Raw genomic sequence first — 288,358 nt, 5'->3', positions numbered from 1 at the left:
TTTAAAAGGTTTAATCCAAGATTCCGTATAAATAAAAATTCCAGCAAAGCCAAGTTGCAAAGGAACTTATATGGCAAATAATTATTCTTGCTGTACTTGATGCAAATAATTAGGACAAGCAAAATAAGACTAAACCTTATTTTCCAAATAAATTTATCCTACTATGATTTGTCTTTAGTAAAAATGGGGACTGGAGAGAGAAAAATTATGTTTCAGAAAAAACTATAGTACACCTGTGTTAGATTCTAGTCTTGTCCATTGTTTTTGAGTTTTTATTATTTTCTGCAATTTGGACTAAATTCTGAATTCTTTCTGGGCTACAAGTCCCTAAACAAACACTTTGAATTTTTTCTTCCATTTTCCTGATCCGAACTCAATGAAATCGCTACTACATTGTTCCTTGTAACACAGGCAAGAAAAACATGTCAGGCTGCCACAACTTTCCTCCTCTGTAACTAAAGATGCTGTGAGTCTAACATCTGGAAAATTGTGCCCAACATTAACCTTTATTTTTCTTCTGTTTCCATAGACATGCCTCTTATCAAAAATCTGTTTGCCTTCATCACATACAGAGGCCTAGCCCATCTGCAGTGCTACCTCCTGGATAGAACACAGCTATTTAACTAAACTAATCCATTCTCATGGACTAGACAGGGCTTATGGCCACCTTCATGAGTGTTCATAACTCTTCCTGTAACCTTTTAAATACATATTTAGCCATCCTGTCATTATATCCAGTTACAATTGGCAGTGGGGAACCTGAATGATAATTAAGAGTAGCTGCTGTATATACATCCCTGATAATTTGGGAAAAATGTCTCTAGCTTTGCAAGACATGCACCAACAACTCAAACCTATGTCTGACATAATATTGTCAATAGACCAGTGGTCAGTATTCTGGTTCAGGTCAAGACCATCTTGGTAGAAAAAGCTGCTTGTAACATTGGCCTTGATTGCAGGGATAGGCATATTCCTCTGTTGTGGAGTTTACTGCAGTTGCACACTCTGTATGGAAATGCAAGACAGGCTTTCCCAAAGACTCTTCAAACTTCACACCGTAATGTTCCAACAAACATCATCTGTAAGTCTGGGTACTTGTGAATATTTCCAACTCCAAGTAGATCAGTTTCATTTTGACAAACAATGACTATGCCCTTTCTCAGCAGGAAGTAGCCAGAGTGAATGTGGCACCCAAATCCCATAGAAGTAAAACGGAACCTGACAGTGGGAAATTATAATTGAGTATACTCATATTTCTAAGAAAAAGAAAATGAGTTATTATTATTATTTTCTCTTATTTTATCAATTTCCCCATTCCCCACTTCTTACGTAGCCCTTTAGAAATGCAGTTATAACCTTTTATCTCCCCTACATCAGACGCTCCCTACAGGGCAAGTTCATCTAACCATGTTCTTAGAAGCTCCAGAGCAGAATTCTCTCCCACCAGGAGACTGCCTTGAGGGACAACAGTCAATTTACAACCCTTAGTATGCCTGCTATGACACTCTCTCCCACCTGGAAAGTTTCGGCCACCTTTACAATCTCGTTCTGCTCACAAAGGCACCAGTTCACTGCCTGGTAGATAAGGCACCAAAGTGAGCATGCAGACCCCTACCTGTTTGCTTCCTCCCCTGCGTGCCATTCATGCTGGGTCCCTTTTTAAAAGTGTCAATTTTCTGCTCCAAAAGTGAATTTGTACCTCTATGGCAGGAAGCCTGTATTTCTTCCCCTAAGCTAGCTTTGGAATAAAAAGTCACTTTCTTTATACCAGACCTTGCTCTTGTTAATTGGACTCTGCAAATGGCAGTGTCTGAACCTGCATTTTTGTTATAGTTATATGAGGATCTTGGTGAACCCATTTCCCAGAGAAACACCATTATTTCGTGACAGCTATGTATATACGCACACATGCATGCACATGCACACACACAAAGTCTTTAGAAATTGTCATAAGGGCATATAACAAATGAAGAAGTATTTAAGAAAATTACTAAATCTTGGCAAAAATGGTTAGAATCTGTGACATTTGAGCTACAAGCTGTTCTATCTCCCCCAGCCCCATGTGACAAGCTCTACTCTAGACCTCTACTACATGTGCTACATGTGGATATGACCAAGAAGATGGGGGCCTCTATCCCCCAAGTTCCTAGTCCATAGTTTGACCCAGGAGGAGAAAGCCACCAGTGTCTTATCCCTCCACAGCGCCATTTTGCAGAAGTCCTAGTCGAGGCAGGCAAGTCTGGGCTAGAGGACTAGCTCCTACTTGTAGGGTGAGGCCTCTGCCTCAGCTGTGATAGGCTAAGACTAGTGGGTTCCCAATCTCCTATGTGCCAGTGTATTTGTAAGGTAAAGTTTCTACATGGAGACTGGCAAGCTGAAATGACCAGAGGCTACCATCTCTCCTCAGTGTCCACTAATAGAGTAAGGTGTTACTGGAGAAGTGGTCTACTATACCCACACCCAGCTCAGGTACACTTGTCCAGAGTTTCTATATATGTAGAAAGGCAGGGCATAAAGCATAGCATCTCTGCCTGAAGGGACTGAATTTATGGGGAACAAAATCTGGAGAAGTTAATGCCTGAAAGCATTGTTGAAAACAGTGAGTATCTTAATGGTGAGCAATTAAGAGGGGCTTGGTGGTTCCATGCTACTAGTAGCAACAAGGGAACAACACTATAAAACAGTTTAAACTAAGAGACATCTAAAGACCACTCCACCCAACAGCAATAAAATATATATCCCCTTCAAGTACATGTAACTTTCTGCAAAATAGATCATATGCTAGGCCATAAACATGCATCAATAGATTTAAAAATACTGAAATCATACAAATTATATTCTCTAACCAAAGTGGAATTTAGAAATCAATGACAGAAAGAAACATGTGAAACTCACAAATATGTAGAAATTAAACAACACATTCCTGTGGGTCAAATAAGAAGTCACAGTGGAAATTAAAGAATATTTCGAGATGGATGTAATCAAAACACCAAAGCAAGAAGCAGCTAAAGCAGTACTTACTGGGTAATTCATTTAAATCTCCACAAAAAAAGAGCAAACAAAACAAGATAAGCAGGATAGGAATACTAAATATTCAAATGAAAATAAATAGAGAATAGAAGAACAATAGAGAAAATTAACAACATTAAAAGTTCGCCCTTTAAAATGATCAGCAACTTGGATTGTATCCAGAATATTAAAAAATGCTTAAAAATCAATAATAAGGCAAATAATGTGATTAAAAGCTACGTAAGGGATTTGAATAGATTCCTCCAAGGAAATATGTAAGTGGACAATAGGCGCTTGAAAAGATGCTTAACTAATAATAAAAGATTAGTTACTGGGGAAATACAAATTAAAACCACAACGAGAAACCACTTATCACCCACTAGAATGCCTATAATCAAAAAGACTAAAAGTAAGACTTAGTAAGGATGTGGAGAAGCCTGAGTCCTCATACATTACTGGGGAGAATATAAGATATCGCTACCACTTTGGAAAATAGTTTGGCAGTCCTTTAGAATGTTAAGCAAGCTTACCATATGACCCAACAATTCTACTGTGAGGTATCCACCCAAGAGAAATGAAAATGTTTCACAAAAAGGCATGTATATGAATAATCATAGCAGCGTTATTCACTATAGCCAAAAGTGGAAACAATTCAAATGTCCATAGACTATGACTATATAAAGAAAATGTAGTATACCCATACAATGGGATATTATTTAGCAATAAAAAGGAATGAAATACTGATAGATGCTATAACATGGGTGAACATTGAAAACATTATGCTAAGTGAAAGAAGCCAGACACAGTACATTACATACTGTGTAATACTTGTTTTATATGTAATACCTAATATAGGCAGATCTAGAGCATCAGAAAGTAGAGTAATGCTTGCCTATGGCTAGGGGAAAGGGGAATGAGGATTGACTTCTAATGGGTACAAGATTTCTTTTGGTGATGATGAACATGTTCAAAATTAGATTATGATGATGTTTGCACAACTTTGTAAATACTCTAACAGCCATTGAATTGTACACATTAAACTGGTGAAGTTTATGGTATGTAACTATATATATATATATATTTTTTTTTAATTTACCTGTGTCTAGAAGCAAGTTCAGATGTAATTATACCTTAATAAAGCTGTTAACAAAAAACATTTCTGTGATGAGCAGAGGGAGAATTGCATACAAAGGAGTTATCAAAAGCAGTCCTCAAAATAAAGAGAATTGAGGATATACAATATTTTAAGGAGGGAGTTGTGAAGAATATGGAGTATTATAGTGGTGGTGGCAGAAAATATCATTGATGAAAACTGTCTCAATAGAGTGGCAGAGTGGTAAAGCAGATGGCAGTGGGCTGAGGAATAAGTGGGACATAAGGATCTGGATTTAATGAGTAAATAATTCTTTCAAATAATTTAATTAACTATTGAAGGAGAGGCAAGAAATAGGATGGTAGCTAAAGAGAAAGGTCACATTGAAGGAGAGTTTTAAGGTTTTCTAGGTGTCAGAGACTTGGGCACCTTTATTTGTTAATGGGGAGGAACCCTTACAGAGGGAAAGCCTTGAAGGTATAGGAAGATGTAGTAATCAGTGGAAAAAGAGCCTGAGAGGGTGGAAGGACTTGGGATGTGAAGCACAGTGAAGCAATTTATCTTAGATGGTAGAAAATTACCCCTTCCACTGTACCAGGAGGGAAGGAGAAAAAACTGGATAGGTATAAGGAAGGTTGGTAGATTTGTATTATGAAACTAAGGTATGTTACACCTGAGATATTCATTTCCCTTGGAGAGGTAATAGAGTTATCTAGTGAGTATGAGGTGAGAAAGTGTGAGTAATATAAGAGGTTAAGAGAAAGTGAGGGCAGTATTGACGTAGCTCTGTGGAGAATAGGAAATTGCTGACTGAGGAAACAGCAAGAGGACAGCAGGTGAGGAGTGGGGCTGGAAAACATCTGTGTGGTGATAAATGGCTACAGACCCATAGAAGCTCTATTTAACATGACCCTGTTTCTTACAGCTCAATGCCAAACTAAACAAAACTTGACTGCTTCCATTCCAAAAGCACACCTCTCTTTGAATATGTTTATTTGGATTTTATACTCTTCTTACTTAAAGAAGCTCACAATCCACATATTCAAAGTTTGTCTCATGATTAGTCCTAATTGCCAGTGAATGGTATGTGTATGTGTCTGATGCCAATGGGCAATGAGATGGAGAGCAATGTCGATGGGGGTATATAGGGAGAAGTCCTGAAGGAAAGGAGAACAAACTTGGAGCTATTAGGTCTTATCATGACTTTCAGTGTCGGGGCCACATCCTCAACAGGACAATCTGTGGTTCCAGTGCTCTGAAGCTTCTGCTGCACTCCCCTGGCTGCAGGAAACTGACTGACCCTTGTTGAGGACTACATTGAATGATCAGATACCTAAAGATTAGCTGTTCCAATTAGGCCGTGCTACCATCTCTGCTACTGTCACTGTTTAGTTGGAGAGTCAGACAAGTACTTCAAGGAGCTGTAGGATTCAACAGTGCAGTTTCACTTTAAAGATAATTCGAAGCTAGACGACATGCCATGGCTTCCAAAATCAGGATTTTGGAAGAGACTATAGTGGCATAGTTACAACTAATTAACAATTTTCATATCTTGTGAAATTTGCAGTGAACTCTGAAATAGGTATTCCTAATATATTTAGCAAACATTTAGCAGTTGCTATATACCAGGTACTCTACTCTACTATTTAATATATTAAGCAACTGAATTGTCATAAAAGCCCCGTGAGGTCAGAACTACTATTTAATATGCCATTTTATAGATAAGAAAACTAAGAAGCTAAAATTTCCTCACTCTCCTACAGCAAATAAAGGGTAGCACTGTTTCAAATCCAAGCAATCCAACTCCAGAGGCTGTGTTCTCAACCATTGTGCTATGTTATAAATTTTACTGTTGTTTTTTAATCTTATCAATAATGTTGGGTGAATGGACTCTTCAACACATAGAAAATTTCCCAAGGTCATAGAGCTCATGTACAACAGAGCCAGGATTTTAACTTAGTTTTCTTATTCCACAATTATCTTGTCCCATTTCATGCCAAGTATGAAGCATTAAACATTGTAATTATTTATTCATCTAAATCTGAACCTGTGACCTTGCAAAGCCTCCCACTCCTAATACTTTCCCTCCTCCTGGGGTCCTTGGTGAATTGTCATTCACCAAGTTACTCAGAACATGGCAGTAACTAAAGACACATCTCACTATATCAATACTCTATTGCCATACCTTCCTGTTTAACTTTAAGATGAAAATCCACTGTGAATCCTGCAGTTGCCTAAAGTACTTATCTGACTCACTCACTAAACTGTGATTGTGACCAAGAGGGTGACATGGCTTATTTGATTATGGGGAGGAGCCAGTAGACAGGAAGAGGATGGAGACATAGGAAGATGTGGTGATCAATGGAACAAGAGCCTGAAAGGGTAAAAAGACTTGGGAGTGCCTATCCTACCTGTGTACCACACTGTACCTGGTATATACTTCTACTGTGTAGCCTGCCACAATCCTTGTAGTTATTTGTTTCCAGGGTTCCCCTACTAGACCATGAGTTCTTTGAAGGAAAGAACCCTGTTTTATCCATTTGAATCTCAAGTTCCTAGTGTGGTGTCAAGCATCATTTATTATGACTTCCGAATGGGTTAAGTTTGCATAAACTCATTGGTATAATAAAATATATTAAACACTCACTGTTGTATACAAGGGATTGGGCTGGAGAAGCTGCTTTTATAAAAATTGCTTTTTCTGTGACTCACCAAAATTTCTGTGTGCTCCAAATGTTCCCAGGGGAGTATATAACACATATACAGCCCTTTGTAGTTCTCAAAAACATGTCTACATGTATTATGACATCTAATCCTCACGCTGACTCTGAGAAGTAGTTGTCCTATTCTGTAAAATGGGGAAACCAAGAATCAGAGAGGTTAAGCAGCTTTTCCACAAACAAAGGTCAAAAATGGTTGAAAATATACCATTCGGTGATATACACACACACACACACACGCACACACGCACACAGTGTGTCTCACTATGGTCAGTACTAGTGTAGAGGCAACAAAAAGAGGAGGAGGAAAGGTTTTAGTTTTAGTTTTTTTGGTTTTTGGCTTATTCGTTTGTTTGTTTTCATTCAGGATACTACTATTTCTGGGCCATGAAGTCCAGAACTTTTTGGAGTCTTATGTGGGGCATGTTTATAATTGGTCTTTTTATTATTTTTATTTTTTTATTATTATACTTTAAGTTCTAGGGTACATGTACACAACGTGCAGGTTTGTTACATATGTACACATGTGCCATGTTGGTGTGCTGCACCCATTAACTCGTCATTTACATTAGGTATATCTCCTAATGCTATCCCTCCCCCCTCCCCCCACCCCATGACAGGCCCCAGTGTGTGATGTTCCCCTTCCTATGTCCAAGTGTTCTCATTGTTCAATTCCCACCTATGAGTGAGAACATGCAGTGTTTGGCTTTTCGTCCTTGTGATAGTTTGCTGAGAATGATGGTTTCCAGCTTCATCCATGTCCCTACAAAGGACATGAACTCATCCTTTTTTATGGCTGCATAGTATTCCAAGGTGTATAGGTGCCACATTTTCTTAATTCAGTCTATCACTGATGGACATTTGGGTTGGTTCCAAGTCTTTGCTATTGTGAGTAGTGCCGCAATAAACGTGTGTGCATGTGTCTTTATAGCAGCATGATTTATAATCCTTTGGGTATATACCCAGTAATGGGATAGCTGGGTCAAATGGTATTTCTAGTTCTAGATCCTTGAGGAATCGCCACACTGTCTTCCACAAAAACCTTGGCTGGGTGTGGTGGCTTACACTTGTAATCCCAGCACTTTGGGAAGCTGGGGCAGGAGGATTGCTTGAACCCAGGAGTTCGAGACCAGCCTGGGCAACATAGTGAGACTCTTATCCCTACAAAAATAAAAAATTAGCCTGGAGTGTTGGTGCATGCCTATAGTCCCAGCTACCTGGGAGGCTGAGGTGGAAGGATCACTTGAGCTCTGTAGGTCGAGGCTGCAGTGAGCTGTGGTCACACCACTGCGCTCCAGCCTTGGTGACAAAGCAAGACTGTGTCTCATAAAAACTGATTTGTACTTACAAGAAAATGGTAATGGTTTAGTATATGCTTTTGAGCAGGATTTTTGTAACACTCCAAGTCCAGTTTACATTGATATGAATAGTCAATTGGATGGTGTTTCAGAGCAGGACATTCTGGGATCTTTATGAAAATCCATATTATACTGTTAATTTGATTGGATTTTGAAAGGGCTTTAAGTTAAAATTACCTTTAGAAGTGGGTGTAACAAAATAAAAATTAATTAATACTCAAGGTTGAAGTGAATCAGTTGGCATCTGACAAGTCTGCAGAAAAGAAAAACATTTAGTGTCTAGGCTGTGCTCAGAATTCTATACAGCATCAGGGCCCAGTAGTTAGAACTCAGAGGAGCTGTACTTAAACCAATAGATATGGAGTATCTTTCTGACTTTCCCATAGATCATAAAATGTACCAGATTTCAAAAACGTATATGAAGCAAACAGAGCCATTGAAAATCTAAGTGGTGGCAGTCAAGTAAAACGAATGAGGTTTGGGAGTCCACATTACCATGAATGAAAACTGGCTCAACCATTTACTATCCATGTGATCTCAGCCAAGTTACCTTACCTCCCTGATCTGCAGTTTTCTAATCTAATGTTGAGGATCATAATAGTACCTAGTTCATAAGCATTATCTCCTCTGAGAATTCTTTCATGGCTACCTAGATTAAGGGGCCCTCATCTATTTCCCAAGGTCCTCCATGCTTATTTCTGTCATAGCTCTCCTCACAATTTCATGTAGGCGCAATTCTACATGTAGGCAGAATCTTTCTATCTACAGGTCTGTCTGTCCGTCCACTAGAACACGAAGTCTTTGAGGCCTGAAGCCCAGCTTGAGTCATCTCTGTATCCCCAGAACCTAACACAGTGCCCAGTATTTATTGAATGAATTATTACATTTGCTACTTGCTCAATAAAGTATTGCTATCATTGTGTCAGTTTTGCCCTTATTGGAAAATATATGTGAACAATGAATTGACATAGGACACATCTGTATTAGAAATTCTCTTCACTTGAGATTTTTATATTCTTTACTCCATGTTCCCATTTTTGGAAGTTTCTATTCCTGACTTCTTGGCTTCATAAAGAACTTTGGTCAATCTGTTACTCCTTTTCCTTCAGATCTGATCTTACAGTAAAACTGCATTAGCACTTTGGGAGGCTGAGGCGGGTGGATCATGAGGTCAAGAGATCAAGACCAGCCTGGCCAACATGGTGAAACCCCGTCTCTACTAAAAATACAAAAATTAGCCGGGCGTGGTGGCAGGCGCCTGTAGTCCCAGCTACTCAGGAGGCTGAGGCAGGAGAATCGCTTGAACCCGGGAGGCAGAGGTTGCAGTGAGCTGAGATCGCGCCACTGCACTCCAGCCTGGTGACAGAGAGAGACTCCTTCTCAAAAAAAAAAAAAAAAAAAAAACTGCATTAGATAATTCACTGAGGGTTTCTCTGATAAACAGTGATTGATGTATGGATAAGTCCCATAAAAATGGTATTTGTTTGGATGCGTAGTTGAATGAATAGAAGCCTGTCTGAATTATTTTATTTTGAGAAGGGATATCATTCACTATTACCTGGGAAGAGCCAAGGATGTGAACCCAATGACCAGTTGCATTGTCAAGTATAGGTGAGTGATTTCATACTCACAAGGACATAGTTTTCCTGAATTTTCTTTTTAATTTGTTGGTCATTCCTGTTTCTATTTTACTAACTACTTTTGTTTTCTTCGTCCCTTCCTCCATGCTATTTGCACAGATTGCTAATTTAGCACCTATAGCACTTTTCTGTGCTTTTCCAATACACGTCTGTCTCCCACACCTGACTATAAGATCCTGAAGGAAAAGAACCAGGTTTCATTGGTCTTTGTAAATCCAGCATCAAGGACACTGCCTGGATCATGCTAGGCACCACTAAATTTTTATTTCTTATACTCTTTATTTTAAAATAATTTAGGATTCACAAGAAGTTGCAAACATAGTTCAGGGTTAGGACTTCTGGAATGGTAGTGTGAGGAGCTTGGCAAATCCTTTCCCCTAGAAAAACATATTTGAAACTAGACAAAGTCTTTGGAGATTGATCGAAGGGCTTGTAATGAATTGAGAAACTTTTATTCAATAAAATCTACTGAAACTCAGTAGGTATAGCAGAAAGCTCTGGCATTTGAGCCAAAGGGGCTGCCCCAGAACCCCGCAATACCATTTTTGTATTGCTGAATAACTATTTCAGATTTAGTAGCTGAGTGGCAGCAGCTGAGTGGCAGTTCCCATCTCCTCTGCAACATGAATGTTGCAGAAAAGCTCTTCGTTTGGTTCAGCAGTCCATTGGCAGTACTCAATGTCTCCAGGTGCCTGTGTTGGGAAAACATAATTACAGACAAAATCTGCCAACCCAGAAAACCTGCCCACAAAAGTAGAAAAGAAGGAAAACAGTTTTATTATTGAATAGGCATTAAACCAGAATGTGATGTGCATCACAAGCAATCTGCTAAAGAGATTGGAAAGATAGAAAGAAATATCATCTTTTTATATAGCCCAGGCAGATACAACCTATTACATACATGTTCCCAAGATAGACTAGTCTTCATATGAGAGGACTTAATAGCACCGTTTGTTACACATAGTTCATTTTAAATTCACCTGGTAATTGGGGGTGGCCATTTGCCTTTGCTAATTGCCTTTACCCAAAGAAATTGTAAAACTTCTCATAATTCCATGACACATAGGTGGCTGTAATTTGAAGCCAGACACCTACATTAAACTCCCAAGGAGATAGGGATGCTATATTCTTTGATATTTACATTTCAAAGAGATGTCACCCAGGTTCTTGAGAAAGACATTTCTGTGTTTTAAAGCTGGCAAAAGGCTTATCTAGCTTTATTAAAAGACAAAATTACGACAAATTTAGTTATAGGTCTAATTTGCTTTTATCTGCGATTCATGAATTTGGGAAGCATCCATTCTACAAATAATGAGATCTCCCACTGGGCGATGGCAGAACAGTAGGTATTGAAGGGTGGGAACAAGGAAGTAGAACAATAGAAAAAAACTGGATGGGTTAACAACAGGTTACTTTGGGTTAATTTTTTAAAAGGGTTAAAGCAGAGGATACTTCCTTATTATTATGCTGACACAGGTAGACTAGAATCTCCTGTTTTCAGGAAAAACTGGTCTGTTTTAGAATCTGTTTGCTTCGTTAAAGTTTTAGTTTGATGATGTGGCATTTAACACGAGAGACTCTATTTTGTTTTTTTCTTGAATGTTGGAACCTAGTGCAGGAGCTCAGTCCAAAACAATGGCTTCCTGTAATTTTTAACAGCTTAAAAAATATTTACATATCTCTTGAAGGAGCAGAAAAAGGATTCATAACTAAACGTCGTCTAAAGTATATGCTCTAAGGAAAGGGATGGAGGGGGTCTCTTTCCCTTTTTGTGCCATGAAAAGTTTAATTTTCTCCACTTTTTGGATTTGCATTTACTTTCATACTTGTGGAAAATCTACACTGGGCAAGTGGTGGGAGCCAAGTAGCCACACTAGCCTACACACTCACCCCCACCTTCCACTCCATAATGAAAAGGTTTTGCCCAGGGAGAGGGGGGTACGCCAAGAAGTATTGCTGGTCCTTCCTGAGGGGGTTAACGTTATTTGAATCAGAGCTTGGAGGGTCCAGGGCACTTTTGAACACAATAGATAATATAGTTTGGATATACGTCCCCACCAAATCTCATGTTGAAGTGTCATCCACAATGTTGGAGGTGGGGCCTGGTGGATGGTGTTTAGATCATGGCGATGTATCCTTCAGGAATGGCTTAGCAACATCCCCCTGGTGATGAGTGAGTTCATGTGAGATCTGGTTGTTTAAAAGTGTGTGGCACCTTCCACTCTCTCTTTCTTGCTACTACTCTGGCCATATTGCTTAACCGCTCCTGCTTCACCTTCTACCATGAATAAAAGCTTCCTGAGGCGTTCCCAGAAGCCAAGCAGATGCCGGCACCATGCTTGTGTAGCCTGCAGAACCATAAGCCAGTTAAACCTCTTTTCTTTTTAAGTTACCCAGTCTCAGGTATTTAAAGCAAAACATGAATGGCCTAATACAATAGAGCAATCAGCTAACAATCAGAATGTGATACCAATAGAGGCAGATCAGCCTGAAATCTAAAAGGGAGTTCGGTGATAGAAATAGCCAAAGAGGACCCTGCCAAATCACACTCATACCAGACAGGGCACCTGCCTGAGTCAGCACATTCTTGGAAATGACTAGAATGAGAACTTACGAGCTAGGAGCTACAACCTCCTGGCTGATTGAGGGGCTAATTCATAAGCTGTGAAGGCGGTCTCCAAACCACACACTGGCTCAGAGACCTTAAGCATAACTTCTGGCCAATCAGCGGCTGACTACTAAGCTATGCTGACCCAGGGACAACTGCTAGTCAGCAAGGCTTACAATTAAAAAAATAAATAAAAGAAAAATCTGAACAGGAGACACTAGAGCTGTACTGTGCAGAAGAAATAGACTGCACAGAATTAGTCCACCCAAGTTACTAGACAAATAAACAATAACAACCAGCCCCAGAAGGAGTTCAATATCAAGTTATTATATTATCTAAAATGTCAATTTTTTTTATTATACTTTTAGGGTACATGTGCACAACGTGCAGGTTTGTTACATATGTATACATATGCCACGTTGGTGTGCTGCACCCATTAACTCGTCATTTAACATTAGGTATATCTCCTAATGCTATACCTCCCCCCTCCCCCCACCCCACGACAGGCCCCGGTGTATGATGTTCCCCTTCCTGTGTCCATGTGTTCTCATTGTTCAATTCCCGCCTACGAGTGAGAACATGTGGTGTTTGGTTTTTTGTCCTTGCGATAGTTTGCTGAGAATGATGGTTTCCAGCTTCATCCATGTCCCTACAAAGGACATGAACTCATCATTTTTTATGGCTGCATAGTATTCCATGGTGTATATGTACCACATTTTCTTAATCCAGTCTATCATTGTTGGACATTTGGGTTGGTTCCAAGTCTTTGCTATTGTGAATAGTACTGCAATAAACATACGTGTGCATGTGTCTTTATAGCAGCATGTTTTATAATCCTTTGGGTATATACCCAGTAATGGGATGGCTGGGTCAAATGGTATTTCTAGTTCTAGATCCCTGAGGAATTGCCACACTGACTTCCACAATGGTTGAACTAGTTTACAGTCCCACCAACAGTGTAAAAACTGTTCTTATTTCTCCACATCCTCTCCAGCACCTGTTGTTTCCTGTAAAATGTCAATTTTTAAACAAAAAGTTAAGAGATATGCAAAGAAACAGGAAAAGTATGACTCATATACAGGGAAGAAAACAGACAATAGAAGATGTCTTTGAGTGGGACAGATGTTAGCAGGTAAATACTATATCTATTATGAATATGTTCAGAGAACTGAAGGAAACTATGTTTTAAAAATCATAGGAAAGTATAATGACAGTGAATCACTGAATAGAAAGTATCAATCAATAAATAGGAATTCTATAAAAAGAATCAAATACAAAACCTAAAGTTAAAAAGTACAATATCTTAAATTGACATGGCTCCAAGAAATGGAGGAACAGCAGGGTCCTTGGTCTTGTGCTGATGTAAATAAATGACAGGGGCACACGTGGAGTGGTTTTAAGGAGCGGAGAGTTTAATAGGCAAGAAAGAAGGAAGAAGCTCCCCCATACAAAGACAGATGGAGGGGGACTCCAAGCAGAGAGAGAAAACCCCTTGTGCAGCAGAAAAGTAGCCGGTTATATTGGGAGGCTGGAGGAGGCGGTGTCTGATTTGCATAAGGCCCAGGGGATTGGTTTGACCAGATGTGTCATTTACATAGCCCAAGAAAAACCTGGCCTTCCCACCCTAGCCTTTTAATATGCAAATGTGGGCCGCCAAGATGTCCTGCACACGCGGAGTTATCTGGAGGCGGCCATGACACTTGGTGACATGGGGATGAGGGTGGGAATTGCCATATTGGATGGACCTAGTTTATAATCGCCTGCATTTGCATATCAATACTTGTCTGCCTGGTTTTTTCAAGCCGCCTTTCTGTTAAGAAATGTTTCAGGAGCTGTTTCTATTTTTAAAAAAAAAAAGCCTCACTGATAACTCCTTTTACCTTCTCTATCTGCCTAAAATTATTCCTTAATAACTTTATTATTCCCCCCTCAAGAGAAGTAAACCTAACTGTTGTTAAGGGGTGTTAGACGATGATTCTTCCTGGCTACTTCCTGCTGAAAAGGGGCATCATGTGGGGGAAAAGCAATTGGACCTTCTCATGAGGTTGAGCTACGGGTTCTCAGAAGAATGGCCTGTCCATGTGTGGTTCTGCTAGCACCATTTGGAGTTTGATTGCTTCTAGGTGAAAAGAGATAAATTTTACAAGATGGTTTAAAATATAGTGTTAGAATATGAGTATTAGGATTACCACCGTTAGTGGGGGTCCTATAGACCATTACTGAGTTTGATAAGTGAATGGATTGCAATACCCATTTGTCTCCACTAGATGTCGCCGTACATTACCAGAAACGTTCATATAAAGCTAACGTTTTCCTTGAGAAGAGCATACATTTTCCCCCTTAACTTGCCATTAGAGAATAACTTTAGGCTTAGACCATTTTTATAACTTGCAATAAAATTTGGAGAAATATATTACTGGGTGGCTAAAATAATTTTAGTGTTAATCTTGACAATCCTTTCCTTTAATTATTAAAATTTTTTCATGACTTTCACATACTCTCTTACAACATACTTAAACTTTCTGACTTGTTCTAAACATGCTTTCTTTAAACAACCAGTCACTTCCTTTTAGGACAAGAATTTACCATACAAGATCCTTCCTTATGTAAAATCTCTGTTTTTCATATCCTTTTCATAGCTTAGAGTGCATCCTATCACCAACCTTCAGTAAAAAGTCCTATTAAACTTAATGATAGTAAAACTTCCATGCTTGCTTCTTATCCATAACTACTACTCCTGCTATAAGCAAAGCAACCTTGACTAGATCTTTCCTGCAATTATTAATCCTGTTATAAGGATGAGAATCAGGCAAAATATTACAGCAATTAGAATTTTACAACCAGAATTCCACATTGTGGGTGCCACAGTGTACAGTTCTACTGCAAATAGTAGCGTGACTATAACAATTCCCACAGGAGTGGCATAGTAAATAATTTCTGTTTAAAATTTTACTTGCCAAGATATAACATTTTCCTTTGGGGATCTACAAAGTTACAAATGCAATCCCATGTATAATTAAAATTTCCTTGCAAATATGCATTAAAAAGAAGTTCTAATATTTGGTGGCAAATTTTGAGAGGAAAGGGGAGAAATAATAAACAGTATCTGGTGAGGTAGGAGGGGGACTGAGTAAGATGAGTAGCCCTCACTCAGTTACTTATCTTTTGTGATTTTCAGCTTAAGATAGTCTATTTCTCCACATTGATATTCAGGACGTTCCTCTGGACTGTCAGGGGTTGCTCCCTCAGCTCTTTAGGCTTTGACTTGACTGTGATGTATCCAAGAGTTGATTCCTGTAACCTTTACTGCCGAGGGGGTTGAGTTGAAAGAAGAGTGTAGGGCCTTTCCCAGCTTGGCTTAGGGAAGGAGACAGAGATGAGAGTTTTCATTAATACCAAATTTCCTGGGTTAAATAAAGGTGGTTCTATTTCCTGGGGTTGGGCTTCTGCTAGTTGTGTTAATTCTTGTTGGAAGTGAGCTCGAGAGGTTACGTGCTTAACCAATTTAGAGGTTTTCCTGCCTGAAAATAATCTTTGAATACATTAATAAGTCTTAATACTTTCCTAAGTGAAAAGCGTGGTGAAGGATTTTAAGGACTTTTCATTGGCTGGAAGCTGGCAAATGGAGTTTGCCATCCTCTGACTCTAGCCATCCTGAGGGATGAAAAGCATGCACTCGACAAGTGGCCTATTCTATCTCTGCAGGGGAATACTGAGGTTTAGTTTTTCTTATGGAGCCTTCCTAGATTAGGAGGGGCTTGAAGTGTGTTGATGCCTTGAGGCTTCCTTGCCTCTGATTTAGCTGCTTGGTCAGCTAATCTATCTCCTTTGACTACCTTATTTGTTTCCTTTTGATGTTCCTTACAATGCATCCCTGCTATTTCTCGTGGAAGAAAAACTGAGGATAATAACCTAATTTCCTGGTGATATTTTTATAGTAGATCCATGAGTGGTAAGAAAATGTCTGTCCTTTTAAATGGCAGCATGAGCATGGAGAACCAGGAAAGCATACTTGGAATCAGTGTAAATGTTAGCTGTCTTTCCCTTGCTTAATTCAAGTGCTCTTGTAAGAGCTATTAGCTCAGCTAATTGAGTGCTTGTGTCTGGGGAGAGACGTTATTTAGAGCTACTACTACTTATCCTGCCTTATGTACTTCTTGCTTTACTGGCTGTTTACTAGCTAAGAGCTCCCCCTAGAGGACAGTGATCCTGCCACATGTGGAGTGTAAACACTTAAATTATTTCCTAGGATTAATTTAGTAGAGCTGTCATAACAATGGTTTGGAAGCCTGTGTAAATAGGTCCTCCTAACTACAACTAAGGTTGAGAAAAACATTGGATTAGAGTTTTTCCTGAGATGCCCCTTACGGTCATGTTATGGGAAGAGGGGAGGCCTAGATTAGAGAGGATAAAAGAGAGAGAAAAGAGGATCTAGTGTTTAAAGGAGGTCTACTTTCCTTCCTTTATTTTCCAGAATCACCCAGGGCTCTTGTGCTATAATGGCAGTTTGAACCGCTGGAGCTGAGATTTGAGCCCCAGGACCCATCAGTCCTGCTGGATCATCTGTGAGACTGGTCCTGAACCCAGTGACTTCCATCTCTGGGGGCAGTTCCATCTCCAGTGGTTTCCGCCACAGGCTGGACAGGGTTGAGATGGCTTCATCTTGCTGCCTGGGCATTCCTTCCTAAAATGCTCTAGCCTGCCACACCGATAGCAACTAGCGGATGCACCTTGGGGATGCTGGACTTTGCAAGCCTGCAAATCTGCTACCAGAGCCTCTGTCCTTCTCCTGAGCTTTTTCTCTTGCTTTTGGGCCTCCTCTTGGTCCCTGTTGTAAAAGACTGAAGTGGCTATTCTCAGGAGGTTTTCTAAGGTGCTATTTGGTCCTATAAATTGCTTCTGTAGCTCCCTTCTGATATCGGGAGCTGCCTGTGTAATAAACTTGTCCTTTAGAATGAGGTGTCCCTCGACTGAATCAGGGGATAGGAGGTGTGTTTTATTAGTGCCTCTCTCAGCCTTTCCATAAAGGCTACAGGATTCTCATCTGGCTTTTGGTCTATCATAGACAGTTTAGAGTAATTGAGAGGTTTGGCCCTGGTTTTCTGTAGGCCCTCTAATATACACCTTAAAAAGTGCTTCTTTTTCCATTCATCTCCTGAGTTATTGGGGTCCCAATCAGGGTTGTGTACTGGGAACTGCTTCCCTCCCGATTGGGAATAGTGTTTCTGTTATTTCTTCACTTTCCCTATCTATCTGCCTTCTTCCTTTTTGGTGTATTATAGGCGATATTTTGCTCATTTCCGAAATTCTCTGCTTCTTGCAGAGGTGCTTGCTTTTCAGCTGCCATGAGGGTCTGGTTTAGGAGCAACATAACATCCCTCCATGTGAGGTCAAACACCTGAATTAAATTTTGGAAAGCTTCTATATACCTATCAGCGTCGTCAGAAAATCAGCCTAAGTTTCCCTTTATTTGCCTAAGGTCCTATAATGAGAAGGGAACTTGAAGGGGCCCCAAATAAGGGGGATCCTCAGGTAGTTCCCCTGGAAATTGCTTCTCTAACTTTGGGGAACTATTCTCTTTGGGCCTGCCTGATATGATTGCTAAAAGGGCTTGGTTGACCTTAAAACCCTTGCAAAGGTTTAGTAAAAATGCCATGCCTTTGTGCAAAAGAAAATGAGTCGCTTTTCTCTTCAAAGTCCCGAGGTTAAGGAAGTTCCAGTGCTTCAGAGTGCATTCCAGAGGGGTGCAAGCTGAAGATAATCTGTTACCCATCTAGAAAGAGAGGCGAGAATAAAAGTGTCCTTTTAGTTTCCTTCCTTTCTGTATGACCCAGGGTGGAGAAGACGTGGAGCATCCTCCTATTTTCCCTCCATGGTTCCTGGGTCCTGGCACCCTGTTAAACGTGCCACCCATGGTTGTAGGTGTGGTCCTCCAAGCCATGAGACCAGATGAACTAAGTGATGGGACTAACCACGCTTTACCCATGCAACCTTAGCTTATCCACCTTGTGTGATCCCCTTTGACTTCCTAAACCTGTGTGATCTGCCTGGCTCCCTGAAAAATGGATCTCTGGAGAGACTGTGTCATCTTTGGGCAAGTCTCCTTTAACGGAGGCAACGTGCTAGATTGCCTGCTATTATGGTCCATGCTAAAGCATTTACCTTCAGAAAAATAGTTCTGGTTTACTTCCAAACTTAAAATCCCCTTACTAATTAAGTACGGTCTGAATCAGAGACAGAATAGGTCCCTTAAAGGAATATAGGAAACGAATGGCCATTTTCCTGCTTATGGGACAATATCAAGACTAAAATTTGACTATAGAAGACATTTTACTTCTTAGCTGCTAAAGGCAGAACTTTCCTGTTCACAGAAGTAGCTGAGAGCCTGATTTCTAGTGGTGCAAAAGGAAGCTCAGTGTTACTGTAAAAAATGTGCCTCATGAAGAGGATTTCTATTTTCACTAGGTGGTGATGTTGGCTTAGAAATACCATGAGCTCACCAGAGCTGCTGATCTTTCCTAACAGACCTGTTTCCCTGAACTGTAAAAATTCCTGCACATTTGACACACAGAGACAGTAAGAGACCCTGGATAGAGAAAGAAGGAAAGTTTGGTGACGGGATAGCAGGAAAAGAGCCTTGAGATTAAAGGACAGATTTGAGGTTGAGGTTCACTCCATACTCACCACTCCGATAAATGAATTCTTGCCCAATACACCAAAATGATACTACCTCAATGAATGTAGGAACGCCAGGGTCCTTGGTCTCACGCTGATGTAGATAAATGGACACACGTGGAGTGGTTTTAAAGAGTAGAGAGTTTAATAGGCAGGAAAGAAGGAAGAAGCTCCACCATACAGAGACAGAGGGAGGGGGGCTCCAAACGGAAAGAGAAAACCCCATGTGTGGCGGAAAAGTACTTGGTTATATTGGGAGACTAGAGGAGGTGGTGTTTGATTTGCATAGGGCCCAGGGGATTGGTTTGACCAGGTGTGTCATTTATGTAGCCCGTGAAAAACCTGGCCCTCCCACCATAGTCTTTTAATATGCAAATGTGGGCGGCCATGATAGCCTGTACATGCAGAGTTATCTGGAGGTGGCCATGACACTTGGCACATGTGGTGACAAGGAGAAGAGGGCGGGAATGGCCATATTGGTTGGACCTAGTTTCTAATCACCAGCATTCGCATGTCAGTGCTTGCTGGCCTGGTTTTTGCAAGTCGCCTTTCTGTTAGAAAAGAAGTGTTTCAGGAGCTGTTTCTATTAAAAGAAAAAGCCTTACCGAGAACTCCTTTAACCCTCTCTATCTGCCTAAAACTATTTCTTAATAACACCCGTATTTTTTTTTTTTTTTGAGACAGAGCTTTGCTCTGTCGCCCAGACTGGAGTGCAGTGGTGCAATCTCGGCTCACTGCAACCTTCACCTCCCAGGTTCAGTCAATTCTCCTGCCTCAGTCTCCCTAGTAGCTGGGATTACAGATGCATGCCACCACACCCAGCTAATTTTTGTGTTTTTAGTAGAGATGGGGTTTCACCATGTTGGCCAGGCTGGTCTTGAACTCCTGACCTCAAGTGAACCGCCCGCCTTGGCCTCCCAAAGTGCTGGGATTACAGGCATGAGCCACCATGCTCGGCCAATAACTCCTGTATTAAAATGAACTCACGAGTGGTGCTGAATAGTAGATCTGAGCTGGCAGAAGAATCAGCAAACTTAGATGTAACAGATTTTGCAATCTGAAGTTTAAACCAGAAATAAACCTCTTGGCCAAGGGGACCCCAGAGCAACCTGAAAAACTAAATTACAGGCCATGATGGGAAGGGAGGTCAGACATGCCTCATTATAACCCCTCCCTTTTGGAGTTTAGGCAAAACCGGCCAGAATTAATAAAATAGAGATATTAAGACTGACAGAACAGACTCTTTGGCAATAAGATACCAAATATCAACCTGACTCTGGTATAGCGTCACATGAAAGATAGTAGACCCTGAAGAAAATAAAAATATTTTACCCTAAAATGTTTTTTTTTGACATGTTTTGAAATGGCCCTGCAAAGCCATCTTTGGTGGAGGAAATTTTGCATGTGTAGAGAATCCCCATTAATACAGCTAGGCCTTTCCTGAATCTAGGAAAGATTAAGAGTCTGACACCTATTTTAAGGTTTGAAAAGAGACATTTACCATCTATTCCCTCTGAAGCCTGCTACCTGGGGACTTCATATACATAATAAGAACCTTGGTTTCCACAACTCCCCTTATCTTAACTCAATCATTTCTTTCTTTTCTTTTTTTTTTTTTTTTACTGATGTCAAGTCTTCAGCTTAACTCTTTCAACCAACTGCCGATCAGAAAATCTTTGAATCCATTTATGACCTGTAAGCTGTCCCCCTCAGTTTGAGATGTCCTGCTTTTCTGGGCTAAACCAATGTATACCTTATGTCTTTGCCTGTAACTTCTGTCTCTCTAAAATGTATAAAACCAAACCATAACCTGACTGCCTCAGGTGTACTTTCTCAGGACCTCCTGAGACTGTTCCCTGGGCCATGGTGACACATTGGCTCAGAATAAACTTATTGAAATATTTAACAGAGTTTTCTTTTTGGTCAAAAATTAGTCAAAAAGTACACTATTTTTAACTTTGCAATAATTGATATTTTATTGATTTCATTTTGCATCATGGCTGCATAAAGGCATTTGTAAAAAGCATTGGTGATATTCTCCTGATACAATGGAATTCCATCATCAACTTATTTTACAACTTCTTTCAATTGGTTTATAACTAGATCAACTGTTGATTTCTTAAATGAATGCCAAAAACTCTTTACATAATCCCTGAAGGAGTGAGAATTTCTTTAAACTTTTATTTAAAGTTTAGGGGTACATGTGCAGGTTTGTTACATAGGTAAACTTGTGTCCTGGGGGTTTGTTTTACAGATTATTTTATCACCCAGCTATTAAGCCTAGTACCCATTTGTTATTTTTCCTGATCCTCTCCCTTCTTCCACCCTCCATCGTCTACCCTCCAATAGGCCCCTCTGTGTGTTGTTCCCCTCTATGTGTCCATGTGTTTTCATCATTTAGCTCCCACTTATAAGTGAGAACACGTGGTATTTGGTCTTCTGTTCCTGTTTTGGATTGCCAAGAATAATGGTCTCCAGTTCCATCCATGTCCCTGCAAGGGACATGATCTCGTTCTTTATACTGGATGCATAGTATTCCATGGTATATATGTACCACATTTTCTTTATCCAGTCTATCATTGATGGGCATTTAGGTTGATTCCATGTCTTTGCTATTGTGAACAATGCTGCAATGAACATACATGTGCATGTGTCTTTATAATAGAATAATTTATATTCCTTTGGGTATATACCCAGTAATGGGATTGCTGGGTCAAATGGTATTTCTGTCTTTAGGTCTCTGAGGAATTTCCACAATGGTTGAACTGATTTACACTCCCACCAACAGTGTATAAGCATTCCTTTTTCTCCACCACCTCACCAGCATCCTTTTTTTTTTTTTAAACTAAAAAAGTACACTTAAATAAAAACTCACAAGAGGTGCTCAACAGCAGATCAGAGCTGGCAGAAGAAAGAATCAGTAAACTTAAAGATATAACAATAGATTTTGCAATCTGAAGAACAGACAGAAACAAGAATAAAGATAAAAGAGCATCAGAGAAATATGGGACACATGATAAACTCTTGATATTTGCAAGAGAAGAAGATCATATATAAGGTATCCTGCAATAAGAATAATAGGTGACTTTTCATCACAAATCATGGAAGACAGAAGGCAGTGGAATGACATATTCAAAGTGTTTAAGGAAAAAAAGCAACTAATAGTCTTATATACAACAAAATTATTTTTCAAAAGTGAAGGCAAAATACATACCCTGAAAAACAACAACAAAAAAGCTGAGATAATTTCATTGCCATCTGTGGTAGACAGAATATGGTCCACCAAAGATGTCCATGTCCTAATCCCAGTAACCTATGATTACAGAGGTTGGAGTGATGGACTTGAGGAAGGTTAGAAGGGGTCATGAGCCAAGGAATGCAGGTGATGTTTCGAAGCTGGAAAGGCAACAAAGCAAGTTTTCCTGTAGAGCCTCCAAAGACAGTACAGCCCTACTAACATTTTGATTTTGGCATAGTAAGATGAATGGACTTCTGACTTCCAGAACAATAAGATAATACATTTGTGTTGTTTTAAGCCACTAAGTTTGTGATAATTTGTTACAGAAGCCATAGGAAACTAACATACTAGCAGAGCTGTGCTGCTAGTATTTCCTATTCACAGGAAATACTAGAGAAAGTTCTTCAGGCTGAAAGAAAGGGACACTATAGAATAATTTAAATCTAAACATCAAAACAAAGAATCCTATTAAAAATAATTATGTAGATAAGTATAAAAGATTGTATCATTCCTTGTTTGTAAACTGAGTTAAGAACATATCGCGGCCAGGCGTGGTGGTTCATGCCTGTAATCTCAGCACTTTGGGAGGCCGAGGCAGGCAGATCACGAGGTCAGGAGATCAAGACCATCCTGGCCAACATGGTGAAACCCTGTCTCTACTTAAAATACAAAAATTAGCTGGGCGTGGTGACGCTTGCCTGTAGTCCCAGCTATTCGGGAGGCTGAGGCAGGAGAATTGCTTGAACCTGGGAAGTGGAGGTTGCAGTAAGCCGAGATTGCACCACTGCACTCCAGCCTGGTGACAGAGTGAGACTCCGTCAAAAAAAAAAAAAAAAGAACATATTGCATAAAAATCTATAAAATTATATACTTGACATATTACATATAGAAATACAATATATTTGACAATAACAGAACAAAAAAGGAGGTCAGACATGAAATATATTGGAGTAAAGAGATATCACCACACAATAACCTGACTTCATCAGGAGAAATACACAAAGACAGAAATGGTAAATAAGGTTAATATAAAAATGGTATAAATATATTTTTTTCTCCTTTATTCTCTTACCTTCTTTAAAAGACACACAATTATGTAAAGCAATAATTGTAATACTATATTGTTTTTTGTAATATGAATAGATGTAGTATATACAATATCGCAAAGGGGGTGGGAGGTACAGAAGCTATAAAGGAACTAAGATTTTCTATCTTATTGGAATTATTTGAAGTAGTTTAACTTGACATATAATCCATAAGTCAAAGCAACAACCAGGAAAATTGCTAAAAAATGTAGTGAAAACCATTAAAGAAATGAAAAAGTTACTCTAGAAAATAACTACTTAATATAAGACAGAAAAAAGGACTAGAGGAACACAAAAGACACAAAATATATAGAAACCAAAAGCACAATTGTAAACATAAATCAAAGCATATCAATAATAATATTAAATGTGAATCAATTAAACTATCCAATCAAAAGGCAGAGATTGTCTGATAGAAAAACAAGATCCAATCCTACTTATGGTGTCTACAAAAGACATACTTTGCTTTCAAAGATACAAATAGGTTGAAACTAAAAAGGCGGAAACCGATGTTGTGCGAAAACAGCCATAAGAGATCTGGAGGGGCTATGCTAATATCAGACAAAATAGTTTTTTGGTCAAAAATGTTGATAGCGATAAAAAGAGATATTTTATAATGATAAAATATCAATCCATTGGGAAAATATAACAATTATAAATGTGCATGCATATAACAGAAGAATCCCAAAATACATGAGGCAAAAGAAATGACATAATTGAAGAAATAAATATATGATTTAAAAAAATAGTTGAGAATTCCAATATCACACATTGAATAATGAATAAAATATCTAGGCAAAAGAACGGAGGTATAGAAAACTTGAATAATAATAATATAAACCAACTAAACTTAACACATATCTGTAAATCAATTTACAGCACAATAGAAGAATATACACTCTTCCTAAGTGCATGTATGAAACATTCTCTAGGAGAGTATATAAGCAAGGCCTTAAAATAACCCACAATAAACTTAGAATTATTGAAATTATATACATATGTCCTTCAACCACAGTAGAGTGAGATTAGAAATCAGTAGTAAAAGGAAAATTTGTAAATTCAAAAATATGTGGAAATTAATGTGCTCCTAAACAACCAGTGGGTTTTAGAATAAATCAAAAGGGAAATTAGAAAAGATGTTGAGATGAATGAAAATAAAAAAACATACCAAACTTATGTGATGCACCTTAAGCGTGTTTGGAAGGAAAATAATTTCTATAAAATGCTAAAAAAGTTCTCAAATCAGTAACCCAACCTTTAACCTTAATAAAGTAGGAAAAGAAGAGCAAACTAAACCAAAAGCAAACAGAAGGAAAGAAAAAATGAACATTAGACTTCAAATAAACTAAATAGAAAATAACAAAACCAAAAGTTATTTCTTAAATCTGATCAACAAATTGACAAGCCTTTGGCTAGAATGACCAACAAAAAAGGAAGACATAAATTAGTAACATTAGGACTGAAAGAGAAGATAACACAAACAAACTTATATAAATTAATAGTATCATAAGGAAACCTATAAACAAGTATATGCCAACAAATTATATAACTTAAATAGATAAATTCCTACCAAGACACAAATTACCAATACTAGCACAAGAAGAAATAGAAAATCTGAATAAACCTATAACAAATAAAAAGATTAAATTAGTAATTTCAAACCCCCCCCCCCCCCGCCGCCACACAAAAACACCCAGGTCTAGATGGATTTACTGGTGAATCCTAATTAACATTTAAATATGAATTAATATCAATCCTTCACAAACTCTTTGATAAAGTAAAGGAAGAAGTAAATTTGTCAAAGGGGCCAAGATAATTTTGTGGGGGAAAAGATAGTGTTTTCAAAAATGATGCAGGGACAACTGGATATTCACATGCAAAAGAATGGATATTGTATTACTCAGAGTTCTCCAGAGAGACAGAACCAGTAGAATGTATGGAAGGAAATTTATTAGGGGGAATCTGCTACCACAATCACAGAAGTGGTGAAGTCCCACGATAGGTAGTCTGCAAGCTGAAGAACCAGACAGGCTGGTAGCAGGACTCAAAGCCCGATCAATAGCTGTATACCAGGTAGCAGAAGGTGTGTTAATTTGCTCAAGTAATGAAACATCTGGTACAGCGGCTGCAATTGGAATCACCACTTGATGAAGTATTATGATAATTAACTGTCATTCTCCAACATCCATCTGTCTTCTGCACAAGCCAAATAGGAGAGTTGAATAGGGATGTGGTGGGAATTACCACCCCTCCATCGTTCAAGTCCTCGATGGTGGCATTAATCTCTGCAGTCCCTCCAGAGATGCAGTAGTGTTTTTGATTTACTATTTTTCTAGGTAGAAGCAACTCTAATGGCTTCCATTTAGCTTTTCCCACCATATTAACTCTCACCCCACAGGTTAGGGGACCAATGTGGGGATTCTGCCAGATACTAAGCATGTCTATTTAATTATGCATTCTGGAACTACGGAAATAACCACAAAATGGGTTTGGGGACCCACTGGACACATTGCAAGTCAGACCTGAGCTAAAACTCCATTAATCACCTGATCTCCATAAGCTCCTACTCTAACTAGAGGGCAACAATGATGTTTCAGGTCTCCTGGAATCAATTTCAGTTCAGAACCAGTGTCTGGCAGTTCCCAAAGGTCTGATTATTTCCCTTTCCCCAATGCATAGTTACCTTGGTAAAAGGTCTTTGGGCAAAAATGGAACAAAGATGAACAAAATATAAATTTTTGATAATATACTGGGGTCCTTCCACAAGGGGAGCTGACCTCCCCTTTGTTCAAGTTCTTGGTTTGTAAATTGGCTCAAGTCTGGAAATTGATTTGGGGTCATGATTCTCTGCTTTATGATTCAAGTTAGACTTTTGTTCACTTGACCTGGAAGTTTCTGCTTCTACAGATCACATAAGAATGTAGTAGGCTTTCTATCTATTTCACTTCTAGGAACATCATGATTAACTAGCCAACACCATAGATCTACATGAGTCAGACTATTCTGATTATTGCTTTGCCTCTGCTGTCCATTACGATAACCATGTCCACCTTGCCTTTGGTGGTTGAGTGCTGTCAGTTGGCAGGGGTCCAGTTATTCTCATTGCATTTAGGTTTCCAATTGAGTTACAGCAGTTCATACTGTGATGTCTGGTATACAGAGAAGAGCAATCACAGAGTTCTTCAAAGATGCTGGTGCTCCCCTTACAAATCTATTTTCACTTTAGTGAAAAGTATATCATCTGGACCCTCCAAGTTTGGGTGAGTAGGTCTTATGTGACAAATCCATTCTAGCATTCCAATCTCCAAGCCTTTGAATCCCTTCCTCTACCATAAATCAAGGGAGATCTGGCATTTCCAGCTCACTCATAATAGGCCATCTTTTCAGCTGCATTTTAGCCAACAAGCCAAAGTATTAGCACTCTTTTTTAATGTCTCAAGCTGCAACATTAAATGCATAATCTCTGGTTAGTGGGCCCATATTAACAAATTTGACCTGATCCAACTTCATGTTTTTTCCACCATTATGCTACACCCTTAATGTCCATTCCTGCATATGTTCCCCAGATTTCTGCCTGTATAAATCAGAAAACTGAAGTAGTTATTGTGGAGTGTAGCACACCTCCTCATGGGTCACACTTTGTGTCTCACCTTTAGGGGCCTGATGAGACTTGAATCTAGTTATAGATCTAGAAGCAAAAAGGGGTGGTAAAGGTGGATCCTCAGAAGAATCAGCCTGTCAACTCCTTCAGGGGAGGCCATTACTGTTTCCTCAGGCAATGCAGAATTAAACTCTTGAGACAGAGATAGAAAGGCCACTACCACTGTGGATGAGGGTAGGAACGCTGCTACCACTGGGGATGAGAAGCTTCTTCCTTTTGCTAAAAAGACATCAAATTTTAGGAACTTGGGCAGAACAAGATGGCCAAATTGAACCCTTCAGTGCTCATCATCCCAAAGAAACACCACATTGAACAACTATCCATGCAAGAAGGCACCTTCACAAGAACCAAGAAATCAGGTGAGCAATCACAGTACCTGTTTTAAGTATAATATCAAGGAAAGAGGCATTGAATTGGGTAGGAAAGACAGTCTTGCATTGCCCATATCACCCCTCCCCCAACCCTAGGCAGCACAGCATGGAGTAAGAATCTGTGTGCTTGGAGGAGGGAAAGTTAAAGTGAGTTCGGGACTTTGCATTGAAACTCAGTGCTACCCTGGCACAGTGGAACACAATATAGGGCAGAGTGCTGTTGGTGCCCAAAGAGGGAGCATTTAGACCAGTCCTAAGACAGAGGGAAATTCCCTGCCCCAGTGGGAGAAAAGTCTCATTGGCTGTACTGCTGGATGACTGAAGTAGCCTGGGGCCAGGAACAAATTTGAGTGGCTGTCAGGCCACAAGTACTATAGTCCTTGAGCAAGCCCTGGTGCTTCACTGAGGCAGTAGACTTGGGGTGTAACTCAGAGTGACATCGCCTGTGACAGGCAAGGGAGTACTTGGGTACTTCCCCATCTCCAGGTAATGCAGCTGCAGGAGAGACTCTTTCTGCTTGGGGGAAGAGAGGGAATAGTAAAGAAAACTTTGTCTTGCAACTTGGGTGTTAACTTAGTCATAGTACAATAAAGTGCAAGGCAGATTCCTGAAGCCCCTGGTTATAGGTCTTTACTCCTAGGTGGCATTTCTAGATCCACCCTGGGCCAGAAGGGAATCCATTACCCTGGTGAGACAGACTCAGTCCTGGCAGGATTCACTGCCTGCTGACAAAAGTGATCATGGGAAGTGGAGCAAGATGACAGAATAGAAGGCCCCAATGATCATCCCCCGCTACAAGGACACTAATTTAACAATTATCTACACAAAGAAACACCTTCAGCAAAACCAAAAATCAGGTGATCACTCACAGTACCTGGTTTCAACTTCATATTGCTAAAAGAGACACTGAAGAGGTAGAAAAACAGTCTTGAAACACCAGTGCCACCCACTCCTGTCCCCCAGCAGTGGCAGTGTCGTGTGGAGAGTATTTCTGTGCACTGAGGAGAGGGGGTGTGCAACAGTTGTGAGGCAATGAACTCAATGCTGCCCTGTTATAGCAGAAAGCAAAACGGGACCAAACTTGCTGATGTCCACTCACGGAGGGAGCATTTAAACCAGCCCTAGCTAGAGGGGAATCAATGAACCCGGCAGTCAGAACTTGAATTCCCACAAGCCTCACCAAAACGGATTAAAGGACCCCCCAACCCCTACAGCAGGGTCCTAAGTAAACTTGAAAGAGTCTAGGCCACAAGGACTGCAACTCCTAGTCAAGTCCTAGTTTTGTACTGGGCCCAGAGCCAGTATTCTGGGGCTGGGCATGTGACCTACTGAGACACCAGCCAGGGTGGCTAAGGGAGTTCTGGCACCACCCCTCTCCTAAAGGCAGGCTGCATAGCTCCCAGATCCAAAAGAGACCCCTTCCTTCCACCTGAGGAGAGGAGAGAGAAGAGTGGGGAGGACGTTGTCTTGCACCTTGGATACCAGCTCGGCCACAGCATGATAGGGCACCAGTCAGAGTTGTGAGGCCCCCATTCCAGGCCCTAGCTCCAAGACAACATTTCTAGGCACACCCTGGGCCAGAAGGGAACCCACTGCCTTGAAGGGAAGAATCTAGTCCTGGCAGAACGCATCACCTGCTAACTGAAGAGCCCTTGGGCCCTGAATAAGCAGCAGTGATGCCCAGATAGTATGCCATGGGCCTTGAGTGAGACTCTGAGACTTTCTGGCTTCAGGTGAGACTCAACACATTCTTAGCTGTGGTAGCTATGGGGCAAAACTCCTGCTTGAGAAAAGTGGAGAGAAAAGTAAAGGGAACTTTGTCTTACGCCTTAGGTACCAGCTTGGCCACAGTGGGATAGAGCACTAAGCAAGCTCTTGACATCCCTGATTGCAGGACTTGGCTCTTGGGCAGCATTTCTGGACCTGCCCTTGGCCAGAGGGGAACCCACTGGTCTGAACGGTGAGTTCCAGGCCAGGCAACATTCACCACAAGCTGAATGGAGAGCCCTTGGGCCTTAAGGGAACACCAGCGATAGTCTGGCACTACTCTCTGTGGGCCTGTGGTGGTGGTGGCCACAGAGTGAGGCTGTTCTGCCTTTGGAAAAGGGAGGAAGAGTGGGAAGAACTGCATCTTGTGGTTTGAGTGCCAGCTCAGCTGCAGCACAATAGATCACCAGATAGATTTCTAAGGATTTTGGCTCTTGTCCCTGGCTCCCAGATGGCACCTCTGGACCTGCCTGAGGCCTGGGGGAATTCACTGCCCTAAAGGGAAGAACACAGGTCTGGCTGGCTTTGCTACCTGCTGACTGTAGAGCCCCAGAGCCTTGAGCAAACAAAGGCAGTAGCCAGGGAGTGGTTACAGCAGGCCTTGGGCAAGACCCAGTGCTGTGCTGGCTTCAGGTCTGACCCAGCACAGTCCTAGTGGTGGCGGCCACAGGGCTACTTGTATCACCCTGGTAACCTCACTTATTAATTGTAGCAGCTTTTTAAAAAAGGATCCTTTGGACTAAAAATAGAACTATTATTGACCTAGCAATCCCACTACTGGGCATATATCCAAAAGAAAATAAATGCCTCAAAGAGACACCTGCACTCATACTGCAGCACTGTCCACCATAGCAAAGTCATAGAATCAACCTAAGTGTCCATCAACAGTTGATTGCATACAGAAAATGTGGTATATATACACCATGGAATACTATGCATCCATAAAAAAGAATAAAATATTGTCTTTTGCAGCAACATGGATGGAGCTGGAGGCATTATCCTAAGTGAAATAACTCAGAAACAAAAATCAGTTACTGTATATTCTCACTTATAAGTGGGAGCTAATCAACAGGTACACACAAACATACAGAGGGAAATAATAGACGCTGGGGACTCCGAAACGGGGAAGTGGGGAGGAGGGTTGAAAAATTATCTGTTGGGTACAGTGTTCACTGATATAGTTCGGATGTCCCCATCCAAATCTCACGTTGAAATGTAATCCCCAGTGTTGGAGGTGGGGCCTGGTGGGAAGTCTTTGGATCATGAGGCAAATCCCTCATGAATGGCTTGAGCCATTCCCTTGGTAATAAATGAGCTCTTGCTGTTAGTTCACACAGGATCTGGTCATTTAAAAGTGTGTGGAACCTCCCCTGCCAACTGTCTCTCTCTTTCTCTTGTTCTTGCCATGTGATGTGCCTGCTTCCTGTTTTCCTTCTGCCATGATTGAAAGCTTCCTGAGGCCTCCTCAGAAGCAGATGCTACTATGCTTCCTGTACAACCTGCAGAACCATGGGCCAATTAAACCTCTTTTCTTTTAAATTACCCAGTATCGGGTATTTCTGTATAGCAGTTGAAGAACAGCCTAATACATATATGTCTATGTAACAAACCTGCACCTGTACTCCTTGAATCGATAAAAATTAAAGACTTAAATAAGATTCTTTGATAGTTTTCAGTAGAAAACCTTGTAATCTTTCACTATCGGAAGTTTTTTTTTTTGTTATGTATGTCTTTAATTTTCTTTTTTTTCTTTCTTTCTTTTTTTTTTTACCATATTGCTCTGCCTAGGACTTCCAGTACTATGTTAAATAGGAGTAGTGAATGAGGACATCATTTCTTTGTTACTGATTTTAGAGGAAAAGTATAAGCATTCCATTATTAAGTATGAAGTCACCTATAGGTTTTTGTATATGCTATTTATCAGGCTGAGGAAATTCCCTTCCATTTATTGTTTACTGATGACCATTATTCATGATGAATAGGTGTTTCATTTTGTCGAAAGTTTTGTCTGCATCAATTGATCTAATCATGTAATTTTTCTTCTTTATTCTGTTAATATGGATTACATTGATTGAGTTTCTGATATTGAAGCAGCCTTGAATATCTGAATCCTAGTTGATTACAGTGCATCACTATTTTTAGATATTGATGGATTCTATTTTATAATATTTTTGAGGAAATTTGCATCTATGTTCCTGAAGGAAAACGGCTCATAGTTTTCTTACTTTGTAATATCTTTGTCTAGTTTTGTATCAGGGTAATTCTGTGTTGTTAAAATGAGGTTGAAAATGTTCACTCCACTTCTATTTTCTTGAATTGATTATGTAAAAATGTTATTTCTTTATATATTTTGTAGAATTTGTCAGTGAAGCCATCTCTGTTTAGAGATTTATTTTTATGAAGATTTTAAACTACAAATTTAATATTATTATTAGTCACAGGACTGTCTAGATATCGATTTCAAATACTACATTCCAATGGGTGAGTTAGCTTTTTTGATAACCAGCTATTACAGACTTCTCAAGCTATAAGGACACCTGAACAATCTCCTCAAAATATTGTGGATATGTGTTTTGTTTCACACAGTAGTTTTTTGGTTATCAAATTAAGAACCCTCGTCAAGGGCTGTACCACCCTGAACATGCCCAATCTCATCAAATTAAGAACCATTAACATTTGTCTTGATACTTGCTTGAAATCAGAAATCTCATCTAAAATATATAGGTCTCTTTTTCTGGAACTCCATCTTCGCCCAGCCATGTCAGAAATTAGGTAAAGGGAAAGCCACTTTTTGAACAGAGTATTGGAATCAAAATATAATTCCTAATTGTTAGGAATACCTAGACAATATAATATTTTCTAAATATCATTGATAATCATAAATATCATAACAGCTAATTTTTTGGATCACTGTAATGTATTCTGTGTTAAGAAATTTGGAGTTTTGCTGTGTAAAGTCTAGCATCCTCTTCTGGAACTTCTTGTTCTCCAAAAAGTTTGAGGAAAAGCCTAATATGTGAAGAAAGTAAGCACAGAGATATCATTCTACATACAGCTCTTAAACTGTGTAAAAATATTCTACAGGCCAGTAATAAGTTTAAAGTGGATATTTAATGTGATTTAAACATTGTTATTCCACAAATTAAGCTTTTATAAAAAAATACAATCACTGGCAAAATTGAATGCCATAGCTTTGGTGCTCTTATTTTTAAAATAATAATTTTGCCACATATAAATATAACTAAAGTGCATGTGATACTTAACAAAAATTAAATTGATGCTGTCAAAGGAATAAGAAGAGTATAAAATGGGTAACTTTTTGAAAGCAATTATGTACTTTCATATTCTAAATTATGCAGAAAGATAAAATATTATCCAAATTTATGTGATTCTTTATACAGAAAGATTTTTATTGTTTGGACATAAAGGTATGGCTTCTTTCTTTTCCTCAAAATATTATATTTTAGTTTCTAAAAAAGTCCCTTTAAAGTAGAAAAACAATAAAAGGCTGATGTTTTTCATTCTTAAAGGTGCATTTCAACTTTTGATGGTGTCCATGTATTCTTTGTGAAAAATAAGTTAAGTAGCATACTTATGCTTTCTTCTTTCTCTCTTCTTACCAAGTTGTGGTTTTGTTGGTATATTACTTTTTGTCTTATCAAAGTATAAAACATTGGCATATATTTTAGTAATTGTCTTAGTATGCTCAGGATGCAATAACAGGCATATTATAAACAACAAAAAATTATTTCTCACAGTTCTGGAGGCTGCAAAGTTCAAGAGCAAGGCACAGACAGATTCAGTGTCTAGTGAGGGCCTGCTACCTGGTGGACACAACCATCTTGCTATGCTCTCACATGGCAAAGGGGCAAGACAACCTTCTGGGAGCTCTTTTATTAGGTTACAAATCCCACTAATGAGGGCTAATCACCTCCCAACAGCCCCATCTTCTAATATCACATTGGTGATTAGGTTTTGAACATATGAATTTTGGGAAAATACAAACATTGAGATCATAGCATTCAATCCCTGTCCCTGCCAAATTCATGTCATTCTCACATGTAAAATACATTCATTACACCTCAATAGCTCCCAAAGTCTTAACTCATTCCAGTAACAACTCAAAATATCCAAAATCTTTCCTAAATATTGTCTAAATCAGATATGGGTGAGATTAAAGGTTCAATTAATCCCAAGGCAAATTGCTCTCCAGCTGTCAGCCTATAAAATCAAACAAGTTATGTGCTTCCAAAATACAATCGTAGGATAGGCATGGGATAGATATTCCTATTGTAAAAGGGAGAAATAGGAAAAACAAAGAGCTAATGAACCCCAAGTAAGTCTAAAACCTTAGTACTCTATCTTTGACTTGAGGGTCTGTCCTCCAGGCCCACTGGGTTGGGGGTCCCACCTCCACAGACTTGCTGGCATGAATTGGGCCTTCAATGTTCAGGGCATCCCTGCCCCCAGGAGTTTGAGCAGCCCCACCCCCACAGCTTTGCAATGTGTAGCCTACACTGCAGCTCTCACAGGTTAGAGTAGGGTGCCTGCAGCTCTCCCAGGCTGTAATCACAAGCTGGTAGCTCTACTAGTCTGAGATCAGAGTGGGGGCCTCACCTCCTCAACTCCACTAGGCATTGTCCTGGTGGGGACTGTCTGCAGTGGCCCTGACCTCACAGCAGCCTTCTGCCTGGGTTGTATGCTCTAACTTCCAGGTGGCTCCATCCTTTGAAATCCATTTGCAGGCAATCATACCCCCACAGCTCAATTATACTGTATGCCAGCAAAGATGGCACCAAGTGGGTGCCACCAGGAGTTACTGCCTATGCCCTCTGGAGGAGTGGCCACTGTAGCCCATACTGTACCTGGATCCACTGGAGCCACACCTGGGATGACCAAGGTGCACTGAGCCAGAATGCAGAGAGCAGATCCTTGAGGCAGTGTTGGGCAGCAAGCACTAAGGCCCATGGATGCCTCAGCTCCTTCTTCAAAATCTTACTGCCTGCAAGGCCCTAGAACTATGGGCCTGTGAAGGGAGGGCCAGCACATCTCTGAAATGCCTTTGGGGTCATTCTTCCATTATCTTGATGAATAGCACCAGGCTGATCCATACTAATCTCCTTATCAAATAGTTGGTTGGCCACACACATTGATGTTCTCATGATGTTCAAGCATTCAAGAGAAGACATACCAAACCACCAATACTTAACTCAGAAATTTCATCAGCCAAATATTCTATTTCATTGCTTGTAAGGTCTACTTTCTAACAAACACTAGGACAGGAATAAAATTTAGCCACATCCTTCCCCCCTTTATAACAAGGATCACCTTTCCTTCAGTTTCCAACAGTATGTTACTCATTTCCATCTGAGTCTCATCAGAATGGCCTTTACCATCCATATTTCGACCAACATTTTGTTCACGACCACTTAGATATTCTCTAAGAAGACTGAGGCTTTCTCTACAGCTCTCCTATTCTTCAGAGACCTCACCAGCGTCACCATTTAAGGCCCTTTTATGGCAATGTAGGCTTTTCCTAGCATCTACCTCAAAAATTTTCCAGTCTCTACCTGTTACCCAGTTCTGAAGGTGCTTCCATATTTTAAGTACTTGTTAGAGCAGCACCTCCATTTCTTGGTACCATTTTTTGTCTTAGTCCATATTTTAATTCTGCTATAACAAAATGCCATAAACCAGGAAGCTTATAAACAATAGATATCAACGTCTCACAGTTCTGGAAGCTGGAAATTCCAAGATTAAGATGCTGCCAGATTTAGTGTCTGGTGAGGGCCCATTTACTGGTTCATAAATACAGCCTTCTCACTGTGTCTTCACATGGTGGAAGAGGAAACACATCTCTCTGGGGCCTCTTTTATAAGGGCACTAATCCCATTCATGAGGACTCTGACTTTAGCCTGCAGTGGCAAGGCTTGCTGAGAAACTCAAGTTCCCACCACTGGGATGGGCGATTCCCCTCTCTGGCTAGGGTGGTCCAAATGCTCCCTTCATGGGTGGATGCCAGCTGAGCTCAGCACAGCTTTGCTCTCCACTGTGACAGGGCAGCACTGAGTTCAATATCAAGTCCCCCAGTTGCTGTGCTGTCCCTCCTCCAAGTGCACAGATTCTCTCTCCATGTGAAATGGCTCCTGCTGGGGGATGGGGGAGGGGTGGCATAAGCAATTCAAGATTGTCTTCCTTACCCTCTTCAGTGCCTCTTTCAGTGATGTGAAGTTAAAATCAGGTACTGTGATTGCTCACCTTATTTTTGGTTCTTATAATGGTGCTTTTTTTGTGTGTATAGTTGCTTGTTAAAATTTGGTGTTCCTGTGGAAGGGAGGAATGATCAGTGGAGGCTTCTATTCTTACTCTGCTCCTGTGTATGTCTTTTGACTCCTCAGTTAAATTTGTTCTTAAGCATTTTACTCTTTTTGATGTTATTGTAAATTGAAGTGTTTTCTTGATTTCTTTATTTTTTCCCATTGTTAGTCTATGGAAATGTAAATGATTTTTGTATGCTCCAACTTTGTTGTATTGGTTTATTAGTTGGAATCTTATTTTGTGGAATCTTCAGGGTTTTTAACACATAATATTGTGTTTTCTATGCAGGGAGATAATTTTACTTCTTCCTTTCAAATTTGAATTGTTTTTGTTTGTCTTACCTAATTGCTGTAGCTAGAATTTCCAGTACTATGTTGAATAGAGGTGGATTAACCAGGCGTTCTTATCTTGTTCCTATCTTAAAGGAAGAGCTTTCAGTCTTTCACCATTGAATGTGATGTTAGCTGTGGGCTTTTCACAAATAGTCTTTACCTTGTTGAGGAGGTCTCCTTCTATTTCCAGTTTATTGAGTGTTTTTATCATGAAAGGGTGTTGAGTGTTTTTATCATGAAAGAGTGTTGAATGTTTTTCAAATGCTTTTTTTCTGTATTAATTCAGATGATCATGTGGTTCCATTTCTTCATGCTATTAATGTGGTATATTACATTAATATATTTTTGTATGTTCAACCATCCTTTTATTCTGGGAACAAATCCCACATGGTCACAGTGTATAATCCTTTTAACAAGCTGCTGAAATTGGTTTACTAGTGTTTTTTTTGAGAATTTCTGTATGTTTATCCCTCCAAACCTCATGTTGAAATTTGATCCCCAATTTTGGAGGTGGGACCTAATAGGAGGTGCTTGGGTCATGAAGGCGGATCCCTCATGAACAGATTAATGCTCTTGGTTGGGGTCGGGGTGAGTGAGTTCTCACTCTTGTATTTCTCATGAGAGCTGGTTGTTAAAAGAGGCTGGCACCTTCCTCCCTTCTCTCTTTTTCCCTCTCTTGCCATGTGATCTCTGTATATGCTGGTTCCCCTTGGCCTTCCACCATGAGTGGAAGCAATCTGCAGCCCTCACCAAAACTAGATGCTGGTTCCATGCTTCTTGTATAGCCTGCAGAACTGTGAGCCAAATAAACTTCTTTTCTTTATAAATTACCAAGCCTCAGGTGTTCCCTTATAGCAATACTAAATGGACTAAGACAATTTATAAGAGATATTAGTTTGTAGTTTTCTTTCCTTGTTGTGTCTTTGTCTCTATTTGTATCAGCCTCATAGAATGAGTTAGGAAGTGTTTCTTTCTCTTCAGCTTTATGGAAGAGCTTGAGAAGGACTGATGTTAATTCCAAGAGGGTCAAAACACATGAGTGCCTTGCATCAGTGCTTCAGATATCTCCCAGACAGATGTGAACACACACACATACAATTTGCAAATAAGACATGCCCTATTCCCTCCTTTTAAGTGGGGGTGTAACTGGGAACCAGGGTGCTGCCTGCTTAAGGTAAGACCACTGCCATACTGAAGAGGGGATGGAGCAGGGGTGAAAAGTACCAAAAGACATTTCTATCCTTTCAAAAATGTTTTTTTCTTAATTTGATGTTAGCTTGGTAGCTGTAAATCTTTCACTGTTTTCAAGAGCTCCTACAAATTTAGGGGTTTTTTTGGGTGTTTTTGTGGGAGTATGAGGGCTTAGAGCTTCCTAGTCTGCCATTTTTTACACCTTTTGCTTTTTAACTAAATTTATTTTGTAAGAAAATGATATCACACCTGAAAACGCAGGACCAGAATTATGGATGTTTGTAGAAATAAATTTCTTTAAAATTATGGTTTTTACTTTGCAAATTATACATATATATATATATATATATATATATACACATATATACACTCACAATCCACTTATAAGGTAATTAGTACTTCATGTTTTCTCATTTATTTATTAATCTCAACAAGCTTTCAACGTAAGTGCTACAATTCTTATTTTTAAAATTGGGAAAACTGAGTCTCAGAAAAATTGATGAACTTTCCTGTCATCATATGGCTACTACTCAGATCAAAGATGCAAACCCAGGGCTAGTTGATACTGAAGACCATGGGGCTGCATGGTAGTGGTCCCTGCTGTAATAATGCCTTAGCAACTTTCCCTGAGTTCTTTTCCTTCGGTTAGTGTTACCCTATCTGCTGTTTTGAACATATCTCCTGATGGTTCCATCTAGATCCTAAGTCCAGTAATCTTCTTATGATCCCATGGCACATTGCCTTGTATAACCAACATAGAAACTTGGTTTCTATCTGGCCCTTAGGTTTTTAAGTCCTTTTGAAACATAAAAGCTAACCTCAATGAGAGGGACACCTTCTTGTAGGGATTAAATGATGCCAAGCACAGAAAGTACCCAATATAGTGCCTATCACAGAAAAAGCACTCAGTAAGTATTTACTATATTTTTGTTCTGTTATTAGAGTGGGAGATCATTAAATGGAGCTATCCTCATGACTATACATAGTTCTGTGGTTTGAACAACAAATTTCTGTTCCTCACCTGAGGTGTTTTTGTCCCATTTTCCTGCAATATAATGGAAATCTCAGCTCTCTCGTAATTCAAGTCACACATTCAGGAGAAGATAGCAAAATAAATAAATAAATAAATAAATAAATAAATAAATAAATAAAATAAAATACAATAAAAAGGATGACAGGTGTGCTGACTCCTAGTTTGATCCTCTTTCCTCTTTTGATTGACTCATCAGACAATACCCATTGTTTCTTCTCCATTAATCTTTTCCTTTCCCTAGTCAAGCTAGCAACTTGGAAGTCTCCCTAAATGGACCCCCTTCCTTCACCTCTCTATATATCTCCCAACTCTTCCTTCACCTCTCTATCTAGCTCCCATCTCCTACCTCTCTATCCATTCCAGGTGGTCAGACCAGTGGATTATATTTCCTTATTTCTCACCATGACACCATACTCCATATCTCATTCTTTCTGTAGCCATACTAAATCATGTCAGGTTCCCTGAAACCCACACTGCTCCTTCTCACCTTCACTGCCTCTCCTCTCACTGGGGACACTCACTTATCTGCTTATTCTGGCTTAATTCTGTTCATAGGACTACTAATCCTTTGCAGGTTTTGTTTATATTTGTAATTACTTATTGCTTATCTAATTTGTTACAAGTCATTATTTTCCTATTTTGCAGAAAATGAAGCTCAGAGAGGTTTAGAAATCTTCCTAAGTTAGATTTGTATAATTCAGTGAACTAACCTTTTCCAAATAATCAATCATGAGGTTACAAGATCATGCATGGGTAAAGAATACATTCAAAGTACAAGATAGCCTAATGAATTTAAGGGTATAAAAATTTCATTGATATGGTTTGATTACACATTGTAACTAACTTTTAAGAAACTACCACTTCTCAAGTTTCGATGCAGTATCCAAAAAGAATACCTGCAATTATCAGAAAAGGCTACTAAAATACAATTCTTTTCAACTAAAAAGAATAAGGAAAAGGAACCTCCTAAAGTTCACAGAAGTAAAAAGTGAAAGATTTATGAGTATAACCTAGCCTTTTTGAACTCTTAGACTTCCAATAAGATTATCTTTGCCATGTGGTTATCAGTGATTTGTAAATATAATATGACTTCTGTGAGACGGTTGTACTTGAGATATTTATGAAGAGGAATTAATGGCTAAGCTGGGCACTAAAAGATCAATAAGAAATGGCCATGTGAAGGGGTAACTCGGAAGAGATGAGGCAGCAAGATTCCCTTCTTATCATGGGGATAGGACTCTCCTTGGATCTTGTTCCCCAGCTCCTTGAACAACTAAAGTCCCTAGTAGTGGCAGAGTTTCATAGAGGTGGTAAAATGCCCCACAAATCTCAGTATGGCCTCTATACCTTCCCTCTCTGGGTAGCCTGTCTGCTGTTCTAGGGTAAGCTTCCCACACACCTCATTCCCATCTACCTGTAAACGGAAAGACTTAACTTGTGGTTGTTTTGGCTTGTGGTGTGCCTGAACTCAGGCTGACTGAGAGCATGGTGGTGCCTTTAGCATGTGGAGGAGGGGAAAATTCCTTTGGGAACTGTAAGCCTTGTCTAAGAAGTCCCAGTGGTTTTACAGCCAATGGAACCTACCTGAGCTTTCACTAAGATTTCTCTGGATTTGCTGAGTGTCTATGTGACACAAGATGGGAGTGTCATGTAACACAACTGATAATTGTAATATTTTTCATTTATTGAATATCTACACAGTGCCAGTACTTTACATATATTTCCTTATTTAAGCCTCACAACTTCCTGGTGAGGTATGTCTTATTTCTTCCTCATTACAGAGATGGAGAATATGAGGGTCAGAATTGTTAAGGGAGGTCAATATCTCACAGAGTGTTTGTTGAATTTGGCATTTCAAAGTCAGGCACTGGAGTCAAGCTACATGCTAGGATCTCTGTGATCATGAGCAAGTCACTTAATCTCTGATCCTCATATTCTTCACCTATATAATGAGGATAATTGTACATCATAAAATTGTTGTAAGGATTACGTATGGGATTGCACATAAATTGCTTTCAAGAGTATTGGGCACATATTGAGCACTGTATAAAATTTAGCTCTCAAGATTCTTAGTGTCATTATTGTTAATAACTCAGTTATTTCTCACAGAATTAGCTACCAGTTAATACTCTCATAGGCTATCAGACACCACGTTTTCCCTGTTGTCAGACTGTCACATCCTCAGGTCAACATCCAATTTGCACTAAATACACTGGTCTTTTGTATGCGCTGTCTGGATGGCATGGACAGTACTTGATTATTTTTCATCCTACATTCTGAGTAGTGCACTATAGTACTAGCAGTAAACATTTATGGAGAGACTAGTATACCAACACTAATGTCTAATGATAACCCTTTGAGGTAGGTTTTGTTTTCCTCATCTGATTCAAACCGGTTTAGAAGCATAGATTATCTCACTGATCACAAAACCAAAAAGATATAGCACAGGATATATCTGACTCCAAAGCCTTTCTGCTCAAACTGCCTTCAGTTTCAGTAATGTACAGTGTCATTCAGGCTGACTTCCCAGCTGAACTATAGGCTCAGTGGAGGCAGTGTCTGCAAGCATGACTCATGTACTCATTCAAGTCCTCAGATAAGTGGAAGCTAAGACAAGATTAAATGGGCAAGAATCTGTTTTTGCCTTACCCAGCTTCTTTTATATTTTTTCTTACAGGCATTTCCCTAATCAATTTCTTCTGCACTTGATTGATTAATTTGTATTCAAAAATGATCATGAAAACAGTTTGGAAATTTCTTACAAAACTAAATATGCAATTATCATACAACCCAGCAGTTGAACACTTAGGCATTCATCCCAAAGAAATGAAACCTTCATGTTCACATAAAAGCCTGTAGACAGATGTTCATCACAGGTATGACTCCATTTATATAATATTCCTAGGGTTAAGGACAAAGGTGTTGTGAAAGGAAGTGGGTATTGTTTTAAAAGGGCAACACAGGCCGGGCACGGTGGCTCACACCTGTAATCCCAGCACCTTGGGAGGCCGAGGTGGGTGAATCATGAGGTCAAGAGATCGAGACCATCCTGGCCAACATAGTGAAACCCTGTCTCTACTAAAAATACAAACATTAGCCAGGCGTGGTGGTGCGCGCCTGTGGTCCCAGCTACTTGGGAGGCTGAGGCAGGAGAATCACTTGAACCTGGGAGGCGGAGGTGCAGTGAGCCGCTCGGCTCATCTTGCAGTGAGCTGAGATCGTGCCACTGCACTCCAGCCTGGTGACAGAGCGAGACTCCATCTCAATAAATAAATAAATAAATAATAAATAAAGGGCAACACAAAGGATCCTTGTGCTGATGGAACTGTTCTATATCTTGACTGTGGTGGGTACATGAACCTACACGTGATAAAATTTCATGGAACTAAACACACACACACACACACACACACATAAGAATGTAAGTAAACCTGTAATAAAATAAGTGCAGTATATCAATGTCAATATACTGGTTGTGATATTATACCATAGTTCTTCACGTTGATACCATTGTGAAGAAACTGGATAAAAGGTACACTGGATTTCTCTGGATTATTCTTACAACTGAATGTGTATCTACAATGATTTCAAAATAAAATGTTTAAAAAAATTGATTTTATATGACATGACTGAATTTGTAATGAGATTTTGTGACCATAAGATTCCTTAACAGAGCCTCTCCCTGACACAGGGTGAGAAATGGGAGAAAACTAATAGCCTTGGTAATTGTTAAGCTATTTCATACTTCTGAACAAACTAGATATAGGAAATCTGTCTGTTGTAAGAGGAAAAGCACAGTATTTAAAAATAGATCTCTGTTCTTGGGCAACTTGGATTGTCCCTGCCACTTACTAGTTATGCAGCGTTAGGATAGTTGTTTTCAGCTCTCTATGCCTCTATGAAACATTGACAACTCAGCATTATACATTTTAAGATTCATGGATTAATGTGTGCAATTGTCTTAGAATTGTTCATGACACATGGAAAGTACTCAATCTACATTAATCTGTTTTTGTAGGTCAGCATGTCTCAATAACTCTTTCATTTTCAAAACACTCAGTATGGCAACAGCATCTCTAGTACAACTACAATGTATCCTCCAAATGCCCATCACTTCAATCTCCCCAAATATTTGAGTTGTGACTATACCATGACTTCTGGTGAAAGTATATAATATTCCGGCCTTTACACATTTTGAAGTGAGAGAAAAATCAGCAGGAGGGGGGGAGCCAAGATGGCCGAATAGGAACAGCTCCAGTCTACAGCTCCCAGTGTGAGCGACGCAGAGGATGGGTGATTTCTGCATTTCCATCTGAGGCACCGGGTTCATCTCACTAGGGAGTGCCAGACAGTGGGCGCAGGTCAGTGGGTGCAGCGCACCATGTGCGAGCCGAAGCAGGGCGAGGCATTGCCTCACTCAGGAAGCGCAAGGGGTCAGGGAGTTCCCTTTCCTAGTCAAAGAAAGGGGTGACAGACGGCACCTGGAAAATCAGGTCACTCCCACCCCAATACTGCGCTTTTCCGACGGGCTTAAAAAACGGCGCACCAGGAGATTATATCCCACACCTGGCTCGGAGGGTCCTACGCCCACAGAGTCTCGCTGATTGCTAGCACAGCAGTCTGAGATCAAACTGCAAGGCGGCAGCGAGGCTGGGGAAGGGGCGCCCGCCATTGCCCAGGCTTGCTTAGGTAAACAGGGCGGCCAGGAAACTCCAACTGGGTGGAGCCCACCAGAGCTCAAGGAGGCCTGCCTGCCTCTGTAGGCTCCACTTCTGGGGGCAGGGCACAGACAAACAAAAAGACAGCAGTAACCTCTGCAGACTTAAATGTCCCTGTCTGACAGCTTTGAAGAGAGCAGTGGTTCTCCCAGCACGCAGCTGGAGATCTGAGAATGCGCAGACTGCCTCCTCAAGTGTGTCCCTGACCCCTGACCCCTGAGCAGCCTAACTGGGAGCCACCCCCAGTAGGGGCAGACTGACACCTCACACGGCCGGGTACTCCTCTGAGACAAAACTTCCAGAGGAACGATCAGACAGCAGCATTCGCGGTTCAGGAAAATCCGCTGTTCTGCAGCCACTGAAGCTGGTACCCAGGCAACCAGGGTCTGGAGTGGACCTCTAGCAAACTCCAACAGACCTGCAGCTGAGGGTCCTGTCTGTTAGAAGGAAAACTAACAAACAGAAAGGACATCCACACCAAAAACCCATCTGTACATCACTATCATCAAAGACCAAAGTAGATAAAACCACAAAGATGGGGAAAAAACAGAGCAGAAAAACTGGAAACTGTAAAAAGCAGAGCGCCTCTTCTCCTCCAAAGGAACGCAGTTCCTCACCAGCATCGGAAGAAAGCTAGACGGAGAATGACTTTGACGAGTTGAGAGAAGAAGGCTTCAGACGATCAAACTACTCCGAGCTATAGGAGGACATTCAAACCAAAGGCAAAGAAGTTGAAAACTTTGAAAAAAATTTAGACGAATGTATAACTAGAATAACCAATACAGAGAAGTGCTTAAAGGAGCTGATGGAGCTGAAAGCCAAGGCTTGAGAACTACGTGAAGAATGCAGAAGCCTCAGGAGCTGATGCGATCAACTGGAAGAAAGGGTATCAGCGATGGAAGATGAAATGAATGAAATGAAGCGAGAAGGGAAGTTTAGAGAAAAAAGAATAAAAAGAAACGAACAAAGCCTCCAAGAAATATGGGACTATGTGAAAAGACCAAATCTATGTCTGACTGGTGTACCTGAAAGTGATGGGGAGAATGGAACCAAGTTGGAAAACACTCTGCAGGATATTATCCAGGAGAACTTCCCCAATCTAGCAAGGCAGGCCAACATTCAGATTCAGGAAATACAGAGAATGCCACAAAGATACTCCTCGAGAAGAGCAACTCCAAGACACATAATTGTCAGATTCACCAAAGTTGAAATGAAGGAAAAAATATTAAGGTAAGCCAGAGAGAAAGGTCGGGTTACCCACAAAGGGAAGCCCATCAGACTAACAGCGGATCTCTTGGCAGAAACTCTACAAGCCAGAAGAGAGTGGGGGCCAATATTCAACATTCTTAAAGAAAAGAATTTTCAACCCAGAATTTCATATCCAGCCAAAGTAAGCTTCATAAGTGAAGGAGAAATAAAATACTTTACAGACAAGCAAATGCTGAGAGATTTTGTCACCACCAGGCCTGCCTTACAAGAGCTCCTGAAGGAAGCACTAAACATGGAAAGGAACAACTGGTACCAGCCACTGCAAAATCATGCCAAATTGTAAAGACCATCGAGGCTAGGAAGAAACTGCATCAACTAACGAGCAAAATAACCAGCTAACATCATAATGACAGGATCAAATTCACACATAACAATATTAACTTTAAATGTAAATGGACTAAATGCTCCAATTAAAAGACAGACTGGCAAATTGGATAAAGAGTCAAGACCCATCAGTGTGTTATATTCAGGAAACCCATCTCACGTGCAGAGACACACAGAGGCTCAAAATAAAAGGATGGAGGAAGATCTACCAAGCAAATGGAAAACAAAAAAAGGCAGGGGTTGCAATCCTAGTCTCTGATAAAACAGACTTTCAACCAGCAAAGATCAAAAGAGACAAAGAAGGCCATTACATAATGGTAAAGGGATCAATTCAACAAGAAGAGCTAACTATCCTAAATATATATGCACCCAATACAGGAGCACCCAGATTCATAAAGCAAGTCCTGAGTGACCTACAAAGAGACTTAGACTCCCACACATTAATAATAGGAGACTTTAACACCCCACTGTCAACATTAGACAGATCAACGAGACAGAAAGTCAACAATACCCAGGACTTGAACTCAGCTGTGCACCAAGTGGACCTAATAGACATCTACAGAACTCTCCCCCAAATCAACAGAATATACATTTTTTTCAGCACCACACCACACCTATTCCAAAATTGACCACATAGTTGGAAGTAAAGCTCTCCTCAGCAAATGTAAAAGATCAGAAATTATAACAAACTGTCTCTCAGACCACAGTGCAATCAAACTAGAACTCAGGATTAAGAAACTCACTCAAAATCGCTCAACTATGTGGAAACTGAACAACCTGCTCCTGAATGACTACTGGGCACATAACGAAATGAAGGCAGAAATAAAGATGTTCTTTGAAACCAAAGAGAACAAAGACACAACATACCAGAATCTCTGGGACACATTCAAAGCAGTGTGTAGAGGGAAATTTATAGCAGTAAATGCCCACAAGAGAAAGCAGGAAAGATCCAAAATTGACACCCTAACATCACAATTAAAAGAACTAGAAAAGCAAGAGCAAACACATTCAAAAGCTAGCAGAAGGCAAGAAATAACTAAAATCAGAGCAGAACTGAAGGAAATGGAGACACAAAAAACCCTTCAAAAAATTAATGAATACTGGAGCTGGTTTTTTGAAAGGATCAACAAAATTGATAGACTGCTAGCAAGACTAATAAAGAAGAAAAGAGGGAAGAATCAAATAGATGCAATAAAAAATGATAAAGGGGATATCACCACTGATCCCACAGAAATACACACTACCATCAGAGAATACTACAAACACCTCTATGCAAATAAACTAGAAAATCTAGAAGAAATGGATAAATTCCTCGACACATACACCCTCCCAAGACTAAACCAGGAAGAAGTTGAATTTCTGAATAGACCAATAACAGGCTCTTAAATTGTGGCAATAATCAATAGCTTACCAACCAAAAAGAGTCCAGGACCAGATGGATTCACAGCCGAATTGTACCAGAGGTACAAGGAGGAACTGGTACCATTCCTTCTGAAACTATTCCAATCAATAGAAAAAGAGGGAATCCTCCCTAACTCATTTTATGAGGCCAGCATCATCCTGATACCAAAGCCGGGCAGAGACACCACCAAAAAAGAGAATTTTAGACCAATAGCCTCAATGAACATTGATGCAAAAATCCTCAATATAATACTGGCAAACTGAATCCAGCAGCACATCAAAAAGCTTATCCACCATGATCAAGTGGGCTTCATCCCTGGGATGCAAGGCTGGTTCAATATACACAAAACAATAAATGTAATCCAGCATATAAACAGAACCAAAGACAAAAACCACATGATTATCTCAATAGATGCAGAAAAGGCCTTTGACAAAATTCAACAACTCTTCATGCTAAAAACTCTCAATAAATTAGGTATTGATGGGACGTATCTCAAAATAATAAGAGCTATCTATGACAAACCCACAGCCAATATCATACTGAATGGGCAAAAACTGGAAGCATTCCCTTTGAAAACTGGCACAAGACAGGGATGCCCTCTCTCACCACTCCTATTCAACATAGTGTTGGAAGTTCTGGCCAGGGCAATCAGGCAGGAGAAGGAAATAAAGGGTATTCAATTAGGAAAAGAGGAAGTCAAATTGTGCCTTTTTGCAGATGACATGATTGTATATCTAGAAAACCCCATCGTCTCAGCCCAAAATCTCCTTAAGCTGATAAGCAACTTCAGCAAAGTCTCAGGATACAAAATCAATATACAAAAATCACAAGCATTCTTATACACCAATAACAGACAAACAGAGAGCCAAATCATGAGGGAACTCCCATTCACAATTGCTTCAAAGGGAATAAAATACCTAGGAATCCAACTTACAAGGGATGTGAAGGACTTCTTCAAGGAGAACTACAAATCACTGCTCAATGAAATAAAAGAGGATACAAACAAATGGAAGAACATTCCATGCTCATGGGTAGGAAGAATCAATATCATGAAAATGGCCATACTGCCCAAGGTAATTTATAGATTCAATGCCATCCCCATCAAGCTACCAATGACTTTCTTCACAGAATTGGAAAAAACTACTTTAAAGTTCATATGGAACCAAAAAAGAGCCCGCATCGCCAAGTCAATCCTAAGCCAAAAGAACAAAGCTAGAGGCATCACGCTACCTGACTTCAAACTATACTACAAGGCTACAGTAAGCAAAACAGCATGGTACTGGTACCAAAACAGAGATATAGATCAATGGAACAGAACAGAGCCCTCAGAAAGAACGCCACATATCTACAACTATCTGATCTTTGACAAACCTGAGAAAAACAAGCAATGGGGAAAGGATTCCCTATTTAATAAATGGTGCTGGGAAAACTGGCTAGCCATATGTAGAAAGCTGAAACTGGATCCCTTCCTTACACCTTATACAAAAATCAATTCAAGATGGATTAAAGACTTAAACGTTAGACCTAAAACCATAAGAACCCTAGAAGAAAACCTAGGCATTACCATTCAGGACATAGGCATGCACAAGGACTTCATGTCTAAAACACCAAAAGCAATGGCAACAAAAGCCAAAATTGACAAATGGGATCTAATTAAACTAAAGAGCTTCTTCGCAGCAAAAGAAACTACCATCAGAGTGAACAGGCAACCTACAAAATGGGAGAAAATTTTCACAGCCTACTCATCTGACAAACGGCTAATATCCAGAATCTACAATGAACTCAAACAAATTTACAAGAAAAAAACAAACAACCCCATCAAAAAGTGGGCAAAGGACATGAACAGACACTTCTCAAAAGAAGACATTTATGCAGCCAAAAAACATATGAAAAAATGCTCACCATCACTGGCCATCAGAGAAATGCAAATCAAAACCACAATGAGATACCATCTCACACCAGTTAGAATGGCAATCATTAAAAAGTCAGGAAACAACAGGTGCTGGAGAGGATGTGGAGAAATAGGAACACTTTTACACTGTTGGTGCGACTGTAAACTAGTTCAACCTTTGTGGAAGTCAGTGTGGCGATTCCTCAGGGATCTAGAACTAGAAATACCATTTGACCCAGCCATCCCATTGCTGGGTATATACCCAAAGGACTATAAATCATGCTGCTATAAAGACACATGCACACGTATGTTTATTGCGGCACTATTCACAATAGCAAAGACCTGGAACCAACCCAAATGTCCAACAATGATAGACTGGATTAAGAAAATGTGGCACATATACACCATGGAATACTATGCAGCCATAAAAAATGATGAGTTCATGTCCTTTGTAGGGACATGGATGAAATTGGAAATCATCATTCTCAGTAAACTTTTGCAAGAACAAAAAACCAAACACCTATATTCTCACTCATAGGTGGGAATTGAACAATGAGAACACATGGACACAGGAAGGGCAACATCACACTCTGGGGACTGTTGTGGGGTGGGGGGATGGGGGAGGGATAGCTTTAGGAGATATACCTAATGCTAAATGACGAGTTAATGGGTGCAACACACCAGCATGGCACATGTATACATATGTAACTAACCTGCATATTGTGCACATGTACCCGAAAACTTAAAGTATAATAATAATAAAAAAAATCAGCAGGAAATAAGCCATTTCCATTCAGACACACATGGTGGAAAAAGTGAGGCAACTAGGAGAACTTGGATATAAGAAAAATAATATTGTAATCAAAGGAATAACTACAAAATCAGAGCAGATGTATGAAAATCACATTTAAAGATAAGATGGGCTCCTGGATGAAAACAAGAAATAGACTTGACTAAAGATATTACCATAGGTACTTCTCAAACTTTTATGTACATATACATCTCATGGAAGTCTTTGTTAAAATATAGATTTTAATTCAAGTAAGAATATGGTAGGGCCTGAGGTTTTACATTTTTAAGAAGTTCCTAAATGATACCTATGCTGCTGGTTCATGAACCAAACTTTGATTAGCAAGAAGGACCAAAATGGCTTGAGGATCTTCAGTCATATTTAGGGTTAAGACTATATATTATATTTAACTAAAGTGATCAAGAGATATAAAAATGGTAAAATAACTAGCCTATGATTTTGTCTTTCTAAATGTTAGTACTTCTGTATAAAATATGTTAATAATATTTCTCGTTGATCAAGTGGGGATTTGTTTTCTAAATGAAGAAATCTGCCTTTGAAATTCTGTAATGTGTGTAAATCAGTTGGAAGTTAATTGAATTGAAATCAAGGAAAAGTCACGGACAGTAATTGTTTGTGATGAATCCTCCCAAAAGATAATAATTGAGCTACAAAATTATAAACATTCATGTCCATTGATAAAATTAGAAGACATTCTGTCTCTGGAATGTGTATGTGAGTTTGTGTGAGTGCCTGGGGCCAGTTTATATATATGACTAGATATGTTTTTATAAGTGTTCTGTATTTCCTATTTTGGTATATGGTGGAACCATAAATTTTCAATATAATATTCCAAGACCATTGGTTCCTTGGCTTACAAGTTTAGGCAAAATTTAACTAAATTGTTATAAATTGGATTATACGAAGAGCCACCAGATTCATTTTTGGACCTCTGCTCAAATTCCATTTGGGATTCAAAAATCCTTTTTATAGAAGAAAAAAAAGTATAGTAAACCTCCTTGGCTAGAGCCACCCAGTGTGGTAGCAAGAGAGAAATAATCAATAAGAGGAAGGTAGAATAAAAAAATTGTTCATTAGTAGTTTTTGCAATAAGGCTTATGTTCAGAGCAGGTAATAAGGAAAAAAAAGAGAAAATGGTTTAGGTTGTTTCAAACATTTTTGACTCTCAGATATCACTTCTGGGAAAAGAAATGAGGATGACCAAAAAGACAGAAAACAAACAGCCCGGAGTGGCAAGGTGACCCCTTGCTAAAGTCCCAGATGATAGGATGTTAAGAATAAAATTGTTTAAATTTAAGGAATATATTTTTACTGGTGTTATTGTAAAATAAGACAGTGCATATAAAGGATGCGGTCTATAGGGCATAAATTCGTGTAATTTAATATAATTCTACATAATCACTATGTGAATAGTTCTAAGAGGTCATCAGTACTTCATTTCTTAGTGGCCAATTAATTAAATTTATACTTAGATTTGAGAATAGCTAAAACAAGAAAGCAGTTTACTTATGAGAAAACTGAAGAGTAGAGATGTTAAGTAAGAAGTAAATATCTCCCATCAAAGAAAAGCCCAAGACTTGATGCCTTCACTGGTGAATTCTACCAGACATTTAAAGAAGAACTAATACCAATTCTACTCAAACTCTTTGAAAAAACCGAAGAGAAGGGAGTACTCTTAAACTCATTCTATAAGGTCAGCATTACCCTGATACCAAAACCAAAAATCAAATAATTTGATTTCAAAATGGGCAAAAGATCTGGATAGACATTTCTTAAAAGAAGACATACAAATGGCCAACAGGTATATGAAAAATTGCTCAACATCACTAATCCTCAGTGAAATGCAAATCATAACCACAATGAGATATCATCTCACCTCAGTTAAAATGCCCTTTTTCTGAAAGACAGGCAATAATGGATGCTGGTGAGGATGTGGAGAAAGAGGAACCCTCATAGACTGTTGATGGGGATGTAAATTAGTATAGCCACTATGGAAAACAGTATGGAGGTTCCTCAGAAAACGTAAAATAGAGCTATCATATGATCCAACAATTCCACTACTGGTTATATCTCCAAAGGAAATGAAATTAGTATGTCAAAGAGGTATCTGCACTCCCATGTTTATTGCAGCACTATTCACAATAGCCAAAATACAGAATCAACCTAAGTGCCCATCAGTGGATGAATGGTTAAAGAAAATGTGGTATATATACAAAATGGAATATTATTCAGCCATAGACAGAATGAAATCTTATCATTTGCAGCACCATGGGTGGAACTGGAGGTCATTATGTTAAGTGAAATAAGCATAGAAGGACTAGTATTATATGTTCTTATTCATATGTGGAAGTTAAAAGGTGGATTTCACGAAGATGGAGAGCAAATTGGTGGTTACCAGTGGCCAGGAAGGGTAGAAAGGAATGGGGGATAAAGAGAGATGATTAATGGGTACAAATATACAGTGATTGACAGAAGAAATAAAGCCTAGTGTTCGACAGATCAGTAGGGTGACTATAGTCAATAATCTAGTATACATTTCAAAATTGCTAGAAGAAAATAATTTGAACAATCCTAGCATAAAGAAAAGGTGAATATTTAAGGTGATGGATATCTCAATTACCCTGATTTAATCTTTATACATAATATGAATGTATCAAAATATCACATGTACCCTAAAATTGTACATCTTTATGTATCCATTGAAAAAGAAGTTAATAGTGATTAGAGAAAAATGTTAACTTATAAGCTGTTCAAACTGCTTGGTAATATTATGAACCACATTTTTAACAATTCTGTTGAGTTGCAATTTACATATAATAAATGATACACATTTTGAGTATACAATTTGATGAATTTTGATATATGAAGCCATCACCATCATCAAGATAATAAACATATCCATCATACCCAATATGTTCTTCATGCCCTTTTATAGTCTTTTCCTCCCACCTTCCCTGCCCCTTCATTTGCAGGTAACAATTAATATGCTTTATGACACTATAGTTTGCATTTTCTAAAATTTTATGTAAATAGAATCATATAGTATGTACTCTGTCTTGTTTCTTTCACTCAGCAGAATCATTTTGAGATTCTTTTATGTTTTTGCATGTATCAGTAGTTCAATACATTTAATTACTGAGTAGTATTTCATTTTAAGAATATACGAGTTTGTTTATCCATTTGCCATTGATAAACATTTGGATTGCTTTTAACTTTTGGCTATTTCAAATAAAGCTGCTATTAGAATAATCATGAACAAATCTTTGCATGGGCAGATGCTTTTATATTTCTGGATAATCACCTATGTAAATAATTTTTACAAAATGACCAAATTATTTTCCAAAGTGGTTGTATAATTCTACATTCCCACTAGCAGTATATGAGAGTTCCAATTATCCCATATCCTTGTCACACTTAGTATGGCCACTTGTTAATTTTAGTCATCCTAGTGGGTGTGTAGCGCTATCTCATTGTGATTTTAATTAGAATTTCCCTAATGACTTAAAGATGTTGAATCATCTTTTCTTGTGGTCATCTGTTGTCTCTATATCTTACCTGGCAAAGTGTTTGATGAACTACTTTTCAAAGTAAAACTGCATGATATGTCCCTGCAGAGCATATAATATTGAGTATATAATATTCTGTCAAGTACAGTTTTTTATTTTGACACAATTAAGGCCTCAATAAATGAGTAATTCCTATTTATTATGGAAAATCATATTATTATATTGAATCCAGTATCTGCAGAATGACTCCATATCACTCAATCTTGTGTGGGTAGTAATGGAAACATTTCTGTCACTGATTCATGATCTATTTAAACCAGGATTTCTCAATTTGGGTACTATAGACGTTTTGGGCCAGATAATTCTTTATTGTGGGATTTAGCAGCACCCCTGGCTCCTCTACCTACTAGATACTAGTAGGAAAATCCCAGTTGTGACAATCAAAAATATTTCCAGCTGTTACCAAATGTCCCTGAAGGGGGAGGGCAAAATTTTCCCTGATTGGGAATCACTAATTTAAACAAACCACTCTGAATTTTCCAGCAACGGCTATTCTCTTTGTTAGAAATATCTTCTGCTGCATCTCTAGTTAAGCCTTTCTCATATTACAAAATTTAGGGACATATATCTTCCTTTAGGCTGTCTTTACTGATCCACCAGACAAGGGAAAATACCCACTTTCTGTGATTCTTCATCCCAGTATCTATCTCTGTATAACATTGATCAAACTGTGTTGTCATTGTGTACCTGTCTTTTTCTCTCTCTATTCCTGTGAGCTTTTTGTCTGTTTTATCACTGTTCCTGTAACACCTGGTGCAGCAAGTGTTGAAGGAAGGAGTTAAGATACTTTCCATTTGTGTCCTTTGCTGACATGTGAACTACAGCTGGAAAGAATACACCATTTGCATTACTTTACATGGTGAATTGAGGCTCTAATACAGTTTCAAATGACTCATGATCTTGGACAGAAAATATAAAAAGGAAAATTAAGTCATAAAAACAACTCTACCTTTACTACTATAGTAAATACAATTATGTTGATTATAAATAGAATTGCAATAGTGAAATTACTGTAATCTGTGTGACCAGATTTGAAGTTTCCCTTGACTTGGAAGCTTCCATTAATGGGAAATAGCATTATGCCATATCTTCAAAATATATAGCCCATAGTTATACTACAAATTAGCTGTAGTCCAGAGAGAAGCTAAAATCACAGTTGTCAGAAAAAAATCCTTGGGGTTTATGGATTTGGTACTGTTGATGGCTGTTGTGAGACCTTGGTTCTTGTCTTCTTAGTTTAAAATAATTTAAACAAGAGACACACAGAAGAGGAGACACAAGATAGAGAAATTTATTGCAAAGGAAAAATAATATTTTGAAAGTTAAGTGCAGAATAGAGAGTACACCCTGAGACAGAGAGAATTCAGGGTGGGCTGCTCATAAGGATGAGACAGTGCTGATTACTACTGGGGAAACTCCCTTTCTGGGAGTCTTACATGATTATTCATAAGGAAGTGGGAAGACATGTTACTAGTAAGCATGTTCTGGGTGGTCCTCTGAATGTATATGCACAGTAGCTGTACATGCTTGTTCATAGGTCACATGTCTCATTAGCATCTTAAATCTCCACCCAGGGGTGTATTTATTTACTATTATAATGAACAAAGGGTCAGTTTGAGGACAGGCAAAATCAAAATGCACATCCTCTCTAGACGGGAAAGTCCCTACTGGAGATAGCTTTGCTTGAATGAACTTAACTACAATGCGAATGCTGGGGCTTATTGTGTTGACTGTATGGTCGCCATGGTTGCTGCATCCCGAGGACATGGTCACTTCCTTGACCACCTATCCTGCCTCAATTCCCCACCTAAGAGATTTTAGGGCCCATAATCATATGGGAGGTTGAGGGGCTAGGTAATTTTTTCTGAAACTGCTTCCTGCTCAGTGCAACATTGTCCCTGCCTAGCTGGGCCCTAAAGTCTCTTCTTGCCTGATCTAATGGAGTGTAAGCCATGTCATTCATGGGACCAGTGGACAAGAAATGAGATAGCTCATTAGCAGCTAAAGGTTGGAAGCTTTGCAAAACCATCATGTGGTCCTGGAATTGCTGTAAGCTAGAGAGCAAGAAATCAGTTAGAATTTTAAACAAAGTTAGCCCAAAAGTTAAGGCTAAAAGTATGGTAATAATTGCCACTTATATTAAGGGAAGCAGGGCAGATAATAGCCATTGCTTCTAAGTTTCCACAGAAGTTCCTAAAGATTCAATTTTGTCTGCCTGGAAAATAATATTTTTAATATTTTCTTGGACCAGACCAGACAGGTTGATATAAAAATGGCATTTTTCTCTTAGATACAAAAATATTCTTCCTTATTTAGCTGTGAGGAGATCTAAGGCTCTTTGATTCTGTAGGACTATAGCACCAGGGAGTCTAGCTGTTGTTGAAGCCTAGTTAGGTCCTTTGCTGTTTGTTGGAGGGCCGCTGCAGTCTCCTGAGACAGTTTATGCTGGCTTCCCAAGGCTCCAACTCCCATAGCTGACCCTGCTAATCCCAACAGAGAGGATAGGACTAAACCTAAGGGAATAAGGGGTTCTGCTTGAAACATATATTGAAATCCAGGAGGCCATGGGTGTCCCTAAGAGCAAAGCTGGACCATGGTGGGGTCCAGGGAGTCCCCTTGAATCCCCATAAAACTGAAGCCCTAGGAGGTAATGAGCATTTGCCATGCACCATCCTAAGTCTCACCGACACTGGACATCTCCAGGCACGACCAAGATGGCCCCTGCTGCCAGCTGGGGAGCTGGAATGTCTCCCCAACAAGCCTTTCTGTACCTCACTGGTTTGCCAGTTATAATACCTGGAATTCACCGGTGAAATCCCCGCAACTGGGCGTCCACATGACTGAGCATCTTTTGTTCAGCAAAGAAAGTCTATTGAAGGACAATCTGAAGGAGTCTGAAAATGCATAAAGCCTGGAGGAATGGGGTACTGTTAATGTGCTCCTGAAAATGGAGAAAATTTTGTAAACAGAAAACTCGATCAGCAAATAAACGTCCACTAGGTGGCAGTCTCAAGTACTGCTGGAGGGACAACAAACGAGCTGAGTTTGAAATGTGGCCTGAAAGATGTAAAACTAAGCAGCAAAATAACGCAAATATTGAATGTTGACAGCAACCCATGTGGTTAGTATAATTATGACTAGTACAGAAGCAACATTCAAAAGGAGAGCAGCACATATATTCATATAAGCAATACAGACAACTTAAAAACTTTTCTCACATATATTCATATAAGCAATACAGACAACTTAAAAACTTTTCTCCCAGAACTTCACTGAAACAATGCTGGAAAAAGCAGTGATGGTGATGCGGGAGTAGGGCAAGGAACTGCTGGATAGAGAAGGGCGGAGTCCCTGGTGAGGGCTCCACCCTCAGGCCTGTGCCCACGGACCTAAATGAGGGTACCTGAATTTAATCAGACACAGGAAAAGTGTGTCCAGGATTATGGGTGTACACTATATTAAAGAGGGATGGAAACAAGAAAACTAGTACCTTGAGCAGAGGGGAATACATGGTTTTTAGTAACAGCATGGGAAATTTCCTGATTACATGGAACAATTCAGAAACATCAACAGAAGTCAAAAGTACAGAATCAAGTTGTACTGAAGGAAACATTGTCTTTCTAGACTTTCAAGATAAACATTTTAGCATCAGGCCATAACATCCGTGTTAGAACTGGAGAAAAAATTACAGGAGGTGATGAAAAGGTTGAAGGAGAGGATTATTACCCCAGCCAAGCAAAACGATATAGCTTTTCAAGGGTAAAAAGGACAGCTGCATTTCTAACCTGAAACTAGGAAAATTAGGTAGATCTAAGAAAGAAATGTGGCATAAATAAAAACTGTTTATAATTTGAAGGATGGCTGTTAAGGGAAGAGATTTTGGAATTAAAAATAAAAACATCCTGCAACTTTACTAAGAGCAAATCAATATTTTAAGAAAATCTTGTTCTAACACAGGGGATTAGATTTTAAAATTCTGCATCAGTGCATTTCTAAACATCAAAGCTCAATCCTTAGAAAGACCAATAAAAATTTTCCTTTCAATCATAGCCAACCTGATCACACAGAAAATTCCTTTTATAAACTTTCTTTTCATAAGCCTATTATAATGTGCTTAGACAATTTATAACATGTTTAGATTTTCTGCTTTCTCCTATACTTCCTCTTTCTTAAATAATCAGTCACTTTAGGACAAAAATTTACCACAAGAGATTATTTCTTATACAAAATTATTCTCTTTTCTCTTCAATCTATCTTACCAAAATATACATCCTACTCTCCTCATATACTTGCATACAGACTGTATTTCTCGTCTGTTTAATCACACACATTAATTAAAATGTTAACTCTTAGTAACCCTAATCTTCAGTGAAAACCTGGGACTTAAGCAATTTTTAACTGCCAATCATGTACCAACAATCCATGAATACACATTTTACAATTTCCAGAAACATAGGCTAACAGAATATCCTTTTAATATGGAACAGGACATATTTACCAACAGACTCAAATGACTTTTGTTTCTTTCAAATAAGAAGCCAAAAGCATATGAGCCTGAACTCGTATTCAGTAACCAATGTCTCAGAATTACATCTTATCTGGAAATGATCTAATTCAATTGAATGAACGTCCTCCCAAGTAAACATATTATGAAACATAACCATTTTCAAAAGTTCATTTACAAACTTTTATCCCATTTACATCCATTCAATTCATTCACTCTTAACAATTACATCTAGAAGACTTCATGAGACACTAGAAAAATCTAGCCACTAGCGTAAACAAAATTTTCTGTCAACAATTTTACATTACTGTATGCCAGATAAGTATAAAAGAACCCTAAATTTAAATATATACGTATTTTTCTAATGACTCAGAAGACATAGCCATTGCCACCAAACCAACAATATTAGACCAGTCCCATCCACCAAAAGATGGCTGTCACATGAACTTGAAAAGCATTTGCGTTTATTTGCTTAATTTACGAGTATTCATTTATTTATAAGCCAATTTGGTTCTGTAGACAATATACAGATATATACATATACACACACACACAAAGAAAATACAGACAGACAAAAAAGATCTTGTAGCTTTAATCCTAAGCCTGTAGCTATGAGTCAGGTAAAACTCATAGTTTAAAGAACAGTTAGATTCAAACTATTTCTCTGTAAATGGAATAAACTGACATTTGTCTGTCCCACATGGCTGATGCCTTTACCGAATTTTAGAGAACAGGGCAACAAATTTACATTTCAAAGCACAGAAAATTTAGGCTTTTTCAAGTAGTTTGGGTGTTTTAGAGGAAGACTGAAATGGATACCAAGGTAACATAAAATCATGGGAATTTATCACAGAATTTTACAAGAAAACATACAGATGAGTCTAGAGAAAATGTAATCCCTTCAAAATCAAAGAGTAGAAGAGGAAGGAGGGAGTGAAAGATAAAGCAGAGGTGGGAAAAAAGGTGCAGAAGACAGGCCGAGTGGCAGGCAAGGGGAAGCTAGTGGAAGAAGGTTCTTCCAGAGCGGGCTTCTTTTTTCCAGCTTTAGTTTCAATCTGACAAGCACTTCTCTCTGTTTCATTAAGGCACTCACTCAATTGGGAATTATTTTCCCTAAGAGGCAATGGTAGCCCCTTGATTCCATTTAGAACTTTCAAAGTACCAGTTGAAAAAAAGGTTTCCCATTGTCTCTGGAATGTTCCATGTTTTCTTTCTTCTAATTGTGCCTGCACATAGTCAGGTTTTGGAATTTCAAAGAAGCCCCATTTGGCCAATAAAGTTAAAGATTGTCCTGCATAATTTTTGTCCAGAGACCTAGCCAATTACAGTTCCCTGGACCATAATTTTTGCTCGTAAATCAAGCTGGAGTGCCAGAAGGCAGCTGATCAAGGAAAAACTTAAAATATGGGTTACCCATTGCACTGACATGACGAATGCCTCCCTGTCATTGCCTGTAGCATGAGCATCCCCAGAAAACCTTATAGACCAGCTGAGTTGGGCTGGGAAGGACCCCCTATTGAGGCGGGAAATTAAAGAAAAAGAAAATTAAAAAGAAAGAGAAATAAGTTGTCCTGTATTAGGCGACTTGTCCCAGAGGCAGCAACAGGCACAGCCCAGACCCAGGAAAAGTCTTGATAGTATTATCTAATGTGCTCTGGAGACTCTCCCAGCACTCCCTCAACGTAAGGAGAAGAAAAACAAATTTTCCTTTGTTTTATGAAATGAGTTTATAGATTCTTGTTCTCTGTAACTAGTGACTTCAAGTACTCTGTTTTATCTAAGAGGTACAATGAAGATCATGAGAAGCCTGAGCAGGCCTGAACTACAGCTGCTTGGGCACCATAGTGAAGGTTATGGGATAAGCCCATGCCCAGGCAAACCTAGATAACGAACATCTGGGTTGCTTGGCAATGGTCATGTGCAATCCTGCCTTTGTTCTGCCTCTGTATCCCTGCTTTCATGCCACTGTGAGCTTGCTTCCAGCTAGCCCACCCCCTTTTGTAAAGTGTGTATAAAAGTCAGGTACTGTCTTTGTTCTGGGCCCAGTCTTTTGGATGTGAGTCAGCTGGGCCTGAGTGCACTCAATAAAGATTCTGCTGTTTCAACCCGAGGTCTCTCTTGTCCTCCCGAGTCCCACAACACTCTAAACCTGGGGTGACTGGGAGGACCACCTCTGGGATCCACATGGAGGGAACTGGCTGAGACTTGGAAGGCCCCCCACTAAGCCTGGGGCCAACAGGGAATGCCCCCTCCAGAGTCCAGATAGGGGGAACTGGCTGGGAAGGCCACTCTCCCAAGCCTCCCATGCCCCATCCCAGCCAGGAGACAAAAGGAAGGTCTCCTCTGGGGTCTGGATGGAGGGAACCTACAGGAAAGGAATAAAGTCTCTGAGACCTTAAACAAGGGGTAGGAGGTCCGAATTTGAGAGAAATTACCCTAGCCTATCCCTGAAGCCCTGGCACCAGTAAGAAGACAACTGACCTCAGGAGGCTCTTGCAGGCACTTATACCTTGTCTCAGATGGCACTGGGAGTAGTTGGGGATGGCTTCAAATCCTGTTTCTGACACTAAGAATGTAAACAAAAGTTCTCTGAAAAGGAATGTGGAGGAAAGACTTAACAGTTTGCAAACAGACACAGCCTTCTGTGTAAAACGAAAGTGTATTCCAGAGAACAAAGAGATGGTTTGGCTTTCATAGAGAAAGTTCCTACTCAGGTTCCCAGTCAGGACCTTTTATACAAATGAAGGATTCAGACTTGCTTGGTTTTGATTGGTGAACACAGCTGAGCTCTGACTGGTTGATACAACTGAGCGCTCATTGGCTAAGGCAGGTGGGCTCTGATTGGTTAGTTCAGGTGAGCTCTGAAAGCCCCAAAGGTAAACAAAGGCGTGAGTTTTCCAGGAAACTCAAGAGTACCTGTGTGATCTCTAGTCAGCAAATGGCCGCTTGGCTGTATTTTAAATTTAGGTCCTGTTAGCCACTCAAAATCCATCTTGAAGGACTGGCTGTTTTAGGTTCACGTTTGTTTGCACACTTCACAAATGAAAATATGTTACTGACAAGCACATAAAAAAGACAAACCTCATTTGTTATTAAGGAAATGCAAACTAAAACCCCAATGTGCTACCATTACACAGTTAGAATGTGAAAATTTATAAACACAAACGATATTAAGGCTTGACAAGGATGTAAGGGAACAGGAACCCTCACATAGTGGTGGTGGGAGTGTAAAATGATACCACCACTTTGAAAAATATTTGGAGGTTTCTTAGAAAATTAAACATATTCCTATTATGTTTATCTCCTAGGTCATTCATCACCTAGGTATTCACTCATGAAAAGGAAAAGCATATGTCCTTACAAATACATACAGAAATATTCATAGTAGTTTGTAATAGTCAAAAATTAAACAGAACCCAAATGTCCTTCAACAGGTAAATGATTAAATAAATCTTGGTATATACATATAATGCCACTCATTGATTAAAACGGTATAATGTATTGACATATGCAACAACATGGATGTATCTCAAAGTAAGTATCCTGAGTGAAAGAAGCCAGAGCATAAAAGTATACATACTGTATGATTCCATTTATATAAAACTTTAGAAAATGCAAATTAATCTGTAGTGACAGACTGCTGATAATTGATTGCCTACGAACAGGGTAAGGGTATAGGAAAAGAGGAAGGGATTACAGTTAAGCAGGAGAAAACTTTTGGAGTTTGATGAATATATTGATTATCTTGATTGTGGTGATGGTTCATGGTTTTCATATATATACATATATCAAAACATATCAAATTTGTGTACTTTAAATATATGTGGCATATTATATCTCAAATTATACTTAATAAATCTCAAGATTTTTTAGTAGAAATGGATAAGCTGGCTCTAAAATTTTTATTGAATTATAAAAGAGCTGAAATTGCCAGAACAACCTTGAAAAGGAAGAAACTGTTTTTTTGACTTATTGTAAAGTAACAGTTATCAAAATAGTGTGCTACTGACTCTTTGAAATTCAATGTAATATAATAGAGTCCAGAAATGTCAGCACATATATGGTCAATTGATTTTCAACAAAAGTACAAAGACAATTCAGTGGGAAAAAGTTAATCTTTTCAATAAATGGTCCTGGAACCAGTGGTTATCCACATCCAAAAATAAAATATGAATGTTGATCTATACCTTGAGTGATATCTAAAAATTAACTCAACCTAGATCATAAAACTAAATATGAGAGCTAAATATATAAAAATTTGAGAAAAATGTAGAACAAAAGCTTTGTGACCTTGAATTAGAAAAATATTTCTTAGATACGACACCAAAAGCCTGATTTATAAAACAGGACTTCATTAAAATTAAAAATTTCTGTTCTTCAAAAGGCACTATAAAAATAAGAAGATAAGCAATAGAGTGAGAAAAGATATTTGCAAGTCACATATCTAACAGAAGACTTGTATCCAGAATATATAAAGAACTCTCAGAACTCAAAGTAAGAAAACGAACAACCCAATAAATAATTGCCAGAGTATTTACAAAGTAGCATGTGAAAAGATATTCAACATCATTAGCCATTGGGAAAATTCATATAAAAAACATGAGAGGCCAGGTGTGGTGGCTCACCCCTGTAATCCCAGCACTTTGGGAGGCCAAGGTGGCGGATCACTTGAGGTCAGGAGTTTGAGACCAGCCTGGCCAACATGGCGAAACCCTCTCTCTACTAAAAAAAACAAAAATTAGCTAGGCATGGTGGTGGGCGCCTGTAATCCGAGCTACTTGGGTGGCTGAGGCAGGAGAATTGCTTGAATCCAGGAGGCGGAGGTTGCAGTGAGCTGAGATCATGCCACTGCAGCTTGGTCAACAGAGTGAGACTCCATCTCAAACACACACACACACACACACACACACACACACCCACACCACCACCACAACAACAAAACCACCATGAGATACTGCTACACACCTATTAGAATGTCTAAAAAATTTTTTTTAAAATTATACTTTAAGTTCTAGGGTACATGTGCTCAACATGCAGGTTTGTTACGTATGTATACATGTGCCATGTTGGTTTGCTGCACCCATAACTCGTCATTCACATTAGGTATTTCTCCTAATGCTATCCCTCCCCCATCCCCCCATCCCACAACAGGCCCCAGTGTGTGATGTTCCCCACCCTGTGTCCAAGTGTTCTCATTGTTCAATTCCCACCTATGAGTGAGAACATGCGGTGTTTGGTTTTCTGTCCTTGTGATAGTTTGCTGAGAATGATGGTTTCCAGCTTCATCTGTGTCCCTACAAAGGACATGAACTCATCCTTTTTTATGGCTGCATAGTATTCCATGGTGTATATGTGCCACATTTTCTTAATCTAGTCTATCATTGATGGTAGAGTGTCTAAAATTTTAATGTCTGCCCCCATCAATTGTTGGCAAGGCTGTGGAGGAATTGGACTCATACACTGCCAGTGGGAATATAAAACTCTACATACAGTTTGAAAAACAACTTGGCCGTTTCTTAAAAAGTTAAACAAATACTTACCATGACCCAGCTATTTCACTATTAGGTATTTACTCAAGAGGAAAGAAAACTTGTCTATACAAGTATCTGTACATGAATGTTCATGGAAGCTTTATTTGTAATAGCCCAAACATGAAAACAAATCAAATATCCATTAATGTGTTTGGATAAATAAAAATTGTGGACTATCCATACAATGGAAGGAAGGAAAGAAGAAGGGGAAGCGGGAAGAGAGGGAGGGAAAGATGGAGGGAGAAAGAGAAGAGGGAAAGATGGAGGGAGAGAGAGAAGAGGCAAAGATAATGAGAAAGCAAGTAAAAAGGAAAGAAAGGGAAAGACACAAAGAAAGAAAATTTTAAGAAATCCTAAAGGTTTCTTATGAATGCCTGTGGTTTGGGGAACACTATCCTTATTTAAGGTGTGTACTGAAAACTGTACTACTTACTATACAAAAATGCTGTAGAAAGAGGAATTGGAATAATCCTCTCTCAATTCCTTACAGCTGAATATCAGAATGCATCTGGTAACTGATAAAAAAAGCCACACACATATTGCCTATACAGGTAGTGTCTATAGAATAATGGTGCCTATACAACGATCCTCAAATTGAAAGGCAGATATTTTTTCATATGTGTCACAACAGATTAATTAATTCAACAACTATTCAGTGACTCCTACCATATTTTAGGCATTATTTTAGATTCTGTTTTTTGTAATGACCAAGATAGCATGTTCCCTGCCCTCAAGAAGCTCACATTCTGTTTGGGAAGGCAGTCACACAACCTGAGAAGCTCAATAAAAGTCTGTATCTGATGAATTTGATGGCATTTGCAATATAGTGTATTGATGTGAAAATGGAACACAGGAGAGGAGAAGAAAGTGAAATTGACTGGAAATGAGTGGTCATAGAAAAAACAGAACACCGGGAGAGTGGGCTCTTTGTGTGTGTGTGAACATGCTCCTTGAACTTGACAATTCCACTGACTTCTTAGCTCATGTCCTCGATTTTGCCAGTATAAGACCAAATGATATAGAATCCTTTTACCTATAAAATAAAATAATGTAATTAGCTGGCTTCTATTAATCTAACAAGGCATTTATTCAACAAATATTTCTTGACGGCCTATTTAGCATCAATAACACTGTGTTTGGGAAGCCTTCAGTGCCATGTCCAGTGCAGGTCCACTGTGAGGCCAAATCTGAGACTGAGGGAGTAACAGAAGTTGCCAGTTACACTATGAAGTAAGATATTGGGAAAACACTGGCTCTTGATGGTTCTGAAAAAAGGGTAAAAGGCCACGCCCTCTCTGAGTGAAGAAAATTTAAGTAGGGAAATATCTTGGGTTTACACACTTCTTACATATTATTTCCAACACATATTTTGTATATTAGTTGTTATTCTTTATTAAGCATGTAGCTTATACTATTACCATTAAGCCAAGAAATACTTCTTTCTGCCTACCAAGGCCTAGGGCCCCTAGGTTCTGGGGACAGACGGAAAATCCAGGCTCTGTCCAAGTCCTCAAAGTTCTCATAGTCTAGTGGGAAGATGGTTATACAGAAATATAATTTCCAAAATTGTGTAATGAGGGCTTTGGCAAGGGTAAGAACAAGAGGCTCTGGGAACACGGAGGAAGGACCCTAAACCACAGCCAGAAGGGTGGGTAGACAGGATTATCCTAGGCTCCTCTCGGAAGTTGTGAGTATAAAGTAGATACTATTATCCCCAATTTGCAGGTGTGGAAACTGAGGATCGGAGAGACTATGAACCTTACTTAAGGTCACACAGCAAGGCAGAGGTGGGGCAAATTTCAAGCCTAGGCTTGTCCAACCCCAGTGTCTCATGCAGTTTGCATTACCCTAAGCTCACTCTTATGGCAATGTCATCTGTTTTTATTACCAGCCACCAGCTACACTTCCTGGCACTCTGCTTGCTAGAAATTTTTTTTTTAAGTACTAAAAACAGTTTTAGGATCAGCCATATAATTTGTGAAGTACAGTGAAAAATGAAAATGAGGGACAACTGGTTCAAAAATCATTAAGCATTTAAGATGGCAACAACACATCATTAAAGCAAGCAGGGGCCTGTGCAACTGCACAGGTCACGTGCCCATAAAACCAGCACTGTTCAGTATAGTAGCTGATTGTGGCAACTTCCAGGGAAAGGCAGCTGAAGGATTTTCGGGTGTTTTCATGTTCCCCACAGAGGAACCCTGGGGTGAAAGCTGTGCTCAGCTGTGAGGAGTGCAGGGCTCTGAAATGGGCCTTTCACCCCCACCTCTTTCCCAGTTCACAGCTGTTTCTGGGGATTGGACACCACTTAGACATGGAGACACAAAGGGAAGCTACACACAGGGCACACAAATTCCCAGGAAAGGCCTGTAATGTTGCTGTTACTTTCTAAACCTGCTTCTGCTTCTAGGTAGATAAGTCTTTCCTACACAATCAATTATAATCTCCAGCTATGAATATTTTCACGAGTGAAATGAGTTAATGTGGTTGGGCTAGAATTGTTCACCTTCCATATGAAGTTTAGGTTGATAGAGTAACTTTACACAATACAAAACCAACACCATTTCTCATAATAAATTGCAGATGAACATGCCCAAACCATTACCTTCACACTTGGCAAAACAGTAGTACTCTGTGCAGGGGCATATCATGCAATTTACTTCACAAAAGAAGTTAATAACCTCGCAAGGGGGCCATGACAGAGTCCACAGTTCAATGTGTCTTTCCTTCATATTTTATGTAACCTCTGTTCCTCAACGTCTTCATCTATAAAATGGGCTCAATATGAACATCTACTTCCTAAGGTTGTTCTGTGAATTAAACGAGTTAGTGTATGTATAAACGTTAAAACAGTACTTAACACATACAAGCATACTATGATTTTTACCTGTTATATCTGCATGCCAGGTATTATATAAAGGCAACTTGCAGTCAATAATGTTAATCCTTGATGTATTCCATTCATTCATTAAAATGAATATTTTAAACAAGTTAAGATACAAATAACGCTGGGAGAAAAACTACTGTTCTCAGAAGCATTCATGTAACGACTGCGAGTATAAATTTGTTAAATTCCTAGAGTTTGTACCTCTGAGGCTCAATCCTTTGTTTTTTTTTACATTTTTGCGCAGTGGCCTCTGGTATTGGTAAAAATGTTGCTCAATAGCTTGTGGAAATGCCTTCATATTTTAAAGTACTAAGTACAATAAAGAATGTCCCTCTCCATTTTTGAAACAGCCAGTTTGATTTTGAAAGTATTGTTGTTTAGGAAAGACCAGTAACCTGTTAAGGGGCTGTCAGAAATATCTGGACACATGATCATAATCCTAATCAGAGTAAGAACCATCTGTACTGGGCACTCACGATGTGCAAGACACTGTTGGAAGCACTTAATATGCACCATCCATTTTAATCCTTACAATAATCTTGGAGACGTACACTCTTACTGTGCCCAATTGACAAATGCAGAAGCTTTGGATCCCAGGTTAACTAACTTGCACTGGGTCACACAGTGATTCAATAGGAACACCAGAATTCAAACCCAGGAATTCTGACTCTGGAGCCAAGCTCTATTAGCTATGAGATTTTGAAAATCACAAAATTGCTCTGAGCCTCAATTTCCACATCTGTGAAATGGGAATAAATGTAGGCCCTCCAATACTGGGAGGTTGTGACTTGCTGCATTGGAACTGTCTACTTTTTGTCTTAGTCTTTGGATATCTAGAATTACTCAAGAAAAAGAAATATAACAAAGTGAGAGCTTTTAAAATATGTGTTCTTTCCTTAGGAAGGACCCTGAGAATACGGCCTTGCAAGCCCTAGAAACAGCCTTGAAGAATGAGGGTACCTGAAACACTTTCTATAAAAGTGGCAGGATGTTGGGACCTGGTGGGCACACAGGTCCCACTTATCCCCCATGGACTCTTAGCTTTGTGGTGTGAATAAAGCATGAGCAGGGCCTGAACAGGACCCTCCAAATTGTGACCAGGGCCCTTTTTGGTCAGGACTATGCTTGTACTGTTCACATACCAGAATAGCAAAGGAGAGGAGAAATATGAGAAAGGAGGGAAAGGGAGTTTCTTTTGCTGGTTTGCTTTATATTTTTTCACTCTGTTCTTTTAATGTAGTCTCTCCTATTATGTTTCTACAACTTAAATTTTCAAAAAACAGCGGAGTTTAATTTAAAAAAATAGTTATATGGTCAATGTGGAACTTGTAGATTATAGAAGACCATATCACCAGTTATTAAAAAAAAGATATACACCTTGTTCACAGCATGGTGTATGCCCATGTAGTTCTCTCCAAATGTCTACACACACACACACACCCTCACATATCTGCTCAAACTCAGTTACAATTATTTTTGTTACAGTAACATTATCGATTAACACGTATTTCCACTGAATGTCTGACCATTTTCCCATCAATTATTAGCCCCAAATCACCCTCCCACATTCTCCCCACCCCCAAAGACCTCAGGAGCCCGTTCCCCACACATAAACATTTTTTTATCCTTTAGAATCTAAGATATTCCCCTCTCAAGCTTCTGACTCCTGCTGTTCCCCATTTCCTGACTCTGGATCTTCCTCCCAGCTTCCCTACTCCCATCTGGGTTATCGTCTCCCTACCTCTCATCCCAAACTTCATCATTCCCTGCTCCTTTCCTGACCCTGGATGTCTCCATCACCCCTCCTTTTCTCCAGCCACCTGGGTTAGACCCTGGCCCCTTTTCTTGCCCAAGTTGCAAATCACCTCTGCTAAGAGGGTATATAGACCTAAGTGGGAACTTCCTGCACAGAACTCCATTTCAGCCAGTGGGAATAAATTATTGCTAGGACAGTATTTTATTTCTTCTCTCGTCCAAAGAGTCAGCTAGTATGTTAACAACTTTCTTTAACCCTCCAAATATGATATAGGATTAACGATTTTTCGAACCGCAATAAAAAAACACACCTCTACATTTTGTTTAAACAAAACAATTTATTTTACTAATTAAAACATTTCATAACAGAAAAGCAACTTGGAAAACAGAAATCTCAGCTCAAGGGCAAAGGCAAACTCTTGAGGAAGAAGGTGGCCCAGAATCAAAGGCCAACAGCAGGTTAAGTGCTAGGTGGTGGAGTCATGGGGAGGAGAGGCTTCTAAACTACTCAGGATGTTGGTTAACGGCTGGAACTTTGGGAGACCTCGCAGCTAACTACAGGGCAGGCAGCCCATTCACAAAGTGGGTAAATGTTGATTCCTTCTGTGGGTCTTAGAGGATGCTTATAGAGGGTCACGGCTCAGGCGGTGTTGCGGGGTGAGCTGTGCTCTCTATTTCTGCCTGCTCTTCTGGAGGGACAGGGCTCAGAGCATAAAACTCAGGCATCAAAGCATACCTAAGGCTTTCAGGGCTAGGAGTGGAGATAGATCTCAGGCCCAAAAACTCAGGGGAAGGGGATGAGGGGCTTAGGCCAGGAGACCTACTCGGGGAGGAGGAGTTGGAAGCATAGGAGGAGGAGGAGCTCTCATCCCACTGCTGAGGGATGGGAAGGAAGAACCTCCCAGGGGGTGAGGGTGAGGAGGCACGCATACGGACTGCATGCCAAACAGGCGGGGAAGCACGGCTTGGGACCTCAGGATCAGGAGAGCCTGATCTGCTCTGAAAGGCAAGCCTTTCTGAGCCAGTCCCACAGGAAGGATTCTCATCAGCTGACCCAGACAGAGAGCGGCGGCTGAGAAGGGCTGATCTTTGCTGGGTGGAACGGCTCCGGAGGCCAGTGCCTGGCGTCGTGCTGGTGCTGCGATGACCGGCGTCTGACCTTGCTGTGCGGACGCGAAGGGCAGGGCCTGGCGCAGAATCGCGGCCTCGGCGGGCAGAGCCTGGCGCAGAATCGCGGCCTCGGGGGGCAGAGACTGGCGCAGAATCGCGGCCTCGGCGGGCAGGGCCTGGCGCAGAATCGCAGCCTCGGCGGGCAGGGCCTGGCACAGATGCACGGCCTCGGCGGGCAGGGCCTGGCGCAGATTCAGGGCTTAGACGAGCAGGGTCTAGATGAGTGGCGCGGTGTGGAAAAGCAGGGCCTGGCTGGGCGGTGCAGCCTCGGATGACAGGGCCTGGACCAGATGCACGTCTGCGGAGAGCAGAAGCTACCAGGGTGATGCGGCTTCGGGTAGCAGGCCTTGCCTCAGATGCGTGGCTTAGGAGTGCAGGGCCTGGCTGGGTTGCCTGACTCGACGTAGAAGCCCCGGAACAGGGATAGCTGCTGGGCCGGAACCCTGGAGAAGATGGCGGCAAAGGCTCAGGAAACAGACGCCGCCCTGGAGGCTTCTGAGCCGGGGCAGCCTGGTTGCGGCAGGGCTGCTTCCTACGACGGCTGTTCCCGGGGCTCTTGGTCTGGGCCAGGTGCTCGTCGGCGTGGCCAGTGGCCTTCTGGGGCCCCACAGCGGCCTGGCTGCCCCCCTCGGGCACCACACACCCAAAAACTTCGTGAGGACTGCGGCAGTCCTGGCGGTCAGAATGCCTCTCCGTCAGCACAGCAGCTATGATTGGCAGCCCCGAGGCCTCATCGGTGATGAAAATGGCGGCGGAGGTGGCGGCTGCAGCGGAAGAACCGGCTGTGCTGCTGCTTAGGGCGGCGCCGCCCGAGGGAGATGCTTGGCTGGAGACTGTGGTGACGGAAGCAGCAGGATCTTGATTCCCGGTCCCGCAGGCATCCCCGGAGGCAAGGGCGGTTTCGTTGTTCAGCCCTCCCTGCCCCTCGTCCTGCTGGTGCTTCTGCTCCTTCTCCATGTCTGACTGAGTGGCCATAACGCCAGGTTCTCCCCCAGAGAGCAAGAGCGCAGCTGCTACTTCTGCCGGAGGAGAGCGCGAACTGGTAGAGCAAGAAGGTGGGTGGAGCCCAGCCAGTCCTCGACTCTGATTGGCGAGCTGGACGTCAGATGACTCCTCTCTCTTCCCGGGAGCCGTCCAATCCGGAGCCGTGCAACCCAGAGCCAGGCGCCTATCGTCAACCCGGAGTGTGTGCTCCAGCCCTCTGGGGTCGACCCTGGTTGCTGGGTCAGTAGTGTGAATCTCCTCTCCTCACACGGGGCCCCTAAGACACGTGTTTGTGTGTGTCCGTCCCTAAGACACGTGTGTGTGTATATGTGTGTGTGTGTGTGTGTTCCACATGAACGATTTGAGTCACCCCAAATCGTGGCTGAGGCTTAAGTGGTCATTTGAAAGAAATGCCACACTGGCCGGCAGGTTATATCTCCTGGCCAGGTGTCCCTCCTCGCACCCGGTCAGGACAATGAAACCAGGCATGACGCCCGAAGGGACCACCCTGGAACTCCTCCAGGCATCTAGATGACCCCATGTGGGGTCTGGTGGGTTTTAGGGTTATACAGAGGCCTGAAGGCGAGAAAAGGGAAGGGGCCCACACCGTCTTGCCTCCGGATGTTCAGCACTGCTGCTTCCCCCAGGTCCCACACACCTCAGGTCCCACACACCAGAGGGGGATTTAGAACTGTGCCTTTTCCCCCAAGGCACAGTTAGGGATTGCCTAAGGTTAAGGGTGACACCGTCCTTAAATATTTTATGGGCTGCGTAGTAATCCGCTGATGAACATATATTAATTTATTTAGTGTGGTCTCTAGCTCCTAATTAATATAAATATGCTGTAATGTATAGACTTGAAGTTTAATATTTGGCCACTCATTTTTAGTCATTATTTATTACAAAAGGTGTCATGTTCAGTACTCAAAACAGAAAAGCAAATGTAAGAAAACTACACCTAAGTCCTCAGGCACCCATGGGAAAGTGCTGGAAATTTTTACTTAGACTTTGGTAGAAAGGCCCTATTCATACATATTTCATAGTTTTTTAAATTTTTTATTTTATGAAATGGAATAGTTTCTCCATAGATACTGCATTGTAACCTGCTTTGGGTTCCAGAAAGCACATTTTCTATGTCAGTAAACAAATTTCTACGAGGCCACTTTAAATTACAAAATACTCCATTTATAAAAGAAGTTTACATTTTCAAACATTCCCATATTGGCCACCGTTTATGCTGTTTCCAACATTTTACATCATTGTGAGACACATCCTTCTCATTAAAAATTGTTCATATCCTTAAATGTGTCATTGTGGATAAATTCCCAGAAGAGAAAATTCTTGGTACAAGTCTATGAACATTTGTAATTATTTTAATTACTTAATTAATTTATTTATTTATTTTTGAGGTGGGGTCTGGCTCTGTCACCCAGGCTCGAGTGCAGTGGCATGATCTCGGCCCACTGCAACTTCTGCCTCCCGGGTTCAAGCAATTCTCCTGCCTCAGCCTCCCGAATAGCTGGGACTACAGGCGCGTGCCACCCATGGCCGGCTAATTTTTTGTATTTTTAGTAGAGGCAGGGTTTCACCATGTCGGCCAGGCTGGTCTCAAACTCCTGACCTCAGGCGATCTGCCCGCCTCGGCCTCCCAAAGTGCTGGGATTACAGGCGTGAGCCACTGCGCCCAGCCACATTTGTAATTCTTTGATTAAAAATATTGGCAAACTAGTCTCCTGAATGTCACTGTTATAACATTTTGAGCACAATAAAATCGGATATTTAATGGAATTGGTGAACAATTGGGCTGAAATGCAACACAAAAATAGAATGGAATGGTATTTGGAGTGTTAAATAATATAGTATGGAAAATGGATTTGAAATGGTATGCAGGATGGGATGAAATGGAGACTGCAATGGAAACTGGAATAAAATGGGGAGTAGAATACGGGTTTGAACAGGATGTGGAATGGAATATTGGAAATTTAATGGAATTTAATTGGAAAATGGAATGGAACAGAAAATGGAAAGAAATATCTAATGTCATATGGAATAAAATAAAAATATATGAGAAAAGGAATGAGTGCAATACAGTATGAAATAAAATATTAAAGAAAATAAAAGGAAATCAAAATTGGAAGGAATATAGAACGGAACAAAATGTGCAATGGCCTGAAATAAATGGACTATGAAATAAACAGTATAGATTTTTAAATACCGGAATAGAATGAAATTTAGAATGAAATATAGAATACAGTTTATGAAGGATAGAATAGGAATTCAATAAGAATGGAATATGGAAAACAAAATATTGATAAAATACAGGATAGACATAAGTGAAGAAGAAAAATGAACAGAATATGTCTGCTCATCATTATTCCACAATTTAGTGTCATGAAACAACATCCATTTTAACATTCCCATGGATTTTGTAGAGCTAGAATTCAGACGGTACATAGTGGGGATGGATTGTCTGTGTTCCTCGATGTCTGGGACTTCTGCTGGAAACTTGAACGGCTGTGAGATCATGAGGGAAGGACAGCAGTAAATGATGAATCCTATATTTTTATGGATGATGGTGCCACTTACCGAAACAGGGAAAACTTGCTCAGTTGAAAAGATCAGGAAGATGGTGGGAATCAGTGATTCTGTTATGACCATGTTAACCACTGTTCCCTGTATAGTTGAAATTTTGGGGTATGAACCCCACTTATAGCTATTCTCTTTGTTCTGTAGGCCAACTTTCACCAGTTTTATGGATCCACTTTTCCACTTGGGAGTCATTTCAATCTATTCCCTGAGAGTTTTCCTCCTTTCTTGAATCTCCGTGGGCCTTAGTCGTGGTCCCTGACTTAGTAATAATTAAAATGCTATCTACCCTTGCTCTCTTTAAAGGAATATATATGTCTTCTACTTATTGTTTTGCTATCCTCCAAGATCTCAAACTTTAAAGAAGCCCCTCTTTTTAACTCCATTGTTGTCTTCAATATCCTCACCTTTCTCTTTGCCTCTGTTCCATTTAAAAGTATATATGTATCTATGTACTCATTAAAAAAATCTGAAAGTGTGGTTTTTCGTTCTTTTCATACTTCATCTTCTGAATGGTTTCAATGAGCATATATCACTCTTGTACTAAGCAAATATAGCTACTGTATTTCTGAAAAGAATTATGTTTAAACAGGTTTTAAGCTATTATAACAAAACAAGCTCTCATATATACTACTGGATAGAATTATAAATTCATAGCACCTTCCAAGATGAAAATTTGATGATATGATGATACCTATAAAAAGTCTTATATGAAATGCATAATTCCTCTCCAGGCATTAATTCTAAAAAATATACTCATATCTTTACAGTGTTATATGCTCAAAGGTGATTATTATAGTGTCAATTATTTTTAAAAATCTGAAACAACCCAATTTCCAGTAGAATGCTAGATGCCTAGAGAATAAACTTATATAGGATGTTACAGGATGTTTTTGAAAAATTTTTAATGCCATAGGAAAATGGCTACGAGATTAAAAAAAAAACCATGATGTACTGTATCTACTGATCTATATTTACATCTGTTTATTTTTACATCTACCTAGTTATTAAAATTTTGTTCACCATAGTACAGTTGTTCTCAGCTAGGGGAATTTTGCCCTGCAGGGGAAATTTTAAAATGTCTGAAGAGTGCCATAATTGGGGAGGAGGAGTTCTACCAGCATTTAGTATATAGCCATCAAGGATGCTGCTCAACCCCTTCAATGCACAGGAGAGCCTCCAACAACACAGAATTATCTGGTCCAAAATGCCAGTTGTGTGAAGTTTGGCAAACCTTGCAGTATGGAATTTAGATAATTTAGAAAAGTTTAAGATAATTTAAATCACAAGCAATTTTACCAGTGACTGATAACTATGTTTAAAAGTCTGATATATGTACATATTAAATATTCTGATATTTTTGTATTTTATAATCAACAGTATATTTTTGAAATAAACTAAGCCATTTAAAAAATTCATTATTCCTGAATAAGCCACAAATATTTTTCACATATTAAGCATACTACTCATTGCTTAATAATTTATTGTTTGTTTGTTTTTTGAGACAGTCTCGTTCTATGGCCCAGGCTGGAGTGCAGTGATGTGATCTCGGCTCACTGCAACCTCCGCCTCCTGGGTTCAAGTGATTCTCCTGCCTCAGCCTCCCAAGTAGCTGGGATTACAGGTGTGTACCACCATACCCAGCTAATTTTTGTAATTTTAGTAGAGACATGGTTTCACTATGTTGGCCAGGCTTATCTGGAACTCCTGACCTCAAGTGATCACCTGCCTCTGCCAGTGCTGAGATTACAGGTGTGATTTTTTTTTTAAAATGAGACCAAGTCTCACTCCGTAGCCTAGGCTGGAGTACAGTGGTGTGATCTCAGCTTACTGTAGCCTCCCCCTCTCAAGTGACTCTCCTGCCTCAGCCACCCGAGTAGTTGGGATTACAGGCGTGTGCGACCATGCCCAGCTAAATTTGTGTATTTTTGGTAAAGATGGGGTTTCACCATGTTGGCCAGGCTGATCTTGAATGCCTGAGCTCAAGTGATCTGTCTGCCTTGGCCTCCCAAAGTGCTGGGATTACAGGCATGAGCCACCAGGCCTGGCCTGATTGCTAAGAATTTATAAAATTTAAGATCTGTAATTTCAGCTCATTTAGATGGAGGAATATTCCACAATTATCAATCCAACAGAGATGTTCAAACTTCTAATAAAATTAATGTCTAAATATTTACGTATGTGGTTAAAATAAAGAAAATTTGATTTATAACACAGTGTAGCGGATATATATATAGTAGTGTGATTGACTAACCAGGTCATAGTAATCTCACTACCACTCCAGTGACTGGTTTGGGAATAGTCATTTCCCAGTTGCAGTCAATAAGATATGGATGCTTGTGTTTTAAGGTTTTGGGGGGAAAGGTTTCTCAGCTCTTGAAAAAATAAAAGACACAACATGTTTTTTACACTTAAAAATTAAAGAATATATATCAAATATTAGAATAAATGAATTTGGTGTAATCAGTGGACATAAGGTCAATATTACACAATGGAATTGTATTTCCACATATTAGCAGTAAAAAGTATAAAGAGGAAATTTTAAAATTGCCATTTCCTATAGCATCAGAAAATATCAAATAGCTAGGAACAAATCTAATAAAAAAATTCATAAGACCTTTGTCCAGAAATCAACATGACATTTCTTAAATAAAGAAGCCCTACGTTAATCAGAGATATGTCATGTTTGTAGATTAGAATATTATGAAAATTAAATCAGAGAAAATTCTCATCCAAACAGTCTATGTATTCAATGCAATACAAATCAAAATCTCAACAGATAATTTGAAAATGTAAACCAGCAAACTGATTCTAAAATATGAATGGATATCAAAGATCTAAGAACAGCCAAAGCCATCTAGAAGAATTTGAAGAACTTTCACAGTCAGAAAAGCCATAATTAAGATAGTATGATTTGTGTACAGTAACATTTTGTTACGCAGGAATAGATAAATAAAGATATATATGTTTAGATAAAGATAGATAAATAGACCAATAGGACAAGAAGAGAGTCCACAAACAGACACACACATATGATCACCTTATTTACAACAAAGATACCAATGCAGTACTCAGGGAGAAAGATAATCATTTAAGTAAGTGGAACTGGACAAATTGGATATCCAGCCATATAGAAAAAAATAACTTTGGCTCCTAACTTATGCCATACACAAAATGAATTCAAAAAGATAAAGCTTCTAGAAAATAAGATACAATCATATCTTGATGACCTTGGGGTAAATTATATCTAAAACACAACACAAAAACCACTAACGATAAAGGAAAACATTAACTACAAATAAACACGCATGCACGCACACATTCAGAAAATGTTTTATGTACAGAATAAAATAAAGAATAAAAGTAAATGCAGTTAAACACTGGCACAATATTTCAACAGGTACTTCACAAAATAGGATATTAAACTGACAAATAACAAAGACTTCCCAAAATAAGTCATCAGAGATATGCAAATTAAAATCACAAGAAGACATCAGCAAACATCTACCAGAATAGCTAGAATGACTACCAATATAAAGAGCAGGGGAGGCTATAGAGGAACTGAAACTCTAACTGCCGGTAGGAGTGTAAATTAGTACCCTTGGAAAACTATTTGGGAGTACCTATTAAAGCTGAATTTATGCATTTTCTATAACCCAGAAATTCCATCTATGTTACTTTTCTATCCCTGAGTAACAAATCACCACAAATTTAATGGCTTTAAACAATGGCCATTTATTTAAGCTCCCAGTTCTATAGGTTTACAAGTACTCTGTTCAAGTCTCACAGGGTGAAGTCAGCCTGTTCTATTGGTCAGTGAGTCTGTGTTTCTTTCTGGAGACTGAGGAGGAATATATTTCCAAACTCATTCAGGTAATTGGCAGAATTCAGTTCAATTTTTAGCTCCTAGAGGCCTCATGCAGTTCTTTGCCACATAGAGCTCTACATATTCCTTCGCACACTTCCAGTCTCCCAGGAAGGGCTCAGGCCATCTTAAGGGCTCACTTACTTAGGTCTGGCCCACACAGGTCAACCTCCTTATTTCGAGGTTCACTGATCTGGGAGCATAATTCATCTGCAAAATCTCTTTCCCCATATTGTGTAACATTATCATAGGAGTGGTATCTCATCATATTCACAGGCTGCTCTTATACTCAAGAGAAGTTCATATAAGACCAGAGGTCATTAGAGGTCATCTTAGAATTCTGCCTGCCTCAGCCTGCCCTCTGGCCCTCAGTGATCCAGTATTTCCCACGTATAAAATACATTCAATCCATCCCACAGTCTCCAAATTTCTTTGTATTATGGCATCAGCTCAATTCCAAAAGCTCATCTGAATTTCATCATCTGAATCATGAACGGATGAGATTCCTGGGTATGATCCTATCCAGTAAAACTCCTAGGGCAAAATCCCTCTCCAACTGTGGACCATCAGCACTAAAGTGACAAGCTATCTTCCCCCAACACCACCACATACAATGATGGGACGGGCATAGGATAACATCTATAAACATTCTATTTTATACAGGAGAAAACAGAAGGCAGAAAAGAGGAGTTCCAAAGCAGTTTGGATATCCAGCTGACGTCTACTACCAGTCTGTCCAAGGGAATTTAGGCTTTCCCTGTCATGCATCTCAAAATTCTTCCAGCCTTTGCTTACTATCCAGTTCCAAAGCCACATCTACATTTTAAGGTGTTTACAGTGACTACACCTCACATCCAGGTATCAAAATCTATAGTGGTTTCTGTTGGTGTTAAACACATTGCTACAGTCTTAGCAGCTTACACCAACACTCATTTATTAGCTCACAGTTGTGTAGGTCAGAGGTCTGTGCACCATGTGACTGGTTTCCCTGCTCAAGGTCTCACAGGGTGAGATGCTCTTGGACTTCCTGTGTTCCTTTCTGGATCTCTGGGGAAGAAGCCCTTGCAGACTCATCTATGTTGCCAGCTGAGTCCAGTGCCCTGTAGCTGTAGTACTGAGGTCCCTCCATTCTTTTGCTGGCTGTCAACAAGGGGCAGCAACTCATCACCTAGAGGACTCCTGCAGTTCCTTGTCACGTGGCCCCCTCCAAATGCTCTCTCATGCTTCGAATCTCTCAGCAAAAACCTGGGCCCTTGTAAGTGCTCACCTGATTAGGTCTGCCTCACCTACTTTAAGGGCAACTGATTTGTGACCTTAATTATATCTGCAAGATCCTTTTTGCCATATGAAGTAATATAATCATAAAAGTAAGATCTCATCATATTTACAGGTTCCACCTACACCCAATGGGAAGAGATTATACCAAGACAAGAGTCATTGGAGATCACCTTAGAATTCTGCTTACCACACAAGTATATATCCAACAGAGATACATAAACCTGTTTTTCAAAAGACATAAGGATGTTCACAGTGGCATTATTGGAAATAGTCACAAACTAGAAACAACCTAAATATATATCAACAGTTGAATGAATAAATTGTGGTATATTAATACAATGGAATACTGTTCAGGAACGAAACAAGCAAATATCCCTACATGCAACAAAGTGTACAGATCTTAAAAGCATTCATATTGAGCAAAAGAAACCAGGCATAAAAATATACATAATTTATAATTCCATTTGTATAAAGTATAAAAAGCCGGCAAAACAATTCTATAGTAACATAGGTTAGAATAGTGCTTAAATTTCAGGGGTAATGACTAGGTAGGGGTATAACATAAGTTTCTGGGGTGCCAGTAATGTTCTATATTTTGGTCTTACTGGTTGTTACATGCATGTGTTCACTTTGTAAAAAGTCATCAACTTGTTGTCCCTTATGATTTGCACAATCTTCTATCTAAATGTTGTATTTCAATGATAAAAAAGATAACAGAAAGAAAAAAATTGTATGAAAGGCAAGAAGAGTTGACGGAAATATGATTCAGACTCACAATCCCTTGTGCACAAGTCTAACATTCAAAATGCTTTGAAAAACATACTTTTCCTGACTCATTTATCCATAAAACCTGATTTGAACTGACATGATGCTATTTGTAATCTTTAGATCTTGGAGTGAACATTTGTATGTTTCACTACAGAAATATCATTGTATTAGATTCCACAGTATTACTACAGGCCTTGACATAGATATTATGTATGTATGGGAGACAAATTCTGAACCATTTGGTCCCAAGAGTTTCACAGAAGCGATTGTGGATGTGTAGTAGTCGAGGATTTTAGTAGACAAGAACTTAGAACGACTGCAGAGTGCATCAGATTGATTGAATTTATTGAATTCTTTGTTCAGCACCTCAGATGATAGGATTTTTCTCCTTTGACCTATTGATATAATGGGTTAATTAAAATATTTCTTAATATTACACCATGCTCTCATGACTAGAAAACTACCAGGATATGATGGATTTTTATATACTGTGGAGGGTTAATTAAAATATTTCCTAATATTACATCATGCTCTCATGACTAGGAAACTACCAGGATATGATAGATTTTTATATACAGTTTAATTTTATGGACCCAAATTTTATTAATAAAAAATTAAATATAAGTTAATAAGTGAGAGAGATCCACATCTTTCTTTGTGTGTAGTGAACTATCTTTGCCAGGTTTTGGAATCAGAGTTTAGACTTCCTTCATTAAACAAATTTGGAAGATCTCTGTCTTTGCTTCTAGCTTCTAAACTTTTTTATTGGCTTAGGGATTTGTGATTCTTGAAAAGAACTGAAAGATCGTATTCAACTCTCCTTGTACTTTTATCAGTAATTTTGGTTCCCAATCCTAGTGGAAGAGTAACACCATTTTTTCTGATAAAGGCATGGCTATTCAAAAATGTGTAGAGGGAGAGAGGTATACATAACAGCAGATGGATTTGTGAGACTGTGCCAGTCAACCACTTACTTAGTGCATGACTTTCAGCAAGTTACCTAATCTTTTAAGCTTTAGTGTCTTCATCAGGGAAATGGGAATATAGTCCCTTCCCTTGCATTGTTTCCTCTAAATTTTGTGAAGTACAATTTAAAAATTATTACTTAAGCCAATTAATGTTCAAACAGTAGCATTTGGATCAAGAGTAAAATGTGCACGTTAATTTATAAACAGTCACAACTAACATTAACAAGTAAGTGGTAATAACTGTTTTAGGAATTGTATGTATTTTTGAGCATTTATTTAATCTTGAAATTAAACTTGGTATTTCTACGTATTTTTCTATGTAGAATTTATATAGATTATTTCTACATAAAATGCATCACTTATTCTTTAATTTTCTCAAAATAATATACATACATGATCTTAAAAGTTCTTAAAGAATAACACTAGCCTTTAATGAAACCAGAAATCATTTGAATCTAAATCCATACTCGCCCCCACTCCTGCTCTGGCTCCCTGAGAAAACTTCTTTCAACTATTTTTTCTGCTTCTCAGGCATTTACCATGATATTTCTAAATCATAGGCTTATAGTGATTGTAGTATATTGCAAAAATGGTCACAAGCGAGACTTCTGGTTTCAGCTCTTTCATGTAAAGAAGCTGGAAATTGTCACCCCACCCCCTTCTTCCAACAAGAAAAAGATGAACAAACTGAATCAATGGCTTTAAAAAAATACTTATCAGAGAAATGAGGCTGCAGGGTAAGCCACTACTCTGAAAGACAGATCCAGGGCGTCACTTAAATGGCAAATTTGCTGAATTGCTTCCGGCTGAATGCGGACTAGCATGAGAGTAAGGGGGCCTCTACATGTTCATGGTCTTTACCTTTAGGAAAATGTTGCCTTGTCCAGGAAGTGAGGGGTGACGCCGTACACCCGGTGTCAGACAGCTGTGTGGCAACTCTTCACCCCACACCTGCTGCAGAAACTACGCAGCGCCGGTGTGTGTTGGGTCGGTGATAATGCTTTGATGCTCTCTGCGCCCTGGAGGAGCGTGAAGCCGGAGGTTGCTAAGTGGAAGTGCAGGTGCTGCTGCTTCTTGCACAAACTGCAGTTGTAATCCAGGATTCACGGGCCTGTAGGGGCTCAGACTTCAAATTGAACCGCGCCTCGGCGGCAGCCACAGGTGTAATACACGAGGCCCAGGTACCAGAAGGTGTCCAGCAGGGCCTTGGCGGCGCCCTAGCAGCTGAGGTCCAGCCGCTGCGCGCCCAGGTTCATCTCATTAGTGGACGCCGCGGGCCCGCGAGTTCGGAGCAGCGCGTGTATCTGTGGGTCTTTGGGGCTGGCCTCGCTAGCCTACCAGCTTCCTTTCGGTGATGCTCTTTGCTACCGCCAGGCTCCTGACCCCAGCTTGGACAGCAGGCCGCCGAGCGCCCCTGACGCCCGTTACCGAGATGGCTGCGCAGAAGGTACAGCAGGGGTGGGGGAGGGGAGCAAGCAGAGGAGGGATCCCTGGGTTGCTCTTGGCTGCGTGGTTGGGTGGCGGTTCTCCTTCTTACTCGGCCCATGGCATCCTCAGCCATGAACATAAATCCGGCCAAGTCGTGGCCCCGCAGCGTGGGCTGCGCGGTTGGGTGTTTGGGGGGAGGGGAGTTTCCGGTTCTAAGAACTTACTGGGCTGCTTCTTAGTCTGCACTACCAAGATTGGCCACTTGTTGAAAATGGGTCCGGGAGACCCTTCCCTTTATCTCAAAATGACAGCTTTACTGGTGTAACATGTTGGTAAACTGTATTTGCAGCCCCTTCTCCCAAGAGGTATTTTTACATTGTCCACACATAGGTATGGAGATTGCCTATGCTGCCGTCCTTGTGTGCGTTGGCATTACATACCAGGGTTTCCGTGCTCATGCTGTTACATACCTGCCCTGTAACCATGGAAATGACTCCGAAGTTCTCTGGTTCCCAGTAATCTCATATTTTAAAAAAGGGAATAATATATCCCAGATGCAATGGGGAGTTTATTTATTTGAAATATTTAATACAGCAGAGAGGAACTGGATATATTATATATATGTATATATATACATATTATTTCTAAACTTTTTTTTCAATAAGTTTTCAGTTTTCGTTGGATGTATTTTTAGTTTTTGTGCCAAGATTCAGGAAGTGTTCTGGTTGCTGGGTGGGTAAAAGCCAACATAACTCGATCCTTTTCCTCAAGCATCTCACAGTCTTGTGTGGTAGCCAGACACACAGAAAAATTACATGAAAGGGCTTCAAGTGAAGAATTGTAAGTCGTTTAGGAGTATGATGAGAATGCATAGAGAGACACAAAGAGAAAAGCTGCAGACTGAGATGGACTGGGGATGAATGGTTAAAGAAGAAACAGGAAACTTGAGAGAGCTGTCTCCTTGTAAGTGTGAGGCTCATCTGTTTTTGACAATTCCACTAATCTTTGGGTTCACATTCTTGGTTCTTTCAGGGTAACCCAGAATGACATCTATGCCTTTCATCTGTAAAATAACAACAACAGTGGGCTCTGGGAACACAGACTAAGACTCCTTAACCACAGCCATAGGTAGGTGGGCAGGATCAGCATAGGCTCCTCTCAGAGGACGTGATTGTGAAGCAGATACTATTATTATCTCAATTTACAGAAGAGTCGTCTGAGAGCCAGAGAGTTTATGTAACTTACCCAAGGTCTCATAGCAAGGCAGAGGTGGAAACCGTTTTCAACTCCAGGTCTGTCTGGCCCCAGTGTCTCATGCAGTTTTCATTACCTTGAGCTCACCCTTAGTGACAATGTCATTCATTTTTATTCTCAACCGCATCTTCCAGGCATTGCTTGCCTCGGGATTGTTTTAAAAAAATTGCTGAATACAGTGAAGAAACGTATTGGAAGACATCTTCCAAGGAAAAACCCTAAATACTGATGCTTTATTGGAAACAATGACTTAAGTGATAGGACCAGGATTAGAATGCAGGTGTGTCGTATCTGACTCCGAAGCCTATGTCATTTTCACTGCATGTGTTAGTACATAATATTAAATCCTCTTTTGTTTTTTCTTCTCTGTAGTGATGCTGAAAATTGACTAGGATTGGGCAAGATTTTTTTTTTTGAGGCGGAGTCTCACTTTGTTGCCCAGGCTGGAGTGCAGTGGCACGATCTTGGCTCATTGCAACCTCCACCTTCCGGATTCAAGCAATCGATCCTTGTACCTCAGCCTCCCAACTTGCTGGGATTACAGGAATCCACCAGCATGCCGGGCTAATTTTTGTATTTTTAGTAGAGACGGGGTTTCGCCATGTTGGCCAGGCTGGTCTCAAACTCCTGACCTCAGGTAATCTGCCGGCCTTGGCCTCCCAAAGGAGGGATTACAGGTGTGAGCCACCATGCCTGGCCTAAGATTTTTGTTTTAAGTAGAGTTTTAGAATGATATTTTAGTTCTCAGAATTTATTTTTCCTACCTCAGCTACACTCTAGTTTCTTTGTAAAAATATATAAATGTTCTTTATTTGACATATATAAATTAATGGTAACAACTATCATTTACTCATCCACTGTATATGCTTATAGTACCTTTGAAATAAGTAGTATTATGATCCCCATTTTATGTGATAATAATTGCTAACTTTAATAACGATTTAACATTTGCATAGTGCTATTCTATCAGGTTTCATCACAATTTAATCCTTCCAGAAGCTCTAAGAGAAATGAATTATTACAAAGCTTATTTTTCAAATGAGAGAACTGAGGCATAGAGAGGGTCAGAAAATTTCTTATGGTCACACTAGAAGTTAGTAATGAAGCTGATATGAACCCAGGCAACCTGACCCTGAAGTCTTGTGTTTCTCTCTCCCATTTACTGACTCATACGTGCACTATGAGTCAATTCACTACATGGAGGAGGACATAGGAGCTTGGCCAGGCCCCTCTGCTATGAAATTGGCAGCAGAGATTCAAATCCAGGTATGTGTGATTCTAAATCACACATAATCTACTCCCCTTGTTCCTTTCCCTCAAAATGATTGCCCCTTCTATTCTATTTCATTGACACTGTACAGTGAGAAGGTGTTTGTTAAACACCTACAGTACAGTGAGGCTTAGAGAGGAAAATCAGAGAAATAGTTCTGCCCTGAAAGCTCTCACAATCTGGTGGGAGAGACAAACACATAGGTAATTTTATTAGAGTGTTGTAAATGTTATGGTAAAGGAAGACTTTTTGGAAGAGATGGCACTTCAGTTATGTGTAAATGGATAAGCAGATGGTTTAAGAGATACGGGGGTAATTCAGACAAAAAAGAATTGTGTGAGCAATGGCTCAGAGGTTAGAAATAGAATGGTGTATGGGTGAAGTGGAGCTGCAAACACACGTGTTAAATGTGAATGGAAATGGTGTAGGGAGATGATTTTAATGAGATTAGCAAGAGTAAGATTATGAGGAACCTTGAATGCCATGCTAAGGACTCAAAGACATATATCATGTCACCTCTGTTGTAACCTTCCTTCCCAATTCCTATTCTTGGCATCTCAGAACTTCCAGAGGCTTGATAGAACAGAATATAAGAGAATTATATTTTTGGTTCCTAGGGGGTAGGGTGAGGAAGGCATCCAGAAGGAGTGAGCCAGCAGACAGGAGAGGGTACAGGTAGGGACTACATAATGGAAGGGTTTATATCAGTGTGTCAGAGAAAGAAGATTCAAGAAAGAGATTGGTGATTTACTGAAATCCTCATTGCTGGCTTCATCCTTATTCTGAAGATCCTACGATGCCTGGAGAAATTCTAGGCCTCACATCTGGTGAGTATGAAAGGAGTATGTGTGTGTACATATGTAAGATAGAATGAACCTGAAGCTAAGTCTGATTTCTAGATCTAGATTGGTGTAGAGTGAAGAATAATTGGCTATAGTGGCATAGGAACCAGACGATGGGGTGGGGGAGAGCTAACTTACATTTAACATATCTATATCTATAGTTTTCTCATTAAGAGCATGAGACTAAAGATAAGTCCAGTGTTCAGAAGGGAATTGTCAGTATTTGTTTCCATCCCTGACCAACCAACCATCTTTTGACTTATGCATTCTTTTAGTAGATATAGTAAGTCTTGGTTGTGCTCTGATCTGGAAGCCAGTCTTAATTTTTTCAAGTAAAGATACATAAATTTATGCAAATCATAAGTGTACAAGCTGATGGTTTTTCTTTTTTTCTTTTTTTAATTTTTGTGGGTACATATTAGGTATATATATTTATGGGGTACATGAGGTATTTTGATACAGGAATACAATGCATTGTATTCAAATCAGGGAAAATAGGGTATCCCTCACCTTAGGCATTTACCCTTTATTTGTGTTCCAATCCTATTATACTCTTTTAGTTATTTAAAAATGTATAATAGTTGACTATAGTCATCCTGTACTATCAAATCTAGATATTATTCATTCTGTCTATGATTTTGTCCCTATTTACCATCAGCACTCACTCATTCCCACCCACTACCCATCTCAGCCTCTGGTAACCATCATTCTACTCTCTATTTCACAATTGTTTAAGTTTTTAGCTCCCATAAATAAGCAAGAACATGCAAAGTTTGTCTTTCTGTGCCTGGCTTATTTTACTTCACATAATGACCTCCAGTTCTATCCATGGTGCAAATGACAGGATCTCATTCTTTTTTATGGCTGAATAGTACTCCATTGTGTATATGTACCACATTTTCTTTATCCATTCATCTGTTCATGGACACTTAGGTTGCTTCCAGATCTTGGTTACTGTGAATAGTGTAGCAATAAATATGGGAGTACAGATATCTCCTTGATATACTAATTTCCTTTCTTTGGGGTATATATCTAGCAGTGGGATTGCTGGATCATATGATAGTTCTATTTTTAGTTTATTGAGGAACTTCCACACTGTTCATTATAGTGGTTGTACTAATTTACATTCCCACTAACAGTGTATGGTGGTTCTTTTTTCTCCAGATCCTCGCCAGCATTTGTTATTGGCTATCTTTTGGGGAAAAAAAGCCATTTTAACTGAGATGAGATGATATCTCATTGTAGTTTTGATTTGCATATATCTGATAATCAGTGATGTTGGGCAACTTTTCCTATGCCTGTTTGCCATTTGTATGTGTTCTTTTGAGAAATGTCTATTCAGATCTTTTGCCCATTTTTCATTGGATTATTAGACTTTTTGCCATTGAAGGGTTTGAGCTCCTTATATATTCTGGTTATTAAGCTCTTGGCAGATGGATGGTTTGCAAATATTTTCTCCCATTCTGTGGGTTGTCTCTTCACTTTGTTGATTGTTTCCTTTGCTTTGCAGAAGCTTTTGAACTTGATGTGATCCCATGTGTCCATTTTTGCTTTGGTTGCCTGTGCTCGTGGGGTATTATTCCAGAAATCTTTGCCAGTCCAATGTCCTGGGCAGTTTCCCCAATGTTTTCTTTCAGTAGTTTCATAGTCCAAGGTCTCAGTTTTAAGTCTGTGATTCACGTTGATTTGATTATTGTATATGGTGAAAGATAGGGGTCTAGTTTTATTCTTCTCCATATGGATAGTCAGTTTTCCTGGCATCACTTATTGAAGAGACTGTCCTTTCTTCAATGTATACTATGACACCTTTGTTGAAAATGAGTTCACTGTAGATGGATGGAGTTATATCTGGGTTCTCCCTTTTGTTCCATTTGTCTGTCTGTTTTTATGTCAGTACCATGCTCTTTTGGCTACTATATCTCTGTAGTATAATTTGAAGTCAGGTAATATAATTCTTCGAGTTTTGTTCTTTTTTTCTCAGGATAGCTTTGGCTAATTGGGGTCTTTAGTGATTCCACATAAATTTTAGGATTTTTTTTCTGTTTCTGTGAAGAATGTCATTGGTATTTTGATAGGGATTGCATTGACTCTATAGATTGCTTTGGGTACTGTGAACATTTTAACCTCATTGATTTTTTAATGGACATTGTCCATTTTATGGACATGGAAGATATTTCCATTTTTTTGTGTTCTATTTCTTTCATCAATGTTTTATTGTTTTTATTGTAGAGCTCTTTCACTTCTTTGGTCAAGTTAATTCCTATGTATTTAATTTTATTTGCAGTTATTGTAAATGCGATTACTTTTAAAATTTCTTTTTCTGATTGTTTGCTGTTGGCATATATGAGTGCTACAGATTTTTGTATATTGATACTGTTTCTTACAAGTTTACTGAATTTGTCAGTTTTAACAGGTCTTGGAAGTCTTTAGGTGGAGTCTTTAGGTGTGTCCAAATATAAGATCATATCATCTGTAAACAAGGATAATTTGATTTCTTCCTTTCCAATTTGGATGCCCTTTATTTCTTTCTCTTGTCTGATTGCATTAGATAGGACTTCTGGCACAGTGTTGAAAGTGGGCATCCTTTATCATGTTCCAGTTCTTAGAAGAAAGGCTTTTGCTTTTTCTTTATTCAGTGTGATACTAGCTGTGGGTCTGTTGTATATGGCTTTTATTGTGTTGGGGTATGTTCCTTCTATCCTCAATTTTTTGAGGGTTTATATCATGAAGGAATGTAGAATTATACCAAATGCGTTTTCAGCATCAAATGAAATGATCATATAGATTTTGTCCTTCATTCTGTTGATATGATGTATCCCATTGATTTGATTTGTGTGTGTTGAGTCATCCTTGCATCCCTGGGATAAATATCATTTAGTCATGATAAATGATATTTTTAATGTGTTGTTGAATTTGGTTTGCTAGCATTTTGTTGAGGATTTTTATATAAATATTCATCAGAGATACTGGCTTATAGTTTTCTTTCTTTTGATGAGTCATTGTCTGGTTTTGGTATCAGGGTAATACTGACTTCATAGAATGAGTTTGGAAATATTCCCTGCTCCTCTATTTTCAGGATAGGTTGAGTAGAATTGGTATTCTATTCTTCTTTAAATGCTTTATCTCATTACTTGTTATTGGTCTGTTCCGATTTTAGATTTCTTCATGGTTCAATCTTGAAAGGTTGTATGTGTCTAGGAATTTATCCATTTCTGCTACATTTACTAATTTTTTGGCATATAATTTATCATAGTAGCCTATAATGATCCTCTGAATTTCTGAGGTATTGGTTATAATGTCTCCTTTTTCATCTCTAATTTTATTTATTTGGGTCCTCTCTCTTTTATTCTTAGTCTGGCTGAAAGTTTTTTGATTTTGCTTGTCTTTTCAAGAAGGCAACTTTTTGTTGATCTTTCATATGTTTTTTATTTCAATTTCATTTATTTCTGCTCTGATTTTTATTTCTTCTAATTTTGGGTTTTGCTTGCTCTTTTTTAGTTCTTTAAGATGCATCATTACGTTGGTGATTTGAAATTTTTCTAGTTTTTTGATGTAGGCACTTATAGCTACAAACTTTCTTCTTAGTACTTCTTTCACTGTATATCACAGGTTTTGCTGTGAGATATGATCTCATCCCAGTTGAAATGGCTATTGTCTTTTATTTTTAACTTTTATTTTAGGTTCATTGGTACCTGTGCAGGTTTGTTATATAGGTGAACTCATGTCATGGGGGTTTTGTGTACAGATTATTTCATCACCCAGGTACTAAGCACAGTACCTAATAATTATTTTTTCTGATCCTCTTTCCTCCCACCTTCCTCCCTCAAGTAGGGCCCAGTGTCTGTTGTTCCCTTTTATGTCAATTTGTTCTCATTATTTAGCTCTCACTTATAAGCAAGAACATATGGTATTTGGTTTTCTGTTCTTGCGTTAGTTTGCTAAGGATAATGGCCTCCAGATCCATCAATTGTTCCTGCAAAGGGCATGATATCATTCTTTTTGATGGCTGCATAGTATTCCATGGTATATGTGTACCACGCTTTCTTTATCCAGTCTACTGTTGATGGGTATTTAGGTTGATTTGATGTCTTTGCTATTGTGAATAGTGCTGCAGTGAACATACACATACATGTGTCTTCATGGTAGAAAAATTTATATTCCTTTGGGTATATACTCAGTAATTGGATTGTTGAATCAAATGATAGTTCTGTTTTAGTTCTTTGAGGAATTGCCACACTGTCTTTCACAGTGGTTTCACTAATTTGGACTCCCACCAGCAGTGTAGAAGTGTCCCTTTTTCTCTGCAACTTACCAGCATCTGTTATTTTTTGACTTTTCAATAATGGCCATTCTGACTGGTGTGAGATGATATCTCATGTGGTTTTGATTTGCATTTCTCTAACAATCAGTGATACTGAGTGTTTTTATTTATGCTTGTTGGCTGCATGAAAGTCTTCTTTTGAGAACTGTCTGTTCATGTCCTTTGCCCACTTTTTAATGAGGTTTTTTTCTTATAAATTTACGTTCCTTATAGATTCTGGATATTAGACCTTTGTCAGATGCATAGTTTGCAAACATCTTGTCCTATTCTGTAGGTTATTTGTTCACTCTGTTGATAGTTTCTTTTGCTGTACATAAGGTCATCAGCTTAATTAGAACTCATTTGTCAATTTTTCTTTTGTTGCAATTGCTTTTGGTGTCTTAGTCATGAAATCTTTGCCAGTTCCTATCCAGGATGGTATTCCTAGCTATTTTCCAGGGTTTTTATAGTTTGGGGTTTTACATTTAAGTGTTTAGTCCATCTTGAATTGATTTTTATATATGGTGTAAGGAAGGGGTCCAGTTTCAATCTTCTGCATATAGCTAGCCAGTTATCCCAGCACCATGTGTTGAATAGGAAGTCCTTTCCCCATTGCTTGTTTTTGTCAGTTTTACTGAAGATTAGATGGTTGTAGGTGTGCAGCATTATTTCTGGAATCTCTGTTCTGTTCCATTGGTCTATGTGTCTGTCTGTTTTTGTACCAGTACCATGCCGTTTTGATTACTGTAGCCCTGTAGTATAGTTTGAAGTTGGATAATGTGATGCCTCCAGCTTTGTTCTTTTTGGTTAGGATTGCCTTGGCTATTCAGGCTCTGTTTTGGGTTCCATATGAATTTTAAAATAGTTTATTCTAGTTCTGTTAAGAATGTTGTTGATAGTTTGATAGGAATAGCATTGAATCTATAAATTTCTTTGGACAGTATGGCCTAAAGTTGCTATTATGAAAAAGATGAAAGATAATGAATGCTGGCAAGGATGCAGATAAAAGGAAATACCCATTGATATGGTTTGGCTCTGTGTCCCCACCCAAATCTCACCTCGAATTGTAATCCCCATAATCCCCATGTGTTAAGGGCGTGACCAGGTGGAGGTAATCGGATCATGGGGCTGTTTCTGCCATGCTGTTCTCATGATAGTGAGTGAGGCTCACAAGATCTGATGGTTTCTGTAAGCGTCTAGCATTTTCCCTGCTTGCACTCACTCCATCCTGCTGCCCTGTGAAGAAGGTGCCTGCTGCTCCTTTGCCTTCTGCCATGATTGTAAGTTTCCTGAGCCTCCCCAGCAATTCAGAACTGTGAGTCAATTAAACCTCTTTCCTTTATAAATTACCCAGTCTCTGGCAGTTCCTTATAGCATCATGGGAATGGACTAATACAGTAAATTGGTACCAAGGTAGTGGGGCACTGCTATAAGGATACCCAAAAATGTGGAAGTGACTTTGGAACTGGGTAACAGGCAGAGGTTGAAACAGTTTGGAGGGCTCAAAAGAAGACAGGAAAATGTGGGAAAGTTTAGAACTTCCTAGAGACTTGTAGGGTTCAGAAGACAGGAAGATGTAGGAAAGGACAACAAAGTCCAAGCTGAGGTGGTCTCAGATGGAGATGAGGAACTTGTTGGGAACTGGAGCAAAGATGACTCTTCCTATGCTTTAGCAAAGAGGGCGGTGGCATTTTGCACCTGCCCTAGAGATCTGTGGAACTTTGAGATGGATGATTTAGGGTATCTGGCAGAACAAATTTCTAAGTTGCAAAGCATTCAAGAGGAAGCAGAGCATAAAAGTTTGGAAAATTTGTAGCCTAACTATGCAATAGAAAAGAAAAACCCATTTTCTGGGGAGAAATTCAAGCTCACTGCAGAAATTTGCATAAGTAACCAGGAGCCAAAGGTTAATCACCAAGACAATGGGGAAAATGTCTCCAGGGCATATCAGAGAACTTCAGGGCAGCCCCTCCCATCACAGGCCCAGAGGCCTAGGAGGGAAAATGGTTTCCTGGGCCGGTCCCACTGCCCCCCTGCCCTATGCAGCTTCATGACATGGTGTCCTGTGTCCCAGCTGCTTCAGCTCCAACCATGGCTAAAAGCAGCCAAGGTAAAGCTCAGGTCATTGCTTCAGAGGGTGCAAGCCCCAAGCCTTGGCAGGTTCCACATGGTGTTGAGCCCATGGGTGCACAAAAGTCAAGAATTAAGGTTTGGGAACCTCTGCCTAGACTTCAGAGGATATATGGAAACACCTGGATGTCTAGGCAGAAGTTTGCTGGAGGAGTGAATCCCTCATGGCGAACCTCTGGTAGGGCAGTGCAGAAGGCAAATGTGGGGTCAGAACCCCCCCCACAGAGTCCCCACTGGGGCACTGCCTAGTGGATCTGTGAGAAGAGGGTCACTGTCCTCCAGACCCCTGAATGGTAGATCCACCAACAGCTTGTACTGTGCAGTTAGAAAAGTGGCAGACACTCAACATCAGCCCACAAAAGCAGCTGGGAGTGGGGCTGTACCCTGCAGAGCCACGGGCAGAACTGCCCAAGACCACAGGAGCCACCTTACATCAGCTTGACCTGCATGTGAGACATGGAGTCAAAGGAGATCATTTTGGAACTTTAAGGTTTAATGACTGCCCTGTTAGATTTTGGACTTGCATGGGGCCTGTTGCCCCTTTGTTTTGACCTATGTCTCCCATTTGGAACAGGTGTATTTACTCAATGCCTGTACCTCCATTGTATCTAGGAAGTAACTAACATGCTTTTGATTTTACAGATTCATAGGCAGAAGAGATTTGCCTTGTCTTAGATGAGACTTTGGACTGTGGACTTCTGTGTTAATGCTGAAATAAGATTTTTGGGGAGTGTTGGGAAGGCATGATTGGTTTTGAAATATGAAAAGACATGATATTTGGGAGGTGTCAGAGGGGGCGGTGGAATGATATGGTTTGGCTCTATGTCCCCACCCAAATCTCACCTTGAATTGTAATTATCATAATCCCCACATGTCAAGGGTGTGATCACACAGAGATAATCGGATCATGGAGGCAGTTTCCCCATGCTGTTGTTATGATAGTGAGTGAGTCTCATGAGATCTGATCGTTTTATAAGTGTCTGGCATTTCCTCTGCTTGCACTCACTCTGTTCTGCCCCCCCGTGAAGAAAGTGCCCACTTCTCCTTTGCCTTCTGCCATGATTGTAAGTTTCCTGAAACCTCCCCAGCAATGCAGAACTGTGAGTCAGTTAAACCTCTTTTCTTTATAAATTACCCAGTCTTGGGCAGTTCTTTATAGCAGCATGAGAACGGACTAAAACACTCAAATACTGTTAGTGGGAATGTAAATTTGTACAACCACTGGGATGAACAATTTGGTAGTTCCTCAAAAAGATGAAAATAGAACTATCATTTTATCCAGCAATCTCTCCGCTGGGTATATATCCCAAAGTAGAGAAATCAGTATATCAAAGAGATATCTGGATTCCCACATTTAATGCAGCACTATTCACAATAGTCAAGATTTGGAAGCAACCTAAGTGCCCCTCAACAAATGAATGAATAAAAAATATGGAATCTCCATATAATGTAATATTACTTAGCTAGGAAACAGAAAGAAATTCTGTCATTTGTAGCAACATAAGTGAAACTTGAGGTCATTATGTTAAGTGAAATAAGCCATGTGCAGAAAAGCAAATATTACATGTTCTCACTTATATATGGGACCTTAAAAAGTAGATGTCATAGACATAGAGAGTAGAATAGTGTATACTACAGGCTGGGAAGGGTAGAAGAGAGGGGGATGAAGAGAAGTGGGTTAATAGATACAAACATATTGTTATATAGAAGGAATACATTCTATTATTTGATAGTATAGCAGAGAGATTATAGTTAATGATGATTTGTTATACATTTCAAAATAGCTAGAAGAGAACTGTAATGTCCCTAACACAAGGAAAAGATAAATGTTAGAGATGATGGATATCCCAGTTACCCTGATTTAATTATGCATCATATACATATATCAAAATATCACATGTACCCCTAAAATATGTAATATGTACAACTATTGTATATCAATTCCATTTATTTTAATTTTTAAAACTTGTGTACACTTTTTTAAATTAAAAAATAATTTCAACTTTTATTTTAGATTCAGAGGGTACATGTACTGGTTTCTTACATGGATGTATTGTGTGATGCTGAGGTTTGGGGTATGACTGATCCCATCACCCAGATATTGAGCATAGTATGTAATAGTCTTTCATCCCTTCGCCTCCTTCCCCCCGACTACTTCTCCCTGAGTGCTTGCCAGTGTCTATTGTTGCCATCTTTATGTCCGTGTGTATTCAGTGTTTAGCTTCCACTTATAAGTGAGAAAATGTGGTATTTGGTTTTCTGTTCCTGTGTTAATTCACTTAGGATAATGGCCACCAGCTGCATCCATGCTGCTGCAAAATACATGATAGTGTTCTTTTGTATGGCTCCCTAGTATTCCAGGTGTATGTGTACCACATTTTCTTTATCCAGTCCACTGCTGATGGGCACCTAAGCTGATTCCATGTCTTTGCTAGTGTGAATAGCGCTGCAATGAACATACCAGTGCATGTGTCTTTCTGGTAGAATGATTTATTTTGGATATATACTCAGCAATGTGATTGATGGGTTGAATGGTAGTTCTAAGTTCTTTGAGAAATCTCTAAACTGCCTTACACAGTGGCTGAACTAATTTACATTCCCACTAACAGTGTGTAAGCATTCCCTTTTCTCCACAGCATTGCTAGCATCTGTTGTTTTTGACTTTTTAGTAATAGCCATTCTGGCTGATTGTGGTTTTGATTTGCATTTCCCTGATGATTAGTGATATGGAGCAATGGAGTTATTTATGTTTTGTTTATTAAATTGTTTAAGTTCCTTATAGATTCTGGAGATTAGACCCTTGTTGGATGCACAGTTTGCAAATATTTTCATACCTTCTGTAGGCTGTCTCTTTACTCTGTTGATAGTTTCTTTTGCTGTGCAGAAACTCTTTAGTTTAATTAGGTCCCACTTGTCAATTTTTGTTTTTGTTCCCATGGCTTTTGAGGATTTAGTCATAAATTCTTTCCCAAGGCTAATATCCAGAATGATGTTTCCTAGGTTTTCTTCTATGATTATAATAGTTTTGAGGTCTTACATTTAAATCTTTAATGCATCTTGAGTTAATTTTTGTATATGGTGAAAGGTAGGAGTCCACTTTCATTTTTCTGCATATAGCTATACAGTATCCAAGCACCATTTATTGAATCAGGAGTCTTTTCCTCATTGCTTATTTTTGCCAACTTTGCTGAAAATCAAATGGCTATTGGTGTGTGGCTTTATTTCTGGGTTCTTTATTCTGTTTCATTGGTTTATGTGCTGTTCTTGTACCAGTGCCATGCTCTTTTGGTTACTCTAGCCCTATAACAGTTTGAAGTCAGATAATGTGATGCCCACAGCTTTGCTCTTTTTTCTTAGCTTTGGCTATTTGGGCTCTTTTTTTTGGTTCCGTATGAATTTTAGAATGGTGTTTTCTAATTCTGTGAAAAAAAATGGCTTTCATAACTTGACAGGAATAGCGTTGAATCTGTAGATTGCTTTGAGCAGTATTATGGTTATTTTAATGATAATGATTCTTCCACTCCATGAGCATCAGTGTTTTTCTATTTGTTTGTGTCACCTATGATTTCTTTCAGCAGCATTTTGTAGTTATCCTTGTAGAGATCTTTTGCTTTCTTGGTGAGCTGTATTCCTTGGTATTTTATTTTTTGTGGCTATTGTAAATTCAATTGTATTCTTGATTTGGCTCACAGCTTGAATGGTCTTGATGTATAGAAATGCTACTGATTTTTGTGCACTGATTTTGTATCTGGAAACATTACTGAAGTCACTTATCAGTTCTAGGAGCCTTTTGGTGGAGTCTTTAGGGTTTTCTAGGTATAGAATCATGTTATCAGTGAAGAGAGATAGTTTGAATTCTTCTTTTCTTATTTGGATGGCTTTTATTTCTTTCTCTTGCTTGTTTGCTGTGGCTAGGACTTCCAGTACTATACTGAATAGGAGTGGTAAGAGTGGGCATCCTTGTCTTGTTCAAGTTACTAAGGGGAATGCTTCCAGCTTTAGCCCATTCAGTATGATATTTGGTGTGGGTATGGCATAGATGGCTCTTATTATTTTGCAGTATGTTGCTTTGATGTCTAATATGTTGTTTTGGGTTTTTATCATGAAGGGATGTTGGATTTTATCAAAAGCTTTTTCTCCATCTGTTGAGATGATCATATGATTTTTGTTTTTAATTCTGTTTATGTGGTGAATCACATTTATTGATTTGCATATGTTGATCCAACCTTGCATCCCAGGAATGAAGCCTAGTTGATCATGGTGAATTGGATTTTTGATATGCTGCTGAATTTGGTTTGCTAGTATTTTGTTAAGGATTTTTGCATTTGTGTTTATCAGGGATATTTTGGTTTGTAGTTTTCTTTTTTCATTGTTTTTTTTTTTTTTGCCAGGTTTTGGTATCATGGTATGCTGGCTTTGTAGAATGAGTTAAGGAGGAAGTGAGGAGCTTGAGAGAGATATCTCTTTAAAAATCATGAAAAAGAACAGAGTATAGTGGCTGACACATGGCAGACATGCAATAAGAAACTGCTGTTTAAAAATTTTTAATAGTGGTGAGATACACATGACATCTACCATCTTAAACATTTTAAAGTGTACAGTTCAATAGTTTTACGTATATTTCCATTGTTATGCAATCAGTTTCCAGGAATTTTTCATCTTGCAAAACGTAAACTCTATACCCATTAAACAACACCTCATTTCTCATTTCTCCCTCAGCCCCGACAAACACCTTTCTACTTTTTGTTTCTATGAGTTTGACTATTCTGGTTGCCTCATATAAGTGGAATCATACAGTATTTCACTTTTTGTGATTGGCTTGTTTCATTTAGCATAATATCTTCAAATTTCATCCATGTTATAACATGTCAGAATTTCTGTCCTTTTAATGGCTGATAATATTTCCTTGAATGTATATACCACATTTTGTTTATCCATTAATTCACTGAAAGAAACTTGGGTTGCTTCTACCTCCTGACTATTGTGAATAATGCTGCTATAAACATGGGTGTGCAAATCTCTAAGACCATGCTTGAAATTCTTTTTTTCAAAACTTATATATATTTAAGGCATACAACATGTTTTGATATAAATATATTGTTAAGTTATTACTGTGTTCAAGTTGTTTAACATATCTATCCTAGTCTCTCAAAGTTACCTTTTGTGTATTGGGGTAAGAACACCTAAAATCTACTCTCTTAGCAAATTGCCAGTATGCACTACAGTATTATTAACTATAATCATTATGCTGTATGTTAGATCTCTAGACTTATTCATCCTAAGTAACTGCAACTTTGTGCCCTTTAAACTACATCTCCCAGTTCCTCCCTCCACCCCTACCCCTGCCTCTGGTAACCACTTTTCTACTCTGTTTCTATGTATTCAGTCTTTAAACAAGTTTTTTTTAAGATGAAAGAGAGATTATTCTGCTTTACATCCTTTGGGATACATACCCAGAAGTAAAATTGCAGGATCATATGGTAATTCCGTTCTTAAAATGAACTGCCATGTTGTTTTCCACAGCAGCTTCACCATTTTACATTCCCACCAAAAGTGTACAAGATTTCAGATTTTTAAAAATAATCTTGTCAACACATATTGTTTTCTGTTTGTTTTTTGTTTTGTATTAGCCATTCTAATGTATGTAAGGTGCTGTCTCATCATGGTTTTGATTTACATTTTTCTGATACAAAAAGATGTTGAGCATATTTCATGTGTTTATTGCCCATTTGTATATCATCTTTAGGGAAATGTCTATTGAAGTCCTTTGCCTATTTTTCACTTGGATTGCTTTTTGTTGTTGAGTTGTAGAAGTTCTTTTTAAACCCCTTATCAGATATATGATTTGCAAATATATTCGCCCATTCTATGGATTGTCTTTTAATTTATTATATTTTTTCATGCACAGAAGTTTTAAATTTTAATGTAGTCCGATTTCTCTGTTTTTTTTTTAATTTTTTAATTTTTTTTTTTTTTTTGAGACGGAGTCTCCCAGGTTCACGCCATTCTCCTGCCTCAGCCTCTGGAGTAGCTGGGACTACAGGTACCAGCCACCACGCCCAGCTAATTTTTTGTATTTTTAGTAGAGACGGGGTTTCACTGTGTTAGCCAGGATGGTCTCGATCTCCTGACCTCGTGATCCACCTGCCTCGGCCTCCCAAAGTGCTGGGATTACAGGCGTGAGCCACCGTGCCTGGCCAGTTTATCTGTTTTTTACTTTTGTTGCCTGTGCTTTTGATGTCATATGTAAGAAGTCATTGACAAATTCAATGTCATAAAATTTTCCCCTATGTCTTCTTCTGTGAGTTTTAGTTGTTTTTCTTGTTTAGTTTTTTGATATATTTTCAACTAATTTTTGTATGTGAGTTAAGGCAAGGGTTCAACTTCATTCTTTTGCATGTGGATATGAAGTTGTCCAGACGCTATTTGTTGAAGAGAGAAAGTTATTAAGTATTTCATTATTTTTGAAATAATAAACAAATATTTATTTTTGAAACAAATAAAATTGTTTTCTCAATTTCCTTTTCAGATTATTCATTGTTAGTATGTAGAAATGCAACTGGATTTTGTGTGTTGATTGTGTGTGGATTTTGTATCCTGCAACTTTGCTGAATTCGTTTATTATAACAGCTTTTTTTGGTGTGGACTCTATAGGGTTTTCTACATATGAAATCATGCTATCTGTGAATAGAAGTAATTTTACTTCTCTTTTTCCAATTTGTATGCCCTTTATTTCTTTTTTGCTTAATTCTTATGGCCAGGACCTCAAGAATTATATTGAATAGAAATGGTGAAACTAAGAAACCTTGTTTTGTTTCTGATATTAGAAGAAAAGATTTCAATCTTCCACCATTTAGTATGATGTTAGCTGTGGGCTTTGCATATATGGTCTTTATTATGTTAGGAAATTTCCTTCTATTTCTAGTTTGTTGAGAGTTTTTTCCATGAAAAGTTACTGAATTTTGTCAAATGCTTTTTCTACATCAACTGAGATGATCATGTGGGGTTTTTTTCCTTCAGTCTGTTAATGTGATATATTACTTTGATTTTTGCATGTTGAACTATTTTTGCATTCCAAGAAAAATATCCCTCTGGGTCATGGTGTATAATCTTTTTAATGTACTGATGAAATCTCTTTTCTAGTATTTTGTTGAGAATTTTTGCATTAATGTTCATCCGAGATATTGTGCAGTAGTTCTTTCTGATGGTAGTGCCTTTGTCTGGCTTTAGTATCAGGATAATGCTGGTCTCAGAATGACTGTAGAAGTGTTCCTCCTTTAATTTTTATGGAAGAGTTTCAGAAGGAATGGTACTAATTCTTCTTTTAGCTGTTTGGTAGAATTCAGCAGTGAAGCATTCCGGTCCAGGGGTTTTGGTTATTTATTACTGATGTAATCCCCTTACTAGTTATAAGTCTGTTCAAATTTTCTACTTCTTCTGGATTCAGTTCTGGCAATTTGTCTGTTTCTAGGAATTTATCCATTTCATTTAGGTCATCATAGTGGTGTGCAATTATACTATGTCTTAATAATGCTTTTTAATTCTGCAAAATCATTTGTAATGTCCTTTCATTTCTGCTTTTAGTTATTTGAGTTATTAGTTATTTAGTTATTTGTCTCTTTTCTTCTTAATCTAGCTAAATATACGTCAGTCACATAGATCTTTTCAAAGAACCAACTATTGGCGTCATTGTTTTTCCCTACTTTTTATATTCTCTATGTTAATGATTTCTGCTCTAATATTTATTTTTATTTATTTCTGCTAGCTTTGGTTAAGCTTGTTATTTTTCTAGTTCTTTAAGGTGTAAGGTTAGGTTATAGATGAGATATCTTTTTTCTTTTTTAATGTTAGCATTTACAGGTATATTTTCCCTCTTAGCACTACTAAGATAAAACTGAATTTCCATACCCAACCCACCCCATTCTAGCTCTTTGATTATTTTAATTGATTTCAAGTTTGTAGCCTTAATTCTGGGAATATAAATTTGAGAGACCACAAGTGCTATTTGGAGATTTGGTTGAGAGAGCAGCTTTCCCCCCTCCACGGGTATGGGAATCAGTGTCTATAATTTGAAAATGCAGATTCTAGGTTTTTGGTAGTAATAGGGGTTAGAAGATGGAGGGATTTAGCTTCTCCAATAAAAATTCAAATAGACCCACAAAAACCTCATCTAAACTTTAAAAAATACCCTTTAAAACCAGAAGCTTTGGAAGGAATAAGACTCATAGTTCTAGACTATATAAAAAGGGGTCTGATTATTCTCTGTACATACCCATGTAATACTCCAATTCTTCCTGTAAGAAATGCAAATGATAGAGCATGGAGGTTTGTACAGGGTGTGAGAGCAATTAACAATATAATCATTCCTCACCATCTGGTAGTTCTAAAGCCCCATACATTTTTGACTGCTATCCTTACCTAATGTGAATCATTACTGTGATTAAGTTATATAGTGCATTATTTAGTATTCCTATGGATAAAGACATTCAATTTCTCTTTGCCTTCACTTGGGAAGACAAACAACACATTTGGAAACTCATGCCTTAGGGATACACTGAATGCCCAACTTACTTTTAAAAAATATTAGAAGCAGATCTCTCAGATATTGACTTCCTTAAGAAATCCATTTTAATACAATACATAGATGATTTGCTTCTCAGTTCAGAGGATAAAGAAGCCTCTATAGAAGATGGGATTCACTTATTACAACAATTAGCCTTAAAGGAATGCAAGGTGTCAAAGGAAAAACTTCAGTTTTGTCAAAAACAGGTAAGATATTTGGGTCATCTAATATCAAGGGAAGGTCTTTTTATCTACCAGGATAGAATAAAAGAAATATTGGCCTTCCTATCCCCCAAACTAAGAAACAACCAAGAGGATTTGGGGGACTGGCAGTATACTGTAGAAATTGGATTCCAAGCTTAAAAAAAAACAACTCAACATCTATATACTCTTTTAAAGAAACACAAGCCAGATCCCCTGGAATGGACTGAGGAAAATTCGTTAACTTTGGAAGAGATTACAAAGAGCCTTATAAATACCCCAGCATCTATATTCCATTTCATTGTTTGTCCATAAAAATAAGGGAAATGCTTTAGGTGTTATGTCACAAAAACACTGAGACCAAAATAGACTTACAGGATACTGTAGTCAGCAAGTGGATGCCATGGCTAAAAGATTGCCACACTGCCTGAAGAGAGTAACTGCCACTGCTCTTTTAGTAAAAAAACAAAAAAAACCCTGAAAAAATGGCGATGGGATTCCCCTCACTGTCTTCATTCCATATTCTGTGGAAGCACTTCTAAATTCAAACCACACTCAACATTATTCTGTCAGCAGACTAGCTTTTTATGTAGTTCTTCTTTTTGTACCTCACCTTACAAGCTCTAGGTGCAATAATATAAACCCTGCCACCCTTCTGCCTCTACCTTCAGATGAGATGCTGCATGATTGCGTAATCTTAACTGACAAGCTTATCTCTTCTAGAACACTCCTGCAGGAGACTACCCTTACTAACACTGATGTTGTTTGGTTTATAGATGGACCTTAGTTAAAAGATGAATCTGGGACTTACTGTGCAGGCTATACAGGAGTATATTTAACTGAAGAAATGGAAAGTGCTTCCCTTCCAGAAGCCACCTCAGCTCAACAAGTAGAATTGATAGCATTAATCAGGGCCTGTCAATTGGTGAAAAAAAATGCTAATATTCATACAAACAGCAGATATTCTTTTAGAGTAGCTAATAATTTTGGAATGCTATGGAAGCAAAGAGGATTTTTAACTTCTAGTCAGCCCATAAAAAATTGATATCTTATTTCACAATGATTAGAAGCCATATTATTACCCAAATCACTGGCCATTATTAAAATTCTAGGTCATTCCAAATCAGATACTCCAGAAAGCAAAGGAAATCAGCTAGCTGATAAGGTAACACTAAGAGATGCTCTAAATGCATCTAAACAAGAAAAGCAATTTATATTAACTTTAAAATAAGCACCCCAAAAAAGAGAATAACTTTTTTTAAAAGCACCTGAATTTGACATAAAATGAACTAAATCTAGAGCTCCAAAATCCAAACAGGAAAGTTGGAAAACAAAAGGAGGAACATACTCTCCCAAAGATTAGATACGGTAGGGGTCAAAAAACTTGCCTATACTTCCTGCTGAATTGTGGTCATCATTTTTACCTATGTACGTGATTTCACTCATTGGAGCCCTGATAAAGTGGTTGCTTGTGGAAAATAATATTTTTGGAAACTTTCTCTGACTATAGGTCATGAGGCATACAATCGCTGCCATATCTGCCCAAAATAGAATCCAGGAAAACTTTTACACAGTTCCCAAGGACATTTTCCTTTATTTGTAGGCCCCTTTGAAGTATGGCAATGAAATTTTATTTAGCTGCCACTATCACAAGGATACAATTCTGTTCTACTGATGATTTGCATGTTTTCTTGTTGAATAGAAGCATTTTCCATTCAGAAAAGAAATGGACTTAGTAGCAAGTAAAATTCTCTTAGAAAAAATTATTCCAACGTGGGGAGTTCCTATGGAATTTCAGAGCAACAGAGGCACTCACTTCACTGGACAGATAATTCAATCAATATGTAAAATTTGACCCATCCTCAAGCACTTTTATTGTGCATATCATTTCCAACCATCTGGACTGGTGGAATGTACAAATGGAATAATTAAGACTCAATTGGCAAAAATAACAGAAGTTCTTAAGATTCCATGGCTGAATGCACTTTCCTTGGTTTTGCTTAACCTAAGATCAGCCCCTTTTGGAAAACAACAGTTATCCCTATTTGAAATAACAACTGGAAGACCTATGAGTCTACCCCAGGACATTGTAACTCCATAATTGCAAGGGGAGACATATTTATTGTTCTAACCTTATTAATTAACTAAAAAATTATAATCTAGTGAAAGATTATTTTTATAGTGGGCTCCTAGGAAATAAAGAATTCAAGACCCACAATTTTTAACCAGGAGATTTTGTCTACTGGAAATGGCATCTTTTTAAAAAAATTTTGTGGGTACATAGTAGATATACATACTTATGGGGTACCTGAGATGTTTTGATCCAGACATGCAATATACAATAAGCACATCATGGAGAATGGGGTATCCATCCCCTCAAGCATTTATCCTTTGAGTAACAAACTATCCAAGTATACTCTTTAAGATTTTAAAATGTACAATTAATATTGACTATAGTCACCCTATTGTGCTATCAAATAGTAGGTCTTCTACTTTCTTTCTATTTTTTGTACCCATAAACCATCCCCACCCCCATACCCTCACTACCCTTCCCGGCCTCCAGTAACCATCCTTCTACTGTCTATCTCCATGAGTTCAATTGTTTTGATTTTTAGATCCCACAAATAAGTGAGAACATGTGATGTTGGTCTTTCTGGGTCTGGCTTATTTAATTTATCACAATGATCTCCAGTTCTATCCAGGTTATTGCAAATCACTGGATCTCATTCTTTTTTATGGCTGAATATTACTCCATTGAGTATATGTACCACATCTTTATCCATTCATCTGTTGACGAACACTTGGGTTGCTTCCAAATCTTAGCAATTGTAAAGTGCTGCAACAAATATAGGAGTGCAGGTATCTCTTCCATATACTGATTTCCTTTCTTTTGGGTATATACCAGCAGTGGGATTGCTGGATCATATGGTACCTCAATTTTTGTTTTTGAGGTACCTCCAAACCATTGTCCATAGTGGTTGTACTAATTTACATTCCCACCAACAGTGTACAAAGGTTCCCTTTTCTCCACATCCTTGCCAGCTTTTGTTATTGCCTGTCTTTTGTATATAAGTCATTGTAACTGTGGTGAGATGATATCTGATTGTCGTTTTGATTCGCAGTTCTCTGATGATCAGTGATGTTGGGCACCTTTTCATATGCCTGTTTGCCATTTGTATGTCTTTTGAGAAGTGTCTATTCAAATCTTTTCCCCATTTTATGATAGGATTATTAGTTTTTTTTTTCCATTAGAGTTGTTTGAGCTCATTATATGTTCTGGTTAGTAATCCCTTGTGAGATGGGTAGTTTGCAAATATTTTCTCCCACTCGGCAGGTTGTCTTTTAACATTGTTGATTGTATCATTTGATGTGCAGAAGCTTTTTAACTTGATGTGATCCTATTTGTCCATTTTTGCTTTAGTTGCCTGTGCTTGTGGGGTATTGTTCAAGAAATTTTTGCCCAGACCAATATCTTGGAGATTTTTCCCAATGTTTTCTTGTAGTAGTTTCACAGTTTCAGGTCTTAGATTTAAGTCTTCAATCCATCTTAACTTGATTTTTGTATATGGAGAGAGAGAGAGATAGGGTCTAGTTTCATTCTTGTGCATATGGATATCCAGTTTTCCCAGAACCATTTATTGAAGAGACTGTGTTTTCCCCAGTGTATGTTCTTGACACCTTTATCAAAACTGAGTTCATTGTAGGTGTGTGGACTTGTTTCTGGGTTCTCTATTCTGTTCCATTGGTCTATGTGTCTGTCTTTATGCTAGTACCATGCTTTTTTGGTTACTGTATCTCTGTAGTATAATTTGAAGTAAGGTAATGTGCTTCCTCCAGTTTTGTTCTTTTTGCTTAGGATAGCTTTGGCTATTCTGGGTCTTTTATGGTTCCACATAAATTTTAGGAATGCTCTTTCTATTCCTGTGAAGAATGTCATGGGTAGTTTGGTAGGGATTGCATTGAGTCTGTAGATTGCTTTAGTGGCATGGACAATATTAATTCTTCCAATAACAATATTGATTTTTCCAATCTATGAACATGAAATATTTTTCCATTTTCTGGTGATTTCTTCAATTTCTTTCATCAGTGTTTTATACTTTTCTTTAAAGAGATCTTTCTTTTCTCTGTTTAATTCCTAGCTTTTTAATTTTATGTGTGGCTATTGTGGCTATGGGCATATGGAAATGCTACTGATTTTGCATGTTGATATTGTATCCTACAACTTTACTGAATTTGTTTATCAGTTCTAATAGTTTTCTTGTGGAGTATTTAGGTATTTCCAAATATAAGCTCATATAATCTGTAAACAAAGATAATTTGATTTTTTTTTTCTTTTCAACCATGTGCCCTTTATTTCTCTTGTCTGATTGCTCTAGGTAGGACTTCCAGTACTATGCTGAATAACAGCAGTGACACTGAGCATCCTTGTTGTGTTCCAGATCTTAGAGGAAAGGCTTTCAGTTTTTCCTCATTCAGTATGATACTAGCTGTGGGTCTTTCATATATGGCTTTTACTATGTTGATATATGTTCCTTCTATAACCAGTTTTTTAAGGGTTTTTATCATGAAGGGATGCTGGATTTTATCAAATGCTTTTTCAGCATCAATTGAAATGATCATATGGTTTTTGTCCTTCATTCTGTTGATATGATGGATCGCACTGATTGATTTGCATATGTTGAACCATCCTTGCGTCCCAGGAATAAATCCCACTTGATCATGATGAATGATCTTTCTAATGTTTGTTGAATTCAGTTTGCTAGTATTTTGTTGAGATTTTTGCATCAATATTCCTCAGAGATGATGTCCTGTAGTTTTCTTTTTTTGATGTGTCTTTGTCTGGTTTTGGTATCAGGGTAATACTGGCTTCGTGGAATGAGTTTGGAAGTGTTCCTTCATCTTCTATTTTCCAGAAAAGTTTAAGTAGGATTTGTATTAATGTTGGATTCAGCAGTCAAGCCAGCAGCTCCTGGATTTTTCTTTTCTGGGAGACTTTTTATTACAGCTTTGATCTCATTACTTGTTATTTGTCTGTTCAGGTTTTGGATTTTTTCCTGGTTCAATCTTGGTAGGTTGTATGTATCTAGGAATTTGTCCATTTCTTCTAGATTTTCCAATTTATTGGTATATAGTTGTTCATAGTAGCCACTAATGATCCTTTAATTTCTGTAGTATCAGTTATAATGTCTTCTTTTTCATTTTTCATTTTATTTATTAGTATATTCTTTCTTTCTTTGTCTGGCTAAAGATTTGCTAATTTTGTTTAACTTTCCAGAAAACCAACTTTTGTTTCATTGATCTTTTGTCTTGTTTTCTTCATTTCAATTTCATTTATTGCTGCTCAGACCTTTTGATTTATTTTCTTCCATTAATTTTGGGCTTGGTTTGCTCTGGCTTTCTAGATTTTCTAAGATGTATCGTTTTCTCATTTGAAGGTTTTCTTCTTTTTTGATGTGGCCCTTATAGCTATGAACTTCCCTTTTCTACTGCTTTTGCTGTATCCCATAGGTTTTGGTATGTTGTATTTCCATTAACATTTGTTTCCAGATATTTTTCAATTTCCTTCTTAATTTCTTTATTGACCCATTAGTCATTGAGGAGCATATTGTTTAATTTCCATGTATTTGTATAGTTTCCAAAATTTCTCTATTATTAATTTCTAGTTTTATTCAATTGTGGTAAGATGCTTGATATTTTTCAATTTTTTGAATGTTTTAAGACTTGTTTTGTGACCTATCATATGGCTCATTCTTGAGAATATTCCATGTTCTGAGGAAAAGAAGGTGTATTCCCCAGCTCTTGGATGAAATGTTCTATAAATATATATTAGATCTGCAGCTCTTGGATAAAATGTCTTGTAAATATATATTGTATACATTTGGTCTATAGTGCAGATTAAGTCTGATGTTTCTTTGTTGATTTTCTGTCTGGAAGATCTGTTTAATGCTGAAAGTGGGGTGCTGAAGACTCCAGCTATGATTACATTGGGGCTGAACTCTCTCTTTAGCTCTAATAGATTTTCCTTTATATATCTGGATGCTCCAGTGTTGGGGGCATATATATTTAAGACTGTCATATTCTCTAGCTGAACTGACCCCTTTATCATTACACGCTGACCTTCTTTGTCTTTTCTAATAGTTTTTGTCTTGAAATCTATTTTGCCTGATATAAATATAGCTATTCCTGCTCTTGTTTTCCATTGGCATGGAATATCTTTTTCTCTCCCTTTATTTTCAGTCTATATGTGTTTTTATAGGTGAAGTATGTTTTTTGAGGATAACAGATCAATGGGTCTTGTTTTTCATCCATTCAACCAGTCTATGTCTTTTGATGTGAGAGTTTAGTCCATTTATATTCAATGTTATTATTGATAAGTAAAGACGTCTGCCATTTTGATATTTGTTTTCTGGCCTTTTCTTCCTTCTTTCCTTCCTGTCTTCCTCTAGTGAAGGTGATTTTCTCTGGTGATACGATTTAGTTTCTTGCTTTTTATTTTTGGTGTATCCATTGTATGTTTTTTGGTTTGAGATTACCATGAGGCTTGCAAATACTATCTTATAACCCATTATTTTAACCTGATAAAAACTTAACACTATTTGCATAAACAATCAAACATAAACTAATAAAACTTTACACCTTAACTTTGTTCCTCTGCTGTTTAACTTTTTGCTGTTTCTATTTATATCTTATTGTACTTCCTATGTCTTGAAAAACTTTGTTGTAGTTATTTTAATTGGTTTATTGTTTAGTCTTTCTACTTGGGATAAGAGTAGTTTACACACCATAGTTACAATGTTATAATATTCTGTGTTTTTCTGTGTACTTACTGTTACCAATGAGTTTTGTAGCTTCAGGTGATTATTGCTCATTAATATTCTTTTCTTTCTGATTCAAGTCCTTGCTTTAGCATTTCTTATAGGACATGTCTGATGTTCATGAAATCCCTCAGCTTTTGTTTGTCCAGGAAATTCTTTATTTCTCCTTCATGTTTCAAAGATATTTTTGTCAGATATACTATTCTAGGGTAAAATATTTTTTTCTTCAGCGCTTTAAATATGGCATGTCACTCTCTCCTGGCCTATAAGGTTTCCACTGAAAAGTCTGCTGTCAGATGTATTTGAGCTCTGTTGTATGTTACTTGTTTCCTTTCTCTTGCTTCTTTTACGATTCTTTCTTTTTTCCTTGACCTTTGGGATTTTGATTGTTAAATGCCTTAAGGTAGTCTTCTTTGGGTTACATCTGCTTGGTGTTCTATAACCTTCTTGTACTTGGATATTGATATGTTTCCCTAGGTTTGGGAAGTTTAATCTCTTTGAATAAACTTTCTACCCCTATTTCTCTACCTCTTCTGTAGGGCCAATATCTCTTAGATTTTCCCTTTTGATGCTATTTTCTAGATTTTGTAGGCATGCTTCATTGTTTTTTATTCTTTTTTCTTTTGTCTCCTCTATGTATTTTCAAACAGCCTATCTTCAAGCTCATTAATTCTTTCTTCTGCTTGATCCATTCTGTTAAAGGATTATAATGCATTTTTCAGTATGACAATGGCATTTTTTTCAGCTCCAGAATTTCTGCTTCTTTTTAATTATTTCAATGTCTTTGTCAAATGTATCAGATAGAATTCTGAATTAATTCTTTGTGTTATCTGAATTTCTCGAAGTTTCCTCCAAACAGCCATTTTGAATTATCTTCCTGAAACGTCACATATCTCTTTTTCTCTAGGACTGGTCCCTGGTGCCTTATTTAGTTCGTTTGGTGAGATCATGTTTTCCTGGATGGTGTTGATGCTAGTAAAATAAAGGTTCTTCAGTGTCTGGGCATTGAAGAGTAGGTATTTATCATAGTCTTCACCGTCTGGGCTTATTTGTAGCCATCCTTCTTGGGAAGGCTTTCTAGATATTTGAAAGGACTTGGGATTGTGATCTAACCTGTATCTGCTTTAGTGGGGCATGCCAAGCCCAATAACACTGTGGTTCTTACAGACTCATAGAAGTATCACTTTGATGGTTTTGCACAAGATCCAAGTGAATTCTCTGGATTACCAGGCAGAGACTCCTATTCTCTTCTGTTAATTTCTCCCAAACATACAGAGTCTCTCTCTGTCTGTTCTGTGCCACTTAAAGCTGGGGGTGGAGTGACCCAGGCACCCTGTGGCCACTACTACCACTAGGACTGTACTGGGTGAGACCTGAAGCCAGCAAAGTTCTGGGTCTTGCTCAAGGCCTGCTGTAACCACTCCCTGACTACTGCCTCTGTTCATTCAAGGCCCTGGGGCTCTACAATCAGCAGGTAGCAAAGCCAGCCAGGCGTGTGGTGTGTCCTTCCCTTCAGGACATAAAAGTCCCCCAGGCTTTGGGAGGGTCCATAAGTGATGTCAGGGAGTCAGAGACTAGAGTCAAAAACCTTAGACATCTACCTGGTATTCTATTATATTGCAGCTGAGCTGGCACTTCAACCGCAAGACGCAATTCTTCCCTTTCTTCCCTCAGAGGAGCCTTACCCTGTAGCCACCACCACCCCCGGCCATGAGGAGTACTGCCAGACTACCACTGATGTCCCCCTAAGGCCCGTGGTCTTGTAAGTCAGCATGTTGTGAATGCTGCCTGGCCTGGAACTCACCCTTCAGGGAAGTGAGCTACATTCTGGCTCAGGGCAGGTCCAGAAATGCCATTTAAGCATCAAGTCCTGGAATCAGGGACATCAAGAGCCGACTTGGTGCTCTACCCCACTGTGGCTGTGCTGGTACCTGGAGCCAGCAGATGTCAGAGGCTCACCCAAGGCCTTTGATGTGGTACCTGGGTATCACTACTGGTTATTCATGGCCCAAGGTCTCTTCAGTTAGTAGGTGATGAATGCTGCCAGGACTGGGTCCTTTTCTTCAAGGCAGTGGGTTCTTTACTGGCCCAGGTTATGTCTATAAATGTTCTCCAGGAGCTAGGGTCTGCAATGGGGGCCTCACAGCTCTGACTGGTGCCCTTTACTGCTGTGGCTGAGCTGGTATCCCAGATGTAAGACAAAGTCCTACCCACGCTTCCCTCTCCTCTTCTCGAATGAAGAAAGGAGTCTGTTTTGTAGCCATGACTGTGCATCTTGGGGGTAGGGGAGGGATGATATCAGCACTTCTTGGCTGCCCTAACTCCTCGTGTCTCAGTAGGTCGAGTCCCCCCACCCCTACTGACTAGTCCACTGTTTTTGACCCTAGTTCAGCCCTAGGACTGGCCTCTCCCCTAAGAGTTTCACTCCTTATGGCCTAGAGTGCTTGTCACATTTACTTGGAGACACAGAGTGGTGTAGCCCTTGGTGGTGAGGTCTGTAGGCATTCAAGTTCAGACTTCTGGAATGGGTGATTCCCCTCTGGCTAGGGCTGGCTTAAATGCTCCCTCCGTGGAGAAGCATCAGCTCTATTTGGTCTAATTTTCCATTCTGCTGTAACAGGACAGTACTGAATTCAATGCCTCAAAACTGTTGTGTTGTTTCTCTTCCAGCACCCAGAGAAGCTCTGCACCACTCTGTCATTGCTGGGGTAGGGGAGGGGTAGTGTTGGCGATTCAGGACTGCTTTTTCTATCTCTTCAGTGCCTCTTTCAGTGATACGAAGTTAAAACAAGGTACTATATGTACTCACCTGATTTTCGATTCTTATGAAGGTGGTTTTTTTTTTTTTTTCCTGTGTAAATAGTTGTTAGCCTTGTGTCCTTGCTGGTGGTGGTGGGTAAGGTGGGGGAGCAATCAGGCAGCTTTCTATCCAGCCATCTTGCTCCACCTTCTCCCCAGCATTTTTTTTAATTACTTCTAAAAAAAAAAAGGGATACATGTGCAGAACATGCAGATTTGTTACAAAGGTATATGTGTGCCATGGTGGTTTGCTGCACCAGTTGACCCGTCCTCTAAATTCCCTCCCTTTGCCCCCTGCCCCCCAGCAGGCCCTCGTGTGTCCCCTGTCTGTGTCCGTATGTTCTCAATGTTCAAGTCCCACTTATAAGCGAGAACATATGCTGTTTCGTTTTCTGTTACTGAGTTAGTTTGCTGAGGATGATGGCTTCCAGCTTCATCCATGTCCCTGCAAAAGATATGATCTCATTCCTTTTTATGGCTGCAGAGTATTCCATGGTGTATGTGTACCACATTTTCTTTAGTCTATCATTGATGGGCATTTGGGTTGGTTCCATGTCTTTGCTATTGTAAATAGTGCTGCAATAAACATACGTGTGCATGTGACTTTATAGTAGAATGATTTTTATTCCTTTGGATATATACCCATTAATGGGATTGTTGGGTCAAATGGTATTTCCGGTTCTAGACCCTTGAGGAATTGCCATACTGTCTTCCACAATGGTTGAACTAATTTACATTCCCACCAACAGTGTAAAAGCGTTCCAATTTCTCCACAGCCTTGCAGCATCTATTGTTTCTTGACTTTTTAATAATTGCCATTCTGACTGGCGTGAGATGGTATGTCATTGTGGTTTTGATTTGCATTTCTCTGATGATCAGTGAAGTTGAGCTTTTTTTCATATGTTTCTTGGCCACGTAAATGTCTTCTTTTGAGAAGTGTCTGTTCATATCATTTGCTCACTTTTTGATGGGGTTGTTTTTTTCTTGCTAATATGTTTAAGTTCCTTGTAAATTCTGGCTATTAGAACTTTGTCAGATCGGTAGACTGCCAAAATTTTCTCATTCTGTAGGTTGCCTGTTCACTCTGATGATAATTTCTTTTGCTGTGCAGCAGCTCTTTAGTTTAATTAAATCCCATTTTCAAATTTGGCTTTTGTTGCCATTGCTTTTGGTGTTTTTGTCATGAAGTCTTTGCACACGCCTATGTCCTGAATGACATTGCCTAGGTTTTCTTCTAGGGTTTTTATGGTTTTGGGTTTTACATTTAAGTCTAAATCCATCTTGAGTTAATTTTTGAATAAGGTGTAAGGAAGGGGTCCAGGTTCAGTTTTCTGCATATGGCTAGCCAGTTTTCCCAGCACCATTTACTGAATAGGACATCCTTTCCCCATTGCTTGTTTTTGTCAGGTTTGTTGAAGATCAGATGGTTGTAGATGTGTGGTATTATTTCTGAGGTCTCTGTTCTGCTCCATTGGTCTATATGTCTGTTTTGATACCAGTACCATGCCATTTTGGTTTCCATAGCCTTGTAGTATAGTTTGAAGTCAGGCAGCGTGATGTCTCCAGCTTTGTTCTTTTTGCTTAGGATTGTCTTGTCTATACAGGGTCTTCTTTGATTTGATATGAAATTTAAAATAGTTTTTTCTAATCCTGTGAAGAATGTCAATGGTAGTTTGGGAATAACACTGAATCTGTAAATTACTTTGGGCTGTATGGCCATTTTCACGATATTGATTCTTCCTGTCCATGAGGATGGAATGTTTTCCCATTTGTTTGTGTTCTCTCTTATTTCCTTGAGCAGTGGTTTGTAGTTCTCCTTGAAGAGGTCCTTCACATCCCTTGTTAGCTGTATTCTTAGGTATTTTATTCTCTTTGTAGTGATTGTGAATCAGAGTTCATTCATGATTTGGCGCTCTGCTTGCCTATTGTTGGTATAAAGGAAGGCTTGTGATTTTTCCACATTGATTTTGTATCCTGTGACTTTGCTCAAGTTGCTTATCAGTTCAAGAAGTTTTTGGGCCAAGATGATTGGGTTTTATTAATATAAAATCATTTGGATTTTATATTATATATATATATAATATAAATTCATCTGGAAACAGAAACATCTTGACTTCCTCTCTTCCTATTTGAATACCCTTTATTTCTTTCTCTTGCCTGATTGCCCTTGCCAGAACTTGCAATATAGTGTGGAATAGGAGTGGTGAGAGATGGCATCCTTGTCTTGTACCAGTTTTCAAAGGGAATGCTTCCAGCTTTTGCCCATTCAATATGATATTGGCTGTGACTTGTCATAAATGGCTCTTATTATTTTGAGATATGTTCCATCAGTACCTAGTTTACTGAGAGTTTTTAACATGAAGGAATGTCGACTTTTATCAAAGGCCTTTTCTACATCTATTGAGATAATCATGTAGTTTTTCTCTTTGGTTCTATTTGTGTGATGGATTATGTTTATTGATTTGCATATGTTGAACCAGCCTTGCATCCCAGGGGTAAAGCTGACTTGATCGTGGTGGATAAGCTTTTTGATGTGCTGCTGGATTCAGTTTGCCAGTGTTTTATTGAGTATTTTCACATCAATGTTCATCAGGGATATTGACCTGAAGTTTTCATTTTTTGTTGTCTCTTCCCAGTTTTTGTATCAGGATGAAGCTGGCTTCATAAAATGAGTTAGGGAGGAGTCCCTCCTTTTCAATTGTTTGGAATAATTTCAGAAGGAATGGTACCAGCACCTTTATGTATTTCTGGTAGAATTCAGCTGTGAATCCGTCTATCTAGTCCTGGGCTTTTTTTTTTTTCAGGTTGGTAGGTTATTAATTACTGCCTCAGTTTCAGAGCTTGTTATTGGTCTATACAGGGATTCAGCTTCTTCTTGGTTTAGTCTCAGTAGGGTGTATGCATCCAGGAATTTATCCATTTCTTCTAGATTTTCTAGTTTATTTGTGTAGAAGTGTTTATAGTATTCTCTGATGGTAGTTTATATTTCTGTGGGGTCAGTGGTGATATCCCCTTAATCATTTTTTAATGTATCTATTTGATTCTTCTCTCTCTTCTTATTAGTCTAGCTAGTGGTCTATCTATTTTGTTAATTTTTTCAGAAAACCAGCTCCTGGATTCATTGAATTTTTTTTTGGAGGGTTTTTTGTGTGTCTGTTTCCTTCAATTCTTCTCTGCTCTTAGTTATTTCTTGTCTTCTGCTAGCTTTTGGATTAGTTTGCTCTTGCCTCTCTAGCTCTTTTAATTGTGATGTTAGGGTGCTGATTTGAGATCTTTCTAGCTTTCTGATATGGGCATTTAGTGCTATAAATTTCCCTCTTAACACTGCTTTAGCTGTGCCCCAGAGATTCTGGTACATTGTCTCTTTGTTCTCATTGGTTTCAAAGAACTTCTTGATTTTTGCCTTAATTTTATTATTTACCCAGGAGTCATTCAGGAGCAGGTTGTTCAATCTCCATGAAATTGTGTGATTTTGAGTGAGTTTCTTAATCCTGAGTTCTAATTTGATTGCACTGTGGTCTGAGAGACTGTTTGTTATGATTTCCGTTCTTTTGCATTTGCTGAGGAGTGTTTTTCTTCCAATTATGTGGGTGATTTTAGAATAAGTGCCATGTGGCACTGAGAATAATGTACAATCTACTGATTTGGGGTGGAGATTTCTGTAGACATCTACTAGGTCCACTTGATCCAGAGCTGAGTTCAAGTCCTGAATATCCTTGTTAATTTTCTGTCTTGTTGATCTGTCTAATACTGACAGTGGGGTGTCAAAGTCTCCCACTATTATTGTGTGGGATTCCTAGTCTCTTTGTTGGTCTCCAAGAACTTGTTTTATGAATCTGGGTGCTCCTGTGTTGGGTGCATATATATTGAGAATAGTTAGCTCTTCTTGTTGAATTGTTCCCTTTACCATTATGTAATGCTGTTCTTTGTCTTTTTTGATCTTTGCTGGTTTAAAGTCTGTTTTGTCAGAGACTAGGACTGCAACCCCTGCTTTTTCTTTTTTTGCTTTCCATTTACTTGGTAAATTTTCCTCCATCCCTTTATTTTGAGCCTGTGTGTGTCTTTGCATGTAAGATGGGTCTCCTGAATATAGCACACCCATGGGTCTTGACTGCATATCCAATTTTTCAGTCTGTGTATTTTAATTGTGGCATTTAACCCATTTACATTTAAAGTTAGTATTCTTATGTGTGAATTTGATCCTGTCATCATGATGCTGTATGGTTATTTTGCACACCTAGTTGATGCAGTTTCTTTGTAGTGTCATTGGTCTTTATATTTTGGTATGTTTTTGCAGTGGCTGGTACAGGTGTTTCCTTTCAATATTTAGTGCTCCTTTCAGGAGCTTTTGCAGGGCAGGCCTGGTAGTAACAATATCCATCAGCATTTGCTTGTCTGGAAAGGATTTTACTTCTCCTTTGCTTACAAAGCTTAGCTTGGCTGGATATGAGATTCTGGGTCGGAAATTCTTTTCTTTAAGAGTGTTGAATATTGGCCCCCAGTCTCTTCTGGCTTGTAGAGTTTCTGGTGAGAGTTCTGCTGTTAGTCTGATGGGCTTTCCTTTGTAGGTGACCTGGTCTTTCTCTCTCGCTGCCCTTAACATTTTTTTCTTCATTTCAACCTTGGAGAATCTGATGATTATTTGTCTTGGGTTGATCTTCTTGTTGAGTATCTTAATGGTGTTCTCTGTATTTCCTGAATTTGCATGTTGGCCTGTCTTGCTAGGTTGGGGAAGTTCTGGATAGTATCTTGAAGTGTATTTTCCAGCTTGTTTACATTCTCCCTGTCTGTTTCTGGTACTCCAATCAATTGTAGGTTTGGTGTTTTATGAAGTCCTATATTTCCTGGAGGCTTTGTTCATTCCTTTTCATTTTTTTTTTCTCAAGTCTTGTCTGCATGGCTTATTTCAGTAAGGTGGTCTTCACACTCTTATATCCTTTCTTCCACTCTGTTGATTCAGCTGTTAATACTTGTGTATGCTTCCCGAAGTTCTCATGCTGTGTTTTTCAGCTCCATCAGGTCGTTTATCTTCCTCTCTAAACTGGTTATTATAGTTAGCAATTCCTCTAACCTTTTATTTTTTTTTAGATGGAGTCTCGCTCTCACCCAGGCTGGAGTGGGGTGGCGCGATCTCGGCTCACTGCAAGCTCCGCCTCCCAGGTTCACGCCATTCTCCTGCCTCAGCCTCCTGAGTAGCTGGGACTACAGGTGCCTGTCACCATGCCCAGCTAGTTTTTTTTTTTTTTTGTATTTTTAGTGGAGACGGGGTTTCACTGTGTTAGCCAGGATGGTCTTGATCTCCTGACCTCGTGATCCGCCCGCCTCGACCTCCCAGAGTGCTGGGCTTACAAGCGTGAGCCACCGTGCCCAGCCTATTCCTCTAACCTTTTACCAATGTTCTTAGCTTCTCTGCATTGGGTTAGAACATGTTCCTTTAGCTCATCTTTGTTTTTTGTTACCCATCTTCTAAAGCCTACTTCTGTCAATTCGTCCATCTGATCCTCTGTCCAGTTCTGTGCCCTTGATGGACAGATATTGAGACCACTTGGAAGAGAAAAGGCACTCTGGCCTTTTGGGCTTTCAGCAGTTTTTCACTGATTCTTTCTCATGTTCATGAGTTTGTCTAGCTTTGCTCTTTGCTCTGACCCTTGGATGGGGTTTTTATGGGGGCTTTTTGTTGCTGTTGTCGATGCTGTTGTTGTTGCTTTCCACTTGTTTGTTTTTCGGTCAATGGTCAGGTCCCTCTTCTGTAGGGCTGCTGCCGTTTGCTGGGGGTTCAGTTCAGGCCCTATTCATCTGATTCACTCCCACACCTGGAGATGTCACTCAAGGAGGCTGGAGAACAGCACAGATGGCATGGGTGCCTGCTTCTTTTTCTGGGACCTCTGACCTCAAGGGGCACCAACCTGATGCCGGTAGGATCACTCCTGTATAGGGTGTCTGACAACCTCGTTGGAGGGTCTCACCCAGTTGGGTGGCATGGGGGACAGGACCCATGTAATGAAGCACTTTGTCCTTTGGTGGAGGGGGGTGTGCCTCACTGGGGGAAAATCCACTCATCTGGGCTGCCCATATTCCTCAGAACTACCAGGAGGAAAGGCTAAGTCTGTTGGTCCACAGAGACTGGGCCTACCTCTCCCCCTAGGGACTTAGGCCCAGGGAGATCTGGGTTCTGTCCCTGAGCCTCTGACTAGAGTTATTGGAGTTCCTGCAGGGAAGCCACACCCAATGAGGAAGGATGGGTCAGATTCAGGCCTGAAGAGGTCCTCTGGCCTCAGACTACCACAGCCTGTGTGTTGGGCTGTGGGGGACAAGTCTTGGGACTAAGCCATCCAGCCTCCCTGGCTCCAGCAGGGGAAAAGCTCAGCCTGGGGCTACAGAGATGGGTGCTGCCCTTCCCCTGCCCAGGGAGCTTAGTATGTTAGGCAGTTGCGAGTCCCACTGATGGCTGCTGCCCCACCCCCAAAGAGCTCAAAGGGCTTAGATAGCAGGCAGCAGCAGCCAGTGCTCGTCGCCCCTCCCCCCAGGAGTTCCGTAGGCTTAAGCAGATTCTAGCTGAGAGGCTGTAAGAATGTGTGTGTTCTGGGGTTGGGATGCTAGGCCCTGGTGGCATGGATTCATGAGTGGGATATTCCGATCCATGGGTTGCACAGTTACTTGGGAAAAGTACGGTTTCCCCGGCTGGGTAGCACGCTCACCTACCACCTCTCTTGGCTGCGGGGAGGGGGATCCCCTTCCCTGTGTGGCTCTTGTGGCTCTCAGGTGGGCCGCTGCACCACATTGATCTTCCTTCTCCGTGGGTCACACCAGCCTTCTAGTCAGTTTTGATGATAGAACCTGGATACCTTGGTTGCCGGTAAAGGATTCACATGCTTATTATGTGTTTTGTTTGTTTGTTTGTTTTTGTTGTTGTTGTTGTTTTCCATGGGAGCCTCAGAACACACTGCTTCTAGTAGGCAATCTTGGCCCCGCCCCCTCCCCAGCATCTTTGAAAAGACTCTTTCCAACCAAAATGGAGGGCCCCTTACCAAGTGCTTCTTAGTAACCCTTGTGCTGTTAAATTAGAAGGAATAGACACAAAGATCCACATTTCTCTTCTAAAGAATGTTCCATCTCCTGAGTAGACTGTTTTCCCAGAAAGTGACCTCCAACTTAAAATAAGTTGATGCCAGTTCAAGAAGAGATGACATCTGATTTAGACAGCTAAAACACAAGACTCTGGGTTAGGCCTCTATCTAAATGAATACTTAATATACAATTATTAATAGATGGGGAACATCTTCCTTTACAAACTCCCACTAAACTTCTTTCCTTTTGTCCTTGTTTCTCCCATGTTGGCACTACTATCACCAGCTGTTGCTTATGAAGCAAATCTCTTTCTGCAATGAGCCCAGGATTATGTAATAGATAACAAAAAGGTGCTTGACGGGTGTGTAGTCTCATGCCCCTTTCCAGTATTTCTAGCCTTCTGTGGTGAGTATCTCCTCCCTTCGGACAAGAGTGGATAAAACGTCAGAAATATATCCATCTTTCTCAAAACCAGTCATTGGTGCTTGACACTAGTGTAATTAAGAACAATGTTCATCATTGGCCTGTTAGTACTTTGCAGAAAAAGGGCATGGGAAAAGCTTCTCAGTAAAAAATTTAGTTCATTAGCTTTAACGCTGCCACTACCCCAACTGATGTATGAAACAGTAACACTGCCCCACTTAAAACCTAAGACAATACTATTTCAGGATGGTATAACAAATTTGGGATGGTTTTATCTGGTTTAACCCCTCCTTTGGTCAGCTCAGCCAGCCTGACCCTTTATGTTGGGAACAGAGAAATCATACTAAAGACACCTGGCCCAGTAGCACTAGAGATATGGAATGGATACCCAAAGAATATTGTATCGACAACATTATGTTAAAAAGTACTGATTGACGTAACACTGAATAGGCACAATGACCATGTATTTATTAGTTAGCTCCAAATAGAATGTCTTGGCTATGTGGCACTAACCTATGGCCATGGTTACCCCCAGGAAGGTTAGGACAATGTTCCCTTGGTTATGGTTGGGTGCAAGGTTAAGTAGTTCATACCTTGTCAAAACCTTCAAATTTTCCTCATTTACAATCTTGTTGGATTTGTTGTGTCCTATTGGTATGACCATTTAGCTTCCATCTTCACACCACAACTAGGTATTGAGCATGTCATTTTGCCATGTAGAGACCCTAACCAATTATACACAAAAAGCACTAAATGATAGCTGCATGGGTATTTTGTTATTAAATAATGAAATTACTCTTGTGAGAAATGGTATATTATAGAACTCTATGGCTTTAAGCATATTCAGTGCTGCCCAAGGGGGAACCTGCACTATCATAAAAACTGAACGTTGTATCTATATCCCAGATGAATCAAATAACATCACTAAATTAAACGATGGCATGAAAACCCAACTAACCAACCTTTCAGATCCAAAACCCTCTCCAAGCAATTGGCTAAGCAGCTTGTTTGGATTTTGGGGAATTTGGTGGCAAAATCTGTTATTTATCCTGGGAATTATAATCATATGTTGTGTTTTGTCCTGTTTTTGTCTACACTGCTGTTATGGCATTTGTTTGCAATGGAGTCAATGCATGACTAAAAAGATTAGAATAATGATTGCCCAAAGAACTGCATTAATTGAAGATATATCTGTTTAGCCTAACACAGGTCACAAAATCACTTTTTTCATGTTTCTTTAAATTTGGCCTATACTCCATCAACTTTATGGCTTGTCCAATTTCCCTTTGCCATGGCACATGACATTCTAGGAAAGAACCTTCCTAGTGACATGGGACTATACTCCTGAACATAAAAGGAGGCAAAGCTATTGTTTTGCTCATCTATGATGCTTTCTTTGAAATATCTTTTTTTTTCACATAATCTTGCTCCTTCTAATCTTTGAAAGATATTGATTAAAAAGGGGGAAATGTGAAAAATGAATCAGATTTAAAAGCCATTGGAATTTTAAAAAAGCCATTGGAACCCTCAAAACATTTTAAGCCTTGAGCGAGATGTGACTGTAATCTGAGTCACATAGCATGATTATAACTCTACTTCACAGATTATAGCTTAACTCTTGTCCTCATTGTTATTGTTCTGTAAATGACTAGGAAAGACCAGAGACAAGACCTCCCCCTCCAATCACTGAACTTTATTACAGATTAACTGCTTCCTTTATTGTCCTGTACCTAACTCAGACAAGATGGCACCTGAATAGGAACCCCATGACAGTTTCATCTTCACTGTGGAATGTTAAATATACCTTTCATGAAATAAAAGGACCTCCTTAACTAATCAGATCATTGTAACTGTGCCTTAAGCTTTACATAGAAAGATACTGAAATTCTGTGAAACTTTCCTGAACTTTGTTTATATAAACGATCCCAAACTTCTACACTTTGGAATACTGACTTCCATTCTTTGGAGCTTGTGCTTTCCTGGGCAGCCTGTCCTCAACTTTTGCTCATGAATAAAACTCTCTTTAAACTAGATTCTCATGTTTTTGATTATTTTAGATTGATGAGCCCTATTTTCATATTTATAAAAGACAAATAAAGAAAAGGTCTCTATTATCTGATTCATGTTCTACCCCTAAGTTTTCTTCTTTCTCATGGTCTCCAGTCCTCCTCCTGTTAATGTTTTTAGAGACCATTTATTATTATTATTATTATACTTTAAGTTCTAGGGTACATGTGCACAACGTGCAGGTTTTTTACATAGGTATACATGTGCCATGTTGGTTTGCTGCACCCATCAACTCATTATTTACATTAGATATTTCTCCTACTGCTATCCCTCCCCTAGCCCCCCACCCCCCGACAGGCCCTGGTGTGTGATGTTCCCTGCCCTGTGTCCATGTGTTCTCATTGTTCAACTCCCACTTATGAGTGAGAACATGCAGTGTTTGGTTTTCTGTCCTTCTGATAGTTTGCTTAGAATGATGGTTTACAGCTTCATCCATGTCCCTGCAAAGGACATGAAATCATCCTTTTTTATGGCTGCATAATATTCCATGGTGTATATGTGCCACATTTTCTTAATCCAGTCTTTCATTGATGGACATTCGGGTTGGTTCCAAGTCTTTGCTATTGTGAATAGTGCCACAAAAAACATATGTGTACATGTGTCTTTATAGTAGCATGATTTATAATCCTTTGGGTATATACCCAGTAATGGGATTGCTGGGTCAAATGGTATTTCAAGTTCTAGATCCTTGAGGAATCGCCACACTGTCTTCCACAATGGTTGAACTAATTTACACTCCCACCAACAGTGTAAAAGCATTCCTATTTCTCCACATCCTCTCCAGCATCTGTTGTTTCCTGACTTTTTGATGATCGCCATTGTAACTGGTGTGAGATGGTATCTTACTGTGGTTTTGATTTGCATTTTTCTGATGACCAGTGAAGATGAGCATTTTTTCATATGTCTGCTGGCTGCATAAATGTCTTCTTTTGAGAAGTGTCTGTTCATATCCTTCACCCACTTTTTGATGGGGTTGTTTTTTTCTTGTAAATTTGTTTAAGTTCTTTGTAGATTCTGAATATTAGCCCTTTGTCAGATGGGTAGATTGCAAAAATTTTCTCCCATTCTGTAGGTTGCCTGTTCACTCTGATGATAGTTTCTTTTGCTGTGCAGAAGCTCTTTAGTTTAATTAGATCCCATTTGTCTATTTTGGATTTTGTTGCTATTGCCTTTCTTAAAACCTAGAAAATAATCTTGGATCTATATTTCTTTTGACATATATCCTCTTGGTGTTACCACTTTATTATTGAGGGCCTTGTTGGGGAGTTTCTCTGGGGAATGTGTGGGAGAGGGGAAGTTTGGAATTTGGCAGATTTTCTTCAGAGTTGTTTGATATGCAGGTGCCTCTTTTTCTAGGAGTGGCTGTGGGGCTGTGATCTCTCCTAGAACCTCAGAGGCATGAAGCTAGAATATCTTCCCCTTCAAGGAGAATAAGCCAAGGTGAGCTCATTTTTTTTTCTTTCTGGTCTGCCATCTGCTCTGCCTCACTGGCTCAAACAAGTTCTGAGATCATGATATGGGAAGTACAAGATTCCTTTGGGTTCAGATTGTAAGTACTTTCCTTTTCTCTAGCTTCAGGAACAGTTCTTTCTCTGGTTTCTATGGTGGCCCTAACTCAGAGTCATCGCATCTCCTAAGGAGGTTCTGTGACTGGAAATACCAACCCCTGGAACTGGTGGGTGAACCCTTGAAGCATCGATAGGGATGGAGGGTATATTCTGGGAGGGGATTCTGAGGATGGGAGTATCTTTGGATATATTAACATTTAAATTTATTTTTATTTAATAATATTGTTCAGTACCCAGAGGATTCATTTTTGGAGTTAATTTAATTTTAAAAATATTAAGTACAGGCCATGTGTAGATGAGACAAAAACCGTAGGGAAGACATGAGTTACTAAAGTGATAGAAATGATGCTTAACATATTTTGTATTGAGAACTGAGCTAGTCACTGTGAGGACAGACACAGAAAATTGAGTCCAATTTCTAGTCCTCAAATCCCTCACTTGCCTAACAGAATTTATATAGCACTTGATGCACTAAAATCACAAACAAGACACATACAGCACATACAGAAAAATCATCTACTAATTCCAGATTGGATGGGATCTTTTTCCAATTAGTGTCAATGCTAAAATTAATTTTAATTCAACAAATAGCCTACCATATTTCATTCAGTGTGATATCTACTGGATATAGAAAAGGCAATGAAATGGAATATTTCCCCACAAACATTTCAGAATCTAGACAGGGAGCAAACACAAACAAAAGTACACTAAAGGAGTATAGGTTCTCAATTTGAAGTTTGTGTAGAGTAAAATGTTGAGCAGGGAGGGGAAAAATAGAAGAGACAGCAAAGTAGATTGAGAATGAATGGCTAAATGAGGAGGAGGAAAATGAGATATCCCTCATTATAAATGTGAAAGGCCTAAACAGACTTAGTAATTCTATGGATCACTGGGTTCACATCTATGGTTTTCACCCAAAGGGAATGGTTCTGTCATGGTGCCCTTGTGCCTTGTTTGTATCCACATTGGCAAAGGCTTGAACCACACCTAACCTGGGTTTTAGAAGAGTGCCTTATGATCCTCCTGGAACACAAGAGAATGGGAAGCCTATAAGAAGCTGCTGTAAGGCGATCTCTTACCTTCCTAGTTCCCCGGGAGGCTGTCATGAGACAGTTTCCCATCTACTTCCTGGTTCTGAGGAGGTAATAGGCTTTCTGTCCCATCCTCTTCAAAATAGGGCTGCAAGATATAGAATCACTTAACTGCTATCTAGATTTAGCTCCTCAGTAACAAAGTACTGTACAAGTTGTGTTGTAGTCTCCTAGTCCCTTTTGGTGTCATCCTTTTTGGTGTGTGAGACAAGGATCACAGGGATCTGGCACCTTTGGCTAATCTTTCTTTCACTGTCTATGTAAGTACTAAACTGCCTAAATCTAAAAGCAGCTTGTTGAATTTTTACTAGTCAAATCAGTCAGGCCTTGGCTTTGCCTTATTATTACTTGTGAGCCTGACAAATTTTGTGTCAATGTGAAGCCAGTAAATTTATAGTGTCCTTTTAGAAAACATGGAGCTGCACAGTCCTGGTTAAGTGAAAAGATAAATTCCTTGGCATCTGGTTGCACATGCTTTTGCCTATGTGGTGGGCAAAAGGTGAAGGAGGGTCCTCCTATTAAGGGATTACATAGGCCATATTAGGAAGGATAAGACTCCCAGGATCTGGTAACATAGCCCTTGCCTAAGAGGTAGGTGAGGGAGGAGAAGTAAGGGTCCTCGCACAGGGTCTGTATGAGCCCTGTTAAGGGACAGGACTCCCAGGGATCCCATAGTGTTACCATGTTACCTGCTGATAAACATTTGGAAGTCAAGTGGCTAGAAGTAAGATTGAAACCAGCTGTTCAATTGATGCTTTGATGTTATTAAGAGTACATTTGTTGAAGCCCAGTGAATGGCCATTTACAACCACAAAAAAGTAAGTGCAAAGATGCACTTACTGGTGTAAGTTGCTCACCCTGTGCCACCCTATTCCCCTATTCTCTGAGCTTCCAGCTACCCTGTAACTCTGGAGGTGCCTCTTGTTCTATGTTTCTGTGAAAAAAAAGATGCCTAGTAGAGTTTGGGCAAAACTTGCTATGGAGACAGAAAAAAAGTAACTTGAGTGAGGCTTGAGAAGATCCATTGTGTATATAGTTGTAAAAATGTGTAATTGGTTTAAAATAGGTTACATACTTGAATCTTGAATGTTTATACGGTGTTAGGAAATTCCTCTGATGTCCAAAGTTTTCACTGTATAAATGATGTCTTGTTGGTTGACAAAGGTTTCATTATCAGCAGGCTTGGCTGCCCAGCTACGGGAAAAACTGATAAGCTCCCCCAAAATTCAAGGCCTGCTTTTCAAATAAAATTTCTTGAAACAATGTAGGTAGCTTCACAACACTGAATCCCTCTGGCATCATAGAAAAACTGCTGTGTTTTGCAAGCTAAATAACAGTATGTTCCTGATAGAAAAACTATAACTCCTACAAAATTTGGCCATTTGTATATAATAAAAGAGGCCACACTATAGGGGACTTTGGCCTTACCCTGACAGATTGACTCCATTCCAATTTTTAATCCTCTCTTCCTGGAGGCCTATAAAGTCACAGTGCCTTTTTGGAAAAAAAGACAGCTGTGACCCCACAAGCTGGGTAGCCAGGTATGGAACATTGGTGAGTGGTAGCGCAGACCTGGTTACTGAAGCGTTTGGCAATAAAGGGGGACAAGTGGTCCTTGACCATCATCCCTGAGACCCCTGATGACTTGCATTGATAGTTATAGATAAGAGATAGGGACTCCATAAAGCCAAAAAGAAGTATTCCATGGTTATTATCCACCCTTCTGTCCCATTGGGAAAGCAAAACTGTTTCCCTCTAATCCCTGGCCATAACCGCAGATAACGTGCCCTGATAATCAAGCGCAGTCAGTTACTCATACATGTGCCGTGGTCCACTCTTACAATGAGCTAGAAATTAGGTAAATTGGAGAAAGCTTTGAACAGATTCCAATAAGAGTACAGGGGCTTGGCTTATCCGACTAGCAGATGAGATAGCCATTCCAGTTTTTATAAATGAGAAGGAATGGAAATCACTCAGTCATATAAAGACTGGCCCCATGCTCCAAGCCAGCCTGGCCACATACACTTCAGCTAATAACATTGACATAGAAGAGTATGTCAAGACCAGTGAGGAATTGTTGCAGTAGGTCTTTACATTCATAATGAAACAGTGACCAACCTGAGATGAGTTTCTGTATTTGATAAACACCTGTGGGTGAGAGCAGGGGCAGCTATAACTTCCCTTAGAGCTAAAGTAACCTGAGCCTGGATTTATAGTGGAGAACAAGAGTTCTTAGGTGATGAGATAGTCATACAGGGTCAGATTCACTGGTTTGTTCAGTTGGCACCACCAGGCTATCAGCGGCAATAAAAATCTTCTCTTGTGTCCCAGACATAGCCTCCAGAAAACTCCTCAGCTCCTGGGAAACAAAATGCTACAGAACACAGGACTAGGAAAATGTCCTTCAGGCTAAGGAGGAGAAAAAGAAACCAACTGAAGATCCAGACAATAGTACCTTGTAGACCTGGCTATTATACCAGGGTCCCCCAAGAGATTGATAATATTCCCATGAGAGAAGTTCTCTCTTACTATCAGGCCACAAGAGGACCACAAAATTTAAAGATCCTGGCTGTAGGAGGGAATAATCCTTAGCTAGCTTTGGTGTTTACTGTGGACAAACAGGAGGAGCACCAAAAGGACCTAGAATCCTTGATGAAATTTGTGCTGTTCAAGCTAGTGTTGACCCAACACCTTCAACACTACCTCTTAACCCAGGTCCTGCCCCGCTTCAAGAAAAGAACAACTAGGGCAGAGGCCAAGGTCCCTGCTTCTCTAAGTGGGACTGGAGGCCTTATACACTGGTCAAGGTGTGTTACTGACTTGACAGCAACCAAGGTTGCCAAACCTTTTCAACTCTTCTGAACACTGGGATACAAGCCATTGTGATGCTGGCTAGCTAGCATCCATAGTCATGGCTAGTGTGGCAGGTGGAATGATGCTGTCCCCCTCAAAATGTTCACATCCTAATCCCCAGAAACTATGAATATGTTACATGGGAAAAGGAACTTAGTAGATGTGATTATGTTACAAATTTTGAGGTGGGAAAATAATGCTGGATTATCCACGCTGGCCCAGTGTAATCACAAGAGGCATTATAATTCTTATAAGAGGGAGTCAGAAAGTCAGAGAGGAGAGAAAATACTATGCTGCTGGCTTTGAAGATGGAGTTAGGGGCCACAAGCCAAGGAATGCAGGTGGCCTCTAGAAGATTGAAAAGGCAAGGACATAGATTATCCCCAGAAGCCTCCAGAAGAAATGCAGCCCTACAAACACCTTAATTTTAGGCTTCTGATCTCCAGAATTGTAATAAAACAAATGTATATATTTTTTGAGCCACTGAGTTTGTACTAATTTGTTGTAGCAGCAATAGGAAATTAACATAGCCTCAAAATTACTTTAACTAGATTTGGAAATCTCAGATTGGACAATGAACTTATAAAATCTTACATATGGGTCCTTTCAGACCAATATACACTCAAGTGGTTGTAACATTTCATGGTTGCAATGGATATTCCCTGTGGGGAAATGACACAATTAGAACAGTGCTAGTAGTGTGAGTGTACAACCAGAAGCCTGCTAGACTTCCAGACTTCCCCAGTCTAGTCATGTAGTAACTTCAAAGCAATAAAGATATTGGGGTGGGAAATGGATGTCACTATACTAACCAAGGACTAATGGAGGCAGAAGTGACTAAAGAAACTACGTAATTTTATACCCGTCCTGTGAATCTGTACAGACTTACCACTCAGGCCAGTCAGTTCTGAAAAGCCCTTTGAGCTACAAGTGTCAGTAATTGACAATTACACAGACTGGAGCTTATGACAAAACAATGTGGTCACTAGGTGATATGGTTTCGCTGTGTCCCTACCCAAATCTCATCTTGAATTTCCACGTGTTGTGGGAGGGACGGGAGGTAACTGAATCATGGGGGCAAGTCTTTCCCATGCTGTTCCATGATAGTGAATAAATTTCACAAGACATGACAGTTTTATAAAGAGGAGTTCCCCTGAACAAGTTCTCTTTTTGCCTGCTGCCATCCATGCAAGATGTGACTTGCTCCTCCTTGACTTCTGCCATGATTATGAGGCCTCCCCAGTCATGTGGAACTGTGAGTCCATTGAAACCTCTTTCTTTCATAAATTGCCCAATCTCAGGTATGTGTTTACCAGCAGCATGAGAACAGACTAATACACTAGGCAATGGTGCTTCCTGGGGTTTTGGACACAGCACTTGGCTGGCATGACCACCTGGCATAGTCCATTTGTCAGCCTATTACTGGTTGTTATTGGTTGCTGGTGGACTCTGAGAGACTAACAAAGCAGCAGCAGGTGTTGTGACACCCCGACATTTGTACTGTGAGGTGGGTCAGAAAGGAGAACATCAACAAAGTAGATGTTGCCCAATGTCTTCGTTTGTGCTGTTACAACAAAATACCATAGACTGGGTAATTCATAAGGAATAGAAATTTATTCTCTCACAGTTCTGGAGGCTGGAAAGTCCAACATCAAGGTGGTAGCATATTTGGTTGTCTGGTAAGTGTTGCATCCTCTGAAGGGGAGGAACCCTATGTCTTCATGTGGCAAAAGGTGGAAGTGCAAAAAAGGGATGGGCTCCCTCCATCTAGCTCTTTTATAATGGCACCTAATCCTATAACAGCTCTACCCTCATGACTCAATCACCACCCAAAGGCCACATCTCCCAATACTGTTGCATTGCAGATTAAGTTTTAATATGAAATTTGAAGGGGACAAAAATATTCAAACTATAGCACCCAACAAGCCTCCATTATTAAGTGGAAGTTGTATATCCGGGAAAAAGTAAGCTTGGCATTATGGAGCCTCACAGTTACATGAAATATTGGCTGGTCGTGTTTTAGATGAGGCTGTCTTAGATGTGGGGTCTCTGCCAGCACCTTCAACTTCTTGAGTGCTTTAGTACACTGAGGTTCCTGAGGACACCTGGGCCTGGTTTACAGATGGATCAGCTAAGTTCAAAACCAGTGAGATGTGCTGGGCCACTGCTGCATTGCATCTCCAAATAAAACTGTGTACTGTAACTGCTCATGGAAAAGGGATGTCTGTTTAGTGATATATTTTCATGGTGTTTTCCCTGGAAAACATCCCCCAAAATGCACCCTGTTATATTTTTCATTGACTTATGAGCAGGAGTCAAGAGTCTGGCAGTGTAGTAACTGGCAGTAGGATGACTGGATGATCAAGTCTCAGTCCCGGCAGAGACAAACAACATAGCAGCAAATTGCACAGGACCACAACCTCTGTTAATGACTAACAGGGATGCCCACGACAAAGGACCCATTGAAGATGAACATCAATGGCAACAGCAAGATGATCAAATCTGTACTGCCCATAAAAGGACACCTGGGTAGGGCATCCACCTGAATATAACATCACATGGGGTACAGTAATCTATTTACAATTCAGGACTGGGCCAAAATAAAAACAAGACCTAGTGATTCCAGAACATGAGACTTGAAGCCTGGCAGATGTGTTCAGACTGAAAGCTATACAACCAAGTGGCAAAGGGAGCTTTGGGACACATAGCCAGAGGTACCAGACCTGGCCAATCCTGGAAAATATGTACATCCTATCCTCCTCTTGAGGATACCACTGGACATTGACTTTCATAGACAACTTTTCAGGCATGGCATTGCTATTCTTATCAACTTAGCAAATGGGGGCCATACTATTCAGTGACTCTAAGATGGACTATGTTACATATTTGGATTCCCTGAACACATCTGGTCAGACACTGGTACTGCCTTTATAGCAAAAAGTAACAAACAGTGGGCAGCCATATAGATATTCTCTGGATATTTTATGCCCCATATCATTTCCAGGCAGCAGGTGCCACTGAAAGATAAAGTGGACTCTTAAGGGAGAAAATGAAAAAGACAACTGGTTAACCAAGGCTCAGATCCCAATGGAGCACACACTTAAGACAGGCAGTTTGGGCTCTAAATGTGGTAATTCTTCAGAAAGGTAACTCCTATTTAAATAAAATGTTTAATTATGAGGCTGAAGAGTAGGAAAGGAAGTCCAGGCTGGCAGTAAGAAAATACAAACCATAATTTTCTCCTCTCACTCTACTTTTTCACTCCTACACCTACTCCTGGGAAATCAAGCTACTAGAACTTGTAAGCTGTGGGGGTGGGAGACTAACCTAATGCTTCTTTTGCCATCTGGCTATATTTGGGCAATTATGGACATTGATGGTACTGATCATAAATATGAAATGACCACTCCTAAGGTGATCTTGGCATGACCCACATGTCAGGGAGTGTGAGATAATCTAGATGGTACAAGAAATACAAAGAAGAAACTTCCAAACCACATAGGGATGAGGTCAGAGATATGGAGTGGGTAAGACATTGAGAAGACTGGAAAAACAGTGAAGTGACTGCTGCAGAAACAAGTCACATCAGTCTTGTGGCTGTGGAAAGAGAACAACCATGAATGGTGGGGAGAAAACACCGTTGACCCTGAATGGTCACGAGTTGGAAGGGAGACCATTAATCTCTCTCTCAGCTCTTGTTCACAGGGCATCTGGCCAATTTCATGTTCCCACCATTCTCAACTTAATTTCTGGCCAAGAAGAAATCCCAATCTAAGAATTCTCAGAAACCTCCTAACATCCACTGACTCCAGAAATAGCCTCCACTTGAAACAATAATAAGATTAATATTTTGTACACTGATATGATTCCCTTTAGCCTCATCTTGTTATTGTTGGGCTCTTTTCTGTGCTTTTATATATTTAACTGCCTTGACTACAAGTGACTGAAATCTATCCTGCAGATGGGTTCAGTCATCCTACTATGAGTTATAGTCATGATCACTCTACTTCAATGTTGCCTAAGACAAACAGAACAGATTTGGTATAATCAGTACAAGTAATTGGGACATCTGATAGGGTCATATAATAAAGAGTCTGACTCCAGAATTATGAAAAATAAATGTCTGTTGTTAAAACAACCCAGTCTATGGTATTTTATCAGAGCAGTCTGAGTGGACAAAGACAGAAGTCTACTAAAGTTATGTTTGATCTGTATAAGCAGAAAACTTTAGGTCAAATTAATAAACGTGTAACCTGAATCATAAAAAGAGTGTCATAGCTCCTCAATCAATTCTCAGATATGAGCCAGTTCACAGACACAGAAACTCTTGAATTGAAAAGGAGGCCAGATCCCCTTGAGGAAGGACCCTGAAACACTGCCAAAAATGAATATTATTAATCTGTCTCCCAACCTTTCCCAAAGGAACCTACAGCCTTATGCCAGGGTAACTCTGCATAGGAGAAAAGAAAATAATCAGACCTTTCAGGGACTACTATTGGCTCTGACACTAATTTCAGGAGGCCTAAAACATCATTGTCAGAGTAAGGTTGTATGGAGGTCAGGTGAACAATGGAGTTTTAGCTCAGGTCCACCTCACAGTGGGCCCAGTGGGTCCCTGAGTCCATCCTATGATTATTTTCCCATTTTAAGAATGAATAATTAGTGTAGATATACTCAGCAACTGGCAGAATCCCAAAGAATGACTTTTGCAGTAAGGGCTATTATGGTTGAAAAGGACAAGTGGAAGCTGCTAGATCTTCCTCTACCTAGGTGATATGGTTTGGCTATGCCCCCACCCAAATCTCATCTTGAATTGTAGTTCCCATAATCCCCACATATCATGGGAGGGACCTGGTGGGAAGTGATTGGATCATGGGGGTGGTTCCCCCATGCTGTTCTCGTGATAGTTCTCACAAGATCTGATGGTTTTATAAGCATCTGGCATATCCCCTGCTGGCACTTCTGTCTCCTGCCACCATGTGAGGAAGGGCGTGTTTGCTTCCCCTTCTGCCATGATTGTAAGTTTCCTGAGGCCTCCCCAGCCATGTGGAACTGAACAATTAAACTTCTTTCCTTTATAAATTACCCAGCCTTGGGCAGTTCACGCTTGGGCAGCATGAGAATGGACTAATACACTAGGAAAATAGTAAACCAAAAGCAATATCATGTTCCTGGAAGGATTGCAGAGATTAGTGCCACCATTAAGGACTTGAAAAAATGCAGGGGTGGTGATTCTCACCACATCCCAATTCAACTCAAATATCTTACCTGTGCAGAAGACAGATGGAATTTGGAGAATGGCAGTGGATTATCATAAGCTTAATCAGGTGGTGACTCCAATTGCAGCTGCTGTTTCAGTGTGGTTTCATTGTTTGAGCAAATTAACACATCTCATCTGATATGCAGCTATTGATCTGGCACATGCCTTTTTCTTCATACCTGTCTGTAAGGCCCACCAGAAGCAGTTTTCTTTCAGCTGTCAAGGCCAGGAATATACCTTCACTGTCCTACATCAGGGGTATATCAACTGTCCTACCCTATGTCATAATTTAGTTTGTGGGGAACTTGATCATCTTTCTCTTCTACAAGAAATCACACTGGTACATTACATTGACTATATTATGCTGATTGGACCTAGTGCATGAGAAGTAGCAACCACTCTAGACTTATTGGTAACACATTAATATGCCAGGGGCTGTGAAATAAATCTGACAAAAATTCAGGGGCCTTCTTTAGTGAAATTTCTAGGGGTCCAGTGGTGTGGAACATGTCAAGATATCCCTTCTAAGGTGAAGGATAAGTTGTTGCATCTGGCCCCTCCAGCAATGAAAAAAGAGGAACATAGAGAAGATGTAGGTCAAATAATAGAAAGTTATGGTATGTAGGATGAATGTCTACACATCTAGTGTACAACATGAGGACTATAGTTAATAATATTGTATCATATACTGGTAATTTGTGAAGAAAGTAGATTTTAGGTACCTTTATTACAACAACAACAAAATTGAGATGATGGGCATGTTAATTTGCTTGACTGTGGAACTCAGGGTTCTACAACAAGTCGAGGCTGCTCTGCAAGCTACTCTGCCACTTGGGCCATGTGATCCAGCAGATCCAATGGTGCTTGAAGTGACAGTGGCAGATAGAGATGCTGTTTGGAGCCTGATATGGTTTGGCTGTGTCCCCACCCAAATATCATCTTGTATTCCCATGTGTTGTGGAAAGGACCCAGTAGGAGGTAACTGAATCATGGGGACAGGTCTTTCCCATGCTGTTCCCATGATAGTGAGTAAGTCTCACGAGATCTGATGGTTTTTAAAATGGAAGTCTCCCTTCACAAGCTCTCTTCTCTTGTCTGCCACCATGTGAGATGTGCCTTTCACCTTCCACCACGATTTTGAGGCCTCCCCAGTCACATGGAATTGTAAGTCCAATAAACCTCTGTCTTTTGTAAATTGCCCAGTCTTGGGTATGTCTTTATCAGCAGCATGAAAATGGACTACTACAGAGCCCTTGGCAGGCCCCTATAGGTGAATCACAGTGCAGGCCCTTAGGATTTTGGAGAGGATCCCTGCCATGCTCTGCATATAACTGCTCTCCTTTTGAGAAATAGCTCTTGGCCTGCTACCGGGCCTTAGTAGAGACTGAACAATTAACCATGGGCCCCCAAGTTACCATGGGACCTGAACTGCTATTCATAAAATGAGTGTTATTTGATCCACTAGGTCATCAAGTTGGGTGTGCACAGCAGCACTCCATGAAGTGGAAGTGGTTTGTTTGTTTGTGTGTGTGTGTGTGTGTGTGTGTAAATAACATTATGCCCAAGCAGGCCCTGGAGACACAAATACCCTATGATTAGTTGGCAGAGGAAGAGAAGGCTCAGACCTGGTTTACAGATGATTATGCGTGATATGCAGGCATCACCCAAAAATGGACAGCTGTAGTGCTACGTCCCCGTCCTGGAACATCCCTGAAGGACATTAGTGAAGGAAAATTACCCGGCGGGCAGAACTACAAGGAATACAACTTTTTGCTCACTTTTCTTGGAAGGAGAAATGTCCAGACATGGGATTACATCCTGATGCACAGGCCGTAGCCAGTGCTTTCATCAGATGGTCAGGGACTTGGAGGGAATGTGATTGGAAAACTGGTGATAAGCAAAGTTGGGAAACAGCTATGTGGATAGATTTCTCTGAGTGAAAAATGTTAAGATATTTCATCTCACGTGAATGCTCACAAAGGGTGACCTTAGTATAGAAGGATCTTCATAATCAAGTGGATAGGATGACCTGTTCTGTGGATACCAGTCAGCCTTTTTTCCCAGTAACTCCATCATCATGCAATGGGCTTGTGAACAAAGTGGCCATGGCAGCAGGGATAGAGGTTATGCACAGGCTCAGCAACATGGATTTCCACTCACCAAGGCTGACCTGGCTACAGCTGCTGCTGAGTGCCCAAACTACCAGCATCAGAGACCAACACCAAGTTGCCAATATGGCACTATTTCCTAGGGTGATCAGCTGTCTACCTGATGGCAGGTCGGTTACATTGGACTACTTCTGTGTTAGACTATTTTTTGTTGTTGTTTACAACAGAATACCTGAAACTTGGTAATATATAAAGAAATTTATTTCTTACAGTTATGGAGGCTGAGAAGTTCAAGGTCAAGGGGTTGCATATGGTGCAAGCCTTCTTGCTGGTGAGGACTCTTGTAGAGGTTATTTTTACATGCCTAAGGTGGTGCAGGGCAACACATGTTGAGGCAGCTGAGGAGTGTGCTCACATGGAGCTCAGGTCTCTCTTCCCCTTCTTATAAAGCTGCCAGTTTCACTCTCATGATAACCTATTAATCCATTAATCCATGAATGAATAATTAATCCATTCATGAGGGCTCTGTCTTTTAAAGGCCCCATCTCTCAGTACTGCCACATTGGGGATTAAGTTTCAACATTAATTTTGGAGAGACATTGAAACCATAGCAACTTCCATTATGAAAAGGCAGAATTTTATTCTTACTGGAATAGACATTTACTCTGGAAACTGGTTTGTCTTCACTACCTACAGTCCTTCTGCAAAACTACCATCCGTGGACTTAAAGGATGCCTTATTCACTGTCATGGCATTCCATACAGTATTGCTTCTAATCAAGAAACTAAGTTCACAGCAAATGCAGTGCTGAAATGAGCTCACGCTCATGAAATTCACTGCTCTTACCAAGTTCCCCATCATCTTGAAGTACCTGGCTTGACAGAACAGTGGAGTGACCTTTTGAAGATTGCATGCTAAGTGACAATACCTTGCAGGGCTAGAGGAATGTTCTCCAGGAGGATATATATGCACTGAATCAGTGTCCAATATATGGTGCTGTTTCTCCAATAGCCAGGATTCACAGGTCCAGTAATCAAGGAAGGGAAATGGGAGTGACACCACTCAGTAAACAAGCCTTGTGACCTACTAGCAAAATTTTTGCTTCCTTTCCCCACAACCTTATACTCTGCTGGCCTAGAGGTCTTATGCCCAAAGGGAGGAATGCTTCCACCAGAAGATACAATTATTCCATTGATCTGGAAGTTAAGATTGCCACCTGGCCACTTTGGGATCCTCATGACTTTGAATCAACAAGTAAAGAAAGGACTTACTCTGATAGCTGGAGTAATTCTGACTACTAAGGAAATCAGATTGCTATTCCTCAAAGGAGATAAGGAAGAGTATGTCTGCAATATAGGAGGATCCGCCAGGGCATCTCTTAGTATTACCATGTCTTGTAATTAAAATCAATGGTAAACTTCAACAACCTAATTGAAGTAAGACTACTAATGTCCTTAGGAATGAAGGTTTGGGTCACCCTACCAAATAAAGAACTATGACCAGGTGAGGTGTTTGCTGAAGGCAAAGGAAATACATAATCAGTAGTGGAAGAAGGTAATTATAAATACCAGCTACTACTATGTGACCAGTTACAGAAATGAAGACGGCAATCACTATGAGTATTTCCACCTTATTTTGTTATATGTTTGTGTTTGCATGCGTGTGTGCATGTGTGTGTGTGTGTGTAGCAAATATCTTTTTCTTCTTTATCTTATCTCCTTTTCATGTAACACAAGATGCATGAACTTGTTATCATAGTATTTAACTTATGAGCTATCAAAGAGATTAAATGCAAAGACTTTGCATCTTCTCCTGGGGAAAAGGTTATTCACTTTCCATTGCATGCAGGAGAGTTGTATCATGTTAAGTAGAAAGTATGGCCTTGTTATTGTCTTTTTGAGGGGATAAAGTATGGTTTAAGATGTGTATGGTTGCCAATTTGACGAGGGGTGGACTTGTGATGGTTAATGTTATATGTCAACTTGGAGGGTGTTTTGGGGTGAGATTAATATTTAAATCAGTGAACTTTGACTAAGCAGATGGCTCTCCACAATATGAATGGGCCTCAGCCAATCAACTGAAGGCCCGAATAGAATAAAATGGCTGACCTCCCTGAGCAAGGGGGAATACTCTAACAGACTGCCTTTGGACTTCATCTGTACCATGAACTCTCCTGGGTCTCAAGGCTGCTAGTCCACATAGCAAATTTGGGACTCACCCCAGCCTCCATAATTTCATGAACCAAGTCCTTATAATCTGCTTCTATATATGTATACACATCCTATTGGTTCTGTTTCCCTGGAGAACCCTAATACACGTGGTAGCCCTGTAATCTTAGGGTAGTTACTGAATATAAAATAGAGGACAAAATGTATGCCTCCATTTAACCATCATAATTGTTGTCTTGACTAAATTCCCCATAGTTATAGCATCCATTGCCCTAAAATATTGTATAGTGGGCATGGACTCTCAGACTCATTAAATAATAAATCAAAATTAGATTGAGTCTTTGGCATTTACAAACTGACTTGAAGAAATGGGCCTCCATGAAAAACTCCCCCACAATGTACAGAGCTAAGAGAGCCCAGTGTCAATTAGACATTGACAAGACAATGGCTCTTAGCTCAAGGCAGAGCCTTCAAAGGATTGCAACCCATTTTACAAGGCCTATTTAGAGAAGAGGGAGGGTGATTATATCCAATGCTTCTCCATTTAACAGCTTAATTTGGCCCGTTCCTAAACTTGGAAAGAATGAATGAGACTTCTTGATGAATTACCACAGCCTTTATGCTGTGGTCCCAGTAATTAGACCCCCTAATTATGATTACAATGGAAATTATTGACTCCAATCAGCAACTGATAAATGTTTTGCTATTGTATATTTGGCTAATACATTCTGTTTAGTGTGTATTTCAATAGCCTCTCAGCCCGTTTTCCTTCCCTTCCAAAGTGAAATGGTACACCTTTACCTGGCTACTTAGAGGGTACCTCAACAGCTCTGCTATCTCACACAGTCTTTGCAGGCAAGACCTTAACTGCATCTAACTTGCTCCAGGAGCACAGATATGACACCACATTGATGGCATCCTTTTCTAAGAGAATTCTTTAGAAAACTCATTCAGGACATACAAATATTCTAAGAAGGAGCTCACAAAAAGGGGATGGACCATTGCCCCACACAGGGCACAAAGCCTTGCCACCTTGTTTAAATTCCTGAATATTGGTAAACTGAGGGCATTCCATGCCTGTCAACATTAAAGCTTGCCCAACATATTTAGGCCTTTGTGGGTTCTGGAGGCAACATTTTCCTCACTTACAAATTTTACTTTGGCCCATTTATGCCATTACTTGCAAAATAGGCCCACCTTGAGTGGGACCCCCTCCCAGCAAAATATTCTAGAATTTTTTCAACCATATTAGTGCCATGCCCACCCTGAGACTTCTTCACTGTAGAGGCTTTAGCATCCTCCTCTAATGCCTCTCGGAGTCCTTGTACCATCCATGATGGCCATGAGTTGTCCATGACCTTCTGATGCAAGAAACTGCCTTCGTAGGTCTTATGCTGTATATTGTTAGAGTGGCAACTGCTGGATACATACTGGGGTCTTGTGGAAATAGAGGCTTTCATAGGCACTCAGCTCATGACCTTCCATTTCCAGCTAATTATGCCCTGGGTCTTGGAAGCAGCACCCTACAAACTAATCACAGCCACCAAAGTCTCTTTGTTGCAGGAAGGAACCAAACCTGGGCCCTCTGGCATATCACACTTACAGGTGGAGATGGCCTCCCCTGTCCTCAGTCCTTTGCCAGATGCCATGGTGCTGGATGAGGCTACCCCTCTACCAGACCCTTTGGCTACTTGGGGACCCCTGTAGAATCAACTGAATGAAGAATAATGGGAGTTTGTCCACTTTATGGATACACTGTCATAATCACACATAATGGAGCTCAGTGGATTGTTGCTGTTTTTTTTTTTATCCCTTAGTTAGGATGTCTCTGATAAAGAACTGGACCCAAGGATCAGTACAATTGGCCAAACTTCAGGCTATTATCTTAGCAGTGGATGCCTGGGTCACTAATTGACCCCCTCTGTAAGTATTTAGACCCTTAGGTTATTGCCAATTATATGGTTGTCTGGTTTGGACAATGGCAGCAACAGAAATTCCTTATCCAGTGTCTTTTTTGGGGTATGGAACTCTGGGAATCTCTTGCCTCACAGATACCAAAATATAAGTCAATACCATACATGCCTTTACATATAATAAAACTATAATACAAGGCCTCATTAAGACACTCGTTACTGCCGTTAGAGTTCCAGATGCCATTTATTGCCACCAAGACATTCATTTCACTTCCCAGAATACACAATGCTGAGCTCTAGAATGAGACAGTTGATGGAACTTTCATCTTTCTTACAGGTATCAGGCTACAGACCTCATAGAGCACCATAATGGATTATTTAAATCTGTTTGAATTCAACTACAAAAACGTAGTACATTTTATTTCTCGAACATCAGGAGTAAATTGTAATAAGGAAGCTGTCTTTTTTTTTTTTTTGGATGTTTGCTGACAGCATCTAAGCCTCACCTCAGTTCTCCTTAAGCCCTGCATTTGGACAAGCTAATGAAATTCCTGGGTGCTCTCTCCTTTGTTGTTGAAAGGAGTTTCAAACCATGCAAGTCCCCAGCTGCACATTGGAACCCTCACCCCAGCACCCCTAACCACCATAAAAACTGTAAGCTAGTCTCCTTTCCTAGCTCTATCAAGACATTTTCAGATCAGCTTTGGAAGCCTGCCTTGCTCTCCCAAAAGAGCCTCATTATGCGAGTAATAAACCTTTGAATACCCTGTTGATGTATATACAGCATTATCGCTCTTGATATCTAAACCAAATTTTGCATGGGGTCCATTCTGTATCTTTAGAGTGGCCACAACAGGTGGCTTATGTTTGTAAAAAGAATCCTTAGGTGGATATATGAAAGGAGAGTGGAGTTGTAGGGGAATGGCTCCTCCATGATGGCCTGGCACCCTTGCATATATCCATGTAGGCTTGAACTGCAGCTAATCTGAGTTTTGGTTAATTGTTTTGTGATCCTCCCAGAACACAAGAAGATCAGAGGCTGTAAGGAGCTGCTATAAGGCCTTCTCCCAGTCACTTCCCTCTCTCTCCTGAGAGGCTGTCTTGAATGAATTTCTCATCACTTACCAGATTCTGATGAGGTATGGAGCTTTCCTTCCTGTGCCTTTTAGAATAGAGCTGCGGAATATATAGCCACTCAGCCGCAGTATAGATTTGGCTCCTCAGCCAGGGAGTATCCCTCAACTTGCATTATAGTCATCTAGCCCCTTTTGTTTCTTTGTTGTCTTTTAGGGTATATGAGACAAGGACCTGGGGAGTTGGCCTCTTTGGTTCATTCTTTGTACTGTTTATGTAAGTACTAAACTGTCTCAATCTAAAAGTGGTTCCTTGTATTTTTACCAGTCAAATCAGTCAGGCTTTAGCCTTGTCTATATGAGCTTGTTACCATATAATCCTAATAATCCTAATTGCTGTCTATGTTTTTTACCTGTAAATTAAAATAATTAGGATACTTGTGTTCATTCAAAGGTTCTTACATTAAATAAATACTGAAGGATTACCATGTTCTTAAATCATTTGTATTTGGGAAGCTTTAAGCCTTCAGTGAATTATCAAATGCAGCTGTGGGCCAATTTAGCACCTAAGGGAATATCACACAGTCCTTTATGAAGCTAAGAAGTCAGGAATATATTGGTACTGGAAAATCCTGAAAAATAAAGGCATGGTTTATAGATGAAATATTCTTCCCAATAAAGGGAAACTTAAAAGAGAAACTTGATCAGAGATCACAGTCTTACGGTATCTCATTTTTCATATTTTCAGGTAAACAAATACCTGGCAAAATAATAGCTATGTGTTTTTCACAAGTAGGAGGTGTGGCAACCATTTATATAATAAACATGTTAGGAACATCTGTGGGATGCCATATTCCAGGCTCTGTGCCCGACTCAGGACACAGAGACAACCCAGTCTGGCTCTCAAAGCTAGTGGACCTCAGAATTAAGAAGACAGAGACATTCAGGCTAATAAGTATACTTTTGATAAGAACTATGACAAAACAGGGCTGGGCATGGTAGCTCACACCTGTAATCCCAGCACTTTGGGAGGCCAAGCCAAGTAGATGGCTAGAGCCCCAGAGTTTGAGACCAGCCTGGGCAACATGGCGAGACTCCATCTCTACAAAAACTGAAAAAATAGCCAAGTGTGGTGGTACACATCTGTAGTCCCAGTTACTCTAGAGGCTAAGGCAGGGGGATCTCTCGAGCCCAGGAATTTGAGGCTGCAATGAGCTATGATCATGCCACTGCACTCCTGTTAGGGCAACAGAGCAAGAGCCCATCTGTATGAAAAAAGAACTATTTCAAAAAATATCAAGAAGGGCTTCTCAGAAGCAGTGATTTACAAAAGTAGGGACTGTAATTACCGCAAATTTACAGATGAGAAAATTGAAAATTAGAGAGGTAAACTAATCTGGCAGAGGCCATACAGCCTCTGGTCAAGACAGTTTTGAGCTATAGCTTGTTGGATTCCGAATCACTAAATTGTTTTAATTTACATCCACCAAACTACAGCTTCCCTGGCTCTGCTTGCCTCTAAACTTAAAAAAAAATCTGCTGGCCGGGCGCGGTGTCTCACGCCTGTAATCCCAGCACTTTGGGAGGCCGAGACGGGCAGATCACGAGGTCAGGAGATTGAGACCATCCTGGCTAACACCGTGAAACCCCGTCTCTACTAAAAATACAAAAAATTAGCCGGGCGTGGTGGTGGGCGCCTGTAGTCCCAGCTACTTGGGAGGCTGAGGCAGGAGAATGGTGTGAACCCGGGAGGCGGAGCTTGCAGTGAGCCAAGATCGTGCCACTGCACTCTAGCCTGGGTGACAGAGCAAGACTCCATCTCAAAAAAAAAAAAAATCTGCTACAATCAGAGTAGACTCAAATTAGAAAACAATTTCCAGGGAAAACTTGATGAAAGTTTTTCTGGTATATCATGGTGCCTTCTCACAGGGGAATCTTGGAACTGAAAGCTCTGTCCAGCTATGACTGGTAAAGGGCTCTAAGGTAAACTTTTCACCTCCCCTTTTCCCAGTAACAGTTGGTTCTGGGGAGTTGCTTGCTCTTGGGATTGGAACACACTTAAAGAACAGAAGTAGAAGGGGCAGCTTCAGCTTCAGTACTTCACACTTAGGAAGGAATTCATCTTCCCTAGGAGGGACCTTTAATACTCTTCTCACTTTCTGCCTGTTCCTTCTTGACTCACAAAAACATCAGGACAGACACCATGTTTGTTGATGTAAGCACAGCCTTTACAGAATTTTAGCCTTTGCAGAAATTTAAGCACAGTCCAGAACTGAAGGAGTATCTGCAATCTGTGAAATGCAAAATGGTCCACTGAAGTCAGGAATGTTAACTGCTTAATTTCCTTTTTTACCTACCTTCAAATATAACTTTAAACTTAATTATGTGCAGCTAACAAGTTTACAGCTATTGTTCCCTTAAAAACTATTCAAAAAGTGGCTTATGTAGATTTTTATAAAATTCCATAAACTTTCTCCTTGGAGACTCCACCTCTTTGATTTTTCACATTTGTATGAACTGGTATGTAGGTGTTATCAAAACCCCTGCTCAACAGCATATAAGAATCCATTCTTATTTTCTAGTATGAATAAATAAGAATCTAGCTTTTCCTATTTCAATGGGCCAAATTAAAAGAAAAAACTGCTAACATTGGTCTACAGCAAGGGAACTGCTAGCCACTCCAGGGTATTTCTCCCTTCTCTTTTTGGGCATTTGACCCCTTGGGCCAGAAGCGGTATGCCACAGCCAACCTTTTTTAAACAATCTAAATATTTTCCTTTTTTTCTACCTTATATATTAGGCTTAATAAGAATAACTCCAGTAATTATTTTTATAAACTTTATTACGGAAAATGCCAAACATACAAAAATAGAGATGAACATATATAATGAACCATCATTTTAGCCATCACCCAGCTTCAACAATTATCAAGGCCAATTTCGTTTCATCAATATTTCCAATGCACTTAACATCCAGACTTATTATTTTGAAGCAAATTCCAAGAATCATATCATATCAGCCACAGATGTTTGAGAATGTAGATGAGGACCCTTCTTTCTAACATAATGATAAAACCATTATTCTAATACCAAATACCCCACCAATGTTCAAATTACCCCGATTGTCTCATAAATGTATTCGTTTTACAGTTCGGTCAAATCACAATTCAAATAAGATCCAATTAACAATTGGTTAATATGTCTCTTAAGTCTCTTTAAATCTATAGGTTCATCCTCCATCTTTCATCCTTGCAAGTTATTTACAGAAGAAACTAGGTCATGTGTCCTGTAGTTTCTTATAGTCTGGATTCTGCTGATCTCATCTCCATGGTGTAAAATAATGTTTCTCTGCCCTATTTTCTAAAGATTAGGAATTATTTCTAGGGGCATGGTCAAATTTAGGTTCAATGTTTGGGCAAATATTTTAAGAGACGGAGTCTCATTATATTGCTCAGGCTAGACTAAAGCTCCTGGGCTCAAGCTATTCTTCTGCCTCAGCCTCCTGAGGCAGACGCGTAACACTGTGCCTGGCTTTGCAAATATATTTTACAGATAGTGTAGTATACTGCCATCTGGAGGCACACATCTGGGATGACACAGACATAGGAGTAAGAATTTTTGCTTTCTAGTATCTCACAGCTGCCTTGAAGCAGTTGTGTGACACTTGATAAACAAAAGTCACATATATGCTAGACAGATTAGAAAGGGATTGTTTAACCATTCAGTATCATTACAAAATATGAACTACTGAAACAAATCTTCAGTGATGTCTACCATATTCTAAGCAATATCTTATATGCTAGATATATAAAAAAGACTAAGGAAACAAGTTCCTGGCATTCAAGGGCGTATACTCTGCCGGGAAATACAGACACATAAGAGCACAAAAAAGGCCACAGGTGCCAAGTTAGAATTATGTACAGATACAGCGGTAGTGCAACAACCTGGAGAATAGTCATTGTAATAAACAGGGAAGAAGTGTCCAAAAGCATAGGATGAGCTGTGTCCTTGGAGTGTGAAAGAGCTCATCTGTGCTTCACAATTCCATTCATCCATCCATTCACATACTTGATTCTTTCAAAGTAAATCTGAACAACATCTATGCCATTCACCTAAAAAGAAAAATTCTTATTAATAGGGTTTTATTGGTTCATCCATTCCTCTAATCAACAAATACTTATTGAGCACCTACTATGGCTCATCAACCATTTTGAATTGGAAAAGCCTTCAGTGAATTATCGAATGCAGTTTCACTGTGAGGCCAGATGAGAGCCTGAGGGAATAACAGATTGTCCCAGGTACATTATGAAGCTCAGAAATCGGGAATACACTTGTAGACATTTCTAATCTGTGGATCAAAGACAAATGTCTCCAAATTTCAGGCACTGTTCTAGGCTCTGAGGATATGGGGGAGGATTCAGTCTGGGTCCTAGTCCTCAAAAAGTCCATATTCTAATAGGCCAACAGTCATTCAGAAAGATGATTGCAATACAAGAATGATGCTGAGAATATTTGTTTTGACTGATGCTTCCACAAAAGGAACTCTGAAAAATAAAACTCTGGCCAGCTGTTAGTGCTGTAAGCTCTAATCTCCCTTTTCCCAGTCAACAACTATGGAGGGAGGACATGCTTTTTCTTACAATTGAACTCCACTTAAAGGCAAGTGAGACAAGGAGCAGCTCCAGCATCAGAGCCCTTTAAACCATCTATCCCACAAGGGCCCTCTAATGTTGCTGTTTCTTTACAAGCTCTTACACATACACACTTCAATTTTTATCAATTTTCTACAGGACTTAAAAATATTTATGGCCACCTTTCACCCCTTTCAGGGTTACTTCTTTCAAAGGTGACCTGATCAACAGAACATAGGTTTCTTAGAAAATATGTTAACCATCCAGAGCAAATTCTGTATCAAGCAACCAAACTTACCTTTACTCCAACATGTCGTCTTCAAATTTTTTTTAGAATAAGAAAAAGTAGGCACTTGTCCATTGGGGGACAGGGACGAGGGGGAAAATCAGTCTTTTTTTTTTTTTTTTTTTTTTGAGACGGTCGCCCAGGCTGGAGTGCAGTGGCACGATCTCGGCTCGCTGCAACCTCCGCCTCCCGGGATCAAGCGATTCTCCTACCTCAGCCTCCCGAGTAGCTGGGATTACAGGCGCACACCACGATGCCCAGCTAGTTTTTGTATTTTTAGTAGAGACGGGGTTTCACCATGCTGGCCAGGCTGATCTTGATCTCCTAACCTCGTTATCTGCCCGCCTCGGCCTTCCAAAGTGCTGGGATTACAGGCGTGAGCCACCGCGCCCGGTCCCCCAGCCCCCACCCATACTCTCTTCAAAAACTAGACATTTCCTCAACTGTCATGGGAGATGAAATCCAGAAGAGGAACCTAGAATTTACATAGCGAAACCCAAAATTTCTTAATAGAAAGTGCGTAACAGTGACCCATAGAACAAGACTCCATCTCAAAAAAAAAAGTTAAGGGACCCCAATACCTGTCAATAATGTTTAAGAGATATGACATAGTCTAGGTTGCTCTAGAAATTAGGAATGATCTTTTCATTCGAATACCCTCTTCACAAAATAGGTTTTCCTTCTACCTAATGTCAGACATGGCTGGGGGAACAGCGGAAGGTCCAGAAGAGAGATTTAGCTATTCTAGATGGGATTCCTGACTTCAAGCAAGTACTGAGGCAAACGTGAGAGCTTTTAATTTGGCACCCAGAAAAGGTGGTACTGTGAGACAAAACAATTACTCTCTATCATTGAGAGATTGTTCAGGAATCCTAATAGTTTGACAATTCTGTACCAGCTGAACATCGCTAGAGCTAACTCTGTTGGGATGTAATCACCACAAAAGATTCCATTCCTGTGGTTACTGGGAGTCAGGGAGGTTAAGCGGAATGTCACTACATTCAAATATGGAATGGAAACCACTTTCTTTCAAAAACAAACTTAAATCCAGAGAACCATGGTTCTTCTATGGTATCCAGTAAGGGGCAATGGGAGTTGGAAGTTGAGTATGGGAAATCAAATTCTGTGAATACAGTTTTTCTGATCAGATGCGTTTGGCTAGCAGATCCCCAGCAGCATCTATTCAGTAAGGTTAATCTACATGGGAAATAGCGATTTAAAGTCAGCAGTGAAAAATTACTTGTGAAAATTTTTTGAAAACCAAATGACCTACATAGAAATAGAAAAAGAAATTTCTGAAAGGGGCAAATGAGATACCACTTCAGAGGCTAGAGCGACTGTCGAGTGCAGAAAGAGCACAAGATGTAGGATTTCCTAATGTTTTTACGAATTCAAAACTGATTTTTTAAACCAACTCCCACCACAGAAGGCCTCCCTGACAACAAGGGCGAACGCTGTGAAGGAGAAAACAACTCAAGGGAAAAAAATACTAAAAGATGCCACACAACCAAGCTGGTCAGACTTTAAAGGCCTCCACTACCAAACAAACCACAAGGCTGGTATCAAAAATGTGCACGCACCCACGAATATGTGTGAAATATAAAAGAACCAAAAACATCACAGGGCGCACAGGCAGACACACACACTCCCCGCCCACCCCTCGCCCCCCACCCCCCCCCCCCCCGCCCAAAAGCAGGGTGAACAGTTACAGCACCTAAAACCCCAAGCGGCATAGGCTTCTCCGAAACATTTTACAGGGTAACCAAGAAGCGATTTTGAAAGCAACTGAAAAACGTGCCAACTGAAAACAGGGCCTGGCAACAGTTTGCAAGCGTGATTCAGAGGGTCTGCCAAGGAAACAAAAGCCTCCCTCCTGCCCATGAGACCGCACATGGTACGAGAGGTGCTCCAGGCGGGATGCATTTTAAGCAAGGCAGACAAACAGAAGTCTGTGCGGGCGCAAGCGGTACATACTAGGGATCGCTATCTGGCGAGGATGGGGCCATGGAGTTTCCATTGGTTGGGGAACCGCCCAGCTTTAGTTTCTCCAGATATTCGGCGTGCACGGGCTTGTGGCACTGGAGAACCTTGATGGCATCTTCGACTTTGAACCACTCTCGCTTCCTCCCAATGCTAACCGAATCTTCCCAATCCTCCAGCAGCTCCGTGACAGTCAGTACATACACGTACGTTCTGTGCTTGGGGTCCTGGTTCTGTTCGAAGACGCCCAGGAGCCGGCCTAACTTCCCCTTGACTCCCGCCTCTTCGTACACCTCTCGGACCGCCGCACCGCCCGGCTCCTCCTCGGGCTCCATGCCCCCGCCCGGCACGATCCAGCGGTCCGGGTACCGGCTGCTACTCACTAACAGGACCTCGTCCTCGCGCTCGCTCCGGAAGCACAGGCACGCCGCCCGCTTCTTGAACCCCTCGGGGTCGTAGGTCCGTGTCTGGTTGGGTTTGCACTTCATCCTCGAGGCAGCCTCCTCTCGCCTCTCGCTGCTGTGTGGGCCGCCGACGCAGCTGCTGCCGCTGCCGGGCAGCAGCCGAGGTGCTGGGAAGAGAAAGGGCCGAGGAGAGGGGCGGGGAGAGAGAGGCGCCTCCGTCTGCCGTCTGCCCCCGAGCCCGGGGAGCGGAGGGAGAGATGAAGCTGGGCGGGGCACGGGCGGAGGCGGGGGCAAGCGAGGCGTGTCAGTCAGCCAGTCCGCCAGTCCGATGGGCGGCCGGCCGAACCCGGGCCCGCCGGAGTGGAGGAGGCGCTGCTGCCCGCGAGCCCGCGACTCTCCACAGAGCCCACCCGCTTCTGCGAGGTGAAGCGCATTCTCGGGCGCGTCCGCGCTCCCGTTCACGTGCGCGTTCGCAGGGGAGGGCGTGGGCTGAGGGGCGAGGAACCGGGGCGAGGGGCCAGGGGCGGGGGTCTCCTGGCTCCCGCAGCGCGCAACGCCTGGGGCCCACTGCGCAGGCGCTTCGCACTCCTGGGGCCAGGAACCTCCTTGGCGCACAGCGAAATTCACCGCATTGTGACTTTGGCCAAGACTGCCTCCATGTGTGCCTTTGACCCAAACTCACTGTGGCACGGCAGGACGTTTCTCCTCTCACTCCCCACTGCGCTGCAGGAAACCCACAGGCAGTTGTTTCACACAAGACAGGGGCAAAGGCAGCGTCGTCATCATCCTCCCCCACTATCAACCATTCTGGCTTACTCATGGGACCTGGGCCCTAGTGTTGTCTGCACAACCCACGGGATTCTTGGCACAGTAGCCGGGCATCTTTGCTGAGTCACATGATGCAGTTTTATTTCTTCAACAGGTTCCCACCTTGCAGAGCATCTTGGCGCAGCCAGTAATTTAACGCTTTTCTTAAACCCCTGTTCACAACCTGCCTGACCTCCCTGCACCTCAGTTTCCTCATGGGTACACTCCTCGCCTCCGTGTTGCAGCCATTTGCACTTCGATGCAGTACACCTTAAAGACCAGAGCACCACCCATCTAGTAGTCCTGCGTTAAAGCCCAGAGACGTTCTCCTATTCTCCACACACTCCACCCTTCTCTATCTTTCTCTTTGATAAGCACCACTTGGTGTTTGGGAAACCATGCACATGGAGATCCCGTCCTATTTCACAATTTTATTTTATTTTATTTTTTGAGATGGAGTCTCACTCTGTCGCTCTGTCGCCCAGGCTGGAGTGCCGTGGCACGATCTTAGCTCACTGCAACCTTCGCCTCCTGGGTTCAAGCGATCCTCCTGCCTCAGCCTCCTGAGTAGCTGGGATTACAGGCGGGTGCCATCACGCCTGGCTAATTTTTGTAGCTTTAGAAGAGACGGGTTTCACCATGTTGGTCAGGCTGCTCTTGAACTCCTAACCTCGCGATCCGCCCACCTCGGCCTCCCAAAGTGTACTATTAACCACCACAAAACAAATAAAATACTAAGGGGTCCTAAAAATGTGGTTAGGACTTAGTAGTACAAAATGGTTGAACTTCTACTCAGAGCTTTGAAACATGATTTGAATGAATCACGAGACACTCTAGCAAAACTAGCAGACTAGTGGGGTGTCTGGGTTCGAGAGGGGCCAATCCAGGCTCCGGCCACAGGGCAGGGCTGCTTCACAATTGCCAGGTACTGTCTCCTTTGTCTCACAAGAAAGAGGTGCCATTTTCTAGTCTATTCCATCAGTATCAGTTCTACATCACACCGTGCCTCTGCAATAGGTCCCTTCCGGGGGCATACTTGTGGCAGGGAAGAGGAATAGGACATTATAACATGGAAAGAGGCACAGACTGAAACCCTACTGGAAAAGTCTGGATATGGAGACCCACAACTTAAAACAGGCTTAATACAATAGCAAGGGAATTTTTTAATTACCTTTTCCCCAAACTTTCACAGCTGACATAGTTTGGATACTTGTCCTTGCCCAAATCTCATGTTAAATTGTAATCCCCAATGGTGGAAGTGGGGCCTGGTGGGAGATGTTTGGATCATGAGGGCGGATCCCTCATGGCTTGGTGCTGTCTGTGTGATAGTGAGTGCTCACAAGATCTGGTGACTTAAAAGCAAGTGGCACCTTCCCCTGTCTTGCTCATGCTTTCGCTATGTGATGCATCTACTCCCCCTCTGCCTTCTGCCACCATTGTAAGCTTCCTGAGGCGACCCCAGAAGCTGAGCAACTGTTGGCACCATGCTTCCTGTAAAACCTGCAGAACCATGAGCCAATTAAACCTCTTTTCTTTGTAAATTACCCAGTCTCAGGTATTTCTTTATAGCAATGTGAGAATGGCCTAATAACTTTATTATTCATCTATAATATAGTAACAAGGCAAGAAAAGCTAAGACTTTTGTAACGATAGTAAAAATCCTTTTTAAGAGAACAGCATTCCTCTGTCTGGTTTTGCATATTTAAGTATTTCTCCAATGATGAGCAGTGTAATTCAGGAATCACTGTAGTAGTAGATTGTTACAGTGAAACTGCAATTTGTTCGTGGAAGCCTGTATCTCCTTCCACACTGTCATTGTTTCTGGTCTTGGCCATGTAATTTGTTGTGTCCAGTGGGACAATAACAAATGTGAACAGAAGTCAGCAGAGAACTGAAAGGTGCTTGCACACTGGGGTATCCTCTCTCTTTTCGCTCTTGAAACATTGTGACAGCAATGTGAGGAAGGCTGGCCAGGCTAGCTGGATGATGAGATACCTGTGGCAGATTCTTCCCTTTCACCCCAGCTGACAGTGAAACCGTTGCCCAACATATGGGTGAGGCCATCCTAGACCATTCGCCCACAAGCAGAACTACTTAGGTCATAAGAGAGCACTAGCTGAAGATGCATAACTAAGCCTAGCCATGAACAGCAAAAAAAAAAAAAAAAAAGCAAACAAACAAACAAGAAAACCCACTCAGATGGGACCAGCTGAAATTATTGACCTGCAGAATTGTGAGTAAAATAGTTTACTGTTTAAAGCATAAAATTTGGCAGCGCTTTGTTATGCATTAAAAACTAGCTGCTCCAACCATTGACATGATACATAAAAATCAACCAAAAACAATCAGAGAAAGACAAGATTGTTCGCTGTAGAAATGTAACATCTACTTAAAAATGCTGGCATTTCACTTTCCCTGGAGTCAGAAAGGGATGAAGTTAAGACATCTAACGTGTTGAGTACAGTCCCTGTGAGAGGTCCTGTGTTACGCCCTGCATTCTATTTAACTGTTATCTCATTAACTCATAGGGAGGGAGGCAGTTCATAAGTCCATTTTACAGAAGAGAAAATGAGGACTTAGAGTGGATTTTGTATTCGAGTTTAAGGCTTCATGTCTCCATACCCTGCACACTCAAAAAATCAACATGTCTTAAGAGAAGGATTCTTCTTATCCACAGCTATGGTTGTTGCGGCCTTTGTTGATGACATTCAGCATTGACTTCTTGGGTAAGGTATTCAGTAGTTAAGATTCAATGACTCCAGTGAAAGGTATGTTTCCATCGTGATGTTCTTCTTCTGGACAATAAGTGAAAAGAGCATGTGAGTACCTCTCTCACTCCCAGCAAATAATTGTTGTGTCACCTCCACATGTTTCTTCACGATTCGAGGCTTTGATTTCCCCTGCAAGACAAAATGCAATGAAGTGATACAGAAAAAAAGAAATTCTATGCTGTCATCACACTAGACCATGATGTTGATTTATGGATGGTCTGCTTTCTTATATGCACTTAATATTTTTGTACAAGCAAACCTGAAAAGTGTCAAAATCCCCTTTAACAGATTAACAGGCTGAGATGGGTTAAAGTGAGCAAGCCGGGAAGTGGTGGAGCTGGGATCCACACCCTGGTCTGTCTGAGTCCAGATGTAATCATCTTGCATTCACTATGGCATGTTTCCCTTATGTTAAGGGTTGCTGACATAGACAGTGCATGTCATTCCTTTTGGTATGGTCTTCCTCCTTTCTAGCTTTTTTCTGCCTGGAAGATCCAGGCACCCAAGAGAATGGAGCTTCCATGTAAATTTGCAGAATCCCTAGGATGAAAGCGGAGAGGATCTACCCTGAAACCAACAAGTCTAGGATGCACATCTCTGCCTTTTTTTCAGAATTAGGAAGGGGCAGGCAGATGGGCAATTGACAGGAATAGTAGAAGCATCCTCGGGGAAGTTGGCTACTTTACTTAGTGAGAAAGCAATGGAAAGTGACATTTGTAACTGAGTTTTAAGTGAAGTACAGTCCTAAGAGAGGAGCTCTGAAAAACAGCTGTTACCTGAGATTGGGAATGTTAAAGACCTTCTCAGAGCCTGACTGTACTCACAGCTGGACCTAGCTATCAGAAGAGGGACTGCAACATACCTGAGAAACTTTCAGAATACTTAACGGAAGCAGAGTCAGGGGAAGTGATTTTGATAGTAGTCCATGAGAAAAAAATACGGTGTTTTAAAATGCAAATGAACTAAAATTTAAATCCTGCTCTCTCAGTAGCTATGCAGCCTTAGGCGAGTTAATATCTTTGACCTTAGTATTTCTCAGGTGTAAAGAGGGATAATTACCTACTCAGAACTTCACCTCTCCCAAGAAAGCTTTCCTGACCATGTGCTGGCCCTTCCTTTACATTGGGATTAAAGTACCCCCCCCCGTTTTTCCAGGCTTTCTTGACTTTAATTCTGTCATAGCTCTAATTAAGAACCTCTGTAATGATCTGTCTGCAAGCTTGTGAGAAATTTGAGGACTGGGAACCAGCCTGAAACATGTCTGTTCCCCTCTGAGTCAACACAGTGCCTGGGATCTGGTGTCCAGTAGGGATTTAAAGCATATTGATTGAATGAGAAATGATGACAGGATCTACATGGATCACAAAGGATAGTTGTTATTTTACCTGTTAACTATTTAATAGCGAAATTAAATGAAATATGAATTAACCTAGGACCAGGGAAGGTGGGGTAAGTTGTGTCTTTCACATCAACCTTCATATGTTCCCCAATTTTTTCTTCCTTCATGTACCTAGGACACTCTTGTTCAAACACAAAGGTGGTTTTATTTTGGGTCTATACTAGCTAGTTCCCTAGAAAGGTCTTAAATACAAAATGAATGGAATACAAAATAACCTCCCTCATTGTTTTTTTTCCCGGACAAATGACAGGATGCATACAGAACTGCTACTTTTGTGATGTTGCAAGTAATGGTATAGATGTGCACAAATCATGGATGTGGTCCCAGTGATCCATGGAAATGTGAAGTCCAGGTGAGCACCGCCTCTCTCATAAAGATGCAGCACACCTTGATTTCTCCCACTTCTTTGCTCAGTACCTGATCCTGCCTCACTGCTGTCACCCTCCTTTTCCCTTTTCTCTACACTGCGGAGACTTCTAATTCAGACACCAAACCCTTTCTAGTGTCCCTGTGTTTATGTATCAGAGTAAAATGTTAAATGCTTCCAAAACATACGAGGCCCTACAACATCTGGCCAATTTCCTCCTCAAAGTTGCCCCTACTACTCCCCATGGGCCACACATCTCTAGTGGACCTGGACTCTGCAGCTTCTGGGTTGTGTCAGGCAGGCTCCTTCCCTCCTCAGGGCCTTTGCTCTAGCCATTCCCTCTGCTTGGATTGTTCCTGTCCCTTGTCTACAAGGATAACTTCCTCACTCACCTTGAGGCCTTGATCACTTCTCACCTTCTAGATGAGGCCTACCCAGGCCACCTTATGATGGACTGCTAAACCCACTCTTCCTTGCCACCCTGTCGCTGATACCCCAGATCCTCTTTTCCTTGGCCCAAGTGTCCTTTCTATTATAGTATTTTGCATCTAACAGACTATTTAATTACTTATTGATGATTATTGCTGTTCTCTCTCCAGCTATAATGGCTCCTGCTAGAGTATTAGCTCCTGATGGTAGGGATCTTTGTCTCTTGCTCACTGGTATATCTCAAGCAGCCCAGATCTCATCTCTGGTGAGCATACATTGGAGTCACTCAGAAAATACCTGTGGATGTAATGAATGTGTTTGTGTCCTGTGCTAGATGGGAGACTTGTGAGAGAAAGGGCCATGTGTTGTTGGTCTTTGTAAACCTACCATCCACACTCTCTGATACAACCAGAAGGGCAGTACTGAATAGTCGTTGAATTAATTAATCTTTTGAAAATGACACTTATAGGGAAAACATTCTCTTTGCATTCTGCAGCTTTTCCAGTGGTTGCCATTTGTTTCGGCACCATATAGGTACCAGATGCCATAGGCAGAATCTGGCACCATATAGGTACCAAATGCCATAGAAAGGCAGCCATGGGATACCTGAAGGCCAGAAGTCTGATTCATTTTCCGTGGCATCTTCACAGGGTAGCACAGTTCCTACCACACAGCATGACTTGTGGTGGTGTTTTCAGATCTTGGTCATTCATTGCCTAAATTGTTTTGGTTTTATCTGGACAGGACATATACTATGATTTACATATTGCATTTTATTTTCACAAGACAGTGGCTTTCAGAAAGAAACACAATTATATAATTAAACACAAAGCAGAACGATTTACAAAAAAGTTGAAAACAAAGTGGAAGCTATTGTTTTGTAATAGGATACATAACAATGGATGGGCTATAGTAGGCACTTCATGTACCTTTTTTATTTAACCCTAATGAAAACCCTTCAATCACAATGTTGTCATTCCCATTTTCAAAAGAGAGAAGATTGAGATCTAAGGCCTTATGTAACTTGGCCAGTATCTGACAGCTAGGAGGTATCTGAATGAGGTGGAATCTTCCAGGCTCATTGATGAGAACACTCCACAAAGATGGCCGTATAGGCAGACCCCCACCGCTTAACTTGCCCCTGGAGTTCTCTCTGCTCCCCTCCCCGTTTCTCATGCACACATCTCTGCAACATTTTCCTCCCATCTCCTAATACTTTCAGAAGCTCCTCGTCTTAGAGGTTGTTCTCCTGCTCCTTTGGTCAAGTGCTGGAAAATTCAACACTAATTTCTGCAGAGGTAGAGGAATGGAGTTTGTTTCAAGTCCTTGTGAAGGGATAGAATGATTGGTACTTACAGCTGCTTCAAGGTCTTGATGAGGCTGGATCTGGAGGAGGGTCTTTTATGCAAGCTAGTCCCTGCATGAGAGGATTCCGGTCTTGGAAGGATGCCTTCCCCTCCACAAAGACATCTGGCCAGCCCACAAGGAAGATAGTTTACTTATCAATGACACTGTGTACCCACAGGCTCAGGCCAGTTTCGTCAGAAGCAGAACAGGCTTTCCAAGGTCACCAAGCTGTTCTAAACTTCACCGATTCATTAGAGAAAGGCAACAAGACAGAGGCATGTTTGGTATCAAAATTGTGATCAGGAAGATGGCTGCATTCCCTGTTCCATGGTAAAACATCTCATACCACCAATGAACTCAGCCAGTTCTAGAGAGATTTCCACCATGATAGAACGTTTCTGACTGTGGGCTCAGGGCCAGCCATTCTCTGGGAGTGCAAGATGGAAAAATATGAGGCTTCCCTTTCCTCTTTTCAATCTTTTTCCAGGTTATTTATTTCGCGGCAAGTTTGAAAATCAGTAGTTCTGTTAGGAGTTTTCCTACACTACAATAGTATATCCTATGAGTGAATAGCCATCACAATCTTAGATTCTTTCCCTTTAGCTTTGATCAAATAGCTTTTACTACCAAGCTACATCGCAGAAGGAAGCATCCTTGATTTTTGTGTCAGATGAACTTCTCATTGTGTAGAATTCACAAAATTCTAATAAAGAAATTATATTGTGGGAAAATGGTATTGCTTTACTGCAATATCAGAATATATAATAATTGCTTTTTCAGGGCCCACTATGTATCAGGTGTTTTATATATCTTACTGATAGTTTTCTTAAAATCCCTGTGACGTACGAATCTTTCTTCCAGTTTCACAGATGAGGAAATTTAGGCTCAGAAGGATAGATTACTTGTCCCTGTTCACACAGCTCGGAGGTGCAGAGCTGGGATTTAAGAGGCATGCATCACAATCCATTGCCTACATTGGTCAGCGGTATTCCTACATTTTACATAGTCTTGGAAAGAAATCCCTGTGTCTCTGAAAGTCACTAATGTAAATTTTAAAATTCCATACTGCTGTTATGTCATCCTTCTATTTTAGAGTTTGACTTATGACAAACGGTATTTTTCCTTTCCTGTGAAATATTTAGTTTAGTTTACAACAATATATTTAGGGTTGGCAGCTTTGAAAATGTGTATATATGAATAAGTTAAATAATGTTGATTTACCCCTTTTTGTGTGCTGAAAACTGCTATGTACTGTGTAGAGGCCCATGAACTAATGAATTTGCTTTCTCTCCCTGTGACACCTACCAGCTTCTAGAATACTTTGCATGGCTCCTGATACACAAAAGCCACACATAGCGTACCTATGTGGAAAGTAACCAGTGTACAGCCTCCAGTTTGGAAGTGGGTGTTTTTGCTATCAGTGTTTCAGTATGAAATGTATTCGTTCAGCAAACCCTCTGCAATGCCTGTGTGTCTCATGCAGTGTACCTGACTGATAGAGCATATGTAAAGACCAAGTAAAAACTGGCCCTTATTCATAACCATCTCCTAGGAAAACAAAGCAATAAAAGAATGTAAATTCTCAATTATAGTCTGCACAGGGTGTATTTGCTGTGAAAGAGGGGAAAAGAGGGAGAGGATACAAGAAATTTGACGGAGAAAGAGTAGAGGAAATAGGAGCAGGACTCACATCTGGCAGACTGAATCCTTGTGACTATGAATATGCATGTCTGTGCTTGAAAATGCTGTTATTTGTGGGTTCAGAGGCTTGATTTCATATTCCTGCATGTTTGTGCCTTTCACCTAAACACTTAAATAATTGGATTAGCAATCTTATATTCATTCATTAATCTCTCCAGTTAATTTATTTTTAAACAATCACTTGTAAAACCTAGGGGAATTTCTAAATTAATCCCACTGTGAGGACATTTCAGAAACTGAGAGATTATTAGAAAGGCCAACATCAATTATGAAGCCAGGAATTCAGCAATACACGGGTACTAGAAGCTATTGACAAATGGGAGCTAGGTTAAAAGAAAGTCCCCATGTTTCATGCACTGTGGTAGGCTGTGGGTTTGTCAGGGACATTCAGGAACTTTGCAGGTGTCTCATGCAGAAAATCATGCGGGCATATCCTAACCCCACTGCCAGTGGTCTGTAAAGATTTGTCACAGTTATTTATCCAGGAGGTGTTTTACACTCACACACCCACACATGCATGCACACACACACACACACACCTCTTATAAATTAGAATCCTGGAACACTGATTGAATCACAGAGCTAGCTGGTGTTAGAGACTCTAAAGCCTCAAGGAATGTCTATCATACGTGTTTTCCATAATAAGTTATTTAGTTTAATTCAGAGCCACTGCCTGCCATTCCTCTGGCTTTGCTTGTCTGTTTTGGCCCCGCAAGAGAACCCTGAAATTGAAGTCTCTGCCTCATTTAAAAGGCAGGGACAGAAGGGGCAGCCCCAGCATCTGAGCCCTTCACACTGAGAATGACACCATCTTACCTGGAAGTGTCCTCCATTGTTGCTGTCACACTTGAAGCTGCCTGTTCTCACAGCTATATTGCAATCAGTCTTCACTACATAACATTTAGCATTCTTGGCCCTTGGCGTTTAGCTATACCTACTTTAATTTGCACCTTAGAGCTATATAGGTTATGGCTGAGCCAGATATTAGTCTTCATCCTCCGCAGTGGTTTAGACAACGCAGTGCATCACTTTAACCACAACAGATTCCATATAGTAATAACTTAAATACCTGTATATTAGTTTCCTATTGCTTCATTAAAAATTACCACCCACTTAGTGGCTTAAAGCAGCATACATTTATCATTTCACAGTTTCCATAAGTCTGCCATGGATCAACTGTGTTCTCCGTTTAGGACCTTGCAAGGCTGAAATCAACTTGTCACTCTCACAGACACACCCAGGATTATGTTTGCTCAAATGTCTGGGCACCCCGTGGCTCAGTCATGTTGACACATAAAATTAACCATAACACCAAGCGTCTTGACACAGCTTGTAAATTAACCATTATATTTTAATTCCCTTTTTATCTTAAATGATCTATTTCCCTGTTTTCATACCTATAAAATGGAGCTGTGAATAATTTTACTTTGTTAGTTTCATGTTTATTAATTTTAAGGTTATATGTGTGAATAGGCAAAACAGTTAATCAGGCAGTTGATGTTCTTTACTGCAAAAGGGAACTTTTACCATGTGGCATGCAGACTTTTAATAGTTATGAAATTTTTACCACATAGCAAGTTCTTCTACAAGCTCTTTAAATGCTTTACCTCATTTGATTCCTAAGTACCTTTATTATCCCTATGTTCATAGGAAGACATTTTGTATAACACACAGAAGCTAAGTAATTTATCCTAAATGACATCTTTTAAGTGGCAGGCCCAGGATTGGAATCTATGACTGTAGAACCAGTCTTCCTATCCAATTATTGTGACCATATAATTTATCATTCAAACACGTCAAAGAGAGAAATATTAAAATTATGCCTCCACAATTGGCATAAGACAAAAAGTCAGACATATCAAGCCAATTGCTCACTACATGACAGTTTTGTTTTTTTTTGTTTTGTTTTTTTTTTGCTTACACCTAACAGAAAAATCTTACTTAGACTGGCTAAATCAAAAAGCAAGTTCATAATCTCACAGCATTTGTAACATCCTCATGACATGACTTTTTCTTCCTCTACTATGTTGTTCCTGTCAACATACATACTGGTGTTATTTTTGCCATGTTAAAAAAAATGCAAACACCAAAAACCTGTTTACCTCACTCCTTTTACTTGCTTAGTGCCATTTATCTGTTCCCCAATTGCAAGCTTCCCACAGAGCGTTGTCTATGGTCACTGTGTCCCATTTCTCTCCTCCTATTCTGTCTTAATCATACTTCAGCCAGGCCTACGCACCTTCCACTAAACAAACTGTTCTTGTCAAGGTAACCATGACACCAATATTTCTAAATCGAATGGCTATTTCGCAGTCTTCTCCTTAATTTACCTATTTATACTTTTGGATAGAGTTAGTGTGGGCGGTGGCTTGCTCCTGTAATCTCAGCACTTTAGGAGGCCAAGGAGAGGGATCACCTGAGGTCAGGAGTTCAAGACCAGCCTGGCCAACATGGGAAAACCCTGTCTCTACTAAAAATACAAAAATTAGCTGGGTGTGGTGGCACAGGCCTGTAATCCCAGCTACTCAGGAGGCTGAGGCAGGAAAATCACTTGAACCCAGGAGGTGGAGGTTGCAGTGAGTGGAGACTGCGCCATTGCACTCTAGCCTGGGCAATAAGAGCGAAACCCTGTCTCAAATATGTATATATATATATGAGACATATATTGGATAGAGTTGATCAATCCCTCTACCCGGAAGTCCTTTCTTTCCTGAATTCTAGTACAATACTCTCTTGGTTTTTCTGTGACCTCATTAGCTGTAACTCCTGAGTCTCCTTGGCTGATTCTCCTCCTTTCCTCGTGATCTCTTGACATTGAAGTGCCTCAGAAGTCAATCCTTGGTCTCCTTCTCTTCTCTGCCTACACTCATTACCTTGGTGATCTTATCCAGTAGTGTGGTGTCCTATGTGATCTACACTCTCATCTCTGTCCAGTTTAGATAGCTGACCTAAACTCCACAGTCTGTTTCCAATTGCCCACTTGGCAAGTCCACATGCATGTTAAACAAACATTTTGATTTTAACTGTGTAAAAATTGGATATCTTATTTCATTCCCCTGATTTCATCTACTTTCATTCTTCCTCATTTCAGTTAAAGTTAACCTTATCTTTTTAGATGCTCACTTAGAAACAGTGGTGTCAATCTTGGCATTAAATTTATCCGGAAATACTGTTGGGCCTGCATTCTAAATATATTGAGAATGTGAGCAATTCTGTCCCCCTCCACTGTACCACTTCATTGTAAGCCACTACAATTTCTTGCCTGGATTATGGCAATAACATTTTTACTGGTTCATTTCCCTATACCTTTGTTTCTAATGATTAGTCTCATCCCAGCAGCCAGAGGTATCCTTTTGAAACCTGGGTCAGATTATGCCACTCCTCTGTCATTGTTCTCGGTCTAATTGAGAGAAAAAAAATATCAAAGCATTGGCATGGGCTGCAAGTTCCTATGTGATTTGATATTCTGTTACTTCTCTAAAATCCAACAACTCCCCCACTAGATCCCACTACATCATCCGTACCTATGATAGTCATACTTTCAACTAAAGGCTTTTTACTGGCTGTTCTCTCTGCCTGAAATATTCTTCCTCCACATATTTAATGGTTCATTTCATCAACTTCATTAGATTTTGCTCAAATGTCACATTGAGAGAGAGCCCTATCCTCTCCAACTTCTCAGCCCTATCCAACTTCTCTGCCTTCCAGATCTTTAACTTCCTCTAACTTTTTCCATACCATTATAATCTTATGACATACAATTGGATGTAATTGTTTTATTTACTGTTTGTATAATTACATGAAAATATGAGTTCCATGAGACCAGACACAGTTGTCTGCTTTGTTTGCTGTAGTATCTTTAGAGCCCACATGGTACCTGGCAGTTAGTTATTCTTCATTAAATATTTGGTCTATTTCCAAAATAGACCTGAAATCAAAAGTAGGTGGATTCCATGCAAGGAGAACTCCAGCTCAAGGATGCCTTGAAGGGTTCAGATTTTTTTCCTCTCTTCTGTGCCACTCTCAATGCCCTTAACGTACTGGTCTCAATGTGGCTGAAGCACTTTTAGGTCTCTGATTTTGACATGGTAATGTTTACAGACAGAAAGGAATATATCTTCCAATGTGCCCTTTCAAAGAGGCAAGACCTGTGACATAGTATTTTCCAGAAGATATCCCCACAATCAACTCCAACATATGGGACTGAATTAGGTCACATGCCTGTTTCAAAACCAGTGAATGTCAAGAATATTGGAATTGCCATGACTGGCTTAGATAAACAGAAGACAGAATGGATGTTGGGGAGTCAATGACAATGTCCACTGAAATACATCAGTGCCCTGGTGTGATTGGATGTGTGTGTGTGTGTGTGTGTGTGTGTGTGTGTGTCTATGAGCCTGAAAAAGAGGTAATTTCTGGTACACAAGTGTTACAAAATGAAAAGAAATGCATTAAGGTTATTAATCGGTTTAATTAAGGTAATTAAGATGGGGAAAGAGCTGACATCTTGCATAGATACATTTTGTCTGTTAATGGTATGAGGCTAGCATCATTCAATATTTCCATCTCATACTAGGTAATGCTTTGACAGTGGGACCAGAAATCATGTAGAGACTTGTTTTTCCCACACAATGCCTATATGGGTGTTTCCAGTATTTCCTTTCATGGATGACTGACAAACCCCCTCCTGACTGATACATTCTTCATGTGGCCATATTAATACCTTTATTCAAATCTTGGTGTTTCTTTGACCTGGAATCAATCTTATTCTTTTTTCTTGGTTTCAGCTTAAAGTGCATAAAACGGATATACAAAGATAAATAATGAATAGTTATAAAGCGAAAGCCTGTGTAACCACAACCCAAAACAGTGAAATGAAATATTGATAAAACGCTAGAACCCCTTATGTCCCTTTCCCTGCCACAACTGTCTGTTTCCTCAATGGACGTTCCTACCATCCTGCTCATTGTTTAGAATCTCTACTTTGCTGCTTATTATAGCTTTCCCACCTGTGTAAACAACTCTAAACTATCTTGTTTAGTTTGTAGCAATTTTTACAGAATCATATTTCTGCTCAGAGTTTTTAGAGTACACTTAAAGAGTAACCTTATTTAACTTGGTTATAGAGGCTTTTAGAAATATTTAAAAGCAAGCCCTCTTTTCCACATTAAAGAGACAACAGATATTCCTTGGATACCTACTGTGTGCTTAGGCGTGAAGAAGGTACCGGCGTATCCATGAGCACTAAATTTTGCTGTCTACCTTCACTGAGATTAGAATCTAGTTGAGAAGATAGTGCCTAATAATAGTGTACAGTGTTAGAACTGAATACAGCTCAGTTATGCAGCAAGGCCCTGGGTATTGCAGTGAGGCATTTCATGTACCACCTCTTATTGGCTCTGTGACTCTGAGAAAGTCTCTCCACCCCTCTGAGCCTGTGTATTCACTTTGAAAAAGGAGATAGATATAAAATCTGCTCCCCAGAATTTTTGTGCATGGTATATTTAGGCTCCAAATGAATGGCAGATATTTTTACTATGGTACATTGGGCTAGTCAGAAGGATGGCTGAAAATAGTTACATTCCCACTGAACATACAGGTAGCACATATAGAAGCCTAGGGACCTTAGTACACACTAAATGTTAAAGTGAGGATATTTGGCTCCAGGAAAACACATAGGCAGCTAAGTGGAATGGTAAGAGACTAGATATTAAGATCAGAAATGTTTGGGCCAATAATTTTAATAAGGATGAAAGGTATCCTTTGTTGAGTAATTAATTATATGAGTCTCAAAACTTAGGATCTTATCTCTGGTAGGCACCTCAGAGACATGGTTAGATCTGAGTCCTTGGAACCAGAACTGTCTAATCAAATGTTGTCCTCTAAAAACCAAAAGGAATAAAAAAACAATGTGAGTTAACTTTTATTGTGTACTCGCCCTGTCCGAGATATTGCTGAAAACATATGTGCATCATCTCGTTTAATCCTTACCATGGCCCTAGGAGGTAGGTAAGCTCAATGATTATCCTTTCTTACAGGTCAAAAACTTTGAATTCAGAAATATGTATTTATTGTGGAATGGCTAAATCAAGCTCATTAACATGTACATTATTACCTCTCATACTTAACATTTCTTGTGGGGAAAACACAAAATCTACTCTCAGTGATTTTCGAGAATACAATACAGTGTTATTAACCATAGTCACCATAACGTACAGTGGGTCTCTTGAACTTATTCCTCCTATCTAACTGAAAATTTGGATCCTTGATGAACCGCTCACCAACCACCTCCTCTCAATTTCCTTGTAGCTAGGATTCTACTCTCTCCTTCCACGAGTTCAACCTTTTTAGATTCCACACATAAATAAGATCCTGCAGTCTTTGTATTTCCCTGCCTGGGTTACTTCCATTAACAAAATGTCATCCAGGTTGTCGCAAATGACAGGATGTCTTTTGTTTTTGTTTTTTAGAGACAGGGTCTCTCTCTGTCACCCAGGCTGCAGCGCAGTGATGTGATCATGGCTCACTGCATCCTTGACCTCTGGGACCCAAGAGATTGTCCCAACTCAACCTCCTGAGTAGCTGGGACCACAGGCATGTGCCACCATGCCATATGAATTTTTATTTTTTTGTAGAGACAGGATCTCACTATGTGGCCCAGGCTGGTCTCAAATTCCTGGGCTCAAGCAATCCTCCCGCCTCAGCCTCCCAAAGTGCTGGGAGTACTGGCATGCATCATCATGCTCAGGCAGGATTTCCTTCTTTTTTAAGGCTCAATAGAATTCCATTATCTCCTACATTTTCTTGATTCATTCATCTATTGTTGGACACTTAGTTTGATTCCATATCTTAACTGTTTTCAATAGTACTGCGATGAACACGGGAGTGACAAGAGCCTTTCAACACTTAATAAGTTGGCATTGTACTGTCATGAAGAGCTTTCCCATTGTATTAGTCACAGTTCTCTAGAGGGACGGAACTAATAGGATATATGCCTATATGAAAGGGAGTTTATAAGGAGAATTGACTCACACGATCACAATGTAAAGTCCCATGATGGGCCGTCTGCAAGTTGAGGAGCAAGGAGGCCACTGGTGGATCAGTCTGAGTCCCAAAACCTCAAAGGTAGGGAAGCCGACAATGCAGCCTTCAGTCTGTGGCCAAAGGCAGGAGAGCCCCTGGCAGACGACTGGTGTAAGATGATAGGTGTAAGTCCAAGAGTCCAAAAGCTGAAGAACTTGGAGTTTGATGTTCCAGGGCAGGAAGCTTCCAACACGAGAGAAAGATGAAGGCCGGAAGACTCACCAAGTCTGCTCTTCCATCTTCTTCTGCCTGCTTTATTATAGCCATACTGGCAGCTGACTAGATGGTGCCCACCCAGATTGAGGGTGGGTCTGCGTTTCCCAGCCCACTGACTCAAATGTTAATCTCCTTTGGCAACACCCTCACAGACACACTCAGGAACAATACTTTGCATCCTTCAATCCAATCAAGTTCACACTCAATATTAACCATCACACACATCTTCCTCATTTATTAGCTTATTTATGTATTTACTTACATCATTATGGGCTCATGGGTATATATTTAATCACTGGGTAATAACAGATTATCATCAAAATTTATTTTGATATTCAAATTGGCCCAGATTGGGCTAGTTGAAGCTCCTTGAAACTTCCTGCATGTTATTGTCCTATCTTTATCTTAGCTGGAACACTTTCTTTACTTTCTAGTGCAACAAGATGTTCCTGGCTGTTTGTACTTTCCCTGTTCCAGCCTTTGAGTCAGACATTTCTCTAAAGCGCCTCTGTTTGTTTTAGTGTGGAATGATTTTTACAAGCAAGTCTGCACTCTGAATCACCTGTCTCTACTGACAATATGACTTTGAAACCCTCCAAACTTTCCTTAATTCTATTTACCCAATATGTAAATGCACATAAAAATAGGATTTTTGTTTAGGTATGTTGTGAGGTTTAAAATAAGTTATTGAAAACATTTAGCAAAGAATGTGGCACAAAAGTAATTTTTGTAATTTGACCATTTGAACATTAGAATGAGTAATAATAATAATAATAATAATAATAATAGGTTGTGACCCAGTGAATAAAACCAGAATCCATAAGGCCATTTGAAAATAAGTGTTAGCTATTTTATCATCATTTTGTTACTATCAAATACTCTTGTCAGTGAATAAGTTTTGCCCTGTGAAAAATTTCAAGTTGACACTTATAGCCTTGTCAAGCCAAAGTAAGATCCACAGAATCACAGAGCTTGTGAAAGTACAAATATGGAGGAATGATTCCAGAAGCAGGCAGGCCTTAGGCCTTGATGACTGGTGAGACTTCACCAGTATTCATGAGGAAACAAAAAAGATTAAGCGAAGAGCAGCAACTACTCCTACAACCCCTGCCACCAGAACCATGTATTTCCCCTATCATAGCAGCACATCCACTGTTCTATAAACAATTATTTGTGTCCTCCATTAGACTGAGAGCTGATAGATGTGACTTATTTACCAACTTACCCCAATGCCTGAAATGGTGCCTGTCAGATAAGAGACATTCAATAAATGTTTGCTGAAGGGATGAACGAAAGTATTGAATAATTTCAAATATCTCATGAGGATAATTAATGAGAGAAGGAAACTGAGACCCAGAGAAGTAAGGAAGCATGCCCAAGGTTATACAACTATTATAGTAAGAGAGAGTGAGGTAGAATTCCATCCTGATCTGACTCTAGTAGCTTTGGGTGTATTGGTCTCTCTGGATGCTGAGCCTTCCCAGTAAGATTAACTTGTCCAATTTCCATGTTTCCCAGAGTTCAAATGGGAGTCCCATATGTGCCAAACTATGTATGCAAGACTGTTTCAAGGGTTCAGTAATTAATTCAACAACTATTTATTGATCACTTACTATAGGCCTTATAGGTTCCGGAGATATATCAGTGAGTACAACAGATGGATAACCTCCTCTCATTGATATTCCATTCTGGTGCACAAAGACAGAAAATAAGGGGATACAGAAAACTTAAGATGGTAAAGAAAGTAAAGCTTGATTAACAAATAGAAAATTATACAGCATGTGTGTGTTTGGAGGAGAGAGTTGATATGGAGGTGAGAGGAGGGTTGCTAAGTTCAGAGGACCTGGAGGAGTTTGCTGTGTCTGGAGTTAGAATGGGATATAGGCTGGGAGTTGAAGTGAGAAATTAGAAAGTAGAATCCACAAGAAAATGAGCCACTTAACTTTGAGACTTAGTGTTTTTACTCGGAAAACAAGGATTCAGACATCTGAGATCATGTGTAAAAATGTAGTGTAAAGCTCAAATCTGAAAACATTAATGTTATTCAGCTCATTTCTTGAACAATAATAGCAGCTGGTACTTTTGAATGCTTGCTGTTTGTTAGGCCATATGCTAGTTGCTTTCCATGTTAATTTCATCCGCTGCAATGAAAAGTAGTTAGGGTTTTTATATTTTATACGGTTGGATAGCAGTAGATTCCAGGTATTAGGATTGAAGCCCATGTCCAGTCTGTCAAATTTCAAAACCCTTGTTCTTTTTCACAACTTTGTGCTTCCAGAATTGTAAACAGGCAACTGGTAGTGACCAAGATGAGTTGAGTGGTCAACATTTACAAGGCAGTTATAAAAATTACTTTGCATAGCATTTATAGAATTCTTTTTTTTTGAGGTGCACTTTTTAAAACAAAAATTATTATTATACTTTAAGTTTTAGGGTACATGGGCACAACGTGCAGGTTTGTTACATATGTATACATGTGCCACGTTGGTGTGCTGCACCCATTAACTCGTCATTTAGCATTAGGTATATCTCCTAATGCTATCCCTCCCCCCTCCCCCCACCCCACAACAGTCCCCAGTGTGTGATGTTGCCCTTCCTGTGTCCATGTGTTCTCATTGTTCAATTCCCACCTATGAGTGAGAACATGTGGTGTTTGGTTTTTTGTCCTTGCGATAGTTTGCTGAGAATGATGGTTTCCAGCTTCATTCATGTCCCTACAAAGGACATGAACTCATCATTATTTATGGCTGCATAGTATTTCATGGTGTATATGTGCGACATTTTCTTAATCCAGTCTATCATTGTTGGACATTTGGCTTGGTTCCAAGTCTTTGCTATTGTGAATAGTGCCGCAATAAACATACATGTGCATGTGTCTTTATAGCAGCATGATTTATAATCCTTTGGGTATATACCCAGTAATGGGATGGCTTGGTCAAATGGTATTTCTAGTTCTAGATCCCTGAGGAATCACCACACTGACTTCCACAAGGGTTGAACTAGTTTCCAGTCCCACCAACAGTGTAAAAGTGTTCCTATTTCTCCACATCCTCTCCAGCACCTGTTGTTTCCTGACTTTTTAATGATCGCCATTCTAACTGGTGTGAGATGGTATCTCATTATGGTTTTGATTTGCATTTCTCTGATGGCCAGTGATGATGAGCATTTTTTCATGTCTTTTGGCTGCATAAATGTCTTCTTTTGAGAAGCGTCTGTTCATATCCTTCACCCACTTTTTGATGGGGCTGTTTGTTTTTTTCTTGTAAATTTGTTTGAGTTCATTGTAGATTCTGGATATTAGCCCTTTGTCAGATGAGTAGGTTGCAAAAATTTTCTCCCATTCTGTAGGTTGCCTGTTCACTCTGATGGTAGTTTCTTTTGCTGTGCAGGAGCTCTTTAGTTTAATTAGATCCCATTTGTCAATTTTGGCTTTTGTTGCCATTGCTTTTGGTGTTTTAGACATGAAGTCCTTGTCCATGCCTATGTCCTGAATGGTAATGCCTAGGTTTTCTTCTAGGGTTTTTATGGTTTTACGTCTAACATTTAAGTCTTTAATCCATCTTGAATTAATTTTTGTATAAGGTGTAAGGAAGGGATCCAGTTTTAGCTTTCTACATATGGCTAGCCAGTTTTCCCAGCACCATTTATTAAATAGGGAATTGTCTCCCCATTTCTTGTTTTTGTCAGGTTTGTCAAAGATCAGATAGTTGTAGATATGCGGCATTATTTCTGAGGGCTCTGTTCTGTTCCATTGGTCTATATCTCTGTTTTGGTACCAGTACCATGCTGTTTTGGTTACTGTAGCCTTGTAGTATAGTTTGAAGTCAGGTAGCATGATGCCCCCAGCTTTGTTCTTTTGGCTTAGGATTGACTTGGCTATGTGGGCTCTTTTTTGGTTCCATATGAACTTTAAAGTAGATTTTTCCAATTCTGTGAAGAGAGTCATTGGTAGTTTGATGGGGATGGCATTGAATCTATAAATTACCTTGGGCAGTATGGCCATTTTCATGATATTGATTCTTCCTACCCATGAGCATGGAATGTTCTTCCATTTGTTTGTAGGCAGATACTTAAATAAAAAGAGATATTCACTTTAGCAGTAATTAATACTACAAAAGCCATTGGGGTCTTACAAGGTGAACATTGTAGTATAGTAAGTGAATGAAGCAAAAATTAGTGATTGAAATTAAACATTGTCTCTAACAGAGTGCCTGTTACATGGTGGGTGCTCAATAAATATTAGTTGTATAAGTAACTTTATGCATTATTTTCTCCTTTAATTGGTATTTTGGAGTACTTAATATGTGCTTTACCTGGGCCATGTGTGCTGCCTGAAAAGCTTTCCATGTTTCTTCAGTAAGTACTCTCTCTCATTCTGCACACAGCCTTTTCAAAATCTCTCATCAGACCAATCCTCTCACCTTTTATCTCTCACCATACCCGTTCACAGCATAAAATCCTGCCTACCAAATCACCAAGGAAAGGGAAAATATCTAGTAATTTTTAAATTGTTTTACTACATTATAGTTAATATACCAAAAGGATCATCCATTGTAACCCTAAATTGAGATAACTTATTAGGAAATGTTTACAGTTGCATAAACATCACAACAATCCAGTTCAAGAATGCTTTTGTTATCCATAAATTTTCCCTCATGGCCATTTTTAACAGTTTTTTTGTGATATAATTGTCATATAATAAGTCTTGTGTGTTAAAATTGTACAATTTGAAGTTTTGACATATGTATAGATTTGTAAAACCATCCCTATATTCAAGACAATTAATGTATTCATTACCCCTAAAAGTTTTTCTTTTGACCCTTTGTAATTCATACTTAACACTCTGCCCACCACTCCTTAAACCCATGCAACCATTGAACTGACTTCTGTTATTTTCTTATTAATTTGCACTTCCTAGAGTTTTATGGAAATGGAATCAGATACACTATGTATTTATTTCTTGCTTCTTTCACTCAGATAATTATTCTGAGATTTATCCATATCGCATGTGTCAATACCTCCTTCCTTCTTATTACTAATATTCCATCGTATGACTATGCCACAACTAACCATTCATCAGTTAATGGGCAGTTATGTTATTTCCAGTTTAGGGGTATCACAAATAAAGCTTCAATAGACTTTCAGGTGAAACTTTTTACTTGGTGTCTTAATCTGTTTCATGTTGCTATGAAAGAATACCTGAGACTGAGTAATTTATAAAGAAAAGAGGGGAGGAGGGCAAGATGGCCGACTGGATGCAGCCAGGTGGAATGGCTCCCACTTAGGGACCCAGATGATTGGTGTGCTCCTAACAGATCTTCAGAGGGAAGGCACTGAGAGTGGATGGAGGGAAGACACCGAAGCTGGGCTGAAGAGGGAGAAAGCTGGGAACCCTACGTGGGGCTACCCCTCACTGGGACTCATTCCTGGCCCACAATGGCTTGAGGGGAATTGGGTGAGTTGAACTGGCAAAGAGCAACCCACTTTCACCACGGGCCTCTGGAACCCAGCAGGAGGAGACCCTTCAACCACCAGAGAAACTAGAGTTAGCAGGGAAAGCTAATAGAGAAGTGGTAGGGGCAGCAAACTAGATGACGTGGAGCTCACACGGTTTGGTGCAAAAGTGTCTGTAGCAGAGCATGGCCAGAGATGGCCATTACCCTAAGCTTGAATTGCTTCCTATAGGAGACTCTAGACCTAGGGGAGCTGTCAGACCTGAACTCTGCAGGGTGGTCTTGCCCATCAGTCAAGGCTGGTCCGACCTGAGCACCCCTTGGTTTGCTGGCCTCTCCTGGGACCCCAGCCTGGTCATTCCTGCTTGCGTGCAGTCTCAGGTGCTATGGGGGCCCACACAATAGCTTCTGTGCTGGTGGACCATGACTGACTGGTGGAGAGCTCCAACTCCAGCAGGGCAGCCCCTACAGACACACAACAGCCCACCTACTCCCTCCCCATACAGCAGCTTCCCCCATGACCACAGCAACTCCCCACATCACTTTGCTGGCACCTGTTTGCATGGGTGAGTTTTGCTTTTCTTGTCTGGCTAATGTGCAGGAGTACAGTCCAGCCCCCCACCCCTGGCCAAAGAGCCAGCTAGCCCTTCCCCCACCAGCACCCCACCCTTGTGCTAACACTGCACAGAGAAGAGCAGATCATCTCCCACCCTGAGTGATCACTCCTGCTTGCAGGGTACAAAGAAAGCATCCAGACCGGTGCCTGCCAGCGCCCCACTGCTGAGCCAACACCACCTTCAGCACACTGCTCACGCAGTTGCCAGCAGTAGCTCCCTGTCCCCTCCCTAGCTGCCTTGCTTCTGCCACTGTATTGAATGCCTGCAGGGAGGCAGGTACCCTGGCACCTGCTAGAACTCTGCCACAGCTACTGCACCTTGCGTCCCAGTGCAGTGTATTCCTAATCTCAAGGAGCCAGAGAACAAAGTCAGGACCCAATCCAAGTCCCCCAGAATTAGAGTACGCAGTCCAGGATTTGAGAACTGTGCATTGGTCCCATCAAATCTTTCAGAAACCAAGCCAGTCAGCTGAATCCACCTCATACTACAATCAAACCCTCAGAGTCATCAAGTAGGATAAAAGAAGAAAAAAAAAAACCCACCAAAGGCCAGCAACCTTAAAGATTGAAGGTAGATAAGCCCACAAAGATGAGAAAGAATCAGTGCAAGAACCCTGGAAACTTAAAAAGCCAGAATGCCTTCTTTCCTCCAAATGACCACATCACCTCTCCAGCAAAAGCTTTGAACTGGGCTGAGATAGCTGAAATCGCAGAAATAGAATTCAAAATACGAATAGAAATGAAGGCCATTGAGCAATAGGGGTACATTGAAACCCAATCCAAGGAAGCTAAAAATTATGATAAAACAGGAGCCGACAGACAAAATAGACAGTATAGAAAAGAACATATCCAACCTGATAGAGCTGAAAGGCACACTACAAGAATTTCATAAAGCAATCACAAGTATTAATAGCAGAATAGACCAAGCAAAGAAAAGAATCTCAGAGCTTGATGACTGGCTTTATGAAATAAGATAGTCAGGGCCAGGTGTGGTGGCTCATGCCTCTAATCCCAGGACTTTGGGAGGCCGAGGTGGGTAGATCACTTGAGGCCAGGAGTTTGAGACGAGCCTTGCCAACATGGTGAAACCCTGTCTCTACCAAAAATACAAAAAGTAGCTGGGCATGGTGGTACATGCCTATAATCCCAGCTGCTTGGGAGGCTGAGGCATGAGAATTGCTTGAACCTGGGAGGAAGAGGTTGCAGTGAGCCACTGCACTCCAGCCTGACTGAGAGTGAGACTCTGTTTGAAAAAATAAATAATAAAATTTAAAAAATGAAATAAGACAAGAATAGAGAAGAAAGAATGAAAAGGAATGAACAAAATCTCTGCGATACATGGGATTATGTAAACAGACTAAATCTATACTGATCTGTGTCCCTGAAAAAATGGAATCAACTTCGAAAACATATTTCATGATATCATCCGTGAGAACCTCCCTTAGCTAAAGAGATTGACATTCAAACTCAGGAAATGCAGAGAAGCCCAGTAAAATATTTCAAAAGAAGACTATCCCCATGACACATAATCATCAGATTCTCAAAGGTCAAAATAAAAAATGTACAAGCCAGAAGAGATTCAGGCCAATATTCAACAATCTTAAAGAAAATATATTCCAACCCAGAATTTCATAGCCAGCCAGACTATGCTTTATAAGTGAAGAAAAAATAAGATCATGTTTAGACAAATGCTGAGGGCATTTGTTACCACCAGACCTGCCTTACAAGAGCTCCTGAAGGAAGCATTAAATATGGAAAGGAAAGACCATTACTAGCCACTACAAAAAACTGAGGTACACAGACCAGTGACACTGTAAAGCAACCACATAAACAAGTCTGCAAAGTAACCAGCTAACATCATGATAGGATCAAATTTACACATATCAATACTAACCTTAAATTTAAATGGGCTAACTGCTCCAATTAAGATGCTCCAGAGTGGCAAGGTAGATAAAGAACCAAGACCCATTGGTATACTGTCTTCAAGACACCCATCTCACATGCAATGACACACATAGGCTCAAAATAAAGGCATGGAGAAAAAAATCTACCAAGCAATGGAAAACAGAAAAAAAGTGAGGATTAGTTTCAGTCCTAGTTTCAGTCAAAACAGAGTTTAAAACAACAAAATCAGAAACAGAGAAAGGCATTACCTAATGGTAAAGGGTTCAGTTCAACAAGAATATCTAACTATCCTAAATATATATGCACCCAACACAGGAGCACCTAGATTTGTAAAGCAATTTACTACAGACCTTCAAAGAGACAAACTCCCACACAGTAATACTCGGAGACTTTAACACCCCACTGACAATATTACACAGATCATCAAGACTGAAAATTAAAGATATTCAGAACCCTGAATTCAGCCCTAGGTCAAATGGACCTGATAGATATCTAAAGAATTCTGCACATGAAAACAACAGAATATATATTCCTTTCATCACCGCATGGTGCATACTCTAAAATCCCAATCACATAATTGGAAATAAAATACTCTTCAGCAAATTAAAAAAAAACTGAAATCATAACAATCTCTTGGACCACAATGCAGTTAAATTAGAAATGAAGACTAAGAAATTCACTGAAAACCATACAATTACATGGAAATTGAATAACTTGCTTCTGAATGACTTTTGGGTAATAATGAAAGTAAGGCAGCAATAAAGATGTTCTTTGAAACTAATGAGAACAAAGATACAACATACCAGAATCTTTGGGACACAACTAAGGCAGTGTTAAGAGAGGAATTTATAGCACTAAGTGCCCACATCAAAAAGTTAGATCTGAAGTTAACATCACAACTAAAAGAACTACAGAACCAAGATCAAACAAATCCCAAAGCTAGGAGATGACAAGAAATAACCAAAATGAGAGCTGAATTGACAGATATTAAGACATGAAAAACCATTCAAAAGATCAAATCCAGGAGCTGTTTTTTTTTGAAAAAATTAATAAAATAGACCACTAGCTAGACTAATAAGAGAGAAGATTCAAATAAACACAATCAGAAATGACAACAGGGATATTTCCATTGACCCCACAGAAAAACAGTGAACCACTAGAGTATATTATGAACACCTCTATGCACATAAAGTAAAAAATCTAGAAGAAATGGGTAAATTCCTGGACACATACACCCTCCCAAGACTGAACCTGGAAGAAATTGAATTTCTGAATAGACCAAAAATGAGCTCTAAAATTGAAGCAGTAATAAATTGCCTACCAACCAAAAAAAAGCCCAGGACCAGATAGATTAACAGCCAAATTCTACCAGATGTACAAAGAAGAGCTGATACCATTCCTACTGTAAGTATTCAGGAAAAAAAAATATGAGAAGGAGAGACTTCTCCTCAACTCATTCTATGAAGCCAGCATCATCCTGATACCAAAACCTGGCAGAGACACAACAAAAAAAGAAAACTTCAGGCCAATATCCTTGGTGAACATTTATGCAAATATTCTCAAGAAAAACTGGCAAATCGAATCCAGCAGCACATCAAAAAGCTTATCCACTATAATCAAGTAGGTTTTATCCTGGGATGCAAGGTTGGTTCACCATATGCAAATCAATGAATGTGATTCATCACATAAACAGAACTAAAGATAAAAAAATCACATGATTACTAAATAGATGCAGAAAAGTCTTTTGATAAAATTCACCCCTTAATGTTAAAAGCTCTCAATAGACTAGGTATTGAAGGAATATACCTCAAAATAATAAGAGACATCTATGACAAACCCACAGCCAGCATTATATACTGAATGGGCCTAAGCTGTAAGCATTCCCCTTGAAAACTGACACAAGGCAAAGATGCCCTCACTCACCACTTCTATTCAACATAGTATTGGAAATCCTGGCAAGGGCAACCAGAGAAAAAATAAAGCACATCCAAATAGGAAGAGAGGAAGTCAAACTATCCCAGTTTGCAGATGACATGATCCTATATCTAGAAAACTCCACAGTTTCAGCCCAAAGCTTCATAAGCTGATAAACAACTTCAGCAAAGTCTCAGGATACCAAATCAATGTGCAAACATCACTAACATTACTATACACAAACAACAGTCAAGCTGAGGAGTGCAGCTCAGGAATGCAGTTCCATTCACAATTGTCACAGAAATAATAAAATAACTGGAAATATAGCTAACCAGGGAGGTAAAAGATCTGTACAAGGAGAACTACAAAACACTCCTCAAATAAATCACAGATGACACAAATGGAAAAACATTCCATGCTCCTTTTTAAAATGGCCATACTGTCCAAAGTAATTTATAGATTCAATGCTATTCCTATTAAACAAGCATGGACAGTTTTCACAGAAGTAGAAAAAACTATTTTAACATTCATACGGAACTAAAAGGATCCTGAATAGCCAAGGCAATCCTAAGCAAAAAGAACGAAGTTGGAGGTGTCATGCTACCTGAATTCAAACTATCCTACAGGGCTACAGTAACCAAAACAGCAGGGTATAGGTATAAAAACAGATTCATAGACAAACGGAACAGAATAGAGAACCCAGAAATAAGGCCTCATAGGTACAACTATCTGATCTTCAACAAAGCTGACAAAAATAAGCAATGGGGAAAGGATTCCCTATTTAATAAATGGTGCTGGGATAGCTGGCTAGCCATATGCAGAGGATTGAAACTGGACTCCTTTCTTATACAACATACAAAATTTAATTGAAGATTGATTAAAGACTTAAATGTAAAACACAAACCTATAAAAACCCTGGAAGACGACCTAGGCAATACCATTCTAGACACAGGAACAGGCAGAAATTTATTGAGGAAGATGCCAAAAGCAATTGCAACAAGAGCAAAGATTGACAAATGGTATCTAATTAAATTAAAGAGCTTTCGCACAGCAAAGGAAACTGACAATAGAGTGAACAACCTACAGATTGAGAGAAAATTTTTGCAAAGTATGCATCTGACAAAAGTCTAATATCTAGAATCTATAAGGAATTTAAACAAATTTACAAGAAAAAAACAAGAAAAATCTGTCCCCACAACCCAAACACCTCCCACCAGTCCCTACCTCTCAACACTGCCACACTGAGGATCAAATTGCAACATGAGTTTTGGTGGGGACATACAAACCTTATCCAAACCATAGCACATGGACATATATATTTTTTATTCTTTGGTAAATACATAGTAGTAGAATGGCTGGACCATATGATAGGTATATGTTTAGCTTTTTAAGTAACTAAAACACTGTTTTGCAAAGTGGTTGTACAATTTTACATTTCAACTGGCAGTGTATGAGAGTTCCAGTTCCTCCACATTCTCATAAAACTTGGTATGGTCAGCTTTTTAAAATTGTAGACCTTGTAATAGGTATGTAGTGGTTTCTTATTTGGGTTTTAATTTGCATTTTCCCAAATGATATTGAGCATATTTTCCTGTGCTTACTTGACATGTTTTCAAATCCTTTGCCCATTTTTAATTTGGTTGTTTATTATTGTTGAGTTTTGATAACTCTTTATATATTATAGATATAAGTTCTTTATCAGATATATGCTTTGAAAAGATTTTTTTGCAGTCTGTGACTTTTCCTTCTATTACTGTTTTTGAGGAACAATTTTTAACATCGTTGAAATCAAATTTAACAATTTTTTATGTTGGGCATTGTGTTGCAGATTGTACTTTTGTGTCACATCTAAGATCCATGGGCCATTCATCCCCTTCACCCCAAGTGACAGTGATCCCATTGTGCAACATATGGGTGAGGCCATCCTAGACTATTAGGGCCCCAGAAGAACTAAATAGGTCATAAGAGGGAACTATCCTTAGATGCGTAAGTAAGCTTAGCCAAGAACAGCAGAACAACTGAGATGAGCCCAGCTGGAATTTTTTTTAATTTTAAATTTTTGTTAGGGGCCAGGTGTGGTGGGCCATGCCTGTAATCCCAGCACTTTGGGAAGCCTAGGTGGGTGGATCACCTGAGGTCAGGAGTTCAGGAGCTTGAGACCAGTCTAGCCAACGTGGCGAAACCCTGTCTGTACTAAAAAATACAAAAATTAGTTGGGTGTGGTGGCACACACCTGTAGTCCCAGCTACTTGGGAGGCTGAGGCAAGAGAATTGTTGAACCCAGGAGGCAGAGGGTTGCAGTGTGCCGAGATCATACAACTGCACTCCAGCCTGGGCGACAGATGAGACTCTGTCTTAAAAAAAAAAAAAGAAAGAAAAAAAATTGTGGTTTTTATATTTATAGAGTACATGGTATATACAGCTCATAGTAATCATATCAGGGTAAATGGGGCGTCCTTCACCTCAAGCATTTATCCATTCTTTGTGTTACAAACAATCCAATTATACTCTTTTAGTTATTTTTAAATGTACAATAAATTGTTGACTTTAGTCATTCTATTTTGGTATAAAATAGTAGATCTTATTCATTCTAAGTATGTTTTTGTGCCCATTAACCACCCCCACAACTTCACCCCTACCAACTACCCATCTCAGTCTCTGGTAACCATCATTCTACCTCCTATCTCCATGAGTTTGATTGTTTTAATTTTTAGCTCTCACAGATAAGTGAAAACATGCCAAGTTTGTCTTTCTGTGCCTGGCTTATTTCGCTTCATAGAATGATCTCCATTTTCATCCATGTTGTTGTAAATCATAGGATCTCATTTTTTAATGGCTGAATAGTACTCCACTGTGTATATGCACCACATTTTCTGTATCCATTCACCTGTTGATGGACACTTAGATTGCTTCTAAATCTTGGCTATCGTTAATAGTGCTGCAATAAACATGCAGGTGCAGATATCTCTTCCATATACTGATTTGCTTCCTTTGGATACCTAGCAGTGGTATTGCTAGAACATATGGTAACTCTGTCTTTAGTCTTTTGAGGAATCTCCAAACTGTTCTCCATAATGGTTGTATGACTTTAAATTCCCAGCAACAGTGTATGAGGTTTGTTATTGTGTTGTTTGAGCTCTTAATATATTCTGGTTATTAATCTGTTGTCATATGGATAGTTTGAAAATATTTTCTCCCATTCTGTGGATTGTCTCCTTAATTTTTTTGTAGTTTCTTTTGCTGTGCAGAATAATTTTAACTTGATGTGATCCCATGTGTCCATTTTGGCTTTGGTTGCCTGTGCTTGTGGGTTATTACTCAAGAAATGTTTGCCCAGACTGATGTCCTGGAGAGTTTCCCAATGTTCTCTTGTAGTAGTTTCATAGTTTGAGTTCTTAGATTTAGGACTTTATTTTGATTTGATTTTTGTATATGGTGAGAGATAGAGGTCTAGTTTCATTCTTCTGCATATGGATATCCAGTTTTCCCAGTACCATTTATTGAAGAGAATGTCTTTTCTCTTCAATGATCCTTTGAATTTCCATGGTATCAGTTGTAATATTTCATTTTTCATCTCTGATTTTATTGATTTAAGTCTTCTCTCTTTTTTATTAGTTACTTTGAATAAATTTGTGTTAATTTTATCTTCTCAAAGAGGCAACTTTTTGCTTCATTGATCTTTTGTATTCTTTTCTTCATTTCAATTCATTTATTTCTGCTCTGGTCTTTATTATTTCTTTTCTTCTAGTAACTTTGGATTTGATTGGTTCTTGCTGCTCTAGCTCTTTAAGGTGCATTGTTAGGTTGTTTATTTGAAGTTGTTTTATCTTAAGTAGGCACTTTTAACTATAAACTTTCATCTTAATATTTATTTTCCTGTATCCCATAGGTTTTGGTATATTGTGTTTCCATTATCATTTGTTTCAATCACTATTTTTTTTTTCGAGGTGGAGTTTTGCTCTTTTTGTTAAGGCTGGAGTGCAATGGTGCGATCTTGGCCCACTGCAACCTCCACCTCCCAGGTTCAAGTGATTCTCCTGCCTCAGCCTCCCAAGTAGCTGGGATTACAGGCATGCACTACCATACCCAGCTAATTTTTTATTTTTAGGGTAAGAGACGGGGTTTCATTATGTTGGTCAGGCTGGTCTCCAACTCCTGACCTCTGGTGATACACCCACCTTGGCCTCCCAAAATGCTGGGATTAGAGGCATAAGCTGCTGCGCCTGACTCAATTTTCTTCTTAATTTTTTCATTGACCCACTGGTCATTCAGGAACATATTGCTTAATGTCCAAATGTCTGTATAGTTTTCAAAATTCCTTCTGTTATTTGTTTCTAGTTTTATTCCATTATGGTCAGAGAAGATACTTGATATCATTTCATTTTTTTTTTCAATTTTTAAGTCTTGTTTTGTGACCTAGCATATGGTTTATCCTTGAGAATGATCCATTCACTGAGGAGAAGAATGTGTATTCTGTAGCCATTGTTTGAAATGTTCTGTAAATATCTATTAGGTACATTTATTAGGTCTGTAGTGCAGATTAATGCTGATGTTTCTTTGGTTTTCGGTCTAGATGGTCTGTTCAATGCTCAAAGTGGGATGTTGAAGTATCTACCTATTATCATGATGGGGTATCTCTCTCTCTTTAGCTCTAATAATATTAACTTTATATATCTGGGTGCTCCAGTGCTAGGTGCATATATATTTACAATTTTTATTCCCTCTTGCTGAATTGAGCAACTTATGATTATTATACAATTGTCTTCTTTGTCTTTTTTATAGTTTCTATATTGAAACTATTTTCTCTGATATAAGTATAGCTACTCTTGCTTGTTTTTTTGGTATCCATTGGCATGGAATATCTTTTTCCATTCCATTAACTGCTGTTTATGTGTATATTTATAGGTAAAGTATGTTTCATATAGGCAAGTGGTCACTGGGTATAGTTTTTTAAAATCCATTCAGCCTCTCTATGTCTTTCTATTGGAGAGTTTAGTCCATTTATATTCAGTGTTATTATTGATTTGTAAGGACTTTCTTCCACCATTTTATTGTTTTCTGATTGTTTCGTGGTCTTCTCTTCCTCCTTTCCTTCCTTCCTACCTATCTTTCTTTTAATGAAGGTGATTTTCTTTAGTGATATGGTTTAATTTTTTGCTTTTCATGTTTTCTGGATCTGTGGTATGCATTCTGATTTCAGGTTACCATGAGGCTTGCAAATAATATAACCCATCATTTTAAACTGATGACAACTTAACACTCATTGCATAAACTAACTAAAAAAGAGAAAACTAATACAACTCTACACTTTAACTTCATCCCCTTGCTTTTTAACTTTTCGTTGTTTCTATTTATATCATATTGTACTGTGTATGTCTTGAAAAGTTGTTGTGGTTATTTTTGATGTTCATCTTTTAGTCATTTTACTCAAGATAAGAGTAGTTGACATGCCACAATTACAGTGCTATAAGATTCTGTGTTTTTATGTGAACTTACTATTAACAGTGAGTTTTGTACTTTCAGATGATTTCTTTTTGCTCATTAACTTCCTTTTCTTTCAGATTGAAGAACTCTGTCTAGCATTTCCTGTAGGACACGTATAGTGTTGATAAAATCCCTCAGCTTTTGTTAGTCTGGGAAAGTCTTTATTTCTCTTTCATGTTGAAGGATATTTTCACTGGACATACTATTCTAGGTTAAATTTTTTTCCTTTAGCACTTTATATCATGCTGTCTTGGCCTGTAAGGTTTCCACTGAATAGTCTGCTGCCAGACCTATTGGAGCTCCATTTTATGTTATTTGCTTCTTTTTTCTTAGTGTTTTTAGTATTCTTTCTTTATCCTTGATCTTTGGGAGTTTGATTATTAAATGTCTTTAGGTAGTCTTATTTTGGTTGAATCTGTTTGGTGTTCTACAACGTTCTCGTACTTGAATATTGGTATCTTTCTCTAGTTTAGGAAGTTCTCTTATATTATCTCTTTGAATAATCTTTCTACCCGTATCTCTCTGTCTACCTCCTCTTTAAGGCAAATAACTCTCTTAAATTTGCCCTTCTGAGGCTTTCTAGCTACTGCATTCATTTTTAATTCTTTTCTTTGTTTGTCTCCTCTCACTGTGTTTTTGTTTGTTTGTTTGTTTGTTTTTAGATGGAGTCTCGCTCTGTCACCAGGCTGGAGTGTACTGGCACGATCTTGGCTCACTGCAACCTCTGCCTCCTGGGTTCAAGCAATTCTCATGCCTCACCCTCCCAAGTGGCTGGGATTACAGGCATATGCCACCACACCCAGCTAATTTTTGCATTTTTAGTAGAGATGGGGTTTCACCATGTTGACCAGGATGGTCTCGATCTCCTGACCTCATGATCTGCCTGCCTCAGCCTCCCAAAGTGCTGTGATTACAGGTATGAGCCACTGTGCCCGGCCTTACTGTGTATTTTCAAATAGCCTGTTTTTAAGATCATGAGTTATTTCTTCTGCTTAATCAGTTCTGCTGTTAAGAGGCTCTGATGCATTCTTCCATATGTTTCAATGTGGGACACACACTCCATTGGCAGCCCCGGCTGGTATCTCAGTAGGTTGTGTTCCATCCAAGTCTGCTGGTCCAACACAGTACAAGGACTTGTCCAGGAATTGCAGTCCTTGTGGCCTAGACTGCCTTTCAAGTTTATGGCCTATTTCAACTTCAGAATTTTTGCTTGATTTTTAAAAATTATTTCCATCTCTTTGTTAAATTTATCTGATAGGATTCTGAGAACCTTCTCTGTGTTATCTTGAATTTCTTTGAGTTTCCTCAAAACAGCTATTTTGAATTCTCTGAAAGCTCCCACATCTCTCCAGGATTTGTTTCTGGTGGCTTAGTTCCCTTGGTTAGATCCTCTTTTCTTGGATAGTTTTATGCTTGTGGATGTTCATCAGTGTCTGGGCCTTGAGGAGTTAGGTATTTACTGTAGTGTTCATAGTCTGGGCTTCTTTGTACCCATCCTTCTTTTGGGAAGCCTTCCCAGGCATTCTAAGGGACTCGGGTGTTGTAATCTAAGTTTGGGTCATTGCAGCCATATTTTCATTAGGGACACCACAAACTTGGGAGCACTGCTTTTTCAGAGTCATAGCGTTCCCTCCTTGGTTGTCTTGGATAAGACCCAGAAAAATACTCTGGAATACCAGGCAGAGACTCTTGCTCGCTCTCTCTCTCTCTACTTTCCCCCAAACAAAGTCTCTCTCTCTATGCTGAGCTGCACCCCTGTGGCCACCACAATTGGGACTGAGGTGGGTCAGACCTGAAGGCAGCACAGCAACGGGTCTTGCCCAAGGCTCACGTTAATCTTTACCTGTTGCCTCCTATGTTCAGTTAAGGCCCTATGGCTCTACAGTCAGTAGGTGGTGGAGCAAGCCTGGCTTGTATCTTTTTCTTCAGTGTGGCAAGTTCCCTCAGTGCCTGGGCCAGTCCAGAAGTGCCATCTGGGAGCCAGGGACTAGAGTTGGACACCTTAAGAATCTACCTGGTGCTCTATCCTACTGTGGCTGAAGTGGCATGCATGGCACAAGTCATAGTCCTTCCCACTCTTCCCTCCCCTTTCTACATGCAGTTGAGTCTCTTCCTGTGGCCACCACTGTCCCAGGCCCACAGCGAGTACTGCTTAGCTACTGCCAATATTCATTCAAGGCCCAAGAGCTCTTCAGTCAGCTTGAAGTAAATGCTGCCAGGCCTGGGACTCTCCCTTCAGGGCAGTGGACTGCCCTCTGGCCCAGGGCAGGTCCAGAAATGCCATCCAAGAGCCAAGCCTGGAAGTGGCGATCCCAAGAGCTCACTTGGTACTCTACCCCACTGTGGCTGAGCTGGTACCTAAGGTGTAAGCCAAAATCTTCTTCAAACTTCACTCTACTTTCTCAAACGGAAGGAGTCTCTCTCCCTAGCCACAACAGATAGGAATGTGCTGGGTCACACCTGAAGCTAGCATGTCCCTGAATGTCACCCAAGGCTAAGTACTTCCTGGGTGCTGCTGCTGCTGATTTAGGGCCTGAGGGCTCTTCAGCAGGTGATGACTCCTGCCAGGACTGGTTCCTTCTAGCCCGGGGTGTGTCTATAAATGTCGTCCCAGAGCTAAGGCCTCAGGACTCTCCCTGGTGCCTTCTTCTACTGTGGCTGACTTGGTAACCAAGTTGCAAGACAAGATTCTCTTTACTTTTTCCTCTCTTCTCCTTAAGAGGACGGAAGGAGACTCTCCTAGTGCTGTGAGCTGTACTGCCTGAGGCTGGGGAGATGGTGGGACATGTACTCTATTGGCAGCCGCAGCTGGTATCTCAGTAGGCTGTGTGCCCCCCAAGTCTACTAGTCCAGCCTAGCACAAGGACTTGTCCAGGAATTGCAGTCCTGGTGGTCTAGCCTGCCTTTCAGGTTTATTTAGCACCACAGAGCCCTTTAGCCCATAGTGGCAGGGCATGCCAGAACTCGGGTTCTGACCACTGGGATGGGTGATACCCCTCTAGCTAGGACTGGTCTAAATGTTCCCTCCCTGGGTGTCAGCTGAGTTCTTCATGGTGTGTGTTGCACTGTGACAGGACAGCATGGAGTTCCAATGCAAAGTCTCACAATCACTGTGCTCTCCCTCCCCCACATGCACAGATTCTCTCTCCGCATCAGGTGGCTGCTGCCAGGGTGTGGGAGGGGGTGGCATCGGCAATTCAAGATTGTCTTCCTACCCACCTCGTTGCCCCTTTTGGTGATATGAAGTTAAAACCAGGTCCTGTGATCACTCACCTGATTTTTGGCTCTCATAAAGGTGCCCATTTGTGTGGATAGTTGGTCAATTTGCTGTTCCTATTTGGAGGACAACTGGTTGAGGCATCATTTGATCATCGTGCGCTGCCTCCTCCTAAGCTGGAATTGACTTGAACAATGGTGAACAAAATAATTCATTGTTGCTTAAAGTACAAAACTTCGGGGTGTTTTGATATGCATTAAAAAATGGCTGCTCCAACTATTAACAGCCATCCATCAAAATCCAACCAAAGAGAGAGAGAGAAAAGATTCTTCCTTGTGGAAACGTAACGTCTACTTAAAGATGTTGACATTTAACTTTTCCTGGAGTCAGAAAGAAAGGGATGAGGTTAAGACATCTAACATTTGTTGAGTACAGTCCCTGTGAGAGGCTCTGTGTTATGCCCTGTGTCCTATTTAACTGTTATCCCATTAACTCTTAGAGAGGGAGGCAGTTAATAAGTCCATTTTATAGAAGAGAAAATGAGGACTCAGAGTGGAGTTTGTATTTGAGTTCAAGGCTTCCTGTCTCCATAGCCTGCATGCCCACAACATCACTGTATCTTTTTTTTTTCTTTTTAAAATTTTTTATTTTTTTAAATTTTTGTGGGTACATAGTAGGTGTATATATTTATGTGCTACATGAGATGTTTTGATACAGGCATGCAATCCCTCAAGCATTTATCCTTTATGTTTCAAACAATCCAATAATACTCTTTTAGTTATTTTTAAATGTACAATTAAATTGTTTTGATTATAGTCCCTATGTTGTTCTATCAAATATTAGATCTTATTCATTCTTTCTAACTATATTTTTTGTGCCCATTAACCATACCCACCTCCCCACCACACCTCACTACCCTTCTCACCCTCTGGTAACCATTCTTGTATTCTCTAACTCCATGAGTTCAGTTATTTTTATTTTTAGGTCCCACACGTAAGTGAGAATATGTGATGTTTGTCTTTCTGTGCCTGGCTTATTTCACTTAACATAATGACCTCCAGTCCCATCCATGCAGTTACAAATGACAGGATCTCATGCTTTTTTATAGCCAAATAGTACTCCATTGTGTATAGGTACCACATTTTCTTTATCCATTCATCTATTTTTTTTATTATACTTTAAGTTCTAGGGTACATGTGCACAATGTGCAGTTTTGTTACATATGTATACATGTGTCATGTTGGTGGGCTGCACCCATTAACTCATCATTTACATTAGGTATTTCTCCTAATGCTATCCCTCCCCCCCCTCCTCCCCCCACCCCATGACAGGCCCCGGTGTGTGATCTTCCCCACCCTGTGTCCAAATGTTCTCATTGTTCAATTCCCACCTATGAGTGAGAACATGCGGTGTTTGGTTTACTGTCCTTGTGATAGTTTACTCAGAATGATGGTTCCAGCTTCATCCATGTCCCTACAAAGAACATGAACTCATCCTTTTTTATGGCTGCATAGTATTCCATGGTGTATATGTGCCACATTTTCTTAATCCAGTCTATCACTGATGGACATTTGGGTTGGTTCCAAGTCTTTGCTATTGTGAATAGTGCCGCAATAAACATACGTATGCATGTGTCTTTATAGCAGCATGATTTATAATCCTTTGGGTATATACCCAGTAATGGAATCGCTGGGTCAAATGGTATTTCTATTTCTAGATCCTTGAGGAATCACCACACTGTCTTCCACAATGGTTGAACTAGTTTACAGTCCCACCAACAGTGTAAAAGTGTTCCTATTTCTCCACATCCTCTCTAGCACCTGTTGTTTCCTGACTTTTTAATGATCGCCATTATAACTGGTGTGAGATGGTATCTCATTGTGGTTTTGATTTGCATTTCTCTGATGGCCAGTGAACATCACCATATCTTGTCAGAAGGATTCTTCTTATCCACAGCTGTTGTTTGTTATGGCCTTCGTTGATGACATTCAGCATTGACCTTTTGGATAAGGTATTCAGTAGCTAAGATTCACTGACTCCAGAGAAAGGTACTTTCCATCATGTTTTTCTTCTGAACAAAATGTGAAAAGAACATGTGAGTACCTCTCTCACTCCCAGCAAATAATAGTTGTGTCACCTCCAAATGTTACTTCATGATTTGAAGCTTTCATTTCCCCTGCAAGATAAAATGCAATGAAGTGATACAGAAAAGAAGACATTCTATGCTGTCATCATACTAGGCCATGATGGTGATTTATGGATGGTCTGCTTTCTTTGTGCACTTAATATTTTTGTACCAAAAAACATGAAAAGTATCAAAATCCCCTTTTAACAGATTAACAGGCTGAGATGGGTTACAGTGAGCAAGCCAGGAAGTGGTGGAGCTGGGATCCACACCCTGGTCTGTCTGAGTCCAGATGTAATCATCTTGTGTTTACTATGGCATGTTTCCCTTATGTTAAGAGTTGCTGACATAGACAGTGCATGTCATTCCTTTTGGTATGGTCTTCCTCCTTTCTAGTTTTTTTCTACCTGGAAGATCCAGGCACTCAAGAGAATGGAGCTTCCATGTACATTTCCAGAATCCCTAGCATAAAAGCTTAGAGGATCTACCCTGAAACCAACAAGTCTAGGATACATATTTCTGCCTTTTTTTTCAGAGGTAGGAAGGGGCAGGCAGATGGAAAATTTACAGGAACAGTAGAATTATCCTCAGGGAAGTTGGGTGCTTTACTTAGTGAGAAAGCCATGGAAGGTGACATTTCTAACTGTGTTTTAATTGGGGTACAGTCCTAAGAGAGGAGCTCTGCAGAAACAGCTGTTACCTGGGGTTGGGAATGTTAAAGACCTTCTAAGAGCTTGATGGTAATCACAGCTGGGTAAAACCCAGCTATCAGGAGAGGGACTGCAACGTACCTGAGAAACCTTCAGAATACTTAAGGGAAGCAGAGCCAGGGGAAGTGATTTTGGTAGTAGTCCATGAGAAAAGAAATGATGTTTTGAAATGCACATGAACTAAAATTTAAATCCTGCTCTCTCAGTAGCTATGCAGCCTTAGGCAAGTTAATATCTTTGACCTTAATATTTCTCAGATGTAAAGAAGGATAATAACACTACCTACTCAGAACCTCACCTCTCCCAAGAAAGCTTTCCTGACCATGTGCTGGCCCTTCCTTTATATTGGGATTGAGGTACCACCCTCTGTTTTTCCAGGCTTCCTTGACTTTAATTCTGTTTTAGCTCTAATTAAGGAGCTTTGAAATGATTTTTCCGCAAGCTTGTGAGAAATTTGAGGACTGGGAACCAGCCTGAAACATGTCTGTTGCCCTCTGAGTCAACACAGTGCCTGGGATCTGGTGTCCAGCAGGGATTTAAAACATATTGATTGAATGAGAAATGATGACAGGATCTACATGGATCACAAAGGATAGTTGTTATTTTACCTGTTAACTATTTAATAGCGATATTAAATAAAATACAAATGAAACTAGGACCGGGGAAGGCAGGGTAAGTTGTGTCTTTCACATCAACCTTCGTACGTTCCCTAATGTTTTCTTCCTTCATGGACCTAGGACACTCTTGTTCAAACACAAAGGCGGTTTCATTTTGGGTCTATACTAGCTAGTTCCCTAGAAAGGTCTTAAATACAAAATGAATGGAATACAAAATAACCTCCCTCATTGTTTTGTTTGTTTGTTTCCTGGACAAATGACAGAATGCACACAGAACTGCTACTTTTGTGATTTTGTGAGTAATGGTATAGATGTGCACAGGTCATGGATGTGGCCCCAGTGATCCGTGGAATTGTCAAGTCCAGGCGAGTGCTGCCTCTCTCATAATGATGGAGCATGCCTTGATTTCTCCCACTTCTTTGCTCACTGCCTGATCCTGTCTCACTGATGTCACCTTCCTTTTCCCTTTACCCTACCTTGCAGAGACTTCTAATTCAGAAACCAAACCCTTTCTAGTGGCCCTGTGTTTATGCATCAGAGTAAAATGTTAAATGCTTCCAAAACCTACAAGGCCCTACAACATCTGGCCCATTTCCTCTTTGACTTTGTCCCTACCAGTCCCCATGAGCCACACATCTCTAGCAGACCTGGACTCTGCAGCTTCTGGGTTATGTCAGGCAGGCTCCTTCCCTCCTCAAGGCCTTTGCTCTAGCCATTCCCTCTGCTTGGAATGCTCCTTTCCCATATCTACAATGATAACTTGCTCACTCACCTTGAGGCCTTGATCACTTCTCACCTTCTAGATGAGGCCTACCCAGGCCACCTTATGATGGACTGCTAAACCCACGCTTCCTTGCCACCCTGTTGCTGATACCCCAGATCCTCTTTTCCTTGGCCCAAGTTTCCTTTCTGTTATAGTATTTTGCATCTAACAGACTATGTAATTACTTAGTGATGATTATTGCTGTTCTCTTTCCTAGCCAATGATGGCTCCTGCTAGAGTATTAGCTCCTGATGGTAGGGATCTTTGTCTCTTGCTCACTGGTATATCCCAAGCAGCCCAGATCTCTGCTGAGCATACACTGGAGTCACTCAGAAAATACCTGTGGATGTAATGAATGTGTTTGTGTCCTGTGCTAGATGGGAGACTTGTGAGGGAAAGGGCCATGTTTTGTTGGTCTTTGTGAACCCACCATCCACACTCTCTGATACAACCAGAAGGGCACTACTGAATAGTCATTGAATTAATTAATCTTTTGAAAATGACACTTATAGGGAAAACATTCTCTTTGTAGTCTGCAGCTATTCCAGTAGTTGCCATTTGTGTCGGCACCACATAGGTACCAGATGCCACAGAAACACAGCTGGGCAGCCGTGAGATACCTAAGGGCAGAAGTCTCATTCATTTTCCATGACCTCTTTACAGAGTAGCACAGTTCCTACTACACAGCATGACTTGAGGTGGTGTTTTCAGCTCTCTGGTTTTATCTGGGTAGACATGTACTGTGATTTACATATTGTATTTTATTTTCATATGATAGTGGCTTTCAGAAAGAAACACGATTATATAATTAAACACAATGCAAGCAGAATGATGTTATGAAAGAGTTGAAAATAAAGTGGACGCTATTGTTGTGTAATAGGACACATAATTATGGATGGGCTACACTAGGCACTTCATGTACCTTTTTCATTTAACCCTAATGAAAACCCTTCAAATGCAACGTTGTCATTCCCATTTTCACAAGGGAGAAGATTGAGATCTAAGGCATTATGTAACTTGCCCAGTATCTGACCACTAGGAAGTAGCTGAATGAGTGGAATCTTCCAGGCTTATTGATGAGAACACCCCACAAAGACGGCAGTATAGGCAGACCCCCACTGCTTAACTTGCCCCTGGAGTTCTCTCTGCTCCCCTCCCCGTTTCTCATGCACACATCTCTGCAACATTTTCCTCCCATCTCCTAACACTTTCAGAAGCTCCTCATCTTAAAGGTTGTTCTCCTGCTCCTTTGGCCAAATGCTGGAAAATTCAACACTAATTTCTGCAGAGGCAGAGGAATGGAGTTTGTTTCAAGTCCTTGTGAAGGGATAAAATGATTGGTGCTTACAGCTGCTTCAAGGTCTTGATGAGGCTGGATCTGGAGGAGGGTCTTTTATGCAAGCTAGTCCCTGCATGAGAGAATTCCAGTCTTGGAAGGATGCCTTCCCCTCCACAAAGACATCCGGCCAGCCCACGAGGAAGATAGTTTACTTATCAATGACACTGTGTACCCACAGGCTAGAACAGGCTTTCCAGGGTCACCAAGCTGTTCTAAAACTCCACAAATTCATGAGATGAAGATAGCAAGGCATATACATGTATCAAAATTGTTATCAGGAAATGGCTGCATTCCCTGTTCCACACTAAAACATCTCATACTGCCAATGAACTCAGCCAGTTCTGGAGAGATTTCCACCATCAACGAGTGTTTCTGACTGTGGGCTCTGGGCCAGCCATTCTCTGGGAGTACAAGATGGGAAAAATATGAGGTTTCCCTTTCCCTTTTTCCATCTTTTTCCATGTTATTTATTTTGAGGCAAGTTTGAAAATCAGTGGTTGTGTTAGTAGTTTTCCTAAACTACAATAGATATGCTCTGAGGGAACACCCATGACACTCTGAGATTCTTTCACTTTAGCTTTGATCAAATGGCTTTTACTACCAGCCTACATCTCAGAAGGGTGATTTTTGCATCCGATGAACTTCTTATTGTGTGGAATTACTAAAATTCTAATAAAGAAATTATATTGGCTGAAGGCGGTTTCTCTTAACTAAAATATCAGAATACATAATAATTGCTGTTTCAGGGCCCACCATGTATCAGGTGCTTGACATATCTTACTGATAGTTTTCATAAATTCCCTGTTACATAAGTTTCTTTCTTCCAGTTTCACAGATGAGGAAATTTAAGTTCAGAAGGATAGACTACTTGCCCCTGTTCACACAGCTGGGAAGTGCAGAGCTGGGATTTAAGAGGCATGCATCACAGGCCATTGCCTACATTGGTCATTGTCCCCACATTTTACACAGTCTTGTAAAGAAATCCCTGTGTCTCTGAAAGCCACTAATGTACATTTTAAAATTCCATACTGCTGTTACATCATCCGTCTATTTTAGAGTTTGACTCGTGACAAATGGTATTTTTCCTTTCCTGTGAAATATTTAGTTTACATTATATTTGGGGGTGGCAGATTTGAAAAGGTATATATATATGACTAAGTTAAGTAATGTTGATTTACCCCTTTTTGTGTGCTGAAAACCATGCTATGCACTGTGTAGAGGCCCATGGACAAATGAATCTGCTTTCTATCCCTGTGACATCTACCAGCTTCTAGAAGACTTTGCATGGCTCCTGATACACAAAAGCCACACATAGGATACCTATGTGGAAAGCAACTAGTGTACTGCCTCCAGTTTGAAAGTGGGTGTTTTCGCTATCACTGTTTCATTATGAAATGCATTCATTTAGTAAACCCTCTGCAATGCCTGTATGTTTCATGCAGTGTAACTGACTGATAGAGCATATGTAAAGACCAAGTAAAAACTGGTTCTTGTTCTTAACCGTCTCCTAGGAAAACAAACAAACAGAAGAATGTAAATTCTCATTCGTAGGCTTTACAGGGCATATTTGCAGTAGAAAGAGAGAAAAGAAGGAGAGGAGACAAAAAAATTTGAGGGAGAAAGAGTAGAGGAATTAGGAGCAGGATTCACATCTGGAGGACTGAATCCTTGTGATTATGAACTTGCATGTCTGTGCTTGAAAATGCCGCTGTTTGTGGGTCCAGAGGCTTGATTTCATATTCCTGCATGTTTATGCTTTTCACCCAAACACTTAAATAATTGGATTAACAGTCTTATATTCATTCATTAATCTCTCCAGTTAATTCATTTTTAAATCAATCAGTTTTTACTTGTAAAGTGTAGGGGAATTTCTTTTTTATTATTATACTTTAAATTCTGGGGTACATGTACACAATGTGGAGGTTTGTTATATAGGTATACATGTGCCATGGTAGTTTGCTGCACCCATCAACCTGTCATCTACATTAGGTATTTCTCCTAATGCTATCCCTCCCCTAGTCCCCCACCCCCTGACAGGCCCCGTTGTGTGATGTTCTCCTCCCTGTGTCCATGTGTTCTCATTGTTCAACTCCCACTTATGAGTGAGAACAAGCGGTGTTTGGTTTTCTGTTCTTGTGTTAGTTTGCTGAGAATGATGGTTTCCAGCTTCATCCATGTCCCTGCAAAGGACATGAACTCCTCCTTGTTTATGGCTGCATAGTATTCCATGGTGTATATGTGCCACATTTTCTTAATCCAGTCTATCACTGTTGGACATTTGGGTTGGTTCCAGGTCTTTGCTATTGTGAATAGTGCCGCAGTAAACATACGTGTGCATGTGTCTTTATAGCAGCATGATTTATAATCCTTTGGGTATATACCCAGTAATGGGATGGCTGGGTCAAATGGTATTTCAAGTTCTAGATCCCTGAGGAATCACCACACTGACTTCCACAAGGGTTGAACTAGTTTAGAGTCCCACAAACAGTGTAAAAGTGTTCCTATTTCTCCACATCCTCTCCAGCACCTGTTGTTTCCTGACTTTTTAATGATTGCCATTCTAACTGGTGTGAGATGGTATCTCATTGTGGTTTTGATTTGCATTTCTCTGATGGTCAGTGATGGTGAGCATTTTTTCATGTGTTTTTTGGCTGCATAAATGTCTTCTTTTGAGAAGTGTCTGTTCATGTCCTTCACCCACTTTTTGATGGGGTTGTTTGTTTTTTTCTTGTAAATTTGTTTGAGTTCATTGTAGATTCTGGATATTAGCCCTTTGTCAGATGAGTAGGTTGCAAAAATTTTCTCCCATTTTGTAGGTTGCCTATTCACTCTGATGGTAGTTTCTTTTGCTGTGCAGAAGCTCTTTAGTTGAATTAGATCCCATTTGTCAATGTTGGCTTTTGTTGCCATTGCTTTTAGTGTTTTAGACATGAAGTCCTTGCCCGTGCCTATGTCCTGAATGGTAATGCCTAGGTTTTCTTCTAGGGTTTTTATGGTTTTAGGTCTAACGTTTAAGTCTTTAATCCATCTTGAATTGATTTTTGTATAAGGTGTAAGGAAGGGATCCAGTTTCAGCTTTCTACATATGGCTAGCCAGTTTTTCCAGCACCATTTATTAAATAGGGAATCCTTTCCCCATTGCTTGTTTTTCTCAGGTTTGTCAAAGATCAGATAGTTGTAGATATGCGGCGTTATTTCTGAGGGCTCTGTTCTCTTCCATTGATCTATATCTCTGTTTAGGTACCAGTACCATGCTGTTTTGGTTACTGTAGCCTTGTAGTATAGTTTGAAGTCAGGTAGCATGATGCCTCCAGCTTCGTTCTTTTGGCTTAGGATTGACTTGGCTATGCGGGCTCTTTTTTGGTTCCATATGAACTTTAAAGTAGTTTTTTCCAATTCTGTGAAGAAAGTCATTGGTAGCTTGATGGGGATGGCATTGAATCTATAAACTACCTTGGGCAGTATGGCCATTTTCACGATATTGATTCTTCCTACCCATAAGCATGGACATGTATACATATGTAACTAACCTTCACATTGTGCACATGTACCCTAAAACTTAAAATATAATAATAATAATAAAATTTAAAAAATCAAAAAAATAAAAAAAAGTAGAGAGAAAGAGAGGTAGAATTCCATCCTGGCCTGAAGTGTTGGTTGTACTCTTCTCTCTGGATGATGGGCCTTCCCCAAAAGATTAACTTGTCCAATTTCCATGTTTCCAAGAGTTTAAGTGGAAGCCCCATATGCATCCAACTGTGTATCCAAGACTAGTACAAAGGTCAGGTAATTAATTCAACAAATATTTATTGATCAATTTCAGCCTCTGGGAATATAGCAGGGAGCACAACAGACAGATAGCTTACTCTCATCAATATTTTATTCTAGTGTATAGCAACAGAAAATAAAAGAACACAGAAAACGTAAGATGGTGAAGAATGTAAAGCTTTATTAACAACCAGAGACTTCTCTAGCATGTGTGTGTATGAAGGAGAGAATGGATACAGAGGTGTGAGAGAGCTTGTTCAGTCAGGGAAACTGGCTGGTGGCCGAATGGGATATAGGCTGGGGATTGAAGTGGGAAATTAGAATGTAGAAGCCGTAAGAAATTGAGCCACTTAACATTTTTGAGACTAAGACTTATTTCCAGGAAAATACGTATTCAAACATCAAGAAAATATGTGGGAAATGTTGTCTAACGCTCAAATCTAAGAACATTAATGTTATGTACATCTATTGAACAATAATGCCAATAATAATAACTGGTATTTTTGAGTGTTTGCTTTTTGTTAGGCACTGTGCTTGTTGCTTTATATGTTTATTTCATCCATGCAATGAAGAGTAGTGAAGATTTTTATATTTTATAAGGTTGGATAGTGGTAGATTGTAGATACTAGTATTAAAGCTCAACTCTGTATCATTTCAAAAGAGGCTGTTTTTTTGTTTGCTTGTTTGTTTGTGCTTTCCAGAGTTTCACTCAGGCAAGTGGTAGTCAGTCACCAAGATGAATTGAGTGGTACACAAAGTTCAAAAAGGCAATTATGAAGATTAAATGACACAGCACTTACAGAGTGCTTAGTAAAAGGAAATAAATTATACTGATCATTTCTATTTCAGTTTTTAATTTTTAGAATTTTATACTTTTTATATTTTATTATATTAAGTTTATGAACTATTTGCCATGACACATAATGGGGTTTTTTCACCTTTTAAATAGTGTTATAACATTTCCTTTTAAGTGAGTTTGAGTTAAAGATGAGATAATATAATGAAATTAGAATAAAATGAAATAGTTCTCTGGGGGTGGGGGGATGATAAAATATAAATTGTTAAGAAACATCAAAATGGATTTATGTGTATCATGAAAATTCTAAAATATTACATTAATGATTGAGATGCTTTTGAAAATTCTGCCTAAGTCAGGCTTTTTGATGAGAAGTTTGCCAGTTACCATGTGGGCTATTATACAAAACTTTCATCAGTGAGATTTTCCCAGAAAACTTCACAGTTGCTTAATAGTTTGCTCAGAAGTTGATGCTCAAAAGCTACACAAATGGTGCCTACAAAAATAGCATGCATTATATGAAGTTCCTATTGGAAGTGTATGTTTTTCCTATCTGTGGTCTCTATAAAATATTAATTTTTATGGTAGCAAAGGCTCAGTTATGCCCACCTTATTTCCAGAAGTGTTCTGTATGCTGGATATAAAAAGATCAATGAAGCATGATCTATTACAGTTGTGAATTTCACAATACTGTGTCAGAGGCAGATACATAAGTGAAAAAGAACAAAATAGGAACTGCAGATTCTTAAATATAAATCTGTACAGACTACAGTGGGAGTCCAAAGGAGAGACACAGGGGAAGTAGACTAGAGAAATGGACAGAGAAGTCATGGCCTGAGATGTAGGATAAGAACAGGAGAGCTCTCCTGTTAATGTGAGAGTGCTTGCCTGTGACAATTACTTGCATCTTTGAGTTTATATCCATGATTATGTCAATGTAAGCCAGAATAGCATGTCTTTCCCCTGTAAATTAATATAACTTAATTCTCAGACATTTATTCAGAAGTTCTTCCAACCAAAAAAGAAAACTGTTTGAGGACCTATGTTAAAAAAATCAATCATTTTTTATTTGTTAAGTTTTCAGAGACTTGCCAAATGAAGTTCACTTATGAAGTTAAATCAGAGGCTAGAAGATATGCAGTCAGTAAATAAGCATATGAAAATATGCTCAATATAATTTGTCATCAGATAATTGCAAATTAAAACCATAATGAAATACTGTTACATGCTTATTAGAATGGCTAAAACACGTACACAAAAAAACCTGACAATATAATATGCTGGCAGGGATGTGGAGAAAAAACAGTCTCATTCATTGCAGTGGGAATGCAAAATGGTACAGACACTTTGAAAGAGAGTTTGACAGTTTCTTACACAGCTAGACATAGTCTTACTATAAGTCCCAGAAACCACTCTTTTAGGTATTTTAACCTATTAACTTGAAAACTCATGTTCAAATAAAAATCTACAAACAAATGTTTATTGTAGCTTTGCTTATAAATGCCAACAACTGGAAGCAACCAGGATGTTCTTCAATCGGTGAATGGTTAAAGAAACTGTGGTACATCCATACAACAGAATGTTGTTGAGTGATAAGAATGAGATATCAAATCATTAAAAGACATAGAAGTACCTTATATGCATGCTGCTAAGTGAAAGAAGTCAGTCTAAAAAGGCTACATATTGAATGATTCCAATTATATGACATAAGATAGAGGCAAAACTATAGAGACAGTAAAATGATCAGTGGGTGCCAGGGGTTTGGAGATGAGAGGGAGTAATGAGTAGATGGAGCAAAGAGGATTTTTAGGGCAGTGAATTTATTCTGTATAATACTACAATGGTGGGTATATAACATTATGTATTTATAAAAACTCATATAACTTTACTTCACAAAGAATAAACCTTAAGGTATGTAAATTTAAAACAAAATTTCTTAGGTCAGAAAGTTCCGCAAAGGAATGCAGACTGTGACAAGATAATGTAAATGTATTACAAGTGCTTGAAAAAAAAATCCATGGAAGTGGAGGGGGAAGATGCTTACTTAAATAACTCTGGAAATAAGTGAAGTCTATAAGAATAAAGGCAAAAGTAACTACTCATAACCACTGTATTTGATAAAGTTGTATCTCCTATGAGGTATGGGTTAATCATGCTAATACTGTTATACATGTATGGAGGTAGAAACCAGGTTTCCTGACCGTAGGAATGTAAATTTATAGATAAGAAAGGGGAGGAGGCTAGAGTCATTCGTGTAACAATGGGTTAGAGTTGGAGATATCAATATGAACTTATGTTTAGCCTAATATAGATACAGATAATTTTATATAAAATATTTATAGATATTGGTATATACGTGGGTTAGTAGCCACACATATATTTTTTTCTGTTTGCTGAGGCCTTAAAGAAATGACACTAAAGTAGAAAAGAGCACACCTAGCACCCAGCTCTTGTTTTCTAATACTATTTTCCAATAAAAGGAATCAGGGCTCCTTTGAGAAATGGATGATTCTAGGACTGGTGCGGTATATATATATGATGAGCATGGAACATTTTGTGGAACCAGAAAATAAGGGAATGCTATTATACAAGCAAAACAACAAACAAAAAAGTCTACCACATAGATGGGGGTTTGTTAAAGAAGCATAGGAACCAACTGAAAGAGCTCCCAATGACAAAAGCTATAACAATTTGAACAACAAAATAAAGTAACATTAGATTATAATGCAATGTGTAAAGTAAATACCCAGGAGTCTATACTGATATAAATAAATGATTGAATGAATGAAGAGAAGGGAAAAATCTCCCATGTAGAAGATTTCCAAATAATTTATGTAGATAAAGAGAAGGAACATAACTCCCCAGTTCTTAAGTGTGAAGTATGGGATGCACATTGTCACTTCCTTCAAAGAGTACGATATAGAAATGGGGGAGTTTTACAGTGGAGAAACCTGACAAATACTATCTCAGCAAGGTCATCAAGGCCAACATCAATAATCATAAATCATATGAATAGTATGTATCATCGATATGATGTGATTAACATGCCACTTTACCTTTATGGCTTTCTCTCAGTTACCCACAACCTGGTATTATCATGAGATCATCATCAAACTCTAATCATAAGGAATCTTACAAAATAACTGACCATTACTCCTCGAAACTGTGAAGGCTATCAAAACAAGCAAAGTCTGAGAAATTACCACAGACAAGAGGAACCTAAAAAGACATGACAACCAAAAATAATGTGGTATTCTAGAACAAAAAAAGAACATTAGGTTAAAAAATAAGGAAATATAAATAAACTATGGACTTAATTAATCATAATGTATTTATATTGGTTCATTAACTGTGACAAATGAAACATGCCAATAAAGGATTTTAAAGATAAGGGAAAGTGTGTGTAAGGTGCATGGAAATTCCGCTATCTTCTCAATTTTTCTGTAAACCTAGAGCCCTTCTAAAATATACAGTATAATAAAAATACAACTTTTTTATAGTTTGTGGGGTGCTGTGAAAGTAGTAGAGGGAAATTATAACATGAAATCTGTGTTTCAGGAAAGAATAAATATCTACATTCAAAATCTAGGCTTTTACCTTAGAAAAGTTAATAAAATAAAATAAAATGAATAATTTGAGCCTAAAGCAAGTAGAATTGAAGAAATAATTAAAAATGGAGCAGAAATCAATGAAATTGAAAACAGAAAGATAATAAGAAAAAAAGACACCAAAACCTGTTTTTTTAAAAATGCAAATAAAAGTGATAAGCCTCTATCTAACCAAGAAAGTAGAAAAACAAATTGCCAATACCAGAAATGAAAGAGGGGTTATAACTACTGAGTCCATGGTCACTAAAATGATATTAAAAAGATACTGTAAATAACTCTGTGCCAACAAATTTGATACCTTAGATGTAGTAGATGGAATTCCTAAAGATCTCAAAAAACTTATAAGCAAGTATAGCCAAGTCTGTCACATTATTTATTTTCCATTTGTTTATTCTAGTTCTTGTTCTTTGTTCTTTGAAATTTCCTTTTTACCTTTGTGTGGGTAATTTGAACAGTTTTTAGAATTTCTTCTTGATTTATTCTTAGTGTTTTGAGCATATCCCATGGTATAGTTTTCCTAGTGGTCGCCGTTGGCATTAAAATGTACATGTGACTTGGCCAGGCGCAGTGGCTCATGCCTCTAATCCCAGCACTTTGAGAGGCCTAGGTGGATGGATCACTTAAGGTCAGGAGTTCGACAGCAGCCTGGCCAACATGGTGAAACCCAATCTCTACTAAAGATACAAAAATTAGCCGGGTTTGGTGGCACATGCCTATAATCCCAGCTACTTGGGAGGCTGAGGCAGGAGAATCGCTTGAACTCGGGAGGCAGAGGTTGCAGTAAGCTGAGATCCCGCCACTGCACTGCAGCCTGGGCAACAGAGTGAGACTCTGTCTTAAAAAAAAATGTACATGTGACTTATCCCAGCCAAGTAGTATCAAAGTTTGACCACTTTGGGTGGGATGTGTAAGCCTCACTTCCATTTATGCTTTACTCACTTTAAAATACCATTGTCTTGAGCACCAGATGGTGTTATAATTTTTGTTTCAATCATATTATCAGCTAAAGTAATAAGTAAAGGATATACTGTTGTATATACTCATATTTGTGCTCTTTTTATCATTCCTTCTTTCTTCCTCATCCTCCACTATTCTTTTTTTTTTTTTATCATTTCCTATCTTTTTGAATAATTTCCTTTAGCCAGTTTTTAAGGATAGGTCTGCTACCAACAAATGCTTATGGTTTTCTGTCATCTGAGGTTGTCTTCATTTCTCTTTTATTCTTTTTGTTTTACCTTTTAAAAAATTTATATATATTAGTTGTACATATTTTGAGGTACATGTGATACTTTGATGCCTGTTTACAATGTGTAATGATCAAGTCAGGGTAATTGGGATATACATCATCTAAACCATTTATCTTTCCTTTGTGTTGGGATTGTTTCACCAGATACAGAATTCATGATTAAGAGCTCATTTCTTTTAGCACTTGAAAAACGTAGCACTTCCTTCTAGCCTCCATGTTTTCCAATGAAAATTCATCTGTTATTCAAATTGGTATATTACCCCACAGTTATGCATCATGGGCAATGACATGTAGGTAATATGTCATTTTCTCTCTGGCAGCTTTGAAGATTTTTTTCTTTGTGTTTAAATTTCAGAAGTTTAATTATAATGTTCTCTGGCATAGATTTCCTTTCATTTATCTATTGGTTGTTCACTCAGTTTCTTGAATTCATAGGTTTGTATCTTTCACAAAATTTGAGATGTTTTCATTCATTACTTTCTTTAATATTCCCTCCCACAATCTCTCTACTCTCTTTCCAGAACTTGTATGATACAAAAGTTCTCTCTTGTGTTATTGTCCCACAGGCCCATGAAACTCTTCATTTTTCTCAGTCCATTTTATTTTCATTGTTCAAATTGAGTAAATTCTATTGATTTGTCCTCAAGTTTATTGATTCTATTTGCTCTCATCTCTACTTTACTATTAAGTCCATCTAGAAAGTTTTTCTTTAGCTTCAATTGTTATAATTTTCAATTCTACAATTTCTTCTGGTTCTTTTTTATGACTTTCATTTGCTGGGATTTTTTTTTTTCATTTTAAAAGAGAATCTATACAATGTCTGCCTTAAAATCTTTTTCAGATAATTCCAACTTATGATTTATGTTGGTATTGGCTTCTGTTTATTGTCTTTTCTCATTCATATTGTGAATTTACTGGTTCTTAATGTGACAAGTGATTTTTAAAAATTGAATCATGGACATTTTTATTACTATGTTAGGGGACTAATGATCTTACCTAAATCTTCTATTGTAATGGAGTCACCTTGTTTTGGTTTAGCATGTAAGTTCTGGCCTACTTTTCCGGGCTTTCATTGTAATGAAAAGTTTTATGAGTCCTCGAAATGATATTCTGGTGTGATTCCGGCTTCTGCTGCTGCCAAGGCTCCTAACCAATCCATGCTGGTGACTTCTGCATGAGTAGGAGGCACACACCTGTGCTATCTTCTGTCACTGGATGACCTTCTATACGTGGGAGGGTGGACAGAGGTGACAACTAGCTGTGATTTGTGCCACCTAATTTAGTCTCATAATGAGTCTCATTATGAGTCTCATTATGAGACTAAATGAGGGTACAAATGAGTTGTGAGTTTGGTGATTCACCTACTTCCTGGGCCTCACTGATATCAGGGATGGAGTGAAAGGGAATGCTTACCAGCTCTGACTTGTACTGTCTTATTAAGTCTCATTGATGCACGTAGGGGTAGAAACTCCTCTGTCTGCTGAGGAATTTCTACCCACTGACACTGTAAGGGAGAAATTGTGAAACCTAGCGATGACTAGCTCCACTTTTCACTACCTTGTTAAGTCACATTGCTGTTGGGTGAAGGTGGAGGTTCAGCTTGCTACTGGACCCTGCTGACTCCTCCCTGACAGGAGAATTAGAGTACCACTTTTTTTCTACCGGATAGGGAACAGAAGATCAGCTACCCACTCTACCTCACTACACTACATGGGCAGGAAGATAGGAGCATCATCTGCTTCTTCCCAGCGGGACATACAAAATAAGGTTTTCACTGTGTCGCACTAACACTGTCCAAGTAGGGAAATCAGATCATCACTAACTGCTTCCACTGGGCAGATAATAAAAGATAAGCCCCTTTTTGGCCCTGTTAACACAGCTGAGTGGGGAATTAGAACACTGACATCTGATTCTGTGGGGATGGAGGTGGGATGAAATAGAAGATCAACTTATTTCTCAGTCTCACTGAAACCACAGGCAGAGGTGGTGGTTTGGTGGGGTATGGTTTTTCCATTGGCGTTTACCTGGAGTAGAGTGGGAATTGCCAGAAAGTTTGATATTATTAGGCCATCGTTTCTGGTCCTTTGCCTAGGGAAAACAGTCTTTTCTTGGAGCTTTATTTGTATCTGTTGGCAGTTCTAGGTTGCAGGCTTCTGCAGCACTCTGTACTGGACATATGTAAGGAAATAAGGAAACCCAGGGAATTCATTTCTGTGTTGTTCTTTGAGTTCTAAACTCCCTGTGCTGTTTATCATCTTTCCACTATTCTGAGTCTTCCAGACTTGTTTTTTTTTGTTATGTCCAGGGTCTTTTAGTTATAAGAGAAAGGGGTTCCTCTGTCTTAGCCAAATTCAGTGTATTTAACTTTTTTATTTATTTATTTATTTATTTATTTACTTTTTATTGATCATTCTTGGGTGTTTCTCACAGAGGGGGATTTGGCAGGGTCATAGGACAATAGTGGAGGGAAGGTGAGCAGATAAACAAGTGAACAAAGGTCTCTGGTTTTCCTAGGCAGAGGACCCTGCGGCCTTCCGCAGTGTTTGTGTCCCTGGGTACTTGAGATTAGGGAGTGGTGACGACTCTTAACGAGCATGCTGCCTTCAAGCATCTGTTTAACAAAGCACATCTTGCACCGCCCTTAATCCATTTAACCCTGAGTGGACACAGCACATGTTTCAGAGAGCACAGGGTTGGGGGTAAGGTCACAGATCAACAGGATCCCAAGGCAGAAGAATTTTTCTTAGTATAGAACAAAATGAAAAGTCTCCCATGTCTACTTCTTTCTACACAGACACGGCAACCATCCGATTTCTCAATCTTTTCCCCACCTTTCCCCCGTTTCTATTCCACAAAGCCGCGATTGTCATCCTGGCCCGTTCTCAATGAGCTGTTGGGCACACCTCCCAGACGGGGTGGCTGGCCGGGCGGGGGGCTGACCCCCCTACCTCCCTCCCGGACGGGGCGGCTGGCCGGGCAGAGGGGCTCCTCACTTCCCAGTAGGGGCTGCTGGGCAGAGGCGCCCCTCACCTCCCGGACGGGGTGGCTGGCCGGGCGGGGGGCTGACCCCCCCACCTCCCTCCCAGACGGGGCGGCTGGCCGGGCAGGGGGGTGACCCCCCCACCTCCCTCCCGGATGGGGCGGCTGGCTGGGCGGGGGCTGACCCCCCCACCTCCCTCCCGGACGGGGTGGCTGCCGGGCGGAGACGCTCCTCACTTCCCAGACGGGGTGGCTGTCGGGCGGAGAGGCTCCTCACTTCTCAGACGGGGCGGCTGCTGGGCAGAGGGGCTCCTCACTTCTCAGACGGGGCGGTTGCCAGGCAGAGGGTCTCCTCACTTCTCAGACGGGGTGGCCAGGCAGAGACGCTCCTCACCTCCCAGACGGGGTCGCGGCCGGGCAGAGGCGCTCCTCACATCCCAGACGGGGCGGCAGGGCAGAGGCACTCCCCACATCTCAGACGATGGGCAGCCCGACTCTTCACTTCCTAGATGGGATGGCGGCCGGGAAGAGGCGCTCCTCACTTCCTAGATGGGATGGCGGCCGGACGGAGACGCTCCTCACTTCCCAGACTGGGCAGCCAGTCAGAGGGGCTCCTCACATCCCAGACGATGGGCGGCCAGGCAGAGACGCTCCTCACTTTCCAGACAGGGTGGCGGCCGGGCAGAGGATGCAATCTCGGCACTTTGGGAGGCCAAGGAAGGCGGCTGGGAGGTGGAGGTTGTAGCGAGCCGAGATCATGCCACTGCACTCCAGCCAGGGCACCATTGAGCACTGAGTGAAGGAGACTCCGTCTGCAATCCCAGCACCTCGGGAGGCCAAGGCTGGCGGATCACTCGCGGTCAGGAGCTGGAGACCGGCCAGGCCAACACAGCGAAACCCCGTCTCCACCAAAAAAAATACGAAAACCAGTCAGGCGTGTCAGCGCGTGCCTGCAATCGCAGGCACTAGGCAGGCTGAGGCAGGAGAATCAGGCAGGGAGGTTGCAGTGAGCCGAGATGGCAGCAGTACAGTCCAGCTTCGGCTCGGCATGAGAGGGAGACCGTGGAAACAGAGGGAGAGGGAGACCGTGGGGAGACGGGAGAGGGAGAGGGAGACTGTGGGGAGACGGGGGAGACCGTGGGGAGACGGGAGAGGGAGAGGGAGAGCTGGATTTCAAAGCTTCATCCATGCTGAGCTGCAAGGGGAATGGACAGAACTGGAAACTGGGGCAGACTGGAGTTGCCAGCCTAGGCTGGGCTGTGAGCTCCATGGAGCAGATGCCGGGCCATCCTGCCCCGGCTCCTATTTAACTTTCTAAAACAAATGTAATTTGTAGTTTTGAAAGTCAGGATAGTGACTACTCTTGAGGGAATAGTAACTGGTAAGGGGCATGAGGAGGTGGTTCAGGAGTGATGGTAAAGTACTGTTTCTTGATATGGGCAATGATTATACAGGTTTGTTCAATTTATGAGAGTTTATTTAACTTCATTCTTATGATTTATACACTTTTAAACATAGATGCCGTTTTTCAATGAAAAGTTTTAATGATGATGATGTAGGTATATTATTTGAAGTAAAATTATATGTACTTCCTATTATCAAGCTAAAATAACAGTTTACAAAGTATATGGCATTTCTACACATTTAAAAAAGATATTTATGATTGTGTTTATATATATGTGTGTCATACATAGAGAAAAGTATGAAGGGTACGCTACAAAATGTTGGCAGTGGTCATCTCTGATCAGTGGCACTTTAGGTTTTTTCTCTTCCTAATATATTTTATTATGTTCTGAATTTATTGCCATGGGCAGGAAATGCTTATTTTTTATTTCTCTTATTTTTAAATGAGATTGAATTTGTAAGCTAACAATGTTTTATCATAGTGGTAGAATATACTGTGTTTTCAATAAAGACTGGCTAAATTAATGAGTTTATGCCTCACTCACACATTCAAAGAATATATCAAATGCCCACTATGTGTCATACACTCTGGTTTCAGAAATAAATTAGAGTCCTTGCTCTCAAGAAGATTACTGTATACAAAAATTCAACTTCTTTTGCTATGTTTTTATGCAAATTTAACCTATAGTTGTATAGAAATCTAATATGATTGTTTTATTGAGATATAATTCACACACCAAAATATTGACTCTGCTAAAGGGTACAATTCAGTGCATTTCAGTATTTTCACAATGTTGTTCAAACATCACCATTGTTTAATTCCAAAACATTTTTATCACCCTGGAAAGATACTCTATGCCCGTTAGGAGTCACTCCCCATTCCAATCCCCAGACCTTGACAACTATTGTTCTACTTTCTGCCTCTATGAATTTGCTTATTCTAGACATTTTATATAAATGGAATTGTACATTATATGTCCCTTTGAGTTTGACTTCTTTTATTTAGCATATTGTTTAAAAGGGCCATCTATAGTGTAGCATGCATTAAGGGGAGTACTTCATTCCTTTTTATGGCACAATCATGTTCCATTGTATGGTAATAAAGACTGCCCATTTTTGATGTTTCAGCTTTAAAGCATAAACCCTCCTCTTTTCCCTTCTGCCTCAAATCTGGGAAAGTTGATAGGAAAGCCTGGGTGCTCCCTTCTGTGATACTGGAGGGAAGTTCAAACTATACATAGGAACCCTCACCTTGACCCTATCCTCTAAACACCAGTTTCCTTCCCTGCATTCTCAAGCCATTTTCAGACCTGCTTGGGAGCCACACTGCTGTCTCAAGCAAGCCTCATATGCATAGTAAACTTTTTCATACCCTGTTGGTATGAAATATCCTCTTGGTTGGTATGTAGTTTCTGCAGACCAAATTTTGGGTGAAGATCTATCTACCTCTGCAAGGGTCCACAAGTGATGCAGTAAGGAGGATGTCTAGATTATGACCACCATCTTGGGGATCTTTATTGTCTTTCTTTGACTTGCTAACTGGGTCTTCTGCCTGAAAACCAGCAGGCACTTAAGAGCCACTACTTGCAGGCTAGCACAATCTTTGAGCTGAGCTTCTTTGTGCTACATTTGCTGAGTTGTACTGAAGCCTCCTTTATAGATTTAATATACCTAAGTCTGAGTTTAGATAATTCACAGGAGTATGGGACTGGTATCTTCCTTAATGTGGCCCTGTGTCATGTGCCTTGGCTCAGGTTAACTGTGTCTTAGAATGAATAACGTGTTTTAATTTCAGCATAAGCTCTTAATGACTCTAGGCTGAGGGAACCACCTGGGCCCTGTGACAGATTAATTGTATGTCTCAACCAGCATTACCCCCCATTGTATAGAGTGCTCAGGGGAAAGACTTATATCCTCTGTGATATATTGAGCTATTGAATGATGGCTTATGAATGAGAAATCATTAGAAAGTGAAAAAGCAGCCAATAGAGGGGAAAAACCAGTCATATGTGACATGTGGAGGTCCACACTCCTAAAAGCAGGTGGCTCACTAGGATCCTTCAAAATGCCTTTGCTTCTACTGCCTATGCCTCTGTCATAAGAATGATACTGATCTTGAGGGTTATAGGGAGAAACACCCATGGCAACTGTATGGCATACCAAGGGGTTAATTCAAATCTGACTGAAGTCCAGGGTCCTTAAACCCTATAAAACCACCATTGCTGTGGGGGAGGCTAACCCTAATAATACTGATTTGAGGTTCTCTAGAGGAAGTAATTCATAAAGATAAATAGGGTAGAGAGAACTCTCCTTCTTCCAAAGGATATCCGATAATCACCCACGGGGGGCGGGGGGTCGGGGGCAGGGAAGAGAGAGAGAGAGAGAGAAAGAGAAAAGTAAAAGAAAACTGGACATAGGGGGAGGCAAAAGAAAAAAAAACCTGAAATGGCCATAATTTGACACAATTGGGAATACATTTACCTAATTTATAAAACAAAAAGATAAAAGGGGGCTGATTTGACTTATACACTTTACAACATAGGTTCTGAATAAATTTAACAACTGCTTATTTGCACCAATTAGCAAATCTTTGTGTCATCAATACTGTGGCCCAAATGGCTGCTACTATGCTTGGGGATCTCTCGAAATTTAAACAAGGTATATCTCATAGCCTTAGGGAAGTGACTGAACATAAAATAAAAGACAGATAGCAATGCCTCATCTTACCCATTGTAACTGTTACCTTGCTTAATTACCCATATGTAATGGTTAATACTGAGTGACAACTTGACTGGATTGAAGGATGCAAAGTATTGATCCTGGGTGTGTCTGTGAGGGTGTTGCCAAAGGAGATTAACATTTGAGTCAGTGGACTGGGAAAGGCAAACCCACCCTTAATCTGGGTGGGCACCATCTAATCAGCTGCCAGCTTGACTAAAATATAAAGCAGGCAGAAAAATGTGAAAAGACTAGACTGGCTTAGCCTCCCAGCCTACATCTTTCTCCTGTGCTGGATGCTTCCTGCCCTCAAACATCAGACTCTAAGTTATTCAGCTTTGGGATTCAGACTGGCTTCCTTGCTCCTCAGCTTGCAGACCACCTATTGTGGGACCTTGTGATCATGTGATTTCTACTTAATAAACTCCCCTTTATATATATATTTTATATATAGTATTTATTTATATATATTTTATATATATTTATTTATATATATTTTATATATATATTTATATATATTTTATATATATATTTATATATATTTTATATATATATTTATATATATTTTATATATATATTTATATATATTTTATATATATATTTATTTATATATATTTTATATATATATTTATTTATATATATTTTATATATATATTTATTTATATATATTTTATATATATATTTATTTATATATATTTATATATGGGTTCTAGAGGAACAGAACTAATAGGATATATATTATTAATATGTATTATTAATTATATTAATTAATATATATTAATAATATATATCCTATATATAAGATATATATGTTTTAGGTCAGAGCGCCCATGCCCACTATGAAGTATTTTAGGTAATGGGTAATTTGTCTCTCTAGAGTACCCTAATACACCATGTGTAATAGCACCCATTACCTATATAATATATATATATTAGTTTTGTCTCTCTAGAGTACCCTAATACACCATGTGTAATAGCACCCATTACCTAAAATACTTCACAGTGGGCATGGATGCTCTGACCTAAAGAGTAATAAATTAAAATTAAGTCAAGTCTTTGGCACTTACAATTCAGCTTAAAATATTGGTTCCCATGAACCTTCCCTCTAGTCAATTCATCCCAATGTATGTTAAAATAGGGCCTTCAAGGATTGAGACCTGTTGTACAAGATCTATTTTTTTAAATGAGGTAGCTGTACATTTAATGAGAAAAAACTGTAGCCAAGACTTAATTTTAAGTGAAAGTTAAGTTTACGATTGATAAACATCTTGTAATTCTACTAACACATTCATAAATATATTATGTTTTGGTATATGGTTAAGTCTACACACTAATTTGTTTTACTTCTGCATCGTCCTGGTTATCTATTGCTGCATAAACAACTGCAAGACCTATTTATAGAATAGGTGATTATCTCCACTGTTTCTTCACTTAACAATCCGATCTGGCCTGTTATTAAACTTGGAAAGAATGAATGGCACTTCACCCTGAATTATCATCACTCTTTAATGCTGTAGTCCCACTGATTAAGGCCCCCGTAACTAATATGTTTAAGATTATTGACTCCATCCAATCAGCAACTGGTTAATATTTTGTTGTTGTAGATTTGACTAATATGTTCTGTTCAGTGCCTATTTCAACAGCGTCTCAGCCCATTTGCCTTCACCTCCAAAAACACACAATGGATATCCTACCCTATCCATGGGATATCCAAACAGCTTTGCCATCGAAAACAATTTGCGTGTGTGTGTGTGTGTGTGTGTGTGTGTGTGTGTGTGTGTGTAACATGAAATAGAAAATATATAATTATAATTAAAATAAAATTTTATAGCTATAAATACAAAATAGAAAAATAGATGTATATACACACATATATATACATGTTTACGTATACATACACAAATATACATATATGCATATATATACATGCATCTTCATACACATACACACACACATATACATATACACACAGTGTGAGAATGAGGAAGAGAGAGGTAAATCTGTTTTAAGAAATTGGCTCACATGAATACGAGGCTGGCAAACCCCAAATCTGCAGGGCAGGGCAGCGGGCTGGAAACTCAGGCAAGTTTTCATGTTGCAATTTTGAGGTAGAACTGCTTATTTTTTGGAAACCCTCAGGTGTTGCTCTTAAGGGCTTCTACTGATTGGATGAAGCCCATTCACATTATGAAGGATAATCTGGTTCACATAAAGTCAGCTGATTGTAAATGCTAATTACATCTACAAATAAATTCACAGCAGCTTCTAGACTAGTGTTTGACCAAATAACTGAGCACTATAGCCTAGTCAAACTGCCACATAAAATTAACCATCAGAGCGCCCTATAACAAAAGGCTCTAGAATCTGCAAAAATCACAATACTATAGGCACTGTTGTTAGTGCCCCCCAGGAACTCCTTCACTGTAGAGACTTTAAGCAACCTCCTCTCATGTGTCTTGGAGTCTCAGGACCACCCATGATGGCCATAAGTTGCCCATGGGTGACTAACGCAAGAAACTACCCTCCTAAGCCCCATGCTATATCCCAGAGTGGCAGTTGCTGGCAGCATACAAGTGTCTCCTGAAAATAGAGGCTCTCTCGGGTGCTGAACCAGTGACTTCCTGTACTTAGCTGCCTATTATTTGTTGGATTGTGAAAGCAATATCCTGAAAACTCATTATTCCACCAAGATTTCCTTATTACAGAATGGAGTCAAACCTGAAATCTCTGGCATGTCCTACCTGCAGGCAGTGATAGCCTTCCCTGTCCTTAGTCCTTTGCCAGATGCCATGGTGCTTGAGGAGGTCACCCTTTTTCTGGCCCATTTGGATACCTGGTTGCCATTAACCGAGCATATAGCAAGAAGATTTCATACATTTTATGGATTGCATTAACACCATTGCAAGTGACGGAGGTCAGTGGAGTGTTGCTGCTTTTTATCCCTTTACTGTGGCACCCCTGATAAAAGATGAGACCTAGTGGTCAACAAAATTGGCTGAACCCTATCTGTACATTTCTACAGATGCTTGAGTCATTGCCAGTAGTCTCGACAGCTGGTCTGGCTAATGACAGCAACAGCAATTCCCAATAATTGTTTATCTCAAGATACCCAAAATACAAATAATTGTTACATATATTTCTGTCCACAAGAAAGCCACAATGCAAAGTTTCACCAAGACACTTATTATCCCCTTCAGAGGTACAGAAATCACTGGTAGTAACCAAGGCATTAAAATTACTTTTCAAAACACACAGTGCTGGCCTGTTGAGCATGGAATTCAATGAAACGTTCACCTCCCTTACCAGCCTCAGACTGCAGTCCTCATAGAGTGTCATAATGGCTTATTTAAATTCAAGTTCAATTCAATACAAAATGGCACATTTCAGTCACAAGTCAAGTTAGAAGGGGAAACAAAATAAAATTTAATAAAAGTCTGACGTCATTTTTGTAAAAAGAGAGCATTTAATATAAAGAATTGTTAAATTGATATGGATGAATTAAGAATGCATAAAGAGAATACTAAAGTATCATGGAGGTAACAATTACAAGAATCTGCTATTACCTCTGGGACTGGAAGAACAAAATGGGGAGGTTAGAATAAATAAAACTTAGAGGCTTACAGGAGGAGCCCCACAGATTTGCAACTGAGACCTCTGAGAAGGGGGTACTGACTGGCTGGTGCTAGTGTCTCTGATGGTGCAATAAGCTGATTCAATGAGTGTTAGAAAAACTGCAAACTGAAATCAGTTGCTGTCCCCGAAATGAGTGGCCTGACAACTCTGGGTTTTACTGACAGCAACAGGAAGCAGTCAAGAAGGAGCAGGTCCTGTCTTCCTTCAGCTTCCAGTCTCTCTCCAACACTCCCTATTGACAAAGCTTAACAAGGAACCATTGGCATCAACAGAAAAACGGTTTTCTGAATCTGAGGCCCAGCATCTCAAAGCAGAGAACAGAAGGGTAGATTTGGAGCTGAAGGAGAATAGCTTAATTACTGGCTCTTAATAATTACTACCTATTAAGTTTACTTTTTAATTCTGACTCCATTTTTGGATGTTTGACTGCCGACAGCTTTAACCACACTTCTTTTTCCCCTCCTGCTCCACACACATCTGGGCTTGCTGACAAGAGTCTGTGCCTTCTTCTCTTTGGTGATGGCAAGAAGTTCAAACCATGCCCTGGAATCCTCACCCAGTCCCTACCCTCTAACCAGCATAGAAACCCCAAGCCAGTCTTTTATCCCTGCTCTCTCATGTCATTTTCAAACCTTCTTGATAGTCACTCTGCTTTCCCCAAGAAAGTTAAATTATGTGAATAATAAATCATTCTATATTCTCCTGATGCATGTGTGGTGTCACCACTCACAACATCTAAACCAAATTTTGAGTGAAGATCCATCTGGTGCTTCAGAGCATCCACAAGAGTACAGAGATAACACATTTTGTTTATCCTTTCATCAGCTAATGGACATTTAGGTTGTTTCACCAGTTGACTATCATGAATAAGGCTGCTATAAACATTCATGTACAAGTTTTCATGTGGACATACGCCTTCAGTTTTCTTGAGTATAAATCTAGGAGTGGAATTGCTGGGTCATATGGCAACTCTATGTTTAACTTTTGAGGAACAGCTAAGCTGTTTTTCCGAAGTGCCTGCAGCAGTTTTCATTCCCACCAGGAATGTATGAGGGTTCTAATTTCTTGACCTCCTTACCAACGTTTGTTACTGTCTGACTTTTAAATTATAGCCCTCTTACTGGATGTGAAATAGTACTTTTTGTTATTTTGATTTTCATTTGCATAATTATTAAAAATAGCATCTCTCCATGTGCTTATTTGACATTTGTATAACTTTGTTGGAAACCTGCCTATTCAGATGTTTTGCCCATTTTTAATTGGGTTATTTGTATTTTTATTATTTAGTTGTAAGGGATCTTTATTCTGGATACTAGATCATTATTGGATATATAACTTGCAAATATTTTCATATTTTGTAAGTTATCTTTTCACTTTCTTAATAGTGTCCTTTAAAGCCAAAACATTTTCAATTTTGATGACTTTCAATTTAATTATCTTTTTCTTTTGTTACTTGTGCTTTTGGTGTCATATCTAAGAAATTATGGTTTAATTCAAGGTCATGAAGATTTCAACCTGTTTTCTTCTAAGAGTTTTACAGTTTTACCTCTTATATTTAAGTCTTTGATCCATTTGAGTTTTTAAAATATAGTGTGGAGTAGAAGTCTAATTTTATTCCTTTGCATGTGGGTGTTCCAGAAGTATTTGTTGAAAAGACAACATTAACATTAGCACCCTTGTCAAAAATCAATTGACCAGAAATGTGAGGGTTTCTTGTTGGACTTTAATTTTATTCCACTGATCTATATGTATATCTGTAGTCCAGAACTTCATAGTCTTGATTACAGTACCTTTGGGGTAAGATTTGAAATTGAGAAGTGTGTGTCCTTCAAGTTTGTTCTTCATATTTAAGATCCTTTTGGGTATTCAAGTTTCATTAATATTGAATACCAAGTACTTGGATATTCAATTCCATAGGGACTTCAGAATCAGCTTCTCAGTCTCTGCAAAATCTCAGCTGGAATTTGGTATGTATTGTGTCAAATCTGTAGATAAATTTGGGGAGTATTGGCATCTAAAAATACTGTCTCAAAATCCACAAACATGGAACGTCATTTCATTTATTTAGGTTTTATTTAATATCTTTCAATTAAGTTTTGTGGTTTTCAGTGTGTAAACCTTACACTTCCCATGCTACATTTATTCTTAAGTATTTTATTCTTTGTGAGTCTATTATATATGGAATTGTCTTTTATTATTATTTTCAAACTTTTCATTCCTACTGGATGGAAAAACAACCATTTTTTGTGTGTGTATTGACCTCCTGTCCTGCAATCTTGCTGAACTCTTTTATTGGCTCTAATAGTTTTTGTGTGAATTTTTTAGTATTATTTCTATAAAATGTCATGTCATCTGCATACATGTATAATTATAATTATATAATTTATATATGTAGATACCTTTTTCTCCCATGCCTAATTTCTCCAGTTAGAACCTCCAGTATAACAGAATAGGGGTCACAAAGGCAGACATCCTTGTCACGTTCCTCATCTTAGGGGAAGATTTTCAGTCTTTTTGCAAAAACATGTTGTTTTCTGTGGGTTTTTCACAGGTGACCAGAGAACATACTTTATATGAGTGCAGTATTTTTTATATTATTGGGACTTGTTTTGTTGTCTAACATATGATCTATCCTGGAGAATGTTCCCTGTGCACTTGAGAACAATGTGTATTCTTCTGTTTTTGAGTAGAGTATTTCCTAGATGTCTGTTACATCTAGTTTGTTTTTTAGTGTTATTCATATCTTCTATTTCCTTGTTGATCTTCCATCTAGTTGTTCTATTCATTATTGAAAGTAGAGTATTGAAGTATTCACTATTATTTTTAAACTGTCTATTTATCTCTTAAATTCTGTCAGTTTTTCTTCATGTATTCCGGGGCTCTGCTATATGATGCTTATATGCTTATAATTGTTATAGGTTCTTGATAAATTGATAATTTTATCTTTATAAAATGTTTTTCATTGCTGTTAGTAACATTTTTGTTTTAAAGTCGGTTTTATCTTTTATTAGCATAGGCACTCCAGTTCCCTTTGGCTACTATTGGAATGGTATATCTTTTTCTATCCTTATAGTATCCACTTCTTTTTGTCTTTGAAGAACTTGAAGAGACAAACCTCTTTAGGCTTTCTTTAATACCTTTAATATCAAGTTTGTTCTTTAGGTTTAAGATCCTTTTTGGTATTCAAGGTCCCTTAAATATCCGTAGGGATTTTAGAATCACCTTGTCAGTCTCTGCAAAATCCCAGCTGAAATTTGATATGAATTTGGCAGAATAAAGTGTGTCTCTTGTAGATGGAATGTAATTGGAAAATATTTTTTAAGTCATTCTGCCAGCTCTGCCTGTAAACTGGAGTGCTTAATTCATTTATATTGCATGTAATTTCCGATAAGGTAAAATTTATGTCTGCTTCTTTTGCCATTTTTTAATATCTTATGTTTTTATTTCCCTTTATTGCTCCATTACTGCCTTCTTTAGTGTTATTTTCTAACTTACCATTTAAATTCACTTGTCATTTGTTTTACTATATTTTAAAACTTAATTTCTTAGTAATTGCTCTGGTAATTAAAATTAACAAATTAAAAATTTATGGCATTGTAGTTTGTTAATATCAATAAAATTACAATGGTTTACAAGGACATTGTTTCTATATTGCTCCATTCTCTTCACCCTCCTTTGGTCTGTTATTATCATTCAAATTACATCTTAACAAACTGTATGCGGATCAACACAGATTTATAATTATTGCTCTGTGCAGTTGTCTTTCAAATTAGATAGGAGAAAAGAGAATTATAATAAAAATATATTTATACTGTGTTTTACATTATACTACATATATTTCTTTTATTATTCTTGTAGGTTAAGTTTGCTAGCAACATTTCTTCCCATTTTTCTTTATATGAGAGTGTCTTAATTTCTCCTTTATTTTTCAAGGATAGTTTTGCTGGCTATAGGATTCTTATTTGATATTATTTTTCTTTCAGAACTTTTAATATGTCATTAAAAGTGACATATGTTATGATATATTAAAAGTCTATTCTCCATGGTTTGTGGTAAGAAATCAGCTAGTATTTTTATTGAGGATTCCTTGTACATGATGCGTTGCTACTCTCCTGCTGCTTTCAAGAGTCTGTTTTTGTCTTTGACTTTCAACAGTTTCATTATGATGTGACTAACTGATACCTTTGATTGATCCTACTTGGAGGTTTTTGAGCTTCATAGATGTGTAGGTTGATTTCTTTCATCAAATTTGGGAAGTTTTGGCAATTTTTTCTTCAAATGTTGTTTCTGTCCCTGTGTTTCTCTGCTATGATTTTTCCATTAAGCTTATGTTGATGTGCTGGATAGTGTAGACGGTTCTGGTCATTTTTTTCTCATTCTGGTTTTTTTTCTTTCTGGTTCTTGGACTGGATAATTTCAAGTTTGCTGATTCTTCTGCCTGCCCAAATCTGCTGTTGTACTTCTCTAGTAAATTTTTTTTATTATTATTATACTTTAAGTTTTAGGGTACATGTGCACAATGTGCAGGTTAGTTACATATGTATACATGTGACATGCTGGTGCGCTGCACCCACTAACTCATCATCTAGCATTAGGTATATCTCCCAATGGTATCCCTCCCCCCTCCCCCCACCCCACAACAGTACCCAGAGTGTGATGTTCCCCTTCCTGTGTCCATGTGTTCTCATTGTTCAATTCCCACCTATGAGTGAGAATATGCGGTGTTTGGTTTTTTGTTCTTGCGATAGTTTACTGAGAATGATGATTTCCAATTTCATCCATGTCCCTACAAAGGACATGAACTTATCATTTTTTGTGGCTGCATAGTATTCCATGGTGTATATGTGCCACATTTTCTTAATCCAGTCTATCATTGTTGGACATGTGGGTTGGTTCCAAGTCTTTGCTATTGTGAATAGTGCCGCAATAAACATACTTGTGCATGTGTCTTTATAGCAGCATGATTTATAATCCTTTGGGTATATACCCAGTAATGGGATGGCTGGGTCAAATGGCATTTCAAGTTCTAGATCCCTGAGGAATCGCCACACTGACTTCCACATGGTTGAACTAGTTTAGAGTCCCACCAACAGTGTAAAAGTGTTCCTATTTCTCCACATCCTCTCCAGCATCTGTTGTTTCCTGACTTTTTAATGATTGCCATTCTAACTGGTGTGAGATGGTATCTCATTGTGGTTTTGATTTGCATTTCTCTGATGGCCAGTGATGGTGAGCATTTTTTCATGTGTTTTTTGGCTGCATAAATGTCTTCTTTTGAGGAGTGTCTGTTCATGTCCTTCACCCACTTTTTGATGAGGTTGTTTTTTTCTTGTAAATTTGTTTGAGTTCATTGTAGATTCTGGATATTAGCCCTTTGTCAGATGAGTAGGTTGCGAAAATTTTCTCCCATTTTGTAGGTTGCCTGTTCACTCTGATGGTAGTTTCTTTTGCTGTGCAGAAGTTCTTTAGTTTAATTAGATCCCATTTGTCAATTTTGTCTTTTGTTGCCATTGCTTTTGGTGTTTTAGACATGAAGCCCTTGCCCGTGCCTATGTCCTGAATGGTAATGCCTAGGTTTTCTTCTAGGGTTTTTATGGTTTTAGGTCTAACATTTAAGTCTTTAATCCATCTTGAATTGATTTTTGTATAAGGTGTAAGGAAGGGATCCAGTTTCAGCTTTCTACATATGGCTAGCCAGTTTTCCCAGCACCATTTATTAAATAGGGAATCCTTTCCCCATTGCTTGTTTTTCTCAGGTTTGTCAAAGATCAGATAGTTGTAGATATGCGGCATTATTTCTGAGGGCTCTGTTCTGTTCCATTGATCTATATCTCTGTTTTGGTACCAGTACCATGCTGTTTTGGTTACTGTAGCCTTGTAGTATAGTTTGAAGTCAGGTAGCATGATGCCTCCAGCTTTGTTCTTTTGGCTTAGGATTGACTTGGCTATGCGGGCTCTTTTTTGGTTCCATATGAACTTTAAAGTAGTTTTTTCCAATTCTGTGAAGAAAGGCATTGGTAGCTTGATGGGGATGGCATTGAATCTATAAGTTACCTTGGGCAGTATGGCCATTTTCACGATATTGATTCTTCCTACCCATGAGCATGGAATGTTCTTCCATTTGTTTGTATCCTCTTTAATTTCATTGAGCAGTGGTTTGTAGTTCTCCTTGAAGAGGTCCTTCACGTCCCTTGTAAGTTGGATTCCTAGGTATTTGATTCTCTTTGAAGCAATTGTGAATGGGAGTTCACTCATGATTTGGCTCTCTGTTTGTCTGTTATTGGTGTATAAGAATGCTTGTGATTTTTGTACATTGATTTTGTATCCTGAGACTTTGCTGAAGTTGCTTATCAGCTTAAGGAGATTTTGGGCTGAGACAATGGGGTTTTCTAGATATACAATCATGTCATCTGCAAACAGGGACAATTTGACTTCCTCTTTTCCTAATTGAATACCCTTTATTTCCTTCTCCTGCCTAATTGCCCTGGCCAGAACTTCCAACACTATGTTGAATAGGAGTGGTGAGAGAGGGCATCCCTGTCTTGTGCCAGTTTTCAAAGGGAATGCTTCCAGTTTTTGCCCATTCAGTATGATATTGGCTGTGGGTTTGTCATAGATAGCTCTTATTATTTTGAGATACGTCCCATCAATACCTAATTTATTGAGAGTTTTTAGCATGAAGCGTTGTTGAATTTTGTCAAAGGCCTTTTCTGCATCTATTGAGATAATCATGTGGTTTTTGTCTTTGGTTCTGTTTATATGCTGGATTACATTTATTGATTTGTGTATATTGAACCAGCCTTGCATCCCAGGGATGAAGCCCATTTGATCATGGTGGATAAGCTTTTTGATGTGCTGCTGGATTTGGTTTGCCAGTATTTTATTGAAGATTTTTGCATCAGTGTTCATCAAGGATATTGGTCTAAAATTCTCTTTTTTAGTTGTGTCTCTGCCCGGCTTTGGTATCAGAATGATGCTGGCCTCATAAAATGAGTTAGGGAGGATTCCCTCTTTTTCTATTGATTGGAATAGTTTCAGAAGGAATGGTACCAGTTCCTCCTTGTACCTCTGGTAGAATTTGGCTGTGAATCCATCTGGTCCTGGACTCTTTTTGGTTGGTAAGCTATTCATTATTGCCACAATTTCAGCTCCTGTTAGTGGTCTATTCAGAGATTCAACTTCTTCCTGGTTTAGTCTTGGGAGAGTGTATGTGTCAAGGAATTTATCCATTTCCTCTAGATTTTCTAGTTTATTTGCATAGAGGTGTTTATAGTATTCTCTGATGGTAGTTTGTATTTCTGTGGGATTGGTGGTGATATCCCCTTTATCATTTTTTATTGCATCTATTTGATTCTTATCTCTTTTTTTCTTTATTAGTCTTGCTAGCGGTCTATGAATTTTGTTGATCCTTTCAAAAAACCAGCTCCTGGATTCATAAATTTTTTGAAGGGTTTTTTGTGTCTGTATTTCCTTCAGTTCTGCTCTGATTTTAGTTATTTCTTGCCTTCTGCTAGCTTTTGAATGTGTTTGCTCTTGCTTTTCTAGTTCTTTTAATTGTGATGTTAGGGTGTGAATCTTGGATCTTTCCTGCTTTCTCTTGTGGGCATTTACTGCTATGAATTTCCCTCTACACACTGCTTTGAATGTATCCCAGAGATTCTGGTATGTTGTGTCTGTGTTCTCATTGGTTTCAAAGAACATCTTTATTTCTGCCTTCATTTCGTTATGTACCCAGTAGTCATTCAGGAGCAGATTGTTCAGTTTCCACGTAGTTGAGCAGTTTTGAGTGAGTTTCTTAATCCTGAGTTCTAGTTTGATTGCACCGTGGTCTGAGAGATAGTTAGTTATAATTTCTGTTCTTTTACATTTGCTGAGGAGAGCTTTACTTCCAACTATGTGGAAGTAATTTTGGAATAGATGTGGTGTGGTGCTGAAAAAAATGTATATTCTGTTGATTTGGGGTGGAGAGTTCTGTAGATGTCTATTAGGTCCGCTTGGTGCACAGCTGAGTTCAATTCCTGGGTATCCTTGTTAACTTTCTGTCTCGTTGATCTGTCTAATGTTGACAGTGGGGTGTTAAAGTCTCCCATTATTAATGTGTGGGAGTCTAAGTCTCTTTGTAGGTCACTCAGGACTTGCTTTATGAATCTGGGTGCTCCTGTATTGGGTGCATATATATTTAGGATAGTTAGCTCTTCTTGTTGAATTGATCCCTTTACCATTATGTAATGGCCTTCTTTGTCTCTTTTGATCTTTGTTGGTTGAAAGTCTGTTTTATCAGAGACTAGGATTGCAACCCCTGCCTTTTTTTGTTTTCCATTTGCTTGGTAGATCTTCCTCCATCCTTTTATTTTGAGCCTGTGTGTGTCTCTGCATGTGAGATCGGTTTCCTGAATACAACACACTGATGGGTCTTGACTCTTTATCCAATTTGCCAGTCTGTGTCTTTTAATTGGAGCATTTAGTCCATTTACATTTAAAGTTAATATTGTTATGTGTGAATTTGAACCTGTCATTATGAAGTTAGCTGGTTATTTTGCTCGTTAGTTGATGCAGTTTCTTCCTAGTCTCGATGGCCTTTACATTTTGGCATGATTTTGCAGTGGCTGGTACCGGTTGTTCCTTTCCATGTTTAGTGCTTCCTTCAGGAGCTCTTTTAGGGCAGGCCTGGTGGTGACAAAATCTCTCAGCATTTGCTTGTCTGTAAAGGATTTTATTTCTCCTTCACTTATGAAGCTTACTTTGGCTGGATATGAAATTCTGGGTTGAAAATTCTTTTCTTTAAGAATGTTGAATATTGGCCCCCACTCTCTTCTGGCTTGTAGAGTTTCTGCTGAGAGATCCACTGTTAGTCTGATGGGCTTCCCTTTGTGGGTAACCCGACCTTTCTCTCTGGCTGCCCTTAACATTTTTTCCTTCATTTCCACTTCGGTGAATCTGACAATTATGTGTCTTGGAGTTGCTCTTCTCGAGGAGTATCTTTGTGGTGTTCTCTGTATTTCCTGAATCTGAACGTTGGCCTGCCTTGCTAGATTGGGGAAGTTCTCCTGGATAATATCCTGCAGAGTGTTTTCCAACTTGGTTCTATTCTCCCCATCACTTTCAGGTACACCAATCAGACATAGATTTGGTCTTTTCACAATCTCCCATATTTCTTGGAGGCTTTGTTCATTTCTTTTTATCTTTTTTTCTCTAAACTTCCCTTCTTGCTTCATTTCATTCATTTCAACTTCCATCACTGATACCCTTTCTTCCAGTTTATCACATCGGCTCCTGAGGCTTCTGCATTCTTCACTTAGTTCTCGTGCCTTGGCTTTCAGCTCCGTCAGATCCTTTAAGCACTTCTCTGTGTTGGTTATTCTAGTTATACATTCGTCTAAGTTTTTTTCAAAGTTTTTAACTTCTTTGCCTTTGGTTTGAATTTCCTCCTGTAGCTCGTAGTTTGATCATCTGAAGCCTTCTTCTCTCAACTTGTCAAAGTCATTCTCCGTCCAGCTTTGTTCCATTGCTGGTGAGGAACTGCGATCCTTTGGAGGAGGAGACGTGCTCTGCTTTTTAGAGTTTCCAATTTTTCTGCTCTGTTTTTTCCCCATCTTTGTGGTTTTATCTACTTTTGGTCTTTGATGATAGTGATGTACAGATGGGTTTTTGGTGTGGCTGTCCTTCTGTTTGTTAGTTTTCCTTCTAACAGACAGGACCCTCAGCTGCAGGTCTGTTGGAGTTTGCTAGAGGTCCACAGGTCCACTCCAGACCCTGGTTGCCTGGATACCAGCTTCAGTGGCTGCAGAACAGTGGTTTTTCGTGAACCACGAATGCTGCTGTCTGATCGTTCCTCTGGAATTTTTGTCTCAGAGGAGTACCCGGCAGTATGAGGTGTCAGTCTGCCCCTACTGGGGGGTGCCTCCCAGTTAGGCTGCTCAGGGGTCAGGGGTCAGGAACCCACTCGAGGAGGCAGTCTGCCTGTTCTCAGATCTCCAGCTGTGCGCTGGGAGAACCACTGCTCCCTTCAAAGCTGTCAGACAGGGACATTTAAGTCTGCAGAGGTTACTGCTGTCTTTTTGTTTGTCTGTGCCCTGCCCCCAGAGGTGGAGCCTACGGAGGCAGGCAGGCCTCCTTGAGCTGTGGTGGGCTCCACCCCGTTAGAGCTTTCCAGCTGCTTTGTTTACCAAAGCGCCCCTCCCCCAGCCTCGCTGTCACCTTGCAGTTTGATCTCAGACTGCTGTGCTAGCAATCAGCGAGACTCCGTGGGCATAGGACCCTCTGAGCCAGTTGCAGGATATAATCTCCTGGTGCGCCGTTTTTTAAGCCCGTCGGAAAAGCGCAGTATTGGGGTGGGAGTGACCCGATTTTCCAGGTGCCATCTGTCACCCCGTTCTTTGACTAGGAAAGGGAACTCCCTGACCCCTTGCGCTTCCCGAGTGAGGCAATGCCTTGCCCTGCTTTGGCTCACGCACAGTGCGCTGCACCCACTGACCTGCGCCCACTGTCTGGCACTCCCTAGTGAGATGAACCCAGTACCTCAGATGGAAATGCAGAAATCACCTTCTCTAGTAAATTTTTAAATTTTAGTTACTGTAATTTTCAACTTCAGAATTTATATTTGTTATTTTAAAATATAATTTCCATATCTTTATTGATAATGATTATTTGGTAATAAATCATTCCTATACTTTCCTTTGGTTTTTACAGACATGGTTTCCTTTACTTATTTGAATATATTTATAATAGCTTATTTGGAGTCTCTGTCTAATGAGACCAACATCTGGGTTTCAGGGATAGTCACTATTGGCTGCCTTTTTTCCTGTGTATGGCTGAGACTTTTATGTTTCTTTGCATGTCTTATAATTTTTTGTTCAAAACTGCACCTTTAAAATTATATAATGTGGAAATATTGGGAATAGGGCATATTAAAACACCATAAAATGTACTATTATTGAGATTCTGTTATTTTTCCTGAATAAATACTCTCCAGATTGCTGCAAGCTTTTGGTTTATTCCAACATTCTGAAAATGCTAATTATGATACTTTTTGTTGGTGTTCTCATTGCTTTTATAAAGGATAAATTTTTTCAGAGGTCTTTACTCTGCCAATTTCAGTGACATTTTTGGAATCGGATGTTTTTCCTAGGTGAAACGTGATGGAGGATAATTTCTAACATCCCAAGTTGACCAAAGTATTATACAGGCTCAGAAATGGTAACTGAAAAATGGAATTTGGGGTTAATGAGTTTTTAGAAAACGTCCTTTGAAAACTGGCACAAGACAGGGATGCCCTCTCTCACCGCTCCTATTCAACATAGTGTTGGAAGTTCTGGCCAGGGCAATTAGGCAGGAGAAGGAAATAAAGGGTATTCAATTAGGAAAAGAGGAAGTCAAATTGTCCCTGTTTGCAGATGACATGATTGTATATCTAGAAAACCCCATTGTCTCAGCCCAAAATCTCCTTAAGCTGATAAGCAACTTCAGCAAAGTCTCAGGATACAAAATCAATGTACAAAAATCACAAGCATTCTTATACACCAATAACAGACAAACAGAGAGCCAAATCATGAGTGAACTCCCATTCACAATTGCTTAAAAGAGAATAAAATACCTGGGAATCCAACTTACAAGGGATGTGAAGGACCTCTTCAAGGAGAACTACAAACCACTGCTCAATGAAATTAAAGAGGATACAAACAAATGGAAGAACATTCCATGCTCATGGGTAGGAAGAATCAATATCGTGAAAATGGCCATACTGCCCAAGGTAACTTATAGATTCCATGCCATCCCCATCAAGCTACCAATGCCTTTCTTCACAGAATTGGAAAAAACTACTTTAAAGTTCATATGGAACCAAAAAAGAGCCCGCATCGCCAAGTCAATCCTAAGCCAAAAGAACAAAGCTGGAGGCATCACACTACCTGACTTCAAACTATACTACAAGGCTACAGTAACCAAAACAGCATGGTACTGGTACCAAAACAGAGATATAGATCAATGGAACAGAACAGAGCCCTCAGAAATAACGCCGCATATCTACAACTATCTGATCTTTGACAAACCTGAGAAAAACAAGCAATGGGGAAAGGATTCCCTATTTAATAAATGGTGCTGGGAAAACTGGCTAGCCATATGTAGAAAGCTGAAACTGGATCCCTTCCTTACACCTTATACAAAAATCAATTCAAGATGGATTAAAGACTTAAACGTTAGACCTAAAACCATAAGAACCCTAGAAGAAAACCTAGGCAATACCATTCAGGACATAGGCATGGGCAAGGACTTCATGTCTAAAACACCAAAAGCAATGGCAACAAAAGACAAAATTGACAAATGGGATCTAAATAAACTCAAGAACTTCTGCACAGCAAAAGAAACTACCATCAGAGTGAACAGGCAACCTACAAAATGGGAGAAAATTTTTGCAACCTACTCATCTGACAAAGGGCTAATATCCAGAATCTACAATGAACTCAAACAAATTTACAATTAAAAAACAAACAACCCCATCAAAAAGTGGGTGAAGGACATGAACAGACACTTCTCAAAAGAAGACATTTATGCAGCCAAAAAACACATGAAAAAATGCTCACCATCACTGGCCATCAGAGAAATGCACATCAAAACCACAATGAGATACCATCTCACACCAGTTAGAATGGCAATCATTAAAAAGTCAGGAAACAACAGATGCTGGAGAGGATGTGGAGAAATAGGAACACTTTTACACTGTTGGTGGGACTCTAAACTAGTTCAACCCTTCTGGAAGTCAGTGTGGGGATTCCTCAGGGATCTAGAAGTAGAAATACCATTTGACCCAGCCATCCCATTACTGGGTATATACCCAAAGGACTATAAATCATGCCGCTATAAAGACACATGCACACGTATGTTTACTGTGGCACTATTCACAATAGCAAAGACCTGGAACCAACCCAAATTTCCCACAATGATAGACTGGATTAAGAAAATGTGGCACATATACACCGTGGAATACTATGCAGCCATAAAAAATGATGAGTTCATGTCCTTTGTAGGGACATGGATGAAATTGGAAATCATCATTCTCAGTAAACTCTCCCAAGAACAAAAAACCAAATACCACGTATTCTCACTCATGGGTGGGAATTGAACAATGAGAACACATGGACACAGGAAGGGGAACATCACACTCTGGGGACTGTTTTGGGGTGGGGGGTGGGGGGAGGGGGGAGGGATAGCTTTAGGAGGTATACCTAATGCTAAATGATGAGTTAATGGGTGCAGCACACCAGCATGGCACATATACGTATATACATATGTAACTAACCTGCACATTGTGTACATGTACCCTAAAACTTAAAGTATAATAATAATAAAATTAAATTTAAAAAAAAACAATGAATTTGAAAAAAAAAGACAGACTGGGAAAATAAGGCTTATTTAGGATTAAGAAGAATTGAAGCACATTTTGTGTTCTACAGTACCCCTAAATGTCCACCTTCCATTCCATAAATAGATTTTTGAGGCATGTGGAATGTTGGAGACAAAGAGATGGTAGTCTTCTATGAAAAGCATTATGAAGTTCAGAACAAGGATAGAATTTAACATCCTTGTTTTCGAAAAGATTAAGAGTCTGAGTCTGTGCTTATTAAGATGCATAAAATGTGCTGTTAAATCATTTTTGTAGTATGATAATTTCTAAGTTTATATGCATCATGATATAATTATAGTAAAATGTAATTAATGACAGGAGAGCAGAAACTTGTGTTGGTCTGTAATGTATAAATCAGTTACCTAACGATGAATAGTTATCAGCTTCAACACTTTGCCAGTTATACTGTATTTTACTGTGAAATAAACAATGTCCATATTGCTTTTTGCTTTATCAAAAAAAAAGAAAATTTTCGTTCATATTTATAAAGAGGCTCACAAGCAGAGGCAGCCTCTTTTTTGGTACTTGATACTATTTCGCCTGAAAGTGCTAAATGGAACTCTTATTGCAAAGGACAGCATCCTAAATGAGCTATATTCCTGATGCAAGAGGCTCACGTTCTGGACACTTTTGAGACAGAAATCTGCTGCCAGCTAACTGCAGGAATTCTTCTAGAAATTCTGAAGAAGCCTAAGCCATACCATTTGGATTTTCCAACAGATTCAATAAAACTGTCTATGAATATTCCACTTCCTAAAATATCCATTTCTCCACTGCTAGTGCCACTTGCCACAGCATATCTGTGAATAATGTATTCAATGATTTACACCCTAATATTATAATTTTTATTAGCATAAAACACCTAATAAATGAGTTCAAAATCTTGGTTGTGTTTCCAATATGGAAAACACAGAAAAGGCATAAATTCTCATAAACTCGAATAGATTCCTGCACTAATGGTCATAGCATCCTGTACTCCCCATATCAGAAAGCACTCATCACAGTTTGTTATAATATCTTGTAAGCCCCATGATGGCTGGGTCTATGTCTGTTTCACTCAGTCCAGTTTCCATAGAGCCTCTTATATATTGGTGTAAAGAGAGACACCATCACAGTTGCACAACTCAGCTGTTAGGATGAAGGTAATAGCAGTAATAGCAGATGGAAAAACTTTGTCAACATCAATTTTCTTTTCATCTACCACAAGTAAAGCTGAATGAAAATGCACAATTTTTTTTTTTTTACTTGGAATGTCACTGGATTGCATGTGGTGAAGGCTCTGTTTTAATGTCCCAAATATAACCAAGATTTCATTCAGGCTCAGAAAATAAAATATTATCTGTAAATGGAATTTGGGAACAGAGCATTTCTGGGAAGGGTTCTCTTGTTGCAAAAGACACACATATAGGAAGGGACAACCCCTGTATTCCTGCTCAAGGAAACAGACCCAGATAGGATTATTAATTACATGAGATTCAAAGCTCTCATGGCACTCTGTACTTCCTCTACCACAACCCTAGTCTTCCTGTGTTGTAAACAAGCAGTTCTTTGTCTGAATCACCCATTAGTCCCAGACCTGCCAAAGGTCAAGGAATATGTTTCCTTCACCATTGTGTCCCCAGCTCTGAGTACAGTGCCTGGTACATGGCATGCATAAAATGAACAGAGTATGTCTAGAAAGACAATGGATAATGAGGTGGTGTGGGCTGTGGTAGGAAATATGGAAATAAAATAGGCTGGAATAAAGAAATTGAAGCATAAATTAGGAAGTGGAAGAAAGAGGTATTAGTCTGGATGATTCCTAAGGTATTAGCTTTTGTCATTGGGTACCATAACAGGCCTGGGGGCAAAGGGGATAAAATGGCAGATATTTCCTGACCAAAGAAGAAAAGTACAGTGGACTAGAAACCAGACACTTGTGTTCTTTTTCACCTTGCACTCTGTTCTACCTAATATCCTTGCTATCAGAACTGTCTGAAACATACTTTTCCACTAATGAAGTGGAGATAATATGCTGAGTTAGATGTGTATATGTGAAATGGCTTTCTAAACACTAGAGTTGTGTCCAGTCATGACAATGGCTACATTTGAATTTTGGCTCTAAAAACAACGCCATCATAATACTAATTGAGTCCTTTTGATATTTTAGTACTATGCTTGGTGCTTTAATGCTTTATCTCCTTTAATTTTCTCAAGAATGTGTGAGTTATGATTTTTAGAATGTAGAAAGTCACATAGCAATAGGTGCACATGTGTGATTCAAACAAAAGTCCTAAAATTTCAAAGCCTTTTCCTTCAAAATAAGTGCTTCCAAAAAATGTGGCAGGCAGATAACTTTGGTAATTGAAATGACTTTATTGCAACATAGATAAATTCTTCACTCACAAAATGACAGCAAATCCACCTATCTTTAATTGTTGAATTAATTAAACTTTTGTTTTGACACTTAGAGAAAAATAAATCCAAAATGATGTGTGGGAGAGTTACTGAAGAATATCATTATAGAATGAATCCCATTACATAACATCAGTTTTATTTATTTCAATGGCATATGTCAAAAATACAAATAATTAGATAGAATAATACAAGAAAATCCCTTGTACCAACTACCAAGTTATAACATACATCATCGACTCCTGGTGGCTCTTGTTCCAACTATTAGACTTCTAGATCCTAACTTTCTTCCCTACTGGATAATTCTCAACCCAATAAAAGAGTGTCATATCATTTCATATAAATACAATTTTATTAAAAATGGACCTACTCCCCCCAAAAAGAAAGATGTATCGAGTAATTCTTGATTTCTTATTGGGTTCTGATCACTGGACTAGGAGTCAGAGGTAAAAATGGAGCAAAATTGTGGTGACTGTCCTTAGTGAGCCTTCAGTCATGTTGATATGAATCTGCCTAACGATACTATATATGGCAAAACAAAATCCCACTTGGCTTCCCTAAGTGACTTCAGGTCAAACAAAAACTTTGTCACTTCTTACATGCTTTGTATCACTGGAGGGCAAGTCTGTCTAGCATTCAGCGCATGCTTGCTCAAGTGCAAATAAAACTAATAAAACTTACCTCCCAGGGTGATAGTGAGCATAAGTGCTAGAACATAGTAGAAAGATGGTAGCTGCTATTGTACTCAACACTGAACCAAAGGCCTGAACTTCATGGAGCTGATATTTTATTATAAGGATACAAGGAAACACAGGTACACAAATAAAAATATGATAAACAAGATCAGGCAACAAATGAAAGTGAACTCTGAGGAATAGAAAACAAATGAGGTGAACTCTACTATTGGCCCAACGTATGGCTTTTAGAGCTTTTCCAGGCCATGGCAGGGAGGGAAAACTCAGGTGGAGTACAGCAGATGCCCTCACTTGAGGAGATAGGACTGATATGGAAGACAAAATTAGCAAAAGTTCACAGAACAGAGTACCAGAGAAGAGACTGCTGCACAGAGAAAGAACTCTGGAGATCTGTGAGGAGTCTCCTTTTAGTATGCAGCAGTACTTATTGTCACGTGTGTGTGGAAAATAACCAGGGCTAAGGAAAGAATCATCAGAGATTAGAGGGAACACTGCCTGACTCTCACACATGACCATGAATTGTGCCTCTTTGTACCACTAACATAGCAAAACCTAATATTTCACAAAGCAATGGATAAAATATTCAGAAAAGACTAGCAATAGTAGTGGAGAATAATTAGTTCTGCACTAAACGCAGGTCTGATCTCTCCTTAAAAAACTCAAAGACCCAAAAGGATAAAAAGATTTCCAAGCATTTTAACTTCATTCCAGAATGAAACTGAAGAAAATGCATAAAAATATTAGCATCTGGTACCCAATAAGGTAAAATTTACAATGCCTGGCATTCAATCAAAGTTTACTAGGCATACAAAGAAGTAGGAAGTGATAACTTAATTAGTTATAACATAATTAATTATTAATTAAAATCAACATACACCTGACACAGATGTTAGAATTATCAAAAGAGACATTTAAAATTATTATAAATGTATTCTAAAGGTTCAAAAAGTTAATTAGAAATGTGAAATATATAAAAAACACAAACTTATGGAGATGTAAATCACAATGTCAGAGATAAAAAATACACTGGGAGAAATTAATGACAAATTAGACATTGTGGAGAAAAATTACTGAACCTGAAGTCGTGCAACTATAAAGCATTGAAAATGAAACGCAGAAAAAAGAACTAAGAAGCCAAATGTATATAAAATTGAAGTTCCCCACAAGAAAGTAGAGGGATGGTACAGAGTAAACTACTTGAAGAGATAATGGCTTAAATTTTTCTATATATTATGAAAAATACAAACCTGCACATCCAAAAAGCCCAGCAAATCCCAAGAACATGAAATGTGAAGAAAACTATACCAGACAGTAGCACAATTAAATTCTTAAAGCCAATGCCAAAGAGAAAACCTTGAAAGTAGCCAGAGGGCAAAAATTATTATGTGTATAGGAACAAAAATTAGAATGACAGATTTTGCTTCAGGAAAAAGGCAAGCAAGAAGACAGTAAAGCAATAATTATTTAGTATTGAAAGAAAATGAATCAATTTAAAATTCTATATTCATCTAAAACATATTCCATAAATGGAGGCAAATTAATGACTTTTAAGTCACATAAAATGTGAAATAATTCATCACAAGCACTTAGAAATGCTAAAAATCCTTACTAGAAGAACAGAGGTTCAAAATACATGAAGGAAAAACAAATCCACAGATATAGTAAGATATTTCAATACTTTTCTCTCATTAACAAGTAGACAAAACATTGGTAAGGATTTAGAAGTTGAAGACTTAGACAACTTAACAAACTTGACATAGCATAAAGCACTGCGCCTAATAGTAGTAAAGCGTACATTCGCATACATTCTCATGAAATACTTATGGAACATTTACCGTGATTGAATACATTCTGGGCCTTAAACAAGTATCATTAATTTTAAAATAGATTTAAGTCATACAAAAATATGTTTTCTTACCCTAATAAAATTAAACTGGAAATAAATAACAGAATTTATCTGGAAAATCTCAAAATGTTAGAAACTATGTAACAGCATCTGAAAAACTACAGATCAAAGAAAAAATAAACAGGAAATTAAGGAGTATTTTAAAGTAAATAAAAAGCACAAAATTTTTAAGATGCTGCTAAATCAGTACTTAAAAATATATCATATCAGGCTGGGCATGTTGGCTCACGCCTGTAATCCCAGCACTTTGGGAGGCCGAGGCAGGCGGATCACGAGGTCAAGAGATTGAGACCATCCTGGCCAACATGGTGAAAACCCGTCTCTACTAAAAAATACAAAAACTAGCTGGGCATGGTGGTGCTCGCCTGTAATCCCAGCTACTCAGGAGGCTGAGGCAGGAGAATCGCTTGAACCTGGGAGGCAGAGGTTGCATTGAGCCCAGATCGTGCCACTGCACTCCAGCCTGGTGACAGAGAGAGACTCCATCTCAAACAAACAAACAAACAAACAAACAAATATATATATATATATATATATATATAACTAGCTGCCTATATTTTAAAAGAAAAAGGACTAAAACCAATTACTTTAACTTCTACCTTAAGAAGCAAGAAAAATAAAAGCAAATAAAATTCAAAATAAGAAATAATAAAGATAGCAGAAATCAATGAAATAGAAAACAGAAAATGCTAAAGATAGGATCAGTGAAACCAAATGCTGGTTGTTTGAGAAGATTGGCAATATTGATAAATTTTCTCACCAGACAGATCAGGAAAATAGGACAGAGAAGACACAAATTACCAATACCGGGACTAAGAGAGATGACATCACAGATATCATCTTACAGATATTAAAAGAAAAATAAGGCAATATTATAAACAACTTTGTGTTAATATATATGGCAACTCACATAAAATGTACATGTTACTTGAAAGATACAGACTACCAAAACACACTCAAGAGTAAGTAGATCGCCTGATTAGGATTATATTTGTTTAACAAATTCTATTTGAAAATAAAAACCTTCTTATAGCAGCCAAAAAACACATGAAAAAATGCTCATGATCACTGGCCATCAGAGAAATGCAAATCAAAACCACAATGAGATACCATCTCACACCAGTTAGAATGGCAATCATTAAAAAGTCAAGAAACAACAGGTGCTGGAGAGGATGTGGAGAAATAGGAACACTTTTACACTGTTGGTGGGACTGTAAACTAGTTCAACCCTTCTGGAAGTCAGTGTGGGGATTCCTCAGGGATCTAGAACTAGAAATACCAATTGACCCAGCCATCCCATTACTCGGTATATACCCAAAGGACTATAAATCATGCTGCTATAAAGACACATGCACACGTATGTTCATTGCGGCACTATTCACAATAGCAAAGACTTGGAACCAACCCAAATATCCAACAATGATAGACTGGATTAAGAAAATGTGGCACATATACACCATGGAATACTATGCAGCCACAAAAAAATGATGAGTTCATGTCCTTTGTAGGGACATGGATGAAATTGGAAATCATCATTCTCAGTAAACTCTCTCAAGAACAAAAAACCAAACACCACATATTCTCACTCATAGGTGGGAATTGAACAATGAGAACACATGGACACAGGAAGGGGAACATCACACTCTGGGGACTGTTGTGGGGTGGAGGGAGGCGGGAGGGATAGCATTGGGAGATATACCTAATGCTAAATGACGAGTTAGTGGGTGCAGCACACCAGCATGGCACATGTATACATACGTAACTAACCTGCACAATGTGCACATGTACCCTAAAACTTAAAGTATAATAATAATAATAATAATAAAAGAAAACTCTAAGCCCAGGTGACTTAACTGGTGAAATTTGAAAAACATTTTACAAAGAAATAATGCCAAGTATATACAAATTACTCCGGAAAATTGAGGAGCGAATACTTCTCAACTATGTCTATGAGATCAGCATACTCTTATACCAAAACAAAGCAAAGACAGTACAAAGACAAAACAAAACTACAAACCAGTATCTTTCATGGATATTGGTGCAAATGTTCTAACCAAACTTTTGAGAAAACAAATACAATTATATATAAAATGGATAATATATCATGTCTATGTGGAGTTTATCCTGGAAATGCAAACACAGTTTGACAATAAGAAAATCAATGTAATTCACAATACTAACAAACTACAAAAGGAAAACCATATAATCATCTCAATAGATTCAGAAAAAGCATTTGACAAAATCCATTATCCATCATATTAAAAACTCTCAGCAAACTAGTGATAAAACGAAACTTCTCCAAACTGAAAAAGATCGTCTGTGAAAAACGCACAGCTAAGATCATTTGTAATGATGAAAGACTGAATGCTTTTCCTATAAGATCAGAAGCAATAAAAGAAACTGATAGAATCTGTGCAAACACTGCTATGAATAATAAGTGAGTTTAGCAAGGCTATAGGATATAAGATCAATATAAAAATGAAGTACAATTCTAGATAATGGTAAACTGAAAATCGAATGTTAAAAATGTATAATAGCATCAAAAATATAAAATAATTTCAGTTGAATCTGACAAAAGATGTGCAAGACCTATACACTGAAACCTATAAAAGATTGTAGAGAGATATTAAAGATGTAAATAAATGGTGGAGAGCCGTGGTGTTCATGAATGAGAAGACTCAGTGTTTCTGAGCTGTTAATTCTTACTAATTTTTTTCCAGTTTTATTGAAGTATTATTGAAAAATAAAAATTGTGTATATATGAGGTGTATAATGTGATGTTTTGATATAAGTATACATTGTGAAATGATTAACAGAATCAAGCTAACATCCATCACCTTAAGCAGTTACCATTTTGTGTGTGTTGGGGGTCGGGGGAGGGTGAGGAAACTTGAGATCTACTGTTTTAGCAAATTTCAAATATACAATACCTTATTATTAAATATAGTCACCATGCTGTACATTAGGTCTCCAGAACTTAGCCACTTTATAATTGCAATTTTGTGCCCTTTGGCCAACATCTCCCTATTTCCCACACATCCTTACCTGTACTAACCACCCTTCTACCTCAGATTCTATTGGTCTGACTTTTTAGATTCCACATACAAGTTAGACCATGCAGTGTTTATCTCTCTGTGTCTGGCTTATTTCATTTAGGAAAAGGTTCTCCAGGTTCATTCATAATGTCATAAATGGCAGGATTTTCTTTTTTTTAAGGCTGGATAATATTCCCTTATATATACATATATACTACAATTCCTTTATTCATTCATCTGTTGGTGGACGGTTTGGTTGTTTCCATATCTTGGTAACTGTGAATAATGCTGCAGTGAACACAAGTGCATATATATCTTTGTGATAGTGATTTTATTCCCTTGGGATATATACTTAGAACTGGGATTGCTAGATTATATGGTTTTATTTTTAATTTTTTGAGGAAGCTCCTTACTGTTTTCCACAATGACTGTATCAACTTACATTCCCACTGACAATGTACAAGGGTTCCCTATTCTCCACATCCATGTTAATACTTCTTGTCTCTTGTATTTTTTTTAATAGCCAGTTCTAACAAGTGTGAGGTGATCTCCAATTGCAGTTTGCATTTGTACTTCCCTGGTGAGCAGTGATTTTGAGAACCTTTTCCTGTACCCGTTGGGCATTTGTATGTCTTCTTTGAAAAAAATAGCTATCTGGAATTTTTGCCCATTTTAAAATATGGTTATTTGGGAATTGTTTTGCTATTGAGTTGTATGAGTTTCTTATGTATTTTGGAGATTAACCCCTTATCTAATATATAGATTATAAATATTTTCTCCCAATTCATAGGTTGCCTTTCCATTTTGTTGATTGTTTCCTTTTCTGTGCAGAAGCTTTTCATTTAATGTAGTCTAATTTATTTATTTTTTCTTTCATTGCCTGTGCTTTGGTATCATATCCAAAAATAATTGTCAACACCAATGTAAAGAAGTTTTTTCCCTACATTTTTTTTCTAGGAGTTTTATGGCTTCAAATATTACATTTAAGTCTTTAATCAATTTTGAGTTAATTTTTGTTTATGGTGTAGGACAAGGATCCAATTTCATTCTTTTGCATATAGATATGTAATTTCTCTAAAATCACATTTTGAAAAGAATATCCTTTCCCCATTGTGTATTCTTGGTGCTCTTGCCAGAGATTAGTTGACCATATACCTGCGAGTTTATTTCTGGGATCTAAATCCTGTTTCATTAGTCTCTATATATGTTTTTATGCCAGTACTATACTGTTTTGATTACTATAGCTCTGTAACACAGTTTGAAATTAGGGCATGTAATATGCCCAGCTTTGTTCTTCTTTCTCAAGATTGCTTTGGCTATTTGAGGTATTTTGTGGTTCAATGACTTCATACAAATTTTAGGATATTTTTATACTGTTGTGAAAATGCCATTGGAGTTTTGATAGGGATTGCATTGAATTTGTAGATCGCTTTGGTTGCTATGGACATTTTAACAATATTAATTTCTTCAATCCAGGAACATGGGATATCTTTTTATTAACTGTGTATTCTTCAATTTCTTTCATCAATGTCACACTTTTCAGTGTATAGATATTTCACCTCCTTGATTAAATTATTCGCTAAGTATTTTATTCTTTTTGATGCTTTTGTAAATGATATTGTTTTTTAAATTTCCTTTTCAGATGTTTATTTTTTAAAATGCTACTAATTTTTGTATGTTTACATTGTATCCTGAAACTTTACTGAATTTATTAGTTCTAACAGATTTTTTGGTGAAATATTTAAAGGTATAAATAGAGATTATTTTACTGTTTCCTTCATGATTTAGATCCCTTATATTTCCTTTTCCTGCCTAATTTCTCTGGTTAGGACTTCCAGTACTATGTTGAATAGAAGTGAGAAAAGTGGGGACCCTTTTCTTCTTCCTGATCTTAGAGAAAGAGCTTTCAGCTTTTTTTTTCTTTTATTATTATACTTTAAGTTTTAGGGTGCATGTGCACATTCTGCAGGTTAGTTACATATGTATACATGTGCCATGCTGGTGCGCTTCACCCACTAACTCGTCATCTAGCATTAGGTATATCTCCCAATGCTATCCCTCCCCCCTCCCCCCACACCACAACAGTCCCCAGAGTGTGATATTCCCCTTCCTGTGTCCATGTGATCTCATTGTTCAATTCCCACCTATAAGTGAGAATATGCGGTGTTTGGTTTTTTGTTCTTAAGAGAGTTTACTGAGAATGATGATTTCCAATTTCATCCATGTCCCTACAAAGGACATGAGCTCATTGTTTTTTATGGCTGCATAGTATTCCATGGTGTATATGTGCCACATTTTCTTAATCCAGTCTATCATTGTTGGACATTTGGGTTGGTTCCAAGTCTTTGCTATTGTGAATAGTGCCGCAATAAACATACGTGTGCATGTGTCTTTATAGCAGCATGATTTATAGTCCTTTGGGTATATACCCAGCAATGGGATGGCTTGGTCAAATGGTATTTCTAGTTCTAGATCCCTGAGGAATCGCCACACTGACTTCCACAAAGGTTGAACTAGTTTACAGTCCCACCAACAGTGTAAAAGCGTTCCTATTTCTCCACATCCTCTCCAGCACCTGTTGTTTTCTGACTTTTTAATGATTGCCATTCTAACTGGTGTGAGATGGTATCTCATTGTTGTTTTGATTTGCATTTCTCTGATGGCCAGTGATGATGAGCATTTTTTCGTGTGTGTTTTGGCTGCATAAATGTCTTCTTTTGAGAAGTGTCTGTTCATGTCCTTTGTCCATTTTTTGATGGGGTTGTTTGTTTTTTTTCTTGTAAATTTGTTTGAGTTCATTGTAGATTCTGGATATTACCCCTTTGTCAGATGAGTAGGTTGCAAAAATTTTCTCCCATTTTGTAGGTTGCCTGTTCACTCTGATGGTAGTTTCTTTTGCTGTACAGAAGCTCTTGAGTTTAATTAGATCCCATTTGTCAATTTTGTCTTTTGTTGCCATTGCTTTTGGTGTTTTAGACATGAAGTCCTTGCCCATGCCTATGTCCTGAATGGTATTGCCTAGGTTTTCTTCTAGGGTTTTTATGGTTTTAGGTCTAACGTTTAAGTCTTTAATCCATCTTGAATTGATTTTTGTATAAGGTGTAAGGAAGGGATCCAGTTTCAGCTTTCTACATATGGCTAGCCAGTTTTCCCAGCACCATTTATTAAATAGGGAATCCTTTCCCCATTGCTTGTTTTTCTCAGGTTTGTCAAAGATCAGATAGTTGTAGATATGCGGCGTTATTTCTGAGGGCTCTGTTCTGTTCCATTGATCTATATCTCTGTTTTGGTACCAGTACCATGCTGTTTTGGTTACTGTAGCCTTGTAGTATAGTTTGAAGTCAGGTAGCATGATGCCTCCAGCTTTGTTCTTTTGGTTTAGGATTGACTTGGCGATGCGGGCTCTTTTTTGGTTCCATATGAACTTTAAAGTAGTTTTTTCCAATTCTGTGAAGAAAGTCATTGGTAGCTTGATGGGGATGGCATTGAATCTGTAAATTATCTTGGGCAGTATGGCCATTTTCCCGATATTGATTCTTCCTACCCATGAGCATGGAATGTTCTTCCATTTGTTTGTATCCTCTTTTATTTCATTGAGCAGTGGTTTGTAGTTCTCCTTGAAGAGGTCCTTCACATCCCTTGTAAGTTGGATTCCTAGGTATTTTATTCTCTTTTAAGCAATTGTGAATGGGAGTTCCCTCATGATTTGGCTCTCTGTTTGTCTGTTATTGGTGTATAAGAATGCTTGTGATTTTTGTATATTGATTTTGTATCCTGAGACTTTGCTGAAGTTGCTTATCAGCTTAAGGAGATTTTGGGCTGAGACTATGGGGTTTTCTAGATATACAATCATGTCATCTGCAAAAAGGCACAATTTGACTTCCTCTTTTCCTAATTGAATACCCTTTATTTCCTTCTCCTGCCTGATTGCCCTGGCCAGAACTTCCAACACTATGTTGAATAGGAGTGGTGAGAGAGGGCATCCCTGTCTTGTGCCAGTTTTCAAAGGGAATGCTTCCAGTTTTTGCCCATTCAGTATGATATTGGCTGTGGGTTTGTCATAGATAGCTCTTATTATTTTGAGATACGTCCCATCAATACCTAATTTATTGAGAGTTTTTAGCATGAAGAGTTGTTGAATTTTGTCAAAGGCCTTTTCTGCATCTATTGAGATAATCATGTGGTTTTTGTCTTTGGTTCTGTTTATATGCTGGATTACATTTATTGTTTTGTGTATATTGAACCAGCCTTGCATCCCAGGGATGAAGCCCACTTGATCATTGTGGATAAGCTTTTTGATGTGCTGCTGGATTCAGTTTGCCAGTATTATATTGAGGATTTTTGCATCAATGTTCATTGAGGCTATTGGTCTAAAATTCTCTTTTTTGGTGGTGTCTCTGCCCGGCTTTGGTATCAGGATGATGCTAGCCTCATAAAATGAGTTAGGGAGGATTCCCTCTTTTTCTATTGATTGGAATAGTTTCAGAAGGAATGGTACCAGTTCCTCCTTGTACCTCTGGTACAATTCGGCTGTGAATCCATCTGGTCCTGGACTCTTTTTGGTTGGTAAGCTATTGATTATTGCCACAATTTAAGAGCCTGTTATTGGTCTATTCAGAAATTCAACTTCTTCCTGGTTTAGTCTTGGGAGGGTGTATGTGTCGAGGAATTTATCCATTTCTTCTAGATTTTCTAGTTTATTTGTGTAGAGGTGTTTGTAATATTCTCTGATGGTAGTTTATGTTAGCTGTGAGCTTGTCATAGATGGTCTTTATTATGTTGAGTAAATTTCCATTTATACCTAATTTGTTGGGAATTTTTATTATGAAAAGATGTTGAATCTCGTCAGATGCTTTTCCTGCATCTACTCATGATTATATAATTTTTATCCTTCATTCTGTTAATGTAGTGTATCCCATTTACTGATTTGCATAAGTTGAAACACGCTTGCATCCCAGGCATAAATCCTGCTTGGTCATGATGTGTAATCCTTTAAATGTGCTGTTGAATTCACTTTGCTGGTATTTTGCTGAGAACTTTTACACATATATTGATCAGGGATATTATCCTATAATTTTCCTATAATCTCCTATCTGCCTTTGGTATGGAGTAATGTTGGCCTTGTAAAATGAGTGGAAGTGTTTCCCCCTCTTCAATTTTTTCGATGAGTTTGAAAAAGATTGGCCATTAATTCTTCTTTAGATGCTTGGTAGAAGTCACCTTTAAAGCCATCTGATACTGGGCTTTTCTTTGTTGGAAGATTTTCAATTATTGGTCAAATATCTTTACTCATTATTGGTCTCTTAAATCTTTGTTTTCTTCATGATTCAGTCTTGGTTGATTGTATGTTTCTAGGAATTTATTCATTTCTTCTAGGTTTACCAATTTGTTAGCATATATTTTTTTACAGTATTACCTTGTGATCCTTTGTATTGCTGTGGTATTAGTTATATATGTCTTCTCTTTCATTTATAACTTGATTTGAGTCCTCCCTCTTTTTTCCTCAAGTCTAGCTAAAAGTTTTGTCAAGTTTGTTTATCTTTTCAAAAAACCCAGCTCAGTCTTGTTTATCTTTTCTGTTGGGTTTCTAGTCTCTTTTTCATTTATCTTTGCTCTAATCTTTATTTCCTTCCTTCTCTTGAGTTTGGTCTCAGTTTGTTCTTCTTTTTATAGTTCCTTGAGGTATATGGTTAGGTTTTTTTTTATTTGAAATATTCTTCTTAATTTAGGCATTCCCTCTTAGAACTGCTTTTGATATGTCCCATACATGTTACTATGTTGCAATAAATTTTCTTTGTTCAAAAATCCTTTTTGATTTCTTCTTTGGCCCATTGGTTGTTCCAGAGTATTTTGTTTAATTTCCATGTATTTGTGAATTTCCAAAATTACTTCTGTTACTGATCTCTGGTTTTATAGCTGTGGTCAGAAAAGGTATTTGAGAGGATTTAAATCTTCTCAAATTTGTTAAGACTTGTTTTATGGATGACCATATGGTCTATCCTGAAGAACTGACCATGTGCACTTCAGAAGAATGTATATTCCTCTGTTGTTTGATGGAATGTCTATTTATGTCTGCTCAGTCCATTTGGTCTGTATCATCATTCAAATACACTGTTTCCTTATTGGCTTTTCTGTACCGATAGTCTATCCATTGTTGATAATGGGTATTAAAGTACCCTACTACTATTTTACTGCTATCTACTTCTCCCTTTAGTTCTGTCAATATTTGCCTGTATATTTAGGAGCTCCAATATTGGGTGCATGTATATTTACAATCATTATATTCTTTTAATTCATTGGCCACTTTATATGCTGACCTTTTTCTCTCTTATGACAGATTTTGACTGAATGTCTATTTTATCTCTTATAAGATAATCATCCCTGCTTTCTTTTGGTTACCATTTATATGAAATATCTTTTTCCATACTTTAACTTTTGGACTATGTGTATCCTAAAGGCTAAAGTGAGTCTCTCGTGGGCAGCATATTGCCGGATCTCGTGTTTTGTATTTGTTCAGCCAACCTGTGTCTTTTGATTGGATAATTCATTTATTTTTAAAGTAATTTTTGAGATAAGAGGGACTTCAAGATAGCTGACTAGAGGCATTTTGTACTCACCTGCTCCACTAAGAAGTATCAAAACAATATTAGTGTGTTCTCACACTGCTAATACAGACATACTTGAGACTGGGTAATTTATAAAGGAAAGAAGTTTAATAGACTCACAGTTCCACATGGCTAGGGAGGCCTCACGATCATGGCTGTAGGCGAATAAGAAGCAAAGCCATGTCTTACATGGTGGTAGGCAAGAGAGCATGTGCAGGGATACTCCCATTTATAAAACTATCAGAACTCATGAGACTTATTCACTACCAGGAGAACAGTATGGGGGAAACTGCGCCCCCACCCATGATTATATTATCTCCACCTGGCCCTGTCCTTCACACGTGGGGATTATTACAATTCAAGGTGAGATTTTGCTGGGGACAAAGCCAAACCATAACACTAGATAATCACACTTCAAATAGATCATCAAAAGGAGAACACTGTAATTCAATAAAAAAAAGTAACAGGAAATATCTAAAATAAGGAAGGAGAAGGAAGCAAGGCAGCCTGCTTGGCTGGGATAAGCTGGGAGCCAAGAGAAAATCCCCAGTCCTCACCTATCAATAACAATTTTGAACGTAAATGGATTTCCACCATGAACTTCTGTAATCCTAGCCACGAAAGAGCCACTAGATTCTTGCAGGCCCTGAAACTAACATAAGGAGTTGCCAGGAGATTGTGTAATGGCACTGCTCTATGGAGGGAGCACCCGCTGGATCCCACACACTTCCTGAGACCTAAACAGCTACAGAAAAGTGCCATTTTTAGATTCCTGTCCCCAACAGACTGCACACCATACTGAGGTCCAATAGTGTTGGGGATGAGATGCAAGAGAAGAGCAGGTTGCTGCTACTGGAGCTGAGGCATGAGTGGTACAGATGCCATAGCAGGTGCTGAGGCATGACAGTCATGCACATTCCCTACCTGCTGGTGGCCCTACCCCAGCCTGGCCACTGCTACCCCCTCAGCATTCTGCTGGTGGCCTAGGTATAGCCCAGCCCCTATCTACTATGGCTGGCACCTGTACTTAGCAAAGAGGACAAGCCCTCACAACCCAGAGCACACAGTCCAGGGCCAGGGGATTACCCAGCCCCATCCACCATCATCAGCACCTGAACACTTCCCAGTTGGGCCTATCCACTGAGCTACTACAACTAAGCTGACACATACCTGCTTATGCCACCTGTGGGTCTGAAGACTTGCCCATCCAGCCAATCACAAACACAACCAACACCAACATGCACAAACTAGCTCATAGAGGGTTGTCTTGCCACTGTCACTGCCATCACCTATACCATACCAGCTGCCCAGGGACTCAAGAACCCACCAACTCACCCTGCCTACAACTGGCACTATCTCGATCCAAGTAAGCCACCTGGAAGCCCAAGAATGGCCCTGCCTGGACCCACTGACACCACTGCCAGGGTACACTGCCCTGGGGCCCAAAGACAGGCATGCTCAGCTCACTGCTACCACCACTATGGCCTGAAGACTGACCTACATGGCATCCCAGTCCCAGAGCCTCCACTAATAACTTCACCCTAAGCCACCAAAAAAAAAATCACAGATACCATTAATGCTGTTGACAGCTGAAGAAATCATACAGAGACTACACTACTGCATGCACTCAGAATCAAAGCCAATGTGCCCTACCTAACTGACATCACAAATACATATTTAAGAAAATGTTCTCCCTATGAAAGCAAATTCATAAAATGGGAAAAAGTGACTGTTACACCATATGTGCAGATATCAACATAAGGACACATGAAACACAAAATGCAAGGAAATATGGCATCTCCAGAGGAACACAATGATTCTTCAAAAACAGATCCCAATCAAAAAGAAATTCACGACCACTGATGTAGTTTGCATGTTTGTTTCTTCCAATTCTCATGTTAAAATGTGATCTCCAATGGTGGAGGTGGGGCCCAGTGGGAGGAGTTTGGGTCATAGGGAGGCTTGGTGCCTTCCCTGTGGTAGTGAGTTCTCACTATATTAGTAATCATGAGATCTGATTGATTAAAATAACCTGACATCTCTCTTGCTTCCTCTCTCACCATGTGGTATACTAGCTCCTCTTCACCTTCCACCATGAGTAAAAGCTTCCTGAGGCTTCTCCAGACGTTGAGCAGATGCTGGTGCCATGCTTGTACAGCCTGCAGAATCATGAGTCAAATAAATCTCTTTTTACATTTTAAATTGGCCAGGCTTAGGTATTCCTAAGGCTTGTTGTGAGGCCTCAGGAAGGGAAGGGGAGCCGGCATGTTACACAGCGAGAGAAGGAGCAAGATAGAGATGGAGGGGTGCCATGTTCTTTTAAACAACTAGCTCTTGCATGAAATAATAGAGTGAGAACTCACTCAGTACCATACGGATGGCACCAAGACATTAATGAGGGATCCACTTCCAGGACCCAAACACCTTTCACTAGGCCCCACCTCCACTTTGAGGATCACATTTCAATATGAGATTTGGAGCAGACAAACATCCAAACTGTATCAATAATATTCCATTGTGTATATATACAATATTTTATGTATTCATTTATCTGTTGATGGACACTTAATATGATTCCATAGCTTGGCTATTATGAATATAGCTGCAATAAACATGGTGGTGCAGATATCCCTGTAATATACTAATTTCCTTTTTTTTTGTTTGATAAACACCCAGTAGTGGGATTACTTGATCATGTGGTAGTTCTATTTTTTTTTTTTGAGAAAATCCTACACCGTTTTCCATAATGGTTGTACTAATTTACGTTCCCACCAACAGTGTATAATAAGTCCCTTTTCTCTGCATTCTTGCCAGCATTTATTTTTTGTCATTTTGATATAGCCCTTCTAACTGGGGTGAGATGATATCTCATTATGGTTGTGATTTGCATTTTCCTGATGTGGAGCATTTTTCACATATTTATTAGCCATTTCTGGTCTTTTGAGAAATGGCTGTCCAGTTTCTTTGCCCACTTTTTAAGTGGATTATTTGTTTGTTTGTTGTTTAGTTTTTAGAGTTCCTTCTATATCTTGACTATTAGTCCCTTATCAGAGGAATCATTTGTAAATACTTTCTCCCATTGCATAACTTGTCTCCTCACTGTGTTTATTTTTTTCCCTTTCCTGTGCAGAAGCTTTTTTTTTCATTTAATATAACCCCATTTGTCTATTTTTATTTTAGTAGACTGTGCTTTTTAAGTCTTAGCCATAAAATTTTTACCTAACCAATGTCTTTAAGTGTTTCCCACATGTTTTCTCCTAGTAGTTTTATAGTTTTGAGTATTGCACTTAAGTTTTAATTCAAGTTGAGTTGATATTTGTACATGGTGCAAGAAAGAAGCCTAGTTTCATTCTTTCCATTTATTGAGGAGTATGCCCTTTCCCCAATGTGTGTTCTTGACACTTTCATCAAAAGTCAGTTATCTGTAAATACATAAATTCATTTCTGGTTTCTCAAATTCCTGACCTTAGGTGATCCACCTGGCTCAGCCTCCCAAAGTGCTGAGATTATAGGCATGAGCCACTACACCCAGCATCATTTCTGGTTTCTCTATTCTGTTCCACTGCTCTATGTGTCTGTTTTTATACCAATACCATGCTGTTTTGGTAACTATAGCTTTGTAGTATGTTTTGAATTCAGGTAGTGTGATGCCTCCAGATTTGTTCTTTTCATTTCAGATTGTTTTGGCTATTTAGGTTATTTTGTGGTTCCATATCAATTTTATGATTTTTTTTATTTCTGTGAGGAATGTCATTGGTATTTTGATAAAGATTGCACTGAGTGTGTAGATTTCTTTGGGCAGTGTGGTCATTTTAACTATATTAATTATTGTGATTCATGAGCATGGAATGTCCTTCCATTTGTTTGTGTCCTCTTTAATTTGTCTCATGTTTTGTAGTTTTCATTGTAGAGCTCTTTGACTTCCTTGATTAGTTTTCTTCCTAGGTACTTTTTTTGTACCTATTGTAATCAAATTGGTTTCTTGATTTCTTTTTCAATCAGTTTGTTATTGGTGTGTAGAAATGCTACTAGGGCTGGGCATGGTGGCTTATGCCTATAGTTCTAGCACTTTGGGAGGCCAAGGCGGATCACTTGAGCCCAGGAGTTCAAGATCAGCATGGGCAACATAAGTGAGACTCGGTCTCTTAAAAAAATAAATAAAAAACACTACTGATTTTTGTATATTGGTTTTGTATCCTGCAATTTTACTGAATTCATTTATCATTTCCAAGAACGTTTTGGTGAAATCTCTAGGTTTCCCTATATATAAGATCATATCATCTGTAACCAGGGACCATGGGACTTCTGCATTTCCAACTTGGATGCCTTTTATTTCATCCTCCTGCCTAATTTCTAGGACTTCCAGTACTATGTTGAATAAGAGTGGTGAACATGTTCATCATTGTCTTGTTCTAGTTCTTAATTCTGCAAGCTTTTCCCCATAAGTGTGATGTTACTTGTGGGTTTGTCATATTGGTCTTTATTATGCTGAAGTGTTTCTTCTATGCCTATTGAGAGTTTTTATTATGATGCAATGTTGGATTTTATCATATGCTTTTACTTGCATCTATTGAGACTATCATTTGAGTTTCGTCCTTTGTTCTGTTGATATGATGTATCATGTTTATTGATTTGAGTACATTGAGTCATCCTTGCATTCTTGGAATAAATCCCACTTTATCATAATGTTATCATTTTGTTTTGCTAGTATTGTGTTGAGAATTTTTGTATATATGTTCATCATGAACACTGACCTATAGTTTTCTTTTTTTGTTGTGTCCTTGTGTAGTTTGGTATTATGGTAATGCTGGCCTCACAGAGTGCGTTAGGAAGAATTTCCTCCTCTTTAAATTTTCGGAAGAGTTTGAGAAGAATTGGTGTTATTTTCTCTTTAAAAGTTTGGTAGAATTTAGCAGTGAAGTCATTCGGTCCTGGACTTTTCTATATTGGCAGTCTCTTATTACTGATTTCATTGTGTTACTCATTATTGCCCTGTTCAGGTTTTCTGTCTCTTTCTGGTTCAATCTTCGTAGTTTATATGTGTCCAGGAATTTATTCATTTCCTTCAGGTTTTCCAATATTTTTAGCATATAGTTGTTCATAATAGTCTAATTATCCTTTGAATGTCTGTGGTATCAACTGTAATTTCTTGTTTTTATTTTGTATTTTATTTATTTGGGTCTTCTCTCTTTTCCTTGGTTTGTGTCACTCACACTTTATCAATTTTATCTTTCCAAAAAGCCAACTTTTCACTTTGCTGATCTTTTATAGTTTTTCTTTAGTTACTATTTTGTTTAGTTCTGCTCTGATCCTTATTTTTTTGCATCCTACTAATTTTTAGACTGGTTTGTTCTTGCTTTTTTGGTTTCTTGAGATATCTTATTAGGTTGTTTATTTGAAATCATTCTATTTTTGATGTAGGCATTTATTGCTATAAACATCCCTCTTAGCACTGATTTTTCTGTATGCCATAGGTTTTGGTATGTTTTGTTTCTATTTTAATTTGTTTTTTTAAAAAGTTTCTTGATTTCCTTCTTAATTTCTTAATTGACCCAGGTCATTCTGGAGCATGTTTAATTTTCATATATTTCTCCAGTTTCCAAAGTTCCTCTTATTACTGATTTCTAGTTTTATTTCATTATGGTCCAAGAAGACACTTGATATAATTTCAAATTTTAAAAATTTGTTGAGACTTGTTTTGTGTCCTAACATATGATCTATCCCAGAGTGTTCCATATGCTTATGAGAAGAATGTGTATTCTGCATCTTTTGGATGAAATGTTTTGTAGATGTTCATTTGGTATATGGTGCAGATTAAGTCCAATGTTTCTGTGTTGATTTTCTGCCTAAATGATCTCTCCAATGCTGAAATTCAGGTGTTGAAATCTCCAACTATTATTGTATTGGAGTCTCTCTGTCTCTTTAGCTCTATTAATATTTGCTTTATATATCTGGGTGCTCCGGTGTTGGGTGCACATATATTTAGAATTGTTATATCCTCTTGTTGAATCATTCCCTTTTTCATTATGTAATGACCTTCCTTGTCTCTCTCTCTTTTTTTTTTTTTTTGACTTAGTATCTATTTTGTCTTATATAACTATAGCTACTTATGCAAGTTTTGGTTTTCATTCATGTGGTGTATTTTTGTCATTTATTCACTTTCAGTTTGTGTGTGCCTTTACAGGTGAAGTGAGTTACTTGTAGACAGCATGTAGTTGGGACTTGTGTTGGTTTTTTTTTCCATTCAATTACTCTATGTCTTTTAGGTGGGGAATTTAAGCCATTTGCATTCAAATGCTCCAGTCATTTTTTGAATTATTTTATGATTATTTTGTGTGTCATTTGTTTCTTTGTTCTTCTTTTTTATTCAGATAGGATCTCACTTTATCACCCAGGCTGGAGTGCAGTGATGTGATCATTGTTCACTGCAGCCTCATCTTCTCGGGCTCAAGTAATCTTCCTACCTCAGCCTCCCAAGTAGCTAAGACTACAGGCATGCACAACCATGCTTGGCTAATTTTTTAATTTTATTTATTTATTTATTTTTGGTAGAGATTAGGTCTCACTATGTTGCCCAGACTGGTCTCAAACTCCTGGGCTAAAGCAATCCTCCTGCCTCTGCCTTTCAAAATGCTGGGAATACAGGCATGAGCCACTGCACCCAGGTTGGTGGGTTTTTTTTTTTTTTGTGGTGATAATGTTTAATTCCTTTCTCTGTCTCCTTTATGTATCTGCTGTACCACTGAGTTGTATACTTTTGTATGTTTTCATGATGGTGGAGATCATTTTTTCGCTTCCAGATGTAGGACTCCTTTAAGCATTTTTTTATAGGTTCAGTCTGCTGGTGATGAATTCCCTTGGTTTTTTCTTGTCTGGGAAACACTTTATTTCCTCCTCATTTCTTGGCCGAGTTTTTTGTTGTTGTCGTTGTTTGTTTGTTAGTTTTCTTCAGCACTTTGAATATATCAACCCACTCTCTCCTGTCCTGTGAGGTTTCAACTTAGGTATCTTCTGTTAGCCTGATGAGGATTCCCTTATCTATGACTTGACACTTTTCTCTTGCTGTTTTTCGAATTCTCTCTTTGTTTTTAACCTTTGACAGTTTGACTGTGCTGTGCCTTGAAGATCTTATTGGGTTGATGACTCTAATGTGTCTTGAAGAACTTTTTGGGTTGAATCTATTTAGGATCTTTGAATTTCCCATATCTGGATGTCTATATCTCTTGTAAGATTTGGGGGATATTTTCAGTTATTATTTTATTAAATTGGTTTTCTATGCCTTTTCTTATCCCTTCTCCTTCTGGAACTCTAAAAATTTGAATATTTATTTCTCTTATGGTGTCCCATAAAAGTCCCATAGGCTTTCTTCATCCTTTTTTATTCTTCTTTGCTTTTTTGGTCAGATGTGGATATTTCAAAAGATAAGTTTTCATGTTCAGAAAGTCTTCTGCCTGATGTGGTCTATTGTTGAAGCACTTGATTATATTTTTAATTTGTTTCATTAAATTCTTCAGTTCCAAGATTTCTGTTTGGTATTTTTTATGATATCCATCTCTTTGTTGATTTCTCATTGAAATCATGAATTGCTTTCCTGATTTCTTTGTATTATTTGTGTTCTCTTGCATCTGACTAAGTTTAAGATCATTTATTTTGATTTCGCTTTCAGGCATTTTATAGATTCCTTTTCTTTGGACCTGATACTGGAGAATTATTGTGTTCCTTTGGAGATGTCATATTTCATTGAATTTTATGTTTCTTGCATCCTTACATTAATAGCTGCATGTCTGGTGTAAGAGTCACTTTATTCAACTTTATGAATTGGCTTTTTTAGGGAAAATATTTTCTTTACATATATCTATAGTGTTGATTTGGTACAGTGATTTGAATTTGATTCTTGGTACACACAGTACTGTAGTATCCATGTGATTCTTCAGCTGTAATCAATATCAGTGGTGTCTGTGGATTCATTAATGGCTTAGGCTGCAGTTGTTAGTGGAGGATGTAGTAAGGCTTTTCTGTGTATGTTAACACCACTGGGCTGGTCCTCAAGCATAAGTGGTGGTGGTGGTGGGCTGGGTGTGCTAGTAGTCAGGGCCCTAATCAGTGCATGCGGGCACTAGTAGTGGTTGTGGGAAGCCCAGGTGGGCTGGCCCCCAGATCAAGCTCTATGCTTGGGCACTGACAATAGCAGTTGCAGGTCAAGCAGGTGGGTCTTCTGGTTTCTGGGCCACATGTGTGGTGCCACCTGTGATAGTAGTGTGAGTAGGCCAGTCCTTGGGCCCCAAGTCAATGCATACAGGCACCAGTGGTAGCTGTGGTGGGCCACGTGAGCTGGTCCCCAGTTTCCTGAATGGTGCATGTGGGTGGTGGTCGTGACAGTAATCTGGGTGGGCTTGTTCATGGACTCCTAGGAGTCCCATGTACATACCAGCAGCAGCAACGGTGTTAGGTGCACAGGCAACGGTGGTGGCAAGCAGGGTGGGCCTGTCTTCAAACCCCTGTTTGGCTCATGGAGGATGCAGAAGTGACAGCAGGCAAGGCAATCCATTGATTAGTCTGGTGGGGGCTGGGCTCTCAAAATTGCACTTTGCTGCAGTTGCTTGGGTCTCAGGGGATGTATAAGACCCAGTGTGATTTCCCTTTCTGGAACAATGCACTCTGGAACATGGACTCCAAGCAGCTCCCTCTACTATGCTCAGGGCCTGTGAGGGCAGAGGGACTCTTCTGTGGCTAAAATTGCTGATGTCTACAGTAGGAAAATAAATACTGGGGATCTCTCACTTACCTTTTCTTTGCAATGGGGAATCTCTCCTGTCTCTGAGCCAATCCTCTCTTGGCTGGCTGCTTCACTTCTTTCTCCTTCCATGCCTTGGAAAGTTCCTGTCACTTCCCTGCTTAATTACAGTGTTCTCTCTTAGATGTCCTATTTGACACGTGATTATCTACTAGCTGTTTTGGTCCTTTATGGAGGATGAGAGTGCTGGGCACCTTTTACTCAGCCATCTTCCACATATGGGTACCGTGCTACACATTCTTGCTCCTACCATGAAGGTATTCCTTCATACAGGCACGGTTCTAGCCACCCTTGCCCACAACTAACTCCTCAATGCCACCAGATGTAGTCTCATGGTTCAACTCCATCATTAATCTGTCACATATTTAATTTTTTTAAATTAAGTTCTATTAAGCCACTCCTCTTTCATAGACAGGAGTTCCATAGATACCTATATAATGCAGTCTTCCCTATGTGTAGTGCTGGAACTTATATTTGGATTTGGAATATATATTCTTCTTATAGGGACAATAGTTACATTATGGTTTTTCCCATAGTTGTCATATGTTCTGTGTGTCTGTATGTGTGCCCCTACCCCCCCATTCAAGAGACTCTAGATGAACTTAGGCAATTGTCCATGTTCTAGGAGATGAACTGATATAGCTTCTTCACTACCTACAGTATTTCAGAGACCCATTTCAGACTCCACCTCCAACTCTTAGACCCTGCATTCTACCCCCAATTGTTTCTGAATTACTTTCTTATTGCTACTGTAACTTTACATTTCTGGAGGTCATGAGTCAGAAGTGATCTTACTGGACAAAAATTAATGCATCAGCAAAGATGTGTTCTTTATGGAGGTTCTAGGGGAGAACTCACTCCCTTTTTCATTTTCTAGAGTCATCCTGCATTCTTTGGCTCATGGCCCATTCTCTATATGTAAAGGCAGCAGCATGTCATCTTCAAGTCTACCTCTTCTCTGACCTCTGCTTCTGTGGTCTCCCTCTCTGACCCTGCTTCTTCCCTCTTACAAGAACCCACGTGATTACATTGGGCCTACCTGGATAATCCATCTCAAGAGCCTCAACTTAGTCATACCTCCAAAGTCTCTTTTGCCATGTAAAGTACATATTCACAGATTGCAGGGATTAGGATGTGGGCACTTTTGGGGGAGGGACATCATTCAGCCTACCACAAAGATTCACATTTGTCCTACATGTAAAATATATTCATTCCATACCAAGTTCTCTAAAAGTCTGAACCCATAATTGCATCAACTCAAAATCTTATGGCAATCTAGGCTTTTTCTATTATGGTGCTCAAAATTCTTCCATCCTCTATCTATTGGCTAATTTGAAAGCCACTTCCACATTTGTTGTATTTATTACAGCAACACCCCACTTCTGTTACTAAAATCAGTATTAGTTTCCTATTGTGCTGTAACAAATAATCACAAATTTAGGGATTAAAACAAAACACTTATTATATTTCTGAAAGTCAGGAGTCACAGATGGTCTTACTAGGCAAAAATCAAGGTGTAGGTAAGGCTGCATTCCTTCTGGAGGCTCTAGGGAAAGATGTAATCCCTTGACTTTTCCATCTTTGAGAGGTAGCCTATATTATTTTTAGCTCATAGGCCCTTCCTCTATATTCAAAGCCAACAGAGTAGTATCTTCAAATTTATCTCTTCTTTGACTTCTGCTACCATGGTCTTCTTCTCTGACTCCAAATATTAATCCCCTTGCCTTCCTCTTGTGATTACACTGGGACTACCTGGATAACCCAGAATAACCTCCCAATCTCAAGATCTTTAACTTAATCACAATGTAAAGTCCCTGCTGCCATTTCAGGAAATATGTTCACAGATTTTGGGGATTAGGACATGGATATCTTTGAGGGTTAATCATTCAGCCTACTGGAGGTCCTCAATTACATTCTCCCACTTTTATGTCCTGAGTCTTCAAACTGATCATTAGCAGAACTATTTGGGACCAATATAGTATTGCTGTTGAACATTGCACCTCAGATTCTCCTAATATTAATGCTCTGCAGCAAATAGTATAATCTGCAAAATCCACTGAATTCTTCCCAGACTCAGCTGTGGCTTCCAATACCCTAGCCTGTGGGTATTGTCTAGAAAGGGAGTTTGAAGAGGGTTGGTGGTAGGTAAAATAATTAGGCTGGGGATCCCTTCCTAAGAAAGCAAACATTTCTGAGAAGCATAGGGATGAGAGCACAGATGATAGTCACCCTACACTGAGAGAATTAAGGAACTCTTTAATGGAGACAAAGATTACAGGCTACAAGAGGAATGAAATATTGAGGTAAAGAAGGGGCAGAGAGAGGAAATAAATTCTGGGAAGAGGGAACAGCATGTGAAGAGATGCAGAGATGAAAGAGTGTGGCTGATTCAGGAATCCTACAAACTATTTCAGTATGGCTGAAGGGAGAAAAAGTAAGATAGGTTGGAATGAGATGGAAAATAAGGGGATAGCATCCACTGGTCTAACTGGAATGGAGAGAAAGACAGGAAGAATGTCAAATATGTAATACATATTGGGCAATATGCTAGTTGATTTATATACATTTTCTTCACTAAATCTTCACCATTAACCTGAGTGAACATTTTTATAGAATTATAAAATTGGATGGTGTTAGGTAGCAGACTTGAAATTCCAGCCCAGCTCTGCTTAACATCAAAGACCATGGTCTTTTCACAGTTAGTGCTTCCCAAAATGTGGTATGCAAACCATGGATGGAGCCTAAGGAATTGTTGTGGCATACAGACGTTTTTGTTGCTGTTATTTTTTAATTGTAATATATTTGTTTATTATTTTTAAAGCAAGATTTCATCTACATGTAGGCCTTTTTGGGGAAATAAACAAGAGCATTTCCGAGCATATCCCAAGGGGAAAATGCCATAAATTCCCCTCTAAACATTACTCTTTTTTTTCTGATGTTTCTCAGTAAGCAACAGCTACCTATCAGAATCCTCCATGCCTTGACATTCCATGCCCCCACAAAGCAGCTCCAAGTCTCTCCTCTCTCCCCACCACTTACTAAATGTGTTTTCCTCATTTTACTAATGTCTCTGTGCCTCAGTTTCCTCATCTATACATTGAATATAATGATAGGAACTACCACATGTATTGTGATTATGACTAAATGAGTTAAAGCTCATAGAACAGTGCTTGAGATATGGGAAACACCATAGAAGTATATTTTTTAAAAATCTTCAATAGACAAATAAATCTCTTTCATAAATATCTTCTTTTGGGTGTCTACCACCCCATGTCTGGGTTTAAAGCCTTCATCACCTGCCAGCCATCTGCTGTAACTCCAGTTGTCCCTCCAACCTCCCACCACTAGCCATCAATCCTCATATTGTTTCATAAATAGGACAATCTGGCTTCTTTCTCAGATTTATTACATTCTTCCCATAAATTACCAACTTTGCACCAAAAACCTTCCTCAAAAAACCACAATTCTTGTTAAATGGCAGGAAGTTGTAAATAACAGTTATCTCTTCATCTCAAAAATACTTAAAAACCAAAGTTGTTTGTTACAAGGGTTAGTTTCAGCGAAGAAAATTAACCCTATAGAGAATGGCAGGGAATAACAAAATGCCAAAGAAGACAACTAAGCATGTAAGCAAGTTGGCTTTGCCAAAAGCAGATGAGTTCTGAAGTAGATGATGAGACTTAACAATATAGAGCAAGACAGTTTATTACTCACAGTACAGCAGACAGCAGGAGCATAAGTATGAGAGGACTAATTTCCCTTCCCTCAAGTCCCATAAGTCCCAGATGGTGGCTTCACACATAGTGTGTTATGGCACAGCTGACAAACCAAAGAGCAAGGGCTCTGCCCCTTTTGTAACAAACAAGTTAGTTCCCTTTCCCAGGGAATGAGCAGTCACACAAATAGTTAAGCTAAGGTCACCTCTGCCTATTTAATTGCCTATGTGACTAGCTACAGAAACTGCTCTGTATTGAGGGACAGTTGAGCATTGTAGTTTGGACATGCAGAGACACTTGGGGCTTACAGTGGACTGCCTTTTCCAACAGTTAGAAAATCCATGTACAGAATTGTACACAAGGGGTAAAAACAAGAGTCAGTTTTTACTGACTCTTGCACAGAATTTGGTCACTTAATATGGAGAGAAGCATGCACAGAATTTGGTCACTTGATATGGAGAGAAGTCTCAGGAATTGGGAGCACCTGCAATTTTTTTTTTTTTTTTGAGACAGAGTTTCGCTCTTGTCACCCAGGCTGGAGTGCAACCTCCACCTCCCAGGTTCAAGCAATTCTCCTGCCTCAACCTCCCGAGTAGCTGAGATTACAGGCATGCACCACCACGCCCGGCTAATTTTGTATTTTTAGTAGAGACGGGGTTTCTCCATGTTGAGGCTGGCCTCAAACTCCTGACCTCAGGTGATCCGCCTGCCTCAGCCTCCCAAAGTGCTGGGATTACAGGCGTGAGCCACCACACCCGGCCTGCAATTGTTAAAAGGTAGGATGAAAATTGTAAGAAGCTGTAACAGAGAGAAAAGGAAGAGTAAAGAGTGGGAATTGCTAGAGTATAAGTTGGGGAGTTCCCATATTGTAGGACTCTGGAGCTTTAGAATAAAATAAGTCCTAGGATCAAATTATGGCTCTCCCATATCTATGCAAGAGAATAACAATGCATACATTGAGGAAACAATGTGAAGATGAAATAACACACATAAGACACAATAATATGTAAGATCGCCTGTATTTCTTGTTAATATCAGCTTTCCAAATTTTGCTATTTTTGTTTTCATTGTAATTATTTTTATGGAAAGTAATCCTCTTATATACATAAAAATATGCATACAATGAAATGACTGTCTTCCTATGACAAAAACCCTTGAGTTAATACAAAAAGGACTGAAGTATAAAAAAATGCTGCTTAAGTCATGAGGTATATAGATAATTTTGCTGGTGTCTGTGTAGGTTGATGAAGAAAAATGAGTGAGAACTCTAACCCTCCAACACAAAACAGGTGTCTACAAGATGTTGTACAGTGCCTGATACACAAAGATGTCATATATTGTTACCTACATAGATAGGATCTACTGTACTACTCCAATTAGAAAATTGGAAAGAGGGCTATTACAATCAGTGTTATTATAAAATTTAATTATTTAATTTAGCATCCATTGATGTCTATTAGATTTCAGGAAGTATCCTGAAAGCTTGATATGCAAAGACCAATCACTCAAGGCCCTCTCAAAGATCAAATATCTTAGTGAAAGAAACAATCATACGAGCATATGGGTCTTAGAGGATAAGTTACTTATTAAAGGCCACAGAACTAGTAGTGGTAGTAATAAGTTGTCCACTCTAGTTTGCCCAGTCTGTAGTCCCATGCAATTGTTTTAAGCCAAACTTTCTCTTATACCATTCTCCAATTTAACTTACTTCCCTTCCCTTGGCTCTCTTTGCCCATAAATTATTAAAATATGCACAATAAGTTAATAGACTTGGACCAGGAAACAACTTCCAGGAAAGATTGCTGGGAGCCTCCCTGTATTTTCCTGATGCTTCCCCAGAGAATAACTCTGGAAGTGAAGCTCTCCTCATCTGTTGAGTGGGGCAGGGCTCTAAGGCAGGGTTTTCACCTCCCTTTCCTAGCTAACAGTTGTTCCAAAAGAACTGCTGTCTCTTAAGTCATTGACTCCATTTAAAGGGCAATGATAGAAGGGACAATACCAGCCCCCAAGCTCTTCAAATTATGTAAATCCTCCATTATCTTCAGAGGGGGCCTCTAATGCTGCTGTCACAGTCTAAGCTACCTAATCCTTTCTGATGTATAAAAATGTCAGATAGTTGTACTTCACGCTGGTTGGTTTCAGTATAGATCTTCAGAACTCTTAAGTTAGTCTTTTGAGGGATAGTACCACTTTGAGAATTCCTGGATTTCCCAAGTATCCTTCTATGTTGGGGGAAGGTGGTTCTGTCATCAGAAATGACATCCACATTTCAACAACTGTAACATAAGCAATATTTCCAAGGGGAATGGAAAAAGACCTACCTTTGGAGTCCAACAGGTCTGGATGTGAATCCAAATTCCATTTAACTACCTACATTACTTAACTCATCACAGCTTATTTCTTCAACTGTATAAGAGGAATTGTAATATATATCTCTCAGGTCTTTGGGAAATAACAAAGGTAGTCAGGCACACAGCTGATAGGCAATGTAGGTCAGCATCGAATTGGTATGTTTATGTGATTCCTCTATATTGTTAAGCTCCTCATGGCATGGACCTTGTGTGAATCATCTCTGTGTTCTTCAAACCCCTAGCACAACATTTAAAACACAGTGTCAATGAATTCTTATGGAGCACAGTTGACCAGGCCTCAGAATTTTAGTATGAAAAACAAATGAGCATTTCAACTCTGATGTTTTACAGTTCTGTGAAAACTGTTCATATGCCCAATGTAGATATTGATATATGTCATACATAAATTAAAATGTCGCTGAGTTGTGATTCTTGCCATGATGCTTTTCTTCTGTGCTGTTGGGCTATATGGCACTAGGACATGACTGCAGCACTTCCAGTACTAGATCCAGATGGGGCAATACACAGAAGCTGAATTATTTGGTCTCTTCGTGCAATCTACCCATGTAACAAACAGGCACATTTACCCCCTGGACCTAAAATAAAAGTAGGGAAAAATCCTATGGTAAATTCCTAAGATTTTGTGTTACCTTGACATCCATTTTTGGTCTCCCTTTAACACACAGGAACTCCTTTTAAAAACTTCAATTATCTCTCTGTGTGTGCTTTGAGATATAAATTTGCTACCCGGTTTTCTCTGAAACTCATGCCTCTGGTCATGTGGGACTGGTAAACTTTACCCTTTTCCATTTACAAAGGCACAGTTTGAATTCAACTGTCCTTTTAAACTAGTGAGTTTCACAGCCTCACAGCTAAAATTTTAAAATCAATGCTATAACATATTTGTGTCTTTCTGTAATTTTATGTATACATGCTTGCATGTCTATGTTTATATATTATCTATATAACATTAAATTGACTCATTAAAAAAAGATTTGTCTTTTACCTCTTTTTTTTTAAGAGCAGAGAAATAGATCCAAGGAGAACTACAGCAAATATCGCCTCAGGGTGCATTGCTCAGCACTGGGCTACACTTCCAATCATAAATCAGTCAAGGAAAGTTCTTTTTTTTTTTCTTTTTATTTATTTATTTATTTATTTTTTTATTATTATACTTTAAGTTTTAGGGTACATGTGCACAACGTGCAGGTTTGTTACATATGTATACATGTGCCATGTTGGTGTGCTGCACCCATTAACTCGTCATTTAGCATTAGGTATATCTCCTAATGCTATCCCTCCCACCTCCCCCCACCCCACAACAGTCCCCAGTGTGTGATGTTCCCCTTCCTGTGTCCATGTGTTCTCATTGTTCAGTTCCCACCTATGAGTGAGAACATGTGGTGTTTGGTTTTTTGTCCTTGCGATAGTTTGCTGAGAATGATGGTTTCCAGCTTCATCCATGTCCCTACAAAGGACATGAACTCATCGTTTTTTCTGGCTGCATAGTATTCCATGGTGTATATGTGCCACATTTTCTTAATCCAGTCTATCATTGTTGGACATTTGGGTTGGTTCCAGGTCTTTGCTATTGTGAATAGTGCCGCAATAAACATACGTGTGCATGTGTCTTTATAGCAGCATGATTTCTAATCCTTTGGGTATATACCCAGTAATGGGATGGCTGGGTCAAATGGTATTTCTAGTTCTAGATCCCTGAGGAATCGCCACACTGTCTTCCACAGTGGTTGAACTAGTTTACAGTCCCACCAACAGTGTAAAAGTGTTCCTGTTTCTCCACATCCTCTCCAGCACCTGTTGTTTCCTGACTTTTTAATGATTGCCATTCTAACTGGTGTGAGATGGTATCTCATTGTGGTTTTGATTTGCATTTCTCTGATGGCCAGTGATGGTGAGCATTTTTTCATGTGTTTTTTGGCTGCATAAATGTCTTCTGAAAAACAAGCAATGGGGAAAGGATTCCCTATTTAATAAATGGTGCTGGGAAAACTGGCTAGCCATATGTAGAAAGCTGAAACTGGATCCCTTCCTTACACCTTATACAAAAATCAGTTCAAGATTGATTAAAGACTTAAACGTTATACCTAAAACCATAAAAACCCTAGAAGAAAACCTAGGCATTACCATTCAGGACATAGGCATGCGCAAGGACTTCATGTCTAAAACACCAAAAGCAATGGCAACAAAAGACAAAATTGACAAATGGGATCTAATTAAACTAAAGAGCTTCTGCACAGCAAAAGAAACTACCATCAGAGTGAACAGGCAACCTACAAAATGGGAGAAAATTTTTGCAGCCTACTCATCTGACAAAGGGGTAATATCCAGAATCTACAATGAACTCAAACAAATTTACAAGAAAAAAACAAACAACCCCATCCAAAAGTGGGTGAAGGACATGAACAGACACTTCTCAGTCAAGGAAAGTTCTTCGAGAAAGGAGGCATATTGTGTGAGGTGGGGAGTGTGATTATGCAAGTGCTTAATGAGTGGCTGATTACTGGGTCCAGCAAGATAATGCAGAGTAAAAACAGTCCAATGGTGAGTTCACAGATTTCAAGAATGAGGGAAAGCCAGCATGAAATTTGCCTGCCATTTACCTGTTTAATGGCATCAGTATAAAATAGTCCAATATTTAGTAATAGTTAAAGCCTTGCAAATGGGAATGGAATGGGCATTGACTATGATTGTTTCCATGGCTGGCCAAATATTTATCTTCTGACTGATTTTTTTTTCTGTAACTATGATAAGTTTTTTTATTCTGAAGTTTTAAAGACTCTTTGCAAATATCCTCCTTGGTTTTATAGTTCAAACTTAGAGGACAAATGTATTTACTGGGGATCTTAATCTTGTACTCCTGTCCACCATGAACACCCATTGGATACCTTTTACATACTGGAGATTTCTCCTAGGCTTCAACATTTGGACATGTTCATATAAGAAGCTTACCTATGAGATAATCGTGGCTTCAGATCACAAGTGTAAGGACCAAATAAACTAGTGTCCACTTGTCATATAAATCCTAAGAGACATGGAGATGCTGCTGTAATCCTTACTTATCTGAAATAGGACAGATTTGAGACATGCTGATCAGTGACTCACAGATAGCTAATGTTACTGAACATTTACCATGATACAAACACTTTCTCAAATGTTTTAATCACGTTATTCCTTTTAATCAACAATACATGGTACCTATTAGTTTAGGTATAGGTATTATATTCAATTTTATGGATTAAGACAGTGATAGAGAGGTTCCGTGACATGCTGACAGTCACTCAGCACACAAGTAGTGGAAGCAGGGTTTTTATCCAGGCAGTCTCCCTCCAGAGCCCAGACATGTAACTACTGTGACACTGCTTTCACTCCAATGGCTAAGACAGGGGAGATGCTCCAATTCTTTTCTTATTTTGGGGAAGTTACTGTGACCCAGTGCAAAGGGCATAGAAAATGTAAATACAAATGTGCCTTCTGATTTTCTCTGAAGATGAATGAAAGAAAATATGCTTAGCACCTGGCATTTATGTAGAAGCCCAAAAGAAAAAAGTGACACAACTTTTTTTCATGTTATGTAAGAGTAGTAATAACCAAAGCATAGGAAGATAAACGTTCAGAGTATTTCGCAACTGTCTTATCAGATCACCTCCTATGTATCTGGGTATCTGGATAGGGTTTCCTCTGAAAAAGAAGAATGGTTCCCTATAAAATATTCTTGATGAAGATGGGTTTTGAGGCCTAAAATGAAGGCACTGTAGAACTCCCCCCTTCTTAGACTGAGATAAGGGAAAAGTTTTCCAACACTCTCTTTTGGGCTGGTAGTAAGTTTGGTTATGATTCTGAGCTGGAAATGCTTATAGAAAATTCTGGTGGTGGGGGTGGTAAACTGCTGCTGGCCATTTGGAGGCAGGCCAGGAGCCAGGCAGGAAATTAGCATAGTAAGGGATTTCAGAATGCATCTGAAGTCTATGCTTGGTTCTAAGTCCTAGTGTTTGTGTTACACTTCTCTCCCACAGTTTAAGAAGTTTCAGTAAAATCTCAGTAAATATTACAGCTTGGTTTTTGCTGTGTGATATGGTTTGGCTGTGTCTCCACCCAAATCTCGTCTTGAATTGTAGCTCTCATAATTCCCACATGTTGTGGGAGGGACCTGGTGGGAGATAATTGAATTATGGGGGCAGTTTCCCCTATACTGTTCTCATGGCAGTGAGTAAGTCTCACAAGATCTGATGGTTTTATAAGGGGTTTCCCTTTTGACTTGGCTCTCATTTTCTCTTTTGCCTGCCACCATGTAAGACATGCCTTTTGCCTTCTGCCATGATTGTGAGGCCTCCCCAGCCATGTGGAACTGTGAGTCCATTAAACCTCTTCTTCTTTAGAAATTACCCAGTCTTGGGTATATCTTTATCAGAAGTGTTCAAAGTGGACTAATACACTGGGAAATTAGGGAAAGCCCCAAGTCCATGCCTGGAGTAAAGAGGTAGAGGTAAGACAGCAGGATTCCCTCCACTGAAGTCTGAGTGCTAATGGCTGAGGCAGTCCCCAGCCTAGAACCAAAGTTCCCTGAGGAGGAATATCATGAGGGACAGTGGAGGGTTCAGTGGCAAAGATCGAGTGATGTGGCAGCAGGACAAAAAGTCCAGACTAGACAGAAGGACCCTGAGGAACTTTTCCACATCACAGGAAAAACAGCAGCAGAACCACTTCTATAAAACCTGATTCATCAAGCCAAATTATAAAAAGGACAACCCATCTCATTGATCAGGAAGATGGCTTGGTTTTCTTGTTTTTGTTATTTTAACAAGGGAAAAATTACCATCAGTACAGAAAAACTCTTGCACAGAGGCTAAAAACTATGTAACCTTTTAGTTTTGTTTTGTTTTTGCTCTGTTAATCCCAAACCTAGTTGGTAGATCATGGAAAAAGAGATGAAGTATTTAAATAAAGAGTAGATCCAGGTATTCAGGGTAGTAAGGAATGATAATACTCAGAATTTCAATTAAGGTCACTGGCTCTGGGGACAAACATTTCTATGGTAAAAAGTATGGCTCTGCCATTAACCAGCTGAGTAGTCTAGTGATTGTTGCTAAACCTCTGGGAGCCTTTATTCATCTGTAGACAAAAGCTGATGGTGGCACCTATGCAAAAATGTTTAACTAGTGTAGATGTGTTGAAAGGGTCACTCTCATAAACTGCTGGTAGTACTGTGGAGTGATTCAATCTTCACGAAAATCAAGTTGTATCAAAGATTAAATATGCACGACCACCAAATCAATCATGTACCTTCAACAATTTATTCCAGAGGACATAAATGGACATGTGTACAAACATGCAAGTAAAAGATTATTCACTCATGAATCTTCATTGGCATGAAAAAAATCTTAAGTGTACATTAAATCTTATCTTAAAGTTCATTAACTTTCTCTGGGATGCATTTTCTGACTACATTTAAATAAAGCTATTTTCCTTTCTTCCCAGGAAGGTATGTGGCCCTTCCTGAGGTGTGTTCTAAGTTGGTCTCCTAGGGTCCTGAAGGGGACTCCTGGATGGTCTGTGGAAGGTGTTCTACCTAGAGGTGAGAGGGTTGTGGAACAGGGACCTTGGGTTCTAGGGTGTGTGGGTCTCCCTAAACTCTAACACAGGGGTCCCTAATGCCCGGACCACAGACCAGTACCAGTCAGTGGCCTGTCAGAAATGGGGCTGCACAGCAGGAGGTGAGCAGCGGGTGAGCCAGCATTACCACCTGAGCTTTGCCTCCTGTCAGATCAGTGGTGGCAGTAGATTCTCAAAGGAGCGTGAACCCTATTGTGAACTGTGCATGCGAGGTATCTAAGTTGCATGCTCGTTATGAGAATCTAACTAATGCCTAATGATCTGAGGTAGAACAGTTTCACTGGTTCCTGGTGCCAGAAAGGTCGGTGACCACTGCTCTAACACACACACCCGTCAGCCAGTACCTCACTGCAATTTCACTGCCTCAGTGGCTCCACATCATTGCCTGTGCACTGGCTGTGTATGTCCCCCGAGGAAATGTCCCTTCTAGACAAAATGTTTGGAAAGGTTTTCATGGGCTCCTCTACTCCTGTATAGCAGCCCCATGCTTGTTTGCCTCCTCCTTCACAGGAATCCCTCCATTTAGGGTTAAAAACCGCTCCTCTCTCCATTTTCCTGTATCTTCCTCCCTCTTCTTTCCTCATCCTCCCTATTTTTTCATTTCTGGACCCTTCTTCTAAGATGTTATAAGTTTCTGAAAGGAACTCAATGTCCAGCTTCTTTATCTCTGCCATAATTCTGGATGTAAAGTAAGATTGAAGAGAAGGAGTGGGGAGATGAAGGGTTAGATAAAGAAGAGATGGAAAAAAGGGAGAGAGAAGAGAGAAGAAGTGGATGAGAAGAAGAGAGAAAAGGAAGAGAGGAGAAGGAGGAAAGGAGGGAAGAAAGAGGAGGGAAGGAAAAGAATATGAAGAAGGGAAAGAAAGGAAAAGGGAAGGGAAGAGTTGAAGGACAGTGGAGGGAGAAAAGAAAAGGAGAAGGCGGAAAGAAGCATGGGGAAGGATTAGAGGTGGAGAAGGAGAACATTGGGAAGCAGAGGAGAAGGAGCAGAAACAGCAGGTGATGGAAGAGGAATAAGAGCAGAGGAAGGATTTCATGTAGAGGGGGATAAAGAGAAAAAAGGAATTCGTATGTCTGAGGATCCCAGGGACAGCTTTCCCAGGTGAGAGCTGGGTTCAACTATTCTGTGTTTCCCCCATAGGCAGCCTCTTATGGGGGTGGCTCCTGCCCACCTCTGCTGCTTATGCTGCAGTTACTGGTGTTGCTTGGAAGCTGCCTCCAGGACGTCCTTCACCTTTCTGTTCTCCTCAAACCACTTTCTGGAGGGCCAGCCAGAAGGATTTTGGAATCATCATTCCATCCCTCAACTCCTCCCTTCAGCTTCCCTTCATTGTGCTGTGGAAGAAGAGCTCTTCGCTGAATGCAGAGTGGATGTTTCCATAGAACAGCTGGCTCATTTGACTCCGCAAGTCCTCCTACTTTACCTGTCGGTTTATCATCAGCTTCTCTTTGGAAGTAAGCAAGGCAGGGTGGGGGCCTCTTACCTCTGACCTCACTTTCCTATCCCTTGCATTGCATCAGAAAGATCCTCTGTGTCTCTATGGGGAGAGGAACCAAGGAGGCCCTGTGAGAGCTCACAGGAATAATTGGGATTGTGGTTCTTTGTCTCCATTTCCAACCTCCAGAGTTCCTATCACACAGATTGGGCCCCTATTAAGACAAACCTGCATCTATTCATCCTGTTGGCCTTGGCACATAGCAAGGGGCCTGGCATAATTGCCACATATTTGTAGGAACTGAACAGAATCTGCAGGTGCCAGAGCAATCTGTCTGTACCTGCTGCTGTTTCTGTCTTCCACAAACTGACAAAAAAGAGGAACTCTTTAAGTGTCTATCAGAAATGAGTAATTTGTTCTGTGATTATTTATTTTACACACAACACAACACATACATACAAATATACAACAAAGGTGGTCTTCTAAGAAAAGTCTAGGGTGCTCATTTTTTTGTCTCTATCTTTGGATGATTTTTCTTTGCTCTCATCAATGGTGAAGGGATGTTAGATGTATTTATGGATATATAGTTGGATGAGTAAATGGCTGGATGACTACATGGAGAGATGATAAACACATGCTTGAATGAATGGATGAGTGGTCATACAGTTGGATAGATGAAGAAATGAATGAGTCAAAGGATGTATGGATGAATAAATAAATCCATACATTTATGGATGGATGATGGCATTAATTTTTGGATGGATAAATGGACAGATAAAGAGTTTTATAGATGACTGTATTGATAGTGGGTAGACAAAGGATGGATGATGAAATGAATGCATGGATGAATGAATGGATAGGTGGTTGGGTTAATTGTTGGTTGGATGAATGGATAAGTGGGTAGATAGTTGTATGGATGAATGGTTAGTTGCAAAGAGTGGAGGAATGGAAGACTGGAGGGATTGGATGGGCAGAGAGAAGAAGGGATGGAATACTGGGTCAACATATGGCTGCTAGGATGACTGGAGGGTTGAATGGATAAAGAGATAGTTAATTGAACTAAATACTGCTACTCTTAAGTTCCTACCTGGTTTTGGCCTGGCTGGATCTCTATGTCTTTTCTCTATTTCTTACCCTGGTTTTGTCTTGCTATTTTTCTCAGAGAGTAGGGATTAAAAAATAATAATTGTTCATTTTGCTAGAAATTGATTCAGTTCATTTATTCCATAAACACTTATTCAGTTCCTATACTACATGTCAGACTTTGGGCTTGGGTTGGTTAAAAACTCAATCGAAAAAAACCCTGGGGAGTGTTATTTTCCATTAGGGAATCAACAGACTGGTGAGGGGAGATACTAAGTTCATTACCATACAAGTAACTATGTCGTTATTTATGAAAATTATATCTATCAGTGAGTGAAGTGTTCCAGTTAATGGCAAATTCAAAGGCTTTGAAATGTGTCTAGCAAATGTCTGGGAATATTGAGGAAACTAGCAGCATGACTGGGTGGTCTCAGCCAAGAAAAGTGGTAAAAAAGGAAATAAATGGAGAGGGGCTAGATAAACATCCTGGTTGCAGCTCATTGACAGGACATCTGTGTTTACTATGAGTAAGGTGGGAGGTAGGGAGAGGTTTTTACTGTAAAAGAGATGTGACTTAATTTACGTTTCAACAAGATTCATCTGTCTACTACAGAGAACTTAGCTTTTTTTTTATTATTATTATACTTTAAGTTCTGGGTTACATGTGCAGAACGTGCAGTTTTGTCACATAGGTATACACATGCCTTGGTGGTTTGCTGCACCCATCAACCCATCACCTACATTAGGTATTTCTCCTAATGTTATCCCTCCCCTAGCCCCCCACCCCAACAGGCCCGGGTGTGTGATGTTCCCCTCCCTGTGTCCATGTGTTCTCATTGTTCAACTCCCACTTATGAGTGAGAACATGCGGTGTTTGGTTTTCTTTTCCTGTGTTAGTTTGCTGAGAATGATAGTTTCCAGCTTCATCCATGTCCCTGCAAAGGGCATGAACTCATCCTTTTTTATGGCTGCATAGTATTTCATGGTGTATATGTGCCACATTTTCTTAATCTTTAGCTTTCATTGTATGGTTAGGGCAGAAGCACAGAGAAAGGGAGAGCATGGCTATTAGATGCCTTGCTTTTTCCTCAAGACCACCTCTAGGCTCAGCTGTTTTGCATTCACTGGAACAAAAAAAAAAACCAGTGACCCTTCCAAACCTTAGGGACCACACCCTATCCTGCCTCCACAACTCCAATTTTGGGGAAGGGACTTCTCTGATGTCACATGAAAGGTCTTGTGCAGACCCAGGAGTGGCCTAAATTTCTTCCTTTTATCTCATCTTCTTCACCTAGTGAAGGTCACTCTGAAACCAGACCTTTCACTTTTGTGTGCCCATGTCCCTACAAGTGCTCAAAGGCTCTGGCATTTACAAATGGTAGTGTGAATATGGTGCAGAATAAACCTGGTTTTATACAAACCTTAAATTATGTAGGAGAGATATGATAACAAAGATGTAAATATATCAAGTCAGGTGAGGATAAGGGCTATAAAGAAAAAAATAACAAGCAAGGAAAAGGGAATGGGACGTGACCAGATGTGGAGGGGCAGGTACTATTTTGTAGTTGGGAAGATAAGTTAAGATCTCTATAAGCAAGCGAAGTTTCAGCTGAGAGCCAGATTACTAGAGGCAATGAGAAGATATCTAGATTATCATGGGCAAAGAGCACTACAGGCAGGGGAAACATAATAAAAAGTCCTTGAAGACCAATAAAGAAGAAAACAGAGAAGAATAAAATAAACACAATCAGAAATGATGAAGGGAATATTACTACTGACCCCACAGAAATTAAAATAGCCATCAGAAACTACTACAAACACCACTGTGCATACAAACTAGAAAACCTAGAAGAGATAGATAAATTCCTTTCAAGACTGAACAAGAAAGAAATGGATTCCCTGAACAGACAAATAATGAGCTCTGAAATTGAATCAGTAATAAATAGACTACCAACAAATAAAGCCCAGGACATGATAGATTCACAGCCAAATTCTATCAGATGCCGAAAGAAAAGCTGGTACCATTTCTACTGAAACGCTTCCAAAAATTGAGGAGGAGAGACTCCTCCTGAACTCATTCTATGAGGCCAGCGTCATCCTGAATATCAAAACCTGGCAAAGACACAACAACAACAACAAAAACTTCAGGCCATTATCCTGACTAACATCTATGAAAAAATCCTCAACAAATTACTTGCAAACAGAATGCAGCAGCACATCAAAAAACTCATCCACTACGATCAAGTAGGCTTCATCCCTGGGATGCAAGGTTGTCCAACATATGCGAATCAATACATGTGATTCATCACATAAACAAAACTAAAGCCAAAAACCACATGATTACTAAATAGGTGCAGAAAAGGCTCTTGATAAAATTCAACACCTCTTCATGTTAAAAACTCTCAATAGACTAGGTATTGAAGGAACATACCTCAAAATAATAAGAGCCATCTAAGACAAATCAACAGGCAATATCATACTGAATGGGCAAATGCTGAAAGCATTCCCCTTGAAAACTGGCATAAGAGAAGGATGGACTCTCTCACCACTCCTATGCAGCATAGTATTGGAAGTCCTAGACAGAGTGATCAGGCAAGAGAAAGAAATAAAGGGCATCCAAAAAGGAAGAGAGGAAGTCAAATTATCCTTGTTTGCAGGCTACATGACCCTATATCTAGAAAACATTATAGTCTCAGCCCAAAAGCTCCTTCAGCTGATAAGCTCCTTCAACTTCAGCAAAGTTTCAGGATACAAAATCAATGTACAAAAATCACTAGCATTACTATACACCAGCAGCAACCAAGCTGAGAGCCAAATAAGGAAGGCCATCACATTCACAATTGTCATACAAAGAATAAAATAACTAGGAATATAGCTAACAAGGGAGGTGAAAGATCTCTGCAGTGAGAACTACAAAACACTTCTCAAATAAATCAGAGAAGACAAACAAATGGAAAAGCATCCCATGCTCATAGGTAGGAAGAATCAATATCATTAAAATGGCCTTACTGCCTAAAGCAATTTATAGATTAAATGCAATTCCTATCAAACTACCAATGACATTCTTCACAGAACTAGAAAAAAACTGTTTTAAAATTCGTATAGAACCAAAACAAAGCCCGAATAGCCAAGGCAATCCTAAGCAAAAAGAACAAAGCTGTAGGCATCATGTTACCCAACGTCAAACTATACTACAGGGGGCCAGGCACTGTGGCTCATGCCTGTAATCCCAGCACTTTGGGAGGCTGAGGAGGGCGGATCACCTGAGGTCAGGAGTTCGAGAACAGCCTGGCCAACATGGTGAAACCCCATTTCTACTAAAAGTACAAAATTAGCCGGAAGCAGCAGTGCTTGCCTGTAATCCCAGCTACTGAGGAGGCTGAGACATGAGAATTGCTTGAACCTGGGAGGTGGAAGTTGCAGTGAACCAAGGTCATGCCACTGCACTCCAGCCTGGGTGACAGAGCCAGACTCCATCTCTAAAAAACAAAACAAAACAACAAACAAACTATACTACAGGGCTACAGTGACCAAAACAGGATGGTGCTGGTGGGGGAAAAAAAAAAAAAAAAAAAAAAAAAAACAGGCACATAGACCAATGAAACAGAATAGAGAGCCCAGAAATAAGGCTGCACACCTACGTCCATCTGATCTTCAACAAAACTGACACAAACAAGCAATGCAGAAAAGTTTCACTATTCAATAAATAGTGCCGTGATAACTGGCTAGCCATATGTAGAAAATTGAAGCTGGACACCTTCCTTACACCACATTAAACAATCACTTCAAGATGGATTAAAGACTTAAATGTAAACCCCAAAACTATAAAAACCCTGGAAGGCAACCAGGGCAATACCATACCGGACATAAGAATGGGCAAAAGTTTCATGAGAAACCAAAAACAAATGCAACAAAAGCAAAAATTGATAAGTGGGGTCTAATTAATCTTAGTTTATTTTGCTGTGCAAAATCTCTTATCAACAGAGTAAACAGACAACCTACAGAATAGTAGAAAAATTTTGCAAACTGCTTCTGACAAAGGTCTAATATCCAGTGCCTATAAGAAACTTAAATTTACAAGAGAAAGACAACCTCATTAAAAAGTGGGCAAAGGACATGAACAGACACTTCCAAAAGAAGACAAACATATGGAAAAAAAGCTCAATATCACTGATCATTCGAGAAATGCAAATCAAAACCACAATGAGATACCATCTCACACCAGTCAGAATGGCTATTAATAAAAAAAAAACAGATGCTGCCATGGTTGTGGAGAAAAGGGAACACTTATACACTATCAGTGGGAGTGTAAATTTCAACCATCGTAGAAAGCAGTATGGCAATTCCTCAATGAGCTGAAAACAGAACTATCATTCGACCCAGCAATACCATTATTGGGTATATACCCAGAGGAATATATATCATTCTACCATAAAGACATGGTGTATGTTCATTGCAGCATTATTCACAATAGCAAAGATGTGGAATCAGCCTAAATGCCCATCAGTGACAGATAGGATAAAGAAAATGTGTTACATATACACTATGGAATACTATGCAGCCATAGAAAATAACAAGATCATGTCTTTTGCAGAAACATGAATGGAGCTAGAGGCCATTATTTTTAGCAAACTAACACAGGAACAGAAAACCAAATACACACGTTCTCACTTATAAGTGTGAGCTAAGTGATGAGAACTCATGAACGCAAAGAAGGGAACAACAGACACTGGAGTCTACTTGAGAGTGGAGGGTGGGAGGAGGGAGAGGAGCAGAAAAGATAACTATTCGGTTCTGAGCTTAGTACCTGGTTGATGAAATAATTCATATAACCAACCCCTTTGACATGAGTTTACCTATGTAATAAACTTGCACGTGTAACAACCGAACCTAAAAGTTTTTTTAAAAGCCCTTGAGGTGGGAGTGTGCTCTGTCAGTGTTTTGTTGTCATCAAAGTGGGAGGAGGGTGAGAGGTAGAAGTTGAAGTTAAATATATGGCAGGGTACCCAAGTGGGCTTTGGGGGCCATATTGAAAAATCTAATTATCTGGAATCCAGAGCTTAGGGAGGGCAGGGGGATTTAGGGTTCAGACATATAATGGGACTTCACTGTGTTCTTCTTGCATCACTTACATGAATCTACTTCCTTCTGTTTGGACTCCCAGAGGGCACAAGTCTCTCTCACCTCTTCACTGGCTTTTTGTTTCGCTGGGCCAGAGAAGGGAAAGGCAGCTATTGAGTTAGCAAAGCACTCAACTCTCCACTCCCTCTCAAAATGTAACAGGCACCTCCAGATTCCACAGATGAAGATGAAAAGTCATCAAAGCCCAGGCCTTTCTCTCTGAGCTAAGCCAGCCAGCTTAGTCCCTAAGCTCACATTGAAAAAACCTGTTACTATAACTCAGTTAAGCAGATCCTCAATCTTCATATCCAGATTTTCTGCTGTAAGGAAAAGAGAGATTGAGCCAGATCTCTAAAGCAGGTGGAGATGGAGTGAGTGCTGGCACGGGGTCTATCCTGCTTTCATTCAACATGCATTATTGAGCGTCTGCTGTGTCACAAAACATGTGCAGAACCCTTGTGGGCTTCTGTTATGGGTGACAGAATAAAAACAGTAAACAGAGAAACAGATTGCAATATTTGACATCATGTTGGGAGGTGGTAACTATGTGGTAAAAAAATAAATGAAACAACACAAGGCATAGGGAGACAGAAGTGGAAGGTGTTTCTTTAAGTACAGAAAGAGTTTCCTAAGCCACAAATAAGGGAGATGAGCAAACTCTATGGCTTTCAAGGAGGGAGGGTGTTGGGACCTTTCCAGGTGGAGGGAACAGCTAACGCAAGCACCCCTGAGCTAGGGATGTGGGAAGTACATGTTTCAGGGAACAAGGAGGATATACAGTGAGCTAGAGGAGAGTAGCAATATGTAAGGTAGAGTGAAAGGAGATCATACAGGGCCTTGTGAACCGAGAGAGGGTTTCTGAAATTTTCTGTGGGTGTTGTTAGAAACCAATGGACATCTTTCTGTAGCCCCACCATATTAAAATCCCCTAGTGGATCCTGGGGAAAACATGACCAATCTGTGACTACGGGATTGGCTTCATTAGACAAAAGGAAAAAAAATGCTGCCACCTGCATGTCAAATGGCAGTTTGCAAGCCCTCCAGTGAAGGAAAGCACACTGCCCTTTAGAGGATTTTGCTCCAGTCTTCTCTCAGTTTTCTCACAGGTTTCCTAGTTTCAATTACTTGGACTGAGAAGCATTTCTCATGCTGCCTCTCTGACTCCATGATCATCGGCACAAAGCCGGGAAACACAAACTTGAGGAAAATTATCCCAACTATTCCTGCACCCTGCTGCCAACTCCTCCAATGACCTCCTGTTGTCAAGCACCCAGGTATTTCTGTAAGCCAGGGTTCTGCCTGTGGAATACAGACCTTATGATTTGCTTCTAGGATGGGATATTTTTAAGTATGGAAACTCTCTACCAATAACTTGGAGAAAAAAAAATTTAAAGCATGGAAATATAAGGAAAATTCTACTTTCCATCTATAAAAAATACTGAGGCCTTAAAATGCTTTTTTCTTTTTTTTTTATTCTTAAACACATTTATTGAACATTCATATGTGTACATATTTGTTAGGTACATATCTAGGAGTAGAATTGCTGAGTATTGGTGTATGCATCTGTCTGCTTTAATAGATACTGCCAAATAGTTTTCTAAAGTGGTTATATCAATTTATACTCCAGCAAGTAGCCTATAAGAATACCAATTATTTCATATCCAGTAGTTTCCATTTGTTGTCACCAAAATTGTTATCATTTCTCTCTCTCTCTCTTTTTTTTTTTTTTTTTTTTGTTGAGATGGAGTCTTCCTCTGTTGCCCAGACTGGAGTGCAGTGTGATCTCAGCTCACTGCAACCTCCACCTCCTGGGTTCAAGTGATTCTCCTGCCTCAGCCACCGGAGTATCTGGTACTACAGGCATGTGCCACCATGTCCAGCTAATTTTTTGTATTTTTGGTAGAGACAGAGTTTCACCGTGTTAGGCAGGATGGTCTCGATCTCCTGACCTGGTGATCCGCCCGCCTCGGCCTCCCAAAGTGCTGGGATTACAGGCATGAGCCACCATGCCTGGCTTTTTTCTCTTTTTTATTTTAGTCATTTTGGCATGTACAGTGATATCACATTGTGGTTATAATTTGCATTTTCCTTATGTCTCATAGAGCTGAGAATCTTTTCATATGACTTTGACCATCAGGATACCCTTCTTTTGCAAAGTGCCAGCAGAACATTTTATCTTATTTGATGACCTTTGAATTAGAAGTAAAACATACTTGCTGTAACAAGTGAAACTATACACTGATATGTAAGGAAAGGGCTAATAATCTTTCTTTTTCTAATATTACTCTCATTTTCTAATATTACTTCTCCTGGGGTTTCAAAGGAATTCTTTTTTTTAATCTTATTATTATTATACTATAAGTTTTAGGGTACATGTGCACAACGTGCAGGTTTGTTACATATGTATACATGTGCCATGTTGGTGTGCTGCACCCATTAACTCATCATTTAGCATTAGGTATATCTCCTAATGCTATCCCTCCCACCTCCCCCCACCCCACAACAGTCCCCAGTGTGTGATGTTCCCCTTCCTGTGTCCATGTGTTCTCATTGTTCAGTTCCCACCTATGAGTGAGAACATGTGGTGTTTGGTTTTTTGTCCTTGCAATAGTTTGCTGAGAATGATGGTTTCCAGCTTCATCCATGTCCCTACAAAGGACATGAACTCATCGTTTTTTCTGGCTGCATAGTATTCCATGGTGTATATGTGCCACATTTTCTTAATCCAGTCTATCATTGTTGGACATTTGGGTTGGTTCCAGGTCTTTGCTATTGTGAATAGTGCCGCAATAAACATACGTGTGCATGTGTCTTTATAGCAGCATGATTTCTAATCCTTTGGGTATATACCCAGTAATGGGATGGCTGGGTCAAATGGTATTTCTAGTTCTAGATCCCTGAGGAATCGCCACACTGTCTTCCACAGTGTTTGAACTAGTTTACAGTCCCACCAACAGTGTAAAAGTGTTCCTATTTCTCCACATCCTCTCCAGCACCTGTTGTTTCCTGACTTTTTAATGATTGCCATTCTAACTGGTGTGAGATGGTATCTCATTGTGGTTTTGATTTGCATTTCTCTGATGGCCAGTGATGATGAGCATTTTTTCATGTGTTTTTTGACTGCATAAATGTCTTCTTTTGAGAAGTGTCTGTCCATATCCTTTGCCCACTTTTTGATGGGGTTGTTTGTTTTTTTCTTGTAAATTTGTTTGAGTTCATTGTAGATTCTGGATATTACCCCTTTGTCAGATGAGTAGGTTGCAAAAATTTTCTCCCATTTTGTAGGTTGCCTGTTCACTCTGATGGTGGTTTCTTTTGCTGTGCAGAAGCTCTTTAGTTGAATTAGATCCCATTTGTCAATTTTGACGTTTGTTGCCATTGCTTTCGGTGTTTTAGACATGAAGTCCTTGTCCATGCCTATGTCCTGAATGGTATTGCCTAGGTTTTCTTCTAGGGTTCTTATGGTTTTAGGTCTAACGTTTAAGTCTTTAATCCATCTTGAATTAATTTTTGTATAAGGTGTAAGGAAGGGATCCAGTTTCAGCTTTCTACATATGGCTAGCCAGTTTTCCCAGCACCATTTATTAAATAGGGAATCCTTTCCCCATTGCTTGTTTTTCTCAGGTTTGTCAAAGATCAGATAGTTGTAGATATGTGGCGTTCTTTCTGAGGACTCTGTTCTGTTCCATTGGTCTATATCTCTGTTTTGGTACCAGTACCAAAATGCTTATTTCTTAGGCAGGATCCACAGTTACCTCTAAGGGAGGAACTAGGCATCTTCATCCCTACATCTGCCAAAGGCCAAGCTCACAGAACCCACAAACAGCCTGAGTTACAAGCTTAGGCTTTGGAGTTTTGAAGTCACTAACTAGATTATATTACCTTTGAGCCAGAGAGGACTCTCTAAGGTGCTAATAGTAACTTTGAACACTACTACCCCGAGGCGTTTTGTTTCCCTGAGATGGTTAGGGTGGTTCCTGTGGTTGCTGTCCTGTGGTCTCTCTACCTAATTTTTGCCCAGGCAGCAGGCCTAATCTTTTTGATGGTCTTATCTTTTCTGGACATTAATTTTCTTAAAAAAATGCACTACTCTCTAAAACAAAATGCACTACTCTTTAATTCCATAGAGAAAATATCATAATCTAAAAATAAAAGAAAAAAGGTTTATCAAGAATGTCAGGCTTGATTAAGAGATACTTAAAGGACCCTTGCAACATAAGGAAACTGTTTGAAAAAAGTTCCACTTCTAAAAGCTATTGTGAGGACAAAAGAGGAATCTAGGTATGGGCTGAATGCGAGATGATGAAATTGGAGAATTATTGTTAGTTTTTCAGGTATGGTAGTGGTATGATGATTTTTTTTGAGAAAAATGTCTTTTTATTTAAGACATACATGCTAAAATATTTCAGAGGAAATCGAAAGAATGTCTATGGTTATTTGCTTTTAAATACTTAAAATAGATGTAGCAAATATGGTAAAGTTAACAAGACTGAAATCTAGGTAATAGATAGGGATTACGAGAAAATGGTGGTGGCAGGAACATAGTTGGCTAGTCTCTATTAATCTCTACATAAAAACAGGCAGAGCAACTACATAACAAAACCAAAAATCCATCAACAATGTTTATAACAAAACATCATGATGAATTATTCTCGCAGATCTTAAAATCCAAGTAGATGAAGACAAAGCACCAACAGCCACAGAAACACACAGGTATCTGTGTGAGTAAAAGGAGAAATTAATGGCATACAATCTGATGGACCTAAGACAGGAGAACAACAAAATAACCAGCATGTTTCATGACTCATCTTGGTGAAAGTTCCATTGAGCACTTGTAAAAATGTTAATACTGCTGTTGTTGATCAGAGTCTTCTATAAATCTCAATTACTTGTCTTTCATTTTCTTGATAATAGCCATCCTTACAGGTATGAGATGATATCTCATTGTGGTCTTGATTGCACTTCCTTGCTGATTAGTGATATAGAGCAATTTTTTTTATACTTACTGGCCATTTGTATGTCTTCTTAGGAGAAATGTCCATTCAAGTACTTAACTCATTTTTCAAATTATGTAATTCATTTTTTGTTATTGAGTTATATGAATTTCATATATATTTTGGAGATTAACACCTTTTCAGATATATGGTTTGCAGATATTTTCTCCCATTCTATAGGCTGCTTTTTCAATCTGTTGATTGTTTATTTTACTGTGCAGAAGCTTTTTAGTTTGATGTAATCCCACTTGTTTATTTTTGTTTTGTTTTGTTTTTACCAATACAGCCACTATAAAAAACAGTATGGATGCTTCTCAAAAATTAAAAATAGTGCTACCATGTGACCCAGCAATCACATTTCTGAGTATATATAAAAAATTGAAATTAGGATCTCAAAGAGCTACTATTTACATATTCATTGGAGCACTATTCATTTATAATAGCTAAGATGTGGAAAGAACTTAAATGTCCAATGACAGAAGAATGGATAGAGAACATGTTTTATATATATATATATACACACACTATTCAACCTTATGCAAAAAGGAAATTCTGCAATATGCAACAACATGGGCTAACCTTGAGGACTTATGCTAAGTGAAATAAGCCAGTTACAAACAGACTAGTACTGCAGGATTTCACTAACATGAAGTATATATACAAAGCTAGAGGGAGGAGGTAATGGGGAGTTGTTGACCAATAGGCATAGAGTTTCAGTTAAATAAAATGAATAAACTTTAGAGATCTGCTTTACATCATTGTGCCTATAGTCAACAATAATATATTGTACACTTAAAACTTGTTAAGGGTATAGATCTCATGATAAGTGTTATTACCACAATAAAATAAAATAAATATATTATGACTTGCAAGAAACACTAAGGAATAAAAAGATAAAATGAAATGAATATTTTAGCTCCTTAAAAGTAGTTTGGCTAACTGTAGAGCTATTGGATAACAATCATTTTCTCTCTAAATTCTTTAGACATTGTTCCATGGTCTTCTGGCATTCAGTTTGACCAAGACATCTGCTGCCATCTGATTTTTTTTTTCATTTTAGATATATTGTAACTTCTGCTTGCGTGCATTTAAAATTTTTCTTTATTCTTTATATGTTAAAAAAAAAACCCATATCAGGCCGGGCATGGTGGCATAATCCCACCACGCCTGTAATCCCAATAGTTTGGGAGGCTGAGGCAGGTGGACAGCTTGAGCCCAGGAGTTCAAGACCAGCATGGGCAACATAATGAAACCTCATCTCTACAAAAAGTTTAAAACTTAGCCACGTGTGGTGCTGACACGTGCCTTGTAGTCCCAGCTACTTGAGAGGTTGAAGTGGGAGGATCACCTGAGCCCAGGAGGTTGAAGCTGCAATGAGCTGTGATCCTGCCACTGCACTCCAGCCTGGATGACAGAGTGATACTCTGTCTCAAAAGAAAAAATACCCATATCAGAATACTTGTATATTTAGAGATTTTTTCCATAATTGCTGAAAGCTTCCAATCTAAAGACAGTCCTCTGTCTGGTTCAGGGAAATTTTCCTTTAATTTTTTTTTTTTTAGTTGCCTACCCTCTGTTCTGCTTTCCTTTTCAGAGTTAGTGCTATGCATAATTGTTTCCCTCCAGTGTACTCTCTGTGTCCCTTACTGTTTTTCTAATCTCATTTCTTTCATTTTTGTTTTCTGATTTCTAAGTGAATTCTGAAGCATTTCAGATGAAATTTTAAGATTAAGAGATTATCGGCTCTTCATTGCTTCCATTGCATTTTAAATTTTATAATTATGTTTTTATTTGAAATCAGTATTTCCTGCCTTCTTCATAGATGCAACAGCCTCTCAAAGCTTGTGTTAAAAACAAGTAAGAGATTATTTTAAATTTCCGCCTGTTTCTTGAATTAACATCTTTCACAAAGAAATGTTTACTTTTATTCCCATTGGTTCCCATGTTGGTCCTGCCAAATTACCAATCATTTTCTCTTTTTGCGCATCCTTACAAAATATGGTTCAGTATGGGGAATTAAGATGGACTTTGATTTATTGGAGTCCCTATTCAAATATTTCAATACCAGATAATGAGAGAAGGAGTAAATATGGGTTTGCTGTGTTTTTACTCTTCCCAGCTGCTTACTCACTGTAGAGGGGGCAGCCTAGAGATACTTAGAGCCTGCCCTCTCCTTTAATCATTAGGGTTCATGCTCCAGCTTTTCAAGCCAATGAGAAGCTGCACTGACTCCTGAGGTGGCAATTTCTTACCCTAATGTACATCCCAAAGCTGACAAGAGACTCGAGGTTTAGCTTCACCCATTCTCTCATGCCTTTCCTCAGTTCTACCCTGCAGCCTTCCACGCTGGTGTAGGTTCCTTACACTTGTTTTCCTAAGTGGATTGGTCTTTCCCCAGCTGGCTAGATCCACCCTTAGGTCTCAGCTGCTCATTAACCTGAAGAAATTTGCTCTGGCCAGTGGGTAACACCCTGCACTTGTTTCCAGAGCTGAAGTGGATTTTTACATTTCTTTGATAATTTCAGGGGCTAGTTCAAAGGGAAAAGGAATTAACTATATTTGGCTTAAGGTGGAATGTTGCATCCAAACTTTGAAAGAATTCCTTTTGTACTTTCCAACTGATAACATAGCAAAGTAATTAATTTTTATTAGCTTATCTTTTATCTAGCCAATCTACTTATTTTAATAGTGTTTAAACTGCTTTTTCTAGGAATATAATCATATCATATGTAAATAATAATTATATGTCCATTTTTCTAGGGGTTATAACTCTTATTTCTGCTTCATGCTGCATTATAATGACCAGAACTTTCACACTATTACATTCCAATGACTTTGTTAACTCTCTTATTTTTCTGAAACTGCCCCCAGTACTTTATAATTAAGTACATTTTTTGGTTATTTGTTTCACAATTAAGTGTAACATCAGAAGCTTTGTTGAGAAGATTGTTTTCCCCTATTCATACATTTTATTATTTTAAGAAGAATCCTTTGCTAAAGAGTTTTATCAAACTATATCAGCATCTGTTAAGAAAATTATTTTTAATATACCCCATGGATAGCAATTACTGTAATTCTATCTCTGTGTCTCTTGGATAAATCTCAGTTGGTCATGAGGAATTATACTTTTCATATAATCAGTAGTTACATTAAGAATTTCATATCAATATTCTAAAAATATCAGTTAGACACTCTTAGTTAATTATTGTCTTAGTCGGTTTTCTGCTGATATAACAGAATACCACAGACTAGGTAGTTAAAAAAAAAAAAAAAAAGAACTCTGTTTGGCTCACAGTTCCGGAAGCTATGGCACCAGCATCTAGTGAGGCTCATCTTATGGCAGAAGACAAGTCTTTTCTTACATTGCTAATAAAGACATACCTGAGATTGAGTAATTTATAAAGGAAAGAGGTTTAATTGACTCACAGTTCTGCATGGCTGGGGAGGCCTCACAATCATGGCAGAAGCTGAATGAGGTGGAAAGTCACACCTTATAGGGTGGCAGGCAAGAGCAAGTGTTTGCAGGGGAACTCCCCTTTATAAAACCATCAGATCTCATGAGACTTACTATCATGAGAACAGCAGGGAAAAAAACTCATGCCCATGATTCAGTTACCTCCCACTGGGTCCCTCCCATGACATGTGGGGATTATTACAATTCCAGGTGAGATTTGATTGGGGACAGAGAGCCAAACTGTATCATTTCATCCCTGGCCCCTCCCAAATCTCATGTCCTCACATTTCAAAACCAATCATGCCTTCCCAACATTTCCCCAAAGTCTTAACTCATTTCAGCATTAAAAGTCCACCGTCCAAAGTCTCATCTGAGACAAGGCAAGTCCCTTCCACCTATGAGCCTGTAAAATCAAAAGCAAGTTAGATACTTCTTAAATAAAATGGGGTACAGACTTTAGGTAAATTCACCTGTTCCAAATGGGAGAAATTGGCCAGAATGAAGTGGCTACAGGCCCCATGCAAGTCCGAAATCCAATAGGACAGTCATTCAACCTTAAAGTTCCAAAAGGATCTCCTTTGATTCCATATCTCACACCCAGGTCATGCTGATGCAAGAGGTGGGCTGCCACAGCCTTGGGCAGCTCCACTCCTGTGGCATTGCAGGGTATAGCTTCCCTCTTGGCTGCTTTCACAGGCTGGTGTTGAGTGTCTGTGGCTTTTCCAGTTGCATGGTACAAGCTGTCAGTGAATCTACCATTCTGGGGTCTGGATGATGGCAACTCTCTTTTCACAGCTCCACTAGGCAGTGGCCCAGTAGGGACTCTGTGTGGGGGCTATGACCCCACATTTCCCTTCCACACTGCCCTAGCAGAGGTTCTCCATGAGGACCCTGCCCCTACAGCATGCTTCTGCCTGGACATTCAGGTGTTTTCATACATCCTCTGAAATGTAGGTGGAGGTTCCCAAACCTCAATTCTTGACTTCTGTGCACTCACAGTCCCACCACCATGTGTAAACTGCCAAGGCTTGGGGCTTGCATTCTCTGAAGCATTGGCCCCTTTTAGCCATGGCTGGAACTGAAACAGCTGGGATGCAGGGCACCATGTTCAGAGGCTGCATAGCGCAGGGGAGCCCTAGGCCTGGCTCATGAAACCGTTTTTCCCTCCTAGACCTCAGGCCTGTGATGAGAGGGGCTGCCACAAAGGTCTCCGACATGCCCTGGAGGCATTTTCCCCATTGTCTTGGTGACTAGCATTTGGCTCCTTGTTACATATGCAAATTTCTGCAGGTGGTTTGAATTTCTCCCCAGAAAATGGGTTTTTCTTTTCCATTGCATTGTTAGGCTGCACATTTTCCAAATGCTCTGCTTCCTCTTGAATGCTTTGCTGCTTAGAAATTTCTTTCCCCAGATACCCTAAATCATCTCTCTCAAGTTCAAAGTTCCACAGATCTCTAGGGCAGGGGCAAAATGCCGCCAGTCTCTTTGCATAGCAAGACTGACCTTTACTCCAGTTCCCAACAAGTTCCCCATCTCCACCTGAGACCACCTCAGCCTGGACCTTATTGTCCATATCACTACCAGCATTTTGGTCAAAGTCATTCAACAAGTCTCTAGGAAGTTCCAAACTTTCTCACATCTTCCTGTCTTCTGAGCCCTCCAAGTCTCTAGGAAGTTCCAAACTTTCCCACATTTTCCTATCTTCTGAGTCCTCCAAACTGTTCCAACCTCAGCCTATTACCCAGTTCCAAAGTCGCTTCCACATTTTTGGGTATCTTTACAGCAGCATCCCACTTTCCAGTACCAATTTACTGTATCAGTCTGTTCTCACTCTGGTAATAAAGACATACCCAAAACTGGGTAATTTATAGAGGAAAGAGGTATCATTGACTCACAGTTCCACATAGCTGGGGAGGCCTCACAATCATGGCAGAAGGTGAATGAGGAGCAAAGTCACATCTTACATGGTGGCAGGCAAGAGCAAGTGTTTGCAGGGGAACTTCCCTTTATAAAACCATAAGATCTCATGAGACTTATTCAATATCACGAGAATAGCATGGGAAAATCCTGCCTCCATGATTCAGTTACCTCCCACCAGGTCTGTCCCATGACACATAGGGATTATTACAATTCTACAATTCCAGGTGAGATCTGGGTGGGAACATAGAGCCAAACCATATCATATAGTATCTCCAATTGTACCTCCAATTGTAGTCATTTCTTTACCCTAAGATTTACTTTGTCTGATTTTGATAAAGCCACACTTAACTTTTTTGATTAATGTTTGCATGAGATATATTTTCTTCCTTCTCCTTTTAATCTACCTAATTCATTACACTTGAAATCAGTGTGTTGTAGACAACATAGAGGTGTATTTTTAAAAATCTACTCTACCAATCTTTGTATTGTATTTGTTGTACTTGACCTTTTTTTATTTTTTATTTTTTGAGATGGAATCTCACTCTGTCGCCCAGGCTGGAGTGCAGTGGCGCAATCTCAGCTCACTGCAACCCCGCCTCCTGGGTTCACGCCATTCTCCTGCCTCAGCCTCCCGAGTAGTTGGGGCTACAGGCGCCTGCCACAATGCCTGGCTAATTTTTTATATTTTTAGTAGAGACGGGGTTTCACCGTGTTAGCCAGGATGGTCTCGATCTCCTGACCTCGTGATCTGCCCGCCTCGGCCTCCCAAAGTGCTGGGATTACAGGCGTGAGCCACCGTGCCCGGCCGCTGTACTTGACTATTTATGTTTAATATAGTTATTAATACGTTAAGGCTTAAGTGTTCCATGTTATTATTTTTTTCTATTTAATTCCTTTGTTTCTAATTTTTTGGTTCCTTTGTGCTGTCTTCCTCTAGACTACATGAACAGTTTATAGACCTCTATTTTTATTTATAATATTTGAGTATATTGATTCCTATTTTCTTACTATTTACCTTATGTATTGCCATATGCACTTGAGTTACATGTGCATCATATCACAGCCTACTAGTATTGATATTTTACCACTTCTGGTAAAGTATAGAAACCTTACATCTTTTATGTCACATTAACCTCCCCACTTTCCAAATACAATTGTGATAAGTATTTGCAGTACATACACTGAGCACCACATTAGATGATGTTATAATTTTTGCTTCAACCATAAAATATTATTAAAGAAATTGATTAGAGGAAGTATAGTCTATTATTTTTACTTCTGTTTTTACCAATTCCACCATCATCCTTTTATTTATATATATATATTTCAATTTGGAATGGCTGCTTTAGCTACTCTTAAAGGATAGTTCTTATAAGTAACTAGAGTCTGTTAGTTTGCCTTTGAGAGTTTCTTTCTTTTCTAGTTATTCCTGAAGGATAGTCACTGGGTAGACTATTCTTTTCTTTCAATACTTAAAAATGTTATTCTCCTTCATTCTGGCTGCCATAATTTCATATAAGAAACCCATTGTCTTTTGAATTATTGTTCCTTTATAGGTAATGCCATTTATCTCTAGCTGTTTTTAATTATTTTGTCTTAGCTTTCAGAAGGTTAATTAAGATGCATCATGGTGTGACTTTCTCTGAGTTTAGCTTATTTGGGTTTCACTCAATTTCTTTTATTTATTTATTTATTATTATTATACTTTAAGTTTTAGGGTACATGTGCGCAACGTGCAGGTTAGTTACATATGTATACATGTGCCATGCTGGTGCACTGCACCCACTAACTCGTCATCTAGCATTAGGTATATCTCCCAATGCTATCCCTCCCCCCTCCCCCCACCCCACAACAGTCCCCAGAGTGTGATGTTCCCCTTCCTGTGTCCATGTGTTCTCATTGTTCAATTCCCACCTATGAGTGAGAATACGTGGTGTTTGGTTTTTTGTTCTTGGGAGAGTTTACTGAGAATGATGATTTCCAATTTCATCCATGTCCCTACAAAGGACATGAACTCATCATTTTTTATGGCTGCATAGTATTCCATGGTGTATATGTGCCACATTTTCTTAATCCAGTCTATCATTGTTGGACATTTGGCTTGGTTCCAAGTCTTTGCTATTGTGAATAATGCCGCAATAAACATACGTGTACGTGTGTCTTTATAGCAGCATGATTTATAGTCCTTTGGGTATATACCCAGTAATGGGATGGCTGGGTCAAATGGTATTTCTAGTTCTAGATCCCTGAGGAATCGCCACACTGACTTCCACAAGGGTTGAACTAGTTTACAGTCCCACCAACAGTGTAAAAGTGTTCCTATTTCTCCACATCCTCTGCAGCACCTGTTGTTTCCTGACTTTTTAATGATTGCCATTCTAACTGGTGTGAGATGGTATCTCATTGTGGTTTTGATTTGCATTTCTCTGATGGCCAGTGATGGTGAGCATTTTTTCATGTGTTTTTTAGCTGCATAAATGTCTTCTTTTGAGAAGTGTCTGTTCATGTCCTTCGCCCACTTTTTGATGGGGTTGTTTGTTTTTTTCTTGTAAATTTGTTTGAGTTCATTGTAGATTCTGGATATTAGCCGTTTGTCAGATGAGTAGGTTGCGAAAATTTTCTCCCATTTTGTAGGTTGCCTGTTCACTCTGATGGTAGTTTCTTTTGCTGTGCAGAAGCTCTTTAGTTGAATTAGATCCCATTTGTCAATTTTGACTTTTGTTGCCATTGCTTTTGGTGTTTTAGACATGAAGTCCTTGCCCATGCCTATGTCCTGAATGGTAATGCCTAGGTTTTCTTCTAGGGTTTTTATGGTATTAGGTCTAACGTTTAAGTCTTTAATCCATCTTGATAAACCCACAGCCAATACCATACTGAATGGGCAAAAACTGGAAGCATTCCCTTTGAAAACTGGCACAAGACAGGGATGCCCTCTCTCACCACTCCTATTCAACATAGTGTTGGAAGTTCTGGCCAGGGCAATCAGGCAGGAGAAGGAAATAAAGGGTATTCAATTAGGAAAAGAGGAAGTCAAATTGTCCCTGTTTGCAGACGACATGATTGTATATCTAGAAAACCCCATTGTCTCAGCGCAAAATCTCCTTAAGCGGATAAGCAACTTCAGCAAAGTGTCAGGATACAAAATCAATGTACAAAAATCACAAGCATTCTTATACACCAACAACAGACAAACAGAGAGCCAAATCATGAGTGAACTCCCATTCACAATTGCTTCAAAGAGAATCAAATACCTAGGAATCCACCTTACAAGGGACGTGAAGGACCTCTTCAAGGAGAACTACAAACCACTGCTCAATGAAATAAAAGAGGATACAAACAAATGGAAGAACATTCCATGCTCATGGGTAGGAAGAATCAATATCGTGAAAATGGCCATACTGCCCAAGGTAATTTACAGATTTAATGCCATCCCCATCAAGCTACCAATAACTTTCTTCACAAAATTGGAAAAAACTACTTTAAAGTTCATATGGAACCAAAAAAGAGCCCGCATTGCCAAGTCAATCCTAAGCCAAAAGAACAAAGCTGGAGGCATCATGCTACCTGACTTCAAACTATACTACAAGGCTACAGTAACCAAAACAGCATGGTACTGGTACCAAAACAGAGATATAGATCAATGGAACAGAACAGAGCCCTCAGAAATAACGCCGCATATCTACAACTATCTGATCTTTGACAAACCTGAGAAAAACAAGCAATGGGGAAAGGATTCCCTATTTAATAAATGGTGCTGGGAAAACTGGCTAGCCATATGTAGAAAGCTGAAACTGGATCCCTTCCTTACACCTTATACACTCAATTTCTTTAGTTTTCTTTTTTAAAAAACTCCTATTTTAGGTTTGGTGGTACATGTGCAAGTTTGTTACATAGGTAAACTCATGTCTGGGGGTGTGTTGTACAGATTATTTCATCACCCAGGTACAAGGCTTAGTACCTAATAGTTACTTTTCTGCTCCTCTATCTCCTCCCACCCTCAAGTAGACCCCAGTGTCTGTTGTTCCCTTCTTTGTGATCATGAGTTCTCATCATTTAGCTCACACTTATAAGTGAGAATATGCAGTACTTGGTTTTCTGTTCCTGTGTTAGTTTGCTAAGAATAATAGCCTCCAACTCCATCCATGTTCCTGCAAAGGACCTGATCTCATTTTTTTATGGCTGCATAGTATTCCATGGTGTATATGTACCACATTTTCTTTATCTTATCTGTCACTGATGGGCACTTATGTTGATTCCATGTCTTTGCTATTGTGAATAATGCTGCAGTGGACATACACGTGCCTGTATCTTTATGGTGGAATGATTTGTATTTCTCTGGGTATATACCTAGTAATGGGATTGCTGGGTCGAATGATAGTTCTGTTTTTAGCTCTTTGAGGAATTGCCATACTGCTTTCCATAATAGTTGAAATTTACACTCCCATCAACAGTGTATAAGTGTCCCTTTTTCTCCACAACCTTGCTACCATTACTTTTTGACTCTTTTTTTTTTTTTTTTGAGACAGAGTCTCGCTCTGTTGCCCAGTCTGGAGTGCAGTGGCGCGATCTCCACTCACTGCAAGCTCTGCCCCCCTGATTCATGCCATTCTTCTGCCTCAGTCTCCTGAGTAGCTGGGACTACAGGTGCCTGCCACCACGCCTGGCTAATTTTTTTGTATTTTTAATAGAGATGGGGTTTCACAGTGTTCACCAGGATGGTCTCGATCTCCTGACCTTGTGATCTGCCCACCTCAGCCTCCCAAAGTGCTGGGATTATAGGCGTGAGTCACCACACCCGACCTACTTTTTGACTTTTTAATAATAGCCATTCTGACTGGTGTGAGATGGTATCTCACTGTGGTTTTGATTTGCATTTCTCTAATGATCAATGACATTGAGCTTTTTTTCATATGCTTGTTGGCTGCATGTAGGTCTTCTTTTGAGAAGTGTCTATTCATGTCCTTTGCCCATTTTTAAATTTTTTTTTTGTTTTTCCCTTGTAAATTTCTTTAAGTTCCTTATAGATTCTGGATATTAGACCTTTGTCAGATGCATAGTTTGCAAAAATTTTCTTCCATTCTGTAGGTTGTCTGTTTACTCTGTTGATAGTTTCTTTTGCTATGTAGTAGCTCTTAAGTTTAATTAGATCCCATTTGTCAATTAAAACCAATAACTATAAAAACCCTGCGAGACAACCTAGGCAACCATTCTGAACATAGGAATGGGCAAAGATTTCATGACAAAGATCCCAAGAGCATTTTTTCATATACATATTGTCCATTTGTGTATATGCTTTTGAGAAATGTCTATTGAGATCTTTTACGCATTTTAAAACTTTTTTTTTTTTTTTGCTACAGAGTTCTTTGAAATCCTTATCTATTCTGGTTATAAATCCATGTAAGATGGAAAGCTTGAAAATATTTTCAATTCCATGATTTATCTCTTTGTTTCCTTTGCTGTGCAGAAGCTTTTTAGCTTGATAATATTCCATTTGTCTATTTTTACTTCAGTTGCCTGTGCTTTTGAGGTCTTACACAAAATATCATTGCCCAGACCAATGTTCTGAAGGATTTTTCCAAAGTTTTTTTTATTAGTTTCATATTTTCAGGTCTTAGATTTAAATATTTAATTTATTTTGAGTTGATTTTTTACGTAATAAGAGACAGGAGGTCTAGTTTCATTCTTCTGCCTATGGTCATCTAGTTTTCCTCACATCACTTATTGAAGAGACTGTCCTATCTCTCAATGTATGCACTTGGTGCCTTTGTTGAAAATGAGTTGGCTGTAAATGTGTGGATTTATTTCTGGATTCTCTATTCTGTTCCATTGGTCTGTGTCTCTGTTTTTGTTGTTGTTGTTTTGTGTTTTTTGTTTGTTTTTTGCCAGTACCATGCTAATTTGGTTATTACAGCTTTGTAGTATATTATGAAGTCAGGTAGTGTGATGCCTCCAGCTTTGTTCTTTTTGTTCAGGATTGCTTTGGCTATTCGAGGTCTCTTGCAATTCCATGTGTATTTTAGTATCTTTTTCTATTTATGAAGAATGTCATTGGTATTTTTATAGTGATTGCACTGAGTATGTAAATTGCTTTTAGTGCTATAGTCATTTTAATAACCTTAATTCTTCCAAGCCATGAGTATGGAATATCTTTCCAGTTTGTAGTGTGCTCTCCAATTTTTTCATCAGTGTTTTATACCTTTACTTGTATAAATCTTCCACTTCTTTGGTTAAATTGATAACTAGGTATTTTGTATTCTTTGTGGCTACTGTATGTGAGTTTCCTTTCTTAATTCTTTTTCAGATGTTTCCTGTTGGTGTATATAAATGCCATGGAGTGTGTGTGTTGATTTTGAGAATACAATTATTAACCAATTATTTCTGTATATTGACCTTGTATCTGATAACCTTTCTAAAGGCAATACTTAGAAAAATTCTATGGCAGCACAAACCTTGCAGGCCAGGAGGAGGGAATGGAATGATATTTTTAAAATATCTAAAGAAAAAAACTGCCAATGAAGAATACTTTACCTGGCAACACTGTCCTTCAGAAATGAAGAAGATATAAAGACTTTCCCAAACAAACAAAAGGTAAGGGAGCTCGTCACCACTAGTCCTGCCTTAGAAGAAATGCTAAAGTAGTTCTTTACTGAAATGAATGGATGCTAATTAACAACATACAAACATGTAAATGCATAAAACTCACTTATATAGGTAAATATATAGTCAAAGTCAGAATTCTCTATTATTTTAATGATGATGAGTAAATCACTTTCAGTTCTAGTATAATAGTTAATAAACAAACATTAAGTCCAGGCGCAGTGGCTCATATCTGTAATACCAGCACTTCGAGAGGCACAAGTGGATGGATCACTTGATGCCAGGAGTTCGAGACCAGCCTGGCCAACAAGGTGAAACCCCATCTTTACCAAAAATACAAAAATTAGCCAGGGGTGGTGGCACACGCCTGTATTCCCAGTTACTCAGGAGGCTGAGACATGAGAATTGTTTGAACCTGGGAGGCAGAAGTTGTAGTGAGCTGAGTTCCACCACTGTACTCCAGCCTGGGTGATAGAGTGAGACTCTGTCTCAAAAAAAAAAAAACACCCAAACATGAACGTTAAAAATAATAACTATGATAATTTGTTATTGGGTATATAATATAGAAAAGACATAAATTGTAACATCAATAACCTAAAATGTGATAAAGAAGAAGTAAAAATATAGAGATTTTGTATGTGATATAAATTAAGTTGTTAACCACTTAAAATGGGATGTTATAGCTGTAAGATATTTAATATAAACCTGATAGCAATCACATAAAAAAACCTGTAGTGGATACCGAAAAAGATAAAGAGAAAGGAATCAAACCATACTACCACAAAGTCATCAAATCACAAAGGAAGAAAGAAAGAAAGTAACAAAGGAACTACAAAACAGTCAGAAAACAATGAATAAAATGTCAATAGTAAGTTGTTTACGTCTAATAGCTATTTAAATGTCAATGGATTAAGTTATTCAATCAAAAGACACTGAATGATGAATGGATAAAAAACAGGATACAAAAATATACTATGTACAAGATACTCAATTTAGCTTTAGAGACACACATAGGCTGAAAGAGAAGGGATAGAAAAACATACTCCATGCAATTGGTACCTAAAAGAGATCAGAGGTGGGTATAATTATGCCAGAAAAAAATAGCCTTTTTATTCAAAAAGTGTCACAAGAGACAAGATAGTTATATAATAATAAAGGGAAAATTCATCAAATGATATAAAAATTTAAAATACTTATGCACCTAACATTAGAGCATCTACATTTATAAAGCAAATATTGGCATAATTGAAATGAGAAGTAAATAGAAATATAATAATAGCAGGGGACTTTAATACTGCACTCTCCACAATGACTAGGCAGTTCAGACAAAAAATCAAGAAGGAAATAATGCTATAGATCGAATGAACCAGAGATATACACAAAACATTTCATCTAACAGCAGCAAAATATACATTTTTCTAAAGCAAACATGAAATGTTCTCAGGATACATCATACAACAGGCCACAAAGCAACTCATATTAAATTCAAGAAGATTAAAATCATATCAGGTATATTTTCTGACCGCAATGCTATAAAACTATAAATCAATAACAGGAGGAATTTGGAAAAATCCCAAATACATGAAAATTAAACACCTTTGAACAGCCAGTGGGCCAAATAAGAATTCAAAGAGAAAATCAAACAATATCTTAAGACAATTGAAAATAGAAACACAACATACAAAAACTTATGGGATACAACAATAGCAATTCTAAGAGGAAAATCTGTAGCTATAAACCATTACAATAAGAAAAAAGATCCCCAGTGAACAAATTAATGTTATACCTCAAAGAACTATAAAAAAAGAATAAACTAACCTCAACATCTACAAAGTGAATAAAATAATGTCAATTAGAGCAAAAATAAATAGAGTAGGCACTAAAAAACAATAGACAAGATGAATGAAATTAAGAGTTGGTTTTTGGAAAATATTTTTATTTTGTAATGATTTCTGCTTTTCTTTTTTCCTTTTCTGAGACAGGGCCTCATCATGTTTCCCAAGCTGACCTTGAACTCCTGGCTTCAAGTTGTCCTCCTGCCTAGGCCTTCCAAAGTGCTAGGATTATGGGTGTGAGCCACCATGCCCAGCCAAAGATTTTTTAGAATGGCAAACCTTTAGTGATAATAAAATAATTTAGTAAAGTTGCAAGATACAAAATCAACATATAAAAACTCTTACTCTTGTAAGAGTGATGTGATAAAAACATTAAGATAAAAATTCATACTACCCAAAGCAATATACAGATTCAAGAAGAATAAACTGGAGGCATGACACTGATTTCAAACTTTATTTCAAATCCATAGCATTCAAAATGTATGGTCCTGGCATAAAAACAGACACATAGATAATTGGAACAGAACTGAGAGCCTGGAAATAAACCCACATATATGTGATCAACTAATATTTGACAAGCATGCCAAAAATACACATTGGGGAAAGGACAGTCTCTTCAATAAATGGTGTTGGGAAAACTGCATATCCACATGTAAAAGAATGAAATTGGTCTCCTATTACAAAAATTAACTTGAAATGAATTAAAGACCTTAACGTAGGACCTGAAACCATAAAACTTTTGAAAGATAACATAGTGGTAAAGCTCCTTGACATTGGTCTTGACAATGATTTTTTGAATATGACACCAAAAGCACAGGCAACAAAAGCAAAACTAAACTACATAGCAAAGAAACCAAGTAACAAAATGAAAAGTCTACAGAATGTGAGAAAATATTTGTCAATCACATGTATAATAAGTTAATTTCCAAAATACATAAGGAATCCATACAACTCAATACCAAAAAGGAACAAATAATCCAAATAAAAATGGGCAAAGTACCTGATATGGTTTGGCTGTGTCCCCACCCAAATCTCATCTTGAGATTGTAAGTCTATTAAACTTCTTTCTTGTGTAAATTGCCCAGTCTCGGGTATGTCTTTATCAGCAGCATGAAAATGGACTAATACAGTAAATTGGTACCAGTAGAGTGGAGCACTGCTGAAAAAATGCCCCAAATGTGGAAGCAACTTTGGAATTGGGTAACAGGCAGAGGTTGGAACCGTTTGAAGGGCTCAGAAGAAGACAGGAAAATGTGGGAACGGTTGGAACTCCCTAGAGACTTGTAGAATGGCTTTGACCAAAATGCTTTTAATGATATGGACAATGAAATCCAAGCTGAGGTGGTCTCAGATGGAGATGAGGAACTTGTTGGGAATGGGAGCAAAGGTGACTCTTGTTATGTCTTAGCAAAGAGCCCTACAGATTAGTGGAACTTTGAACTTGAGAGAGATTAACTTGAGAGAGATGAACTTGAGAGAGGTGGAAGAAATTTCTAAGCAGCAAAGCATTCAAGAGGTGACTTGGGTGCTGTTGAAGGCATTCAGTTTTATAAAGGAAGCAGTGCATAAAAGTTTGAAAAATTTGTACCCAGACAATGTAATAGAAAAGAAAATCCCATTTTCTAGGGAGAAATTCAAGCCCTCTGCAGAAATTTGCATAAGTAATGAGCTGAATATTAATTCCCAAGACAATGGGGAAAATGTCTCCAAGACATGTCAGAGGTCTTCATGGCAGCCCCTCCCATCACAGGCTTGGAGGCCTAGAAGAAAAAAGTGGTTTAGTGGGCTGGGGCCAGGGTCCCCATGCTGTGTGCAGCCTGGGAACTTGGTGCCCTGCGTCCCAGCTGCTCCAGCCGTGGATGAAAGGGGCCAACATAGAGCTTGGGCCATGGCTTCAGAGGGTGCAAGCCCAAAGCCTTGGCCGCTTCCATGTGGTGTTAAGCCTGCGAGTTAACAGAAGTCAAGAATTAGTATTTGGGAACCTCCACCTAGATTTCAGAAGATGTATGGAAACTCCTGGATGTCCAGGCAGAAGTTTGCTGCAGGGGCAGGGCCCTCATGGAGAACATCTGCTATGGCAGTGGGGAAGAGATATGTGGGGTTGGAGCCCCCACACAGAGTCCCTACTGGGGCACTGCCTAGTGGAGCTGTGAGAAGAGGGCCACCATTCTCCAGTCCCCAGAATGGTAGATCCACTGACAACTTGCAATGTGTACCTAGAAAAGCCGCAGACACTCAACACTAGCACATGAAAGCAGCTGGGAGGGAGGCTGTACCCTGCAGAGCCACAGGGGCAGAGCTGCCCAAGACCATGGGATCCCACATCTTCCATCAGCGTGACCTGGATGCAAGACATGAAGTCAAAGGAAATCATTCAGGAGCTTTAAGATTTGACTGCCCTGCTGGATTTTGGACTTGCATGGGGCCTGTAGTCCCTTTGTTTGGCCAGTGTCTCACATTTGGAATGGCTGTATTTATCCAATGCCTGTACCCCCAATGTATCTAGGAAGTAACTAACTTGCTTTTGATTTTACAGGCTCATAGGCAGAAGGGACTTGCCTTGTCTCAGATGAGACTTCGGGCTGTGGATTTTTGAGTTAATGCTGAAATAAATTAAGACTTTGGGGGACGGTTGGGAAGGCATGATTGGTTTTGAAATGTGAGGACATGAGATTTGGGAGGGGCCGGGGTGGAGTGATATGGTGTGGCTGTGTCCCCACTCAACCCTCATCTTGAATTCCCATGTGTTATGGGAGGGACCCAGTGGGAGGTAATTGAATCATTGGAGCAGCTCCTTCCTGTGTTGTTCTCATGATAGTCAATAAGTCTCATGAGAGCTGATGGTTTTTACAAAGGGGAGTTTCTTTGCACAAGCCCTCTTCTCTTACCTGCCACCATGTGAGACATGCCTTTCACCTTCTGCTGCAGTTGTGTGGCCTCCCCAGCCAAGTGGAACTGTAAGTTAATTAAACCTCTTTCTTTTGTATATTGCCCAGTCTTGGGGATGTCTTTATCAGCAGCATGAAAATGGACTAATAAAGTAGTCCATAATAATAATTTGGGAATAATCATTTTCCCAAAGAAGACATACAAACAGGGACATGGCTAATAGGTACATGAAAAATGCTCAACATCACTAATCATCAGGGAAATGCAAATCAAAACCACAATGAGATATCACCTCTCACTTCTTAAGATGATTATTGAAAAGACAATACATAACAAATGCTGGTGAGGATGTGGAAAAAAGTGAAACTTTGTGCAATATTGGTGGAAATGTAAATTGATACAGCTATTATGGAAAACAGTATGAAAGTTTCAAAAAAATTAAAAATAGAACTACCAGTTGACCCAGCAATCCTACTTCTGGATATATGAGGAAATGAAATCACTATCTTGAAGTGATTTCTGCACCCTTATGTTCATTGCAGCATTATTCACAGTAGCTAGGACATGAAAACATGTATATATAGTAGTCCCTTGGTATCCGTAAGGGATTGGTTCCAGGACCACCTATGGATACCCAAATCCATGGATGCTCAAGTCTCTCATATAAAACAGCATAATATTTGCATATAACCTATCCACATCTACCTATATATCAATAGTTTAAATCATCTCTAAATTATTTATAAAACTTGTAATACCTAACACAATGCAAATGCTGTGTAAATGGCTGTTATACTATATTGTTTAGGGAATGACAAGAAAAATAGTGTACACATTAAGTACACATATAATTTTTTCATATATTTTAAATCCCTACTCAGTTGAATAAATGAAAGTGAAGCATATGGATATGGGTGGCCAACAGTACACACACAAGAACACACACATGCACACTCACACACATACTGGAATATTATTCAGCCATTAAAATAAGGAAATCCCTTCACCTGAGAAGACATGAATGAACCTTGCAGGCATTATGCTGAGTGAAATGAGTCACACAGAGAAAGAGAAGTACAGTATGATCTCACATATATATGGAATCTAAAATAGTCAAACTCATGCAAACAGAGAGTAGAATGGTAGTTGCCAGGGGTTGGAGGGGTAGAGAAAATGGAGAGATATTGGTCAACAAGTACAAACTTTAGGTTATAAGATTAATAAGTTTTAGAGTTCTAATGTACAGAATGGTGACTATAGTTGATAACAATGTATTGTATACTTGAAATTTGCTGAAAGGGTAGATCTTAAGTGTTCTCACTAGACACACACACATACACACACACAAAGGTGACTACGTGAGGTGGTGGATGTGTTAACTCGCTTGACTGTTGATATGGTTTGGATGTTTGTTCCCATCAAATCTCATGTTGAAATGTCACCCCCAGTGTTGGAGGTGGGGCCTGGTGGAAGGTGTTTTGATCATGGGTGCAGATTCCTCACAAATGGCATAGCACCATTCCCCTGGTGATGATTGAGTTCTTACTCTTGTGGTTCACATGAGATCTGATTGTTTAAAAGAGTGTGGCACTTACACCTCCCACTCCTGCTATTGCCATGTGACACATGTCCTTCTTCACCTTCCACCATGATTGGAAGCTTCTTGAAACCCTCACCAGAAGCAGATGCCAGCAACATGTTTCCTGTATCACCTGCAGAACCATGAGCCAAGAAAAACCACTTTTCTTGATAAATTTACTAGTCTCAGGTATTTTTTTATAGCAACGCAAAAAGGACTAACACAGAAAATTGGTACTGTGTTACCAATAGGAGTGGGGTATGGCTATAAAGATACCTGAAAATGTGGAAGTGGCTTTGCAGTTGCATAACAGGCAGAGGCTGGAAGAGTTTGAAGGTCTCAGAAGAAGGCAAGAAGAAGAGGGAAAGTTTGGAACTTCTTAGAGACTTAAGTGGTTGTGACCAAAATGCTGATAGAAATATGGACAGTTAAGGCCAGGCTGATGAGCTCTCAGATGGAAAAGAGGAAGGTATTGGCAACTGGAGCAAAGGTCACCCTGTTATATCATAGCAAAGGACTTGGCTGCATTGTGTCCATGCTGTAGGAATTTGTGGAAGTTTGAACTTGATGATGAAGCATATCTGGTGGAAGAAATTTCTAAGTAGCAAAGAATTCAAAATGTGACCTGGCTGCTTTGAGCAGCCTATGCTCAGATGTGGGAACAAAGAAAGGACTTAAAGTTGGAACTCATATTTAAAAGGTAAGCAGAATGTAAAAGTTTGGAAAATTTGCAGTCTGGCCCAGTGGTAGAGAAAGAATCCATCAGGCTGTGGTGCAACCACTTGCTAAAGAGATTAGCATGACTAAAAGGGAGCCAAGTGCTAATATCCAAGATAATGGGAAAAAGGCCTCAAAGGCACTTCAGAAATCTTTGATGCAGCCCCTCCCATCACAGGCCCAGAGACCTAGGAGAAGGAATGGTTTCAGGAGCCAGGCACAGGGAACCGCTGAATTGCTTAGCCTTAGGACACTGTTTCCCACATCCCAGCCTCTCTGGCTTGACTTGTGGTTCAAAGGGCTGTAGGTACAGCTCAGGCTACTGCTCCAGAGGGCATAAGCCATAAGCTTTGGTGGCTTCCATGTTGTGTTAAGTCTTCAGGTGCACAGAGTGCCAGAGTGAAGGAGGCTTGGCAGCTCCCACCTAGATTAGAGAGGATTATGAGGAAGCCTGGGTGCCCAGGCAGAAGCCTGCTGCAAGAGATGGCCCCCTACAGAGGGTAGTGCCAAGGGGAAATGTGGGTTTGGAGCCCTCACACAGACTCCCCACCAGGGCACTGCCTAGTGGAGCTGTGGGAAGAGGGCTGCTGCCCTCCAGACCCAAGAATGGTAGAACTATCAGCAGCTTGCAACCTCAGCATGGAAAAGCTGAAGACACTCATCTCCTACTAGTGAGAGCAGCCATGAGGGCTACACCCTTCAAAGCCACAGGAGCAGAGCTGCCCAAGGCCTCAGGAGTCTACTCCTTACACCAGTGTGCCTTAGTTATGGGACATGGAGTCAAGGGAGATTGTTTTGGAGCTGTAAGATTTAGTGACTGTCCTGCTGGGTTTCAGACTTATGTGATGCCTATTGCCTCTTTCTTTTGGCCAATTTCTCCCTTTTGAAATGGGAATGTATACCCAATGCCTATATTACTATTGTATCTTGCGAGTAAATAACTTGTTTTTTATCTCACAGGCTCATACGTGAAAGGAACTCATCTCCAGATGAGACTTTGGACGTGGAACTTGGGACTTGGGACTTTTGAAGTAATGCTGGAATGGGTTAAGTCTTTGGGGGACTATTATGAAGGCATGATTGTATTTTGCAATGTGAGAAAGACTTAAAATTTGGGGGTCTAGGAATGTAATAATATGGTTTGGTTGTTTGTCCCCTTCAAATCTCATGTTGAAATATCATCCCGTGTTGGAGGTGGGGCCTGGTGGAAGGTGTTTGGATCATGGGGATAGATCCCTCATGAATGGTTTAGTGCCATCCCCTTGGTGATGAGTGAGTTCTCATTATTGCAGTTCGTGTGACATCTGGTTGTTTAAAAGAGTGTGGCGCCTCCCCCAGCCCCCACTCCTGCTCTCACCCTGGGCCATGCCTACTCCTTCATTTTCTACTATGATTGGAAGCTTCCTAAGGTCCTCACAAGCAGCAGATACTGCCACCACACTTCCTGTACAGCCTGCAGAACCATCAGCCCAAATAAACCATTTTCTTTATAAATTACCCAGTCTCAGGTATTCCTTTAGAGCAACACAAAACAGACTAACACAATTGTGATAATCATTTCACAATATATACATATATCGAATCATCACATTACATACCTTAAATATATATAATTTTGTCAATTATACCTCAATACAGCTGAAAAAAATCTAACAATTTGCAGATGCTTTTCTATTTTTTATGTACACAATCGTATCATTTGCAAATACTGATGTTAGTTTTGTCTTTTCAACACTTTCCCCTTGTATTTATTTTTAATGTATTATTTCTTTTCCTTGGATCTCCAATACAATGCTAAATATGAACAATGACAGAATCCTTGTGTTGTTCCTGACCTCAAGAGGAAATATTTAAATATTTATCCAAAAGTGTTATGTGTGTTGTATTGTTCTGTGTGTATTTTGCATTTTAACAAATATACTTTAAATTTTTTATATGCTAAAGGATTTTATTATTAAAGTGTATTTTGAGTCCATAAGGATCTGGGCCTATTCCACAGGGGTACGAATAATGGTGGTGATCCAAGAATCCTCGGAATTATTTCACTTACAGATTATATTGTTTGGTGTTTTGCAAATTTGAGATATTCATTACACAAAATTCCAGCAGTATAGAAAGTAAAAAAAAAAAAAAAAAATGAAGGAATGCAGCGATTATTCCAAAGCCCCCTCTCACCTGGAAGTAACCAGTAATAACACCTTGTAATTTCCATTTTTATTTCCCAAATCTCTGTCTACATATATACCTACAGAGGAATGGAGCAGAAAAGAAGAGGGAGAGAAAAGTTATAATATTAGGAGCAAAGTATAAATGTTATTTTTGAAATATTATTCACGTTAAATGTTTGCAACATGCACATGGCAAAAAATCAAAATGTAAAAAGAATAGTGAGTGAATACAAGACTTCTTTTACTATCTTGTCCCCCAACTTCTTCCTTCTTGTAGGCATCTATGGCTCATCCATTTTTACACATCCTTCTCTTGAAATTACCAGCATTTGCAAGGATTTGCAAACACAAATTCTCCATTTTTCTGCTTTTATTAGACAGAGATGATAACATACTTACACACAATTCTGCACGTTTTCCTTTCTCTTAGTAATATATCCATCTAGCCCTCTCATATTAATAACACCTTGTCAGCTGTAGAGTGATTTCTGAATTTTCTCTTCCCTTCCCATTTTCCCTGAAACAATAGACTCTCATTCAAAAATATTCTCTTTCAATTAACATCATAGTTTTGAGATTTAACTATGAAGATACTTGTAAATATGCTCAATTCTGTTTAATCGCTGAATAAGTTTTCATTTAAAATATCCATAGAATAATTTTTATCTGTATTTCTACTGATGAGATTTTTAGCTTGTCTTAGCCTATGTTACCACTAAAAACAGACCATGAAACAATGTGTTTGTAGGTAGTTTGTTTCAAAGTCAGTTATGAGGAAAAAGAATGAGGGTCTAGGGAGCATTAAAAAGGGCAGTATACAGAAGTAGCATCCCAACATCAATGAATATTTGAACATTTTATTTAATTTGCATGTTTTGTTCCACTCAATACTGCCTAATCTCCAATGTGCCTGTTCCATTGTGCATTACCTCCAACTGAAAGTGTTCTCATTGCTCACCATGTTCAAGATGACACAGGTTGTCAAATTTTTAATAATTTTTAGTCACTTGGTATTAAATATGAAATCCCAGATGGAGAATATGAGGAGCCAGAATTAGAACCTTAAAATCCACACATTCTCCTTTAAAATCTACACATTGATGAGCAGCTGCATGCCACAATGTGGCTCCCCTACTCCTCTTTCATAGACCTCCATGTCTTCACCTGTGCTTTTTTCTCTATTGGAAGCATCTTTGCAGATTTTAAAAACATTTTTAATAAACAAATAGTAACAGTATATATTACATATTTGTGGGGTACAATTTGGTGTTTTGATATATGTTTACATTGTTGAATAATTAAGCTAATTAACAAACCCATCACCTCACGTATTATTTTTGTGGTAAAAACATTTAAAATATGATCTTTTAGCAATTTTATAATATGCAATGCATTATTATTTATTATAGTCACCATTCTGTGCTAGATTACTAGAGCTTATTCCTCCTTTCTAACTGAAATTTTGTACCCTTTGATCAACAACTCCCCTTTCCCTCTCCACCCTCTCCCCTAGCCTTTTTAACCACATTCTATTCTCTATTCCTATAAAATCGACTTGTTTAGATTCCACAGATGAGTGACATTATGTGGTGTTTGTTTTTCTGTGTCTGGCTTATTTTACTTAGAATAATGTTCTACAATTCCATTCATGTTGTCCTCTAGATTGACCCATTTGCCACAAATGACAGGATTTCATTCTGTTTTATGGCTGAATAGTATTCCACTGTGTTTGTGTGTGTATATATATATATCTCCCATGTTTTCTTTATTCATTCAATAACAGACACCTAGATTGCTTCCATATCTTATCTATTGTGAATAATCCTGCAATGAACATGGGAGTGCACATATCTCTTTGACATGCTAATTTCATTTCCTTTGGATATATACCCAGAAATCAGATTGATGGATCACATGGTAGTTCTACTTTCAATTTTTTGAGGAACCGTCGTACTGTTTTTCATAATGGCTGTACAAATTTACATTTCCACCAACAATGTGTAAGAGTTCCCTTTTCTCTGCATCTTCACCAGCATTTTTTTTTTTGTCTTTTTAAAAGTGGCCATTTTAAAAATAGCCGTTCTAACTGGGCTGAGGTGATATTTCATTGTGGTTTTGATTTGCATTTCTCTGATGATTAGTGATGTTGAGCATTTTTTCAACATATTTTTGGCCATTTATATGTCTTTTTTGAGAAATGGTCTTTTGCCCTTTTTTAATTGGGTTTGTTCTTTTCATGCTATTGATTTGTATGAGATTCTTACCTGTTGTATGTATTAGCCCTTTATTAGATGTATGGTTTGCAAATATTTTCTCCCAACTCATGGGTTGTCTTTTTACTCTATTAATTGTTTTCTTTGCTGTGCAGAAGCTTTTTATTGATGCCATCCCATTTGTTTATTTTTGGTTTTGTTGCTTGTGCTTTTGGAGTCATATCTAAGAAATCTTTCCCAGACCAATGTTGTGCAGCTTTTCTTCTATGTTTTCTTACTAGTAATTGTTTTATAGTTTTCAGTACAGAAATCTTTAACTTTCCTGGTTAAATTTACTCCTAACTACTTTATTTTTTACTTTTTGATTCTATTGTGAATGAGATTGACTTCTTAGTTTTTTCCCATAGTTAATTGTTAGTGTAAAGAAATACTACTGAGTTTGTCTATTGATTTTGTATCCTGCCTGTTTTACTGAATTCCTGATCACTTCTAACAGTTTTTTGGTGGAGCCTTTAAAGTTTTCTCTACATAAGATTATGTCA

The 288,358-nt window shown here is 39.3% G+C and overlaps 2 protein-coding genes, 1 long non-coding RNA gene and 1 pseudogene across 11 annotated transcripts, besides 3 other annotated features; 1 reads left to right on the top strand and 3 right to left on the bottom strand.

Moving 5' to 3' along the window:
• Positions 42,099 to 42,598: an enhancer, noted in NCBI's record as "H3K4me1 hESC enhancer chrX:51176173-51176672 (GRCh37/hg19 assembly coordinates)". NCBI's record gives its function as "activates a minimal SCP1, AML or CMV promoter by ChIP-STARR-seq in primed H9 embryonic stem cells {active_cell/tissue: H9 hESC(primed)}" and the evidence as "EXISTENCE:reporter gene assay evidence [ECO:0000049][PMID:30033119]".
• EZHIP (EZH inhibitory protein) lies at positions 67,076 to 68,971 on the bottom strand. The gene has a single exon (NM_203407.3). It carries the CDS (start codon positions 68,900 to 68,902, stop codon positions 67,391 to 67,393), a length of 1,512 nt encoding a protein of 503 aa, NP_981952.1. The 5' UTR covers positions 68,903 to 68,971; the 3' UTR covers positions 67,076 to 67,390.
• Positions 79,249 to 79,824, bottom strand: LOC100419238 (centromere protein V pseudogene; annotated as a pseudogene).
• On the top strand, positions 79,333 to 254,936 carry LOC105373204 (uncharacterized). 8 transcript variants are annotated; one of them, XR_007068239.1, is made up of 7 exons: positions 79,333 to 79,823; positions 80,837 to 80,932; positions 118,892 to 118,975; positions 135,787 to 135,846; positions 146,354 to 148,198; positions 251,676 to 251,772; positions 252,952 to 254,936. It is a non-coding gene; the product is annotated as an uncharacterized LOC105373204 (long non-coding RNA). The 8 variants fall into 8 exon arrangements; XR_007068238.1 differs by lacking the exons at positions 251,676 to 251,772; positions 252,952 to 254,936 and adding an exon at positions 149,865 to 151,575; XR_007068233.1 differs by lacking the exons at positions 251,676 to 251,772; positions 252,952 to 254,936 and adding an exon at positions 148,813 to 151,575.
• NUDT10 (nudix hydrolase 10) lies at positions 138,394 to 143,688 on the bottom strand. 2 transcript variants are annotated; one of them, NM_153183.4, is made up of 3 exons: positions 143,552 to 143,688; positions 142,460 to 143,036; positions 138,394 to 139,680 (listed from the first exon to the last, which is right to left on the bottom strand). In NM_153183.4, coding segments are annotated over exons 2-3 (495 nt in total). In that variant the 5' UTR covers positions 142,954 to 143,036; positions 143,552 to 143,688; the 3' UTR covers positions 138,394 to 139,679. The 2 variants fall into 2 exon arrangements, with proteins under 2 accessions (NP_694853.1, NP_001291892.1); NM_001304963.2 differs by lacking the exon at positions 143,552 to 143,688 and having other exon boundaries at positions 142,460 to 143,097.
• Positions 195,996 to 196,547: an enhancer, noted in NCBI's record as "H3K27ac hESC enhancer chrX:51022229-51022780 (GRCh37/hg19 assembly coordinates)". NCBI's record gives its function as "activates a minimal SCP1, AML or CMV promoter by ChIP-STARR-seq in naive H9 embryonic stem cells {active_cell/tissue: H9 hESC(naive)}" and the evidence as "EXISTENCE:reporter gene assay evidence [ECO:0000049][PMID:30033119]".
• Positions 213,484 to 213,985: an enhancer, noted in NCBI's record as "H3K4me1 hESC enhancer chrX:51004797-51005298 (GRCh37/hg19 assembly coordinates)". NCBI's record gives its function as "activates a minimal SCP1, AML or CMV promoter by ChIP-STARR-seq in naive H9 embryonic stem cells {active_cell/tissue: H9 hESC(naive)}" and the evidence as "EXISTENCE:reporter gene assay evidence [ECO:0000049][PMID:30033119]".
• Positions 254,937 to 288,358: the final 33,422 nt, after the last annotated feature.

The sequence above is a fragment of the Homo sapiens genome, chromosome X (assembly GCF_000001405.40).
Source record: "Homo sapiens chromosome X, GRCh38.p14 Primary Assembly".
Lineage (NCBI taxonomy): Eukaryota > Metazoa > Chordata > Mammalia > Primates > Hominidae > Homo > Homo sapiens.
This window is presented reverse-complemented; position numbering and strand designations above follow the sequence as displayed.

Excerpts from the sequence above, each read along its gene's own strand:
- NUDT10 (NM_153183.4), bottom strand. The coding sequence starts at position 142,953 with ATGAAGTGCAAACCCAACCAGACACGGACCTACGACCCCGAGGGGTTC.
- EZHIP (NM_203407.3), bottom strand. The coding sequence starts at position 68,902 with ATGGCCACTCAGTCAGACATGGAGAAGGAGCAGAAGCACCAGCAGGAC.